This window comes from Myxine glutinosa, chromosome 1, assembly GCF_964187855.1.
Source record: "Myxine glutinosa chromosome 1, kmMyxGlut1.1, whole genome shotgun sequence".
Taxonomy (NCBI): Eukaryota; Metazoa; Chordata; class Myxini; order Myxiniformes; family Myxinidae; genus Myxine; species Myxine glutinosa.
In genome coordinates, this window is record NC_136261.1 from 152,085,856 (window position 1) to 152,362,511 (window position 276,656).

At 46.1% G+C, this 276,656-nt stretch overlaps 2 protein-coding genes across 15 annotated transcripts; one reads left to right on the top strand and one right to left on the bottom strand.

Moving 5' to 3' along the window:
• The first annotated feature begins 88,501 nt into the window (after positions 1-88,501).
• On the top strand, positions 88,502-187,100 carry LOC137429825 (protein FAM168A). Of its 11 annotated transcripts, none has more exons than XM_078778259.1 (7): positions 88,599-88,727; positions 93,484-93,569; positions 109,415-109,489; positions 146,575-146,658; positions 176,441-176,580; positions 183,228-183,399; positions 185,050-187,100. In XM_078778259.1, the coding sequence occupies exons 2-7, from the start codon at positions 93,494-93,496 to the stop codon at positions 185,166-185,168; spliced, it is 666 nt and encodes a 221-aa protein (XP_078634385.1). In that variant the 5' UTR covers positions 88,599-88,727; positions 93,484-93,493; the 3' UTR covers positions 185,169-187,100. The 11 variants fall into 11 exon arrangements, with proteins under 11 accessions (XP_078634432.1, XP_078634385.1, XP_078634423.1 ...); XM_078778297.1 differs by having other exon boundaries at positions 185,053-187,100; XM_078778344.1 differs by having other exon boundaries at positions 88,655-88,817.
• Positions 187,101-195,763: 8,663 nt separating this feature from the next.
• DTYMK (deoxythymidylate kinase) lies at positions 195,764-238,941 on the bottom strand. Of its 4 annotated transcripts, XM_068120174.2 has the most exons (10): positions 238,686-238,731; positions 238,372-238,484; positions 226,147-226,224; positions 217,249-217,354; positions 215,918-215,953; positions 214,515-214,720; positions 213,276-213,384; positions 207,595-207,685; positions 200,769-200,963; positions 195,764-196,484 (listed from the first exon to the last, which is right to left on the bottom strand). In XM_068120174.2, the coding sequence occupies exons 1-10, from the start codon at positions 238,691-238,693 to the stop codon at positions 196,365-196,367; spliced, it is 1,062 nt and encodes a 353-aa protein (XP_067976275.2). In that variant the 5' UTR covers positions 238,694-238,731; the 3' UTR covers positions 195,764-196,364. The 4 variants fall into 4 exon arrangements, with proteins under 4 accessions (XP_067976275.2, XP_067976285.2, XP_067976294.2 ...); XM_068120184.2 differs by lacking the exon at positions 215,918-215,953 and having other exon boundaries at positions 238,686-238,941; XM_068120193.2 differs by lacking the exons at positions 238,372-238,484; positions 238,686-238,731 and adding an exon at positions 238,903-238,915.
• Positions 238,942-276,656: the final 37,715 nt, after the last annotated feature.

Genomic DNA, 276,656 nt, shown 5'->3' on the forward strand with positions numbered 1-276,656 from the left:
GACGTTCACCAAGAGCTTTCCAATCATCATTTTCACCATCATCAACCTATCACTCACTCTAGTCACACTCACCACACTGTCTACAAACTCCTCAGAAAACAGGACACCAACACCATTCACGCCCTCCAAGCACCCTTGCCACACAAACTTGTATTTCTGTCCCTGCCTACCCTTCACCATTCTCACACCACTTCCCTTCCATCTCGTCTCTTGCACACAACATATGTCCACTCTTCTTCTGACCAATAATTCCACCACTTCTCCTGATCTCCCTGTCGTTGTCCCTACATTCCATGTCCCAAACCTCAGAAACCGATCTCCACTTCGGGCTGTACCCTGCCCACATGTAGTTGTAATTGTCATGGTTCTCTTTTTGAGGCAATGTTTTTTTTATGGCCGGATGCCCTTCCTGACGTCAACCCTCTTAGTCGCCTCCTACGACACGCAGGGATACGGCGTACCTATTCTTATCCAGGGTACACACTGGGAAACGTTTAAAACATGGAAATCCTGGGGGGGGGGGGGGGGGGGGATCACCGCTGCGGTTTAAACATATTTAAATAAATATTTCAACAAAACCATGAAAATAATCTGGGAAAAGTCTCTAAGTGAGAACGTGGATTTGAGAAAGCAGGAGCAGAGGTGAAAGAACAAACGAGAATATAGGGGGCGGGGCACAAGTCGAGACGAGGAGGCCGCACGAGACACGGACAAAGAAACGACTAATTACACACAAATTTGCAACAACTACAAAACCAAAACCAAATAGAAACACACAATAACACATACACAACAAAATACGCAGCGGAAATTTGACAAAGAAACGAACGGGAAAACACTCAAACTTTGATGCCGTGGAGAGATCAAAGCAAGCCCCGTCGCTCGAGGGACCGGAAGCGGACCCTAAATCCCACAAAATAATATTATTTCATCAGACACCTAAATCCCACAAAATAATATTATTTCTCCTGATACCAAAATCCCACAAAATGATATTATTTCTCCTGATACCTGGATCCCACAAAATATTATTATTTCTCCTGATACCTAAATCCCACAAAATAATATTATTTCTCCTGACACCTAAATCCCACAAAATAATATTATTTCTCCTGACACCTCAGTCCCATAAAATAATATTATTTCTCCTGACACCTAAATCCCACAAAATAATATTATTTCTCCTGATACCTCAGTCCCACAAAATAATATTATTTCTCCTGACACCTAAATCCCACAAAATAATATTATTTCTCCTGACACCTCAGTCCCATAAAATAATATTATTTCTCCTGACACCTAAATCCCACAAAATAATATTATTTCTCCTGACACCTCAGTCCCACAAAATAATATTATTTCTCCTGATACCTCAGTCTCATAAAATAATATTATTTCTCCTGACACCTAAATCCCACAAAATAATATTATTTCTCCTGATACCTCAGTCCCACAAAATAATATTATTTCTCCTGACACGTAAATCCCACAAAATTAATATTATTTCTCCTGGCACCTAAATCCCACAAAATAATATTATTTCTCCTGACACCTGAATCCCACAAAACAATATATTAATTATATTGAGATATGCAGGAAAACTTCATGCCCAGACCAGGGATCAAACCCAGGTCCTCTGATGAACCCTAGCAGTGCTCTGCCATCTGAGCTATCTGGGCGACCCTGACCATGCATGCAATTTTCCCACACTTATAATTGCCACTCTCTTTCCATTACTGCTTCCGGGGCACTCGCTGCCAACCATAGGAGCACCAACAGCCTGAACACGAGAGGGTCGTCCTCCCATGGGGAGATAAATCCATGTCTGCTCTTACAAACACCACTGGGGGTGAAACAATTATACAAATGAACAGGATTATAAATAATTAATTGACATTTGTGGGAAAAAATTGTTTTCGATTTTTTTACAAAATAATTACCAATAAAAACCTGAAATGCGGTAACATTTCAAATCTGAATTTAATCCATTTTAAATTCAGGCTGTAATGCAACATAATGTTAAAAAGTGAAGGCGTGTGAATACTTTCTGAAGGCACTGTAGGTCATTACCATTGTATTCTTTAAATGAGATGCAGAAGTAACCTGTTTACCAATCATGTGTAATGGCAGATACGAGGTAATTTGTGTCCACAGCATCTTCGAGATCACACCTTAAACCAGATGATGTGTTTCACTGTGGTGTTGTTTGGGCTTGGGGGACTTCACTTCAACAAAGCAACGTGAGCACATTCTGACTGCAGCCAGCACTCTCCTGCTTGCTGGGAGAAACTCGAGCTGGTTGTCGCTCAGGACTAGCTTATCTAGTGACACTAACTGGTCGAACACACCAACAGGGAGAGACTGGAGTTGAACCGTTTTTCATAATCTGTGAAAAGACCATTTTAAAATGTGAAAATCCATTCACATAATGATAATTATGCTACCACGGACCAAATTTTAATGGTTGTTTAGAGAACATACATTGTTAGAGCGAATACATTGTTGGGTTTTAGGAAAGCTCCAAGCAAGCCTTCTCACTTCAAGTCTGACTCTGTCTTGTTCATTACCTCATTACCTCATTACCTCCGCCAAAGATGGATGGAGGATATGTTTTCACCCCCTGTTTGTCTGTTTGTCTGTGAGCAGGATATCTGAAAAATATTTTGGAAAAGATCTGGATCCAGATACTAGAACGTTTATGGTGATTCTTCACCATCGAGAGTTAGAGCCAAACACAATGGGTTATGACAAAACTTGGTGGATGAGTTGGGTTGGTGACAAAAACAAGCCGCTTCGATTTTGATTCAGGTCCGGATGCAGATCCATTTATCAGTGGGATAGAAAAGGTATGTGAACAGAAACACAGAATGTTCAGTTGGTGGAGGTATGTGCTCTACCGAGTGCCATTCTTGTTAGTCTAACCCTGAAGGGATTACTTTACTTTAAAATTTTCCCTCTCCAACTGCTTGTCGGATCAATGCGAAACTTTAAACATGGGAGGTACTCCCCATGGAGAATATTTTATTCAGAACTGTGACATCATAGGTCACATGGTATGGCAGCCATTTTGGAATAAGCAAAAAAAATTGGACATCTTCTCTGAAACTGCTCAACCAAAAATGATTAATTAATTTGGGAGGTCGATTTCTAATCTGACATTTGTTACTCTCCCCACCATCACTTAGATGTAAATTTACATGTAACTTTATCTTACTATAATTCACCAAATGTCCGTCCGTCCGTCTGTCTGTCTGTCTGTTCGAAGGTACCGTAAAAACTGCTGAACCGATCTCAACGATATTTTGGGTGGATAATCCTGGGATCTCCAGGAGTAAACTAGGCTATTTAGTTTTCCCAATTTCAGCTTTAGTCTCCAGCATTCTCAGGTTTGGACTCGCGCATAACATTCGCGTTCGCATAACGTTCATTGTTCTCATTGTGACGATGTTGTTTTCCCGGGTGCCGCATCAACGGCTGCACCAATCGCTGCACAGCTGCACCGATCGAGATTTAACGGATGTTTCTATAAATCGTTTAAAAGAAAAAAAGCCTTCAATTTCTGATATTTAGCCTTTTCATTTGGGCCTCCCAATTGAAGCCCCACCCGTAGGGCGGGTACCGTTGCTCGTTTAGGTTAACTTGAGTAACAAGACACTTAACTTTTTACACGAATCAGCCGAATGCTGGCAGGGACAAGAATCAAGCCCAATTAATTGCAGTTTCACTAAATATCTGGCCAATGCCTCACCTGGCAAATGTTCCGTATACTGAGAGTACATTGCAAACAGGCGGATGGACTAAATGTATCAATAAATAATAATTCAACCAAAATAAAGCGACAGATGAGCAAGTATGTTTCTGAAAGCGAGGGTCGTTGTGCACAAGGGAACTACGATAATACGTGTGATCATGCGAGAAATGCCTTTTGTTTTCCCCTTTGTCGATATGGCGGTCGTGTGTCCAAGCAAAATCACGTGTGTGTGTGACGTCACGCCGACCCCTCGAATGAAGAAATTTTTATAATGACAAGGCAGAGTTTATCTGCAGAGTAACTTACTGCCAATGGCATATTTAAAATTATTTTGCTTATCAATTTCATTGCAACTTGGAGGGGCAACTTCATAGGGAATGCCGGATTTGTCAAGCACTCCATGTGGCAGAAAACGCAGCTTGTTCTGATGCAGTTGTAAATCAGTGAGTTTGGTGAGTTTGTCGAATATTCCAGGTGGGAGAGAACATTTAAGAAAAGGAATGTTAGTTGTTCTTAAGCATTTGCGTGAAACAAATGCTAATTTATATCTTGATAAAATGCCTTATATTGGTAGATTTTTAAAATGGGGAAAATTATATCTTTCTGAAATCATGTAACATTCTCCTGCAGGGAGAGTCTGCAGTTTGTTGTTATCTAAACCAAGGTAGGTGAGATTACTGAGGCCGTGAAACGCTGTTGGATTCCTTGGATTGATTGATACTAGGGCATGCCCGTACTATATCTATATCTAAAATTATATCCCCCCCTCTATTTACATGAAATGGTTTGGTCCATGAAATGTTTTGGTTCATTCGCAACGCCAAAGCGAACGGCGAACGGCTTGCGAGTACAGTGACAATCCCCCCGGGGTTTTAATTAGTTTTAAAACATCGTTTAACGCCAACATAGCGCCAACATAGTTTGCCGACGGGAAATAAATGAATACGCTCTCAAATGTGCCATCCGAGGCAGAGTGTGTCCGCCACGTTCGGCACACGCGATAGCTCGCTGCTCTCTGATTGGTTGAATCGTTTTTTGGACATAGCTCGGTAAGTAATTGTCCGATTAATATGAAACCTTGAAAAGGCACATCCTCGGGTCCCCAGCAATATACCTGGCAAGTTTCAAGTATATCGGACCCGTGGTTGTCGAGAAACAGCGGTCACAGACAAACAAACGTACAAACGTACAAACGTACAAACAAACACACAGAGATTACTGGAATTATAGATAGATTACATTAAATGATCAATTTGTCATATTTATGTTTAAATCTTACATGAGCTGTTTTATGAGCTGGTCTTTGCTTGCATGTTCCCAGCTAATGTAATACAGTCGCTTCAAAACAACATTGTAGGGGAGAACGTCAAAGTATAGACCCCAAGTAATCTGCGTGATTTATCTCCCGGAAATTGCAGGAATGCTTCATCAAATTTTCCTACATTTATTGCTATTTGTAGATGGTTTTCTTCTTCTTACCTCCACCACCCAAAGGTGGGCGGATGTTGTGTTTTCACCCCTGTTTGTTTGTCTATGAACAAGATATCTAAAACTATAACAATGCTACTGTCGCCAATATACCTCCGCATAGTCCCGTAACGGGTAGATGCCATCACTCTAAATATGTATGGGTAGTGGATCACGTTTATGAAGTTTCGTGTTGATCAGATAAGGTTCGTTTTTCTATCCAAGATGGCTGCCAAACCACGTGACCTATGACATCATCATTTTCAAACTATATGCAACAGTGCTGTTAGATGATATTTGTAAAATTTACCATCGATAGGTTGAGCGGTTTCAGAGATATAATGATTTAATATTTTCCTTCAACCCAAAATGGCTGCCAAACCATGTGACCTATGATGTCATAAATTTAATATTTCAATACAAATGGGTCAGAGATCATGTGCATGCAATTTCAGATTTTTAGGATAAGGAATTCGATGAAAACATTTGGGCTGGTATACCACTTCACCTATGATGTCATCATTATAATGCTTTTGTTCACCATTGGGAGTACTTGGCAACGTGCCAAGTTTTACATTTTTCCATTCAGCGGTTTCCGAGAAATAATTTTATTATTATTTGCTTTTAATCCAAGATGGCTGCCATAACACGTGACCTATGACATCACAGTTATCATAGAAAACATTCTGCATGGGTTTCACTCCTACCCTGAAAGTTTAGTCTCAATCGGACATATTAGTCAGGTTCAGTATGTCCAGATTTAAAGTTTCGTTGGATTTTTTGGGGGATTTGGAAAACTATATATTTTTGGAAACTATATTGTATAGTCAGTCAGAAAACCAATGTTGCTATTTGCACAGACTCCTGTATGGCGGCCATCTTGGATTTTCAAAATTGCCGCCGTAGAACTAATTTTTCTCAATATCTCAGCTTCTAAATAACATAGAGCTTTGATTCTAATGGCTAAACATACATTTTCAAGGGCCCCGAATCCAATGGTAACAAGTTCGATAAGCTAGACATGACCATAGAGCTCCTATGTGGCGGCCATCTTGGATTTTTCTAGCTCCACGGAGCTCGATTTTTCATTTTCGCCCCAAGGTCAAGGTCATAAGGTCACGAAATTTAGAAAAGTCGATTTTTGATGGTTTTATGACATTGTTCGCTTCCTGATAGGGTGAAATGTCGTATATGTTTTTATATTATCACATACATCATTAAATAGAAGTTTTCCAACAAATTTCAGAATCTTCAACCTTTGACCTTTGAAGGTCACAAAGGTCAAATTTTTAAAGTTGTCGGAATCGAACCGAATTTTCGGTATTGTGTAGCTAACTAACCTCATAACTGATCATACATTATTTTCTATCTCATTTCAAGGTCAGTAACCTTCGTTTTGACATTTCAAGGTCACAAAGGTCAAATTTTTAAAGTTGTCGGAATCGAACCGAATTTTCGAAATCGAACCGAAGAATACTGCTCGCTCATGGACCATCGTCGTCTCCTGACTTGTTATTTGATTATTATTACTATTATTTATTTAATTGTTCAAGCAAACTCTCCCTGCAGGCATATTTAAGGAACTGAAAATTTTAGAAACCCTCTGGGTCTCTGATAATAAACTCCAGTCTCTCCCCTTGGGTTATCTTGATTCATGCTACCTCAGGAATGCATGGAATTCCCAGGCTGTACATAGGAGGCCAAAATGTCCAGCAACAAAACAGGAAAAAATATTTTCCTGAAAAAAAACATTCACTTAATTTACTCAACTATAACAAGATTTACTCAACTATAACATATATACACAAAGAATTAAGTTAAGCACCCCCCCCGTTTTTTTACAACCTCGCACATTACAAGTTTGTTGTCGTCAAAACAGTGTAATATACCCATGTTATTGCTATATTTTCTGGAGAAGTGATATTATGGTCACATAAAAACATAACAATCATGCCGTTTTCAATATTTTATTCTGAATAATTTAAGGTGAAATTTTTTGGGAATTTTAGGCATATTTTCACCTCAATTTAAGTATGGAGCTATAGGTCCATCACGGACAGTGTGGATGACGTTTATGTTTTCTAACGTACAGTCATTGTTCTGAGAGGACCTCTAGCGATCTTTGCGTCAATAACGTGTGTAGGACCCATGTGATCGGATCACTGACTCAACCCTACGTCTCATAGACCCTGTAAGCCGTCGTATGCGTTGCTGTGGCAGGTTGTTCCATTCCCGATGTAATGCACGTTCCAATTCATCCAGATTGGCTATTGGAGGGACCATCTTCGCAATTTGTCGTCCCAACATGTCCCGAACGTGCATTACATCGGGAATGGAACAACCTGCCACAGCAACGCATACGACGGCTTACAGGGTCTATGAGACGTAGGGTTGAGTCAGTGATCCGATCACGTGGGTCCTACACACGTTATTGACGCAAAGATCGCTAGAGGTCTTCTCAGAACAATGACTGTACGTTAGAAAACATAAACGTCATCCACACTGTCCGTGATGGACCTATAGCTCCATACTTAAATTGAGGTGAAAATATGCCTAAAATTCCCAAAAAATGTCACCTTAAATTATTCAGAATAAAAAATTGAAAACGGCATGATTGTTATGTTTTTATGTGACTATAATATCACTTCTCCAGAAAATATAGCAATAACATGGGTATATTACACTGTTTTGACGACAACAAACTTGTAATGTGCGAGGTTGTAAAAAAACGGGGGGGGGGTGCTTAACTTAATTCTTTGTGTATATGTATGAAATATGAATCCTGCAGTCACATCAAAACAAAATAAAATAATGCAGAAAAATAAAAAGAGGAATGGAAAAAATATAAATTACACAATGAGTAGGATCCAAAGGATGTGGAAGGAAATTAAAGGAAAATGCATATTAGGCTGGAGCAGTTACAGAAGGGTTTATGACACTCAAAAAGTCTCTTGTCCAACAAATGGATGCTAAAGATCACGAATCCAATTTTCTGGGAAGCACATCACCAACTATTTGCCTCCAAAAAACTAATAATATAGCGTCTGTCTATTATAACATAAATGGTGAAATTGTGCAAGAGAATAAAATACACATTTCACACAGATTAAACCAGTGTTTTATAATGTTTGGGATAAAAAGTATTTTTCACTGTGCATTCAAAAGTTATGAAAGGAACATTAATGAAGGTATTTGACAACTTCTTCATTTAGATGTCACTGAAGTTTGCAAATGTTTTTCATGGGCTGCATACTCAGGCCAAATATCAATTTAACTTCATATTGGATTATTCACATGGTGGCTGCATGAACAATAACATAATTCCTCACAACTGTTTGACAATTGTCGTGTAGAAGTCTGCATGGACTTCTGATTTTATTGAAATGTCCCTCTCCTATTGATTAGGTGAGTTATCACTTGCATCCTGTGCAAATCTGTTCATACTCTGTTCAATTTCAGGAAGTCTAGGGAACATGGGTGTTGCTTTATCATACAAATCGTGATGCACAGCAGTATTAAAATCTTTGGAATATAGAATGATAATAAAGTGAAAACATATACTTAGTAATAAATCTTTTGAGTAATCTAATGTGTGTATTGCTGTAGTTTGTAATCCTAAGGAATCTTCAAAATGTATATTGCCAATAAAGGTCAAGAGTATAATTAGTGATAAATCTGCATTGTAAATTATAGAAATGATGTTCTGTGCTTAGATGTACTTAAAGGATTTTTTTTTTTTTTTGAAATGTCCCTCTATGCGATTGAATGTTACATCGATTATAATCTGTGTAAAGATGGAATACAATATTTCTTTAAAACCATTAAGCTGTTTTTCCAGACAGAGAGGAATGCTAGGACTCTTTCTTTCTTAGCTGCTTATCTGAATGACTTATGTTGAAATGTAAAACAGATGCTTCACTGCGCCTACTTGTCTCAAATCCCTGACCCCTTGTTCGAACTCTCATCATTCAGTCGGATGCCTCAAAGCCCAGAAGAATTCCTTTTGTCTCTCCAAACACTATAAAAGACAAGATGCAAACCGAATCGGGCAGAAGATTTGCTTGATACGTTGTACGGAGTCCTGTTTGAGTATGTCGGCATAGTACTGTTAAGCTATGCTGTAATCCTTATTATATTCTAGTGAGTCTTCTCCATTGATTTAAATATTTGACATTGTTCTTGAGGTGTGGACATTCTATTGTAGGGTTCTTGTAAGTGTACATGTCAAGTCGTAGATTCGTTATTGCTTAGAATTCTGTATAAAACGTCGGTCGAATAATATTGTTACAGACACGACTTTGATGTTAAGGTGGGCCGAGCGGAATGGCCGTCGTGTCCGCACAAATTACCCGATTATACTCGACGTTGACGGAGCCGCGCTACGCTGGATCAATAAAGGAAAAGAAGACACCCGGCTGGATTATAATGACAGACACCAACGTTTCGATTCTCAATTATATTCGTACGGAAAGGTTAGATTACAGGGGCTAGAGGTATATCACAGGAAGACAGGCACTTAGACACACTCTTATATTGACCCCGGACAGACGACAGATAAACGGGACAACGGCTGACTCACACGGGGATTGATGGCAGGGAAAGGCAGGTATCGGTGGCTCAAGGTGCACTCTTGGCTCAAGGCAGGGTACAGTCCGGTCCAAAGATGCGGGGAGGTCACAGCGCTCGGAGGGGACGTTCTTTCTCAGGCGGGTCTTTCTCTCTCAGCGATCGCAGGCAACGTTCTTTCTCAGGCGGGGCGCATCTGACTCAGCGCTCGCAGGTACCTCTTTCTCCAGCTGGGGGCGAATCTCTTGTCACATCCGGCGTGGGGCCGCGTATATCCGGCGGGGAGTGACACGCCCTCGGCTCGTTAGCTCCGCCTCGTGGAATCGGCACGTTGCTTCTCATTGGGTGCGTGCGGGGGGGTTACCGGCTCCGCCCTTGACGAGGAGCTGACAGCCAGCCCCTCTGGTAACCCCGTGGAGCGCCGAGCCGGTGTGAGGACGCATCCTCCCCCGCGCCGCCGCGCCGCCCCCATCTCCTCTGTTGTTGTAGTTATAGTTGTGGAAGAAGATGGAAGGAGGTATGGAAGATGGAAGGAGGTATGGGAAAGGTCCTAAACTCACTACTGATGCCATATAATCACATTCTGGTGCAACGAAGAGTCATAATTAATGGAAACGAGGCCTTAACTGACATAGATTAAGAATAACTAGCAAGATGTCCGAAAGTTGTCTACGTGTGGTGCGGTGGACCTGGGCACGACATTTAATGGGGGAATAAGGGGAAGGTCGGCTCTACTGATTGTTGTTTACAGACAATGGGACTAGGGAATGGGGGATTGGGGATAGTTGGGGAGTATTGGGGAAAATAGGGGAATATTTACAAGCGGATATGGAGGCCAAATTCCATATTCGCAACATTGCACCCTTCTCTACCCTCGGGGCGTCCCGACCCGATAAATTTTTACCTACTTTAGTGTGGCACGCAATGTAGTTCCCTCTACTATTAACTCTACCCTGAGTGCGACAGTTTTACAGATGTTCACAAATGAGTAAATATGTCCCCCTGCGACGTTGCACCCTTCTCCTCACAGAAACACACCCACAGGATAACCGAATCCGGAAAGAATTCTCAAACTACACATACAGCCGGTAGGGAGCATTATTTACAAGACTACGCTGCTATTTACACTACGATCCAGGACCTGTTTTTGGAGGAACACATGCAGATGTTATGCATAGAGAGAGCGCGCTTGCCAGCATCGATACACCAACCCACGAGTGCTCTGTGGCCGACGGCCTTTAATAACGTGCAGAGCACCCTTTCCCAGCATCAAAAGCACCACCCCACCACACAGTCAGCACCATCCGGTGCAGTCACCATTGTTCATGGGAATAAAAATAAATTCGACAACCCCTAACCCTGCAGGTGTCTCTTGCTCTTCTTGTGGTGCACTTGGTGTTAACTAAAAGTGGTTCACCTGTATGGCATAGGTGCCACGTTGACCCATAGGTCCATCCCCGGGTGGTGCTTGGCCGCAAACGAACTGCGGTCCATTGTGGGTGGCCACAAACATTGCGGTCCATATGGTGTATCGATCCCGGCAGCAAACAGCGAAAGTGCAGGCCCACAACTGCGCAGCCAGCACCTCTCTCTCCTCTCTCTCTACCCCAAAGCCAGATCCTCGGAGGTGGGAGACAAAAGAAGCAGACAAGTGAGTAAGGTGGTAAGGGCGCAAAAGTGCACGCAATGTAAGGTGATGCACACTGGGGGCACATGGGAACCAGGTGAGACAGGTACGTTCCTATCGTACGCCCCCCCCCCCCCCCACCAGGTAACCTACATGGCCCCTCCCTTACCCCTTACTGTATCCACAAAACACAACACTACCCATAAACATCTACTTTACAAATCAACAAACATCCCTACTGTCTTCCCCGTTCCTCCCATATACCAAATTCGTCTTCTCTCCCTCCTAACCAATCAAATTTGCCATTTTCAACTCTCATCAAAATTTGCCATCTCCAACTCAACATCATAATTTGCCATTACCAATTCATCATCAGTCCCTCCTAGGGAGGGAGAGATGGAATCACCCCAATGTCTCATCCACGTCGTGATGCGTCTCACAAATCCTCACAACAATTCTTACTTCCTGCAACACAAAACAAAGAAAACACAGGTGTGGAGTCATCATCATCACCACAGGTAAGTGGCTGCGTATGGTGCAACAGGTTCATTAATCCTAACTATTTCCTAAATGACTTTAACAACTTTACACTACCCGGGGTCTTTCTCCGGCCAAACCATTGGCCCTCTTACACTATGGGTTCTAAAAACCAATTCCCATTGGCCAAACTGTGGTGCTCTTCAATTTGGGGTCTCACTCCCCCGATTCATCTCCCGGTGCCCTCGTACAATTTCTGGGCTGCGACGTGTACCTCTCCCAGTGGGTCTACCCACCTGCACACCTCCACCACTGCAGTTGCCTCCGAGCTTACCTGCTCCTTACCCTAACCTAACTACCAGGGGAAGGCCCTCTGGCACTCTCCCCACTCGGTGCCCTCTCTGGCACTGGGCTACCCGGGTCCATCCTCCGGATCCTCGGGCCCCATCCACAACTCTACCGGCTCCCAGAGCCCACCTGCGGCCTCACCTGGCCGACATCCTCACAGTGGTGGAGTGCCCAACCAACTACACACACTAACAGGCTACACGCCCCGCCATTTCCACAACACTAATGCACCCATTCACAACACCATTCTGTCACCGCACCACAGATGCCAATATCCAATCACAATTTACCTGTACCCTCTACCTAACACTTATACTACCCGCCCCGGGTATTCGTGAAAGGGGTCCACTCTTCCCCCATCCACACCTTCGCACCATGCACACCACTCCGTACCACTTACTCCAACTCTCTCCACACACCTGTACCTGCACACCTGTGCTCTCACACCTGGTGCCACCTGCACCCTTCTCTCCCCAAGCGCATTCGCGCTGATCCACACACTCACTACTCATACACTGCTCCACACACCTGTCCAATTGCACACCTGTGCAATCACACCTGTTCAATTCTCACACACACACGGCATCATCTCAACTAACTACTCCCTTCTGAAACTTGCGCTTCCCAGTCGTCCCTTTAAACTATTGCGCTCCCACGTCATTATCATCCATACTAATCTACCTGCGTCCCCACTACAGGTATCAGTCACTAACTAAACTTAACGTTACCTAATGTCATCTTCTAGATCCCTACACACCATATCCTAACCCACCCGGGCTAGTTTTCACTGCCATACACCCCATAAGCTATTGCTCCTTTGCCCCACATGTGAGGGATGATGGATTTGCCATCCCACCACATTGGGGGGTCTCTCACTATAAATTTTGTTCGTCCAAATCCAACAATCAAAAATTTTCCATTTAGTGCCAATTCTATTCACTTTTCTAAATTTTGTATCAAATCACTACTATCACTATCACCATCACCCGTCTACTTATTAGGTACTCTCGGTGCGCCAATTCACATCTACAGCCCGGCTTCGTACAGCCGAGCAATGAACGTGAATTCTTTTGTGCTGGCGGCTGGATGCATCCCGCATTCGGTGCAGGGAAGGAGGTTTACCCGGGCCGAGATCCCACGCACCTTCTCGGCGTGGAGCCATCCAATGTCCCGATCTCGACCTGCCGGACTGCCTCAACAAAAGGTGGTCGCCATGACGACCCTTCCTATCCAGCCGCCCGCTCCGCTTATTGGAGCACAGACGTGGCCGTTCAAAGCGAGGCCCAGCGTGGGTCGCGCACGGCGGTCCTTTCGAACCCGCCGTGGCTCGGATCCCCGCTGGTTCTCGCGGCACGCGAAACCCGGCACGCACCGAGGGCCCGCTTCGGCTAAAAGTAGACCTAACCTTTAACCCGGTCACCGTCGATGCTTCACCTGGATGCTTACATGCATACGCTACCCCTTTCTTGCTCATACATGCAGCTGTTTCCATGTTCCTCGTACCTTCCCTTACACACCCAGGTACACCCATTCCACTCACAGCCTTGGTCACACACCTGACCACCGAGCACTTTGGCACACATTCGTTGGTCGCACACCTCACCAATACACCGCTTCGCGCCCCCTCCTCGGTCACCTCCTCTGTGACAATCACAGGTGTGCCCTCATTCGCACACCCATCCACGTGCCTCACCACCAACTCCAGCGTGCATTCCCACTCACGCTCTACCATTCCAGGTGTGCATCCTTCCATCCCAGGTGTACATCCTCGCTCACCTGTCACAACCAACTCACTCTCCTTGTCACTCTCACTACTCTCACCACCACTCTTGACAACGCACTCACCCTTACTCCCGACAGCGCACTCTTTCCCCATGCACCTGTCCGTCACACACCTTTCTCGCGCACACTCTCCTGTTACACCCTCTGTAACACTCACCACAGGTGTGCATTCTTCCTTGCCTTTGACAGCGCACTCTTTCCCCATGCACCTGTCCGTCACACACCTTTCTCGCGCACACTCTCCCGTTACACCCTCTGTAACACTCACCACACCGCGCTTCCACGTGCTCCCTCGCACACGCGCTACGACCGACTCACTCTCGCCAGCACCCTCACTCCTTGGCACGCACTTTTTCCTCACACACCCCAGAGTCGGACTTTCTTGCACACCTCCTTTTTCGCACACCAGACCTGTCGCACACTTCACCCACGGCCTCTCACGAACACTCGGGTCCATCTCGACCCCCAAGCTTCTTAAATCCCCTGGCGCATCATACGCACGACCATATTGGTCACCACTTACACCGGGTCCTCTTCCTCTTCGCTTCTCCTCCATCACCTGCGAATCCCTCATCCGGTTAATGAGCACATCACGATCCAAACACAGACATTGGACCAATTCTTTCATCTCCTCTTTTATCTCTTTGTTATCCCCTCTCCGTCGCTTCTTAATTTCGCTCACCCCTTCTTCCACTTCTTTCTGTGTCGCTTTCAACCCTCCTAATACTGCAGTGCTCCTTTGAACCTGCTCCACTAACTCCGTCTGTCCCACCGTCAGCTGCTCCACCTCCTGCGTCAGGTCCTCTATGCCCCCTTGTAACTTTACAGTCCCCTTTCTCACCTCCTTCTCCATGTGCTCCTTACAGTGCCTCACCTCCTCGCGCACTCCTCCGACCTCCTCACTCACTCCTCCTCTGATCTCCTCTCCCATCACTTGCATCTCCTGCCCAGATGCCACCCTCATCTGCTCCATTTCCTCCCTGTGAGCATCCAGTTTGGTTTCTACCCCCATTCTGACCCCCTCTATCTGCTGCCCCATTTGGTTAACTTCCCTTTCCGCTTGGTCCCTCATGTCCCTCAATTTGCCTTCCATACTGTTTTCTAACCCCTCTAACCCATTTCTCACCTCTTTTATCCCATTGTCTAACCCCTCAAAATTTTTGTCTACCTTCTCACCAGTACCCCTCGCTTCGTCCCTCATTACCCCCATTTGGCCCTTCAATCGCTCACTCCGAGCATCCATCCGGTTCCCCATTTCCTTCATTTGGCCCTCCAATCGCTCACCCAATCGCTCCCTATCAGCCCTCATTTGCTCCATACTGTTTTTCATTTCTTCATTATACTGGGCCATAAGGGCCGTCATTTGTATAAAAAACAAGTTCAAATCCACTGGGGGCGCTGCCACGGTCGCCGGCGCGGTGACCAGCGAGGCGCCATTTTGCGCGCCTGCTACCCTCGCTGTTTCGCTCTCCTCATGTCCCTCATGTCCCTCAATTTGGTCCTGGACCGACCCTGCTTCACTCTCCCCTACCGGACCCCAGCCGTCTTGATCCGCCATAGCGCGACTTTCAAAATTCGAGTTTCGTAACACAAATCCAAATTTTGCTGTTATAATTTCGTCGAGCGCAGTAACCGCGGGACCGCGCTCCGGATCGATTTTGTCGAGCGCAGTACGCGCTCCGAATCGATTTTCCCTCCCAAAATTTGGGCCTAACTAATTTAGTCCCGGGTCCGAATCCTACTCCTCGACACCAATTGTTACCGTACTAACACAATTGGTGTCCAAAATTTGGGCTAAATAAATTTAGTCCCAGGTTCGAATCCCACCTCCTGACTACCAATTGTTACAGACACGACTTTGATGTTAAGGTGGGCCGAGCGGAATGGCCGTCGTGTCCGCACAAATTACCCGATTATACTCGACGTTGACGGAGCCGCGCTACGCTGGATCAATAAAGGAAAAGAAGACACCCGGCTGGATTATAATGACAGACACCAACGTTTCGATTCTCAATTATATTCGTACGGAAAGGTTAGATTACAGGGGCTAGAGGTATATCACAGGAAGACAGGCACTTAGACACACTCTTATATTGACCCCGGACAGACGACAGATAAACGGGACAACGGCTGACTCACACGGGGATTGATGGCAGGGAAAGGCAGGTATCGGTGGCTCAAGGTGCACTCTTGGCTCAAGGCAGGGTACAGTCCGGTCCAAAGATGCGGGGAGGTCACAGCGCTCGGAGGGGACGTTCTTTCTCAGGCGGGTCTTTCTCTCTCAGCGATCGCAGGCAACGTTCTTTCTCAGGCGGGGCGCATCTGACTCAGCGCTCGCAGGTACCTCTTTCTCCAGCTGGGGCGAATCTCTTGTCACATCCGGCGCGGGGCCGCGTATATCCGGCGGGGAGTGACACGCCCTCGGCTCGTTAGCTCCGCCTCGTGGAATCGGCACGTTGCTTCTCATTGGGTGCGTGCGGGGGGGTTACCGGCTCCGCCCTTGACGAGGAGCTGACAGCCAGCCCCTCTGGTAACCCTGTGGAGCGCCGAGCCGGTGTGAGGACGCATCCTCCCCCGCGCCGCCGTGCCGCCCCCATCTCCTCTGTTGTTGTAGTTATAGTTGTGGAAGAAGATGGAAGGAGGTATGGAAGATGGAAGGAGGTATGGGAAAGGTCCTAAACTCACTACTGATGCCATATAATCACATTCTGGTGCAACGAAGAGTCATAATTAATGGAAACGAGGCCTTAACTGACATAGATTAAGAATAACTAGCAAGATGTCCGAAAGTTGTCTACGTGTGGTGCGGTGGACCTGGGCACGACATTTAATGGGGGAATAAGGGGAAGGTCGGCTCTACTGATTGTTGTTTACAGACAATGGGACTAGGGAATGGGGGATTGGGGATAGTTGGGGAGTATTGGGGAAAATAGGGGAATATTTACAAGTGGATATGGAGGCCAAATTCCATATTCGCAACAATATGTTTTGATCTAAAATGTTGCTTAATGTTTTGCATAAGTAAATAAAGGGGTTTTCGCTTTGCTGGGGATAAATGGGAAAGTACTCGATGCATCTCGTGCTGGACGGATGGCTCGTCCTCCATGTGCCCTCTCGATGCAAGATAAAGCCCGGTCATAAATTCTCTCCATTCGGTCCGCAGATGGCGCCTCGAGCCGCGGGCTGGTGGACGTTTATACGCGCGTGGAATGTGTAGTTTCAAGTAGAATGCTCGGATTGCAGATATAAACTTAAAAAACATTAATTATATTCCATATAACCATAGCGGCGCCTGAATTACAATAAACATGCTTCAGTTTATGTTTAAAAATGAGAAAGGTGAACCAAAGGTGCCTTTTACACCTGGAACTCATCAGGCAAACTCAGTTACTTTACGATCTTAACGGAACCAAAGAGTGCGATTCCTCTTCTGTGAGTTATATTTCCTGTCACCTCGGAGCCCTGAAACACATCTGGCCCGGATCTCGACGGTGCGTGCTGCACTCCCCCGAATGACAGAGCGGATAACGGTGGGGGCTAGGGATAACGGTGGGAGGAACTCTCGCCAGTTCCTTTGTTCTCTCGGAGATTTTCTGATAAGCGTGTTCCTATTTAAGTGAATGTGAATCAATGCATTCTTAGGAAGGGCTGAACGTGGCACAAGGGCGAGTCGTGCTGTCGATGTTCGCTTCCTCCGGATCTGTATAAGTTGGTTTTTAATAAAGCTGCGTCATTTTCAAACTGTTTGTGGACTTCTTTTGCAAACGAAGAGCTGCTTCTTCACAGATGGTACCAGGAGTGGGGTGCAGCACCGGACGACGGGAAACGGAGCCCGAACGACAGGAGGAAGGCTGCCTGAGGCCGGCGCCGGCACGCTGATTTGATTAAAGGTGAGAGTTGTTTTATATCAGAGGGCTATTATTCCAAATTCGTACCTTCCTCCCTCGAGCGGATTCAGTCTCCCTGTCTTCCGCGCTGCCTGCACTCGAACAGAAATTGTAAGTAAAGGCTCATTTTAGGCCTCAGAATGACGTGGCTTTGTTAAAATCACCAGGATAAAACATTAAGAGTAAGAATAACGTTAAAGGATAGGATTTGCGCAGGATATCAGTAAAGATAACGTTCGATAGGGGTAACGTTATAGTTAACAAGGGAAAGGGGAAAAGTGAGGTCGGACAGCCGTAAAGGTTGAACCAGGTGGCCGAGAACTTTCCAGGAAGGATCAGCCCAGAGCAATAAGATGGGAAGCAAGCTAATGAAAGAAGGGGAACCCCTTAAGGGAACCCCGGCATCTTTCATGTTTAAGAGGCATCATTTTGCCGCGGTAAGACCAGTAAAGGACTGGGCTGTGTTAACTAAAGATTTAAATAATCCCTGGCCAGAGGAGGGATCGTTTGCACTTGACAAGTTGGAAGTGTTGTACGGAGCTTTGGATAAGCTAGAAAGGGAAAGGAAACACTTCCCACCCGATTACTGGAAAGTGTATGGCTGGTGGGAAAAGGAAGGAATGAAGCGACTGGCAGCCTCAAGACAGGCTAGCTTGGCAGGGGAAGTACTGAAGCTTCAGGGTCAAAAGAAACAAGCAGACAAGGTTCAGGACAAAACAATTAAGGAGGTAGTTAAGCAAGCAAATCAGCGGCTAATGCCGCTCGTCCATAATCCGGACCAAGACCCCGCGACAGGGGAGGTAGCCACCATGCCTCTACCCCCCCAAGCCCTGAGCCCTGTCCCAGGGCTACAGGCGCCACCTCTCCCACCCCCGCCCCTGTTCCCCCAGGGGTTAGACCCCCAGAAAACTAGACCAGCCGCCCCTCAGGTTCACCTTAGCCCGGGCAATCCATTTAGAGGACCAGAAATTAATGGGATGGACAGCGGGTTCGCGGCCCCAGAAGGGCCAGGAGAACTGTACCCCTCATTGGAAGAATGCACAGAATCAGAGAACCCACAACCTGCAATCGGGATGTGTCCTTTAAAAACAATAGGACTGAACAGGGGGGCACCCATTAACATCAGGATACCCTGGAGAGAATCAGATTTGGCGTCTATGCAGGAGCGGGTGAGAACCCTGCTGGCTGAACATCCCGGTCAGATACCGGAATTTATGCGGTTGTGGATACAAAATACAGGCGCAGATTGGCGGGACGTCTGCCACATGGGGAAGGCTGTATTGCCCGCGCGGGTGTGGGACCAGGCCAAAGTACACGCACGCTGGCCAAATGTAGCGCCGCCCCCGGCCCAAACCGCGGCCCAGACCCTCGCCGATTGGGAGGCCCTGGTCGACTTATTGTTGGCCGGGGTACATACCGCACTGATGCCAGCCGCGGGGCCAGATTGGAATAAAATATACGGCCTAAAACAGAAGCATGGCGAAGCAGCCCTCGATTGGAAAGAGAGGGTGGAACGAGCAGTGTTAAAGTGGGGAGGACTGGGCCAGGTGCGGGCACAAGACCTCCCTCACGCTGTAGTGAACAACTTTTTTGTAGAAGGAATGAGACCGGCAGTTAAGAAGCGCATTCAAACGGCTATGATAGGATGGAGAAACACCCCAACCGACCAACTAGTCGAAGCGGCCGAACAATGTGGCGAGGGCGACGAGAAGAAGGCCGATGTTAAGGACGACATGTTGCAAATGCTCGTCCAGGAGAAACGGGACCAACTCAACCAAAATAAGAAGGGAAATCGAGGCCAAGGACGGGCCCAGAATCGGGACACCAGGTTAGAGCCCAACGAAGAGTGGGGGCGCGATGACGAAAACGAAAATGACGCTGATGACAACGACAATGGACGAGTCGACATGCGGACACAAGGGCCCCCTCCCCAAAATTGGAACCCACAAGGGCCCCCTCCCCAAAATTGGAACCCACAAGGGCCCCCTCCCCAAAACTGGAACATGCAGGGGCCCCCTCCACCGCCGCAGAGCTGGGCCATGCAACCACCCCCTCCACAGACCTGGGCAGTACAAACGCCCCCTCCCCAGAACGGGTATCCACAGGGACCCCCTCCCCAAATCGATGGGCCTCCCCCAAGTTATTGGGCCCCAAGCGGAGCAAACGGGAATGGGCCGCCACAATGGGGACAGCGGAACCAACAGCCTGCGAGGCGTCCGACGCAACAGGGTCAGCACAACAGTAACGGGCATCCCGCATCCACCGCTCCACAAGGGGCGTGCTTCCGTTGCGGACGGATGGGACATTGGAAACGTGATTGCCGGGGGCCCCGCCAGGGATACCCGCCACAGAGAAATCAAGTAGCCTATTGACGGGACGCCGGCGGGCCGCCCGTAGAATGCCCCCTCTTGACTATGACACCAACCGAGGAGCCGACCTGGACACTAGACGTGGATGGGCAACCGGTAGATTTTCTCATAGATACGGGCGCGACTCGCAGTACTATTAACGAAGGGCAGCTACCATCTTTGCGCCCCACTGATAGAGATGTTCAGATAGTGGGAGTTTCAGGCTTGCCCCAAGCGCTTCCCATTTCAGAAGAGGTAAGAGTGGTGTGCGGCCCATTAGAGGCTAGACACGCTTTCTTGATGACTACCACCGCCCCGACTAACTTGTTGGGACGGGATTTACTTTGCCGTTTAGGCTGCCAAATTTCATGCACGGAGCAGGGAGTTTTTGTAGATGTCGCGGAATCCAAACGCGATCTGTTAATGACGGCATTGTCTCGGCCCGGCCCCACCGCCTACTGGTGGAGCCTGGAAAAGGGGGCTTTGGCCTCTTGGGCACACGTCCTAGACACAGTATGCTCCCAGAGTGACGGGTTGCGAGATTGGCTGCACGTACACCAAATTACAACAGACATAAAGGACAACCCTCCCCATTGCACGGCCTACTACGATGCTAGGGGCGATGACGACGAGCACCGAGGAAAGATAAAGGGGTCAATAGGTAAGAATTCGGACCTAATATTGTCAAATATATGGGTTGGACGGGAGGGAATAGGCGTCGAGGTAACCCTAACCGCGGAACAGCGGGCGTTGTCTCAGTACCCCGCAGGGGTGGACGCCCATGTTACCCTCACCACCGCCAAAGGATGGCCGGTGGAAAGTGTAGGATGGATGATGGGGCGTTTGCGAGAAATTCCGTGCAGCGCCATTTATGAAGTGGACCACTGGACAGTGACGATGCTCGACAATGACGAAGGGTATTTGATCACCCTTGAGGAGCAGAGTATAGAAGGAAAATTTGAAGAGACAGACCTGCCCCCAAAGGGCAACCACGTTGTACGAACGGTGTCTCAGGGCCCGGGCGAGTCCGATGACCTTTTGGAGGAGGTTCCGGCCGATTTGTGGTCCCAACACGACAACGATGTCGGGCGAATTCGCGATGCCAAACCTCTGGTAATACCGGTCCAACCAGGAATGCCCCTCCCAAACGTGAGACAATATAAATTGCGGCACGAGGCCGATGCGGGCATAGAGCCAGTGATTCAATCTTTGGTAAAACAGAAAATAATTGTAGGAACTAACAGCCAATGCAACACACCAATTTTGCCCGTAAAGAAACCAATGCAGGATAAATGGAGGTTCGTGCAGGATTTGAGGGAAGTGAATAAGGTCATACAAGGCATACACCCAGTGGTACCAAACGCGGAAGGCCTTATGACATCTATTCCACCGGACGCAACACATTTTACCGTCATTGACTTATGCTCGGCCTTTTTCTCCGTACCCATCGCACCCGAGTCACAATACTTGTTCGCCTTCACCTTTAGGGGGCGCCAGTTCACCTGGACGGTGTTACCCCAAGGGTTCTCCGACAGCCCCACCCTGTTCTCCCGAGCGTTGCACCGCGATTTGGCAGACGTGGAACTAAAAGGGGGTTCGGTGTTGTTGCAATACATTGACGACTTGTTGATTTGTTCCCCCTCCAAGGAAGCCTGTGAAGTGGACTCCATGGCCCTGCTAAGAGCCTTGGCGGCCAAGGGCCACAAGGTGGGACGGAGAAAGCTCCAATTTGTACGGAAGGTAGTAACCTATTTGGGTCATGCCATTTCACACGGGAAGCGAGAACTGCATGTTGGACGGGTGACCGCCATCATGGAATCGCCACGGCCAAGTACGCAACGACAGATGTTGCGCTTCCTAGGTATGACGGGTTACTGCCGCTCTTGGATAATTGACTACGCGCTACTTGCTAAACCGCTGTACGAAGCCACTAGAGTAGGAGAACCAAACTACTTGGTTTGGACGGACGAATTGATGCGCTGTTTCGAGGGGCTGAAAAAGGCATTGGTAACGGCACCGACTTTAGGACTCCCCGATTATGCGAAACCATTCACCCTTTACACTCATGCAATAAGGGGTTTTGCTCAGTCCGTTTTGACACAGACTCATGGAGATAAGGAACGACCGGTAGCCTACTTTAGTAAAAAGCTGGAACCGGTCGAGCAAGGGTTTCCGGTGTGCCTGCAAGCCGTGGCAGCGGCTAGGTACGCTGTGGAAAGGACAGCGGACATTGTGATGGGGCACCCGGTAACGCTACAGGTACCACACTGCGTCACTTCACTGTTACTACAGCGGACAACACAACATTTGTCGACCACTAGATTAATGCAATACGAAACAGCACTGATTACGGCCGCCAACGTCACCATTAAACGTTGCACCACACTCAACCCGGCCTCACTGATGCCCACCCCAGAGGAGGGCGAACCCCACGTATGTGTCGATGTAGTACAGCAAGTCTCCACGGTACGTCCGGACTTGAAGGACGTTCCCCTCGACGACCCCGATCGTGTGTACTACGTCGATGGGTCGGCTAAACGCGGATGGGACGGCTCTTTGCTATCTGGATACGCGGTGTGTTCAGATAGTGAGACGGTAGAAAGTGGGCGCCTTCCGCCCACATTTTCCGCCCAGCAGGCGGAGCTGTGCGCCTTGACTAGAGCATGCAGCTTGGCGGCGGACCTGGCCGTCAACATTTATACAGATTCAGCATACGCGCACGGGGTAGTTCACGACAAAGGGGCAATCTGGAAGATGCGAGGCTTTCTCACATCCGCGGGTTCGGTCATAAAGAACGGCGAACTGGTTGAAGGGCTACTCCAAAGCATCTTGCTTCCCCGCGCTATCGTGGTAATTAAATGTCGCGGCCACCAAAAGACAGACTCTGACGTCGCCCGAGGCAACGCCAGAGCAGACGCAGCGGCAGGAAAAGCGGCCAACCAACAAATAGGACGGAACATGCCGATGGTAACGCGAGCAAAGGGGGCACACACGCAAACTGCCAACATACCGACCTCAGGACCTACCCCCTCCCCGCAAATTGGGTGCACCATCATCACCGCCTCACCAACTAATGAGGACGTTATAAAACTTCAAAACGCAGCAACAGCAGCCGAACACAATGACTGGGTAAAAAGAGGGGCCACACGCCCCGGACCAAATGCGATGTGGACCCTTCACGGAAAACCAATAGCACCCAAGGAACTACTGCCTTGGCTGGCACGTATGGGACATCAAAATGGCCATGTGTGCCAGAGGGGGGTGATGGAACAGATAAACTATACCTGGGCGGCACCGGGACTGTCGCGAATCGCATCAGAGGTGTGCCGGTCATGCGCGGTTTGCCAACAACACAACAGGGGGGCACCTCCTAGGCACCCACATAATGCGGGCCATCCTCGACCAATCGGGCCCTTCTGTCATGTCCAGTTCGATTTTATTAACATGGAACCAAGTATGTCGTTCCGATATGTCCTGGTAATCGTGGACATGTTCACAAAATGGGTCGAGGCCTATCCATGCGCTAAGTCAGACGCCCCGACAGTAGCCAAGCGCCTCGTGCGGGATTTCATGTGCAGATTCGGCATCCCTCAGAAAATTTCGTCAGACAAAGGGGGCCACTTCACGGGAGAGGTGATTAAGGGTATCCTAAAGGCACTGGGCGTGAAACAATCTTTCCATTGCGCTTATCACCCACAATCAGCGGGACTTGTGGAACGCACCAATGGGACGCTGAAACTCAAGGTAGCCAAGATCTGTGCAGACACAGGTTTGAAGTGGCCGGAAGCACTCCCGCTGGCGTTAATGAGTATCCGGTCCACCCCGGGCTGCACCACGGGCCTTTCCCCCCACGAGATATTAATGGGACGACCTATGAGTTTGCCTGTTTCGGCACCGATGGACATGTCCAAACTCGACTTGCCTGTGATGGATGACATGCTTTTAAAGTTTTGCAGAGGATTGTCCAATGTGGCACGCAGCATTCACGCCCGGGTAAGAGAGGCGTTGCCTGAACCAACAAGCCACGCCATCCACGACTTCCAGACCGGCGATTACGTGCTCGTAAAACACTTCACCCGCAAGAACGCCTTGGAACCAAGGTGGAAGGGACCAGTCCAGGTGTTGCTGACTACACCAACGGCAGTCTTTTGCGAGGGCAAGACTTCGTGGATCCACGCCACGCACTGTAAGTTGGCCATACAAGCACCAGACACTACACCACAGCAACCACAGTAAGGATGGGCCTAATCATAGGTATGATACTATTGATTCAAATAACAGCAGCTAGGGGATGCCCCGATCCCAATAGATGCGATAACGGAACCCGACACCTCACCGTAACATGGGGACAAAGAGTATCACTACCATGTTTTGAACAAAAAACCCTGTACACAAATTGGGTAGCCGTAAGATGGCTAGCACTGTCGGCAGGGCCTGGACGCGTTGGCATTGTACTACGAAAGATACGAGAGTTCCGGGAAGACGGGCAAGCTAGCATTAAGACCTTGGCCCAACCAGGATACCAATGGGGAACCCCTGATTTTAAGCTACAAACACGCACACGCCTAGGGAAAGACATGACTATGCAGGTCCGGTGCAGCGTCTGGACCCCTGGCGTGGCCGGTGGCGAAAAGAACTACATACGATGCAACGAATACATACTCACGCCGCAACCCCAGAATAAGGCCCCAAAGAAGGGTGAAAACACATATTGGAAAGTGGCCAGGGAGGTGGCAACAATTCAAAATAGGACACACTGCTGGTCGTGCATGCGCTTTCCCCAAGCAGGCACCACAGGAATACACATGATAGTGCTACCCTTGTCCCTCAATGACCTCTGCTCACAACCTATCGATTCCCCATGTTTAGTCACCACGCTGGAAAGAGAAGGGGTTGACAACGGCCAGAGTTGCAATCGACAATTTAATTATCGCCCGTCAATGATTGCCCATGTGGCCGAGAGGCCTGCCCCCGTCTGGGTCAAACCACAGAAAGGGACGGTCTGCCTCCAGGGTTCCGGCCACTTGCGTATGGGAGAATCAGAATGCGCCTACACTCTCCCCGGGAAGCTGGGACAAGGGAGCTCGGGGATTACATTACGAATAGTACTGCAAGATAAACACAACCACAACATAACGGCCATAACATTCTCTAGGGGGGTTAGTAGGATTAATGGGGTGGTAAAGGGACTCCAGTGCTTATCCACCCACCTGGTCCCACCCCATGGGACAATGTTTATATGCGGCGACAAGGCTTACCCCTATTTACCAAATAATTGGGGGGGCACATGTTATTTGGGTTCAGTCCTTCCTGACATTGAGATACTGGATGAGCTAGACCCAAAGTCTTTGGACAGGCGTTATAAGAGGTCAGTCATGAACGAAGATGGAACCACTAAACTACACGGGAGCCTATGGGAAAAGGTGTTAGGTTTCTTCTTCCCAGGAGCGGGCACAGTCATGGATAGTTTCCGGATAGATAAATTGGCTTTGGCCCTAGAAAAGGTGGCAAACGACACCGCTACGGCTCATGACATACTATTGGACACGGTAATTCACATGCGTACAATGGTGATGCAGAATCGGGTGGCTTTGGACATGCTCCTGGCAGAGAAAGGGGGGGTATGCGGAATAATAGAGGGAAAATGTTGCACTTACATACCTGATCCATCTGAAGGAGTGTCAGCCGCAATAGTGAGACTAAGGGAAACTAGCCACACCCTGACGATCGATCGGATCGCGCGCGAAAATTCTTATAAATTTAGCTGGCTCACTGACTGGTTCCGGGGATGGACGGGCACCATAGTGAAGTGGTTATTGACCGCACTGGCTGTGATAATCGGGGTAGTAATTTGGGGGGCACTAATGAAATCTCTAGTCCTCCTCTGTATGAGAAAGTATTTTACAGGATGGAAAGTGAAGAAGCCGCCGACAACGACTATGGCTCTGACCACAAAGGCCGTCGACCTGAACGGGCCCTTCAACAAGGCAGTTGCGACCAGCGCTCCAGAAAATTGTATTGAAATTTGTGACGACTGTGATACTTGTGCGGATCCCATGTGGGAACTGGCTGCTGCCTGTAACGGTGTATGTGATGACTGTGATACTTGTGCTATAAACCCCTTGCGTGTACTGGCTGACGCCTCTTATGTATTACAAGCCGACAGCTGCACGCCCCCTTTCAACCCAACTATGGACCTGATTGCGACGCTGGGCCTGGCGGTCGAGGGACCCGACGTGGATATCCTAGACCCGCAAGCCGACCAGGCGCCCATGGGAGACTTTGACATAAAGGAAGTTCCTCTCTTTGCTTCATATGTATTAAGTTCAAATGCTTCAAGTGAATCGGATTTTTACGCTCTGTACCCTGACCAGGAAATTGAGACACAAGATACTGACAATATTATGTATTCCCCAGAACAGCAGCACGTGAGGGACCTCATGGGCATGATCGTTGATTAACTTCGAAGATCTGCAAGGACTGAGTCTGCAAAGGGTGGGGGGAGCAAGTTCCGCAGGGGAGGTGATGGGCCCTCTGGCGGGGCAGAACCTCATCTGGACCAGACGCCTTCGTTGTGGATCCGAAACGTTAATGGACTTTCATGTTCTGAGCCCTCAGGTTCCAAGCACGCACCGCACGACACGCTCGCCAAATGCACGGGCGAGGCGCTTTGGGCGCACGATATGCCCTTGGGAGATACCCGCATTACACAATTATTTTTCAATAAAGCCCGATGTGGCACGTTGTCTCTTAAGATACTTTGTCTCGACGAGACAAGAGGAAGGAATGTCAAGTCGTAGATTCGTTATTGCTTAGAATTCTGTATAAAACGTCGGTCGAATAATATGTTTTGATCTAAAATGTTGCTTAATGTTTTGCATAAGTAAATAAAGGGGTTTTCGCTTTGCTGGGGATAAATGGGAAAGTACTCGATGCATCTCGTGCTGGACGGATGGCTCGTCCTCCATGTGCCCTCTCGATGCAAGATAAAGCCCGGTCATAAATTCTCTCCATTCGGTCCGCAGATGGCGCCTCGAGCCGCGGGCTGGCGGACGTTTATACGCGCGTGGAATGTGTAGTTTCAAGTAGAATGCTCGGATTGCAGATATAAACTTAAAAAACATTAATTATATTCCATATAACCATAGCGGCGCCTGAATTACAATAAACATGCTTCAGTTTATGTTTAAAAATGAGAAAGGTGAACCAAAGGTGCCTTTTACACCTGGAACTCATCAGGCAAACTCAGTTACTTTACGATCTTAACGGAACCAAAGAGTGCGATTCCTCTTCTGTGAGTTATATTTCCTGTCACCTCGGAGCCCTGAAACACATCTGGCCCGGATCTCGACGGTGCGTGCTGCACTCCCCCGAATGACAGAGCGGATAACGGTGGGGGCTAGGGATAACGGTGGGAGGAACTCTCGCCAGTTCCTTTGTTCTCTCGGAGATTTTCTGATAAGCGTGTTCCTATTTAAGTGAATGTGAATCAATGCATTCTTAGGAAGGGCTGAACGTGGCACAAGGGCGAGTCGTGCTGTCGATGTTCGCTTCCTCCGGATCTGTATAAGTTGGTTTTTAATAAAGCTGCGTCATTTTCAAACTGTTTGTGGACTTCTTTTGCAAACGAAGAGCTGCTTCTTCACATACACACTTCCACAACAGTGATTATATGGAATGTTACGGAGTCATTGCTGATGATGATTGGGGATTCAGGTGCATGTGTTACCTTCTCAAATTTCCAAGTTATGGGTAATTGGTTTGTACACCCGATGTCCTGTTCAATATTATTAACTTGCACACGCGAAGCAAAAAGCGGGATTAGGCGATTGGTCCATGTCCGCCCATCTGTCTGTCTTATCAGTTTATGATCAAAGAACAACTTATTTAAATTGAATGTTATATTTTGAACATAAATCAGAACATGAATAGGAAGACAAGTGTTTCGTATGTTTACCGTACTTTGGCTCTGAGTTCATCCCGATCACACATGAGGAGAGTGAGATAATATTTTACTCTGTCTGCCTGCCTGGCAATCAAACAAAATTGAAAACAATTCCAATTAGGAAAGTTACTGTTTTTAATAACTTCATAAAAGACGCAAACCACCGGCACAAATAACTAATGTGACGTGTTAGATATGGTGATGTAATAGATATTGCGGAAAATGACGGTAAAACCTGGAATTAATTTATTTATACAACATTTACAATCTTTATTTTATTTAAAAGTAATTAAATATTTGAAGACTAGTACACAAATCGTCTGTCATATAATACTTCCAAAACCTCCAGTTTTCCCGTACTTCAATTTAAAGTACTGTATAACAGCACTCGGTAGAGAGCATACCTCCACAATGTTGAACAGTTTACGTTTTGTATCCTGGACCTGGATCTGAACCTTAACCAAAATCGAATCGTCTTGTTCTTGTCATCTACCCAACCTGTCCACCATGTTTTGCCATAATCCATCCACAACCTGTGAAACATCATGCTATATATCATTTTTGGCCCTATTTCTCAATGGTGGAGAATCATTTTTTTAATCCTCTGATCCGGATCCTGTTTCAAATCTTCACCAAAATCTAATCAATTCTTCATTGCCACATGAATAATCTGTCCAGCAAGTTTCATCCGAATCCATCCATAACTTTTTGAGATACCGTGCTATATATCGTTTTAGCCCTATCGCTCAATGGTGAAGACTCACTTACAAAATTCTCAGATCCAGATCTGGTTCCGGATCTTCACCAAAATCGAAGGAAACTTTCCTTGTCACATACCTAACCTCTCCGTTAAATTTCGTCCAAATCTGCCCACAACTTTTTGAGATATCCTGTTCATGAATGAACAAACAAACAGACAGACAGACAGACAAACATCGGTGAAAACATAATCTCCATCCACCTTCGGTGGCAGATGTAATAAAGATGCAGGAGTAGGCCATTAGGCTCACGAAGCCTGCACAATGGCAAAATATGGTTATTTGTCCGTGCTCTATCCCTTTTATGTGGGTTAAGCAAGGAAGCAGAATATACCATTTTTAAAGTCTTTGGTACTGCTTGGCCAGGGTTGGGCCCAAAACGCTGACATCCCAGACTCAGAATGGACGCTCTGATATTGTGGGAGGTTAGGGTACTCCTTGAGATGATCTACATATTTGAAACCTGACATTTGCAAAATCTAAATTGTCAGAACGAGTGAAAGGAACAGGGAGCAAGGAGCGACGTTTCCCAGCTACATGCAGTGGAACACAGAGTTGGCGAGGGTGCCTCATGTTGGGTGATGTGTCAGTTCGTGTAAGTTACCTCTACTCAACATGGTGACATAATGCTAGTTCCAGGTGACCAGTGGAGAAAACGCAGTTACAGGTGATCAGTGGACAAAAAGTTCAATATTGAGGTGTCAGGTGTGCATAAACACCAGGTGAAGGTATAGTCTGACTGTTATGACCATTACACAGTCATGCTTTTGGAGCAGTTGATACCAGCCAACTGCACAATGATGGCATCAACCGATGATTTATTTGATCACCATTCATTCTCATGGGTGATCTTGCTTTATTTCATGTTTGGGCACCAGTTTTACTCCTGAGGTATCAGTTTATTGCCCGTCCCGGGATGCCCCTGGGAGCATTACAAGAGCCAAGCGCAGTGTCTCTTGGCACCATAATATCCCCAGGCAAATTGCCTCTGCCCCAGGGTTTATAATGCGAAATTTTCATAGTAATACTTGAGAATGCTTCAACTTTCAGCAGACTGGATTCCAAATGCTGAAGTACTGATGTCTTTATGCAGACTTAGGATGGCAAGGCCAGAGGTCTTACGACAAGACCACAGCACTACCGACAAAAATTGTTAGGTCCAATAATAAAACGAAATATCTCTAACTTGAGTCTTCAACTTCAGGCAAGATTATATTAATATGAGTTACGAATCAAGGAACTTGGACCATGGTTTATAATGAAGTATGGAACTTGGACCATGGTTCATAATGAAGTATGGAACTTGGACCATGGTTCATAATGAAGTATGGAACTTGGACCATGGTTCATAATGAAGTATGGAACTTGGACCATGGTTCATAATGAAGTATGTCAATCAAAGACGGAAGGTACAGGATCACTAATCAGACCAGCTCTGACATTACACAGTATTTTTCCAATAATTTAAACTTTTAATTGAACAAATGTCTTTGTTTCATGTGTCAATAACTTTCAGGTGAGGCCTGCATGAACTTTCTTATCACCACTCATATTGGCGGTTGTATTCACGCTGCTCTTATCGAAGGGAGGAAACATAAACAATCAGTTGTGGTCTTTTGTCAGCATTGAAAAACAGATAAGGATACTTGAAAACACATACACAAGATCACTGCATTGATTTGACATATTTGTTTTTCAAATGGCAACAGTGACAGTCACGTGAAAAAGTAAGTACACCCCATGTAAAGTTTTGATTTTTTCAACATATTTCAACATACAGCTATTTGATCTTCATTTCAAAAATATTGATAGATAAAGGTGATATAATATAACAACTATCATGAAACATTTACATTTTGTATTCCATTGTATAATTTAAATAAACATAAATGCAAATTTCGCATGTGGAAAAAGTAAGTACACCCCCACATTTATCACTACTTCAAATACCTAAAATTAGAATCAGGTGCACCAGCTCAGGTGCAAATGATTAGAACATCTTTAGAGAGGATCTTGGAGGAACCTGTCTTATTTAAACCTCAGACATTTCGTTTCGTTTGCTCTTTGTTGTTGAAGTGTGCGGCATCACCATGCCGAGATCAAAAGAGCTCTCTGAAGCCTTCAGAAAGAAGGTTATAGATGCCTACGAGTCTGGGAATAGATTTAAAAAGATCTCCAAACAATTTGAAATCAATCATTCGACTGTCCGGAAGATCATCTACAAGTGGAGAAGATTCCAAACAACTGCCAACTTGTTCAGGCCAGGCCGCCCCAGCAATAGTCAGGTTCACTATGTTTTTTCGTTCAAAATCATGGTAGATTAGCAAACCTATACATTTTTGGAAACGTTATTACATGGAAAATCTGAAAATCAATGTTTACATTTGCCAATTCCGACCAATTCCATTCGACCAATTCGACCATTCGACCAATCGCTTAGATCGACCATTCGATCGATTCGATTCGATTCGATTAATTGAATTCGATTCGATCGACCATTCGACCAATTCGATTTGCCAATCAATTTGACCGACCTTTGCTTGTGTGGAACGGACTGTGAAAACGATGCGGACTATATTGTCGGATACGACACACAGGACAGTGATGACGAACTCTAAATGGCATATTCTGCAATCGTGTATGTTTGATGCCATTGACTGCCTGTGTATATTTTGTCATTGACTGCCTGTGTAGATGTGAAGTTATACTGACTGCATGTGTGTATATGATTTTGCTGACTACCTGTGTATGTTTGGTGATATGAATTATTGTGACACATTTTGATGTTATTAACTGCCTGTACAAAATGATAACATGTATTTGATTATGCAACTTATCGCGAATATAAAGACAGTATTTTGCAATTCAAAACCTTTGATTCGTGTCTTACCATTCCCCATAGCACTAATTTGATACTTTCATTGGATTCCTTGTCCCTGAAAATATAGGTTTAGTATATTTTTAAAAGTTTTTAGGGTAATTAGAGGCAGAAATAGAACAAATATGTATTTTACAGTGGCCATTTTGAAAATCCAAAATGGCCGCCATGCAGGTATCTCTCCAAATGTAAACATTGATTTTTAGTTTGCTTATGCTATAACCTTTCCAAAAATGTATAGGGGGTGCTAATCTACCATGATTTTGAACGAAATATAATTTATTGACATAGTGAACCTGACTACAAGTTCAGCCCGAGAGCAGACCGCAAGATGCTGAAAGAAGTCTCTAAGAACCCCAGAATGTCATCACGGGACCTACGGGTAGCTCTTGCTACTGTTGATGTCAAAGTGCACGAGTCTACCATTAGAAAGAGGCTGCACAAATTTGATTACATGGGAGGTGTGCCAGGAGGAAACCTTTGCTGTCCAGAAAGAACATCAGGGCAAGACTAAAGTTTGCCAGTGAACACCTAGGCAAAGACCAGCACTTCTGGAACAATGTGCTCTGGACAGATGAGTCAAAGGTAGAGCTATTTGGCCACAGTCCCAGAAGACATGTTTGGCGAAAACCAAAGACAGCATTTGACCACAAGAACCTGATACCAACTGTAAAGCATGGTGGTGGAAATATTATGGTTTGGGGTAGCTTTGCTGCATCAGGGCCTGGGCAGCTCACCATCATAGAATCCACTATTAATTCTTCATTGTACCAGAGGGTGCTTGAGGATAATGTGAAGCCATCTGTCGGAAAGTTGAAGCTCAACCTAAGGTGGACCTTGCAACATGACAATGGCCCGAAACATACCAGTAAATCCACCAAGGAATGGCTGAAAAGAAAGAAATGGAAGGTTCTGAAATGGCCAAGTCAAAGCTCGGATATAAATCCCATCGAGATGTGGGGGGATTTAAAACTAGCTGAGCATGCAAGAAACCCCTCAAACATCGCACAGCTGAAAGAATTCTGCATGGAGGAGTGGGTAACAATTTCTCCCAGTTGATGTCAGAGGGAGTCGGTGGTCTTCTCCAAGGGAGTCGGTGGAATCTGACAGGGATTTCGGTATTTGGTTATGCCAATGTCATGTGTCTAGCTCCACGAAGCTCGATTTTTCATTTTCGCCCCAAGGCAAAGGTCACAAGGTCACAAAATTTAGAAAAGTCGATTTTTTATGGTTTTATTACATTGTTCGCTTCCTGATAGGGTGAAATGTCGTATATGTTTTTATATTATCACATACATCATGAAATACAAGTTTTCCAACAAATTTCAGAATCTTCAACCTTTGACCTTTGAAGGTCACAAAGGTCAAATTTTCAAAGTTGTCGGAATCGAACCGAATTTTCGGTATTGTGTAGCTAACTAACCTCATTATATACATTATTTTCTTATACATTATACATTATACATTATTTTCTATCTCATTTCAAGGTCAGTAACCTTCGTTTTGACATTTCAAGGTCACAAAGGTCAAATTTTCAAAGTTGTCGGAATCTAACCGAATTTTCGAAATCGAACCGAAGAATACCACTCGCTCGTGGACCATCGTCGTCTCCTGACTTGTTATTTGATTATTATTACTATTATTTATATAATTGTTCAAACAAACTCTCCCTGCAGGCATATTTAAGGAACTGAAAATTTTAGAAACCCTCTGGGTCTCTGATAATAAACTCCAGTCTCTCCCCTTGGGTTATCTTGATTCATGTTACCTCAGGAATGCATGGAATTCCCAGGCTGTACATAGGAGGCCAAAATGTCCAGCAACAAAACAGGAAAAAATATTTTCCTGAAAAAAAACATTCACTTAATTTAAGATTTCCTCAACTATAACATATATGTATGAAATATGAATCCTGCAGTCACATCAAAACAAAATAAAATAATGCAGAAAAATAAAAAGAGGAATGGAAAAAATATAAATTACACAATGAGTAGGATCCAAAGGATGTGGAAGGAAATTAAAGGAAAATGCATATTAGGCTGGAGCAGTTACAGAAGGGTTTATGACACTCAAAAAGTCTCTTGTCCAACAAATGGATGCTAAAGATCACGAATCCAATTTTCTGGGAAGCACATCACCAACTATTTGCCTCCAAAAAACTAATAATATAGCGTCTGTCTATTATAACATAAATGGTGAAATTGTGCAAGAGAATAAAATACACATTTCACACAGATTAAACCAGTGTTTTATAATGTTTGGGATAAAAAGTATTTTTCACTGTGCATTCAAAAGTTATGAAAGGAACATTAATGAAGGTATTTGACAACTTCTTCATTTAGATGTCACTGAAGTTTGCAAATGTTTTTCATGGGCTGCATACTCAGGCCAAATATCAATTTAACTTCATATTGGATTATTCACATGGTGGCTGCATGAACAATAACATAATTCCTCACAACTGTTTGACAATTGTCATGTAGAAGTCTGCATGGACTTCTGATTTTATTGAAATGTCCCTCTCCTATTGATTAGGTGAGTTATCACTTGCATCCTGTGAAAATCTGTTCATACTCTGTTCAATTTCAGGAAGTCTAGGGAACATGGGTGTTGCTTTATAATACAAATCGTGATGCACAGCAGGATTAAAATCTTTGGAATATAGAATGATAATAAAGTGAAAACATATACTTAGTAATAAATCTTTTGAGTAATCTAATGTGTGTATTGCTGTAGTTTGTAATCCTAAGGAATCTTCAAAATGTATATTGCCAATAAAGGTCAAGAGTATAATTAGTGATAAATCTGCATTGTAAATTATAGAAATGATGTTCTGTGCTTAGATGTACTTAAAGGATTTTTTTTTTTTTGAAATGTCCCTCTATGCGATTGAATGTTACATCGATTATAATCTGTGTAAAGATGGAATACAATATTTCTTTAAAACCATTAAGCTGTTTTTCCAGACAGAGAGGAATGCTAGGACTCTTTCTTTCTTAGCTGCTTATCTGAATGACTTATGTTGAAATGTAAAACAGATGCTTCACTGCGCCTACTTGTCTCAAATCCCTGACCCCTTGTTCGAACTCTCATCATTCAGTCGGATGCCTCAAAGCCCAGAAGAATTCCTTTTGTCTCTCCAAACACTATAAAAGACAAGATGCAAACCGAATCGGGCAGAAGATTTGCTTGATACGTTGTACGGAGTCCTGTTTGAGTATGTCGGCATAGTACTGTTAAGCTATGCTGTAATCCTTATTATATTCCAGTGAGTCTTCTCCATTGATTTAAATATTTGACATTGTTCTTGAGGTGTGGACATTCTATTGTAGGGTTCTTGTAAGTGTACACACTTCCACAACAGTGATTATATGGAATGTTACGGAGTCATTGCTGATGATGATTGGGGATTCAGGTGCATGTGTTACCTTCTCAAATTTCCAAGTTATGGGTAATTGGTTTGTACACCCGATGTCCTGTTCAATATTATTAACTTGCACACGCGAAGCAAAAAGCGGGATTAGGCGATTGGTCCATGTCCGCCCATCTGTCTGTCTTTTCAGTTTATGATCAAAGAACAACTTATTTAAATTGAATGTTATATTTTGAACATAAATCAGAACATGAATAGGAAGACAAGTGTTTCGTATGTTTACCGTACTTTGGCTCTGAGTTCATCCCGATCACACATGAGGAGAGTGAGATAATATTTTACTCTGTCTGCCTGCCTGGCAATCAAACAAAATTGAAAACAATTCCAATTAGGAAAGTTACTGTTTTTAATAACTTCATAAAAGACGCAAACCACCGGCACAAATAACTAATGTGACGTGTTAGATATGGTGATGTAATAGATATTGCGGAAAATGACGGTAAAACCTGGAATTAATTTATTTATACAACATTTACAATCTTTATTTTATTTAAAAGTAATTAAATATTTGAAGACTAGTACACAAATCGTCTGTCATATAATACTTCCAAAACCTCCAGTTTTCCCGTACTTCAATTTAAACTACTGTATAACAGCACTCGGTAGAGAGCATACCTCCACAATGTTGAACAGTTTACGTTTTGTATCCTGGACCTGGATCTGAACCTTAACCAAAATCGAATCGTCTTGTTCTTGTCATCTACCCAACCTGTCCACCATGTTTTGCCATAATCCATCCACAACCTGTGAAACATCATGCTATATATCATTTTTGGCCCTATTTCTCAATGGTGGATAATCATTTTTTTAATCCTCTGATCCGGATCCTGTTTCAAATCTTCACCAAAATCTCATCAATTCTTCCTTGCCACATGAATAATCTGTCCAGCAAGTTTCATCCGAATCCATCCATAACTTTTTGAGATACCGTGCTATATATCGTTTTAGCCCTATCGCTCAATGGTGAAGACTCACTTACAAAATTCTCAGATCCAGATCTGGTTCCGGATCTTCACCAAAATCGAAGGAATCTTTCCTTGTCACATACCTAACCTCTCCGTTAAATTTCGTCCAAATCTGCCCACAACGTTTTGAGATATCCTGTTCATGAATGAACAAACAAACAGACAGACAGACAAACATCGGTGAAAACATAATCTCCATCCACCTTCGGTGGCAGATGTAATAAAGATGCAGGAGTAGGCCATTAGGCTCACGTAGCCTGCACAATGGCAAAATATGGTTATTTGTCCGTGCTCTATCCCTTTTATGTGGGTTAAGCAAGGAAGCAGAATATACCATTTTTAAAGTCTTTGGTACTGCTTGGCCAGGGTTGGGCCCAAAACGCTGACATCCCAGACTCAGAATGGACGCTCTGATATTGTGGGAGGTTAGGGTACTCCTTGAGATGATCTACATATTTGAAACCTGACATTTGCAAAATCTAAATTGTCAGAACGAGTGAAAGGAACAGGGAGCAAGGAGCGACGTTTCCCAGCTACATGCAGTGGAACACAGAGTTGGCGAGGGTGCCTCATGCTGGGTGATGTGTCAGTTCGTGTAAGTTACCTCTACTCAACATGGTGACATAATGCTAGTTCCAGGTGACCAGTGGAGAAAACGCAGTTACAGGTGATCAGTGGACAAAAAGTTCAATATTGAGGTGTCAGGTGTGCATAAACACCAGGTGAAGGTATAGTCTGACTGTTATGACCATTACGCAGTCATGCTTTTGGAGCAGTTGATACCAGCCAACTGCACAATGATGGCATCAACCGATGATTTATTTGATCACCATTCATTCTCATGGGTGATCTTGCTTTATTTCATGTTTGGGCACCAGTTTTACTCCTGAGGTATCAGTTTATTGCCCGTCCCGGGATGCCCCTGGGAGCATTACAAGAGCCAAGCGCAGTGTCTCTTGGCACCATAATATCCCCAGGCAAATTGCCTCTGCCCCAGGGTTTATAATGCGAAATTTTCATAGTAATACTTGAGAATGCTTCAACTTTCAGCAGACTGGATTCCAAATGCTGAAGTACTGATGTCTTTATGCAGACTTAGGATGGCAAGGCCAGAGGTCTTACGACAAGACCACAGCACTACCGACAAAAATTGTTAGGTCCAATAATAAAACGAAATATCTCTAACTTGAGTCTTCAACTTCAGGCAAGATTATATTAATATGAGTTACGAATCAAGGAACTTGGACCATGGTTTATAATGAAGTATGGAACTTGGACCATGGTTTATAATGAAGTATGGAACCTGGACCATGGTTTATAATGAAGTATGGAACTTGGAACATGGTTCATAATGAAGTATGGAACTTGGACCATGGTTCATAATGAAGTATGGAACTTGGACCATGGTTTATAATGAAGTATGGAACTTGGACCATGGTTCATAATGAAGTATGTCAATCAAAGATGGAAGGTACAGGATCACTAATCAGACCAGCTCTGACATTACACAGTATTTTTCCAATAATTTAAACTTTTAATTGAACAAATGTCTTTCTTTCATGTGTCAATAACTTTCAGGTGAGGCCTGCATGAACTTTCTTATCACCACTCATATTGGTGGTTGTATTCACGCTGCTCTTATCGAAGGTAGGAAACATAAACAATCAGTTGTGGTCTTTTGTCAGCATTGAAAAACAGATAAGGATACTTGAAAACACATACACAAGATCACTGCATTGATTTGCCATATTTGTTTTTCAAATGGCAACAGTTACAGTCACGTGAAAAAGTAAGTACACCCCATGTAAAGTTTTGATTTTTTCAACATATTTCAACATACAGCTATTTGATCTTCATTTCAAAAATATTGATAGATAAAGGTGATATAATATAACAACTATCATGAAACATTTACATTTTGTATTCCATTGTATAATTTAAATAAACATAAATGCAAATTTCGCATGTGGAAAAAGTAAGTACACCCCCACATTTATCACTACTTCAAATACCTAAAATTAGAATCAGGTGCACCAGCTCAGGTGCAAATGATTATAACATCTTTAGAGAGGATCTTGGAGGAACCTGTCTTATTTAAACCTCAGACATTTCGTTTCGATTGCTCTTTGTTGTTGAAGTGTGCGGCGTCACCATGCCGAGATCAAAAGAGCTCTCTGAAGCCTTCAGAAAGAAGGTTATAGATGCCTACGAGTCTGGGAATGGATTTAAAAAGATCTCCAAACAATTTGAAATCAATCATTCGACTGTCCGGAAGATCATCTACAAGTGGAGAAGATTCCAAACAACTGCCAACTTGTTCAGGCCAGGCCGCCCCAGCAATAGTCAGGTTCACTATGTTTTTTCGTTCAAAATCATGGTAGATTAGCAAACCTATACATTTTTGGAAACGTTATTACATGGAAAATCTGAAAATCAATGTTTACATTTGCCAATTCCGACCAATTCCATTCGACCAATTCGACCATTCGACCAATCGCTTAGATCGACCATTCGATCGATTCGATTCGATTCGATTAATTGAATTCGATTCGATCGACCATTCGACCAATTCGATTTGCCAATCAATTTGACCGACCTTTGCTTGTGTGGAACGGACTGTGAAAACGATGCGGACTATATTGTAGGATACGACACACAGGACAGTGATGACGAACTCTAAATGGAATATTCTGTAATCGTGTATGTTTGATGCCATTGACTGCCTGTGTATATTTTGTCATTGACTGCCTGTGTAGATGTGAAGTTATACTGACTGCATGTGTGTATATGATTTTGCTGACTGCCTGTGTATGTTTGGTGATATGAATTATTGTGACACATTTTGATGTTATTAACTGCCTGTACAAAATGATAACATGTATTTGATTATGCAACTTATCGCGAATATAAAGACAGTATTTTGCAATTCAAAACCTTTGATTCGTGTCTTACCATTCCCCATAGCACTAATTTGATACTTTCATTGGATTCCTTGTCCCTGAAAATATAGGTTTAGTATATTTTAAAAAGTTTTTAGGGTAATTAGAGGCAGAAATAGAACAAATATGTATTTTACAGTGGCCATTTTGAAAATCCAAAATGGCCGCCATGCAGGTATCTCTCCAAATGTAAACATTGATTTTTAGTTTGCTTATGCTATAACCTTTCCAAAAATGTATAGGTTTGCTAATCTACCATGATTTTGAACGAAATATAATTTATTGACATAGTGAACCTGACTACAAGTTCAGCCCGAGAGCAGACCGCAAGATGCTGAAAGAAGTCTCTAAGAACCCCAGAATGTCATCATGGGACTTAGTGGTAGCTCTTGCTACTGTTGATGTCAAAGTGCACGAGTCTACCATTAGAAAGAGGCTGCACAAACTTGATCTACATGGGAGGTGTGCCAGGAGGAAACCTTTGCTGTCCAGAAAGAACATCAGGGCAAGACTAAAGTTTGCCAATGAACACCTCGGCAAAGACCAGCACTTCTGGAACAATGTGCTCTGGACAGATGAGTCAAAGGTAGAGCTATTTGGCCGCAGTCCCAGAAGACATGTTTGGCGAAAACCAAAGACAGCATTTGACCACAAGAACCTGATACCAACTGTAAAGCATGGTGGTGGAAATATTATGGTTTGGGGTAGCTTTGCTGCATCAGGGCCTGGGCAGCTCACCATCATAGAATCCACTATTAATTCTTCATTGTACCAGAGGGTGCTTGAGGATAATGTGAAGCCATCTGTCGGAAAGTTGAAGCTCAACCTAAGGTGGACCTTGCAACATGACAATGGCCCGAAACATACCAGTAAATCCACCAAGGAATGGCTGAAAAGAAAGAAATGGAAAGTTCTGAAATGGCCAAGTCAAAGCTCGGATATAAATCCCATCGAGATGTGGGGGGATTTAAAACTAGCTGAGCATGCAAGAAACCCCTCAAACATCGCACAGCTGAAAGAATTCTGCATGGAGGAGTGGGTAACAATTTCTCCCAGTTGATGTCAGAGGGAGTTGGTGGTCTTCTCCAAGGGAGTCGGTGGAATCTGACAGGGATTTCCGTATTTGGTTAGGCCAATGTCATGTGTCTAGCTCCACGGAGCTCGATTTTTCATTTTCGCCCCAAGGCAAAGGTCACAAGGTCACAAAATTTAGAAAAGTCGATTTTTTATGGTTGTATTACATTGTTCGCTTCCTGATAGGGTGAAATGTCGTATATGTTTTTATATTATCACATACATCATGAAATACAAGTTTTCCAACAAATTTCAGAATCTTCAACCTTTGACCTTTGAAGGTCACAAAGGTCAAATTTTCAAAGTTGTCGGAATCGAACCGAATTTTCGGTATTGTGTAGCTAACTAACCTCATAACTGATTATACATTATTTTCTATCTCATTTCAAGGTCAGTAACCTTCGTTTTGACATTTAAAGGTCACAAAGGTCAAATTTTCAAAGTTGTCGGAATCGAACCGAATTTTCGAAATCGAACCGAAGAATACCACTCGCTCATGGACCATCGTCGTCTCCTGACTTGTTATTTGATTATTATTACTATTATTTATATAATTGTTCAAACAAACTCTCCCTGCAGGCATATTTAAGGAACTGAAAATTTTAGAAACCCTCTGGGTCTCTGATAATAAACTCCAGTCTCTCCCCTTGGGTTATCTTGATTCATGTTACCTCAGGAATGCATGGAATTCCCAGGCTGTACATAGGAGGCCAAAATGTCCAGCAACAAAACAGGAAAAAATATTTTCCTGAAAAAAAACATTCACTTAATTTAAGATTTCCTCAACTATAACATATATGTATGAAATATGAATCCTGCAGTCACATCAAAACAAAATAAAATAATGCAGAAAAATAAAAAGAGGAATGGAAAAAATATAAATTACACAATGAGTAGGATCCAAAGGATGTGGAAGGAAATTAAAGGAAAATGCATATTAGGCTGGAGCAGTTACAGAAGGGTTTATGACACTCAAAAAGTCTCTTGTCCAACAAATGGATGCTAAAGATCACGAATCCAATTTTCTGGGAAGCACATCACCAACTATTTGCCTCCAAAAAACTAATAATATAGCGTCTGTCTATTATAACATAAATGGTGAAATTGTGCAAGAGAATAAAATACACATTTCACACAGATTAAACCAGTGTTTTATAATGTTTGGGATAAAAAGTATTTTTCACTGTGCATTCAAAAGTTATGAAAGGAACATTAATGAAGGTATTTGACAACTTCTTCATTTAGATGTCACTGAAGTTTGCAAATGTTTTTCATGGGCTGCATACTCAGGCCAAATATCAATTTAACTTCATATTGGATTATTCACATGGTGGCTGCATGAACAATAACATAATTCCTCACAACTGTTTGACAATTGTCGTGTAGAAGTCTGCATGGACTTCTGATTTTATTGAAATGTCCCTCTCCTATTGATTAGGTGAGTTATCACTTGCATCCTGTGCAAATCTGTTCATACTCTGTTCAATTTCAGGAAGTCTAGGGAACATGGGTGTTGCTTTATAATACAAATCGTGATGCACAGCAGTATTAAAATCTTTGGAATATAGAATGATAATAAAGTGAAAACATATACTTAGTAAAAAATCTTTTGAGTAATCTAATGTGTGTATTGCTGTAGTTTGTAATCCTAAGGAATCTTCAAAATGTATATTGCCAATAAAGGTCAAGAGTATAATTAGTGATAAATCTGCATTATAAATTATAGAAATGATGTTCTGTGCTTAGATGTACTTAAAGGATTATTTATTTTTTTTGAAATGTCCCTCTATGCGATTGAATGTTACTTCGATTATAATCTGTGTAAAGATGGAATACAATATTTCTTTAAAACCATTAAGCTGTTTTTCCAGACAGAGAGGAATGCTAGGACTCTTTCTTTCTTAGCTGCTTATCTGAATGACTTATGTTGAAATGTAAAACAGATGCTTCACTGCGCCTACTTGTCTCAAATCCCTGACCCCTTGTTCGAACTCTCATCATTCAGTCGGATGCCTCAAAGCCCAGAAGAATTCCTTTTGTCTCTCCAAACACTATAAAAGACAAGATGCAAACCGAATCGGGCAGAAGATTTGCTTGATACGTTGTACGGAGTCCTGTTTGAGTATGTCGGCATAGTACTGTTAAGCTATGCTGTAATCCTTATTATATTCCAGTGAGTCTTCTCCATTGATTTAAATATTTGACATTGTTCTTGAGGTGTGGACATTCTATTGTAGGGTTCTTGTAAGTGTACACACTTCCACAACAGTGATTATATGGAATGTTACGGAGTCATTGCTGATGATGATTGGGGATTCAGGTGCATGTGTTACCTTCTCAAATTTCCAAGTTATGGGTAATTGGTTTGTACACCCGATGTCCTGTTCAATATTATTAACTTGCACACGCGAAGCAAAAAGCGGGATTAGGCGATTGGTCCATGTCCGCCCATCTGTCTGTCTTATCAGTTTATGATCAAAGAACAACTTATTTAAATTGAATGTTATATTTTGAACATAAATCAGAACATGAATAGGAAGACAAGTGTTTCGTATGTTTACCGTACTTTGGCTCTGAGTTCATCCCGATCACACATGAGGAGAGTGAGATAATATTTTACTCTGTCTGCCTGCCTGGCAATCAAACAAAATTGAAAACAAGTCCAATTAGGAAAGTTACTGTTTTTAATAACTTCATAAAAGACGCAAACCACCGGCACAAATAACTAATGTGACGTGTTAGATATGGTGATGCAATAGATATTGCGGTAAATGACGGTAAAACCTGGAATTAATTTATTTATACAACATTTACAATCTTAATTTTATTTAAAAGTAATTAAATATTTGAAGACTAGTACACAAATCGTCTGTCATATAATACTTCCAAAACCTCCAGTTTTCCCGTACTTCAATTTAAAGTACTGTATAACAGCACTCGGTAGAGAGCATACCTCCACAATGTTGAACAGTTTACGTTTTGTATCCTGGATCTGGATCTGAACCTTAACCAAAATCGAATCGTCTTGTTCTTGTCATCTACCCAACCTGTCCACCATGTTTTGCCATAATCCATCCACAACCGTTGAAATATCATGCTATATATCATTTTTGGCCCTATTTCTCAATGGTGGAGAATCATTTTTTTAATCCTCTGATCCGGATCCTGTTTCAAATCTTCACCAAAATCTAATCAATTCTTCCTTGCCACATGAATAATCTGTCCAGCAAATTTCATCCGAATCCATCCATAACTTTTTCAGATACCGTGCTATATATCGTTTTAGCCCTATCGCTCAATGGTGAAGACTCACTTACAAAATTCTCAGATCCAGATCTGGTTCCGGATCTTCACCAAAATCGAAGGAATCTTTCCTTGTCACATACCTAACCTCTCCGTTAAATTTCGTCCAAATCTGCCCACAACTTTTTGAGATATCCTGTTCATGAATGAACAAACAAATAGACAGACAGACAAACATCGGTGAAAACATAATCTCCATCCACCTTCGGTGGCAGATGTAATAAAGATGCACGAGTAGGCCATTAGGCTCACGTAGCCTGCACAATGGCAAAATATGGTTATTTGTCCGTGCTCTATCCCTTTTATGTGGGTTAAGCAAGGAAGCAGAATATACCATTTTTAAAGTCTTTGGTACTGCTTGGCCAGGGTTGGGCCCAAAACGCTGACATCCCAGACTCAGAATGGACGCTCTGATATTGTGGGAGGTTAGGGTACTCCTTGAGATGATCTACATATTTGAAACCTGACATTTGCAAAATCTAAATTGTCAGAACAAGTGAAAGGAACAGGGAGCAAGGAGCGACGTTTCCCAGCTACATGCAGTGGAACACAGAGTTGGCGAGGGTGCCTCATGTTGGGTGATGTGTCAGTTCGTGTAAGTTACCTCTACTCAACATGGTGACATAATGCTAGTTACAGGTGACTAGTGGAGAAAACGCAGTTACAGGTGATCAGTGGACAAAAAGTTCAATATTGAGGTGTCAGGTGTGCATAAACACCAGGTGAAGGTATAGTCTGACTGTTATGACCATTACGCAGTCATGCTTTTGGAGCAGTTGATACCAGCCAACTGCACAATGATGTCATCAACCGATGATTTATTTGATCACCATTGATGCTCATGGGTGATCTTGCTTTATTTCATGTTTGGGTACCAGTTTTACTCCTAAGGTATCAGTTTATTGTATGCAGATGTTGTATGCAGATTGTTGTATGCAGATGATCTGGTGTTGATTGCGGAAAGTATGGATGGACTGAAGGAAAAGATGAACAAGTGGAAGGAATGTATGGAGACAAAAGGTCTGAAGGTGAATATCGGAAAGACAAAGGTGATGGCAAGTGGTAAAGCATGTGGTGAGGTGGAAAGAACTGGGAAGTGGCCGTGTGCTGTGTGCAGGAAGGGTGTCGGAGTGAACTCCATTCAATGTACAATGTGTGCTGAGTGGGTTCATCAAAAATGTAGTGGTCTGAGAGGGTCATTAACCAGTGTGGCAGCTACATTCAAATGTAAGGTGTGCACAGAGGGAGCTGCAGATGGAGGAAATGTTGAGTTGGATCTTGGAGACGGCGTGAAGCTGGAAGGTGTGAAAACATTTTGCTACCTCGGAGACATGCTGAATGGAGAAGGTGGATCAGACTCGGCAACGGTTGCTCGAGTGAGATGTGCATGGAAGAAGTTTCGGGAACTGAGTGGCGTGCTGATGAGGAGGAGAGTGTCGCTGAAGCTGAAGGGAAAGGTGTATGCTGCATGTGTGAGAAGTGTTATGATTTATGGGAGCGAGACATGGGTAATGAACGTAGAGCAGCAACGAAGGCTGGAAAGGGTGGAAATGCGAATGGTTCGATGGATGTGCGGAGTATCGTTGAGAGAGAGGAAGACAAATGATGAATTGCGAAAGATGATGGGAATATTGCCTGTGATTGATGCTGTGAAGAGGAACAGGTTGAGATGGTTTGGTCATGTATTGAGGAAGGATGAAAGTGACTGGTTGAGAAGAGTGATGGAAGTTAATGTAGAAGGAAGTAGAGGACGGGGAAGACCGAGAAAGACTTGGCTAAAGATGGTGGAAGAAGAAATGCGGGCAAGGGGGTTAACAAGGAGAGATGCAGAAAATAGGGCAAAATGGAGAAGATTGTCATGGGGACCGCAAGGCTAACCCCCGCTCTAGCAGGGAACATGGCCTTAAAATGCATGTTGTTGTTGTTGTTGTATCAGTTTATTGCCCGTCCCGGGATGCCCCTGGGAGCATTACAAGAGCCAAGCGCAGTGTTCTCTTGGCACCATAATATCCCCAGGCAAATTGCCTCTGCCCCAGGGTTTATAATGCCAAATTTTCATAGTAATACATGAGAATGCTTCAACTTTCAGCAGACTGGATTCCAAATGCTGAAGTACTGATGTCTTTATGCAGACTTAGGATGGCAAGGCCAGAGGTCTTACGACAAGACCACAGCACTACCGACAAAAATTGTTAGGTCCAATAATAAAACGAAATATCTCTAACTTGAGTCTTCAACTTCAGGCAAGATTATATTAATATGAGTTATGAAACAAGGAACTTGGACCATGGTTTATAATGAAGTATGGAACTTGGACCATGGTTCATAATGAAGTATGGAACTTGGACCATGGTTCATAATGAAGTATGGAACTTGGAACATGGTTCATAATGAAGTATGGAACTTGGACCATGGTTCATAATGAAGTATGGAACTTGGACCACGGTTCATAATGAAGTATGTCAATCAAAGATGGAAGGTACAGGATCACTAATCAGACCAGCTCTGACATTACACAGTATTTTTCCAATAATTTAAACTTTTAATTGAACAAATGTCTTTGTTTCATGTGTCAATAACTTTCAGGTGAGGCCTGCATGAACTTTCTTATCACCACTCATATTGGCGGTTGTATTCACGCTGCTCTTATCGAAGGTAGGAAACATAAACAATCAGTTGTGGTCTTTTGTCAGCATTGAAAAACAGATAAGGATACTTGAAAACTCATACACAAGATCACTGCATTGATTTGACATATTTGTTTTTCAAATGGCAACAGTTACAGTGACGTGAAAAAGTAAGTACACCCCATGTAAAGTTTTGACTTTTTCAACATATTTCAACATACAGCTATTTGATCTTCATTTCAACAATATTGATAGATAAAGGTGATATAATATAACAAATATCATGCAACATTTACATTTTGTAGTCCATTGTATAATTTAAATAAACATAAATGCAAATTTTGCATGTGGAAAAAGTAAGTACACCCCTACATTTATCACTACTTCAAATACCTAAAATTAGAATCAGGTGCACCAGCTCAGGTGCAAATGATTAGAACATCGTTAGAGAGGATCTTGGAGGAACCTGTCTTATTTAAACCTCAGGCATTTCGTTTGGTTTGCTCTTTGTTGTTGAAGTGTGTGGCGTCACCATGCCTAGATCAAAAGAGCTCTCTGAGGCCTTCAGAAAGAAGGTTATAGATGCCTACGAGTCTGGGAAGGGATTTAAAAAGATCTCCAAACAATTTGAAATCAAACATTCGACTGTCCGGAAGATCATCTACAAGTGGAGAAGATTCCAAACAACTGCCAACTTGTTCAGGCCAGGCCGCCCCAGCAAGTTCAGCCCGAGGGCAGACCGCAAGATGCTGAAAGAAGTCTCTAAGAACCCCAGAATGTCATCATGGGACCTACAGGTAGCTATTGCCACTGTTGATGTCAAAGAGCATGAGTCTGCCATTAGAAAGAGGCTGCACAAATTTGATCTACACGGGAGGTGTGCCAGGAGGAAACCTTTGCTGTCCAGAAAGAACATCAGGGCAAGACTAAAGTTTGCCAATGAACACCTAGGCAAAGACCAGCACTTCTGGAACAATGTGCTCTGGACAGATGAGTCAAAGGTAGAGCTATTTGGCCACAGTACCAGAAGACATGTTTGGCGAAAACCAAAGACAGCATTTAACCACAAGAACCTGATACCAACTGTAAAGCATGGTGGTGGAAATATTATGGTTTGGGGCAGCTTTGCTGCATCAGGGCCTGGGCAGCTCACCATCATAGAATCCACTATGAATTCTTCATTGTACCAGAGGGTGCTTGAGGATAATGTGAGGCCATCTGTCTGAAAGTTGAAGCTGAACCTAAGGTGGACCTTGCAACATGACAATGGCCCTAAACATACCAGTAAATCCACCAAGGAATGGCTGAAAAGAAAGAAATGGAAGGTTCTGGAATGGCCAAGTCAAAGTTCGGATCTAAATCCCATCGAGATGTGGGAGGATTTAACTCGAGCTGTGCATGCAAGAAACCCCTCAAACATTGCACAGCTGAAAGAATTATGCATGGAGGAGTGGGCAAAAATTTCTCCCAGTCGATGTCAGAGACTGGTAGATAGTTATAAGAAACGCCTACTTGAGGTTGTTTCTGCCAAATGGGGCAATACCACCTATTAGAGCCAAGGGTGTACTTACTTTTTCCACATGCGAAATTTGCATTTATGTTTATTTAAATTATACAATGGACTACAAAATGTAAATGTTCATGATATTTGTTCTATTATATCACCTTTATCTATCAATATTGTTGAGATGAAGATCAAATAGCTGTATTTTGAAATATGTTGAAAAAGTCAAAACTTTACATGGGGTGTACTTACTTTTTCACGTGACTGCATAACTCGTTGCATTTGATTGCCCAGGGAGGTGTAATTCATATAAATAGAAACACCATAACCCTGGGGGCATGCCAGAGGGGCCATTGGTTTATGTGCATATGCCCAGTTGAGTTCCATTTGTATTCAGGCCTCTTCACCTCAATTATAGACTTTCACACTTGTTTGTCTATGATGCTTGACACTCTTCCATGCTATTACCATTATCAATATTACTATTATTAGAAGCACGGGGAGGGGAAGGGTCATGCTATTAGTATTAGTCCCCTACCGGTTTCACCGGAGGGATCTATCTGTCTGTCCGTCCATCCCACCTGTGGTTTTTCAGACTTTCCCCTCATACCCTTTAACATATTCAACTGAAACTTGGTACAATGATTTATTATGACAAGTTACAAAACAAGCTCGAGTTTCAGGGCGTATCGTCAATTTTTCACAGTTATGCCATTTTTGGATGAAGAAAATATCACATCGGTAGGGGACATGTTTCTCGCTCATGTTATATTCAACAGCTTCGCTGACGGGAACACCAATCTGCGTAATTTGAAAAAAAAAAAAAAAAAAGGTTGGTGTTTGGTGTTAAAAAAGACATTAACTGAAAGAAATGGGGAAAAATAAAATTAGGATGTGTATAGGGAGAGTGTTAAAGGAATATTCATCACAGCCCTTTTGATGCTGAATTGCAAATAATACACAACAATACACTAAGACGAAGATCAAAATGAAAAAAATTCTCACCCTCCCCTCTCTTCTTTCTTTTGAATAAATTGCCTCAGGAACGTATATATATACGTATGTATATATATATATATATATATATATAAGTATGATTTGTATGATTTGGATTCGTGGAGATTCCTGGAGATTTGGAATCAACGTGGTGGATAAAACATCTTTGCAGGGAGAGGGATCCGTGGTTATGTTTACTTCCTGAGTGGTTTCATTGAAATCTGATCTCAAGTTAAAAAAGGATTCCTGGGAGATCCTGCTCTCCGTGCAGGGATACCCAACACCACGTGTTGGCGTTTATATTTTGACACGCGTGCACATGTACCCAGAAAATAAAACATTTGAAAAAATTTTTGGGGTCGGATCACAAACACTCCCGGAAGTTACCCGAATCCACTGTAGTTGGATTTATTGAAATCCGTTAATCTGTTCTCAAGTTATCACACGACAAACAGACAAACAGACAGACACGGATACTTTTATAAAATAGAAGATTATTATGATTAATATCATAGCAGAATGCCGACCTGTGATGTATCCGCAGGATTATGGAGTGAAAGCCAAGACAACACCAAAGTCAGACCAGCACGTTTATTCCCCAGTATGCACGCACTGCGCATGTGCACCTGGGTCACTTCACACCGAACATGTCACTACCCACGGGCGATCTTGTTCCAAGCGTCCAGCATATGTTGACAGATCCCTTTATTTAGGTGGTGTATAGGCAACAGACTGCTGCCTCAATCGCTCCTGAAAATCCAAATAACCTGGGTTCTACCCACTCCACCTCTGCTTTGTTTTTCGCTCATCTACGATGAAGTCGAGATGAGCTGTTAAAGCCGCAATGATGTCCGTCAGTCTCACAGTCCGGCAGTGGGTGCATTGACATTTTTTCGTTTTTTCCCTCTTCCTCCCAGGCGGCTTAACGGATAATTTTGAAACTCGTTGTGATGATTCATGTCGTTGATGCACAAAAACTCATGGAGCCCTTTTTATTTACATTCAGGTGGTGAGACAATTAGCTAATTCACTCAAAATGTAATCTATGTTTGTATGTCCATCACATATCGTGAGATTCCGTCATCTCACAAGATTGTGAATTCAATAAAACTAGCAACGGTACCCGCCCTATGGGCGGGGCTTCAATTGGGAGGCCCAAATGAAAAGGCAAAATATCAGAAATTGAAGGCTTTTTAAAAATTTTAAACGATTCATATAAACATCCGTTGAATCATATCAGAGGCAAATAATCAAAATCTAAACAGTACATGGCGCCCATTTTGAAAAAAGATTGAATTCTACAAAACGGAAGCGGCCGCTACACGTCTTTCTCAGTCGCACGTTTATGTGTGAAGAGTGCGCGCCGAATCTGTAACACGGAATCTCAGTCGCTTTGCACACGCTGCCATGTTACTTCGGAGCCACACGTTTATATAGGAAGAGTTCGTCAGGAGTCGATCTACTCTCTCCTGGTATGTAGAATAAACAGTATTTGTCGAATTTCAATAAAAGCCACATCACTGTTCATATCGGTAAATATTATTCCATCATGTTTGGAAAATTGGAAAACTTGGAAAAACAATACAGCCTATTTTCCTCCCAGGGGTCCCAGGAATACCCACCCAAAATATCGTTGCAATCGGTTGAGCCGTTTTTGTGGTACCTTCGAACGGACGGATGGACATTTGGTGAATTATAGTAAGATGACAATGTTTCTGTGCATTTAATTTAAACCTCTTCATTTAACCTTTTAATTTAATTTGATCTTAATCATCATTTAATTTAATATCTTGATTAAATTTTACCCTCTTAATGTCATTAATGCCCTCTTTCTTTGAAGAATAGGAAAAAGAAAGGGGGAGGGAAAGACAGGGGTAGGGGTGGGTGGCAGAAATGGGAGTGTCTTTTCATTCCCTTGTAGTCCCTTTCATTCGGTTTTCGTCCTACCATCCTAGCCCATGAATTCCTATGTTATCAACCTAGCCCATGATTTCCTACATCACCATCCTACCATGATTTCCTACATCACCATCCTACCATGATTTCCTACATCACCATCCTACCATGATTTCCTACATCACCATCCTACCATGATTTCCTACATCACCATCCTACTGAAGGAACTGCGCTCCAACGCGAGTCGAAAGAATTGACGCGACCAAAGACGGAATTCGTCCGAGTTGCTTTATTGAAACAAAACAGCTCAGGTATTCTGACCAGCCCGTTTTTCGGGCAACAATATATATACACATTTATGTCGGGAAGTTTGCCCGGCAAAAGCTATACCGGGCATGCCCGGGTATCAAGGGCGAGCCTTGGAAAGGCGAGTCTGGACCTGCCCGGGCGTGTTTGGCTGCGGCCTGGCAAGTCGAGGCTGGGCGTGCCCGGGCGCTCTGGGCGAGCACTGGAAAGACGATAGCGGGCATGCCCGGACGCTCTGGGCGAGCCCTGGAAAGGCGATAGCGGGCATGCCCGGACGCTCTGGGCGTGCCCTGGAAAGGCGATAGCGGGCATGCCCGGACGCTCTGGGCGAGCCCTGGAAAGGCGATAGCGGGCATGCCCGGACGCTCTGGGCGAGCCCTGGAAAGGCGAGAGCGGGCATGCCCGGGAAAGACGAGACCGGGCGTGCCCGGGAGGTTCGGGCGTGCCCGGGAACAGTGAGTCCGGGCATGCCCGGGAGAGGCGCGTCTGGCCGTGTTCTGGCCGGTGCAAGGCGATTATGTACATCCAGCGGTAACCGCTACACACGCCCCTCCAGAATCGACCTGCACCGGCAGGGTCAATTTAAGGGGGGTCCGGATGACCCGGCCGAAGCGACCCCTGGAGGGTCGTGGGGAGGGGTCTGACGTGGTGGTGGGTGGTCGAGCGGGGGGAACTGTGGACGGGGGGCGGCCTCGCCGCGGAGGAAGGGCCAACCGTGGTGGTCGGTCGACGTCCATGTGCGCCGGTTTGAGGCGGTCCACAGAAATCCGGTCCGGCCGGCCGCCGAAGTCGACGATGAAAGACTTGTCGCCCCGTCGCAGGACCCGGAAGGGCCCGTCGTACGGCGGCCGGAGTGGCCCCCGGTGCGCGTCATGACGCACAAAGACGTACTCCGCTGTGCGAAGCGCCGGGGGGACGTAGGCACGGGGGCAAATCGTCGGGCGGCCTCCTGGAGGTCCGAGCGCTGGCGAGCGGCGGACCAGGGACTGGTAGCGTCAGGCACGAATTCGCCCGGGACGCGGAGTGGCTGGCCGTAGACGAGCTCGGCGGCGGACGCCTGGAGGTCTTCCTTGGGGGCCGTGCGAAGGCCCAAAAGGACCCACGGCAGCCGGTCGGCCCAACCGTCGTCCTGAAGGCCGGCCATGAGTGCGGCCTTCATGGAGCGGTGAAACCGCTCGCACAACCCATTGGCTTGGGGGTGGTAGGCCGTGGTGCGGTGCAGCGTGACCCCCAACGAACGGGCGACCGCGCCCCAAAGCTCAGACGTGAACTGTGGGCCGCGGTCGGACGAGATGTCCGCTGGTGCGCCGAAGCGCGCGACCCAGGTGGCGATGAACGCCTGCGCCACGTCGGCGGTGGTGGTGGAGGTGAGGGGCACGGCCTCCGGCCACCTGGTGGTCCTGTCCACCATGGTGAGCAGGTGGGTGAACCCCCGTGAGGGGGGCAGGGGACCCACCAGGTCCACGTGGACGTGGTCGAAACGCCGTTCAGGCACGGCGAAAGGTGCCAGCGGGGCCTGGGTGTGGCGGTGGACCTTGGCTCGCTGGCAGGCCGTGCAGGCGTTGGCCCAGTCGCGGATGTTTCGTCGAAGGCCGTGCCAGACGAAACGCGCCGACACCAGCTTCTGAGAAGCTTTCCGGCCCGGGTGAGAAAGGCCGTGGATGGAGGCGAAGATGCGGCGCTGCCAGGAAACGGGCACGATGGGGCGAGGCTGGCCCTGGGAGACGTCGCAGAGCAGGACGGTGCCCGCGAAGGGGATGTCGGCCAGGCAGAGGCCCGTGTCCGCCACGCGGAGTGCCTGCACCGAGGCTCCGACACGGCGGAGAGGTGGCGCTGCTGGCGGGCCGACCACGGCTCCGTGACCTTAGCCATTGCGTAGACCAACGGCTTGTGGTCGACGAAAGCCGTGAACGGGCGGCCCTCCAGGAGGTGTCGGAAATGGCGAACGGCCAGGAATAGCCCGAGCAGCTCGCGGTCGAACGTGCTGTAGTTTAACTCGTTCGGTCGGAGTTGCCGGCTGAAAAAAGCGAGTGGCTGCCAAACCCCGTCCACCCATTGCTCATGGACGGCGCCCACCGCGTAGTTGGAGGCGTCCGTAGTGAGGGCGATGGGCGCGTTGAGCACCGGGTGAGCCAGCAGCGTTGCGTCGGCGAGGGCCCGTTTGGCACTGGCGAAGGCCGCGTCCATGGCCGCGGACCAAACAATGTCATGCTTGGCCGGCTTGCCCCGGAGGGCCTCGTAAAGGGGCCGCATGAGCTGAGCAGCGCGGGGCACGAATCGGTGATAAAAATTCACCATGCCGAGGAACTCTTGGAGGGCCTTGATGGAACGGGGACGCGGGAACGTGGTGATGGCCTCGACCTTGGTCGGCAGCGGCACGGCCCCGGTCTTGGTGATGCGGTGGCCCAAAAAGTCAACGGTCGTCGCGCCGAAGTGGCATTTGACCGGGTTGACAATTAAGCCGTGCTCGCTGAGGCGACCGAACAGTGTTCGGAGGTGGAGGAGGTGCTCGGCACGGGACGTGCTGGCGACGAGGATGTCGTCCAGATAGACGAAAAGAAACGGCAGGTCGCGCAGCACGCCGTCCATCAAGCGCTGGAACGCCTGGGCCGCGTTCTTGAGGCCAAACGGCATCCGCAAAAATTCGAACAGGCCGAACGGCGTGATGACGGCCGTCTTCGGGACGTCGGCCGCCCGGACAGGTACCTGGTGGTAGCCCCGTATCAGGTCAATTTTCGAAAAGATGACCCGTCCCGCCAAACGGGCGGAAAAGTCCTGAATATGCGGGATCGGGTACCTGTCGGGGGTGGTAGCGTCATTGAGACGGCGGTAGTCGCCACACGGGCGCCATCCACCCCCCGGCTTTGGCACGATGTGCAGTGGCGAGGCCCACGCGCTATCGGAGCGCCGCACGATGCCGAGGTGCTCCAACGCGTCGAATTCGGCCTTTGCCACGGCGAGCTTGGCTGGGTCGAGGCGGCGGGCCCTGGCGTAGACCGGCGGGCCCGTAGTGGGTATGTGGTGCTCGATCCCGTGCCGCACCGCGACGGCCGAAAACGTCGGCCGCGTGAGGGCCGGGAATTCCACGAGCAGGCGAGCGAACTCGTTCGTTGCCGGGAGGGCGCACGCCAGTTCGGTCGGCGCGGAGCTGCTCATTGTGCACGCCAGGGAGCTGAAGGTCTCGGCGTGGACAAGGCGACGTCGTTTGACGTCGACCAGCAGCCCGTGCGCGCAGAGGAAGTCGGCGCCCAGCAAAGCCACGGGGACGCTGGCGGTAACAAAAGTCCATTGAAACCGCTGGCTGCCGAAGCAGAGGGTGACGACGCGTGGGCCGAAAGTGCGTATGGCCGAGCCATTAGCAGCGACCAAAGAGGGGCCGCAAACTGCGTCCAGCCTGTCCTGCTCGGAGGCAGGTATGACGCTCAGTTGGGCGCCGGTGTCGCACAGGAAACGCCGTCCAGACGCTTTGTCCCGAATAAACAGCAAGTTGCCCGAGTGGCCGGCGCTCATGGCTGGGAATGAACGCCGGCCCGGCCGTTTCCCGACCTGCCGAAAGTGCACGGGGGCCGGCACGTCCGAGCCTTGTGTCCGAACCTGGCGTGGTAATAACACCATGCCCGGTCAGGTGGAGGCCCCGGCCGTCGTGTCGGAAGCGGGCGGTGCGGCGTGGCGGCCGCCAGTTGCACCGGCAGTTCGGCCTCCAACCGCGCAGGGCGCTCGGGCGTCGTCTCGGACGGCGGCGGGCTCCAGGTAACCGCGCCGATGTGCTGGCCCGCCGAGGAGATCTTATCGGCTTCCCTGGCGAGGGCGCGGGAATCCGTGATCAACGTGCCAGCCAGGGCGAGGCGTACCGGGTTAGGCAGCTGACGGAGGAACAGCTCCCGGAACAGGAATGCCGGAGAGTGCTCGCCGAGCAACGAGAGCATATAGTCCATGCGCTCGGACGGGCGCGTGTCGCCGAGCTCGGGCAGGTCAAGCAGGCGCCGTGCGCGTGCTGCCGGTGAGAGGGCGAAAGCGCCGAGGAGGAGCGTCTTCAGCGCGTCGTATTTGTCAGCAGCCGGCGGGTCGTGGTGGCGGAACCGAGCGCCGCCACAACATGGTGGAAGCGGGTGTCGTCCGCGGTGATGCCGCGCAGGGCGAACTGGGAGTTCGCCTGGGCGAACCAAACAGCCGCGTGGTGGCGGAACCGAGCGCCGCCACAACATGGTGGAAGCGGGTGTCGTCCGCGGTGATGCCGCGCAGGGCGAACTGGGAGTCCGCCTGGGCGAACCAAACAGCCGCGTGAGTCTCCCAGAAGGTTAGGCAGTTTAAGCGTCACTGCCGTATCCATGTCCGTAGGTCACCAATGAAGGAACTGCGCTCCAACGCGAGTCGAAAGAATTGACGCGACCAAAGACGGAATTCGTCCGAGTTGCTTTATTGAAACAAAACAGCTCAGGTATTCTGACCAGCCCGTTTTTCGGGCAACAATATATATACACATTTATGTCGGGAAGTTTGCCCGGCAAAAGCTATACCGGGCATGCCCGGGTATCAAGGGCGAGCCTTGGAAAGGCGAGTCTGGACCTGCCCGGGCGTGTTTGGCTGCGGCCTGGCAAGTCGAGGCTGGGCGTGCCCGGGCGCTCTGGGCGAGCACTGGAAAGACGATAGCGGGCATGCCCGGACGCTCTGGGCGAGCCCTGGAAAGGCGATAGCGGGCATGCCCGGACGCTCTGGGCGTGCCCTGGAAAGGCGATAGCGGGCATGCCCGGACGCTCTGGGCGAGCCCTGGAAAGGCGATAGCGGGCATGCCCGGACGCTCTGGGCGAGCCCTGGAAAGGCGAGAGCGGGCATGCCCGGGAAAGACGAGACCGGGCGTGCCCGGGAGGTTCGGGCGTGCCCGGGAACAGTGAGTCCGGGCATGCCCGGGAGAGGCGCGTCTGGCCGTGTTCTGGCCGGTGCAAGGCGATTATGTACATCCAGCGGTAACCGCTACACTACCATGATTTCCTACATCACCATCCTACCATGATTTCCTACATCACCATCCTACCATGATTTCCTACATCACCATCCTACCATAATTACCTCCGCCACCAAAGGTGGATGGAGGTTATGTTTTCACCCCTGTCTGTCTGTTTGTCTGTCCGTTTGTGAACAAGATATCTCAAAAAGTTGTAGACGGATTCGGATGAAATTTGACTTGGACAATCCACTCTCTGCAGAACTGGACAAAATCACAGACTGGTCAAACATGTGGAACATGTCTTTCAATCCTGAGAAATCTCACAAGTGGAACATGTCTTTCAATCCTGAGAAATCTCACAAGTGGAACATGTCTTTCAATCCTGACAAATCTCAACAAGTGGAACATGTCTTTCAATCCTGACAAATCTCACAAGTGGAACATGTCTTTCAATCCTGACAAATCTCACACTCTCACTATGTCTCTCCGAAAAGACCATCTGGACAACCCTCCCATCTACTTTCTCAACAATCCTCTCCAAGAAGTTCTGTCACTCAAGCTCTTGGGTCTCACTATCTGCCATGATCTTTCCTGGGAAAACCACATTTCCAAGCTGGCCTCCAAAGCCAGTTGCTGACTGGGTATCCTCGTGCTAAGTCCTTCCTTGGCACACCTGAGCTCCGCACCACATACAAGGCTTTCATCCACAGCTCAATGGAATACTGCTCTCCCCTCTGGGCTGGTGCTCCTGCCTCACACCGAGCCCGTCTTCACGATGTTGAAACCAAAGCTTTCAGAATAATTGGAATCTCCCGCGATGAAGCTGATTCTGAGGGCCTTTCACTCAGTCACTGCTGGCAGGTTGGTGGTCTTTCTGTCTTCTACCGATTCCTCTCCGGCCTAGCTCCCCCAGCCCTGCCTGTACTCTGTCCCCCAAATACTCCTACAGGTCGCACAAGATCTGCCTGCAACCCTCTTGTGGTGAAATTGCCAAAATCAAGACTGCTCACCTTCACTCTTTCATTCCTCTTTTCCCCCGCCTCTGGAAAAACTCCCTCACTCTGTTCAATCCCACTCCTCCCTCCAGGTCTTTAAAACAGCTGTTCACCACCATCTCTTATCGATCCAAAATGTTCAATGTTCATCCCCCATCCAAAACCTTGATCTTTTCTACACCCATTAATTCACCCCAGATCCACTTTTTTGAAATACCGACTTCTTTCCTGGAAGTCCTAGCTGTGTTCATGTCTTTTTTACCTCTCCCACCCCACCCCCCCCCCCCCCTTCCCACGCCTCCTCCTCCCAAGCCCTCTCCCTCCCACAGATCTCCCAATGTCCCTGCTCTCAAATGTTGTACTTGTGTGCTTCCCTTCTCTCCCCATCTTGTCTCTCGCTCCCTTTATTATGTCTTACTAGTGAGGTACCCGTGCTACGCACGGGTGGGAGGCCAGGAGCAAACAGACAATGCAGAAACGGCGAATGCTAAAGCATGAAACCAATAAATTCGACATTCCTGCAGCACATTCAGTCGCACGTCAGACATGGACAGCAATTGCGTGAAGGGCTTCCATGAAAAACGTACCCGTTCGCAAACAAACACGTACGTGTGTTCCTTTCCCAGTCAATGGCGAATCTGCATATGGTGATCCGCGAATTTCACATTTAGAACGTAAAACCGTCACTGCATTTCATCATTCATTTTAACTCGATATCTCTTTTTTTATTCCAAACCGCATAACTCCAATCACAAATACACATTAATATAATAAACTTTTAACAACATTCGTGACATAAACAAATATTTAAATCCTGATGTGAAGTTCCGTAAGGGTGGGTGAATACAATTACGAATTCAAAATCGTACTTGTATTCACTTAATTCCAATCATCCATTGATACTTTAACAAAATGATTAACATGATTAACGTTTAACGATTAAATATTTCGATTGACTGACGGTTGTATTGGGATATTATCAAACCCGCGCATTGCCGTAATCTGTCCACTTCCGCATTCGTGGCAGGTTCGTAATTCTCATAAAAATCTAGACAGTATTTGTAGAATTTCAATAAAAGCCACATCGCTGTTCATATCGGTAAATATTATTCGATTGTGTTTGGAAAAACTGAAACATTGGAAAATTGGGAAAAAATTTGACAAACAATATTGCCTATTTTACTCCAAGGGGTCCCTGGAATACCCACCCAAAATGTCGTTGCGATCGGTTGAGCCGTTTTTGCGGTACCTTCGAAGGGACAGACAGACATTTGGTGAATTATAGTAAGATGTGTCCGTTTGTTTTTTTGTCATTAATGTTAGCTCTTACATGAGCCTTGATCTTGTATACAAAAAAAAAAAATTTGGGCAGAGATGTAGCGTATGTGACAAGGACGAAATGATTAGATTTTGGTGAAGATCCAGATCTGGATCCAACGAGTATAATTTTATAAGTGATTCTTTACCAATGAGTGATATGGCCAAAAATGATATATAGCAGGGATTGTGCGAAAAGCGATAAATAACATGATATATTAAAAAGTTATTGACAAGTTATGAATAAACTTGGTGGATGAGTTGGTTTGGTGATAAGAACAAGCCGATTAGATTTTGGTTCAGGTCAGAATCCAGATCCGGCCTATCAATGGATACAAAACGTAAACTGTTCACCAGGTGGAGGTATGCTCTCTAATGAGTGCCGTTCTAGTTTCCTATGTCACGATCCTACCATAATTTCCGATGTTAACATCCTACCCTGATTTCCTACGTTACCATCCTCCCAGAATTTCCTACATTACCATCCTACCATAATACCCTATGTTACCATCTCACCCCATGATTTCTGACATTATCATCCTACCATAATTTCCTACGTTACCATCCTACTGTGGCGGACACAAAAGCCCACTGGCGTGGTGACATCATTCCGCGCACCAAGTGGGCGGTGGCCACGCCCGAGGGGTAGGCGTGGCCTCATGATATGGCCTCATGATCGTGGCCCCCGGAGCGCGCCAGTGTTACAGTGAGCTCCTGAAATAAAGACGCTCATAAGTTACCGCTTGTCCGCTTCCTCCTTGCTCGCAAGCAGCGCGCGTAACGCCGCGCTTTACTGGTGACCCCCTTGATGTTGGATCTGCCGGAGCGATCCTTCCACACGTGACGCCATTGCCATGGCCAACTTCATCAAACTTCCCGAATTTTGGGAGGCTCAGGCCGAAGTCTGGTTCGTCCAGGCCGAAGCCCAATTTCAGCTTCGGCGCCTCACCGGCGATGACACGCGCTATTGCCACGTCGTCGCCTCCCTCGGGCCCGGCACGGCCGCTCGAGTTGTGTCCGTCCTTCGCCACCCACCGGACGGCCACAAGTACGAGGCACTCAAGCGGCTACTCCTAGCCACGTTCGGCCTCACGGACGACGCACGGGCCGACCGCCTCCTGGATCTCCCCGAGCTCGGTGACACGCGCCCGTCGGTCCGAATGGACCATATGCTGTCACTGTTGGGCGACGAAGCCCCCGGTTCTCTATTCCGGGCGCTTTTCCGTCGCCAACTTCCAGCGCAGGTTCGCCTCGCGTTGGCCGGGACCGGGCTAACGGAACCCCAAGCATTGGCAGCCGAGGCGGACAAGTACTTCGCCGCTTCGGACACGCGGGCGAGAGTCGGCGTGGCCGTCACGGCCCTCGTGGCTGATGCTGCTGATGCTGCTGCTGATGCTGCTGATCCACAGCATCAGCTTGTACAGCATACGCAGCATGCTGATACGCACCTCGTGACCGCCGCCACGCCCCGCCCACCGCCGCGGCGAAAACCGCCACCGCGGGGAAACCCGCCAACTCCACCGGCCTGGCGGAGCCAGCCGTGCTCCTCCAGCTCCACCACCTGGTGCTGGTTCCACGCCAAGTTCGGCCACGAAGCTCGGCAGTGTCATCCGCCATGCTCCTTCAACAGGTCGGGAAACGCCTGGGCCGGCACTCAATAGTGGCGATGAGCGCCGGCCGCTCGAGCAGCCTGCTGTTCATAACGGACACCCTCTCCGGGCGCCATTACCTGTGCGACATGGGGGCGCAGGTGAGTGCCGTTCCCGCCGGCACGTCAGACAAGCACGCCGCGGGTGGGGGCCCCGCGCTGCTTGCCGCGAATGGGACGCCCATCCGTACGTACGGAAAACGCTGCCTCTCTCTGCGGTTCGGAGGGCAGGTTTTCCGATGGACGTTCGTCACCGCCGACGTGCACATGGCACTGCTTGGCGCGGACTTCCTGTGCGCTAATGGGCTCCTGGTCGACGTCAAGCGCAGACGTCTTGTCCAGGCCGAGACGTTCAGCTCGCTCGCTTGTGCGTTGCCCAGCTCAACGAGCGGCTTGCCAAGCGGCTTGCCGAACGGTTCGGTTCCGGCCACGTTGGTCTGTACGCTTCCGGCAGCGGACGCATTCACCCGCCTCCTCGCCGGCTTCCCGGCCCTCACGCGGCCCACCTTCTCGGCGGGGGCCGTCAAGCACGGGGTGGCCCATCACATCCCCACCGTCGGGCCACCGGTCTACGCCCGGGCACGCCGCCTCGAGCCGACGAAGCTGGCGGTGGCAAAAGCGGAGTTCGCTACCCTGGAGCGACTCGGCATCGTTCGGCGCTCAGAGAGCGCTTGGGCGTCGCCGCTGCACATCGTGCCGAAGCCCGGCGGGGGATGGCGACCGTGCGGGGACTATCGCCGTCTCAATGACGCCACGACTCCCGACCGCTACCCCGCCCCCCACATTCAGGACTTTTCCGCCCATTTGGCGGGCATGTCCTTCTTCTCGAATGTGGACCTCATACGCGGCTACCATCAGGTCCCCGTCAGGCCGGAGGACGTCCCGAAGACGGCGGTCATCACGCCATTCGGACTCTTCGAGTTCCTGCGCATGCCCTTCGGTCTGAAGAATGCGGCTCAGGCGTTCCAGCGACTGATGGACAGCGTCCTGCGTGACTTGGATTTTGTCTACGTCTACCTGGACAATATCCTCGTCGCCAGCGCGTCCCGCGAAGAGCACCTACGCCACCTCCGCACGCTCTTCGAACGCCTGGGCCAGCATGGCCTGATTGTGAACCCCGCAAAGTGCCGGTTCGGCGCCACCATAATCGATTTTCTGGGGCACCATGTCACCAGGCACGGAGCCGTCCCCCTGCCGGCCAAGGTGGAGGCGGTGAAGGGGTTTCCGCGCCCCGCACGATCAGAGGGCTGCAGGAGTTCCTGGGCATGGTGAACTTTTACCATCGGTTCCTGCCCCGTATCGCCCAGCTCCTGCGCCCCCTGCACGAAGCTCTCCGAGGTAAGCCGGGCAAAGGCGACGTTACCTGGACCAAGCAGATGGACACGGCGTTCACGGGCGCGAAGCTCGCCTTGGCTAACGCCACCATGCTCGCGCACCCGGCGCCCGATGCACCGATCGCCCTCACCACCGATGCCTCGGACTACGCGGTGGGCGCGGTGCACGAGCAATGGGTGCGTGGAGCTTGGCAACCGCTGGCGTTCTTTAGCCGGCAGCTTCGCCCGCCCGAACGCCGTTACAGTACCTTCGACCGCGAGTTGCTCGGGCTTCACTTGGCGGTCAGGCACTTCCGCCATCTGCTCGAGGGCCGTGCGTTCACTGCCTTCGTCGACCACAAGCCGCTGATCTTCGCGATGGGCAAGGTCACCGAGCCGTGGTCGGCCCGGCAGCAGTGTCACCTCTCGGCCGTGTCCGAGTACACGACGGACATCCAGCACGTCGCGGGGAAGGACAACCCGGTGGCGGATTGCCTTTCCCGGGCCGTCGCCCACGCAGTCCACCTCGGCATCGACTATGCCCGGATGGCAGCGGACCAGGCCGCTGACCCCGACGTCCAGGCCTTGCAGACCGCCGTCACGGGCCTCCGTGTCACCGAGGTGGCGTTCGACGGCGCGGGCGCGGCCCTCTTGTGTGACGTCTCCCTCGGGCGTCCTCGCCCCATCGTGCCCGCGGGCTGGCAGCGCCAGGTGTTTGACGCCATCCACGGCCTGTCCCACCCGGGCGCGAGGGCCTCCCAAAGGCTGATCGCTGACAAGTTCGTCTGGCATGGCCTCCGGAAGGCCGTCCGCGGCTGGGCTAGGACGTGCCTCGCGTGCCAGCGCGCCAAGGTGCACCGGCACACCCAGGCCCCGTTGGCCCCGTTCACGGTGCCGGAACGCCAGTTTGACCACGTCCACGTGGACCTGGTGGGACCTCTGCCCCCCTCGCGGGGTTTCACCTACGTCCTCACCATGGTGGACCGCACCACCCGGTGGCCGGAGGCCGTGCCCTTGGCGTCGACAACGGCGGCCGATGTCGCGCAGGCTTTCATCGCCACCTGGGTCGCCCGGTTCGGCGCCCCCTCAGACATCTCGTCCGACCGCGGCCCCCAGTTCACCTCGGAGCTCTGGGGGGCGGTCGCGCAGGGGCTCGAGGTCCGGCTGCACCGAACCACGGCCTACCACCCCCAGGCTAACGGCCTGTGTGAGCGATTTCACCGCTCATTGAAGGCTGCGCTCCGGGCCACCCTCCGCGACGGCGGCTGGGTCGACAGGCTCCCCTGGGTCCTGCTGGGCCTCCGGACGGCGCCCAAGGAGGACCTGTGCGCAGCCGCGGCGGAGTTGGTCTTCGGGCAACCGCTGCGGCCCCTGTACGACGGGCCTTTCCGCGTGCTGGAGACCGGGGCGAAGCACTTCACCCTGGACATCGGCGGTACTCCTGACTGCGTTTCGGTAGACCGCCTCAAGCCGGCCCACCTCGACGTGGACCATCCACCGCCATTGGCCCGACCCCCACGTCGGGGCCGCCCCCCTGCGGGCGGACCCGCGGCACCGCCCAGCCCCGCCGCCACGCCGCTCCCCGGTCCTGCACCCATCCCAGGGGCAGCCAGGGGCATCCCACCTGGCATCCCTGCACCCCGGACGCCGCCGATCGCCAGGGGGCGCTTCGGCCGGGTCATTCGTCTGCCCCGCAAACTGGCCCTCCAGGTGCGCGGGAATTCTGGGGGGGCGCGTGTGGCAGACACAAAAGTCCACTGGCGTGGTGACATCATTCCGCGCACCAAGTGGGTGGTGGCCACGCCCGAGGGGTAGGCGTGGCCTCATGATATACACCGGGCGCGCAGCCCGGAGCGCGCCAGTGTTACAGTGAGCTCCTGAAATAAAGACGCATATAAGTTACCGCTTGTCCGCTTCCTCCTTGCTCGCAAGCAGCGCGCGTAACGCCGCGCTTTACTACCATAATACCCTATGTTACCATCCCACCCCATAATTTCCAACATTATCATCCTACCATAATTTATGACATTACCATCCTACCATGATTTCCTATGTTACCAACCTGACCCATGATTTCCGACGTTACCATTGTTACATATTTATGTGAATGTATGTGAATTACTATTCAGGTCTTTGCTTATCAATGTGGACTCGATTAAAGGTTGTTGTGATTAAAGGGTCAGGAGCCCTTCTGGGAAAAAGGAGACCGGAAACGGAAGAAGAAAAGACACGAGGTCCTAGAGAAGGGACGATTCTTCCTCTTCCTGGCCGAGCTTGGACGCGAGCGGTATCGATTGAGCAACGTAAGATAATCGGCGTTTCAAAGCCCGTCTGGCGAGAGGAGTTACCGGGACGTGTAACTACCCTTTGACACGTCAAGTCACTGTGGGTTCGTGCACGGAACCAAGCAGCTGGCACAGTTCGCCTCGCCGTCTACAAGGCCGCGTACGGGTCGCACCTTGGGCCGCGCGCGCTGGGCAAGCCGCGTGTTGCTTTGCCTGCTTTACATTACCTGCTTTGCCTGCTTTACATTACCTGCTTTGCTTGGCCAGGAGGTGCGCGCTGCAGCCGGTGTTCCCGGTTCGGGACGTGCCCGGTGAAAGCCCGTCAGGAAGGGTCCGTTCAACCGCCCACGTGCGGAAATTGAACTACAGGCGTACGGAGACATTGAGAGAGACATTGACCATGGAGGGAGTCGGGAGTGGGGCTCACGTGAGGAATGTATAAGATGGCCATCTTAGAGTTACTGTAGATGAGTTTACATCTTTGTAAGATTGATTGCTGAGGGTTGATGGTTGTACTTGTTGATTGCTCGGGGAATATATCCTTGATTATTCCGGATCCTTGGTGTGGGGTTTTTCTTGGTTGGAATTCATATTGATTGCGTTACGAACGCGCATAACTAATAGATCTTTCTGGCGGAGTTCCTCTCACGGTCCGGGGGTCACCGAGACCAGGTAGTCACCGGGAGGACCACGTAACACTAACAGAATTGGGGGCTCGTCCAAATTACGATTTGCGGATTCGCAATTGGGTCTACGTCCGGGATTTAAAATTGTATAACATAATAAAATAGTTTTTATTAATTAAAATTAATTAATTCATTATTAATTGGTAAATTTTGGAGAAATTGGGGTAAAGTCTTGGGTGAAGGTTAACAGGTGTTAACGATAGTCACCATGGCGTTTGTTGCACAGAACTTTTCGGTAACACCTAGTGAGGCACAGTTCCGAGCGTTACTAAAAGCGGACCTCTTGAAATTGGCCAAACATTTTAACTTGGAGGTCCGAACTAATTTGAGGAAGGCAGAGTTGCAGACCACGGTGATACAGTCTATGGTGGGATTAGGAACATGGGACGAGTTAGCCTGGGAGTGGCTACCCGAAGAACCAGAAGACGTTGAGCTCCGGAAACTGGAGTTGCAATTACGGAGCCAGGAACGGATCAAAGAAGAAGAAAGGAAAGCAGAAGAGAGGAGAGAAGAGAAACAAGCAGAGGAAAGGAGAGTGGAACGAGAACTCCAGGAAAGGTTAGCAGAAGAAGAAAGGAAAGCAGAAAAGGAAAGAGCAGAAGAAGAAAGGAAAGCAGAAAAGGAAAGAGCAGAAGAAGAAAGGAAAGCAGAAGAGAGGAGAGAAGAGAAACAAGCAGAGGAAAGGAGAGTGGAACGAGAACTCCAGGAAAGGTTAGAAGGGAGAAAAGCAGAGGAGAGGAGAGCTGCAAGGGACCTCGAAGCAGAGGAGAGAAAAGCGGAAAGGGAATTAAAGGAACGTGACATGGAGCTTCAGCAAGAAATTAAATTCAAGGAGCTGGAGTTAATGAGAGAACGGGGAGAGGTACCACCCTTGCTGACGGGGTCGACACCTAGCCAGAACACCTGGGATGTGGGCAGACATGTGAGGCTGGTTCCACCCTTCAGTGAAAAGGAAGTCGCTAAATTTTTTCCACACTTTGAGAAAGTGGCTCGACAGTTAAACTGGCCGGAGGAGGCCTGGACCATACTAGTGCAAAGTGTGCTGGTGGGAAAAGCTCAAGAGATTTATTCGGCGCTACCAATGGACCAATGTGCAGATTATGAGGTATTGAAGAAGCACATCCTCAAAGCCTATGAGTTGGTTCCGGAAGCTTACCGGCAAAAATTCAGGAATGCCAGGAAGAGGGAGAGTGAGACCCATGTGGAGTTTGCCAGAGTGAAAGAAAATATGTTTGATCGGTGGTGTGAGTCCAAAGGAGTCGGGAACGACTTCGAAGCATTGCGTGACCTGATGCTGGTGGAGGAATTTCAACAGTGTGTCCACGAGGACATCAAAGTGTACCTGCAGGAAAAGAAAGTACCGAAGTTTTGGGACGCAGCCACCCTGGCAGATGATTATGCCTTAACACACCGGATAGGGGTCCACGAACCTAACTCCTCGCCTAGATCTCCGCAGGGGAGGTGGGGAACAGCAGGTGCGGAGAACGACAATACATGGCGGCGGCCTCGAGAGGATTATGGGGACAACGCGGATACCCCACCTGTTCGAAATCAGAGGGCTGCGGGCCCAAGACAAACTTATTTTTCGGGGGGCCCGAGGCAGACCACGAGTTTTTCCTCCGGGCCTACTTGCGCTTTTTGCAAGAAACCTGGACACTTGATGTCCAGTTGTTACCTCATGAAAAGGGAAGACCCAGAGCGGAGTCCGACTAGTACAACTCCGAATGCGATGGCAAACGTAAGAAATCGCCCACAGAAGAGTTACCAACCATTTATTTATGAGGGGTTGGTCTCACTCAAGGGAGACTTGACTAACCCAAGACCGGTTAGGGTGTTGAGGGACACAGGAGCCCATCAATCCTTAATGCTTGAAGGCATTTTGCCATTGTCAAAGAGTACCGCAACTGGTGATAGTGTTCGGTTACAAGGGATCGGTGGCTGTGGTAGTGCCCCACTTCATGTCATCCATTTGGAATCCGATTTGGTGTCAGGACCGGTCACCGTCGGTTTACAAGCCACGCTTCCTGTAGAGGGAGTATCTGTGATTATCGGAAATGATTTGGCCGGGGGGCAAATTTATGGTAACCCGAGGGTTGGTAAAGAGCACAGCAGGGAAAATAACACCCCACCAGCTCGGGATGGCGACAAAAGTTCCAAGTTATTTGTAGGGGGACTGAACTTCAACACAGAGGAAGAAGTTCTGACCTCTGTCTTCAACAGATATGGGCCGCTGGTGGAAGTGCGGGTGGTAAAAGACAGGGAAACGCAACGGTCAAGAGGGTTCGGCTTTGTCACGTTTGCAAGCACAAGAGACGCCAGAGAGGCAGAGAAGAATTGGAATGGTAAGGATTTGGAGGGTCGGACCATAACAGTAGGGAAGGCATTTCGTAGGCGTCGAGAGGTCTACAGAAGAGGACCACTTGGCAGGAGTTTTGGGGTTGGCGGCAGCCGATATTACTATAGAGGCTCCCAGAGTTACGGCACCTCCCGAAAGAATGAATGTCAGAGCACTGGCCGAGAAGGAGACCGCCAGTCAGGTAACGGCTGGGACAAGGGGTCCCACCGTAACTGTTAGGAGTCTGGAGAAGTTGAAGCACGATATACGGGGGAGCCACCGAGCCGAGGCTCCTACACGGACTAACCGTGAATGCCACGTTCTTAAAGGCGTCCATGTAATGAACTTTCCTCCCTGGACTAACCGTGATCTCCACATTCCTTAAGGCGTCCATGTAGGAATACTCCGCTGGGCCTCCTGAAAAAGTGCTATAGAGAGGTTTAAATTTGGGGGCTTTGGGTCACCACCTCTTAACCGTCATTCAAGAGAAACTAGAAGTGGTTGACGCTTGGTCCAGAGGGAATTAATCTAGGGGATTGTGTGAAATTTTGTTGCTTTATTTTTAAGTGATGACTGTGCCCGGGGGGGAACTGATGAGTTGGGGGGGGTGGGGGGGGGGGTGAGTTATCTGGTTTGTTTATCCAAGTTGGCCGGCAAAGAAAGTTTTCGCTGGGTTCAAACTTTCTTTCTTGAAGGGGGGGAGTGTTACATATTTATGTGAATGTATGTGAATTACTATTCAGGTCTTTGCTTATCAATGTGGACTCGATTAAAGGTTGTTGTGATTAAAGGGTCAGGAGCCCTTCTGGGAAAAAGGAGACCGGAAACGGAAGAAGAAAAGACACGAGGTCCTAGAGAAGCGACGATTCTTCCTCTTCCTGGCCGAGCTTGGACGCGAGCGGTATCGATTGAGCAACGTAAGATAATCGGCGTTTCAAAGCCCGTCTGGCGAGAGGAGTTACCGGGACGTGTAACTACCCTTTGACACGTCAAGTCACTGTGGGTTCGTGCACAGAACCAAGCAGCTGGCACAGTTCGCCTCGCCGTCTACAAGGCCGCGTACGGGTCGCACCTTGGGCCGCGCGCGCTGGGCAAGCCGCGTGTTGCTTTGCCTGCTTTACATTACCTGCTTTGCTTGGCCAGGAGGTGCGCGCTGCAGCCGTTGTTCCCGGTTCGGGACGTGCCCGGTGAAAGCCCGTCAGGAAGGGTCCGTTCAACCGCCCACGTGCGGAGATTGAACTACAGGCGTACGGAGACATTGAGAGAGACATTGACCATGGAGGGAGTCGGGAGTGGGGCTCACGTGAGGAATGTATAAGATGGCCATCTTAGAGTTACTGTAGATGGGTTTACATCTTTGTAAGATTGATTGCTGAGGGTTGATGGTTGTACTTGTTGATTGCTCGGGGAATATGTCCTTGATTATTCCGGATGCTTGGTGTGGGGTTTTTCTTGGTTGGAATTCATATTGATTGCGTTACGAACGCGCATAACTAATAGATCTTTCTGGCGGAGTTCCTCTCACGGTCCGGGGGTCACCGAGACCAGGTAGTCACCGGGAGGACCACGTAACACCATCCTACCATGATTTCCTATGTTACGATCCTGCCATGATTTCCTATGTTACCAACCTGACCCCATGATTTTCCGACATTACCATCCGACCATAATTTACTACGTTACCATCCTACCATGATTTCCTATGTTACGATCCTGCCATGATTTCCTATGTTACCAACCTGACCCATGATTTCCGACATTACCATCCTACCATAATTTCATACGTTACCATCCTACCATGATTTCCTACATTACGATCCTGCCATGATTTCCTATGTTACCAACCTGACCCATAATTTCCTACGTTACCATCCTGCCATGATTTCCTACATTACCATCCTACAATGATTTCCTACGTTACGATCCTGCCATGATTTCCTATGTTACCAACCTGACCCACGATTTCCTACGTTACCATCCTACCATGATTTCCTACGTTACCATCCTACCATGATTTCCTACGTTACCATCTTACCATAATTTCCTACGTTACCATCCCACCATAATATCCTACATTACCATCCTATCATAATTTCCTACATTACCATCCCAACATAATTTCCTACATTACCATCCCACCATAATTTCCTACGTTACCATCCTACCATGATTTCATATGTTATGATCCTGCCATGATTTCCTATGTTACCAACCTGACCCATGATTTCCGACATTACCATCCTACCATAATTTCATACGTTACCATCCTACCATGATTTCCTACATTACGATCCTGCCATGATTTCCTATGTTACCAACCTGACCCATAATTTCCTACGTTACCATCCTGCCATGATTTCCTACATTACCATCCTACAATGATTTCCTACGTTACGATCCTGCCATGATTTCCTATGTTACCAACCTGACCCACGATTTCCTACGTTACCATCCTACCATGATTTCCTACGTTACCATCCTACCATGATTTCCTACGTTACCATCCTACCATAATTTCCTACGTTATCATCCCACCATAATATCCTACATTACCATCCTATCATAATTTCCTACATTACCATCCCAACATAATTTCCTACATTACCATCCCACCATAATTTCCTACATTACCATCCTATCATAATTTCCTACATTACCATCCTACCTTGATTTTCTACATTACCATCCTATCATAATTTCCTACATTACCATCCCAACATAATTTCCCACATTACCATCCTATCATAATTTCCTGTGTTACCGTCTGACCCCATAATTTCCTCCATTACCATCCCAACATAATTTCCTACATTACAATCCTACCTTGATTTCCTACATTACCATCCTATCATAATTTCCTGTGTTACCATCCTACCCCATAATTTCCCACATTACCATCCCAACATAATTTCCCACATTATCATCCCACCATAATTTCCCACATTACCATCCCACCATAATTTCCCACATTACCATCCCAACATAATTTCCTACATTACCATCCCAACATAATTTCCTACATTACCATCCTACCTTGATTTCCTACATTACCATCCTATCATAATTTCCCACATTACCATCCCACCATAATTTCCCACATTACCATCCCACCATAATTTCCCATATGACCATCCCAACATAATTTCCCACATTACCATCCCACCATAATTTCCCACATTACCATCCCAACATGATTTCCTACATTACAATCCTAGCTTGATTTCCTACATTACCATCGTATCATAATTTCCTGTGTTGCCATCCTACCCCATAATTTCCCACATTACCATCCCAACATAATTTCCCACATTACCATCCCACTATAATTTCCCACATTACCATCCCACCATAATTTCCCACATTACCATCCCAACATGATTTCCTACATTACCATCCCAACATGATTTCGTGCATTACCATCCCACCATAATTTCCCACATTACCATCCCACCATAATTTCCCACATTACCATCCCAACATAATTTCCCACATTACCATCCCACCATAATTTCCCATATTACCATCCCAACATAGTTTCCCACATTACCATCCCACCATAATTTCCCACATTACTATCCCAACATAATTTCCCACATTACCATCCCACCATAATTTCCCACATTACCATCCCACCATCATTTCCCATATTACCATCCCAACATGATTTCCTACATGACCATCCCACCATCATTTCCCATATTACCATCCCAACATAATTTCCCACATTACCATCCCAACATAATTTCCCACATTACCATCCCACCATAATTTCCCACATTACCATTCCAAAATGTTTTCCTACATTACCATCCCACCATAATTTCCCACATTACCATCCCACCATAATTTCCCACATTACCATCCCACCATAATTTCCCATATTACCATCCTATCATAATTTCCCATATTACCATCCCATTCACGAGCCTCGATCTTGTATACAAAAAAAACAAAAAAAACAAAAAAAAAAAACATAATTTCCCACATTACCATCCCACCATAATTTCCCACATTACCATCCCAACATAATTTCCCACATTACCATCCCACCATAATTTCCCACATTACCATCCCAACATGATTTCCTACATTACCATCCCACCATCATTTCCCATATTACCATCCCAACATAATTTCCCACATTACCATCCCACCATAATTTCCCACATTACCATCCCAACATAATTTCCCACATTACCATCCCACCATAATTTCCCACATTACCATCCCACCATAATTTCCCACATTACCATCCCACCATCATTTCCCATGTTACCATCCCAACATGATTTCCTACATTACCATCCCACCATAATTTCCCACATTACCATCCCACCATAATTTCCCACATTACCATCCCACCATAATTTCCCACATTACCATCCCACCATAATTTCCCACATTACCATCCTATCATAATTTACCACATTACCATCCCACCATAATTTCCCACATTACCATCCCACCATAATTTCCCATATTACCATCCCAACATAATTTCCCACATTACCATCCCACCATAATTTCCCACATTACCATCCCACCATAATTTCCCACATTACCATCCCACCATAATTTCCCACATTACCATCCCACCATAATTTCCCACATTACCATCCCAACATAATTTCCTGCATTACCATCCCAACATGATTTCCCACATTACCATCCCACCATAATTTCCCACATTACCATCCCACCATAATTTCCCACATTACCATCCCACCATAATTTCCCACATTACCATCCCAACATGATTTCCTGCATTACCATCCCAACATGATTTCCCATATTACCATCCCAACATAATTTCCCACATTACCATCCCAACATAATTTCCCACATTACCATCCCACCATAATTTCCCACATTACCATCCCAACATGATTTCCTGCATTACCATCCCAACATAATTTCCCTCATTACCATCCCACCATAATTTCCCATATTACCATCCCAACATGATTTCCTACATTACCATCCTAGCTTGATTTCCTACATTACCATCGCATCATAATTTCCTGTGTTACCATCCTACCCCATAATTTCCCACATTACCATCCCAACATAATTTCCTACATTACCATCCCACCATAATTTCCCACATTACCATCCCACCATAATTTCCCCATTACCATCCCAACATGATTTCCTGCATTACCATCCCAACATGATTTCCCATATTACCATCCCAACATAATTTCCCACATTACCATCCCACCATAATTTCCCACATTACCATCCCAACATAATTTCCCTCATTACCATCCCACCATAATTTCCCATATTACCATCCCAACATGATTTCCTACATTACCATCCAAGCTTGATTTCCTACATTACCATCGTATCATAATTTCCTGTGTTACCATCCTACCCCATAATTTCCCACATTACCTTCCCAACATAATTTCCCACATTACCATCCCCCAATAATTTCCCACATTACCATCCCACCATAATTTCCCACATTACCATCCCAACATGATTGCCTGCATTACCATCCCAACATGATTTCCCACATTACCATCCCACCATAATTTACCACATTACCATCCCACCATAATTTCCCACATTACCATCCCAACATGATTTCCCATATTACCATCCCAACATAATTTCCCACATTACCATCTCAACATAATTTCCCTCATTACCATCCCACCATAATTTCCCATATTACCATCCCACCATAATTTCCCACATTACCATCCTATCATAATTTCCCACATTACCATCCCACCATAATTTCCCACATTACCATCCCATCATAATTTCGCACATTACCATCCCAACATAATTTCCCACATTACCATCCCATCATAATTTCCCACATTGCCATCCCAACATAATTTCCTACATTACCATCCTGCCTCGATTTTCTACATTACCATCCTCCCCCTTATTTCCCACATTACCATCCTCCCCCATAATTTCCTGCATTACCATCCCACCATAATTTCCCACATTACCATCCCACCATAATTTCCTACATTACCATCCCACCATAATTTCCCACATTGCCATCCTATCATAATTTCCCACATTACCATCCCACCATAATTTCCCACATTACCATCCCACCATAATTTCCCACATTACCATCCCACCATAATTTCCCACATTACCATCCCACCATAATTTCCCACATTACCATCCCACCATAATTTCCCACATTACCATCCTATCATAATTTCCCACATAACCATCCCATCATAATTTCCCACATTACCATCCCACCATAATTTCCCACATTACCATCCTGTCATAATTTCCCACATTACCATCCTATCATAATTTCCCACATTACAATCCCACCATAATTTCCCACATTACCATCCCACCATAATTTCCCACATTACCATCCCACCATAATTTCCCACATTACCATCCCAACATAATTTCCTACATTACCATCCCAACATGATTTCCCATATTACCATCCCAACATAATTTCCCACATTACCATCCCACCATAATTTCCCACATTACCATCCTATCATAATTTCCCGTGTTACCGTCCTACCCCATAATTTCCTACATTACCATCCCACCATAATTTCCCACATTACCATCCCAACATAATTTCCCACATTACCATCCCACCATAATTTCCCACATTACCATCCTATCATAATTTCCCGTGTTACCGTCCTACCCCATAATTTCCTACATTACCATCCCACCATAATTTCCCACATTACCATCGTACCGGAATTTCCTACATTACCATCCCACCATAATTTCCTACATTACCATCCCACCATGATTTCCTACATTACCATCCCACCATGATTTCCTACATTACCATCCCACCATAATTTCCTACATTACCATCCCACCATGATTTCCTACATTACCATCCCACCATAATTTCCCACATTACCATCCCAACATATTTTCCTACATTACCGTCCTACCTTGATTTCTCACATTACCATCCTACCTTGATTTTCTACATTACCATCCTGCCATAATTTCCTCTTCTATTGAAATGAAGTTGGAAAGAAGATTGACCAGAAGAGGAAGAAGTTCAAGGAGTGGCAGAAGGCGAAGGGGACGGGGGCAGAAAAGGAAGAGCATGAAAGTTATAAGGCAGTCAATAAGGCTGCAAAGAAAGAGGTAGCAAAGGCGCAGGAGGCATGTAGGAAAATGTTCGGAGAACGCTTGTATTCGGAAGAGGGTCAGAGAGCAGTATTCAGGATTGCAAAGCAGATAGCGAAAGAGAGGTGTGATGTGATGGGGGTGAGTTGCTTGAAGGATGAAGTGGGACAAATCGTTGTGGACGCAGATGGAACTAAAGGAAGATGGAAGAGATATATGGAAATACTGTTGAATGCAGAGAATGAATGGGATGGCAACATAGAGAGTAACCCAGTTTTGGGACTGGCAGAGAAGATAACCGAGAAGGAAGTTGAGGATGCGATAAAAGCAATGAAGAGTAGAAAAGTGGGAGGGCCATAGGGAGTTGTGGGAGATATGTTGAAGGCAGTGGGAAATTGGGGTGTGAAGAGAATGACAGAGATCTGTAGTCTGGTGGTGAAAGAAGGCTGCATTCCAGTGGATTGGGCACTGAGTACCCTCGTCCCTCTGTACAAGGGGAAAGGTGACCCACTGGACTGTGGCTCGTATCGAGTGATAAAGTTATTGGAGCATGGAATGAAGGTATTGGAAAGGGTGTTGGAGAGGAGGATAAGGAAGAAAGTGAAGATTGACGAAATGCAGTTTGGATTTATGCCAGGCAGAGGAACGACAGACGCGCTTTTTATTATGAGGCAGTTGAAGGAGAAGTACATGGAGAAGAGGAAGAAGTTGTTTCTTGGGTTTGTTGATCTGGAGAAAGCATTCGATAGGGTTCCACGTGAAGTAGTGACATGGGCATTGAGGAAGTTAGGAGTGGAGGAATGGTTGATCAGAGTAGTGATGGCAATGTACAAAAGAGCGCGCACAGCTGCAAGGACGAAGGACGGGAACAGTGGTGAGTTTGAGGTGTAGGTGGGAGTGCATCAGGGGTCGGTACTAAGTCTACTACTATTGGTAGCTGTGATGGAGGTACTGGCTCGGAATGTAAAGGAGGGTTTACCCTGGGAGTTGTATGCAGATGATCTGGAGTTGATTGCGGAAAGTATGGATGGACTGAAGGAGAAGATGAACAAGTGGAAGGAATGTATGGAGACGAAAGGTCTGAAGGTGAATATCGGAAAAACAAAGGTGATGGCAAGTGGTAAAGCATGTGGTGAGGTGGAAAGAACTGGGAAGTGGCCATGTGCTGTGTGCAGAAAGGGTGTCCGCGTGAACTCCATTAAATGTACAATGTGCGCTGAGTGGGTTCATCAAAAATGTAGTGGTTTGAGAGGGTCATTAACCAGTGTGGCAGCTACATTCAAGTGTAAGGTGTGCACAGAGGGAGCTGCAGATGGAGGAAATGTTGAGTTGGATCTTAGAGATGGCGTGAAGCTGGAAGGTGTGAAAACATTTTGTTACCTAGGAGACATGCTGGAGAAGGTGGATCAGACTCGGCAACGGTTGCTCGAGTGAGATGTGCATGGAAGAAGTTTCGGGAACTGAGTGGCGTGCTGACGAGGAGGGGAGTGTCGTTGAAGCTGAAGGGAAAGGTGTATGCTGCATGTGTGAGAAGTGTTATGATTTATGGGAGCGAGACATGGGTAATGAACGTAGAGCAGCAACGAAGGGTGGAAATGCGAATGGTTCGGTGGATGTGTGGAGTATCGTTGAGAGAGAGGAAGACAAATGATGAATTGTGAAAAATGGTGGGAATAGAGCCTGTGATTGATGTTGTGAAGAGGAACAGGTTGAGATGGTTTGGTCATGTGTTGAGGAAGGATGAAAGTGACTGGTTGAGAAGAGCGATGGAAATGAATGTGGAATTAAGTAGAGGACGCGGAAGACCGAGAAAGACTTGGCTAAAGATGGTCGAAGAAGAAATGCCGGCAAGGGGGTTAACAAGGGGAGATGCAGAAAATAGGGCAAAATGGAGAAGATTGTCATGGGGACCGCAAGGCTAACCCCCGCTCTTGCAGGGAAAATGGCCTTAAAATACCTGTTGTTGTTGTGTATTAAAACATAATGTTGTAGCGGTTCCCGGAAGCATGACACAATTACCGTGCTCCGGCCGATGATGCAACCGGCGAGCGGTCACTTGTCCGGACTCGCCCGGGCATGTCCAGACTTGCCTTTCCCGGGTGAACACTTGCCTTGCATACCACGCCCCATTGAGAGGCGTGGCTTACCTATTTTGCATACCACGCCCCGCCTGAGAGGCGTGGTTTTTGTGTGTTGAGTTTGCGATATAAATTGCCGCCCGTTCGATGGGCTGATTCAGTGCTTTTGAGTTCTTTGGTTTTGAGCTAAATAAATAGCTCAGTGAAACTTCGTTCCTGTGTCGTCCATTTTGTCTGGCTTTATCGTGCGAGCACAGCTCCCACAATTGGTGACCCATTTCAAAGAACACGGCGATGGAGTCAGCTGCAGCTTTGAAGCTCTCAGGCTTCTGGGAGTCGCACGCGGCCGTTTGGTTTGCCCAAGCGGTTTCTCAATTCACCCTGCGAAAGATGACGGAGGATACGACGCGCTACCACCATGTGGTCTCCGCGCTCAACGCCTCCACCACTGCCCGGGTCCTGAGCTTCCTCCAGCACCCGCCGAACGCCGACAAATACGGCGCGCTCAAAGGCCTACTCCTCGGTGCATTTGGACTCACGGAGACCGAACGCGCGCGACAACTACTCTACCTCCCGGAGCTGGGTGAGGCCCGTCCATCCGAACGCATGGACCACATGCTTGCTCTACTCGGCGACCACAGCCCAGATTTCCTCTTCCGCGAGCTGTTCCTCCGGCAGCTACCTGGGCAGGTACGATTAGCTTTGGCTAATTTGCCCATCACGGACCCTTGCGCCCTGGCCAAGGAGGCTTATAAATTTTTCTCGGCCAGGCGACACGTCAGAGCGGCCGCCTAGGACCCTGGGCCGACCGAGGCAACGCCCGCGCCACGACCGGCGCCTCCACCGGTCGAGTCCGCACCACTGACGGCAGCGGCCGCCGCTACGCCCCGTCGACCGAACCCGACGTGACCGCCGGAGCCTCCACCAGAGCGGACCATGTGCTATTACCACGCCAGGTTTGGGCAGAAGGCCAGAACGTGCCGCCCACCGTGCACTTTTGGCAGGTCGGGAAACGACCAGGCCGGCGCTCGCTGCCTGCCATGAGCATCGGCCATTCAGGCAGCCTTCCGTTTATCACGGACACGGAGTCCGGGTGGCGTTTTTTGTGTGACACCGGTGCTCAGCTGAGCGTGATACCCGCCTCGGTGCAGGACAAACAGGCCACGCTGTGCGGTCCCGCCTTGGTCGCCACAAACGGCTCCTCCATCCGCACCTTCGGTTCGCGCAGCGTCGAATTCTGCTTCGGGGGCCAGCGCTTCAGGTGGGACTTCATCACGGCGAACGTGCCCATGGCTTTGCTGGGTGCAGATTTTCTTTGCGCGCATGGGCTTTTGGTCAACGTCAAACGGCGTCGGCTCATCAACGCGGAGACCTTCAGCTCGCTCGCTTGCTCATTGAGCGGCTCCGCTCCGACCAAGCTAGTCTGCGTGCTCCCGGCCGTGGACGATTTCACCCGCCTACTCGCCGAGTTTCCCGCCCTCACGCAGCCGACGTTTTTGGCCGTCGCCATCAAGCACGGCATCGAACACCACATCCCGACCACAGGTCCACCGGTCTACGCCAGGGCTCACCACCTCGACCCGGCCAAACTCGCCGTGGCGAAGGCGGAATTCGATGCGCAGGAGCGATTGGGCATTGTGCGGTGCTCGAATAGCACGTGGGCCTCACCCCTGCACATCGTGCCCAAACCGGGTGGCGGATGGCGACCATGCGGTGACTATCCGCCACCTCAACGACACCACCACCCCCAACCGGTACCCGATACCCCACATACAGGACTTTTCCGCCCGTTTGGCGGGCGGGTGATCTTTTCCAAGGTCAACCTCATTCGGGGCTACCACCAGGTACCCGTCCGGCCGGCTGAAGTGCCGAAGACGGCGGTACTTACACCTTTTGGCCTCTTCGAGTTCCTTCGCATGCCGTTCGACCTTTAGAATGCGGCCCAGGCCTTCCAGCGGCTGATGCACAGCGTGCTGCGCGACCTCACCTTCCTTTTCGTCTTCTTGGACGACATTCTCGTTGCCAGCACTTCCCGGGCGGAGCACCTCATCCACCTGCGCACGCTTTTTGAGCGCCTCTGTCAGCACGGCTTCATCATCAACCCGGCGAAAATCCAGTTTGGCGTAATGGCCGTCGACTTCCTGGGGCACCGCATCACGAAGCGCGGGGCCGTCCCGCTGCCTACCAAGGTGGAGGCAGTCACAAGTTTCCCGCGCCCCTGCTCCATCAAGGCCCTACAGGAATTTTTGGGGATGGTAAATTTTTACCACCGGTTCGTGCCTCGCGCCGCCCAACTCATGTGCCCCCTGTACGAAGCCCTCTGGGGCAAGCCGGCCAAGCATGACGTCACCTGGACCACAGAGATGGACGCGGCGTTCACGGGCGCTAAGCTGGCCCTCGCCAACGTGACCATGCTGGCGCACCCGGCGCTCGACGCACCCATCGCCCTCACCATGGACGCTTCCGACTATGCGGTGGGCGCCGTGCATGAACAGTGGGTGAACGGGGCTTGGCAACCGCTGGCCTTCTTCAGCCGGCAGCTTTGCCCTAACGAGCGCAAGTATAGCGCTTTTGACCGCGAGCTCCTCAGCCTTTACCTGGCTGTTTGCCACTTCCGCCATCTTTTGGAGGGCCGCCCGTTCACAGCGTTTGTGGACCACAAACCCCTGGTCTTCGCCATGGCCAAGGTTATGGAGCCGTGGTCGGCCCGCCAGCAGCGCCACCTCTCCGCCGTGTCCGAATTTACGACGGACATCCGGCACGTCGCGGGCAAGGACAACGCTGTGGCCGATTGCCTCTCCCGGTCCGGGGCGAACGCTGTCCACCTGGGTGTGGACTTCGCCCACATGGCGGCCGACCAGACCGCCGACCCCACGGTGCAAGCCCTCCGGACAGCAGACACAGTCCTGCGGTTGGCCGACGTCCCCTTCGAGGACACAGGCACAGTTTTCCTGTGCGAGGTTTCCCTGGGCCAACCTCGCCCCATCGTGCCCACCGGATGGCAGCGGCACATTTTTGACACCCTCCACGGCCTTTCCCACCCGGGCCGGAAAGTATCACAGAACCTCGTGGCAGCGAAATTCGTCTGGCACGGGCTCCGTAAAGACGTCCGCGACTGGGCCAATGCCTGTGTCGCCTGCCAGCGCGCGAAGGTCCACCGGCACACCCAGGCCCCGTTGGCACCATTTGACGTGCCGGCGCGGCGCTTCGACCACGTCAATGTGGACCTGGTGGGACCCCTTCCCTCCTCGCGGGGCTTCAACCACCTCCTCACGATGGTGGACAGGACCACCAGGTGGCCGGAGGCCGTCCCACTGGCATCAACAACATCCGCCGACGTGGCGCAGGCCTTTGTTGGCACTTGGATTGCCCGTTTCGGCGCGCCCTCGGACATCTCCTCCGACAGAGGCCCGCAATTCACCTCCGAGCTTTGGGGCGCGGTCGCCCAGGCCTTGGGGGTCAAGCTTCACTGCACCACGGCCTACCACCCCCAAGCCAATGGCTTGTGCGAGCGGTTCCACCGCTCGATGAAGGCCGCTCCCAGGGCCAGCCTCCAGGACGACGGTTGGGCCGACAGGCTCCCGTGGGTCCTATTGGGCCTCCGAATGGCCCCTAAAGAGGACCTCCAGGCTTCCACTGCCGAGCTGGTCTACGGCCAGCCACTGCGCGTGCCGGGCGAATTCATCCCTGACGCCGCCGGCCCCTGGTCCGCGGCTCACCAACGCTCGGTCCTCCAGGAGGCCACCAGGAGATTTGCCCCCGTGCCCACGTCCCACCACGGCTGCCCCCAACCCCACGTCCCCCCAGCACTTCGCACTGCGGAGTACGTTTTTATCCGGCACGACGCACACCGGGGACCGCTCCGGCTGCCGTACGATGGACCTTTCCGGGTCCTGAGGAGGGACGACAAGTCGTTCATCGTCGACATCGGTGGCAAGCCGGACCGCATGTCCGTGGACCGCCTCAAGCCGGGCCATTTGGACCTCGACCAACCTCCACGGTTGGCCCTTCCTCCATGACGGGGCCATCCCCCATCAACCAAGCCCCCCGCCCGACCATCCACCGCCATGCCACCGACCACCCCCACACGAATCGCCAGGGGTCGTTTCGGCCGGGTCATCAGGACCCCCCTCAAACTGACTTTGCCGGTGCATGTTAATTCTGGGGGGGGCGCATGTCGCGGTTACCGGAAGCATGACACAATTACCGTGCACTGGCCGATGATGCAACCGGCGAGCGGTCACTTGTCCGGACTCGCCCGGGCATGTCCAGACTTGCCTTTCCCGGGCGAACACCTGCCTTGCATACCACGCCCCGTTGAGAGGCGTGGCTTACCTATTTTGCATACCACGCCCCGCCTGAGAGGCGTGGCTTTTGTGTGTTGAGTTTGCGATATAAATTGCCGCCCATTCGATGGCCTGATTCAGTGCTTTTGAGTTCTTTGGTTTTGAGCTAAATAAATAGCTCAGTGAAACTTCGTTCCTGTGTCGTCCATTTTGTCTGGCTTTATCGTGCGAGCACAGCTCTCACAATGTTATGGTTTTGGAAAATGCACCCGCAGGCGAGCGCATCCATGTACATCATAGCAATCCCAAGATCGTTATTTCTTAATCTGTGTGAAGATGGACGTTTCACCTTGTCTGAGGGTTCCTGAATGGGAACATGCGTCGTGGTTAGAATAGTCTGTTTTTACCGGTGTGATGTATCCCCATTTCCAACTTTCTCTTTCTTTCAATCCCCATTCTGTTCGTGCTCTACACCACATTTGGTCCATGCTCTCAATCTACATTCGGTCCGTGCTCTCAATCCACATTTGGTCCATGCTCTCAATCTACATTCGGTCCGTGCTCTCAATCCACATTTGGTCCATGCTCTCAATCCACATTCGGTCCGTACTGCTCTCAATCCACATTTGGTCCGTGCTCTCAATCCACATTTGGTCCGTACTGCTCTCAATCTACATTCGGTCCGTGCTCTCAATCCACATTTGGTCCATGCTCTCAATCTACATTCGGTCCGTGCTCTCAATCCACATTTGGTCCATGCTCTCAATCCACATTCGGTCCGTACTGCTCTCAATCCACATTTGGTCCATGCTCTCAATCCACATTCGGTCCGTGCTCTCAATCCACATTTGGTCCATGCTCTCAATCCACATTCGGTCCGTACTGCTCTCAATCCACATTTGGTCCATGCTCTCAATCTACATTCGGTCCGTGCTCTCAATCTACATTCGGTCCGTACTGCTCTCAATCTACATTCGGTCCGTGCTCTCAATCTACATTCGGTCCATGCTCTCAATCCACATTCGGTCCGTACTGCTCTCAATCCACATTCGGTCCGTGCTCTCAATCTACATTCGGTCCATGCTCTCAATCCACATTCGGTCCGTACTGCTCTCAATCTACATTCGGTCCGTGCTCTCAATCTACATTCGGTCCGTGCTCTCAATCTACATTCGGTCCGTGCTCTCAATCTACATTCGGTCCGTGCTCTCAATCCACATTTGGTCCATGCTCTCAATCTACATTCGGTCCGTGCTCTCAATTCACATTTGGTCCATGCTCTCAATCCACATTCGGTCCGTACTGCTCTCAATCCACATTTGGTCCATGCTCTCAATCTACATTCGGTCCATGCTCTCAATCTACATTCGGTCCGTACTGCTCTCAATCTACATTCGGTCCGTGCTCTCAATCTACATTCGGTCCATGCTCTCAATCCACATTCGGTCCATGCTCTCAATCCACATTCGGTCCGTGCTCTCAATCTACATTCGGTTTGTGCTCTCAATCCACCCTTGGTCTATGCTCTCGATCCAAATTCGGTCTGAGCTCTCAATCCACATTCGGTTTGTGCTCTCAATCGACATTCGCTTTGTGCTCTTAATCCACATTCGGTTTGTGCTCTCAATCGACATTCGGTTTGTGCTCTCAATCGACATTCGGTTTGTGCTCTCAATCCACCCTTGGTCTATGCTCTCGATCCAAATTCGGTCTGAGCTCTCAATCCACATTCGGTTTGTGCTCTCAATCGACATTCGCTTTGTGCTCTTAATCCACATTCGGTTTGTGCTCTCAATCGACATTCGGTTTGTGCTCTCAATCGACATTCGGTTTGTGCTCTCAATCCACATTCGGTTTGTGCTCTCAATCCACATTCGGTTTGTGCTCTCAATCGACATTCGGTTTGTGCTCTCAATCCACATTCGGTTTGTGCTCTCAATCCACGTTCGGTTTGTGCTCTCAATCGACATTCGGTTTGTGCTCTCAATCCACATTCGGTTTGTGCTCTCAATCGACATTCGGTTTGTGCTCTCAATCCACATTCGGTTTGTTCTCTCAATCCACCCTTGGTCTATGCTCTCGATCCAAATTCGGTCTGAGCTCTCAATCCACATTCGGTTTGTGCTCTCAATCGACATTCGCTTTGTGCTCTTAATCCACCCTTGGTCTATGCTCTCGATCCAAATTCGGTCCGTACTGCTCTCAATCCACATTCGGTCCGTACTGCTCTCAATCCACATTCGGTTTGTGCTCTCAATCGACATTCGGTTTGTGCTCTCAATCGACATTCGGTTTGTGCTCTCAATCCACATTCGGTTTGTGCTCTCAATCCACATTCGGTTTGTGCTCTCAATCGACATTCGGTTTGTGCTCTCAATCCACATTCGGTTTGTGCTCTCAATCCACGTTCGGTTTGTGCTCTCAATCGACATTCGGTTTGTGCTCTCAATCCACATTCGGTTTGTGCTCTCAATCGACATTCGGTTTGTGCTCTCAATCCACCCTTGGTCTATGCTCTCGATCCAAATTCGGTCTGAGCTCTCAATCCACATTCGGTTTGTGCTCTCAATCGACATTCGCTTTGTGCTCTTAATCCACATTCGGTTTGTGCTCTCAATCGACATTCGGTTTGTGCTCTCAATCCACATTCGGTTTGTGCTCTCAATCCACATTCGGTTTGTGCTCTCAATCGACATTCGGTTTGTGCTCTCAATCCACATTCGGTTTGTGCTCTCAATCCACGTTCGGTTTGTGCTCTCAATCGACATTCGGTTTGTGCTCTCAATCCACATTCGGTTTGTGCTCTCAATCCACCCTTGGTCTATGCTCTCGATCCAAATTCGGTCTGAGCTCTCAATCCACATTCGGTTTGTGCTCTCAATCGACATTCGCTTTGTGCTCTTAATCCACATTCGGTTTGTGCTCTCAATCGACATTCGGTTTGTGCTCTCAATCGACATTCGGTTTGTGCTCTCAATCCACATTCGGTTTGTGCTCTCAATCCACATTCGGTTTGTGCTCTCAATCGACATTCGGTTTGTGCTCTCAATCCACATTCGGTTTGTGCTCTCAATCCACGTTCGGTTTGTGCTCTCAATCGACATTCGGTTTGTGCTCTCAATCCACATTCGGTTTGTGCTCTCAATCGACATTCGGTTTGTGCTCTCAATCCACCCTTGGTCTATGCTCTCGATCCAAATTCGGTCTGAGCTCTCAATCCACATTCGGTTTGTGCTCTCAATCGACATTCGCTTTGTGCTCTTAATCCACATTCGGTTTGTGCTCTCAATCGACATTCGGTTTGTGCTCTCAATCGACATTCGGTTTGTGCTCTCAATCCACATTCGGTTTGTGCTCTCAATCCACATTCGGTTTGTGCTCTCAATCCACATTCGGTTTGTGCTCTCAATCCACGTTCGGTTTGTGCTCTCAATCGACATTCGGTTTGTGCTCTCAATCCACATTCGGTTTGTGCTCTCAATCGACATTCGCTTTGTGCTCTTAATCCACATTCGGTTTGTGCTCTCAATCGACATTCGGTTTGTGCTCTCAATCGACATTCGGTTTGTGCTCTCAATCCACATTCGGTTTGTGCTCTCAATCCACATTCGGTTTGTGCTCTCAATCCACATTCGGTTTGTGCTCTCAATCGACATTCGGTTTGTGCTCTCAATCCACATTCGGTTTGTGCTCTCAATCCACGTTCGGTTTGTGCTCTCAATCGACATTCGGTTTGTGCTCTCAATCCACATTCGGTTTGTGCTCTCAATCCACCCTTGGTCTATGCTCTCGATCCAAATTCGGTCTGAGCTCTCAATCCACATTCGGTTTGTGCTCTCAATCGACATTCGCTTTGTGCTCTTAATCCACATTCGGTTTGTGCTCTCAATCGACATTCGGTTTGTGCTCTCAATCGACATTCGGTTTGTGCTCTCAATCCACATTCGGTTTGTGCTCTCAATCCACATTCGGTTTGTGCTCTCAATCCACATTCGGTTTGTGCTCTCAATCCACATTCGGTTTGTGCTCTCAATCCACATTCGGTCCGAACTGCTCTCAATCCACCCTCGGTCTGTGCTCTCAATCCACCCTTGGTCTATGCTCTTGAACCACATTCGGTCTGTAATCTCAATCCACATTTGGTTCATGCTCTCAATCCACCCTTGATCTTGTTATGGTCTGTGACCTTTCTTTTCTCTCTGACACAGCTTCTTCCTCCCCACCCCGAGTTAGACCAAGTGGTTTGGCCCATGGGTATAAAGCCTGTGATTGGCTGTGGGGCAAAAAAAAAAGGACCAGGAAGTTGATGCAGAGGAAGAGAGAGTGGCCATTTTGGAGGAGGGATCATGGCGGAGTGCCTTTTCGTGTTGTGGAGTTTCCAGCTGCAATCTCTCCTCCTGAAGGTTGTGCCTGATCAAACCCCTGCAGCCGCCTCTCTACCTGAAGGTTTTTTTTGATTGAACTCTTGCTGCCGTATCTCTGCATTGGGGCCTACTGCTGGGCCTGCATTGGGGCCTACTGCTGGGCCTACATTGGGGCCTACCGCTGGGCCTGCATTGGGGCCTACCGCTGGGCCTGCATTGGATCCTACCGCTGGGCCTGCATTGGGGCCTACCGCTGCGCCTGCATTGGGGCCTACCACTGGGCCTGCATTGGGGCCTACCGCTGGGCCTGCATTGGGGCCTACGATGGGGCCTGCCTTGGGGCCTACTGCTGGGCCTGCCTTAGGGCCTACTGCTGGGCCTGCCTTGGGGCCTACTGCTGGGTCTGCCTTGGGGCCTACTGTGGGGCTTGCCTTGAATGGCACGCTTATTTGAACTTTCGCTGCGGCTCCTCCAGTTTGGATCCCCGACCTTACCTTGAGTTGATACTGGAGGATACAGCACCGCTCACATCCTCATCATCTGGGGCTCTCCTCTTCTGACATCTTCAAGACCACCGGACTGTAGGTCCTCCAGTGGGACTGACCTCATTCTGAGGGCTTCCCTCAGGTCGCCCCTGTCCTTTACATGAGAAGCACCCTTCAGCTCCCTGGCTGCCTACTCATTCATCCTCATGCTGGCCTAATCTGGTTTTTCCCTCTCTTCTTCCTTCTTTGTTTCCTCTTTCTTTATGCATAGGAATAGATTTCCGATTGTTATTTCTGTTACGTGCTCCTCCCCGAACCCTTGTCACGGTGTACCTCCGAGCTCCGAGAGGAGTCACGGCAGAAAGATGTGTTATTCTGTGTGTCAAAGATCAATGGTGAAACCATGCCAATTGTTACCAACAAACAAGTATTGTATTAAGGTCACACAAGAATAACAGTACAATAACAATATTAATCAATTGTACAACCAATATATCATTCCCATGATGGTACCATCAGTTTCGTACAATGTAACTCACTGTGCTCCAAGTGAGCGAAAAGAACATTCCCAATGTCTCTATCCCGGCATCAAGCCAAAGTCGATCCAGGCTCCAGTGATCGTCGGAACGATGTCGTATCGAGACCAGAATCCCGTTCGGTTGACAGTCACACTGCCAAAGATAGGCAAAGGTACCCTCAAGAAAGCGACTGGGAAATCACACTTTCGGGTATGGACGTTCAACGGCTCACAGACGGCGAACTGCAAATTCCCACTTGAAATCCACGTTACACATGCAAACCAAGCTAACGGCTGGATGCGTTGAAATGGGTGGAGCGAGGTGAAAAACCTGGAGCGATGCGAAATCAGGCGCGAGGCGAAATGGCCAATGGCCCATACGCGAGACGTAACGGCACTCCAATGAATCTCTTCGGAATCAACCGCAAAACCTGACATGCAGGTTTATCTGTCACAGCGATAACAACTCTGTCGCAGGAATCCCTTTCCCAGGAAACCCCAAAGTTCGCTAGTGACCCCCGTTCGCCAGCGTTTGCTCCAGACCTCCAAGCAGCTCGGCTCCTTCTCTGACCTCACTTGCTCCGCCTCTTTTTTCTCTTCTTCTTCCTCTGGTTCCCGATCCGGTTTCCGGTTACTTTTAAAACACTAACTTTTTTTACCTTTTGAAAACAGGTATCTCTATTTCACTTAAACGATAACAATAATAGTACATGCAACCAAAAATGTTTACAGTGGATGAGAACCACAACAACGGAAGTGACGAATCCGTAACAATAACCTATACATAAAGCCGGTTTGATCACATGCTTGGCTTGGTGTGCTTCAGGCCGTAACAAATTTGGGGCTCATCCAGGATTGGAATTGTATGATACCTGTCTTGGTTTTTCTTTTTCATTATTGGGTTTTATCATTGGTAAGATACTTTGACTTTTGTTTATGGTGCTGGTACTTCTATATTTACTGCAGTTGTATACCATGGCTGAGGAGATGTATTTTGACGTGAAGGAATTTGTGGAGAAGAAGGGGCTATCAGTACAAGATGTAGAACTGTTACATAAGGTAGAGTTATGAGCCTAGCTGATGATCTTGGAGTTAGTGTGGCATCTGGTATGAAAAAGGCAGAGATTGTTTTGGTTATTGTGAGTCACATGGGTTTAGAACTGTGGGTAAAGTTGAGGAGTGAAGCCTTGGAATTAGCCAAAATAGAATCAGAGGAAAGACACAGGAGGGAGGGGTACACGGTATAAAGCAAATTAACACTTCTAGGAATTTCAGGAAAGAAGTTGGGGATTTAAAGAGGTGGATTTGGGGTGTTTTAACGGGGGTAGAAAATATCAAGGTTTTGGATGGGGGAAGAAAAGAGATGGTGGTGAACAGCTGTTTTAAAGACCTGGAGCGAGGAGAAGGATTGAAGAGAGTGTGGGAGTTTGTTCCCGAGGCGGGAGAAAAGAGGAATGAAGGAGTAAAGGTGAGCAGAGACTCGATTTTGGCAGTTTCACCAGAAGAGGATTGCTGGCAGATCTTGTGCGTCCTGCAGGAATATTTGGGGGACAGAGCACAGACAGAACAGTGGGAGCAAGGCCGGAGAGGAATCTGTAGAAGACAGAAAGACAACCTAACTGCCTGCGGTGAGAGAGAGAAAGGCCCTCAGAATCAGCTTCATCACGGGAGATTCCATTGATTCTGAATGCTTTGGTTTCTGCAGTGTGAAGCTGGCAGGAGCACCAGCCCAGAGGGGAGACCAGTATTCCATCAAGCTGCGGATGAACGCCTTGTACGTGGTGAGGAGCTCAGGTGTGCCAAGGAAGGACTTCGCACGACGGAGGATGCCCAGTCGGCGACTGGCTTTGGAGGCCAGCTTGGAAATATGGTTTTACCAGGAAAGATCATGGCAGATAGTGAGACCCAAAAGCTTGAGTGACAGAACTTCTTCAAGAGAATTGTTCAGAAAGTAGATGGGAGGGACCGCACCGGATTGGCAAATGCTGTTCCAGACGGCATTGTCCTACGGGTTAAGCCGTAAACTTTCTCTGCCACACTGAATCAGAAGAGTCTGTTCACTTCCTACACATGAGCGTTGAACTTGATGGTCCCAGAATTGATATTTAAAATCATTCCCATCCAGCACCCTGGTATGATGACCTAGGGGTACGAACACTCGCCTCGAAGCTGTCTGCCTGGGTTAGAATCCCGACCAAGATAGAAACTGTCATCCTAATGTCTCGTAGGTAAGGTGATTCATCAATGTGTGTGCTGTCCCTGGAATGGAGGTTAAACCGCACGTCCCGTCTGCCAGCTTGGACGTTGGTGGACGTTAAAGATCCTACGGTGTCCTTCGCGAAGAGTAGGCGAGCCATCGCCGGCACCCTGAAAAAAAATACAAAATTCTGACCTAACCTACAGGGGGCGCCACAGCATAGCAGTCGTGTGCTGCATTTGAAAGAAGAAGAAGAAGGCCAACACTGAAATATCGATAATATATTTATCGGTCATAATTTCTCATCGGAGTCGGAGTCCACATTTAACTTGGCCGGGCCTTCGTATCCAGGTCGTCGGTTGCATAATCTACGAGTGGAATGGCGCCGTCAAATGGGACGTAAACCGGCTGTCCTTTTGCTAGCATACGCTTGTGGACGTTCATCTCACGGTCCCTTTCGAAAAGGGCAGGCCATTGCATGCCACGTGTGCTGACTAAATTCCATATCGTTACCATATACTCCACAGGGATTTCACATGCCGCACAGTACCGCACATTAAGGAAACAGTGCAGGAGCGAGCCATTAGCCACGGCACAAGACGGACAAAACGTCACGTTCATTCGCGAAATGAAATGATGCACCCGCATGAATAAATGGCGCGTTTACTTTTACGTTTTGACCAAAGCTTTCCTCAAAGAAACGAGCAAGAGTAATTTCAAAGGAAATTGTGAATTCATCAGAGATTCCAAATGCAAGCTGGGTTTATATATCATATTATATATCATATTATAAATAGTGCAAAGTGTATCTATTTGTAGGGCCTGAAAGGAACGGGTTAATTCGATGGTCAGTGCTTCTTCACAACCTCGCTATTCCTATACTTATCTTCTCCTCATACAATATTAACTTTGCAATGATATAAAATGTATTGGTATAGTTACACAATTTACATATTATATGTAGATTCATAAATAAATCAGTTATTTGTGGTGATGTCATTCTTCAATGACGTCAACGATCCGGATGTTAGGTATTTTTCCCCGCAATATACGTCATGACGTTCGACTTCACACGAAGCACGTGAACCGCCCACGTCAAACGTAAACATCTCGAGCTCGATCATGGACGAGTCGCGCGCACGCGCATAAGCTTATCGCTCTTGGATTCGTCCGCTTGGGGTCACGTGGCCAGTAGATCTTCATTGCGCGTTGCCATAATTTTCCGAACTAGTGCAGAGCCGACGTGAACGCGTACGTAGAAGACGTCAACACGAACGCAGCGCAGCCTGTGAGAGGTGGGTGGAGAGAGATAGAGAGAGAGAGAGAGAGTCGTCTGGTTCAGCTCGTCCCGGCCTCGTCCGGAGAGCGTGGAGCGTCAAGCTAAAGTGCGGAGGTCCATCCTTGTGATTTAGGCCTGAGGACGAACCTCGTTTTCAGTTGTGACGTAGAACGTTTTTTTTACGACTGGGAGCTCTTCTCACGTGGGGATCGGTTTCCCACAGACGATAATGACGGAGCTGTGATGGGATGCAAAACCAATAGGAAAACGGGGGGAGGGGTTTATGGCGACGGCGACGTGAACGTGATGATACAACTGCAGATTTGGATGTGGGAGGAAGGAAGAGATAATCATAATGATAATGGTGGATAAAAGAGGATGGATGTAATTCTTTGCATGTGGGAGTAGGAGGAGATAATTGTGGATAAGAGGATGGATGTAGTTATTTGTATGTGGGAGTAGGAGATAATTGTGGATAAAAGAGGATGGATGTAATTATTTGGATGTGGGAGTAGGAGGAGATAATTGTGGATAAAAGAGGATGGATGGAGTTACTTGGATGTGAGAGGAGGAGATAATTGTGGATAAAAGAGGATGGATGGAGTTATTTGGATGTGGGAGTAGGAGGAGATAATTGTGGATAAAAGAGGATGGATGGAGTTATTTGGATGTGGGAGTAGGAGATTGTGGATAAAAGAGGATGGATGGAGTTATTTGGATGTGGGAGTAGGAGGAGATAATTGTGGATAAAAGAGGATGGATGGAGTGATTTGGATGTGGGAGTAGGAGATAATTGTGGATAAAAGAGGATGGATGGAGTTATTTGGATGTGGGAGTAGGAGATAATGGTGGATAAAAGAGGATGGATGGAGTTATTTGGATGGAGGAGGAGGAGATAATGGTGGATAAAAGAGGATGTATGGAGTTATTTGGATGTGGGAGCAGGAGGAGGAGATAATGGTGGATAAAAGAGAATGCTGGATGGAGTTATTTGGATGTGGGAGAAGGAGATAATGGTGGATAAAAGAGGATGGATTGAGGTATTTGGATGTGAGAGGAGGAGATATAGTGGATAAAAGAGGGTGGATGGAGTTATTTGGATGTGGGAGGAGGAGGAGGAGGAGATAATGGTGGATAAAAGAGAATGCTGGATGGAGTTATTTGGATGTGAGAGGAGGAGATAATGGTGGATAAAAGAGGATGGATGGAGTTACTTGGATGTGGGAGGAGGAGATAATGGTGGATAAAAGAGGATGGATGGAGTTATTTGGATGCCAGGAGGAGATAATGGTGGATAAAAGAGGATGGAGTTATTTGGATGTGAGAGGAGGAGATAATGGTGGATAAAGGAGAATGCATGGAGTTATTTGAATGTGGGAGGAGGAGATAATGATGGATAAAAGAGGATGGATGGAGTTATTTGGATGTCAGGAGGAGATAATGGTGGATAAAAGAGGATGGATGGAGTTATTTGGATGTGAGAGGAGGAGGAGATAATGGTGGATAAAAGAGGATGGATGGAGTTATTTGGATGTGGGAGGAGTTAATGGTGGATGAAAGAGGATGGATGGAGTTATTTTGGATGTGGGAGGAGTTAATGGTGGTTGAAAGTGGATGGATGGATGGAGTTATTTGGATGTGGGAGGAGGAGGAGGAGGAGGAGGAGGAGATATGGTGGATAAAAGAGGATGGAGTTATTTGGATGTGAGAGGAGGAGATAATGGTGGATAAAAGAGGATGGATGGAGTTATTTGGTTGTGAGTGGAGGAGCAGGAGGAGGAGGAGATAATTGTGGATAAAAGAGGATGGCTGGAGTTATTTGGATGTGAGAGGAGGAGGATGAGATAATTGTGGATAAAAGAAGATGGAGTTATTTGGATGTGAGAGGAGGAGATAATGGTGGACAAAAGAGAATGCATGGAGTTATTTGGATGCCAGGAGGAGATAATGGTGGATAAAAGAGAATGCATGGAGTTATTTGGATGCCAGGAGGAGATAATGGTGGATAAAAGAGGATGGATGGAGTTATTTGGATGTAGGAGGAGGAGGGGGAGGAGGAGGAGGAGGAGATAATGGTGGATAAGAGGTTGACTGGAGTTATTTGGATGTGGGAGGAGTTAATGGTGGATGAAAGAGGATGGATGGAGTTATTTGGATGTTGGAGGAGGAGATAATGGTGGATAAAAGAGGATGTATGGAGTTATTTGGATGTAGGACGAGGAGATGATGGTGGATAAAAGAGGATGGCGTTTTTTGGAGGAGGAGGGGGAGATGTTGGATAAAAGAGGATGGATGGAGTTATTTGGATGTGGGAGGAGGAGGAGGAGGAGGAGGAGAAGGAGATAATGGTGGATAAAAGAGGATGTATGGAGTTATTTGGATGTTGGAGGAGGAGCAGGAGAAGGAGGAGATGGTGGATAAAAGAGGATTATGGAGTTATTTGGATGTGGGAGGAGGAGGAGGAGGAGGAGATAATGGTGGATAAAAGAGAATGCTGGATGGAGTTATTTGGATGTTAGAGGAGGAGATAATGGTGCATAAAAGAGGATGGATGGAGTTATTTGGATGTGAGAGGAGGAGGAGGAGATATGGTGGATAAAAGACGATGAAGTTATTTGGATGTGGGAGGAGGAGATAATGGTGGATAAAAGAGGATGGATGGAGTTATTTTGATGTGAGAGGAGGAGGAGATAATGGTGGATAAAAGAGGATGGATGGAGTTATTTGGATGTGAGAGGAGGAGGAGGAGTAGGAGGAGATATGGTGGATAAAAGAGGATGGAGTTATTTGGATGTGAGAGGAGGAGGAGGAGATATGGTGGATAAAAGACGATGAAGTTATTTGGATGTGGGAGGAGGAGATAATGGTGGATAAAAGAGGATGGATGGAGTTATTTGGATGTGAGAGGAGGAGGAGATAATGGTGGATAAAAGAGGATGGATGGAGTTATTTGGATGTGAGAGGAGGAGGAGGAGTAGGAGGAGATATGGTGGATAAAAGAGGATGGAGTTATTTGGATGTGAGAGGAGGAGATCATGGTGGATAAAAGAGGATTTAGTTATTTGGATGTGGGAGGAGATAATGGTGGATAAAAGAGGATGGATGGAGTTATTTGATTGTGAGAGGAGGAGGAGGAGGAGGAGATAATGGTGGATAAAAGAGGATGGATGGAGTTATTTGGATATTAGAGGAGGAGATAATGGTGGATAGAAGAGGATGGATATAATTATTTGGATGTTGGAGTAGGAGGAGATAATTGTGGATAAAAGAGGATGGAGTTATTTGGATGTGAGAGGAGGAGATCATGGTGGATAAAAGAGGATGGATGGAGCTATATGGATGTGGGAGTCGGAGGAGATAATGGTGGATAATAGAGGATGGATGGAGTTGTTTGGATTTGGGAGTGGGAGATAATGTTGGATAAAAGAGGATGGATGGAGTTATTTGGATGTGGGAGGGGGAGGAGGAGGAGGAGATAAAAGAGGATGGATGGAGTTATTTGGATGTGGGAGGAGGAGAAGATAATGGTGGATAAAAGAGGATGGATGGAGCTATTTGGACGTGGGAGGAGGAGGAGATAATGGTGGATAAAAGAGGATGGATGCAGTTATTTGGATGTGGGAGGAGGAGGAGATAATGGTGGATAAAAGAGGATGGATGGAGCTATTTGGATGTGGGAGGAGGAGGAGATAATGGTGGATAAAAGAGGATGGATGGAGCTATTTGGACGTGGGAGTCGGAGGAGATAATGGTGGATATTAGAGGATGGATGGAGTTGTTTGGATTTGGGAGGGGAGGAGGAGGAGGAGATAAAAGAGGATGGATGGAGTTGTTTGGATGTGGGAGGAGGAGATAATGGTGGATAAAAGAGGATGGATGGAGTTATTTGGATGTGGGAGGAGGAGGAGATAATGGTGGATAAAAGAGGATGGATGCAGTTATTTGGATGTGGGAGGAGGAGGAGGAGATAATTGTGGATAAAAGAGGATGGATGGAGCTATTTGGACGTGGGAGTCGGAGGAGATAATGGTGGATAATAGAGGATGGATGGAGTTGTTTGGATTTGGGAGGGGGAGGAGGAGGAGGAGATGAGGGTGGATAAAAGAGGATGGATGGAGTTATTTGGATGTAGGAGGAGGAGGGGGAGGAGGGGGAGGAGGAGAAGGAGGAGAAGGAGGAGGAGAAGGAGATAATGGTGGATAAAAGAGAATGGATGGGGTTATTTGGATGTGGGAGGAGGAGAAGATAATGGATAAAAGAGGATGGATGGAGTTATTTGGATGTGGGAGGAGATAATGATGGATAAAAGAGGATGGATGGAGTTATTTGGATGTCAGGAGATAATGGTGGATAAAAGAGGATGGATGGAGTTATTTGGATGTGTGAGGAGATAATGATGGATTAAAGAGGATGGATGGAGTTATTTGGATGTGGGAGGAGGAGGAGGAGGAGATAATGGTGGATAAAAGGATGGATGGAGTTATTTGGTTGTCAGGTGGAGATAATGGTGGATAAAAGAGGATGTCTGGAGTTAAATTTTAATATTTCTGACTCGAACCTCTGATGTTGTGATTAGCAGAGAATGAACCTTTAAAAATGTTTTTGCTTTTATTGTTTCACAACAATGGTGATTGTTTCACCTCCAATTGAAAACGAACAAATCAATTATAAAGATTTAATGTTGTTACTTGTACTCGGCACAATGTGAAATAGCGACCATTTTGTGTAAATGTGATTAATAATAATGAATGAAAAGTATCTTTTGCTCACAGGTGTGAAGTTATGAACCCAGGATTCACTCCCTTTCAGAGTAGCCCAGCCTTCCTGGCCACTAAAGGAAGCATGCAGCCATACCCAGGTATGGGGGAAGGATAAATGGGAGGAGGGGGAGCAAGGTAAATGGGGGTAGGACGGGATAAATGAGGGACCAATATATATATGGGTGGGGCAGGGGAAATGGGCGTAGGGTAGAAGGTAAATGTGGGATCAAGATATATGGAGGGGGTGGGTACATGGGGGAGCAAGATGTATGGGGGAGGGGGAGGTTAAATGGAGGAGCAAGATATATTGGGCTAGAGGGACGGCAAATGGAGGAGCAAGATATTTGGGGCTGGAGGGAGGGTAAATGAAGGACCAATATATATGGTTGGGAGGATAAATGGAGGACTAAGATATATATGGGGGTAAGGAGAGGGTAAATGAGGGAGCAAGATGTATAGGGGAGGGGGAGTGTAAATGGTGGAGCAAGATATATGGGGGGAGGGGAAGGATAAATGAGGGACCGGAAAGGATAAATGGGGGAGCATGATATATGGCGCTATGGGGAGGGTAAATGATGGCCCAATATATATGGTGGGGAGGGGGAGGGGTGTGGAGGGAAGAATAAATGGAGGACTACGATATATGGGGGTAAGGGGAGGGTAAATGAGGCAGCAAGATATATGGGGCTAGAGGGAGGATAAATGGGGGAGCAAGATATATGGGGCTGGAGGGAGGGTAACAACAGGCATGAATAACCATATAGTGTGGGGGGGGGGGGGGGGAGAAATGGAGGACTAAGATATATGGGGGTAAGGGGAGGGTAAATGAGGGAGTAAGATATATTGGGGGGGGGGGGGGAGGAGGAGGGAAAAGGATAAATAGGAGACCAATATATATGGAGGGGGAGGGTAAATTGGGGAGCAAGATATATGGGGCTAGAGGGAGGGTAAATGAGAAACCAACATATATGGGGGGAAGGAGAGGGTAAATGGGGGAGCAAGAGGGGAGGGGAAGGATAAATGGGGACCTAAATATATATATAGGGGAGGGTAAATTGCCGAGAAATATGGGGGTATGGAGAGGATAAATAGGGCGCAAGATTTATGGGGGGGAGGGGGAGGGTAAATGGGAAGCAAGATATATGGGGGGGGGTAAGTGGAGATCAGGATATATTGGGGGGGGGCGTGGGGGGTGGAGGGCAATGGGGATGATTACATACAGGGGTACGTATGCCCATATGACATAGATGAGTAATTTGTGACTAAGAAACGGTGCACATTTTACGCACCCCCTCTCCCACCCAAGATATATGGGAGGGATAAATGTGGATCAAGATAAATTGGGGGTGGGGGGGTAAATGTTGCCCAAGATGCATGGAGGGGGTTTATGTGCTGGCCAAGATATATGGGGACCAAGAATGGGGGTGGAGGGAGAGGGGAGGGGTGAAGGGGTGGGAGTACAATATGACATCGATAAAAGATGCAACAACAACATGCATGTTAAGGCCATTTTCCCTGCTAGAGCGGGGGTTAGCCTTGCGGTCCCCATGACAATCTTCTCCATTTTGCCCTATTTTCTGCATCTCTCCTTGTTAACCCCCTTGCCCGTATTTCTTCTTCCACCATCTTTAGCCAAGTCTTTCTCGGTCTTCCCCGTCCTCTACTTCCTTCTACATTCATTTCCATCACTCTTCTTAACCAGTCACTTTCATCCTTCCTCAACACATGACCAAACCATCTCAACCTGTTCCTCTTCACAGCATCAATCACAGGCTCTATTCCCATCATCTTTCGCAATTCATCATTTGTCTTCCTCTCTTTCAAAGATACTCTGCACATCCACCAAACCATTCGCATTTCCACCCTATCCAGCCTTCATTGCTGCTCTACGTTCATTACCCATGTCTCGCTCCCATAAATCATAACACTTCTCACACATGCAGCATACACCTTTCCCTTCAGCTTCAACGACACTCCCCTCCTCATCAGCACGCCACTCAGTTCCCGAAGCTTCTTCCATGCACATCTCACTCTTGCAACCGTTGCCGAGTCTGATCCACCTTCTCCATTCAGCATGTCTCCGAGGTAGCAAAATGTTTTCACACCTTCCAGCTTCACGCCGTCTCCAAGATCCAACTCAACATTTCCTCCATCTGCAGCTCCCTCTGTGCACACCTTACATTTGAATGTAGCTGCCACACTGGTTAGTGACCCTCTCAGACCACTACATTTTTGATGAACCCACTCAGCGCACATTGTATATTGAATGGAGTTCACTCCGACACCCTTCCTGTACACAGCACATGGCCACTTCCCAGTTCTTTCCACCTCACCACATGCTTTTCCACATGCTTTACCACTTGCCATCACCTTCGTCTTTCCTATATTCACCTTCAGACCTTTTGTCTCCATACATTCCTTCCACTTGTTCATCTTTTCCTTCAGTCCATCCATACATTCCGCAATCAACACCAGATCATCTGCATACAACAACTCTCATGGTAAACCCTCCTTTACGTTCTGAGCCAGCACCTCCATCACAGCTACAAATAGTAGTGGACTTAGTACCGACCCCTGATGCACTCCCACCTTCACCTCAAACTCACCACTGTTCCCGTCCTTCGTCCTTACAGCTGTGCACGCTCTTTTGTACATTGCCATCACTACTCTGATCAACCATTCCTCCACTCCTAACTTCCTCAATGCCCATGTCAATACTTTGCGTGGAACCCTATCGAATGCTTTCTCCAGATCAACAAACCCAAAAAACAACTTCTTCCTCTTCTCCATGTATTTCTCCTGCAACTGCCTCACAATAAAAAGCATGTCTGTCGTTCCTCTTCCTGGCATAAATCCAAACTGCATTTCGTCGATCTTCACTTTCTTCCTTATCCTCCTCTTCAACACCCTTTCCAATACCTTCATTCGATGCTCCAATAACTTTATCGCTCGGTACGAGCCACACTCTAGAGGGTCACCTTTCCCCTTGTATAGAGGGACGAGGGTACTCAGTTCCCAATCCACTGCAATGCAGCCTTCTTTCACCACCAGATTACAGATCTGTCATTCTCTTCACACCCCAACTTCCTGCTGCCTTCAACATATAATAATAATAATAATAATTCATTTATTTTGTATAGCGCTTTTCCAGAAGCCCAAAGGCGCTTTGACAGAGTGGAAAACATAATGCATAACAATACATGAAAACAACAATTGCAAAAAGACAAGAATCAAGAAAACAAACAGCAGCGATATACGGCATATATATAAGACAAGAATCAAAAAGACAAGACAAGAATCAATAGGGAAATATTTAAAGCAAAAGGAGGGAGAAGGAGAAGAGATAGTCAGGGGTTAAATGCTGTGGGTTGAATGTTGAATGCAGCGTTGAACAGGTGGGTCTTTAGTGATGTTTTGAATGTGGTGAGTGAGGAGGAGTCTCTGATGGTGTGAGGTAGTGAGTTCCAGAGGGTGGGAGCAGCGATGGAGAAGGCCCTGTCCCCCCAGGATCTGAATTTGGTCCGGATGGAGGGGGTCAGGAGGTTGGTACCAGCAGAGCGGAGGTTGCGGGTGGGAGTGTGTCTGGAGAGGAGGTCAGCCAGGTAGGATGGGGCCAGGTTATGGAGGGCTTTGTATGTCAAGAGGAGGATTTTGTACTGGATTCTCTGGGGGATGGGGAGCCAGTGAAGCTTGTAAAGGACGGGGGTGATGTGGTCACGGGTCCGGGAATGAGTGAGTAGACGGGCAGCGGAGTTCTGAATGTATTGGAGTTTATTGGTGATTTTTGAGGGTGAACCATAGAGGAGGCTATTGCAGTAGTCCAGACGGGAGGTGATGAAGGCGTGGATGAGGGTTTCTGCAGCCGTGGAGGAGAGGGATGAGCGGAGACGGGCAATGTTTTTCAGGTGAAAGAAGGCTGACTTTGTGATCTGTTTAGTGTATTTGTCGAAGGAAAGGGTTTGGTCAAAGATGACGCCAAGATTCCGGATGTGAGGGGAGGTGGATACTGGGATACCGTCGATGTTGAGGGCAAAGTTATGGGTGGATTTTGTGAGCGTTTTTGGGCCAATGATGATTATTTCAGATTTATCACAGTTAAGCTTGAGGAAGTTGATTTGAAGCCAGGATTTTATTTCAGTGATGCAGTTTGTCAGGATAGAGTGGGTGTCGGTGGAGACGGACTTGGTGGAGATGAAAAGCTGGATGTCATCGGCGAAGCAGTGGAATTGGAGACCATGACGGCGGATTAAGTGACCGAGCGGGGACAGGTAAAGGATGAAGAGGAGGGGGCCAAGAACTGAACCTTGGGGGACACCTTGGGGGAGGGGAGCAGTGGGGGATTTGCAGTTATTGATGGAGATGAACTGGCATCTGTCAGAGAGGTATGATTTAATCCAAGAGAGGGCAGTGCCGGTGACGTTAAAGGTGGATTCAAGTCGGGTGAGGAGGATAGTGTGATCGATGGTGTCAAAGGCAGCGCTGAGGTCGAGGAGGACGAGAATGTTGAGGTTGCCAGCGTCAGAGGAGAGGAGAAGGTCGTTGGTGATTTTGAGGAGAGCAGTTTCAGTACTGTGGTTGGAGCGGAATCCGGATTGGAATGTTTCATACAAGTTATTGGCAGAGAGATGATGTTTGAGTTGAGTGGCTACAGCGCGTTCCAAAACTTTTGACAGAAAGGGTAGGTTGGAGATGGGTCTGAAGTTGTTTAGGGTGTCAGGGTTTAGACCAGGTTTTTTTAGAATGGGGGTAACAGCAGCAATTTTGAGGGAAGGTGGGACGATGCCTGTAGACAGGGAGGAGTTTATTGTTGCAATGATAAGTGGAGAGAGAGCAGGGAGGGAGGCTTTGACAAAGCTGGAGGGGATGGGGTCAAAAGTGCAGGTGGCAGTTTTCATTCCTATGAGGAGTTCAGAGAGGTCAGTAGGAGAGATTGGGGAGAACCGAGACAGGGGATGGCAGGACAAGGGGGGGCAGGTGGTTGGAGGGGGAGCGGGTGCGGCGGTGGTCAAGCTGTTGTAGATGTTGTCAATTTTGCGTTGGAAGAAAGAGAGGAAGGAGATGCAGTTGTCTACTGTGAATGACTGGGTGGTGGTGTTCAGGGGGCGGAGGAGTTTGTTTATTGTCGAGAAGAGTGCTTTTGGGTTTCCGGAGCCAGAGTGGATAATTTGAGAGTAGTAGGCAGAGCGGGCGCGGGAGAGGGCATCTTTGTAGTGTTGTATGTGGTCCTTGTAGGCTTGGGAGTGAACTGTGAGACCCGTTTTATTGCGGAGTCTTTCAAGTTGGCGAGCACGAGTTTTCATCAGGTGGAGTTCAGGGGTAAACCAGGGAGCAGAATGGGTGAAAGAAACTGTTTTGGTTTTTACAGGCGCAAGCTGGTCAAGGCAGGAGGAGAGAGTGTGGTTGTAGTAGTCAGTGAGGTCGGAAGGGGTGTGGAGGTCAATGAAGGGAGAAGTGGACATTTTTTCAGAGAGGGTGGATGAGAATGAGGTAGGTGAAAGAGCGTTTAGCTTACGGAAGTTGATTGTGCGATAATGCCTTGGTGTTGGGGCGGGGATGTTGATGGTCAGAGTGATGGCTAAGTGGTCAGAGAGGGTGAGGTCGGAGCCATAGAGATGGTGCAAATTTAATCCAGTGGAGCAGACAAGGTCCAAAATGTGACCACGGATATGGGTAGGAAAGTCGACATGTTGAGTGAGGTTAAAGCAGGTGAGTAAATCAGTGAAGTCAGTGGTTATTGTGGAGTCAGTGGAGTCCATGTGGATATTGAAATCACCAAGGAGGAGGATTGAGGGGGAGAGGGAACATAGCTGGGTCAGAAAGTAGGAGAAGTCAGACAGGAATGATGGGTGTGGTTTGGGAGGGCGGTAGACGACAGCCATGACTGACTGCGTGTGACCAGAGAGTTTTAAAGCCAGGTGTTCAAATGATGGAGCAGATGAGATGGAGATGAGGTTGGTCTTGATGTCTTGACGGTGGATAACGGCAATTCCACCACCTCGGCCCTCCGAGCGTGGTTTATTGACGTAGGAATATCCATTGGGTGTGGTGAGGTTGAGTGTGTAGTAGTCCAGAGGTTGTTGCCAGGTTTCGGTGAGACAGAGAAAGTCCAGTTTGTTATCCAGGATGTATTCGTTCAGGATGAGGCATTTATTGTTGAGGGACCGGGTGTTGAACAGGGTGAGCTTGATGTTGTTTTGAACAGCAGGGATGAATTCAGGTGATTTAGCCAGGGTTCGTAGGCAAGAGGTGCGATCGTGTGGGTTGCTGTGACCAGGTGCGCTGGGACGAAGAGTGAGAGTGCGCTGAGCCGACCAGAGGACGGGGATGGAGTGACCTGATTGCAAATAAACAAACTTGCGACCGGAGCCACGGTGAATGTACCTGGGTCGTCGGAGGAGTCCATTTGATTTGATGGCAGAGATGCATGATGGGGTGGAGCGGGTATTGAGCAGAAGAAGCCTTGCGGCGGAGTACTTCAGAGCCATGCCAGGCAGGAGCGAAGGGACGAGTACGAGGCCAAGGTCGAGGAGGCAAAGCGGCAAACGCAGCGGCAAACGCAGCGGCAAACGCAGCGGCAAACGACTGCAGCCGCTAATCAAGACCACAGCGGCAAACAAGGCCACAAGGCCACCGGCAAACAAGGCCACGGCCACAAACAACGGGAGCGGGCCTTTCGATTCCGTATTCCGTACCATCAAAAGCAGATTCCGTTATCCAGCCGGAGAACACGCGGCACGTGCGGGTGTGAAAAGGCAGGACAGGTGTGAGATGTCAGGTCAGAAAAGTAGAAGCAGACCCTGTACATCCATCCAGTCGGAGAAGCGGCGAATATGCAACGCCAGCGTCCTCTCGCAACCGAACCCGGAAGGATCTCCCACAACTCCCGTTGGCCCTCCCGCTTTTCTACTCTTCATTGCTTTTATCGCTTCCTCAACTTCCTTCTCAATTATCCTCTCTGCCGGTCCTAAAACTGGGTTACTCTATGTTGCCATCCCATTCGTTCTCTGTATTCAACAGCATTTCCATATATCTTTTCCATCTTCCTTTAATTAGTCCCCTACCGGTGTACACCGGAGGGGACAAAAGGTTTGCACGCCGTCCCTCCGTCCGTCAGTCCATACAGGGGTACGTCGTGAAGTTCGAACTTGATCTGTAACTTGTCATGAGGAAACCATGTGCCAAGTTTGAAATCATTAGCATTAAGCGTTTAGAAAATAAGTCCGGAAAACTGTTCTTTGCGTGCGTCCGTCACGCAAAGAACAGTTTTCCGGACTTATTTTCTAAACGCTTAATGCTAATGATTTCAAACTTGGCACATGGTTTCCTCATGACAAGTTACAGATCAAGTTCGAACTTCACGACGTTTCGATCATTTTTAACAAAGTTATAGCACTTTGAACTTTGGGAATTCTGATAATTCTGATGATCCTTAAGGGTGTAGTACTGGTGAACAGGTGATTTTTTTATTTTTTTTATTTTTTATTTTAAAGCTGAACAGTTTCCTTATAGTCTTATAAACAAGAATCATGCTATTAGAGGTCATAGAAGTACCCCTAATTATTGAAAAATTCAAATTTCAATTCAATTCAATATAATATTTTGCATGAAATTTGTTATAACTTGGGAAATGCATCATTCTTTTGGGCTGAAATTTGGACAGGATATTCAGAATATCACTTCCTTTAAAATGATGAAGGCTTTTGTTTATAGGAGTAGCCATTGTGGATTTATTGAAGGACAACCAAGTTTTATCTGGTAATTGGCATAATTAGCTAATTAGTGAACATTTGACATAATTTCACAAAATCCTCTCATCAGGTAGTAGAGTAACACATGTATAATACATGTACCAAGTTTTGTGTGAAAAGAATGATAGGTGACATAGAAGATAGAAGTAGAAATGTGTTCTTTGTTTTTCCTTGTTTTTTATTGACGGTCTAATTTATGCAAATTATATGCATGTAATATGACAAAGAAGCGTTGAAACTGGTCTGAGTTAAAGCCAAGATTATATCTTTCAAGAAAAACTGAAAATTAGATATTAACTTGACTTTGTTTTTGTGTAAAGGCCTCTTAAAGGTACCTATGTAGTTTTCTCAATTTTTCACCAGTACTACACCCATTTCACCAGTACTCAGTGCCATTTTAAGTTTTAATTGCCTTTAAAAAACATTTTCTCTGCAATAATAGGACCGATTGAGATCAAATTTTCACCATAGGAGGGACTCGGTCTGTAGAATATTTTAATGGTAATTATGACGTCACAGGTCACGTGGTTCGGCCGCCATATTGTTTTTCGTGAAAACACGAAAACCCCTTTTTCTCTGCAACGGCTGAACAGATCGAGGCCAAACTTTGCAGGGAAAATCGCATACCCATGACGAACAAAAAAGTCAGCGAGCATGACGTCATGCGTCACATGGTTTCAGAGTTATGACGTTTTTAAGCATGAACCTTTAAAACCGAGCCGCTCCCTCATTTTTGATCCAATCGAGGGGAAACTTCACAGATCTGTTCAGCATGTCAATCTACTAAAATGTCCTTTTAGAATTTGCGATAGGGCACGTGGTTTGGCAGATATCGTTAATTAGACGGAAAAAAAAAAAAAATGGATATCTCTTGTTTATTTTAGAGTTCTCCTCAAGCCGCACTGTGCGTCCTCGGCCTCGTCCCTCAGCCTTGTCTCGCGAACGTCAACAGCGCGACACAGCACATGCTTTCTGGAGGGGCGGAGCCAAGCTGAGCAACATATATATATGCACATCGATCATTGATCATGAACCGGAAAATATAATAAATTACTGATATTTAGCGACTCAAAAGGTTCTTTATCAACGACTTATTTTCTCGTGCTTCTGCTGACCTGTCTGCAAGGTGTATAAATCGAAGTCCCAAGTGCGAATCACAGGTGAGCCCGTCATGAGGTAATTAGCGATTGGGAACGATTCAGAATCTGTGGGTAAATAGCCCTTGGTAATTTCCCCAACAGTTTTCCGGACGACAGACTGCCAGTAGGGGACATGTATTGCAGCGCAATACTCAGAATGCTTGTTCCTTCTGGGTCCACAACGATTTGTCCCACTTCATCCTTCAAGCAACTCACCCCCATCACATCACATCTCTCTTTTGCTATCTGCTTTGCAATCCTGAATACCGCTCTCTGACCCTCTTCCGAATCCAAGCTTTCTCCGAACATTTTCCTACATGCCTCCTGCGCCTTTGCTACCTCTTTCTTTGCAGCCTTCTTGGCTGCCTTATAACTTTCATGCTCTGCTTTTTCTGCTCCCGTACCCTTCGCCTTCTGCCACTCCTTGAACTTCTTCCTCTTCTCGTCAATCCTCTTTCCAACTTCCTCATCCCACCACCATGTTTCCGAGTGCCTCGGTGGTCCTTTTGTCCATCCACATACCTCACCAACGGCTCCCAACAGACTATCTTTCATTGACATCCAACCACGTTCAAGCTCAACCACATCATCCTCTACCCTACTCAGCCTCTCTTTTAATGCCTCCCTTACTGTCACCTCTTTCAACCTCCACACCTTCATTCTCGGTTGGTACTTCACCCGCCGAGCTCTCCTCGCACCTTTCACCCTTATGTCGCAGACAACCAAGTGGTGCTGTGAAACAGCCTCCTCCCCCAGGATCACCTTTGTGTCCCGGAGGTGCCCCCTATCTCGCCTATGCACCATCAGGTAGTCAACGGTTGTCGTCGACCCACATGACATGTATGTAACAAGCTTATTATCCTCTTTCTGGAACTGATTATTACAAATCAACAAATCAGCTCCATCAGCAAACTCCAAAATCCTTTCACCTTCTCCATTTCTCACACCATATCCGTAACCCCCAGGAACTCCCTCAAAACCGTCCATACTCCTCCCCACATGTCCATGTAGGTCTCCTCCTACCACAACAACTTCCTCATCTTTCACGTTTTCCATCAGCTTCTCTATCGCACACCAGAACTTGTCCCTCTTTTCATCGCTCCGACCAACCTGCGGAGCATATCCCGAGATGACGTTCACCAAGAGCTTTCCAATCATCATTTTCACCATCATCAACCTTTCACTCACTCGAGTCACACTCACCACACTGTCTACAAACTCCTCAGAAAACAGGACACCAACACCATTCACGCCCTCCGGGCACCCTTGCCACACAAACTTGTATTTCTGTCCCTGCCTACCCTTCACCATTCTCACACCACTTCCCTTCCATCTCGTCTCTTGCACACAACATATGTCCACTCTTCTTCTGATCAATACTTCCACCACTTCTCCTGATCTCCCTGTCATTGTCCCTACATTCCATGTCCCAAACCTCAGAAACCGATCTCCACTTCAGGCTGTACCCTGGCCATATGTAGTTGTAATTGTCATGGTTCTCTTTTTGAGGCAATGTTTTTATGGCCGGATGCCCTTCCTGACGCCAACCCTCTTAGTCGCCTCTTACGACACGCAGGGATACGGTGTACCTATTCTAACCAGGGTACACACCGGGATAAAGCTTTGAATAAAACCAAATGGGTTTAATCCCGAACAAATAAACGGAGAATGAAATCAATAATAACTATGTACAATGAATCCTAGGATCCTAGGACATTTCCTTGGGATCCTAGGATCCTGGGTTCGAATCCCGGTCGATCGCTGAATTAACGCCAGGGGGGTTGACTCAGACTGTCATCCTTCCGAGGTCGGCCAATTGAGTACCAGCTTGCTGGGATGAATGATCACGGTGTGTACCCCGATTCAGAATAGGCACACTGTATCCTTGCGCATCGTAAGAGCGTGACCAAGGGTTGACGTCAGGAAGGGCATCCGGCCATAAAAACATTGCCTCAAAACAGGGAACCATGATTGTCATGGGGCCCGCAAGGCTAACCCCCGCTGTAGCGGGGAAAAATGGCCTTAAAACGATCATTCATTCATTCATTCAATGAAGTAAAATAAATCGGATAAAAACTAAGGCGTCAAGTCACAAGCACAGACGGGGCGAGGTACACAAAATGGCGACTTATGCCTGGTGGCAGCGGTTGAGAGGATGGGCACGGAGCAGGCGATGAGGATGGGCACGGATCAGGCGATGAGATGAGCAGGACGACGAAGAGATGATGAGGAGACGAACAGGACCATCAACAGGCAATGGTGGAGGATGATAACACCAAGGCCAAAGCAGGCAGGCAGGATGACCTCCTTAAAGCTCTCCTTCTTAGGAAGACCAATCTCCTCAGAATACCAGTTCTCATCAGAATACATCGATAAAAGATGCATTGAGTGAAAAATAAAAAAGTTTACTTTACTTGCTTTGTAGGAATGCATGGATTCAAATGAAATTTATTTGGGGGACAGGGGTCTTAAATACATCCCAGAAAGCGATATTCATAGAATAGCAACGAGAAATCCCCGATTACATTAAATAATTTATTTATAAAGAACACACTCCTTTGCTGTGAAGACTATTCTTATGGTACAATTAGTTAGGGTCAAAACTACAACACAAATGATATTTCAATAGATTTTCTTTTTCTGAGAATGAGGAAACGAATGAAATGAAGACAAGTCCACAAAGTACAAATCCCATTTGCTCAAAATTTCAATAAGCGTTCCTGAAGATCCATGTTTTTTATCCTTCGATACACCTAACTATCCTGCTGAACATGGCATATATCAATGGAATAAGTTTCAAAAAGTTTAAGAATATAAAATAAAAATTCACTTGTTCGAGGACATGGTTAGCCTTATTTGAGGTTTGAGGATATGGCCTTGTGTCTTCCACTTTGTCAACTCACATCACTTCACCGACGGGGGGGGGGGGGGGGGGGGGGGTGGGGGGGGGGACCTCGGCGAATGGTGGTGGGATGATGAAGTTGGAAAGAGGATTGACGAGAAGAGGAAGAAGTTCAAGGAGTGACAGAAGGCGAAGGGTACGGGAGCAGAAACAGCAGAGCATGAAAGTTATAAGGCACCCAAGAAGGCTGCAAAGAAAGAGGTAGCAAAGGCGCAGGAGGCATGTAGGAAAATGTTCGGAGAACGCTTGGATTCGGAAGAGGGTCAGAGAGCAGTATTCAGGATTGCAAAGCAGATAGCAAAAGAGAGGTGTGATGTGATGGGGGTGAGTTGCTTGAAGGATGAAGGTGGGACAAATCGTTGTGGACCCAGATGGAATTAAAGGAAGATGGAAAAGATATATGGAAATGCTGTTGAATACAGAGAATGAATGGGATGGCAACATAGACAGTACCCCAGTTTTAGGACTGGCAGAGAAGATAACTGAGAAGGAAGTTGAGGAAGCGATAAAAGCAATGAAGAGTAGAAAAGTGGGAGGGCCGACGGGAGTTGTGGGAGATATGTTGAAGGCAGCAGGAAGTTGGGGTGTGAAGAGAATGACAGAGATCTGTAATCTGGCGGTGAAAGAAGGCCGCATTCCAGTGGTTTGGGAACTGAGTACCCTCGTCCCTCTATACAAGGGGAAAGGTGACCCTCTAGAGTGTGGCTCGTACCGAGCGATAAAGTTATTGGAGCATGGAATGAAGGTATTGGAAAGGGTGTTGGAGAGGAGGATAAGGAAGAAAGTGAAGATCGACGAAATGCAGTTTGGATTTATGCCAGGAAGAGGAACGACAGACGTGCTTTTTATTGTGAGGCAGTTGCAGGAGAAGTACATGGAGAAGAGGAAGAAGTTGTTTCTTGGGTTTGTTGATCTGGAGAAAGCATTTCATAGGGTTCCACGCAAAGTATTGACATGGGCAATGAGGAAGTTAGGAGTGGAGGAATGGTTGATCAGAGTAGTGATGGCAATGTACAAAAGAGCATGCACAGCTGCAAGGACGAAGGACGGGAACAGTGGTGAGTTTGAGGTGAAGGTGGGAGTGCATCAGGGGTCGGTACTAAGTCCACTACTATTTGTAGCTGTGATGGAGGTGCTGGCTCAGAACGTAAAGGAGGGTTTACCGTGGGAGTTGTTGTATGCAGATGATCTGGTGTTGATTGCGGAAAGTATGGATGGACTGAAGGAAAAGATGAACAAGTGGAAGGAATGTCTGGAGACAAAAGGTCTGAAGGTGAATATCGGAAAGACGAAGGTGATGGCAAGTGGTAAAGCATGTGGTGAGGTGGAAAGAACTGGGAAGTGGCCCTGTGCTGTGTGCAGGAAGGGTGTCGGAGTGAACTCCATTCAATGTACAATGTGCGCTGAGTGGGTTCATCAAAAATGTAGTGGTCTGAGAGGGTCATTAACCAGTGTAGCAGCTACATTCAAATGTAAGGTGTGCACAGAGGGAGCTGCAGATGGAGGAAATGTTGAGTTGGATCTTGGAGACGGCGTGAAGCTGGAAGGTGTGAAAACATTTTGCTACCTCGGAGACATGCTGAATGGAGAAGGTGGATCAGACTCCGCAACGGTTGCTAGAGTGAGATGTGCATGGAAGAAGTTTCGGGAACTGAGTGGCGTGCTGATAAGGAGGGGAGTGTCGTTGAAGCTGAAGGGAAAGGTGTATGCTGCATGTGTGAGAAGTGTTATGATTTATGGGAGCGAGTCATGGGTAATGAACGTAGAGCAGCAACGAAGGTTGGAAAGGGTGGAAATGCGAATGGTTCGATGGATGTGCGGAGTATCGTTGAGAGAGAGGAAGACAAATGATGAATTGCGAAAAATGATGGGAATAGAGCCTGTGATTGATGTTGTGAAGAGGAACAGGTTGAGATGGTTTGGTCATGTGTTGAGGAAGGATGAAAGTGACTGGTTGAGAAGAGTGATGGAAATGAATGTAGAAGGAAGTAGAGGACGGGGAAGACCGAGAAAAACTTGGCTAAAGATGGTGGAAGAAGAAATGCGGGCAAGGGGGTTAACAAGGAGAGATGCAGAAAATAGGTCAAGATGGAGAACATTGTCATGGGGACCGCAAGGCTAACCCCCGCTCTAGCAGGGAAAATGGCCTTAAAATGCATGGTTGTTGTTGTTGTTGTTCTTCTTTATGCGTAGATACACCGACACACCAGATTAGAAGTTAGTAGTTCGTTTATTTTTCAAGATATTTCGCTCACAAGGTTCAGACATATATATATATATGGTGGTGGCCATTTTGGATTTTGACGTGGCGACCGAATTTTCAATAGCGTTCTACCTTATGCCTAGATACACGCACACACCAGATTAGAAGTTGGTACTTCGCTTATTTTTCAAGATATTCCGCTCACAAGGTTCGGACATACATGGCGGTGGCCATCTTGGATTTTGACCTGGCGACCCAATTTTCAATAGCGTTCTTCCTTATGCGTAGATACACGCACACACCAGATTAGAAGTTAGTAGTTTGTTTATTTTTCAAGATATTTCGTTCACAAGGTTCAGACATATATATGGTGGCGGCCATCTTGGATTTTGACGTGGTGACCCAATTTTCAATAGCGTTCTTCCTTATGCCTAGATACACCCACACACCAGATTAGAATTTGGTACTTCGCTTATTTTTCAAGATATTCCGCTCACAAGGTTCAGACATACATGGCTTCAGCCATCTTGGATTTTTACGTGGGTTGCACCCGCACACCAAATTAAAATTCGGCCCTTCACTTACGCACGCACGGCACGGACGGACGCACGCACGCACGTTTCGACGCACGGACGGACGCACACACGGACAGAGGAGAAAACCATAATCCCCCTTTCGCTCCGCGGTGCGACGGGGGACAATTAGCATTCTTAATTTATCCAAAAGGCATTCTACAAAGTGATTCAAATAGTATGCCCAAAACAGCTCATTAATATTCATGACCCTGGAATGTACCATAGGCAGGCAGCATGTGTTGTGTGTCAGGGAGGAATTAACACCTCTGTTGTTCTGACTGCAACTGTACTGACTACCATAGATTATCTAGATTCATCTTGTACTCAAAATCGACTTATCTATGAATCGGGGAAAGAAAAATGGGGAAATTAACCAATTCGACTTGTATTCCACATCGACTTATAGGCCAAAAAATACTGTACATTTGTTTTAGGAGCTGGTAGTCCAGTTCACTATGTCAATAAAAACACTTTCTTTCAAAATTTATGGAGATTAGCAAAGCAGTGCATTTTTGGAAAACTTATGGCATCAGGAATCTGAAAATCAATGTTTACATCTGCGCAGATGCCTGCATAGCCGCCATTTTGGATTTTCAAAATGGCCACCATAAAATAAGAATTTCCGAATATCTCAGCTTGTAATTGACATAGAAACTTCATTCTAAATGCTAATCCTATGTTTCCAGGCCCAATGAATCCAAAGCTAAAGTCAAATTCGTGATTATGAACACCAAAAACCAAGAAAAGAAGAAGTTTGTGAAATTATGTTTGTATTTTCAAGAAAAAATGCACACAAATTGTTGGTAGTGACAACAGCATACGTATAGACGTTAGAGTTGAACCGCTTTTGACCCGAACTACTGTTGAAAAATACACTTTTGACGGTTAGACCCTTTAAGACCCTCATATACCCTTAGAGCCCAATAGTCCCTTGGGCTCACTTTGACCTTTACACCCCTTCAGTCACTTTCGGCACATTTACTTTTCAGCAAGTAATGTGTAATCTCCAGCCACCTGGAGGGTGGGTACTCTGCTAGGTTGAACAGAATTTGCATACCGGGTCACTGAATTGGTTCACTAATAAAATCTATAAGCATATTGTTTATCTGGATTTTGCAAGTATTGTGCTATGCATGACATATTTCTTGTTTTAACATCGATAATAATTGGGGCCCAAAGTTGAGCAAGCTGTATATTGCATTAGGTCTTCATTAAGGATTGTGTGCATGTTAGTGATGTCAACAGTAGAAAAAAGAAAAAGAAGCAGAGTCTGACCCTGAGTAAGAGTTGTTGAATATATTTATTTGATGGAAAAGAATCCATGGACTAGACCAATATTATATGTTTTCTTCTTCTTTCCCTCCTGGCCACTTCAGGGTATCCTGCTGCATTTCCTTGCCCTTCCCCTGCTTATCCCCAGTATCCTGGAACACCAAGCGCCCTCACTGCAGGTTAGTTTTTAATTGTACCATGAATGCCCAGTGTTATATCTATATTTATCACACACATGAAAACAACCGTGGTGGCCTAGTTTGTATCGAAAATATACTTGTTGTCTTGTTGTCACTGTGCTCTTCCACAATCCCTCCACTCTGCCCACCTCAAATGTCGAACAATATGGCATTCTTTTATATCCAGTCGAGTCTAAGATGAGAATCCAAAATGAGAGAAAAATGAAGAGGTAATGGATATTTTAAAGCCTCCCACTCCCCTACACTGCCATAGGATAAGGGGGAGGCTTCTAGCCATTGTAGGGGTTGTTTGACTGCACTCTCAATTATCAAAAATTCTGAGCTGTATCTCAGAGCTGGCTGGGACTTTCGGAATGAAATTTTGCATCAATAGCGTGGTTGAAGATCTGCGGGACTGACGTAAATTTTTTATGCCCTTAACCTAATATTAAGGTTATATAGACATTTTTACGTTTTTCACCAAAATTCAACTAATAGTGCTGCAAATAAGGCCCCAAAACTGCTGTTGTTTTTTTTCAAAACTATGCAACCGGAGGTACTGAATTTGCATAAATCCAAGATTGAGGTGGCTATATGTGATCTGAATAGGTTTTCACTATTTGATCATAATTCCGCTTCTAATAAACATTTTTGAGTGATTTCAAAGACTAGAATTTTTATTATGTATGAGCAATACATGTGCACAAGTCTAGAACACAAAGGGAGAATGCCTCATTTGCATAAATCCAATAGGCTGGCAATTGGACATGTTTTACACTAATTGGCCATAATTCTGCTTCTAATCAGCTTTTTAAAAAATTGTGATTCCAAAGGCTGTTATGCTTTATTTTGTGTACTTATGCTTATTTAAGCTATGGTCTATTTTGTGCATTACAGGTTAGCAAGTTAACAGACATCTCATGCATCAGAAAGCTATTAATATGGCAGCAGAATTTGAACTTCAAGGTCCTTGTGCCAAGAAATCCAAAACTTTTGTTTTCAACTTGAAGTTATGCATATTGTTATGGATCTGCTTCGGGGTGGTTTATTAGGGGGTTCTTATATAATCAGCTTCCCCGATTAGCGTTCCTAAAGCCACCGCCCTGTGGATATCTCTGCTGGGCGACGGGTTGCTAAGCAATCACAGATGCTGTCTGGGAAGCTTGATTTAAGTAGGGTCCAGTGTCCAAATCCCACTTCACCTTCCTGGCAAATTAAACACCCCAGATACAGATTTGTGCTTCCCAGCGTGCCATCAATTCCAGGATACGGCCAAGCACTACTATAGGTATACACGTTGACTACCGATTACTCATAACGGAACAGTTTAGGAGAACTCCCTGTCTGCAGCATTCTGTACCTAACCAATAGAAACTGACAACCGGACATTTTGAAAGGGGGTTATAATTTCAACAAATCATATATGTACAAGTCAAGTAGTGTCACAAATATAAAACCCTTACTTATACACATAAGCCCCTTAATCAGTCAACTTAGCACACACAACACAGGAGCCAATCTCATTTGGGTATGCGGGTGTCTCCCGATACCTCAGGGAGATGGATGCCCCTGTCTTGCATAACCCCAGGTCACCTGTGGACAAGGTGTAGTACCTGTCAGCCCCCCTTACCAGGGTAACCGTCGGTCCGTAGCCATGCGGTTTAAATGGCAGATGGCTCTGCACATCTGGTGGATGAGAGTCCAGTTGACTCCAACAGCACGGGCGGAAGAGGGTGAATTCCCCAACGGCCAGCAGAGAGACGGAGAGGAGTGGCGATCTCCCGTCTATACCAGACACTTACCCGTGTGTACAAGCCATAGAAAGGCAATGCCATCATTGCCCGAGGAGATTCGACATCATCAATCATTTCAGAAAAAATATGAGCAAGACGATCGTCAGAAAGTGAGAGTGATGGGGTGTGGGGTTGGCCCAGTTCCTACCCACACATGAATTGACTGGTTCATGGGAGTGAGCAAGGGGGGTAGGGGGGGGGGAAGTAGGGAGGGAGTGGAGGGGTTGATGTGGGTGCTTGGAGGGTTTAAGATGGAAATGTGAGATGTAGAAATGTCAGGTCCTGAAATGGACCGTTGGTGCTTTTTTTGATAGCTCTGCATCCAACTAAAACAAGGGAGGGAAAAATTGAGAATGAAGAAAGTCTAAGGGTCAATGTGCATGGCAACTGTGCCCAGGAGCTCTCTGTAGATTTGGTTCCTCTGCCTTGGCCTGTTTCTCGTTCACTCCAGCTTGCCCTCCAGGCTCCAGCTTTCTCTCCGGGCTCCTTCGGTCTCGTTTTCACAGCCCCCAGATGTGGCGTGCTGTAAACTCAGCCTTTTGTAGCTGAGATGCGGCTGCCTCCACGTCCGCATGTCTCAAGATCTAGCCGCTTCTCCATTGGACATCCATGTGTCCTGCTGTGCCCACTGGTCACCTCAAAGCTTGGTGACACAACGGTTGCCATGGTTTGAGCAGTAAAAACGGGTGCTGAGGCATGGGCAGCAAGACTGAGGTTTCATGCTGTGCTGCCACGTGCTCCTTTCTGCGCTGTGGTTTTGTGATGTTTCGATGCCAATTGAATGGTGTGTGTGTGTGTGTGTGTGTGTGTGTGTGTGTGTGTGTGTGTGTGTGTGTGTGTGTGTGTGTGTGTGTGTGTGTGTGTGTGTGTGTGTGTGTGTGTGTGTGTGTGTGTGTGTGTGTGTGTGTGTGTGTGTGTGTGTATATATGTGTATATGTGTGTATATGTGTATATATATATATATATATATTGTTACGGTCAGCGGATTGGATGTTATTTACCGAGCGGAGGTAACCGCGGCCGAACAGTTGTTCCCCGATTCACCCAGACGTTGGCCAAATCGCGCTATGCCAAATCAATGATAGAAAGGACACGACGACTGGGAAAGATGAAACGACGCAAGGGGGGTACAGTTCTCAAGACCTCCGGAGGAGGGTATAATTACAGTGGTGGAGAAAAGGGGGTAGATTACAAGGCAGAGTGAGGTAAAGACACAGAAGAGATGGGCACTTAAATACAGTCTTATCTATCCCCAGACAGACCACGGACAAACGGACAAGGTAGACTCACACGGGGATTGATGGCAGGAATGGACAGGTAGGTCGCTGGCACAAGGTGCACCTTGGCTCGGGGACAGGATAAAGCACGGTTCAAAGATGCAGGGAGGTCTCACAGCGCTCGGAGGGGGTCTTGCTTGCTCCAAGCTCGGCGCGCATCTCTAACGTCACCTCTCTCTCACCGCATGCTCAACGGGGAGTGACACGCCCTCGGCTGGTTGGTTCCACCCCAACTGGGGCCGGTCCACCGCTTCCATTGGGTGCGGGGGTTACCGGGCTCCGCCCTTGACGAGGAGCCGACAGGGAGCCCCTGTTTGGTAACCCCGTCGAGCACATGTCCGATGGCGGCTCGTTGGGAAGGCCTGGTGTCCTCCCACCACTCCTACCAAGCCGGAGTGAGGACGCGCACTCCCTGCGCTCGTTGTTGTTGTTGTTGTTGTTGTTGAAGAGAACTGTGAGGAAGAGCTGCGGGGAGGTATTGGGAGGTCCTAAACTTCCTAACGGTGCCATACAATTACATTCTGGTGCAACGAAGGGTCAGAATTAATGGAAACGAATCCTTAACTGACATAGACTAAGAATAACTAGCAAGATGTCCTATCGTTGTCTACCTGAGATGCGGTGGAACTGGATGCGACATTTAATGGGGGAAATAGGGGGAGGTCGGGTCTACAGAGTGTTGTTTACAGAAAATGGGACTAGGGAATGGGGGATTGGGGAGAGTTGGGAAGTATTGAGGAAATAGGGGAATATTTACAAGCGGATATGGATGAATGCAAATCCCATATCCGCAACAATATATATGTGTGTGTATATATATGTGTACGTGTATGTGTATACAGCAATACCCCGTTTTACGCCATTTCGACCTACGTCAAACCCAACTTTACACCACTCTTCGAGAGTAAATTTCAGTTCAGCGAACGTCATTATGTGCGACTTTACGTCACTCCTACATCATAATAGGAGGATGTGAAGAAAATTAATTTTTCCTTAAAAATATATTTAAAATAAATAAAATAGTACATAAATTAACAATGAAAGAAGCTAAAAAAAACAATTTAAAATACAATAAAAAGCACATTAAATATATTTTAAAATGTACGTGCAGTATACTGTACGCACGCGTAGCTGCTGGTTCTCATTCAAAACAAAGGCGACGCCATATGCATTTTGTCCTGTGCTGCGGTTGCGTGCTTGCTTTGCCTTTCGCTGGTATTTTTGTGATTATTCCTCTACTATGTAAAGGTTCCTTTACTGTGTAAAACAACCAACGTAACGTGGCAACGGCGAAACATGACGACGATGCCGGCTCGGACGACCGTCAGTGGCAGACGTCACATCACGTCGTTGTGCAGAGTGTGCAATGTCCGTGACGAGGTCAGGCCCCATGGCCCATGTGGAACGAACGACCATGTCATGCCTCGAGCCGGGGTGCCTCGTCGGGCACCTCGCCGGCATCCGGCGTCGACGAACCGATCGACGTGTGCATGTGCACATGTGCATGGATTTGCAAATGCTTGCCTGTACGTCGTCGTTTCTGCGTATATCGCATCGTCCAAAAAAAAAAGAAGCATGCAACTTCGGCCGCTCGAGGAAAGACGGGGCACGCCTACGACTCGGAGGCGAGCGTCGATCCCCGGGGCGGCTGGGTTCACGGAACCCTGAGCTCGTTCGTTCGTCACAGACGACACGACACGACCACCGGTGAAACTGCTCGGACACGTTGGGTAAAGCACGCCGTGGTGAAGCGGGCCGCGGAGCCACTCGGCACACAAGCCAGCTCACGGTCGACACATCCGTGCCGGTCACCCCGTTCAAGGAGAAGACCCGACCGATAGAAAACAACGGAGGGACTCCCGACGGGGAGCGGCAAAGATCCAGGGAAAAGCCGCAGCCTCCTCCAGTTATTTACTCTAGTTTTACGGTGTTTGTCTTCATTTTAAGGCATTTTTAAGACATTACGCCCGGTTTACGTCAAAAACCGAGTTACGTCATGGCTTATGGAACCAATTAATGACGTAGGCTGGGGTATTGCTGTATATGGTTTGGTCATGTGTTGAGGAAGGATGAAAGTGACTGGTTGAGAAGAGTGATGGAAATGAATGTAGAAGGAAGTAGAGGTTGGGGAAGACCGAGAAAGACTTGGCTTAAGGTGGTGGAAGAAGAAATGCGGGCAAGGGGGTTAACCAGGGGAGATGCAGAAAATAGGGCAAAATAGAGAAGATTGTCATGGGGCCAGCAAGGCTAACCCCCGCTCTTGCAGGGAAAATGGCCTTAAAATGCCTTGTTATTGTTGTGTATGTGTATATACGCCACGCCACGCCGCCCACGTCTGCCTCTTCAAAGGGTTTGATGTTACTACAAGCACAAAGCATGTTAACATTCCCAAGTTAGCTACACAAAATTCGATGACATAATTACACTAGGGTCTTTCTGCGCTACCCTGAGGTTCTCCAAAATCCGTCAATATTTTGTAATGGGACTTTCACAGACAGTCCCTGCTGTAACACCAGACCTATCAAACCTCCAGTCCATGTTTACATCATGCAGACAAAGACAAGATGATATGAGGGGAAAATAATCTTGGTTGAAGTGGACAGCATTGCCGATGACCATGTTTCTCTTGCAGGTACGTGCCAGTAAGTACCACATCAAAATAACTTTGTCAAAAAAAAGAAATATTTGGTGCTTATGGTGATGGTGATGGTTCAGGGGGTTCAGATCCCTAGATTTCAGATTCCTTTCCTAGAATTTGATTAGAAGAACTGTGTTTATCTGTAGTGGAGCCTTTTATCAACCCAAGAGAGCTACTTGGTGCATGGTTGAATCTGTTGTCGACAACAAACCAGATTCGACCAAAGTTTTAAGAGCAATAGAGCAAAGACAGTATCATGAACTTTCAACCAGATTACTTGGAGTTTCAAATGGTGACCCAGTAACAGTTGAGGCCAGCTGCAATAAGTGTCCAACCTATTACAACCCTTAAAACATTTCAGCTTCCAATAAGGTTGTCTCAGAGGACATTTTCTACAAAAAGGTCATTCATCAGCTTATTGAAGAATTCCAAGAACAAACTGAGGCAAAACAAGTTTTTGGTTCACGAGTTATCAACCAGAGTGACCACTATATTCGTCATGGGTGTGTATCTGTCTGTCCGCAGCATAACTACCCAATGATATCATCCGATCTTGATGAAACTTGCGTGGGAGGTTGATATCATGATATAGTTGTGTCCTGCCTAGAGTGGGCGTATTGCGCCCATTGTGGGCGGAGCGACGCCCGAAAAAGATGTCTTTTTAGGGGGTAATCAAGTTCAAGCTACATCTTCTCCGAGGGGTTTGGTGGAATCTGACAGGGGTTTCGGTATTTGGTTAGGCCAATGTCATGTGTCTAGCCCCACGGAGCTCGATTTTTCATTTTCGCCCCAAGATCAAGGTCACAAGGTCACGAAATTTAGAAAAGTCGATTTTTGATGGTTTTATTATTGTTCGCTTCCTGATAGGGTGAAATGTCGTACATGATCTTATATTATCACATACATCATGAAATACAAGTTTTCCAACAAATTTCAGAATCTTCGACCCTGTGACCTTTGAAGGTCACAAAGGTCAAATTTTCAAAGTTGTCGGAATCAAACTGAATTTTCGGTATTGTGTAGCTAACTAACCTCATAACTGATTATACATTATTTTATATCTCATTTCAAGGTCGGTAACCTTCGTTTTGACATTTCCAGGCCAGCACCACACACAATTACGTACAGCTGGCTCTTAAAGGCCTGCGCACGCAGCGCATTGGGGCCCTATGTAAATGGGCATGTACACAGCATGTGGGCCGACACCTGCCACGTGGGCCCCCGAACCCCCAGTCCGGGCCTGTTTCGGTTATAATCCGTCTTTTGTCATTGAATACCGCTCGCTCGTGAACCATCGGCATCTCCCGAGTTGTTCTTACAACAATCACACAGCGATTCAAAGAGCTTCTAGAGGAGAATGGCCAAGCTCAGAGAACTTCTCATCTCAGAAGCCAAATAAACTACTGATAAAGGAATGGCCATTCCCCAGCCTGGTGGCTCAGATTTGGTGTGCTCTTGTGCAATTCTGTGGGCGAGGCAACTATACAAAGCAAATACACTCACATAGGTTCTTAAAGTCTTGTCAGATGAAACAGATCTCGTCAAGTACGTCTGGTCAAATGAGTCCACAAATATCAGAAGAGAGCATTGTCCATTAAGCAATGGGTATATTGCAGAGGAGAATCCAGACCACTGGTAAACTTGAGTATGAATACTATTCTTCTGAGTTTCCTTTACCCTTTGCTTCTTGTGGTGTATTAGTCTGGCTCACAAGCCCAACATTGCACCATGAAGCTGGAGACTTGCCAATGTGAAGAAGTACATGTCACACGTAGCTTAAAGGTCCACATAATCAGAATTTTATGTTTGGTTTAATGAATAAACATGGTTTCACTGAACACTTAATCATTGGTTTTTTAAAATAAATATCTTGAAAAGAAGATTTTGGTGTTTTTTGGTGTCTTTCTACTCTCAATTGGCCTGGCCCTCCAAAAACGGTGATCAATAACTACATCAATAACATCTCCCAGGCACCTTAGCTTGGGAGTATACCTCTGACATGAATTTTGGGGCAGAAACTTGTCAAGTTAATGCACAACATTGGCTACACCGTATCCTATGCAGAATTTAAAATATTCTTGACTTCAGCAGCACTTCATGTTGGTAGCTTGCAAGATCATGCTGGGAGTTACATTCCAGCATGCACAAGCTATAATGCTTTTTTTAAATTTATTTATTTAATTTTTTTAAATAAATTTGATCTGTTCGACCCCTTTCATGGCATGACAGTAAATAAAACATAAGAAAACAAGTGACGTCTGGCCACAGGTGACCAGGTATAATGTATTTTTACCACGACTCAGCATACAAAATTTATTTTTGACAGTACCAAAATTAACAAGCTATTAGAACCTGGATAATATGCTACCAATATACTTTGCCACATCAACAAGCTGACCAACATTACCTACATTTAATAGCTCATTCATTTTATGCACCAAGGGATTTTCCCAATAATGATGTTTCATGCATTTCTTACAAGCGTCGGTGAACGCTGCACAGACAAGATAATGAAATTCGTCACCAGTAGCATTAGCCTCACATAATGGACATAACTGTTGAAAAGTATCTTTTGAATAGCGACCATGGGAAACAGGAAGATTATGGTTGCCACAGTGAAATTTGCACATTAACTCTGAGAACTGAAGAGAGTTGCAGTAAATAATGTTCAAAGTAAAAACTTGTTCTTAACTAGAATGGCACTCAGTAGAGAGCATACCTCCGCCTGGTGAACATTTACTTTTGTATCCCGCTGATAGGCCGGATCTGGATTCAGACCTCAACCAAAATCGAATCAGCGTGTTCTTGTCACATAACCAAGTCGTCCAACAAGTTTATTCATAACTCGTCCATAACTTTTTTAAATATCATGTTATATATCGCTTTTCACCCGATCTCTCAATGGTGAAGAATCACTTAAAGATTAAATAATTATTGTAGCCGAATCCATATTCAGATCTTCACCAAAATCGAAACGATTAGTCCTATTCACACACTCGACCTTTCCACCAAGTTTTGTCCAAATCCGTACGCAACTTTTTGAGATATCCTGCTATATATCATTTTGGCCATATCACTCAATGGTAAAGAATCACTTTTAAAAATTCTACTAGCCGGATCCGAATCCAGATCACCAAAGTGTAATCATTTTGTCCGTCCTTCTCACACATGCTACCTCTCTGCCAAATTTCGTCTGAATCCCTCCACAACTTTTTGAGATATCTTGTTGACAGATAGACAGGGATGAAAACATAACCTCCATCCACCTTTGGTGGCGGAGGTCATTGAAGTGTAATTTGAGCACAGGGTGTTACTGTTGACTTTATCATGCCAAATCTGCACTTGTGTCAAGAATTTTGTGTTTGATGCTGGACTTAATTAAACCATGGTTTATCAAAGTTAGAGAAATCATACCGTATATTGGAATAACGACAGTAATCAAAGGGAGGCGCAAAGCACCCCTCCCTTTATATAAGGGATCGTTTCTCTGTATGCAGCTTTTACATGGGGACTGAAAATGCGTTTCTTGGCTTCTACTGCACGAAATTGGCCGCAAATTTCAGAAATAAATGCTTTGTATATTGAGGTAATATCTATCTATAATTCCAGTAATCTCTGTGTGTATGTGTGTGTGTTTGTCTGTGACCGCTGTTTCTCGACAACCACGGGTCCGATCTAATTGAAACTTGCCAGATATATTGCTGGGGACCTGAGGATGTGCCTTTTCAAGGTTTGAAATTAATCGGACAAGTGGTTCCCAAGGTATGGTCACCGTACTCGCAAGCCGTTCGCTTTGGCTTTGCGAATGGACCAAACCATTTCATGTAAATAGAGGGGGGGGGGGGGGGGGTTCTACCGTACTCGCAAGCCGTTCGCTTTGGCTTTGCGAATGGACCAAACCATTTCATGTAAATAGAGGGGGGGGGGTTCTGTGGTCGTTACTGCCACGTGGTTTCAAAGTTTTTTTTTGTTGTTGTTTGCACGCATGTTTTTTTGCACGCACGTACGGGCAAGCACGTACGGGCAAGCACGTACGTGCGGGCACGCCCTAGTGTTCCAAATTTCAGCAATGTCTGTTTATGCATTCTTGAGTTATATTTAGAAAACCCTCGTGACGGGACGACCTAGACCTATTGATTTTGATTTTGAGGTCAAAGGTCACCTGGAGGTCAAATTTCTAAAATCGTCATCTTAAATCCGATTGACTTGTAAATTTAATAATATTTGTATATTGAGTCAATAAGTTGTGAAATGTACTATTTTTGAGGTCAAAAGGTCAAAGGTCAACTCGAGGTCAAATTTTAAAAGTGATCAATTTACATCTAAAAAGCCGTCAATTCTCAACCGATTGAATTGAAAATTGAACAGCATTTGCATATCAAGTCACTAAATTGGGAAGCCAACTATTTTTGAGGTCAATGGGTCAAAGGTCAACTGAAGGTCAAACTTCAAAAATCATCATTTTCATCTGAAAACCCATCAATTTTCATCCTATTGACTTGAAAATAGAACAGCATTTGTGTATTGCCTCACTGAATTGGGAAATCAACTATTTTTGAGGTCAAAAGGTCAAAGGTCAACTCAAGGTCAACCTTCCAAAATCATCATTTTTCATCTGAAAAATCGTCACTTTTCTTCCTATTGACCCAAGCTTTGATCAAGATTGTCAATTTTAATCTTGATGAAATGGACAATTTGCTATATCGATGCAATTTTTTTTCTTGGGGAGGGAGGGGGGGGGGGGCGGAATTTAAAAGTATCGTGCTCCGCATGACGTCTTCTTGTTTGTAATATTGGTGAAATTATTTATTACTTGCAAAATCGAAGATTTTTCAAGTATATTGGTCGGTTGCATTTGTGGTTCTGTCTGTCTGTCTGTTTGTCTGTTTGTTTGTCACCGGCCTACAGGTCACAATTCTAAACCGATCGTCACGAAACTTCACCAAGTTGTATAGATCGCCCCAATTGAGAAGCCTATTGTTTTTGGGGGCAAAAGGTCAAAAGGTCAACATAGGCCAAAGGTCACCAACTTTGCCAGATTTCGAAAATCCTCAATTTTCATCCGATTGACTTGAAATTTGAAGAGGACTTGCATATCTGGTCAGTGAATTCAACCACCAAGTATATTTGAGGTCAACATAGGCCACACGGCCAACATAGGCCAAATTTCTAAAATCCTCAATTTACATCAGATTGACTTGAAATTTGAAGAGGACTTGCATATCTGGTCAGTGAATTCAACCACCAAGTATATTTGAGGTCAACATAGGCCACACGGCCAACATAGGCCAAATTTCTAAAATCCTCAATTTACATCCGATTGACTTGAAATTTGAAGAGAACTTGCATATCTGGTCACTGAATTCATCCACCAAGTATTTTTGAGGTCAACATAGGCCAAAAGGTCAACATGCCAAAAGGTCAACATAGGCCAAAAGGTCAACATAGGCCAAGTTTTTAAAATCCTCAATTTTCATCCGATTGACTTGAAAATTGAACAGCATTTGCACATCGAGTCACTAAATGGGGAAACTAACTATTTTTGTGGTCAAAAGGTCAACTCAAGGTCAACCTTACAAAATCATCATTTTTCATCGGAAAAATCGTCACTTTTCTTCCTGTTGACCCGAGCTTTGATCAAGATTGTCAATTTTAATCTTGATGAAATGGACAATTTGCTGTGTTAATGGAAATTTTTTTCTTGGGGGTGGGGGGGCGGATTTTCCAAGTATCGTGCTCTGCATGACGTCTTCTTGTTTCTAATTTATTTGTCATCTAAAAAGGTCCAAGTGCTCTCAAGCTCTAATTGGTCATGGGTCTCAATTGGTCTAATGGGTCTAAAGTGTCTTCCGGGTCTTTGGGCTATTAATGGTCTTCGTGGTGTTTAATAGTCTTCAGGGTATTTGTGTCTTTGTCTTCAGGGTCTTTAGGTTCCTCTGGGTCTTTGGGTCTGGGGTGGGAGGGGGGGGTTGTCTTTTGGGTCTTTGGGGTATTGAAGGGTCGTCTGGGTCTTCTGTGTCGTTTGGGTATTGGGGGTATTTTGGGTGTTTGGGATCTTTTGGATCTTTGGGGTCTTTTGGTTCTTTGGGGTCTTTTGGTTCTTTGGGGTCTTTTGGGTATTTGGGGTCTTTTGGGTATTTGGGGTCTTTTGGGTATTTTTTTTTGTTTGTTTTGTATACAAGATCGAGGCTCGTGAAAGAGCTAACATTAATCACACAAAAAGTCAAACCGACACATAAAACACAAAATAAGGGGAGTGGTAGACAAGATGGGGAGAGAGGGGGAAGGACACAAACACAACATTTGAGAGCAGGGACATCGAGAGAACTGTGGGAGGGAGAGGGCTTGAGGGGAGGTGGGAGAGGTATAAAACAAATGGACACTGCAAGGACTTCCAGGAAAGAAGTTGGAATTTCAAAAAAGTGTATCTGGGGTGAATTAGCGGGGGTAGAAAAGATCAAGGTTTTCGATGTTGGAAGATAAGAGATGGTGGTGAACAGCTGTTTTAAAGACCTGGAGGGAGGAGTGGGATTGAAGGGAGTGGGTGAGTTTGTTCCAGAGGCGGGAGAAAAGGGGAATGAAAGAGTGAAGGTGAGCAGAGAGCCTAGATTTTGGCAGTTTAACCATAAGAGGGTTGCTGGCAGATCTTGTGCGACCTGTAGGAATATTTGGGGGACAGAGCACAGAGAGAGCTGGGGGAGTAAGGTTGGAGAGGAGTCTGTAGAAGACAGAAAGACCACAAACCTGCCTGCGGTGAGTGAGTGAAAGGCCCTCGGAGTTGGCTTCATCGCAGGAGATTCCAATGATTCTGAAAGCTTTGGTTTTAACAGCGTGAAGCCGAGCTCGGTGTGAGGCAGGAGCATTGGCCCTGAGGGGGGAACAGTATTCCATTGAGCTGCGGATGAAAGCCTTGTATGTGGTGAGGAGCTCAGGTGTGCCAAGGAAGGACTTCGCACGACGAAGGATGCCCAGTCTGCGACTGGCTTTGGAGGCCAGCTTGGAAATGCGGTTTTCCCAAGAAAGATCATGGCAGACAGTGAGACCCAAAAGCTTGAGCGACAGAACTTCTTGGAGAGGATTGTTGAGAAAGTAGAAAGTAGTTTTCCAGTCGGTCTTTTCGGAGAGACACAGTAAGAGTGTGAGATTTGTCAGGATTGAAAGACATGTTCCACTTGTTTGACCAGTCTGTGATTTTGTCCAGGTCTGCAGAGAGTGAGGAGGCTGCAGACTGCCGATCTGAGGGATGAGGAATGGAGCGGCAGATAGTGGAGTAATCGGCAATGAGATAGAGAGGATTTTCCAGAGAGTCGGAGAGATCATTGATGAAGACCAGAAAAAGCACAGGGCCCAGAATACTAACTTGGGGAACTCCAGCCAGAACAGGAATGGGCGATGAGAGAAATCCATTCAGGGCCACACGTTGACTACGACCAGAGAGGACGTCCGCAAGCCAAGTGTGGAGATGTCCATGGATACCATAGGAGGAGAGTTTGGTGAGCAGGGCTGGGTGCCAGACCGTATCGAAGGCACGTGATATGTCAAGGGAGACAGCTCTGATTTCCTGTTTGGCGTTGAGGACCTCCATCCATTGTTGAGACAGCAGAAGCAACATGTCCAGAGTATAATGACCTGGTCTGAATCCAAATGATCGGAGATCAAGCCATTGGTGAAGAGGAAGGATTTGATATCCGAAGCAATGATGGATTCCATGACTTTGCTGATAATTGGGAGCAGGCTGATTGGTCTGTAGTTGCAAGGATCTGTTTTTGCACCTTTTTAACTCAACTGGACTACCGTCCAGTTGAGTTCATCACATACTGTACCCTCCGGCGTCCGTCATCGTCGTCGTCGTCTGTCGTCTATCGTCAGTTAACGTTTCGACGTTAACACTCCAGCGTCCACAAATATCAACCGATTCTGATCAAACTTGACATGCATTATCCTTACCCCAAGGTCCAGGTTGGTATTACATTTCAGCCTGATCCGTTGAAAAATGACGGACTTAGGCGACCATTTTGTTTTTGGTCATGAAAACGACATTAACACTCTGGCGTCCACAAATATTAACAGGTTTTGATCAAACTTAGAATGTTTAACCCTTACCACACAAGGTAGGTTGCAATTGCATTCCAACCCGATCCATCACAAAATGGCCGCCAGTCAGTTCAGTTGAGTTCTGCTTCCCTGGAAGCTATAGTTTGTGTAAAGCGGTAATGCTTGCTGATTTCCAAGATGCTAGCAGATGATCTTGAGCAGAAGAGAGGGTGAAAAGAACAGAGAGAGGGTGAGATAGAGCGGCAGAGCAGGATTTTAGGACCCGTGGGCTGATGCCGTCTGGTCCATTTGCAGAATCAGAGTCGAGGTTTGACAAAAACTTCTCCACCTTGTTAGGAGAGGACACAGAGTCCAGGAGCAGTTGGGTTTGACTGGGTAAGGTGGGAACAGAGAGAGATTGGTTTGGGACACATGATTTTGAGGCAAACACAGAGTTGAGGCATTCGGCTTTGTCACATGCGGTGTCAACTGTGTAGTCATTTGAGGTAAGGGAGGGGATGGAGGGGGAACAAACACCAGAAACGGATTTGACCAGATGCCACCAGGATTTGGAGGAAGGAGACACGTTTGAGAGTGCATTCTTGAGTGTGGAGAGATAGTGCTTCCTGGCACTCCTGAGGGTAGACACACACTTGTTCTGAGCTTGGTGGAAGGAACTGAGATTGCCTTCAGTTGGATTTGCCTTCCAAGAGGCAAAGGCAAGTTTCAGGGCAACTGCCTCACCACAACATTCAGTGTACCATGGACGGGAGGAAGGGCAAGACAACTGAAGACGAGATGGGATAAATCTGTGCATGAGAGAGAGCAGTTTGCTTTGGAAGAATTCCCAGGAAGAATTGATGTCAGAGGCAGTAGAGATGGGAGACCAGTCCAGATGATTGATGGCTGCTTGCAGACCGTGCCAGTTAGCCTGAGTGAAATGCCAGACTCGTCGGCACTGAGGAGGCTCTCTGAGAATGGCCAGAGAGATGTCCATTTTAACAAGCACATGATCAGAAGAACTGGTTGGAGTAGAAGAAGAGCAGCAGACATTTTCAGGGAAGTTTGTCATAACCAAGTCCAGAAGAGAAGATACTCCATTGACTGAGATCCGGGTTGGGAAATTGACAGATTGTGTCAGTCCCAATGAGTCGCAGAAGTCCTTTGCTGAGGTGCCATGGCTGGTGAGAGAGGAACCCACACCCAGCCAGCTGGCATGATGACGGTTGAAGTCGCCACATAGGAGGAAGAGAGAGATGGGATGAGTTGATAGAAGTTGGGCCATGTTGTCAGACAGCGAAATGTAAATGGAGTCATCACTGTTTGGAGGACGGTACAGAACACATATGAACAAAAGGTGTTGGCGGAGAGGAAGCCGTAGCCAGAGGTACTCCTGGGGGTGGGGTGGAGAGAGGGCAGTGCAAGGAGTGTGAGGAAGAGAGTTTTTAATATAGATAGCAACACCACCACCAGGACGAGGCTCAGGTCTATCATACCGGAGGAGGGAGTAACCAGGAAGAGATATTAAGGAATCAGAGACATCTTGAAGGAGGAAAGTTTCTGTTAAGCAGATCAAGTCTGGATTGTCAGAAGCAACCTGAATGGAGAGATCAATCAGGTTTGAGCGAAGGCCCCGGATGTTTGAGGTCCATACCGTTAATGAGGAGAGAGGGGGAGCATCGGGTGCAGGACAGGGGAGGGGAGGGGTAGGGTCAGATGAAGCATGAGAGGGGGAAGTAGGGAGAGCAGTTGATAGTGTGTCAGAGATTACAGAAGAGTTACAAGAAAGGGAAGGATGAGGAGGGCGAAAGGTTTGATGGTGATGGGATGAGGCACAGTGAGCGGTTTTTTTAGGGGGGGGGGGGGCAGAGGAAAGTAGAAAGTTGGGGGAGGTGGAGGTATGAGATAGAAGGGAGACGAAGTGGGTAGGTGGCAGCTTTGAGGAGGAGGGGGGAGGGGGGAGAATTGGAGAGGGATGGTCGGAGGGGAGATTTGAAGGGGAGGGGTTGGGGGGGAATTTTGAAGGGGAGGGGTGAGGGGGAGTTGAGGGGAGGGGCAAGGGGGAGTTGAGGGGAGGGGTGAGGGGGAGTTGAGGAGGGGAGGGGCGAGGGGGAGCTGAGGAGGGGAGGGGAAGGGAGGGGAGTGGCAAGGGGGGAGTTGAGGAGGGGAGGGGCAAGGGGGGAGTTGAGGAGGGGAGGGGCAAGGGGGGAGTTGAGGATGGGAGGGGCAAGGGGGGAGTGGAGGAGGGGAGGGGCAAGGGGGGAGATTAGAAAGTGGATGATTAATGAAAGACGAACATTTATAACAAATTGGGTATTGGGTTTATTGTGATTTTCAAGTTAAGAGATCCGTTTAAGAATGATAGAGAAGGGGTGGAATGAATGTGAATTTAGAGCATGTAGTGAGGAAGAATTATAAGAGATTGAATTTTTTTTTGAAGTGGAATGAGTTGAAGAGGAAATTGAAAAGAGCCTTTTAAATAGGAAGAAAAACTGTGTTGTAATAAACCACTGACTAAAACACTGCAGGGGAAAGTTTAAACATATTTAAACAGAACCGTGAATAACAATCTTATATTCACAAAAATACCAACGGGGAGAGGGCCTATTGGCCAGTTGCCAGGACATGAAACCTGGAAATTGTCAGTACTATAAGGTTTTTTGGTGGATTAGTACTGGTTAAGGGGTATATATGACAACCACCTCCTGCCACTGCAACATCTTTGGGGAATTTCCGTTATTTGCATAAATCCAAGATGGCCACCACCGACCTTGGTTAAAATAGAAAATCAGCAATAACTTTTGATCGAATCAAGCCAGAAGGATGATTTTGGTACCTACACATAGGTTTTCACACATGGCGGATGCAATGAAAGTGTCCAAAAAAGTTTTTGATGTTGCTGGAAAAACATAATCCAAGATGGCCACTGTTTTGATTTGGCGAAATAGCTATTCGGCCATTACTTTTGATAGAATCATGCTAGAAGCTTGATTTTGGTATCTAACCATAGGTTTTCCCATATGGCAGAGGCAATGGAAGGCTCAAATTATGGTTTTCATGTTGCTTGGCCCTTGCTAGTCAACTCAAATCCAAGATGGTCGCAATTGACACTTGGCAGGAATTCGATTTAGAAACACGAAAACAATATGACAACCAAAATGTTTATTACATTTTTAAATAATAACCTTGTTGGGTCCACGAACACATATTAATTACAACAAAATAATTCACAACATCTCAATAAACCATTTTAAACACACTACCTTGCACTCCCACTATCAACTATACTTATACATCAATCATCGTTCTACATATCAGGGTACATTTGTATCTGTAACAATGCGCTAATATGTAGCACAGCGCACGTCTTTCTAAAACTAGCACATCATGTCATCTTGAGTATATATATGTCTGGTACTCGAGAGCATCAAGGCCAGGATCCACTAGCCCTATATCGTTGTCATCATTGGTGTCATCCTCTTCTTCACCATTCATCGTGGCATCTTCCTCGTGTTTCGTCATTGGGTTATGGCACTCATCTATTGAACCTTCACAATGACAGTCGGTTGTGCAGGACAGGCCTGCCCCGAAGCAGTTGCAGTTCGCTTGTGCGCAAGCATTTCCTGTGGCTTTGCACTGACAGCTTATGACTTTCATTAACTCAGGAGGTGCTGGTGGTCCCTTGGCAATTACTGGAGATGGTATGCTGTTGAGAATCTCCCAACTGAAGTTAGTTATACAGAGCGAAGGGGCGTTCTGCTTGTCTGATGCTTTCCATAGTATCGTTTGATGGTGCGATCTGAGCATATGAAGGAGCAAGTTTTCATCTGTGGGAGGGAGGGATTTCACTCGGGGTGGCTTACCCTTATTCTTTGTATAGATGGCATGTCGGGCGGCATTCATGCTGGTGCATTTTGCCTGACCATATAGTACAGCGAAGAACTCTTGACACGTTTTCAGCAGGTCTTCATGTGTAGCCGTCTCCTCTCCGATGACAGAGTAGAGCCCTGGAAAGTCTCCTTCTTGGAGTTTGTTGAGGGTGGTGATCTTTCCCTTGTTGAAGGGATACGACACTGTGTCACACCCTGTCACCGCATGCATTCCAAGGAGCTGGAGGCTCTTATCTCCGAGAGCAGTTGCAATTTGGTTGATGTGCAACACACTCCCGTCCCACTTCTCCATCTGCACGAAAGCAGTGATCCCCAGCTTCCAAACCCAGAATATCAGAATGATGAAAACGTCTGTGTCATCACTGATTATGCGAATCACCCTTTTCCCTTCATGAACAGTGTGAAGCATGTAGCTGACCATCAACACATCTGCCTCCTCATGGCTGAACGGTCCTTCCTCCTCTCCAACCATCAGAACATCCACGCCCAGTGTGTATGTGCAAAGTAGACATGAGAGAAGTCTTTTGTTAGCCTTGCTATTAAGGATGACTTCTCGCTTAGGAAGAGGAGACGTGAGTGTGAGGTTGTAAGTACCAGCACCAGCACCAGCACCACCAGCACGGCGTGACCTTTCGTGATCCTTAGCTGACATATTGCCATAGCGGTCAAAGATCACTTTCGTTGGGATTCCACTTGTAGGGCTGCAGTCTGGTCCCCATGCTTGTAGCTACTGTAGATACTGTACCACCACAGGGCCAGACGATGTGGTACAGTAGCTGTCCTGCATCAACAATCACTTCTTCTGGTGGACTTGGCTCGGTCGACAGGATCGCAAGTTTTTTCACAAGGTTGGCCTTATTTCCTTTGCGGAGAAGGCCAAAGTCATCAAAAATCGAGGGGGGGTACTCCACAGAGCTCATACTCGAAGGCAGATTTGAGGTTGACATTCCGGGCCTGGCCGACTGTCAGCAGCCGGCTGAACAACGCCTCCATGTTATCGATCGTCTTCTCGCCGACTTTGACCCCCTTTTTCATTGCTTCCATGATCTTGACCTTTCCCGTGATGGGGTTGTGGAACCCATCAGGCAGGGTTTTTGAGAAATCCCTGGCCATCTTCTCACCGATTGTCACAGCATTAGCGACATTGATGCTGTCGTCTGCAACCATCCTGTTCACGATATTGATCAGATCTGGGGAAGGATAAATAAGTGGAATTTTTTTTTTTTTTTTTTTTTTTTTTTGTATACAAGATCAAGGCTCGTGAAAGAGCGAACATTAATCACACAGAAAGACAAACCGACACATAAAACAAATAACATCGGGAGCGGTAGACAAGATGGGGAGAGAGGGGGAAGGACACAAACACAACATTTGAGAGCAGGGACCGAGAGACATGGAGACATCGAGAGATCTGTGGGAGGGAGAGGGCTTTGGGGAGGGGAGGTATGGGAAGGGGGGGTGGGAGAGGTATAAAACATATGGACACTGTCAGGACTTCCAGGAAAGAAGTTGGAATTTCAAACAAGGTGGATCTGGGGTGAATTAGTGGGAGTAGAAAAGATCAAGGTTTTGGATGGGGGAAGATAAGAGATGGTGGTGAACAGCTGTTTTAAAGACCTGGAGGGAGGAGTGGGATTGAAGGGAGTGTGGGAGTTTGTTCCAGAGGCGGGAGAAAAGAGGAATGAAAGAGTGAAGGTGAGCAGAGAGCTGAGATTTCGGCAGTTTAACCATCAGAGGGTTGCTGGCAGATCTTGTGCGACCTGTAGGAATATTTGGGGGACAGAGCACAGAGAGAGCTGGGGGAGCAAGGCCGGAGAGGAGTCGGTAGAAGACAGAAAGACCACCTACCTGCCTGCGGTGAGTGAGTGAAAGGCCCTCAGAGATAGCTTAATCGCGGGAGATTCCAATGATTCTGAAAGCTTTGGTTTCAACAGCGTGAAGCCGAGCTAGGTGTGAGGCAGGAGCACCAGCCCATAGGGGAGAACAGTATTCCATTGAGCTGCGGATGAAAGCCTTGTATGTTGTGAGGAGCTCAGGTGTGCCTAGGAAGGACTTCGCACGACGGAGGATGCCCAGTCGCCGACTGGCTTTGGAGGCCAGCTTGGAAATGTGGTTTTCCCAAGAAAGATCATGGCAGATAGTGAGACCCAAAAGCTTGAGCGACAGAACTTCTTGGAGAGGATTGTTGAGAAAGTAGATGGGAGGGTTGTCCAGTCGATCTTTTCGGAGAGACATAGTAAGAGTGTGAGATTTGTCAGGATTGAAAGACATGTTCCACTTGTTTGACCAGTCTGTGATTTTGTCCAGGTCTTCAGAGAGTGAGGAGGCTGCAGACTGCCGATCTGAGGGAAGAGGAATGGAGCGGCAGAGAGTGGAGTCATCAGCAAAGAGATAGAGAGGATTTTCCAGAGAGTCGGAGAGATCATTGATAAAGACCAGAAAAAGCACAGGGCCCAGCACACTGCCTTGGGGAACTCCCGCCTGAACAGGAAGGGGAGATGAGAGAAATCCATTCAGGGCCACACGTTGACTACGACCAGAGAGGAAGTCCGCAAGCCATGCATGGAGATTTCCATGGATACCATAGGAGGAGAGTTTGGTGAGCAGAGCTGGGTGCCAGACCGTATCGAAGGCACGTGATATGTCAAGGGAGACAGCTCTGATTTCCTGTTTGGCATTGAGGACCTCCATCCATTGTTGAGACAGCAGAAGCAGCATGTCCAGAGTAGAGTGACCTGGTCTGAAACCAAATTGATGATCAGAGATCAAGCCATTGGAGAAGAGGAAAGATTTCATATCCGAAGCAATGATGGATTCCATGACTTTGCTGATAATTGGGAGCAGGCTGATTGGTCTGTAGTTGCAAGGATCTGTTTTAGCACCTTTTTTGTGTATAACGGTAATGTTTGCTGATTTCCAGGATGCTGGCAGATGACCTTGAGCATGCTTCTGGAACTCCTCCATGATGAGGTTGCGATCATCAGTGTCAAGCTGCCTCCTCAGCGTGCCCTCCTCTTTGTGTTTCTTCGTGTGAGTACATGTGGTGCCTTCATCTGTGCCGGGATCGAACATGAGCCCGAAGGCATGGGTAACACGCTGGCACAAAGGGAACGAAAGCACCCAGCATGCAACCTGGTCAGCCGAGAGGGTGATGCCGATGAGACCGCCCTTTGATTTTCCATACTGGATGTAGGTCTGCTCGCGGAACTGATCTGCTGACACTGCATTCCACACACCTTTCCCATGCCGACAGACAAAGGCGCCGGCCATGAGGTCAACTTTGGCATCCTCAGGAAGGCGGCTCATCTCCTGTATATACCAACTGATATGGCGGGCATAGTGCCAGTGGCTGGCCGCAAAGAAGTATGGGAGCATCCTGTGCAAACCGGTCATGCCAGAGCCAGTCCCCCTCTCGCTCAGCCCTGACGAACAAGTGCGCAATGAAAGTTGGCTTGATGAGGCAGTCCACCCACAGCTGCCCAGTTGGTGTTTTCCGGGCCTCCTCGAGATAGGTAGTGAGATCCTCAAACGTACGACTACTCCCGTCTCCTCTGAGATAATCACTCAAGACGACCGCGCACACCATCCTCAATGCACGCATGGCACGTGGCCAGCTCTTGCCACTCAAGATGCCAGTGAGGCCCCTGTATGCAGCTCGGAGTACTTCCTCTAGACCAGACCCTTTCAGTAACTTCCCAATATACCCAAGAAACGACATCAAAGTATGCATACCCCCAGGGTGCGCAATGACTGCTTTCCACCTCTCCTGATCTGACCACTTCACCTGCAATGCAACCATGTACAGCTGCATATCCAGCGAGATGTGCACTGTGGACATACCCAGATTCTGCAAGTATGTCTTACAGTACTCCATGGTTGTCAGGATTGTATCAGGATGTGATGGAGGGGTGTCTATCAGTGGACCAAACACAAATGGAGTGGAAGGCTTGGGAGAAACACTGTCTTGATCCCTGGCTAATCGAGTCATAAATCCTGACCACTCCAGAGGGGTGTCAACACTAGTTGTGTCGAACAGTGAGAGCAGCCAGTACATATCCTGTATCTGAGCCCGAGCAAGACTTTCTGTCAATTTGCATACATCTTTAAATGGTTTCCCAATGTTATTTGATAAGCTGGGTGGCTTGGTCTTTTTTGGACCAGTATAGTGCTGCAGAGTAACCGAAGATAGGTTCTTCAGCTTAAATTTTGCAGCTGCGAACTTCTTGAGTCGAGGAACGATGAGTGGAGGAGAATCCCCTGCACGAGCAGACCCTGTCAGTATATCGCCAGCCGGATGGCACATGAACTCTATAGCCATGCAGTGGGTCTCATGTCGACCATTCGGGGTGCACACAAGCAGGTCAAAGTTATCGCACCAGCCAAAGAGCGGACCCACCCTTCTACTCAGACCAACCACTTGCTGCAGCACGTCTTTCTCGTGATCAACCATATATTTGGCTGCTGATTTTCGAAACTGTATTGCCTCATCATAACTTGTAGCTAAACCATGCTCATGCATCAACCTGACAAGTTCTGCACTACCAAACTTATGATGTAACTTCAGCGCCAGACCAAGTGTTGTCTGGTTAGGTGATAAGGAAATATGCTGTTGTATACATTGTGATATTGTCAAAGCAACCTTATCTTTTTTCCCTTTAGACACTAACTGGGCAATCAGGGTCAGCAGCGTTTCACTAGTACTTTCACAGGTTTTCGTATTAGTGAACTGGTCTAAATCGTAGTCAATGGGCTTTGCCATTGCCTTCACCTCTGATCTCACCTTGCGCACAATCTTATCAACATCTTCATCCTCAGCTGCATTCTTCTGGGATGCAAGTTTCATAGACCTTGATACAAAATTGCGGAACCCTACTATATTTGCACAATCTTCTAAACGTAAGATCACAATCTGGTCACCAAAATAATATGATAAGTTTGACATCATTTGTTTGATACATAGTTGCCCTTCATATTCATTATATATTTGATACAACTCTGGTACCGTCCAAGTTTGCTCCCAGTTAGAAATCATCTCATTAATAAGACTACACAAAGCTGGATCAGATATCAGAGGAACACAATTAACGGGTTTGACGAGAGGTTTTCTGTATGCATTATAGCAACGCAAATGATACTGTGCGTCTGCGGCTTGTAGGTCTTTGACACAAGCCATCCGGTGTGCTACATCATGTGCCCACGCATCTCCGCGACCCTCACCGATATCAAGGAGCTGCTGCTTAAATGTTAGGCGGCCGGGCTGCACATCAGTTTCGCACTGGCAGACTTTGTCCCATCTGTCACGATGACGCTCGTCCAACGGCAGACATTCTTCTCCGCATAACAAGCAGTGCAGCTTGAAGTTAAATGTCTTTAGTTGTGACCGCCGCCGCCTCACTGGTGGTTCACATTGGGACCTTTCAGTTTTCAGCTTTTTAGTGGCGTCCTGTCCCCTATGTTCTTTCGATGCATATGACACACCGCAGCTGTGGTGGGGGTTTAGTGGCTAATTTTGATTCAATGTCCAGATGCAAACCATCCCCCTTCTCTTTGCTCCTTTGGATGATGGTATTGAGTCCTCCATCCCCAAGATTCCGCTACTTCGTAGAATTGCGTGTGGATTTACAAGGGGTAAACAGGCAGTCCATGGAGTCTCAAAGTTTCACACAACCTGAAACAGAAAAATATTTAATCTGTTAAGGAAGTTATCAGAATGTTGTTCACTTAAAACGTGAAACAGAACATGATTTTTTGGGTTAAGAAAGTTAGCAGAATGTTATAGCCGAATCGCTACTTCACCATATAAAACTGGTGGCCATCTTGGATTATGGTTTCCCAGCAACATGAAAACCATAATTTGAGCCTTCCATTGCCTCTGCCATATGGGAAAACCTATGGGTAGATACCAAAATCAACCTTCCAGCATGATTCTATCAAAAGTTATGGCCGAATAGCTATTTCGCCAAATCAAAACAGCGGCCAACTTGGATTATGTTTGTCCAGCAACATCAAACACTTTTTTGGACACGTTCATTGCATCTGCCATGTGTGAAAACCGATGTGTAGGTACCAAACTCATCCTTCTAGCTTGATTCTATCAAACGTTATTGCTGATTTTCTATTTGAACCAAGGTCGGCGGTGCCCATCTTGGATTTATGCAAATTACGGAAATTCCCCAAAGTTTCTGCAGCGGCAAGAGGTGGTTCTGTCATACAGCCACGTGAAAAAGTAAGTACACCCCATGTAAAGTTTTGGCTTTTTCAACATATTTCAACATACAGCTATTTGATCTTCATTTCAACAATATTGATAGATAAAGGTGATATAATATAACAAATATCATGAAACATTTACATTTTGTAGTCCATTGTATAATTTAAATAAACATAAATGCAAATTTCGCATGTGGAAAAGTAAGTTCACCCTTGGCTCGAATAGGTGGTATTGCCCCCTTTGGCAGAAACAACCTCAAGTAGGCGGTTCTTATTACTGTCTACCAGTATCTGACATCGACTGGGAGAAATTTTTGCCCACTCCTCCATGCAGAATTCTTTCAGCTGTGCAATGTTTGAGGGGTTTCTTGCATGCACAGCTCGTTTCAAATCCCCCCACAACATCTCGATTGGATTTAGATCCGGGCTTTGACTTGGCCATTCCAGAACCCTCCATTTCTTTCTTTTCAGCCATTCTTTGGTGGATTTACTGGTATGTTTAGGGTCATTGTCATGTTGCAAGGTCCATCTTCAGTTGAGCTTCAACTTTCTGACAGATGGCCTCACATTATGCTCAAGCACCCTCTGGTACAATGAAGAATTCATAATGGATTCTATGATGGTGAGCTTCCCAGGCCCTGATGCAGCAAAGCTGCCCCAAACCATAATATTTCCACCACCATGCTTTACAGTTGGTATCAGGTTCTTGTGGTCAAATGGTGTCTTTGGTTTTCACCAAACATGTCTTCTGGTACTGTGGCCAAAAGCTCTACCTTTGACTCATCTGTCCAGAGCACATTGTTCCAGAAGTGCTGGTCTTTGCCGAGGTGTTCATTGGCAAACTTTAGTCTTGCCCTGATGTTCTTTCTGGACAGCAAAGGTTTCCTCCTGGCATACCTCCCACGTCGATCAAATTTGTGCAGCCTTTCTAAAGGTAGACTCGTGCACTTTGACATCAACAGTGGCAGGAACTACCTGTAGGTCCCGTGATGACATTCTGGGGTTCTTAGAGACTTCTTTCAGCATCTTGCGGTCTGCTCTTGGGCTGAACTTGCTGGGGCGGCCTCGCCTGAACAAGTTGGCAGTTGGTTGGAATCTTCTCCACTTGTAGATGATCTTCCGGACAGTCGAATGATTGATTTCAAATTGTTTGGAGATCTTTTTTAATCTCTTCCCAGACGCGTAGGCATCTATAATCTTCTTTCTGAAGGCATCAGAGAGCTCTTTTGATCTCGGCATGGTGACGCCGCACACTTCAACAACAAAGAGCAAACCAAACTAAATGTCTGAGGTTTAAATAAGACAGGTTCCTCCAAGATCCTCTCTAACGATGTTTTAATCATTTGCACCTGAGCTGGTGCACCTGATTCTAATTTTAGGTATTTGAAGTAGTGATAACTGTAAGGGTGTACTTACTTTTTCCACATGCGAAATTTGCATTTATGTTTTTTAAAATTATACAATGGACTACAAAATGTAAATGTTTCATGATATTTGTTCTATTATATCACCTTTATCTATCAATATTGTTGAAATGAAGATCAAATAGCTGTATGTTGAAATATGTTGAAAAAGGTCAAAACTTTACATGGGGTGTACTTACTTTTTCACGAGACTGTATACACCCCTTAATAGTACAGCGGATAAGCTCTCATATTTTAACAAATTGTGCATTTTTTGAGAAAAGCATGAAATTTCTAGCATAGTTAGTATATACCATAAGGTTTATTTTCAGATGTGGAGGGAAGTCAGATTTGACCTCTGAGGACCGTGAGAGGTCAAATACAAGATGGCCGCCAGTTCCCCAGGGGTAATGTTCAAACGCGCTTAATTTTGGAACCAAACAGTGTAGAAAAACATTATAGGTGTCATTTCCAACTAAATTGGGGATGCCCATTCATTTGGTGATACTTTTGAGATCGCCAGAAGTCAAGGACATGCATTTAGGTCAAGGTCAAATTACGTTAAATATCTATTTTTATGATACTGCATTTGGAACTGCTATTGGAAAAAGTTCATTTGAACTTTTAAAACTTTATTTTTTTCAGGTACAGGGAGGGATAGGTACAGAACACCCAAAGACCAGAAATGATGAAAAAAAAAGTGTTTACACTGCAAGGAATGATGCAATAACCTCTGAAAAAATAACTAGTTAACCAAGTATGTCCACAAACGCTTACATTAAATCAAGTGCAATGATGAAAATTGGTAATGATCAAAATCTAACAGTCTCCAGAACAGAAGCACAGTGCAGTGCACTTGAGTGCAGCTTTGGCACTTGCAGCGTCCAGTGCACCCTTTCTTGCAGCCACAGTGGATCGATTTTGGCACGATTTTGATGCTTCAGGGAGAGTGCTCCAAAGAGGCTGCCACCCAGTTGTCTCCTTTGTCCAGCCCCAGTCAGATGGGTCTGGCATCTCTGGATCCATGACCAATGCCTGGTTCCAACAGTTGGCCTGGTAGCAAGTGTGCTTGATGTGCTGCTTGAGTGCTGCCTGGGTTGGAGGAATGTTCTCCAGAGTTCTACACTTCTGTGTGAAGAGCTGTTTCCTGGCATCATTCACTTCCGTGCTCTCACTGGTTCGGTCATACATCAGCACCACAAATCGCTCCAGTAGTAACGTTGAGCCTTCACTGACCTCACTTGGCATGCCTAGGAGTTCATTGAAAGCATCATTCACCTCTGGGAAAGACTTACAAGTTTCCCAGGCAGTCTTCTTTCCTCTGCCAGCGAATGCAGATACAGTATCACACCCGGTGAAAGCGTGAAAGATTGGGAGAGTCAGACACTGTGTTGGATTCAATGTGGCAACCATTTAGTGAACAGCTATGTACCGAAAGCTTGACCCGACACCAAAGGCGACCCACAGCTCATCAGGAGCATCCCCAATTTAGTTGGAAATGACACCTATAATGTTTTTCTACACTATTTGGTTCCACAATTAAGCGCCTTTGAACATTAGACTCGGTGGACTTGCGGCCATTTTGGATTTGACCTCACGGTCCTCAGAGGTCAAATCTGACTTCCCTCCACATCTGAAAATAAACCCTATGGTATGCACTAACTATTTTAAAAATTTCATGCTTTTCTCATAAAATGCACAATTGTTGTTGTTATCCGCTGTACTATTAACCATTACTAATCCACCAAAAAAACATTATAGTACCAACAATTTCCGGGTTCACATAGGTGGCAACTAGACTATAGAGGGACAACCACGAGTCACGTGAACATGGCAAAAGGTGGAAGGCAAGGAGATAATGGGGGCGGGGCGAGACAGCGCATGTGGACAGAAGCACACGTGGAGAAAGGGAAAGAAATTTTTCGTGTTTGTTTGATTTTGGCGGGGGGGGGGGGGGGGGGGGGTTTAAAACGTTAGACAAAGAGTAGAAGTTCGGGGCAGAAGGTAAAAATCTAAGAACCAAGCAAAAACAGCGAAGGAAGGAACCTAAGTGAACAAACGTCGACGGGGAAGCCTTAGGCTACAAGGCAAACGGGGCTACAGAAACGATTAATTTATTACGAGTTACATGAAATTCAAACCAAAACGAACTAGAAACGAACAATAACGCAGAGACGATAAAATAACGAGTGGAAATTTGACAAACACACAAATGGAAAAATAACAACTTTGGATGCCGGGAGAGAACAAAAGTCGCCACCTCGATCGCGAAACCGGAAGCAGAGGAAGTATTTGGGGTCTTTTGGGTATTTGGGGTCTTCGGGGTCTTAAGGGTCTTGGAGGACTTCAAGGATTCTCAAAGGTCTAAGGGGTCTCAGCAGTCCAAATGGTTGAAAGGTATATTCCAACAGTATGTAATTAACAGACAGGATGCAACCTGCATGGTCACCTGCAGCCAAGATCCCTGGTGTTGGGCTAGCGGCTAGGGTGCCGGCTTAGGATCCTAGGATCCTGGGTTTGAATCCCGGTCGATCGCTGAATTAACGCCAGGGGGGTTGACTCAGCCTGTCATCCTTCCGAGGTCGGCAAATTGAGTACCATTTCACTGGTAATTCCCTGTTTGTCGTTAAAGGCGGCAAAAAGGGTTGGCGTCAGGAAGGGCATCCGGCCGTAAAACATTGCTTCAAAAAGGGGACCGAAAAACAAACAACAACCACGGTTCCCGAAAAAGGCCAACCCCCGCTTTGCGGGGAAACATGGCCTCTAAAGGTGGTTATTTTATTTTATATGCAACCAATGTTCAAACAGCACGTAATTAATAGATATATTGTCACACGGCTTTACCTCACAGCCTCATGGATTCATGGACCGTGATTTTCAGTTTTGTATTTTTTTGAAGAAGACGTTTTGGTCACAAATATACATACATAACCAAATACGTTTGCTTCATTATAATACGATTATCTGCAAAAAAAATAAATCTAAACCATTGTAATGACTATGGACAAAGTAATCAAAGTGCTTTAAAATAAATATAAATTTATCAATAAATAAATAAATAACTTTAAAAGAAATATAAATTTATATTTTAAATAAATATAAATATAAAGAGGAGGTAGCACCTGCAGCCAATATCACTGCAATAGAAAGCTGTGATGCAATTGTCTGATGGGCATGCCAGTGATAATCAATTCCACCTTCCACATCAGTGCAAAAAACTTGTTTCATGGGCCTGTTTCGCAAGTTTGTCAATCATATGTACAAGAGTAGATCTACTCCTGGCAACGAAGCCAAACAACTCCACATTGTGTTTGACAAATGAGGAAAACAGCATCAAAAATGCAACACGAGAAAAGCGAGGTCATGTTTCTGGGCATTCTTACCATGTCCTGCCATAAACCAGGAAACTGGAGGTATTTCTTGGGTGTTGCAAAGAACAAGATTCAAGATTCAATACTTAATACCACATCAACTTGACATCATCAAAACTGCCCTTGCAGATTATTTATACAAAATACATAACTGAAATGGGTTCAACCCTTCTAAACCAAGATCAAGTACTCTACATCAGTGATGGAAAGGATTACAAAACAATCAGAATAATTTCAAGTTGTGTTACAGAAGTACCAAGCTTGCAATCAAACCAAGATGAAAAAGGCTGACACCAGCATCATTTCCCAGGCAGCTGATCATGATTGTGACAAAAAAAAAATGGTATGCAGTCTTGACACAGATGTTCTCGTACTTTTTGTGCACCATCAGCCATTATTGCAGCACAGGAAATGTATTTCCTCACAGGGAATGAAAGAAAGCAGACCACATTAGTTTGGTACATACTATTGCATAACATATACGATGGATGCACTCGCACTCACCACTGCACAGATAAACATATTATTAACTGTGTATTGCATGACCGGATGTGACCCAGTAAAGTCCTTCTTTGGACATGGAAAGATGACTGTTTCAAATACTTATGCAGAAAGGCCAGATATTCCAGGACCATCCCAGTTTCAGAATTAAACCAGTCTTGACAAAGGACCAAGAAGTGGCAGCTACCAAATTTGTTGGAACTATTAATGAGGATGTGGAAAAGCGTGGCACTGAACACTGAGTTGTGAGAAGGCTAGCAAGGACGTTCAGGCCAATAAATTGACCACAACAGAAGACGGATTCATCTTCACCTCATCAAGGCCGCCTCTCAATTGATGGCATGGCGACAATGTACAACACCAATCCATGAACTCCCTAATGTCACACTGTTGGAATATATGAGATGTAAAGATGGTTCTCTGCAGACACAAATGCTGAATCAGTTACATGCAGCTTGAGAGCTACTGAACAGCTTATTCTGTGACTGCAGCACCTGTGACACAATTGTCCATGCCATATCAGGCCTGTGATGTGCAGCTGTACTTCCAGTAAACTTAGATGACATAGAAGGCTGCTGTGTGAATCCTTTCACATTGATTGCACTTGCAAATTTGGTGGCAAGTGATTGTGATGATGAAGGCTCATTCTGCATCAGTAATCCAAAAGAGATAATGTGTGACTGGGAACAGAGTTGATGCATGTGCTTTTGAAGTGATGGACAGAAGTGTATTTTTTTTTTTTTTTTTTTTTTGTATACTGAATCGAGGCTCGTGAAAGAGCTAACATTTATTTCACAAACAAATCAACCAGCCAAACAAAATATACAAAAAGAGGGAGCGGAAGACAAGATGGGGAGAGAAGGGGAAGCACACAACCACAACATTTGAGAGCAGGGAGAAGTGTGGGAGGGAGAGGGCTTGGGGGCAGGAGGCATGGGAAGGGGGGTGGGGGGGTGGGAGAATGTGCATATATAAATGGAACTGCTTCTTTTATGTACTTCATATACATTTTTAGAACCATTATAAAGTGCCCTAGCCACCGGATAGCTCTGCGAGCAAAAAGAAGGCCGAGTGTGTAAGGCCTTCCTTCCGATACATAGCGTCTTCTCGTACCAATAATTTCAGATTACCTCCTTGTGGTGCACCATGGTACCAGTGCTCTTGAGGGCACTGGCTGAATCTCTGGAGGTTCTCGGAGTAGATTGGTACCCTAGAGGTGTCGTGTGTGTGTGTGTGGCCCTCCGTTGTGAAGACTTACTGTGACACTCACCAATCCAACCAGGGTAGGTGGAGCTCTTTAGCCTTGGTAGGCAGTCCACCTCGGAGAAGGAAACTCTGATTGAAAATCCCCCTACTGCCTTTCGGGTATGTCTCTTTAGACAAAGGCTAGGTCCACATCTGATACTGTGGTGGTGTCAGGAAGGGCATCCGGCCACAAAAACATGCCTCAAATATGCCTTTTGGCGGAACGGTGAACCATTATATTTTGACATCAAATTTCCATTTTTAAATAGGCTATTAGAGTAGAAAATCATTGTCTGGTATCTGATAACAGTATCAATCAGATATGAATATCTAATGAGTTATTAATTCAACAGTGGAATGAGCTGAATGACATGACATATCACTTATTTATTTTGCTATTTCTTTCTATGTGTGTGTTCCAGGCTCAGGCAAATATATTGTTGCGGTTTTAGAACCCACACTTGTTGTAAATAAATAATCACTTGTAAATATGACATTAAAGGTTAAAGGTAGCACCCTTAGTTAGGCCACAGCAACACGTAGGCCACCATAGGAACTCAGTTATTTCATTATTATGTGTTTTAGATAAGGCCATGTTTCCAATAGTTGAATCTGCGTTGCATCAATCAAATAAGGAGTAGGCCCTTTCGTCCATTTTGCGACCTCTCTCTCTCCAAGCGCCGCCATTACGCGCCTTGTTAGCAGCGTTCGCTGTCATTGAGCTGAAGCTCGTTCAAACGATGCCATTAACCATGTGGTCAGGCCCAAGGAAGAAGGGGGCGGAACGCCAAGAACAAGGTGTGGCCTGTCAACCAGCCGTCAAAGGCGTGGCCGGTAAGCCCTCACCAACCAACCAGGGCTGAGGTGAGATCGCTGGCGGGCGTGGTTTTGGAGCGCACGGAGTGATCTTGGCTCGTGTTATATAAGCGCAAGCGCAAAGCCCTATTACGGACTTGCGCGGACTTCTTCTTTTGGTGGACTTGATGAGAGAGCGCTGAGTGCATTGCGAAAGCCTATACGGAGCGCACATTGGCAAAGGAGGACTCACTCGCTGGCGCTGAATGAGAACTTGAGAGAGAGGGAGCGTTTAGCACGACCATCCATTTATTACGTATGCTGAAGGACACCAGCCTCCCCCCCCCCCCCCCCCCCGCTTATATGTAAGGTCCGCTCGCGTCCAACGATACGCAGAGCTGCCTGCCGGGTTTCGCCCGCGGGACCGGAGCCTGGACGGAGTCGACTGGAGCCTGGACCATCCACCTGGACCTTCCACCCTACCAGCTACAATCCCCGTGTGAGTGTGTCTGTTTGTCTGGGGTCGTAGAATAAGACTGCCCTGTGTTCTGCTTCTTCTTCTTCTTCTTCCTTTCGTTTCCTCTTTCCTCCTGTATATTTGTAATAAATTACCTTGTTCTTTCTTGGTTTTCCCTAATCCGATCGCATCCGTCCTTTCTCTCAATTGAGTATCTGTGGCACGATTAGGAACCGCTCAGAATCGGGTTTAGTCTTTGTTAATAGCTCGGATCGGGGATTGCTAACCGCTCGGCATTATCCATCATATCCGTGGTTCGAGTGGGAGTTATTTCCCTGCTTTACGGTCGGGTTAGTAAGTAGGTATTTGGACTACCTTGACCAATGACCCTAGCTAATACCGACCGGAAGGAGCGTTATAACTTCCCAGGACTCGGGACGGCCAGCTGAAAGGACTAGGGGTTTAACCCCCCCCCCCCCCCCCCCCCCCTTGATAAGGGGAGTGCCGACCCCCGAGATCCGTAACAATATTGTACACACAAAATAAAACATAACCTTTGGAATCACTCAAAAATGTTGAATAAAAGCAGAATTATGGCGAAAATAATGTCAACCAGGTTAAAATTTTTACATATATATATTCTATGCTCGTGGAAGAGCTAGGACACAGAACAGATCAGGACACAACATATGAAAAGGGAAACGCCAACAACAGTAGGGCTGAGGGAGAAGGTAAAGCGAGATGGACAAACAAGGGATGCAGTACCGATGAGGGTTAGGGGAGAATGCAAGGGGTGGACAGGACGGACACAAGCAAAATTTTGGGAGGGGTGATGTGGTTTAACAGGTGGAGAAAAGATCATGGCTTTGGATGGGGGTGACCTGAGATGGTGGTGAACAGCTGTCTTGAAGACCTGGAGGGAAGAATTGGATCAAAGAGAGTGTGGAAGTCAGATCCACAGGCAAGAAAAGAGAGGAATCAAGAGTGAAGATGAGCATTGGTTCTGGATTTAGGCAGTTTCACCAGAGGGGTTGCTGGTGGACCATGTGCATCCTGCAGATACTTGGGGGTGACAGAGAATGTAGAGGGCAGAGGGTGCAATACCAGAAATGAGGCAGAAGACAGAGAGGCCAGCGACCTGTCGGTCTCGGTCAGCTTCATCGTGAGAGATTCCAATGATCTTGAAAGCCTTGGTTTCCACGGCATCGAGCTGATTATGATGTGAGGCAGAGGAGCCAACCCAAAGGGGAGAACAGTACTCCATCAAGCTGTGGATGAAAAATTGGCAGCCATATTGGATTTGTGCAAATAATGCATTCTTCCTTTGTGTTCCAGTCTTATGCACATGCCTTATTCATATATAATAAAACGTTCTTTATATAATAAAACATTTTTACATATTCTTTACATACATCTTTGCATATTCATACATACTAAAATAAAACATAAATAAACATAATAAAAATTCATTCATACATAATAAAACAAATCGAACATAAAAAATTCTCTCTTTTTTAGCTTACATGAGCCTCGATCTTGTATACAAAAAAAAAAAAAATTATAGTCTGAAATCACTCAATGTTGATTAGAAGCAGATTTGTGGCCAACATAGTGAAAACCTTGTCAGATTAGCAGTAATCTTTGATTTATGTAAATTAGTAATGATGTACGCATACGCATTCATGCATTGTCTCACACCTGGTACCCTACTGAACCACAAATATCTGGCTGTTCTCAGTACCACCAGTTAGTTGCACACCATGATTTTTTTTGGGGTCTCGCTTGCAGTGCGATGAGGTTTGTCTGATGTAACGAAATTGCCCTCTAGATATTTATCGTCTCAACTACTGTGGAAATAACTGCTCTTTATATGAAAATTAAATAACATGATATAATAATATAATTAGTTAATTATGCTAATAATTAATTAATTATATTAATTAATACTAATAATATGAAAATTAATTAATATGAAATTAATATCAAAAATTAAATGAATAATTGAAAAAAATTGGTGGAAATACGTAAGTAATGGGTTCTTCACTCGTCAAGATTAATTCAGTGACCCATCCTGTGGATCCGGGTTCCACATTTTTTTCCCACCTTCCACTTTTACTTTAATTTTCATCTTATGATTGCCTGGGTTTTTGTGTCACCCTGGTGTTAACCACCCAAGGGTGTTCTGGGGGATTTGAGGGGTGGAGGCTTGAGTAAAATTGTAAAAACATTTCATTGCAAGTGTACAAATCCATTGTTTTTCCATTGAAAACACAATATGGAATTTATTATCTGAAACAAAATGTAGGTGTTTCGGAAGTGGAAAAGGCAATTTTTCGAAGCGTAAAATCACTGCCTCTAAAGTTTGTACTACACTTGCCTGGTGTTTGGACATCGATCAATAAAGTAACCTTGTGTTTTGTGACTCCTCACGCCGATACCTTCATGTACATGCTTTTTGATACACACATGCGGGGTATTGGACTTTAAAATAATCTTTCCGATTGATTTGAAAACACCTATAAATCCATCACTAATAATTTGTAGTACATGATTTGAATAAGTTTTACATGCGGTATAGTCTGTTCAACCTATAAATTGTTGCTCTAAAGTTATTAATGATGACTAAGAAGTACTGATTACCTGTTTTTCATTTATAAGTTACCTGTTTTCTAAATACACAGTTCAGTGCGGCTGTCTTTCAGTAATAGCATTTCATACAAATAATGTAAAATGATGAAAAAAAGAAAGATATATGGAAAAAGAAAACTAGAGGAAAAGATGTATGGAAATGCTGTTGAATACAGAGAATGAATGGGATGGCAACATAGAGAGTAACCCAGTTTTAGGACCGGCAGAGAAGATAACCGAGAAGGAAGTTGAGGATGCGATAAAAGCAATGAAGAGTAGAAAAGCGGGAGGGCCGACGGGAGTTGTGCGAGATATGTTGAAGGCAGCGGGAAATTGGGTTGTGAAGAGAATGACAGAGATCTGTAATCTGGTGGTGAAAGAAGACCGCATTCCAGTGGATTGGGAACTGAGTACCCTCGTCCCTCTATACAAGGGGAAAGGGGACCCTCTGGAGTGTGGCTCATACCGAGCGATAAAGTTATTGGAGCATGGAATGAAGGTATTGGAAAGGGTGTTGGAGAGGAGGATAAGGAAGAAGGTGAAGATCGACGAAATGCAGTTTGGATTTATGCCAGGAAGAGGAACGACAGACGCACTCTTTATTGAGGCAGTTGCAGGAGAAGTACATGGAGAAGAGGAAGAAGTTGTTTCTTGGGTTTGTTGATCTGGAGAAAGCATTCGATAGGGTTCCACGCGAAGTGTTGACATGGGCATTGAGGAAGTTAGGAGTGGAGGAATGGTTGATCAGAGTCGTGATGGCAATGTACAAAAGAGCGCGCACAGCTGTAAGGACGAAGGACGGGAACAGTGGTGAGTTTGAGGTGAATGTGGGAGTGCATCAGGGGTCGGTACTAAGTCTACTACTATTTGTAGCTGTGATGGAGGTACTGGCTCGGAACGTAAAGGAGGGTTTACCGTGGGAGTTGTTGTATGCAGATGATCTGGTGTTGATTGCGGAAAGTATGGATGGACTGAAGGAGAAGATGAACAAGTGGAAGGAATGTATGGAGACGAAAGGTCTGAAGGTGAATAGCGGAAAAACAAAGGTGATGGCAAGTGGTAAAGCATGTGGTGAGGTGGAAAGAACTGGGAAGTGGCCATGTGCTATGTGCAGGAAGGGTGTCGGAGTGAACTCCATTAAATGTACAATGTGCGCTGAGTGGGTTCATCAAAAATGTAGTGGTCTGAGAGGGTCATTAACCAGTGTGGCAGCTACATTCAAATGTAAGGTGCGCACAGAGGGAGCTGCAGATGGAGGAAATGTTGAGTTGGATCTTGGAGACGGCGTGAGGCTGGAAGGTGTGAAAACATTTTGCTACCTCGGAGACATGCTGAATGGAGAAGGTGGATCAGACTCGGCAACAGTTGCTAGAGTGAAATGTGCATGGGAGAAGTTTTCGGGAACTGAGTGGCGTGCTGATGAGGAGGGGAATGTCGTTGAAGCTGAAGGGAAAGGTGTATGCTGCATGTGTGAGAAGTGTTATGATTTATGGGAGCGAGACATGGATAATGAACGTAGAGCAGCAACGAAGGCTGGAAAGGGTGGAAATGCGAATGGTTCGGTGGATGTGCGGAGTATCGTTGAGAGAGAGGAAGACAAATGATGAATTGCAAAAGATGATGGGAATAGAGCCTGTGATTGATGCTGTGAAGAGGAACAGGTTGAGATGGTTTGGTCATGTGTTGAGGAAGGATGAAAGTGGCTGGTTGAGAAGAGTGATGGAAATGAATGTAGAAGGAAGTAGACGGGGAAGACTGAGAAAGACTTGGCTAAAGATGTCGGAAGAAGAAATGCAGGCAAGGGGGTTAACAAGGAGAGATGCAGAAAATAGGGCAAAATGGAGAAGATTGTCATGGGGACCGCAAGGCTAACCCCCGCTCTAGCAGGGAAAATGGCCTTAAAAGGCATGTTGTTGTTGTTGATGAAAGAGTTGATAACATTTTGGTAATGAGGGAGAAAAAATAATCAATTTTCATTAATCACATTTGCGACAAAACTGTTATTGGACCAGTGAACATTTTAGTCTGTGTTCTGGATCTTTGGTGTCAATGAAAGATGCTTCCCATTTCTTCCCAAAAAGCTGTATATCACAAGGAACACACCAGGCCTTTCTGCGTTTGCCCATCCCTTTGAGTGAAGATTCAAACTGCCAACAAACTCATCCTGCTCTTACAGCCATTCCCACCTCCATTTATTTTCCACTAGCTAACCGGTATCTCGTTAAGAATTGCTTTGTAATAAACTTCATTGTTCATCCTCCAAAAGCATCATTCATTTGATACAAATGCATAGTAATTAAAGTTCGAAACAAAGACTTAATGGCAAATCAGCTTGGCAGGACCCTTGTACTATGTTGTACTGGCTCACTCCAGGCAGAGGCGCCATACTTGCATGTATGAGGTTTTATTATCATTTAACTGCATCATTTTTTGGCATAAAGAAAAAAAGGAAATGGCCAGAAATCTCTTTGCAGAATTCTATCACCTGACAGAGTTAATTCCGTCACTCAACAGGCATGCATCAAGTGGTCAAACTTTTTTTGCTGTGTGACCATAGGTGTCAGGCTTGTCTCCCTCTCTGAGGAATAAATGAATGCTATGCTAGTTTCTCGGATTATTGGTTGATAACCTGCCCCAGTCGTTTTTGTTGTTTGAGCTTGAGAGATGTCAAACTTTTCTATTGGTCCTGGGTTTTCCATTATACTTTTGAATTCACCATTGCTCTATTGTTGCTGTACCACAGTGTCATTTCCTGCATAGTCAGAGCCTGGACCAACACACAATAAAGATGTGTTCAAAGTTAAAACATAGATTTACAAATACAATGTTTTCACTTTCTATAGGGATTGGTGGGGGATTCAACAGTGTGCTGGTTTTTCATCACAACTTGCTGGGAGAACATCACTCATCTCAAAATCTGCAAAATGGTGTTGGAATGCTTTAAGAACTCTTTCATTGTTCTGTGTATGAATAGATGCATTGTGATGTGTTAAGTTTTACCGTCTCTCTCTACGGCGATCACTCGTAGCCGAGTATGATCGTTTTCCAGTTCTCGGGAAAACACCTGTGCGCGACTTCTTTTATTGTGGGGAGACCGGTGCACAACAGCCACCACACATTACTTGACGAGTGGGGGGCCGAGTTCCAATGGAAAGGATACAAAGACGATTGGCAGTCCCCCACCCGCTGCAGCCTTCATCCGCCTTCACAGCCGTTGACACATTTAGATGTTGTCTTCCGCCTGTTTCGCTGTTGAGGTCTTATTCGGATCGCTTTTATTCTGAGACCTCGACCTTACCGCGTTTGGTTACCCTACCAGGAGTACGAGACTCCCGACGGAATCGCTCAAGGGGTAGTTTTACCGTACTTTCCAAGTAACTGCTTTAAAAATGGATTATTTCAGTAAATTTGCATCAACACCGTATTTCATTCATCTCTAACAAACCAGGGTCTAGGAAACAACCATGCAACATAATTGAGCACTGCTCATACAATTATGAGCATCATTTGAAAGAGGAATAGGTGGTTATGTAGAAACTGTTGAAGTGCACCTTTGGGAGAATATTATTAACTAGCCGAAACCCGTGGAACATCCACGGAAGGGAGGATGTGGTGTATGGATAGAGTGTACAATTATGGATGGCATAGGGGATTTGCTTGTCCGAGTAAGAGTTAGGAAGAAAGATGAGAATGAAGAGTGCGTATATGAACAACGATCGCCGACACCGGCACAAATGCATGCTCTGGATTGTCCACTTAATGGACGGCTTGCTTTCGCCTTCGCCTGTCCAATCAGCGGACGGCTTGCTTCGCCTTCGCCCAGCAGACGCCAATACGATGGCGTCGTAAGATGGCGTCGTATCGGTAGTTAATCAGATGCTTTTGGGCCCCAACGTCGGCTAATTCAGATTTTTCGAGTATGGCTGTACGTGATAAACAAAGAGTGCGGTTCGTAGATCGTAAATCCATTCGTGCCGTGGGCATCGGGTCACTGGGTGCGGCGTAAAAGGGATAACAAAGTCGAGTCCTTACGCTATATTATTAATTATTTGAGGTGATCATGAGAAAGATCATATAACAACAAAAAACAACAGCAATCCAATTCTGTTTGCTCAGAACTCTCACTTTCCATTTTGGCATGTGACATGTGGACATTATTAATGATGCTGGGAGCTCATTGACAGGTTGACATTGTGCATTGCAAAATAAAATATCAGGAGAAACAGCCAATCAAAAAAGCATGTATTATCCACAAATCTCCAGTATTACCTTGGCTTTAATCGTGCATAATATGGACCCGCAAGCTCGAGAAGAGGCAATCAAATGAATGATTTATCAGGTAAACTACGATTCACGTCCGAGTCTCAGATTTAAGGAGGAAGGACTTGAGCTTTGACTGCACACCCTAGAATGTGAAACTATGGTTTTGTATGACCTCCTATCAAAGTTTGGTGCCAATTCCCAATGGCCGTGGGCTTGCATCCTGGAGATAATGCCAATTAACGAACCGTGTACCAGACCAACAGACGGATGGAGAGAACAGGTTTAATAAACAAGAAAAGGGACTTGGGGACGGAAGAGAAAAAAGCACGTATTTCAATAATTATTCACAATACAATTAACCCTCGCACCCACGATCTTCGACGGCTTATGACGTTATCTTACTCTTTCATTTGAGATAGTTAAGCAGAGAAATTACTAGAATGGGAAGGAAAACCTTTTTCCTATGCTATGCTCGTGGAATGTCCAGAGATATCTGGGTTGAGGGAGAGCAAGATGGTGATCTTTTCTGTGGGAATGAGATGTGCCTGGCTTTGCAGCTCCTGAGCATACTCGTGTCCGGTCCGGCCTTGCGAAGTCTTATTGTGTGACTCACTCGAGCTGCCACCACTTGTGCTACCCTGCCAGAGCACCTCGCCATGCTTCCTTGTGTACACCCATCCAAACGCTCCGATGTACTGGCCCTACTCTGCTTCTCTCAAACTCGACTTATTGGATTTTCCTGAACTGGACCTACTGGGCTTCTCCCGAACTGAACCGACTGGACTTCTGTGGGATATTTAACCACCAGGAACTATTGCTGGAAGATTGATCTTCCCGCTTAATGTCCATCCGAGGGACGGCACACACATTGATGAATTGCTGTGCATTTGAAACACCAAGATGACAGTTTATTGTTTGGTCAAGATCCGGACCCGAGCTAGCAGTGAGGATGCATGCCATACAACAACAACAACAACATGCATTTTAAAGGCCATTTTCCCTGCTAGAGCGGGGGTTAGCCTTGCGGTCCCCATGACAATCTTCTCCATTTTGCCCTATTTTCTGCATCTCTCCTTGTTAACCCCCTTGCCCGCATTTCTTCTTCCACCATCTTTAGCCAAGTCTTTCTCGGTCTTCCCTGTCTTCGACTTCCTTCTACATTCATTTCTATCACTCTTCTCAACCAGTCACTTTCATCCTTCCTCAACACATGACCAAACCATCTCAACCTGTTCCTCTTCACAGCATCAATCACAGGCTCTATTCCCATCATCTTTCGCAATTCATCATTTGTCTTCCTCTCTCTCAACGATACTCCGCACATCCGTCGAACCATTCGCATTTCCACCCTTTCCAACCTTCGTTGCTGCTCTACGTTCATTACCCATGTCTCGCTCCCATACATCATAACACTTCTCACACATGCAGCATACACCTTTCCCTTCAGCTTCAACGACACTCCCCTCATCATCAGCATGCCACTCAATTCCCGAAACTTCTTCCATGCACATCTCACTCGAGCAACCGTTGCCGAGTCTGATCCACCTTCTCCATTCAGCATGTCTCCGAGGTAGCAAAATGTTTTCACACCTTCCAGCTTCACGCCGTCTCCAAGATCCAACTCAACATTTCCTCCATCTGCAGCTCCCTCTTTGCACACCTTACATTTGAATGTAGCTGCCACACTGGTTAATGACCCTCTCAGACCACTACATTTTTGATGAACCCACTCAGCGCACATTGTACACTGAATGGAGTTCACTCCGACACCCTTCCTACACACAGCACAGGGCCACTTCCCAGTTCTTTCCACCTCACCACATGCTTTACCACTTGCCATCACCTTCGTCTTTCCGATATTCACCTTCAGACCTTTTGTCTCCATACATTCCTTCCACGTGTTCATCTTTTCCTTCAGTCCATCCATACTTTCCACAATCAACACCAGATCATCTGCATACAAAAACTCCCACGGTAAACCCTCCTTCACGTTCTGAGCCAGCACCTCCATCACAGCTACAAATAGTAGTGGACTTAGTACCGACCCCTGATGCACTCCCACCTTCACCTCAAACTCACCACCGTTCCCGTCCTTCGTCCTTACAGCTGTGCGCGCTCTTTTGTACATTGCCATCACTTCTCTGATCAACCATTCCTCTACTCCTAACTTCCTCAATGCCCATGTCAATACTTTGCGTGGAACCCGATCGAATGCTTTCTCCAGATCAACAAACCCAAGAAACAACTTCTTCCTCTTCTCCATGTACTTCTCCTGCAACTGCCTCACAATGAAAAGCACGTCTGTCGTTCCTCTTCCTGGCATGAATCCAAACTGCATTTCGTCGATCTTCACTTTCTTCCTTATCCTCCTCTCCAACACCCTTTCCAATACCTTCATTCCATGCTCCAATAACTTTATCGCTCGGTACGAGCCACACTCTAGAGGGTCACCTTTCCCCTTGTATAGAGGGACGAGGGTACTCAGTTCCCAATTCACTGGAATGCGGCCCTCTTTCACCACCAGATTACAGATCTCGGTCATTCTCTTCACACCCCAACTTCCCGCTGCCTTCAACATATCTCGCACAACTCCCGTCGGCCCTCCCGCTTTTCTACCCTTCATTGCTTTTATCGCTTCCTCAACTTCCTTCTCAGTTATCTTCTCTGCCGGTCCTAAAACTGGGTTACTCTCTATGTTGCCATCCCATTCATTCTCTGTATTCAACAGCATTTCCATATATCTTTTCCATCTTCCTTTAATTCCATCTGGGTCGACAACGATTTGTCCCACTTCATCCTTCAAGCAACTCACCCCCATCACATCACACCTCTCTTTCGCTATCTGCTTTGCAATCCTGAATACTGCTTTCTGACCCTCTTCCGAATCCAAGCGTTCTCCGAACATTTTCCTACATGCCTCCTGCGCCTTTGCTACCTCTTTCTTTGCAGCCTTCCTGGCTGCCTTATAACTTTCATGCTCTGCTGTTTCTGCTCCCGTACCCTTTGCCTTCTGCCACTCCTTGAACTTCTTCATCTTCTCGTCAATCCTCTTTCCAACTTCATCATCCCACCACCATGTTTCCGAGTGCCTCGGTGGTCCTTTTGTCCATCCACATACCTCACCAACGGCTCCCAACAGACTAGCTTTCATTGACATCCAACCACTTTCAAGCTCAACCACATCATCCTCGACCCTACTCAGCCTCTCTTTTAATGCCTCCCTTACTGTCACCTCTTTCAACCTCCACACCTTCATTCTCGGTTGGTACTTCACCCGCCGAGCTCTCCTCGCACCTTTCACCCTTACGTCGCAGACAACCAAGTGGTGCTGTGAAACAGCCTCCTCCCCAGGGATCACCTTTGTGTCCCGGAGGTGCCCCCTATCTCGCCTACGCACCATCAGGTAGTTAACGGTTGTCGTCGACCCACCTGACGTGTATGTAACTAGCTTATTATCCTCTTTCTGGAACTGAGTATTACAAATCAACAAATCAGCTCCATCAGCAAACTCCAAAATCCTTTCACCTTCTCCATTTCTCACACCATATCCATAACCCCCATGAACTCCGTCAAACCATCCATACTCCTTCCCACATGTCCATTTAGGTCTCCTCCTACCACAACAACTTCCTCATCTTTCACGTTTTCCATCAGCTTCTCTATCGCACACCAGAACTTGTCCTTCTCTTCATCGCTTCGACCAACCTGCGGAGCATATCCCGAGATGACGTTCACCAAGAGCTTTCCAATCATCATTTTCACCATCATCAACCTATCACTCACTCTTGTCACACTCACCACACTGTCTACAAACTCCTCAGAAAACAGGACACCAACACCATTCACGCCCTCCGGGCACCCTTGCCACACAAACTTGTATTTCTGTCCCTGCCTACCCTTCACCATTCTCACACCACTTCCCTTCCATCTCGTCTCTTGCACACAACATATGTCCACTCTTCGTCTGACCAATACTTCCACCACTTCTCCTGATCTCCCTGTCATTGTCCCTACATTCCATGTCCCAAACCTCAGAAACCGATCTCTACTTCGGGCTGTACCCTGCCCACATGTAGTTGTAATTGTCATGGTTCTCTTTTTGAGGCAATGTTTTTATGGCCGGATGCCCTTCCTGACGCCAACCCTCTTAGTCGCCTCTTACGACACGCAGGGATACGGCGTACCTATTCTTATCCAGGGTACACACTGGGAAACGTTTAAAACATGGAAATTCTGGGGGGTGGGGGGGTGGCGTCAGCATCACGGCTGCGGTTTAAACATATTTAAATAAATATTTAAACAAAACCATGAAAAACAATCTGGGAAAAGTCTCTAAGTGAGAACGTGGATTTGAGAAAGCAGGAGCAGAGGTGAAAGAACAAACGAGATATAGGTAGGGGGCGGGGCACAAGTCAAGACGAGGAGGCCGCACGAGACACCAGGCCGCACGAGGCGCGAACAAAGAAACGACTAATTACACACAAATTTGCAACAACTACAAAACCAAAACCAAATAGAAACACACAATAACACATACACAACAAAATACGCAGCGGAAATTTGACAAAGAAACGAACGGGAAAACACTGAAACTTTGATGCCGTGGAGAGATCGAAGCAAGCCCCGTCGCTTGAGGGACCGGAAGCGGAACCTGCCATGAAGATGCATGCCATGAAGAATATTAATGTTTGTACGTGCGTGCCAAGGACCAACATAAAACTTTGACCAAGTATTTCAACAATACATGCATTCTGAATTGATCCATTTTAAATGACCACTTAAAGCCTTGCAGGAAGAAGTTGTAAAAATAGAGAAGTTGTGGGGCCCTCTATTGTATGGACCAGACCACATATTGTATGGATGGGATGGGGATAACTTGAGAAATCTAAAGCTAAGAAAAGGAATTCAAGAGAAAGGAGTGTAGGGAAGTGTGAGAGAAGAGGGAAAGGTGGTTAGCAAGAAGGGAATGGAGAGGCTATGCATGAGATGTACCAGCAAGAGGGGAAGGGAGAGGCTATGCATGAGATGTACCAGCAAGAGGGGAAGGTCAGCAACGTTGGCCATATTTGTGTGCTTGATAAATAGATTGTAGATAGATGTACAAGGTGTTCATAAATTAACATTCAAAATTCAAACCAAAATTAAATGAGATAATGATGCAGTTTGTTGCATGTGAAAGAATTAGACGATAGGGCATGTGGTCCTAAGAGCTTGTCTTGTGGTCTCCATCTCCCGACTAAATAAAACTTATTTTATAATTAAGTTAAATATTTTTTATGAATTATCGTTCATATTCCCGCGTCATCGGTTGGAGCATTTTGTCGAATTTTAGGTTATAATAACTAATGGGTCACGTGTGTAAACAGATGCTGTTTGGTGAAAAGTATCGGTGAAAATGGCATCAGTTGGTGTCAAATTTGGTGTAAAAAATAGGTGTTATGCACATGTTCCAGGTGCCGGTGGTGATATTGTGCCATTTACCGAAAAAAGGTGGAGAACATTCTTGAGTGCTGTAGATATTTGGAGCGATTTGGTGGGAAACCAGGCCGATTTAGCGAGGTCTTTCGTCCGCGATCATGGTCTACACTGCAGCGCATGTGGAAGTGCATTGCCGGTCCCTGAAACTGGGGGTTGCCACGCAGTGTGTTACCGGTATTTCACTGATTCTACCAAGCAAAAACGTGCCCAAACTGCTAAACAGAAGCATCAGAATGTCACCCAATCATCCGGTAAGTTTAAAAGTAGCCTACAAATACATCACGAATGAGAAAATTACATGTACAATCACGTAGGGAGGCCTATGAAATTGGGTCAGGTCAGTCCCAAATGTTGTGATTACAAGGCGAGGCGAGGCGGCTGCGAGGCGAGGCGGCGAGGCTGCTACACTACCTAGAAAGTGTACCTGAGAGTTCCCCTGTCATGGACCCACCAAAGGGAGGCGTATGGGTAGTTGATGGCATGGCCATGCTTCAGCAAATGAGTTCAAAAGGAATGCCCGCAAGCATGGGTCAACTGGCAGAAAAAATTCTGAGACAGTTAGTGTACCTGGCACTAATATAAGTAGTAGCTCCAACTCTGTACACTTTGTAACAGACACGTATCCATCGATCAGTATTAAGGGTGCTGAGAGGAAACGACGGGCAGCGAGTGGTTCCCAGAGGATTAAAATATCCAAGGCAGACCAACCTGTACCTAAACAATGGAAGAAATATCTGGCAAACAGCTTCAATAAGGAACAGCTAGTTCACTTCTTGTTCAACCATTGGAGTACTTGTGGAGAGGACAACTTTAAGGGCATCACACTGTATGTTGCACATGGCAAGATGTGTCATTCCATCACACCAAGAAATGGTACCATCAGCATTGAAGAAATACCGCAGCTCCATTCCACCCAAGAGGAGGCTGACACCAGGATGCTCCTACATGCACATTACATCAGCACCCAAGGCATCAGAAGCATCATCATCAAAAGCCCAGACACTGACGTGTTTGTTATTGGTGTGGCACTTGTATCGCACCTTGTGGGTTCCCAGTTGTATTTCCACACTGGCAGAGACGACAATGTACGTACCATTGACTTACAGGCCATACAGCAGGAGCTTGGAGATGACATCGCAAAAGCCATCATAGGTCTCCACTGTTTCACAGGATGCGATTCTGTAAGTTCCTTTTACGGCAAAGGGAAAACAAAAGCAATCAAACTTCTCACCAAAAATAAATCCTTTTCCCACGCGTGTCAAATGCTTGGCGAGTCTTTCTCCGTAACAGACGAGCTTGTTTCTTTACTGGAGGACTTCGTTTGCAAGCTTTACAGCCAGCAGGAGTACAGTCATGTCAACGATGCACGGTATTCTATGTTTTCGATGGCTACAAGAAACGAAAGTGTCATGCCACCAAACCGAGATGCCCTCATCAAACACGTACAACGAGCCAACTTCCAGGCAGCTGTTTGCAAGCGCAGCTTTGACAATCACCCAGATATCCCATCACCAGCTGGAGCTTTTCGTGATTTGATCGTAATTTTTTTTAGGTTGTGAGTGGGCTACATCCTTGAAAATTGGCACAATTGTTGATTGTTTTATGTACTGTGATCTAATGAGAGCATTTTTGGAAAATATCTTTAGTTCAGAATTTATGGTAGTCCGAATAGTTCATCAGCAAGAAAAAAAGCACAAAATTTGGCAAACCGTTGCCATGGCAACATGCAAAATATTTTTTCAAAACACTCTCCATTAGATCACAGCTTGCTAACCTATAAACAACTTGGTGATGTTACAGCATGATCTGATATTTGTAAATGTGTACAAAATTATGAGCAAATTTTTAATTTTACCTTAGCCCAAATTTAAGGTCATTGACATTTCACCTCGGGTCACTAACAAGATTGACCTTGACTTGCGCTAATTAATGCATTTCTTAAAACTAGACACTTATATGATTATGTTGATACCAAACATGGCATCATTTGTCAAAACATTGGCAAGATAATACCTCTTGAATGTAGTCAGGTCTTTTTGACCCATAGTACCCCCTTAAAAAACATTACTTGTTTGACGCATTATTTTTAGGCGGGAATTACTAATTAATGCTCCACTTTTGAGCGTGGGAACAAAGGGGATATTGATAAGACATGCAATACCTATATTTTAAGACATAATATATGTAGTTCCAATGTGGAGACCACAAAAAGCACTTTCTGAAGGGATTTTGACTACATGCCCTATAGTCTAAATGTTCCTCAAGGTTTTGACTTTTCCGGCGGCCAATCTTCTCTGTACCAAGCGGAGTCATTTGGGCCATTCTTCTTTGCCGAAGCCACGATCAAGTCCGACAATTACCTGGATATGTTGGCGAACTTTGTACCACCGAATTTGGCAGACCTGCTACTCGAGGTCATTTACCAACACAACAGAGCTCCCCACATAAGAGTCTGATAGAGCATGATTGTTATATGTCCACCTCGAGGCACCTCAGTGAGTGTACTGGTGACCCGAATGATGTCACGGCAGAAAAGACTTAAAGACACTAAGGTGCCCTTTGAGTTGTTTTATGGGTGAAACCTACATATGACAAGAGTCAGAACGATAACTCTTTAAGGAATATTTATTAATCCTACTGTCTACCTTAAACACAATAATGCTGATCAAAAGCAACACTAAATGACTTTCCCAAGAATCCCCAAATTAAACATATATATGTCACTGACGACAATACAGCTATAGGTTGACTCAACTCGCAAGGTGGAAACTTATCTCAAGCAAACATTTTGTAAAACCAGTAGAGCTACATTCAAAGTACACTGCTCCAATGCCAAATAAATAACATATCCTCCAGCTCGTGACAATGCCGGGGTGCCGTTGGTGCCCGGCAATGCCGCAGTGCAGCACATGGAGATGCAATTGGGAGGGAGTGGTGTGCAACAATTGATTGATCATTGTGTAATTAAAATAACTAAACAATAATCATAAAATAATTAATTTCTTAATAAATTTGCTAATAGCATACCCAAACCACCACTACTTAATCCAAATCTGTAACTTTTTGAAAATAAATTAATTAATTGAATAATCAAATGACTAATCGATTAGTTGATTCATGGATGAATCAAAAATACCCTTTACAGCAAAATCACTTGGTCACTGTCATGTGAAAATATCAGCTTCCCAGCTCAAAATGTGCCTGAGATATTGCCCAGATGAGAAAGGAAATAAATACTTAATAAATCGATGATAATTAAGTAATTAATCAATTAATTGTTTAATCAAAAAATAAAAATACAGTTTTTGCCAAAGCACATGCTCACTACTGTGCCCAAATTTTAGCTTCCCAGCTCAAAGGATGGCTGAGATATCGCCCGGACAAACAAACAAACAAGAAAGAAAACAAACAACCGGAGTGAAAACTGAGTACTCCCTTTCAGCGTGCGTCATCGCTGGGCCCCCTTCGGTGCCCAGCAATGATGGCATGCAGCACCTGGAGATGGAATAGGAAAGGAGCGGTGTGCAATAAACTCCAGCAGGTTATACATGGGTGAAGGGTCGGAGGTGAGCATGTTCGAAAGGATCTATTACTGAGCTTGTCCACAGGATGAAGCCGACAAGCTAGTCGCGTCGTAAAAGTCTTCAGAAAGTGAAAGCTTTGTATCACCAAAGTATGCAGAAAAACCGGAGTCCACAGGGCAAGTTGTGTGAGAGATGTTGAAGACGGGACTTGAAGCTGTGAAGGATAATGTTATTTGCAGAAGAGGAGAGATTTGAGGAACAGGCAAGCTGCCTTCTCAATAATGCGACAGTGAGTTGCCTGCTTTGAGGTTGTCTTTGAGATACCAGCAGTGCAATGTCCGACCAGTAGATTCGACGAGTAGAGGAAATTCAGCAAATGATACCGCACCAGGTATAATATAAGAAATGAAGCTGAATCTCCACCAAACAACATACAGTGGGGAAGGGGGGGGGGGGGGGGAGAGATAAGTTGGTGCCCTTCGTTGTCAGGGAATGGGGTAGTCGATAAACTATCCCAGGCTTGCCTACAGGAGACCTCTGATTCCGTTTTAAAAGGATCTGCACCACATGAAATCAAGTAGCTCAGGAGAATGTGCCTTTCTCCCCTTTGTCTCCTTGTTCCGTCTCCTTATACATTTTCCTCTCTCCCCTTGATGCAAACTGGCGGTGCTTTATATATCTTATGCAAGCTATTGGTGTCTCTTAAATCTCGAGTTATCATCGCCAAGATTGGTTTTAGCCTTTGATTTTACCTTGAGAGTCTGTGTTTGGAGCCAGTAGGCATAAACCAACATGAAAACCAGAGAAGCCGTCTATGAAAGAAAAGCAGGCAATTTGAAGCTGAAAGAACAGAAGAATTCAATTAGAATCGCAGTACAAACATTGGGCAGAGCAAATACAATAATTTGGAATCTTCAAAAATAAAGAAACCACAAGTGCACTTACCAATAGACAACAGCAGGTCATCCAAGGAAAACAACTGCAACAGAAAAATCATCAGAGCTGTGAAGAAAAACCCAAAAATAACTGTCAGGGACATCACCAACAACCTGCAGAGTGCACGGGTGAAAGTATTACAACTTCGACAGCAGAATTACAAAGGTTACACCACAACATGCAAACCTCTCATCAGCACCAAAAATAGAAAGGCCAGATTATAATTCGCCAAAAAGTACAGAGGTGAGCCGGTGAGTTCTGGAACAAAGTTTTATGGACAGATGAGACTGAGATAAACCTTTACCAAAGTGATGGAAAGGGGAAAGTGTGTAAAAAGGAAGGATCTGCATATGATCCAAAGCATACGACCTCATCTGTGAAGCATGGTGGTGGAAAAGCATGGTGGTGAAGCATGGTGGTGTCCTGACAAGGTGGAAAAGTTTCTGTCAACCCTCGACTCTGATTCTGCAACTGGACCTGACGGCATCAGCCCACGGGTCCTAAAATCCTGCTCTGCCACTCAATCTCACCCTCTCTCTGTTCTCTTCACCCTCTCTTTTGCTCAAGGTCAACTGCCATCTGCTTGGAAATCAGCCAACATCACCGCTTTGCACAAAAAAGGTGCAAAAACAGATCCTAGCAACTACAGACCAATCGGCCTTCTCCCAATTATCAGCAAAGTCATGGAATCCCTCATTGCTTCGGATATGAAATCTTTCCTCTTCTCCAATGGCTTGATCTCTGATCATCAATTTGGCTTCAGACAGGTCACTCTACTCTGGACATGCTGCTTCTGCTGTCTCAACAATGGATGGAGGTCCTCAATGCCAAACAGGACATTAGAGCTGTCTCCCTCGGCATCACGTGCCTTCGATACGGTCTGGCACCCCGCTCTGCTCACCAAACTCTCCTTTGGTATCCATGGAAATCTCCACGCATGGCTGGTGGACTTCCTCTCTAGTCGTCGTCAACGTGTGGCCCTGAATGGGTTTCTCTCATCTCCTCTTCCTGTTCAGGCTGGAGTTCCCCAAGGCAGTGTTCTGGGCCCTGTGCTTTTTCTGGTCTTCATCAATGATCTCTCTGACTCTCTTGAAAATCCTCTCTATCTCTTTGCTGATGAGTCCACTCTCTGCCGCTCCATTCCTCTTCCCTCAGATCGGCAGTCTGCAGCCTCCTCACTCTCTGAAGACCTGGACAAAATCACAGACTGGTCAAACAAGTGGAACATGTCTTTCAATCCTGACAAATCTCACACTCTTACTATGTCTCTCCGAAAAGATCGACTGGACAACCCTCCCATCTACTTTCTCAACAATCCTCTCCAAGAAGTTCTGTCGCTCAAGCTTTTGGGTCTCACTATCTGCCATGATCTTTCTTGGGAAAACCACATTTCCAAGCTGGCCTCCAAAGCCAGTCGCTGACTGGGCATCCTCCGTCGTGCGAAGTCCTTCCTCGGCACACCTGAGCTCCTCACCACATACAAGGCTTTCATCCGCAGCTCAATGGAATACTGTTCTCCCCTATGGGCCGGTGCTCCTGCCTCACACCTAGCTCGGCTTCACGCTGTTGAAACCAAAGCTTTCAGAATTATTGGAATCTCCTGCGATGAAGCTATCTCTGAGGGCCTTTCACTCCCTCACCGCAGGCAGGTAGGTGGTCTTTCTGTCTTCTACTTTCACTCACTCACCCAACTCCTCTCCGGCCTTGCACCCCCAGCTCTCTCTGTGCTCTGTCCCCCAAATATTCCTACAGGTCGCACAAGATCTGCCAGCAACCCTCTGATGGTTAAACTGCCGAAATCTCGGCTCTCTGCTCACCTTCACTCTTTCATTCCTCTTTTCTCCCGCCTCTGGAACAAACTCCCTCACTCCCTTCAATCCCACTCCTCCCTCCAGGTCTTTAAAACAGCTGTTCACCACCATCTCTTATCTTCCCCCATCCAAAACCTTGATCTTTTCTACCCCCGCTAATTCACCCCAGATCCACCTTGTTTGAAATTCCAAGTTCTTTCTTGGAAGTCCTGGTAGTGTCCATATGTGTTATACCTCTCCCACTCCCCCCCCTTCCCATGCCCCTCCCCCAAAGCCCTCCCCCTCTCAGATCTCTCGATGTCTCCATGTCTCTCGGTCCCTGCTCTCAAACGTTGTGTTTGTGTCCTTCCCCCTCTCTCCCCATCTTGTCTACCGCTCCCGATGTTATATGTTGTATGTGTCGGTTTGTCTTTCTGTGTGATTAATGTTCGCTCTTTCACGAGCCTCGATCTTGTATGCAAAAAAAACAAAAAAAAACAGGTGGAGATAGTGTCATGGCTTGGGCTTGCATGGCTGCCACTGGGACTGGTTCACTCATCTTTATTCATGATGTAACTAATGATGGCAGCAGCAGAGTGAATTCGGAAGTGCAAAGAAACAATTTGCCTATCCTCCCAATGTATTGGGTGGTGCTTCATCATGCAGCAAGACAATGACACAAACCACACCACCAACGCAACTGAGGAGAGTTAATCAGGGTAAGGTTTTTTTTTTTAGACTGGCCAAATCGACCTCCTCATTTAAATATAATGGAGCACACATTTCACTTTCTGAAAAAGACACGAAATTCAGAAACCCGCCAAGACAAACATCAACTGAAAATGGCTGCATTAAAGGCAGGACACAGGATGAAGCATCTCAAAGGAAGTTACCAAGAGTTTGGTGATGTCAATGAGGCACCGGCTCAATGCTGTTATTGCATGCTAGGGATATGCAACCAAATACTAACTATTATACCAGATTAATTTAATTGAAGCTAATCTGTTTCAATACTTGTGCTTACCTAAAATGGGGGGACAGAACATAAAAAGTGCTATTGTTCTACAATGGTCAAACATATAGAAATACCAAGAAATAAAAGATTACCTTCTGTACTCTTTATATATACTAGGGCATGCCCGTACTATATATATGCCCGTACTATATATCTATCTAAAATTATATCCCCCCCCTCTATTTACATGAAATGGTTTGGTCCATTCGCAACGCCAAAGCGAACGGCGAACGGCTTGCGAGTACAGTGACAATCCCCCCCCTCTATTTACATGAAATGGTTTCGTCCATTCGCAACGACCACAGAACCCCCCCCTCTATTTACATGGAATGGTTTGGTCCATTCGCAACGCCGGCACACGCGATCGTTCGCTGCTCTCTGATTGGTTGAATCGTTTTTTGGACATAGCTCGGTAAGTAATTGTCCGATTAATATGAAACCTTGAAAAGGCACATCCTCGGGTCCCCAGCAATATACCTGGCAAGTTAAAAGTATATCGGACCCGTGGTTGTCGAGAAACAGCGGTCACAGACAAACAAACGTACAGACAGAGATTACTGGAATTATAGATACTAGGACGTGCCCGTACGTGGGTGCCCGTTCCGTGGCCAAAAAAAAAAAAAAAACAATTTCCAAATTTAAATCAAGTGTACCTCCCTGTCTTTGCTAGCCATGACATTCGATGCCATTGACCATTGCCACTCCTACGCCACGGTGAGGCGACAGGGTAGGATTTGTAGGAGACCTGAAAGTGCAGTGTCAGTATGTATTCCATGTTCGAATTGTATTAGTTTTAAAATAGTTAAAAAAAAAAAAGGTTTGCAAAGCATATCAGCAAATTGAAACAGAATTGAAACAGAGCAGAATTCGTTATTATTATTATATCTATTACTACAAATTATTACAAATTATTACATTACAAATGTTATTCGTTAATGTTAATTCCCTGCCATCACCCTCTGCCATCACCCTCTGCCATCACCCTCTGCCATCACCCTCATTGGCGCTATCATTATGAACCACATACTCAATGGCTGATTTGAATTGCTGGACGTATGGGTTGCACTCATGAATGGCCTGTTGTGCTCTTAGCAAAAACTGTTCATTCAGGCCACTGTTCGAGGTGTGGGCACGACGATAATCCAGCTCATGGGCTGGATCGTGAAAGTAGATCTGAGCAAAGCGTGGGGTACAACCCAGATCGGCAAGAGGAGCACCAATGTAATGGTAAACCTTACCTTGTATGCGCACTCCAGGATTGAAGCCAGGCATACGTATCTCTCGGACACCGATACTTGCCATTGCCAGCGCGTTGTTGTACTGTTTCGCGTGCTTCACAAAGTCCTGGTTAAGGAAAAGGTTTTTAATAGCATCTGGAGGTTGTGATGGAATTGAACCGGGTTTTGGATTCGTAGGATCATGCATAAGAACGACCTTGCCGTGGTTGCAGCAAAATCCTCTTCTCTCCTCATGCCACACCAAAGCAGCACAATGCGAGCATTTAGGGCATTGAAATATTGAGGTCCTGCTCAACGCGTGCCTGTACTCACCATGAAGGACCTCTCGGAAGAAATCGGTATCATCGAATCGAGCAAGGTTGCGATTGTCATGGTGAGCCTGCTCCAGTCTCACACGGTGTACAGCCTCATGACGCAGGGCATCCCTTACTTGCCGGTCTTCTCGCTGGTGAGGGATTTCTTCAGCACGACGCCTTGTCATGCGTCCAGTGTTGTCTGCCAAGCGAGCAGTCCGATCTTCATCCGTTTCAGCTGCACGACGCCTTGTCATGCGTCCAGTGTTGTCTGCCAAGCGAGCAGTCCGATCTTCATCCGTTTCAGCTGCACGACGCCTTGTCACGCGCGTAACGTCGCGTGTCAAGCGAGCAGCGCGTTCTTCAGCAGTTTCAGCTGCACGACGCCTAGTCACGCGCGTAACGTCGCGTGTCAAGCGAGCAGCGCGTTCTTCAGCAGTTTCTTCTGTACGACGCCTTGACATGCGTCCAGTGTTGTCTGCCAAGCGATCAGTCCGTTCTTCAGCCGTTTCAGCTGCACGACGACTTGCCACGCGTCCAGTGTTGTCTGCCAAGCGAGCAGTCCGTTCTTCATCCCTTTCAGCTGCACGACGCCGTGTCACGCGCGTAACGTCGCGTGCCAGGCGAGCAGCTCGTTCCTCGTCAGATTCCATTGCGCGTGCACTACGTGCAGCTTCGTTCCTTCGTTCTCGTAAACGACGACTCGATTGGGGCATTGTCTTTATCTACAATCTATCTATAAGATAGACAGTAAGTAATAAGTATATAGCCGGTAAGTATAGAGCACTTCCGTAAGGCCGGAAGTGAAGTCTACACTGTCCGGAAGTTCGCATATCGCATATCTATCTATCTATCTATTAATGCCCAATTATTCAATTATCGCCAACGTATTTTGGTTTTTTGCAATTTAATCGCAAGGAAAAGTAGAAAGAGAAGAGGGGAAAAAAGAAAAGCCTTCCCTTGCTGCAAACAGCTGCTGCAAACAACAACAACATGGAAGGCTGCACTGTCCGGAAGTTGGCATATCGCAGTTACGATTATTTTAGTGTTAATGGCCAATTATTCAATTAGCGCCAACGTATTTTGGCTGTTTGCAATTTAATCGCAAGGAAAAGTAGAAAGAGAAGAGGGAAAAAAACGAAAAGCCTTGCATTAACGCATTAACGCTTGCATTGCATTAACGGTTCGGCACACGTGATAGCTCGCTGCTCTCTGATTGGTTGAAGCGTTTTTTGGACATATCTCGGTAAGTAATTGTCCGATTAATATGAAACCTTGAAAAGGCACATCCTCGGGTCCCCAGCAATATACCTGGCAAGTTTCAAGTATATCGGACCCGTGGTTGTCGAGAAACAGCGGTCACAGACAAACACACAGACAGACACACACACAGAGATTACTGGAATTATAGATAGATATATATATATATATATATATATATATATATATATATATATATATATATATATATATATATATATATATATATATATATATATATGTGTGTGTGTGTATATATATATATATATATATATATATATATATATGTGTATATGTATATATATATATATGTATATATATATATATATGTATATGTATATGTATATGTATATATATATATATATATATATATATGTATATATATATATATATATGTATATGTATATATATGTATATATATATATATATGTATATACAGTGAAACCTTGACTTACGAGTGCACCAACTTACGAGTTTTCCGAGATACGAGCCGTCGCTCGGGCGGTTTTTTGCCTTGAGATGCGAGCCGAGATCTGAGTTACGAGCTTACGCCACCCGCCACGAGGTGGCCCAACGAGCGTTCCGGTCACGTGGTTATCTTGCCGTGCAAGCATCTCTGCCGTATATCGCTGCTGCTTTGTTTTCGCATGTTGGTTATTTTGGAAAATTTCTTAGTTTTAACCATGGGTCCTAAGAAATTGAGTGCCAAGGGCAGTACTGAGAAGAAGAAGAGGATGATGTGCTTGGATATAAAACACGCAATCGTCAAAAAACATGAGCGAGGTGTGCGTGTTGTCGACATGGCGAGGCAGTACGATCGTAGTACTTCTACGATATGTACGATTTTGAAGCAGAAGGAGTCGATAAAGGCTATAACGCCAGCCAAGGGCGTTACGATTATTTCAAAGCTCCGGACCTCTATCCATGAAGAGATGGAGAATTTTCGAAACATTTTGAAAGGGAGGAAGAAACAAACCTCGTTGGACAGGTTTTTATTGAAACGCCCTGCAAGTGAAAGCGAGGAAAGTGTGGCGAAAAGGGCAAAAGTTATCTCCTCCACCTCCGCCAGCATCTTCGTCTGATCTTCAAGGTAAATACACTGTAGCGCGATGCTGCGCGCGCTAATGCTTACGCAAGGAGCAAGCGGACAACGCGGTTCATACAAGAGTCTTTATTCAAACTGCAGCACTAAGCTGCTGCGCGCCCCGTCTATATCCTGAGGCCACGCCTCTCTCCCCGGCGTGGCCCACCCCCACTTGGTGTGCGGGGTGATGTCACCACGTCAGTGCTTTCGTGTCCGCCACAACACTTAATAAAACCAGTTTATTTCTTTACATTGAAGGAGTCTGGACTCCAGCAGAATACGGATAAAAGGATGGCAAGGCACAAACTCGTCCGAGAAGATGTTTATTCGTAAAACCAACTCGGGAACACTAAAAAGCCCGTTTATCGGGCTGCCTTATAAAGCAAAACCAAAAACCCAAACCGAAACCGAAAGCCACGCCTCTCAAGCGAGGCGTGCTTCGTGGTCACGTGATCCACAGGTGCAGCTCATTATACCCGCACGCGCGGGACGCTTTGGCGGTCACGTGACCAGCCACTCTGGCGCCGGGGATCCCCGCCGGTGACGTCACCGGCTGGAGCAAGGAGATTCTGATGCCGGTCTTGCTTGGGGGACCCATGGGTCGCTACAACATTCTCTTTTATTATGAACAGTATATACGAGGTCGTGCTTGTTTATACATTATTTGTTATTTATAAAGTACATTTTTCTTATTTAAAAACACGTAACAAAAAAAAATTGGTGTGGTTTTTTGGGGGCTGGAACGGATTAATAGCATTTCAATGCCTTTTAATGGGGAAATTTAATTTGAGAAACGAGCAAATTGAGTTACGAGCTCGGTCACAGAACGAATTAAACTCGTAAGTCAAGGTTTCACTGTATATATATATATATGTATATGTATATATATTTATATATATACATATATATATATATATATATATATATATATACAGTGGGGAGAACAAGTATTTGATACACTGCCGATTTTGCAGGTTTTCCCACTTACAAAGCACGTAAAGGTCTGTAATTTTTATCATAGGTACACTTCAACTGTGGAAGACGGAATCTAAAACAAAAATCCTGAAAATCACATTGTATGATTTTTAAGTAATTAATTTGCATTTTATTGCATGAAATAAGTATTTGATCACCTACCAACCAGTAAGAATTCCGGCTCTCACAGACCTGTTAGTTTTTTCTTTAAGAAGCCCTCCCATTCTCCACTCATTACCTGTATTAACTGCACCTGTTTGAACTCGTTATCTGCATAAAAGACGTCTCCAGACCGTCTCCGACCACAAAGACCGCAAAGACCGACCGCAAAGCCGTCTCCAGACCTGTCCACACTCAATCAGACTCCAACCTCTCCACAATGGGCAAGACCAGAGAGCTGTCTAAGGACATCAGGGACAAATTTGTAGACTTGCACAGGGCTGGGATGGGCTACAGGACAATAGGCAAGCAGCTTGGTGAGAAGGCAACAACTGTTGGCGCAATTATTAGAAAATGGAAGAAGTTCAAGATGACAGTCAATCTCCCTCGGTCTGGGGCTCCATGCAAGATCTCACCTCGTGGAGCCTCAATGATCATGAGAAAGGTGAGGGATCAGCCCAGAACTACACGGCAGGACCTGGTCAATGACCTGAAGAGAGCTGGGACCACAGTATCAAAGAAAACCATAAGTAACACACTACGCCGTCATGGATTAAAATCCTGCAGCGCACGCAAGGTCCCTCTGCTCAAGCCAGCGCATGTCCAGGCCCGTCTGAAGTTTGCCAATGACCATCTGGATGATCCAGAGGAGGAATGGGAGAAGGTCATGTGGTCTGATGAGACCAAAATAGAGCTTTTTGGTTTAAACTCCACTCGCCGTGTTTGGAGGAAGAAGAAGGATGAGTACAACCCCAAGAACACCATCCCAACCGTGAAGCATGGAGGTGGAAACATCATTCTTTGGGGATGCTTTTCTGCAAAGGGGACAGGACGACTGCACCGTATTGAGGGGAGGATGGATGGGGCCATGTATCGCGTGATCTTGGCCAACAATCTCCTTCCCTCAATAAGAGCATTGAAGATGGGGCGTGGCTGGGTCTTCCAGCATGACAACGACCCGAAACACACAGCCAGGGCAACTAAGGAGTGGCTCCGTACGAAGCATCTCAAGGTCCTGGAGTGGCCTAGCCAGTCTCCAGACCTGAACCCAATAGAAAATCTTTGGAGGGAGCTGAAAGTCTGTGTTGCGCAGCGACAGCCCCGAAACCTGAAGGATCTGGTGAAGATCTGTATGGAGGAGTGGGCCAAAATCCCTGCTGCAGTGTGTGCAAACCTGGTTAAGAACTACAGGAAACGTCTGATCTCTGTAATTGCAAACAAAGGTTTCTGTACCAAATATTAAGTTCTGTTTTTCTGATGTATCAAATACTTATTTCATGCAATAAAATGCAAATTAATTACTTTAAAATCATACAATGTGATTTTCAGGATTTTTGTTTTAGATTCCGTCTTCCACAGTTGAAGTGTACCTATGATAAAAATTACAGACCTTGTCGTGCTTTGTAAGTGGGAAAACCTGCAAAATCGGCAGTGTATCAAATACTTGTTCTCCCCACTGTACATACATACATACATACACACTACATGACCAAAAGCATGTGAACACCCAAACATCACACATCTCATTCCAAAAATCATGGGCATTAATAAGGAGTTGGTCCCACTTTGCTGCAATAACAGCCTCCACTCTTCTGGGAAGGCTTTCCACTAGATGTTGAACATTGCTGCGAGGGTTTGCTTCCATTCAGCCACAAGAGCATTAGTGAGGTCGGGCACTGATGTTGGGCGATGAGGCCTGGCTCTCAGTTGGCGTTCAAATTCATCCCAAAGGTGTTCAATGGGGTTGAGGTCAGGGCTCTGTGCAGGCCAGTCAAGTTCTTCCACACCGATCTCAACAAACCATTTCTGTATGGACCTTGCTTTGTGCACGGGGCCATTGTCATGCTGAAACAGGAAAAGGCCTTCCCCAAACTGTTGCCACAAAGTTGAAGCACACAATCGTCTAGAATGTCATTGTACGCTGGAGGGTTAAGATTTCACTTCACTGGAACTAAGGGACCTAGCCCGAACCATGAACAACAGCCCTAGACCATTATTCCTCCTACACCAAACTTTACAGTTGGCACTATGCATTCAGGCAGGTAACGTTCTCCTGGCATCCGCCAAACCCAGATTCGTCCGCCTGACTGCCAGATGGTGAAGCGTGATTCATCACTCCAGAGAACGCGTTTCCACTGCTCCAGAGTCCAATGGTGGCGAGCTTTACACCACTCCAGCCAACACTTGGCATTGCGCATGGTTATGTTAGGCTTGTGTGCGGCTAATCAGCCATGGAAATCCATTCCATGAAGCTCCCGACGAACAGTTGTTATGCTGACGTTACTTCCAGAGGCAGTTTGGAACTCTGTAGTGAGTGTTGCAACCGAAGACAGACGATTTTTAAGCTCTTCAGCACTCGGCGGTCCCGTTCTGTGAGCTTGTGTGGCCTCCCACTTCGCGGTTGAGCTGTTGTTGCTCCTTGACATTTCCACTTCACAATAACAGCACTTAGAGTTGACCGGGGCAGCTCTAGCAGGGTAGAAATTTGACGAACTGACTTGTTGGAAAGGTGGCATCCTGTGATGGTGCCACATTGAAAGTCACTGAGCTCTTCTTCAGTATGGCCCATTCTACTGCCAATGTTTGTCTATGGAGATTGCATGGCTGTGTGCTTGATTTTATATACCTGTCAGCAATGGGTGTGGCTGAAATAGCCTAATCCACTAATTAGAAGAGGTGTCCGCATAGTTTTGGTCATGCAGTGTGTGTGTGTATATATATATATATTGTTGCGGTTTTGAGTTTGTACAGTGAGTCTAATAAAGGTTAAAATTTGCCCCTCGTAGTTAGTCACACAAGCAACATATAGCCGCGCGAAAGTATAGTTATGTCTTAGTATTTGTAAGCTTAGTCTTTTTCCATTGTTAGTTCTGCGTTGAGTAGAGCCAAGAGAATAGGCCCTACTGTCACCGACAATCCAGCGTATGTAGCCTCATGCCCTTTTGCGCCAACGTTGGGTTCATTTTGGGCGAGTTAACACGAGGCAGGTTAGGAAGGTCAGGAGGACCGAGGCGGAGCGGCAGAAGCGCTGATGGTAAGCACGAGCCGCCAATCAGAGCTCAGAGGTGGTGGCGGCAGCGTGGCGTCACAGGGCGCTGGTGAGAGGGTTCGAGATGGATCCAGAAGGTTCGGGGGGCGTAGCTATAAAACCCGCTGCGCAAAGCCATCAAAAGGACTCACATTGAACAGGACTTGCACTTGAAAGGACTCTCGCAGATGGACTTGCACTCGATAGGACTTGCACTCGATAGGACTCGCGCGGAAAGGATTAATGAAAGGACTCGCAAGTGGAGAGCGTCAAAGAACTCGCGTGCACTAACCAGCTCAGAGGATCGAGGGAGAGGAGTTGGCCGCGTCAGAGAGCTGTACAAACACGTGGGCGCAGCCAGATGCGCATGAACCGATATACAGCGCATTAAGTCGCGCGAGTGAGAACGGCTGAGTAATCGCCAGCCGCGCTGAGAGTCCCGCCCTTTACCGTTCCACCTCGTCATCTGCCTTGTTCGGGAGACGTGCTACGAGGTTCCTGCCTTCGCCTGCTACCATTTTCGCGGGATGTGCTGGGGCCGTGGAGAGCTGGACGGAGGCCGTCTCTGGGCGACCACATCGACGCGTTGGCTGAACATCCACCCATCTGCAATTCCCCGTGTGAGTGTGAGACGGGCCCGTTGTCCAAGGGATAAGTTAAGATTGTCTAAGGCTGCTCTGTGTCTCGGCCTCCCTGATCATTGTACATACGTGTGGGAATAATTAAACCTGTGTTCTTCCTTTCTTCCATTCGATCATTTCAGTGGTTTCTTGATTGGCTAAGCGTGGTACGAATAGGATCGCTCGAATCGGGTTCCACTAATTAAGACTGCACGGACCATGTGGTACTCAATCCGCTCGGCATACACAAACCACCCGTGGTTCATGCGAGGCTTGTTTCCTCGCTTCCAGAGCAGCGCGGGGACTTAGGTATGAGCGAGAAGTGGTCCCGAGACCCTACCCCGCGTTTGTCTGGAAGGGACGTACCAAGCCTTGGTTCCACCAAGCCCAGAAAGAACAAGGGGATTAATCCCCCCTTTTGTAAGGGGAAGTAGGGCGGCGTAGAACCGTAACATTTGGTGTCAGGAGTGTGGGATTGGACCTGGAGTGCACTTCACGTACTTGAAATTCAAGTGGATGAAATTTAGTTTTTAAAATCAAAATTTTAAATTCGTGCCATGGCTAGCCAAGACGGTCGAATGCCGGTGTGGGTAGAAGATGAGGTAGATGAGGAGGAACTAATGACCCAGGACCCACGGGAAGAATTGGGAGAAGAGGAGGACATTGATGAGGGGCCGGCAGCAGGGGTAGAAAATGGCGGCGCCTCGCACATGGCGGCGGAAGCGGAGCCCGTGGTGCCAAGGTACATGCAATTATTTATGGCGCAAATACAGGCATCCATAAAAATGGAGGGGGATCGACTGAATAGCAAAATGGACACCCAAGAAAATAAATTGAAAGAAATGGGGGACAAAACCACCTGGGACATGGAACAAATGGGTGGCCAATTGAAAGAATTGGGGGACAAATCCACCCGAGAATTGGAAAAATATATGGCAGCGTCGAAGAAGGACATAAAAAAGCGGGGAAGGACATAAGGCGCAGGTTGAGCGAGGAGGTCGCATTGGGACGCAACGGGGTAATGCGGTGTGAGGAGTGCGTAGAGAGTGAGGTAGAGCAGAGCGTGGCGAAGTTGACCGAGGGTATATAAATCGCAACTCAGGGTGTGGAAAAGCCGACGGCCGCTGAATTGGAAAGGAAAATTTTATGCGCGCCGGCGGTCGTCGAGGAAATAATTAAAATAAAAGAAATGATTATAGTTGAAATTGGGGCCGAAGAGATGGCAGAGGAAGTAGATGTATCACGGGAAGTAGAAATGGAATGCACACAAAGTTCGTGTTTGCACCGTGATGCCGGGCTTGCGAACCCCAATAAAAGTTTGCAGGTGTTGCCAGAGAAGAAGGTCCCCAAGGTGAGTAGGGGTGTGTATAGCGCGAAAGTGTTTGGCGGGAAAAGGGTTTTGGCGCGCTTGGGACATAGACGAAACCCGGGTAGTCGTGGAAGGTCCACTGTACGGTGTACGAGAGCGAATGGCGCGCATGTGCGAGAGAAGTGTACACCGGAGCGCGAGTGTATGACGGATGTGCACGAGAAGGGTGTATGGAAAAAGAGTGTGCGATGGCCGAGGAGTGAGAGAGAATGCACACCAGAGCATGTTATTGGGTGTGTACCAGGAGAGTGCACACCCATGGACGTTACTGAGGACGTAACGGAAGAGTGTGCGCCAGGGTGTGCGTGAGGGTGTGTGATAATGGAGTGTGCGAACGGCGTGAGTGCGCCTGGGTGGTGTGCACCTGAGTGTGTAAGAGAAGAGTGCACAGGAGCGTGCTGTAACAGAATGCAGGGAGTGTATGGGAGGCGCTGGAGCGCCTCGGTGTGCGAGTGTGGAGGGGGTCGCGTGTGGTGAGAGCGCGGCTCAAGCATCGACACAGACCGGGGTAGCGTTTAGCGTGACGGATAGCCGACGTGAGCCCTCGGTGAGTTGTGTGCTGCGGGGATCGATGCCGTGGCGATTTCACAAGGAACGTCGTGCACGATTCGTGCTGGCCCCCGCCCTGTATGGTTGGTGCCGCGTCGTGGCGGGAAAGGCGATCGGCAAGGTTCAAGGGGAGGTAGGAGAGTTCGGAGCCGCGCCCCCTGGCGGGTGCGGTGCTCCGACCGTGGGCGGTTGGGCCATCGTGCATGGGACCGCGAGGCCCCGCGCAGAGATGGGCCGCTGCACCTCGGCCCTTCCATGCCTCCTCCCCTGGATCGAAAATGCCGGACGGACCCAACCAACAGTAGACCAACCACCCGCATGGATGGCTCGGCTTTGCGAAGCCGAGCTGTGATGACGATGTATTTCCACACGGAGAGGCTCAAGCGTAGTGGACGAATAGCAATAGTGTTGGGGAATGGTACCCTGCGTGGGGGGGAATGGTAGTTTTACCATTCCTCACACTCCGGGCTCATGAGCATTAGATTAGGGGGATGGCAGTGACATGCACATGGGGGGCCAGCGATGGTTACCTCCATGGGGCACCGAAGCTAGCCGAGGGAGGGCTAGGATAATTGATAGGAAATTAGATGACAGTAGGGACAAGATTTAAGTAGGGACATTGGTACTGTAGAGGGGACGTAGAGAGATTAGGTGGATGTTAATGACGAGGGAGTGCATAGTTTAATGGGATGACGGGGAAGCACGAGTATTAGGGGAGAAGCAGGTAGTTAGATGATACTGTGTGTATGAGGAATTGTGTTGAGATAAAAGCAACTGTGTTTGAGGTGTGCGTGGAAAAAGGTGCGAAAGCACAAAAGGTGTGCGAGATTTGGTATGAGAGCACAAAAGGTGTGCAGACAAAAGGTGTGCGAAATAATTGGTGTGGAATAAAAGGTGTGGAATGCATGGTGCGAAGGAGTGAATGGGGGGAGATGGACCCATTCACGAATACCCGGGGAGGGTAGTTTAAAGCCAGGTAGAGGGCTTAGGTAAATTGTTTGGATATTGACACCTGTGGTGCGGGAAGTGGCAAGTAGTGCTTTGGTTGGGTGCATGAGTCAGTGACATGGCTGGGCGTGTGGCCAAATTGGTGCGTATGGTTATTGGAGCACTCCGTCACTGGTAGTTTGTCGGCCAGGTGAGGCCGCAGGTAGGCTCTGGGAGCCAGTTAGGGTAGTCGTGAGTTGTTCAGTGGGGCCCGATGATCCAAGGGAAGGACCCGGGTAGCCCAATGCCAAGGAGGGCATCAGAGGGGTAAAGTGCCAGGAAGGGGCCTTCCCCAGTTTAGGTAGTCGTAGGAGCAGGTAAGCTCGGGTGGCGACTTCAGTGGCGGAGGTGCGCAGGTAGGTAGACCTGCTAGTGGAGCCACACGACCCAGCCCCGAAATTGTGCAAGGGCACAGTGTGAAAAATTGGGGAGTGAGACCCAAATTCAGGGGCGCCGCAGAGTGGTCAATGGGGAATTCGGTTTTTAGAACCACATAGTTTAAAGATGGCCGATTGGCAGGGCATGACCCCGGGTAGTTTAAATGAGTTAATGTTACTAGAGTAGTTAGGATGAGAGAAATTCCCTTCGCGCCATCCACATCCATTCACCAAGGAGAACGAAGCTCCACACCAGCACCAAGACTTTGTAAACTGTTGAGTGAGTAAGACGCATCATGACGTGATGAGACAATGTGTTTGTTTCATTCCTTCCTTCCAGAGAGGGATTGGGAGACTAATTTGGCTTAGAGGGGGATTTGGGAGACAGGACGTAGAGACGGATTTGAATTTGTAAATACAGGGAAGGGCAAGGGTAGTGCAAGCTGACTTTGGGGGGGGCACGAACGGTTAGGGACGAGCTTGCTCTGCTCGCTCTTCCGCGCCCCTCATGCTGCATTACCTTGTGTTGCTGTGTACCTTTGTGCCCTTTCCGTTTTGCTGGTGGTGCTGTGTCTCTCCCCCCACCCCAGGACCATTTTGGAGGTGGAACTGTGCAGCTGCACCCTGCTGCACTTTGCTACACCTGTGCAGCTGAACTGCGCGGCACTTTGCTGCCGTATCCTTTGTTATAACTTTGCTGCACGTGTGCAGCACACTGCTGCCACAAACACTTTGCTGCACATGATCACATTACACTTATGGACCACAAGTTTTGTGGCCTTACACTTCTGCTGTGCAGCACTTTGCTGCAAACTCACCTTGCATCTTCGGACCACTTGTTTTGAGTGGCATCAATGTCACGCAGTTGGACCACATAGGGTAGGCCCTGCTGGCAAAATAAAAACGAACACACTTGTTGTGCATTTTTTTAATTTTTGTGTGCTCGGGCCGAGAAGATAGTAAGTTTATTCAGCCCCGAAGAGCAGGAACGGCCTGTATGCCGGTCCGGGGGCTTGCTGGTTCGATACGTGCATACCGAAGATAGAAGATGCCAGACCCCAGCAGCAAATGAAATGTGAACTTTTGAAATGTGTATTTGTGCTTTGCTGTGCTTTCTCTCCCCTCCAATCTTCTTTCCAAAAAGGACAGGTCCTGGGTCATAGAATTGTAAATAAGGTTAGGTTTTGTGCTTGTATATAAAAATGCTGCCCACCGGCTTTATGTTTAGTTTGAAAACAATTCCGCAATTCGGTTAATTGTGGGCGTGAGTCTGTTAGTTTGCTACTCAACGCAGTAGGTGGGACATATTTAGTGTTTTAAAACTGTCGCATACACGGGTTAGAATAAATGTTAGGGGGAACCACATCTGTATGTCACACGTAATTAAAAGCTAGTCCCAGATCTTTCTCAAAACCGGTCGTTCCAGTTTTTGTAGGTTCGACTCGGGGACGAGTCTGACGAGGGAGGGGAGCAGTGTTGCGGTTTTGAGTTTGTACAGTGAGTCTAATAAAGGTTAAAATTTGCCCCTCGTAGTTAGTCACACAAGCAACATGCAGCCTCGCGATAGTATAGTTATGTCTTAGTATTTGTAAGCTTAGTCTTTTTCCATTGATAGTTCTGCGTTGAGTAGAGCCAAGAGAATAGGCCCTACTGTCACCGACAATCCAGCGTATGTAGCCTCATGCCCTTTTGCGCCAACGTTGGGTTCATTTTGGGCGAGTAAACACGAGGCAGGCTAGGAAGGTCAGGAGGACCGAGGCGGAGCGGCAGAAGCGCTGACGGTAAGCACGAGCCGCCAATCAGAGCTCAGAGGTGGTGGTGGCGGTGTGGCGTCACAGGGCATGGTGAGAGGGTTCGAGAGGGATCCAGAAGGTTCGGGGGGCGTAGCTATAAAACCCGCAAGCCCTCGAAAGGACTCGCGTTGAACAGGACTTGCACTTTAAAGGACTCTCGCAGATGGACTTGCACTCGATAGGACTCGCGCGGAAAGGATTAATGAAAGGACTCGCAAGTGGAGAGCGTCAAAGAACTCGCGCACACTAACCAGCTCAGAGGATCGAGGGAGAGGAGTTGGCCGCGTCAGAAAGCTGTACAGACACGCGGGCACAGCCAGATGCGCATGAACCGATATACAGCGCATTAAGTCGCGCGAGTGAGAATGGCTGAGTAATCGCCAGCCGCGCTGAGAGTCCCGCCCTTTACCGTTCCACCTCGTCATCTGCCTTGTTCGGGAGACGCGCTATGGGGTTCCTGCCTTCGCCTGCTACCATCTTCGCGGGACATGCTGGGGCCGCGGAGAGCCGGACGGAGGCCGTCTCTGGGCGACCACGTCGATGCGTTGGCTGAACATCCACCCATCTGCAATTCCCCGTGTGAGTGTGAGACGGGCCCGTTGTCCAAGGGATAAGTTAAGATTGTCTAAGGCTGCTCTGTGTCTCTGCGTCCCTGATCATTGTACATACGTGTGGGAATAATTAAAGCTGTGTTCTTCCTTTCTTCCATTCGATCGTTTCAGTGGCTTCTTGATTGGCTAAGCGTGGTACGAATAGGATCGCTCGAATCGGGTTCCACTAATTAAGACTGCACGGACCACGTGGTACTCAATCCGCTCGGCGTACACAAACCACACGTGGTTCGTGCGAGGCTTGTTTCCTCGCTTCCAGGGCAGCGCGGGGACTTAGGTACGAGCGAGAAGTGGTCCCGAGACCCTACTCCGCGTTTGTCCGGAAGGGACGTACCAAGCCTCGGTTCCGCCAAGCCCAGGAAGAACAAGGGGATTAATCCCCCCTTTTGTAAGGGGAAGTAGGGCGGCGTAGAACCGTAACAATATATACACACACACTGCTAACCCTAACCATTCAACCACAATATGCCATGAGGTTTTGGGCACCATTTAACCATGCTCAGACTTTTTCTGTCATAAAACTCTCTCTATGCTGTGGATTGCTCGCAGTGTTAGTGTGAGAAATCTCTGAGGATATCCCAGAGACTCAATAGCTCAGTGGGCTGTCACCGCGTAAGTGATGAGGTTTGTGGGTTCGAGCCCCGGGTTGAGTCAGAATTTTTTCACACTAGCCCCACGCAGGAATTTACTTCCTATTTATTAAATTGTTAGATGAGTTCATCTTCAATGCACTTTCACACAATTACATACGCTCACATTTGGCATCTGCCTAACAGGCACGTAAGACATCGGCCATTATAAAGCTCGCAGTGTTCGTGTGAGAAATCTCTGAGGATATCCCGGAGACTCACTAGTTCAGTGGGCTGTCACCGCGTAAGTGATGAGGTTTGTGAGTTTAAAAAAACACATTTCAATAGTATGTAATTAATTAATAGATGTACGTAATTAATAGGCACAAAAAGTATGCCTGACACACACACACACACACACACACACACACACACACACACACACACACACACACACACACACACACACACCTCATCCATTTATAGTAGATACCAACTCATCCTTGCCCACATCCCTTATTTCCCCAAGTGACTCACTATTTGTCCTTCAACCCTGCTGATGGTTCCCCTTCTCTTTCTACTGTTCTTTTTGTTTTGTTACGAATCCTGATCCATTCTGTGTTGTAGCTCCGCAGAAGCCTCAACACTCCATACAAAAAACAACTCTGCATTATTCTTTTAGACGTAAGATATATGTAACGTATTATAGCTGTTTAACAACTTGTTGCCCACCTATTTGTCATTGCATAATCATTTTGATTTATGGAATTGACTCATGTCTGTGATTGCAGCTTACAGTCCTGGTACCCCGTACAAACCCACCGCCCAGATGTCTGCACCACCACCCCCATACAGCCCTACTGGAGGTCACTTCCAACCTGGACTGTACCCTGCACGTGTTGCCTATACACAGGCTCCAATATATACACAGGTAAGTGAACCTAAATTGAGAAGAGAGGAGAGGAGAAGGGGTTACGTGTGGTTCAGTAGGATGTACATACTGGAGGGCAAAATAAGTCAGGCAAAGGCTGTTTTGGAAAGGTTGCAATTGAGGATGTGAGCCAATAGGTGATGTGGGCCAGTCTCTCTTGCAATAAGGAGAAATACAGGTGTATGCAATCATAAACTATACCGAAAGAAAAGTATGCAGCTGTCGTGTTTAATCGGATCTCGTCTCACTTTTAGGCTCTACTCAGGAAGCTTCATTGTACCATTGCACATTAAACCATCACAGATACATACAAATAGTGGACAAAAATGGAAACACCGGGGTACATGGGCTGTACAACATATATGCAAAGTATGGGGCTGCCACATGTATGTGACCGGCACGTGAAATATGCAAATCTATTCCTGACATTCCTCTCATCGTGCATATATAAGCGAACCTTGGCTTGAGTCAAGTATTAAGAGTTAGCAGGAGGAGACCTAGGTGACTTTGTTGAACGGGTGTAATTGTTGGTGCATGTTTGGCAGGTGCTTCGGTGACAGACTGCGGAAGTTACTAACGTGTCATGAGGAACTGTCTCGAAGATGATGTCAACCTGGGAAAAAAGAAAGACGTCATCATCAAAGGGCAAGAGTGGCAGAAGCGCATACTTGACATGCGTGTTGCATGGGCATTAGTCTGGACTGTGAGGCAAAACAGGAGAGCAATGGAAGACAAACTGTTTGCAGATGTCAAAGTGGGTTGTGAGCATCCTGTATCGTCAAAAGGTCAGAAGGGAACTTCACAGGCTGGGATATCATAGCCGGGTTGCTAGGCACAAACTGCTCATAACAACTGGCAATGCCCGTTAGCGGGTCCATTTATGCAAGGAGCATAGGCAACGGACTGCCAAGCATCGGAGGCATGTGATAGGGTCTAATGAGTCGTCCTTAACCATGTTCTCGATGTAGGGATGTGTGCATTTGTTGTGGCAGCCCAGGGAGCCCTATAAACCTGAGTGCCTGGTTCTAACAGTAAAAGGTTTTGGTGTTTCCATAATGCTGTGGGGCGTATTTTGTGGCATGGCCTGGGTCCACTCATTCCATTAGAAGGCGGGTTGGTGTAGCATGCTACAGTCACGTGAAAAAGTAAGTACACCCCATGTAAAGTTTTGACTTTTTCAACATATTTCAACATACAGCTATTTGATCTTCATTTCAACAATATTGATAGATAAACATGATATAATATAACAAATATCATGAAACATTTACATTTTGAAGTCCATTGTATAATTTAAATAAACATAAATGCAAATTTCGCATGTGGAAAAAGTAAGTACACCCCTACATTTATCACTACTTCAAATACCTAAAATTCGAATCAGGTGCACCAGCTCATGTGCAAATGATTAGAACATCGTCAGAGAGGATCTTGGAGCAACCAGTCTTATTTAAACTTCAGACATTTAGTTTGGTTTGCTCTTTGTTGTTGAAGTGTGCAGCGTCACCATGCCTAGATCAAAAGAGCTCTCTGAGGCCTTCAGAAAGAAGGTTATAGATGCCTACGAGTCTGGGAAGGGATTTAAAAAGATCTCCAAACAATTTGAAATCAATCATTCGACTGTCCGGAAGATCATCTACAAGTGGAGAAGATTCCAAACAACTGCCAACTTGTTCATGCCAGGCCGCCCCAGCAAGTTCAGCCCGAGAGCAGACCGCAAGATGCTGAAAGAAGTCTCTAAGAACCCCAGAATGTCATCACGGGACCTACAGGTAGCTCTTGCCACTGTTGATGTCAAAGTGCACGAGTCTACCATTAGAAAGAGGCTGCACAAATTTGATCTACATGGGAGGTGTAAAAAAAACCAAAAAAAAAACCACCTTTAGAGGCCATTTTTCCCCGCAAAGCGGGGGTTGGCGAACGGGGGAGGTGTGCCAGGAGGAAACCGTTGCTGTCCAGAAAGAACATCAGGGCAAGACTAAAGTTTGCCAATGAGCACCGAGGCAAAGACCAGCACTTCTGGAATGAAGAAGCTGTGCTCTGTGCTCTAGACAGATGAGTCAAAGGTAGAGCTATTTGGCCACAGTACCAGAAGACATGTTTGGTGAAAACCAAAGACAGCATTTGACCACAAGAACCTGATACCAACTGTAAAGCATGGTGGTGGAAATATTATGGTTTGGGGCAGCTTTGCTGCATCAGGGCCTGGGAAGCTCACCATCATAGAATGCATTATGAATTCTTCATTGTACCAGAGGGTGCTTGAGCATAATGTGAGGCCATCTGTCAGAAAGTTGAAGCTCAACTGAAGATGGACCTTGCAACATGACAATGACCCTAAACATACCAGTAAATCCACCAAAGAATGGCTGAAAAGAAAGAAATGGAGGGTTCTGGAATGGCCAAGTCAAAGCCCGGATCTAAATCCAATCGAGATGTTGTGGGGGGATTTGAAACGAGCTGTGCATGCAAGAAACCCCTCAAACATTGCACAGCTGAAAGAATTCTGCATGGAGGAGTGGGCAAAAATTTCTCCCAGTCGATGTCAGATACTGGTAGACAGTAATAAGAACCGCCTACTTGAGGTTGTTTCTGCCAAAGGGGGCAATACCACCTATTCGAGCCAAGGGTGAACTTACTTTTCCACATGCGAAATTTGCATTTATGTTTATTTAAATTATACAATGGACTACAAAATGTAAATGTTTCATGATATTTGTTATATTATATCACCTTTATCTATCAATATTGTTGAAATGAAGATCAAATAGCGGTATGTTGAAATATGTTGATAAAGTCAAAACTTTACATGGGGTGTACTTACTTTTTCACATGACTGTACGTTACCTTCCTGAGCGATCATCTGCATCCCATGATTCAGCATTTCTTCCCTGCTGGGTGGGGTCTTTCAGGATGACAATACTCCATTCCACAGTGCACGTGTTGTCACCAGATGGTTTGAGGAGCATGAGGACGAAGTTACCCATCTTCCATGGCCCTCCCAATCACTGGACCTCAATAGAGCATTTGTAGGACTGTCTGCAGAGGTGCTTAAGACAGCGGTTTCCACCTCCATCAAACTGACGTGATTGGAGGACTTGCTTGTGGAAGAATGGAGCCACATTCCTGCAGAACAATTGCAGATCCTTGTTGACTCCATGCCACTTCATATACATGCCATACCGGGTGCGCGTAGTGGCCCAACACCATACTAAGTGAAATTCTGTTGGTGTTTCCATTATTTTTGGCCATTCCCAGTATATTGTCATCTGGACGCTAACCGCCACCTGGCTGCGAATGGCGTTTAGCAGGAAAAGGCACACGCCGATGTCTCGGCTTGAGAGATGGCCGAGCTTAGAGCTCAGTTTGGTCGGTCACACGTCGAGCGGTGTGGTGAGCGATCCTATTCTGAATGTGGACTAATTCTATGTTGGTTATCAGGATTACTTTTAACTCTCTTGAATCCCTCAGGCATAACCAATCACTTCAGAATGAGCGACGTGCAGGAGGCAGATTTGCAGAGCAGGCATGCATAGTCTCATGAAATTAGGATTTATTAAATAATAAGGACCCAGGCACGAGACATATCTAGCGGGACGAAGACACACTTTGAAGGCCAAAAATAATTAATCGATAAACCCTTGTATTACAACTCAACTCAGGGCTCAAGTGTCTGAAAGAAAAACCTAAACAACATGGGGAAAATCTCCTCAGTCCTAATACATGGGGGAAATGGTCTGTCCTACACGAGTACATGGTCCAACTCCACAAATGTGACACAGCCCCCTTCCTGTCCTTTAACCCCTGCCAACGTCAACCAAAAGGTACAGGCCTTCATACTAAAATTAAAGCATATGTCTCTGATTTTCTTGCCCATTAAATTGGCGAACGCTGTGGAAGGCGAGATGTAATTTAACCTTACCTAACTGAGAAGCAACTATATTAGAGAACTCTTGAAAGTTTCACTGGGAGTTGTGGAACCATTGAAGACCTGAGTTGATGAAGTACTGTCACATTTTTGGGCAAAGTGCGATGGAGCCAGGAACTCCATCTACAGTATGGTAACAGCAAAAGCCAAGTGTAATAAATGAAAAGGAAAGGGAGATGAGGAAACATTGAAATCAGCAAATAGAAGGTTGGGTTAGGAAGAGCTAATGGGGGATATAAAGATCGAAAGATCACACGTGCTGCCAGGTGTGCGCATGTCACGTGTGAACAGCTATCTTCAGCTACGAAAGGGCAACCATTATCTCTTGTATTCTCTTGTATTCTCTTGTGTCTCTTGTATCTCTTGTATTCAGTTTCCTTTTTGTGAAATGTTAGTGACTGTAGTGGTTAGATGGCTTCGGCCAGACCATCTGGCGATACCTGCTTAACATCAAGTGGTACGACCGTGTTACAAACGAGACTTTAATGGAGATGATCGGCGACCGATGGTGTTTCAGCATGACGTGGAAATGACTCGATGTCCATTCTGAGTCGAGTTGAGAAAATTGGAGAGATTATCATCAGAGATCAAAGCAATTACAAAAGAACCTACAACAATTACAAGAGAAACACAGTTATAAAAGAAAACAGCACGTACTGATACAACAATCAGTACAACGAGATCAATCTCAGCACAACAGAACTCTCTGAAAATCTCAAAATGCATGTTCCTTGAGTTCAGCTTTATATAGGGGTTTTCACAACACAATGGTATAGGATGCAGGTGTGGGATGGGTAAATATAGGGCACCAGCCACCTTATCTATTTTCGAGGTGACATCTTGCGTCAACAATGCACCATGACAATCAAGGGAAAACGTATGTGAATGGGCAGATGAAGCAAGACGTCAAAGTGAGAGGAGGAGTTTTGTCAGAACTCAGGACTATCCCTGATTGATGTCTCTCCCTTTCGAACTCCCTCATGCAACTTTCCCACTAGGCCCAAAGGTTGTTTATCCTTTGCCGACACAAATGGCTTTGAGCATTGTGCTCCATGTTCTTGTCCGAGGTCGAGCGACATTTTCCGGTCTCTCCAATCCAGACATAGTGTCTCCTTCATATTATTTCATTATCCCACTGTCCCTTTGACATGCATATGTAGTCTTAAGTTTATAGAGAATATATATCCTTATCCTAATACTTGTGAGCATTAATCAACTTCATTCTTTTTTTCTTTTTTTTGTATGCAAGATCGAGGCTCGTGTACGAGCTAATATCAATCACAAAAAAAAACGGACACACAAAACATACAATGAAGGGAGCGGGAGACAAGATGGGGAGAGAGGGCGAAGCACACAAGCATAACAGCAGAGAACAGGGACATCGGGAGATCTGTGGGAGGGAGAGGGCTTGGGGCGTGGGGGCATGAGAAGTGGAGGGGTGGGGGGGGGGGGGAGGTATAAAACACATGGACACTGCTAGAACTTCCAGGAAAGAAAGAAGTCGGTATTTCAAAAAAAGTGGATTTGGGGTGAATTAATGGGGGTTGAAAAGATCAAGGTTTTCGATGGGGGAAGATAAGAGATGGTGGTGAACAGCTGTTTTAAAGACCTGGAGGGAGGAGTGGGATTGAAGAGAGTGGGGGAGTTTGTTCCAGAGGCGGGAGAAAAGGGGAATGAAAGAGTGAAGGTGAGCAGAGAGCAGAGAGAGCAGGATTGGTCGTGTTTGTGATTCATACAAGTTATATAGAAAATAAATGCAAACAGCTTTTTACACTCGCTCAAAGCAGCCTCAAGGCCAAGTGGATGGCACATCCTATTTCCAAGCTCTACGAGCAGCTCGTGAAACATAATCGTTTGTGACATTTCTCAGCCAGCTTGGTTTGAAGTACAAGTTTTGCTTCATTAGATTTCAGAATTAATTCGTAGTGCTTCAGATTAAATTTCAGACTTCCACAAGCAGTAGCGATGTTATGGAGATCAAGGCAGCATCGCTAGGCCATGTCATTCGGCAAGGTGGATTGGCAGCAGCCGTCGTGGATGGTTTTCCGGAGGGATGTCATCGTTCGGTAGGCCGACCAAAGATGCGTTGGGTTGATAACATCCGATACTGGTCAGGGTGCAATATCACTGAACTTAAATCGGCAGTGCTGGAAAGACGGGTTGTGTCGAAAGCGGCGGTAGTGGTTCTGGTTTTGTATAATTTGAGGAGGCAACCACGGGCTTATGCCTATGTCAAATGATGATCAAGTGTTATCACATATTTACTATGTTATCCATATTATTCTGCCGATAGTGTACATGTGATACTCAATGGCACTTGGCCCAACTGAATATAAAAGTGACCCTGCCAGTTTGGTAAAATCTGCATTGGGATCCTGACGAGAGCAGCTTGTGCTGTATTACCCGAGGCAGTTTTTAACACGATCCTGACTGTCTCCCTGACGGATTGGTCGTGTTTGTGATGATGGCTTGTGGAATGGCTTTTGCTGTTAAAACTGCTCCTGGTAGTATAGTTCTGAGGCTGCTCTTTAGTCCCAATGCAGGCCTAGGCATTGCTTCAAATGTGTAGCTAACTTTTATAGGTATACTGTATACATGTTTTAAACCATAAAAAAGGCATACGTAGGTAAAAAAAATAATGGCCTTGCCTGTTTGATCTTGATGTTTAAGTGTACAATCTGGAGGTGTAACATTTCTTCTGTATTTCTGTTCATCCCAGGGCCCATACTATGCCCAGCCAGTATATGCAGCTGCTCCTCCTCACGTGATACATCACACCACAGTGGTACAACCCAATGGTGTTCCACATCTGTACTCGGCTCCAGTACCTGCCCCTCGCCCCTCTTCTCTGCCAGTTGGCATGGTTGCTGGGACAGCTATGGCCATGTCAGGTATTTTGCTGTTACATGTCATTCTAACAATTGGGAACTGAGTACCCTCATCCCTCTATACAAGGGGAAAGGTGACCCTCTGTACTGTGGCTTGTATCGAGCGATAAAATTATTGGAGCATGGAATGAAGGTATTGGAAAGGGTGTTGGAGAGGAGGATAAGGAAGAAAGTGAAGATCGACGAAATGCAGTTTGGATTTATGCCAGGGAGAGGAACGACAGACGTGCTTTTTATTGTGAGGCAGTTGAAGGAGAAGTACATGGAGAAGAGGAAGAAGTTGTTTCTTGGGTTTGTTGATCTGGAGAAAGCATTCGATAGGGTTCCACGTGAAGTAGTGACATGGGCGTTGAGGAAGTTAGGAGTGGAGGAACGGTTGATCAGAGTGGTGATGGCAATGTACAAAAGAGCGCGCACAGCTGTAAGGACAAAGGCCGGGAACAGTGGTGAGTTTGAGGTGAAGGTGGGAGTGCATCAGGGGTCGGTACTAAGTCCACTACTATTTGTAGCTGTGATGGAGGTGCTGGCTCGGAACGTAAAGGAGGGTTTACCGTGGGAGTTGTTGTATGCAGATGATCTGGTGTTGATTGCAGAACGTATGGATGGACTGAAGGAAACGATGAACAAATGGAAGGAATGTATGGAGACAAAAGGTCTGAAGGTGAATATCGGAAAAACGAAGGTGGTGGCAAGTGGTAAAGCATGTTGTGAGGTGGAAAGAACTGGGAAGTGGCTGTGTGCAGGAAGGGTGTTGGAGTGAATTCCATTCAATGTACAATGTGCGCTGAGTGGGTTCACCAAAAATGTCGTGGTCTGAGAGGGTCATTAACCAGTGTGGCAGCTACATTCAAGTGTAAGGTGTGCACAGAGGGAGCTGCAGATGGAGGAAATGTTGAGTTGGATCTTGGAGACGGCGTGAAGCTGGAAGGTGTGAAAACATTTTGTTACCTAGGAGACATGCTGAATGGAGAAGGTGGATCAGACTCGGCAACGGTTGCTAGAGTGAGATGTGCATAGAAGAAGTTTCGGGAACTGAGCGGCGTGCTGATGAGGAGGGGAGTGTCGTTGAAGCTGAAGGGAAAGGTGTATGCTGCATGTGTGAGAAGTGTTATGGTTTATGGGAGCGAGACATGGGTAATGAACGTAGAGCAGCAACGAAGGCTGGAAAGGGTGGAAATGCGAATGGTTCGGGGGATGTGCGGATTATCGTTGAGAGAGAGGAAGACAAATGATGAATTGCGAAAGATGATGGGAATAGAGCCTGTGATTGATGCTGTGAAGAGAAACAGGTTGAGATGGTTTGGTCATGTGTTGAGGAAGGATGAAAGTGACTGGTTGAGAAGAGTGATGGAAATGAATGTAGAAGGAAGTAGAGGACGGGGAAGACCGAGAAAGACTTGGCTAAAGATGGTCGAAGAAGAAATGCGGGCAAGGGGAGATGCAGAAAATAGGGCAAAATGGAGAAGATTGTAATGGGGACCACAAGGCTAACCCCCGCTCTAGCAGGGAAAATGGCCTTCAAATGCCTGTTGTTGTGTTGTATGTCATTCGTAGTTTTGCGATTAGCCACCTGCACTCCTGTTCACCTTGACTTCACATTTAATTGGTAAATTCATTCTGATTTCTCCCGCCCTCCCCTTCCTTTATTTCCAGCAGGGACATTGCTTGCCACCCCACCACACACCTCTGTTGGTGCACCTGCAGTGCCTGTTCCTACATATCGTCCTCCAAGTGCTCCCTACGGCTACGCTTCTCCTTCCCCACCCTGGTGAACGGGAATAGCGTTTCCCTCCCCCATCCTCTATCCCCTCCCCCAATTCGAAAGTTCTGAAAACAGGTACGAGAGGTATGAAATTGAGATGTAGATGTTGTCTTACAAAGAGAGAGAGGGAGAGGAGAGAGTTAGAGGTGGGAGTTGAATGAAGAGAGAGAGGGTGGAAGGAGAAAGAGAGGGAGAGAGGAGGAGGAGGAGGGGGGAAGAGAGGGAGTGGAGGTAGAGAGAAAGAGAGAGAGGAGGGTGGAGGGGTTTTGGAGATGGTACAAAGGGGGCAGTTTATAGGTAAAGAATTGGAAGGGAATAGAGGATGGGGAATGTGCTTGGGGAGTCAGGGACATGATGATTCATGTTTCAAGGAATTAAGGAACTGAGTTTATTGTGGGGAAGTTGTGGTTCCAGCTGTAGGAACGATGCTCTTCTGCACTTTGTGTAACTTCTCACCATCAGCCTTGTACATTATATGGCACAGGATGGGCTTTGCTATTGTTTTTTGATCTCCTCCGTCTTGTTTTATTTCACATCCTCTATTTTTGCAGAATTCTTTGGTTTCTCATTCTTTATCCACGATTCTCACAAAACCGTTTTTAAAATAAAAATAACGGGTTGTTTAAGATATCATTTTTGAGAATTTTGACAGGTAGGGTGGGGGAAATGGCATAAAGCATGGAGTTCAAGGTCTTGCTCGTGTTCCTGCTGCATGGGCTATGTTTAGCACTTGTTTTGGTTCTGTGCGGATTTGTACATGGTGTCTGGAATGTAATTTTAAACAGATTGTTCATATTCCTGTTGAAAACGGTGTACACACGCACCTGGTAACAAAATGGAGCACTCCTCATTTTCCCGTTACTCATCCCTTTCATCAGCTCCTCCACTCACCCAGTGTGGCAATTGGTCTTCTGTACATGCTTAACCCTTCGAGTACGGGATTTATTTTTTTTGATAATCCCGGGATCCCCAGCAACCTAAACAAATTTAAAAAAAAATTCTCGAACCTCGATAAATCTGATAAAACGGGATTAATTCGGCATTTTGGTACGGGAATGCAACCATGTACTGACGATCGATTTATAGGTATAGTCGATGACGTGTAGTGACGTCATCCGTACACAAAACTTTTTCGTGGGTTGCGGCACCGGACGTCATCCGTACTCGAAGGGTTAAAGGTGATCCGGAGAGAGCAATCGGGCATGACACACGGCAACAGATGTGCAGAAATTGTTCCTCCGTCACTACGATGCCCCACGCAGAATGGAGCGTGACCATTCCAAACCCCTTTTGAGTTTCGAAGTGATTGGCATACCAGTGTTAGAAAATACAGCTAACAGGCAGTTTAGGCCTTAGCTTTACCGATGTGTTGCCAAGTAATTGTTGTACTCTCAACGAGGAACTAACACTGTGTTCGAAGCAAAGCTGGATTTGAACCTGCAGCCTGTTGATCCTGGTTCATTGTTTATAATCACCGGCTTTGGATGCTTCCGATTGCCTGCTCACCAACCATTTTGCTGTTCAACAAATATCTGCCACTTTCCAAAAACATGTACGATTAATACGAATAATTCCTTTACTGCAATGACCAAGACACCAGTGATGTTGTTTGTACGTGTGCTGTGGAGTGGTTTGCGTATAATATGAATAAAACCTATTCCAGTGATAATATTTTTAAACATGGAAACTTTGCTTTGATTGCAATTTGCTTGCTTGACATGCAAAGCCTTCAGAAGTATTTTAAATCACGTCTTCGCCAATGTTTTACACTTCCGATATTTGAGGTGTCAGCCCGAGAGGTCAGTAAGGCGAGTGTTTTCAATAGAAACTATTGTGATGAGGAAGAGTATATTTCATAAAAAGAAATGACTACTTGATGGTTTTCAAACGTGTACTTCCTAAAATCATAGATCCACTTAATAAATGATTGATTTACATTGCACTTAAAGGAAAAATCATGGGTGATTTTATTTTTAGAAAAACTAAGATGTTCACAGTTTTTGCTAACGAGGATGTAATCCTCGTCATCATGTACGATGCCCTATTGCGGACAGTTGGTGCTGCCGAATCCGAGTTGGATCGCCACTCCGACCCAAAGTCAGGGGCAGGAATTTGGCCATGGTCCCGGCGAGAGCTCACCTTTCCTTCGCGAAGGACACCGTAACATGTTTAACGTGCACCAACTAATGTCAGCAGGTGCGGCACCTTTTGCTATCATTGAATTACCGTGCCTGTGAAACACCGGGATGACAGTTTCGAGCTGGATCGGGATTTGAACCCAGGCTAGAAAATGAAACAGAAAACCAAATACTGCATTGGAGTCATCAGAAGGAACCAAAAAAGAAAAAGTAAAGAGCAAAGATGGAGTCATCAGAAGGAACCAAAAAAGTAAAGAGCAAAGATGGAGTCATCAGAAGGAACCAAAAAAGAAAAAGTAAAGAGCAAAGATGGAGTCATCAGAAGGAACCAAAAAAGAAAAAGTAAAGAGCAAAGATGGAGTCATCAGAAGGAACCAAAAAAGAAAAAGTAAAGAGCAAAGATGGAGTCATCAGAAGGAACCAAAAAAGAAAAAGTAAAGAGCAAAGATGGAGTCATCAGAAGGAACCGAAAAAGAAAAAGTAAAGAGCAAAGATGGAGTCATCAGAAGGAACCGAAAAAGAAAAAGTAAAGAGCAAAGATGGAGTCATCAGAAGGAACCAAAAAAGAAAAAGTAAAGAGCAAAGATGGAGTCATCAGAAGGAACCAAAAAAGAAAAAGTAAAGAGCAAAGATGGAGTCATCAGAAGGAACCAAAAAAGAAAAAGTAAAGAGCAAAGATGGAGTCATCAGAAGGAACCGAAAAAGAAAAAGTAAAGAGCAAAGATGGAGTCATCAGAAGGAACCGAAAAAGAAAAAGTAAAGAGCAAAGATGGAGTCATCAGAAGGAACCGAAAAAGAAAAAGTAAAGAGCAAAGATGGAGTCATCAGAAGGAACCAAAAAAGAAAAAGTAAAGAGCAAAGATGGAGTCATCAGAAGGAACCGAAAAAGAAAAAGTAAAGAGCAAAGATGGAGTCATCAGAAGGAACCAAAAAAGAAAAAGTAAAGAGCAAAGATGGAGTCATCAGAAGGAACCAAAAAAGAAAAAGTAAAGAGCAAAGATGGAGTCATCAGAAGGAACCAAAAAAGAAAAAGTAAAGAGCAAAGATGGAGTCATCAGAAGGAACCAAAAAAGAAAAAGTAAAGAGCAAAGATGGAGTCATCAGAAGGAACCAAAAAAGAAAAAGTAAAGAGCAAAGATGGAGTCATCAGAAGGAACCGAAAAAGAAAAAGTAAAGAGCAAAGATGGAGTCATCAGAAGGAACCGAAAAAGAAAAAGTAAAGAGCAAAGATGGAGTCATTAGAAGGAACCGAAAAAGAAAAAGTAAAGAGCAAAGATGGAGTCATCAGAAGGAACCAAAAAAGAAAAAGTAAAGAGCAAAGATGGAGTCATCAGAAGGAACCGAAAAAGAAAAAGTAAAGAGCAAAGATGGAGTCATCAGAAGGAACCGAAAAAGAAAAAGTAAAGAGCAAAGATGGAGTCATCAGAAGGAACCGAAAAAGAAAAAGTAAAGAGCAAAGATGGAGTCATCAGAAGGAACCAAAAAAGAAAAAGTAAAGAGCAAAGATGGAGTCATCAGAAGGAACCAAAAAAGAAAAAGTAAAGAGCAAAGATGGAGTCATCAGAAGGAACCAAAAAAGAAAAAGTAAAGAGCAAAGATGGAGTCATCAGAAGGAACCAAAAAAGAAAAAGTAAAGAGCAAAGATGGAGTCATCAGAAGGAACCGAAAAAGAAAAAGTAAAGAGCAAAGATGGAGTCATCAGAAGGAACCGAAAAAGAAAAAGTAAAGAGCAAAGATGGAGTCATTAGAAGGAACCGAAAAAGAAAAAGTAAAGAGCAAAGATGGAGTCATCAGAAGGAACCAAAAAAGAAAAAGTAAAGAGCAAAGATGGAGTCATCAGAAGGAACCGAAAAAGAAAAAGTAAAGAGCAAAGATGGAGTCATCAGAAGGAACCGAAAAAGAAAAAGTAAAGAGCAAAGATGGAGTCATCAGAAGGAACCGAAAAAGAAAAAGTAAAGAGCAAAGATGGAGTCATCAGAAGGAACCAAAAAAGAAAAAGTAAAGAGCAAAGATGGAGTCATCAGAAGGAACCGAAAAAGAAAAAGTAAAGAGCAAAGATGGAGTCATCAGAAGGAACCGAAAAAGAAAAAGTAAAGAGCAAAGATGGAGTCATCAGGAGGAACCGAAAAAGAAAAAGTAAAGAGCAAAGATGGAGTCATCAGAAGGAACCGAAAAAGAAAAAGTAAAGAGCAAAGATGGAGTCATCAGAAGGAACCAAAAAAGAAAAAGTAAAGAGCAAAGATGGAGTCATCAGGAGGAACCGAAAAAGAAAAAGTAAAGAGCAAAGATGGAGTCATCAGAAGGAACCAAAAAAGAAAAAGTAAAGAGCAAAGATGGAGTCATCAGAAGGAACCAAAAAAGAAAAAGTAAAGAGCAAAGATGGAGTCATCAGGAGGAACCGAAAAAGAAAAAGTAAAGAGCAAAGATGGAGTCATCAGAAGGAACCGAAAAAGAAAAAGTAAAGAGCAAAGATGGAGTCATCAGAAGGAACCGAAAAAGAAAAAGTAAAGAGCAAAGATGGAGTCATCAGAAGGAACCAAAAAAGAAAAAGTAAAGAGCAAAGATGGAGTCATCAGAAGGAACCGAAAAAGAAAAAGTAAAGAGCAAAGATGGAGTCATCAGAAGGAACCGAAAAAGAAAAAGTAAAGAGCAAAGATGGAGTCATCAGGAGGAACCGAAAAAGAAAAAGTAAAGAGCAAAGATGGAGTCATCAGAAGGAACCAAAAAAGAAAAAGTAAAGAGCAAAGATGGAGTCATCAGAAGGAACCGAAAAAGAAAAAGTAAAGAGCAAAGATGGAGTCATCAGAAGGAACCAAAAAAGAAAAAGTAAAGAGCAAAGATGGAGTCATCAGAAGGAACCGAAAAAGAAAAAGTAAAGAGCAAAGATGGAGTCATCAGAAGGAACCGAAAAAGAAAAAGTAAAGAGCAAAGATGGAGTCATCAGGAGGAACCGAAAAAGAAAAAGTAAAGAGCAAAGATGGAGTCATCAGGAGGAACCGAAAAAGAAAAAGTAAAGAGCAAAGATGGAGTCATCAGAAGGAACCAAAAAAGAAAAAGTAAAGAGCAAAGATGGAGTCATCAGAAGGAACCGAAAAAGAAAAAGTAAAGAGCAAAGATGGAGTCATCAGAAGGAACCAAAAAAGAAAAAGTAAAGAGCAAAGATGGAGTCATCAGAAGGAACCAAAAAAGAAAAAGTAAAGAGCAAAGATGGAGTCATCAGAAGGAACCAAAAAAGAAAAAGTAAAGAGCAAAGATGGAGTCATCAGAAGGAACCAAAAAAGAAAAAGTAAAGAGCAAAGATGGAGTCATCAGAAGGAACCAAAAAAGAAAAAGTAAAGAGCAAAGATGGAGTCATCAGAAGGAACCAAAAAAGAAAAAGTAAAGAGCAAAGATGGAGTCATCAGAAGGAACCAAAAAAGAAAAAGTAAAGAGCAAAGATGGAGTCATCAGAAGGAACCAAAAAAGAAAAAGTAAAGAGCAAAGATGGAGTCATCAGAAGGAACCAAAAAAGAAAAAGTAAAGAGCAAAGATGGAGTCATCAGAAGGAACCAAAAAAGAAAACGTAAAGAGCAAAGATGGAGTCATCAGAAGGAACCAAAAAAGAAAAAGTAAAGAGCAAAGATGGAGTCATCAGAAGGAACCAAAAAAGAAAAAGTAAAGAGCAAAGATGGAGTCATCAGAAGGAACCGAAAAAGTAAAGAGCAAAGATGGAGTCATCAGGAGGAACCAAAAAAGAAAAAGTAAAGAGCAAAGATGGAGTCATCAGGAGGAACCAAAAAAGAAAAAGTAAAGAGCAAAGATGGAGTCATCAGGAGGAACCAAAAAAGAAAAAGTAAAGAGCAAAGATGGAGTCATCAGGAGGAACCAAAAAAGAAAAAGTAAAGAGCAAAGATGGAGTCATCAGGAGGAACCAAAAAAGAAAAAGTAAAGAGCAAAGATGTAGTCATCAGGAGGAACCTAGATAGGATTCGGGTTTCGGCCACAACCCTCAAAAACCCATCCAGGCACAGCCAAGTTAACCTTCCAGAAAAAAACATTCTGTAAGAATTCGCTTCTCCGAAGAATGATAGATAAAAGAAAGAGAAATAAAGAAGAAGCAAGAATTAAAACGAATAAAGAGAAATATTTAAAAAATGGAAAGAAATGTGAAAGGAACAAAGATCCATAACTCCTATCGTTAGCTCTGAGCCCTAACTCCTCCTTCCAACTCCTCGCCCCAGAGGTGAGTGCGCGTGCATACCTCTCGGCCATCTACCGTGTTAACGTTCATATTATGCCTTTATCATTGGACGGAATTGACCGATTAATTTGTGGTTATAATGATTTTGACGAAAAATCTAAGTCCAGTGAGATGGAGGATGGAGTCGGGATTGGAGGAAGATGTATCAACGACCTAAAGTATGCTGACACTACGCTGGTAGTAAAGAGGACTTGATGAACCTGGTGCAAACAGTGAGGAAGGAAAGTGAAAAAGCTGGACTTGAACCTAAAAAAGACAAAAATCTTGTCAACCGAGAAGATCAGCATGTTCACATTGGGAGCCAATCATGTGGAAATAGTGGAAAGTTTCATCTTCCTGGGTTCTAAGGTAGGAATGAGTGGATAATGTAGAGGAGAGATTTAAGGGACAGTCAGGATTGAGGAGAACTGTAATGTCAGGATTGACAAAGATATGTAACAATACAAACCAAGAGGAGGCTAGTGAATACTGTGCTTTGGTATTTCTAGTTGTAATGTATGCATGTGAGTCGTGCACATGATTATGATGTTTCGTATTCATGACTGTGTGAGGATCCTCAAAAGTAGGAATTTCAATTTGTTTACCTCAACATTTATTTCACCCCTTGCTTTATTTTCATTAAATCCTATTTGTTGAATTTAGTCGTGTTTACTTGTTTGTGGTTTCGGAATAAACCCGTGTTTCTTTTTATTCAGCTAAACGTTCGCATCCCGTCATCCCCACGCGTATAAAAATAACCACAATTTTCGGCTGCTCACCTCAGGAGTAAAAAAGTATGTTCGGCTATTCGTCATTCAGCAGGGTCTTAATCGCTGGAGATGTGACAATATATACTTACTAGATGGAAGCCCGTGGTAAAATACCACGATACAAAAAAGGACGCTTTTTATTCTTGCCCTGATTGAAATGTATTTTTCTTGCCCTCAACCCACCTTCCCATTCCCCTACCCACCTCCTCCCAGACCTTCCAACCCCTCTACGACCATTCATCCCCTCCACCTCCTCCATCCCCTCCCATATCCTCCACCCCCTCCCCAGACCATTACCCCACACCTTATCTGATACCCCCTCATCCCACTCCCCTCTGCTGCTCCCCCCCCCTCCCTCACATATTGGGTCTCTTCAATTAACCCACATTTTATTCTCTCAATGTTGACAACTATGCAAAAGGCTTAATCGGAACAGTGTCCGCACGGATAGCACACCACATCCGGTGCTGTGCTCACTCGGGCTCGTGCCACCATTTGCGTGTTGTGAGGGAGTGCCAGACCGTCACATAGCCAGCTCAGAAGTTGCTGGTTGCCCGGTAGGGCCTGCCGAGGTAACTTGCTTTATGCACATCATTAAAAGTAAATAACAAGAGGTTTTTTTTGTCAGAGCAGTCGCGAGATTCCACGAATTACTCGGACAGAGACCTTATAATCATTAATGACGGGTTTTCTGGTGTGGTCCCTGTCGAGTTTTTGAAGAGAAAATAGTGGGAATCCACTGCCTGACTCTATCACTCCAAAAATCCTGTGTATCATTTGAAGCAAAAATGTACACTGCTTATAATACATCGATCAAGGTGGTTACATCACTCGGATAGATTCCAAATGCACTTCATACCAGATGCCTCCCTGAATACTGAGGTCCATAGCATTACAAAGGCCGATGATGCAATCGTTACAAAGCTTGGCATTCTTCATACAAGTGTTTCACTATTTTGAATGCAGTCAACGTTGTCACGTGGTCCAAACACCATTCGCGTTGCTTCCTCTTTATGTTCACCAAATTGAGGCAGTTTAATAAATTCCCCATCGGTGCGGATTAATTTGAATAAAACCTTTACTTGATAATTATAAATTTCCCGTAAGTATGGATTAATTAAAATAAACTCTTACATAATTTATTGTCTCCTAGGATCATTTCCATGTTTCAGGGGTGAACAGACAATATTAGCCTATTCAATACACTGTATATAGTATTGTGTGACATTGCAAAATCATATATTTCTTAACAGCAAATATATATATATATATATATATATATATATATATATTTTTTTTTTTTTTTTAATCGGGAGCGTTCAAAGCAGCGTTCTGTTGCCTTATACACTGCCCAGGTTCAATGTTTGGTCCAATTATAAAAATTATAATTTGCCGTAGGTTTGGATTAATTTGAGGCAACTTTTACTTCATTTTTTTTTTCTCTTCCGAGGAGCATTTCTGTGTTACAGGATGGGACAGACAGCATTAGCCTATTTATATATATAGAAACCAAGTTTGGTCAAAATCCCATTACTGGTTCACAAGTTAGTTTGGTAACAGAATTTTTACCTCATAGGACTAACAGAATTGACCCTGCAATCAAAGCAACTCATCTTGGCATCATTATACATATTTGTACCAAGTTTGACTTAGATCCCTTCAGGCGTTCTTAAGTTATTGCAGCAATGAAAACCTATCACGGACCTATGGACAACCCGAAAATATAATTATGCCTCTGGCGATTTCATCAACGGAGGCACACAAAAAGTCTGGTAATTTGAATAGAACGCGTGTCAACAACATATCTCATGTTTTTCAGACACTAAGATGTTAATAGGAGAAGCATTCATGCTAAATTTAGCATAGAGGGTGACCCACCACCACGACCCTTGTTTCTGCTCTTCGTACGCAAAGAATACTGTGGTTGAGGACATGTTAAACATTGAGGTTTTGATTTTTCACAACTAAAACGGCTGCCAGTCGGCCATCTTTGATCGCATCGTGAAACAAAATGAGGTGCATATGCATCGGAGCTAAGAACATCGGGGGCTAATCAATTTGTTGGAGTGGAGGGGATCAAATGTATAAGGAAACGGAAGAGCATATTTGCATCTATAATAATAAAAGGGTGTGTGTGTGCCTCCTCCATAACTCCAAAACCATGAAACCTAGTGGCTCCAAACTTTGCACGCATACTTCTCGAACACCAAGGGATCGGATGAATGAAAACTGCATGTTTGGGTATGTTAAAACACCCTTTTTGATGATTAATGGCATTCTCGTAACAAAAACAAAATAAGCCTTACCAAAATGTCAGTCAGCCTTCTGTGGCATCGCTGGGTTCTTAAGCCACCATTTTGTTTCAGCCTATTGTAACGTACCTTGTTGGAAGCACTATCTACTGTCAAAGACTAATGAAAGCATATAATCGAAATCTGGATTCAGATTTGAGGATCGGATCCCATACACTTAATAAGTATCAAAATCTGGAGTGAAATTTGACAAAGTTAACATTAGCGATTCTTATAGCTAAGTGTATTTGTGTATGCAAGGCTCTTTCCTCCTTCAGCACTGTCGTCTTAATTCACATCTCCATAGGATAGAGTATTTATGCAAGTTGTAAAAAGCTTCAACTTGATTCCCATTTGTCATAATTTCATCATTGTTATTGTAAACAAACAACATACGAAGAAACAGCATGAACAAAGCATTAGCGCTTCTTCTTCTTCTTCAACACATGCCGTAGAAACTCAGCCATTCATAAGATTGTTGAAACATCAACATAAAACGACAACAATGTGACTGTGTCGCCAATATGCCTCCGCATAGTTCCACAACAGGTAGATGCCATCACTCTGCATATGTATGGGTAGTGGATCACGTTTGTGAAGTTTCGTGTTGATTGGATAAGATTCATTTTTCTATCCAAGATGGCTGCCAAACCACATGACCTATGACATCATCATTTTCAAACTATATGCAACACTGCTGTGTTTTTTGTTTTTTTAAGATTATATTTGTAAAATTTCGCATCGATAGGGTAAGCTGTTTCAGAGATATAATTATTTTCCTTCAATCCAATAAGGCTGCCAAACCATGTAATGTCATAAATTTAATATTTCAATACAAATGGGTCATAGATCATGTGCATGCAATTTCAGATTTTTAGGATAAGGAATTCGATTAAAACATTTTTGGCTGGTATACCACTTCACCTATGATGTCATCATTATCATGCTTTTGTTCCCCATTGGGAGTACGTGACAAGGTGCCAAGTTTAAAATTTTTCCATTCAGCGGTTTCAAAGAAATGTTTTTTTAAATTATTTGCTTTTAATCCAAGATGGTTGCCATACCACGTGACCGATGACATCACAATTATTTTAAAAAAACATTCTGCATGGGTGCCACTCCTACCCTGAAAGTTTCATCTCAATCGGACATATGGTTGCTGACAAAAACGAGGTTTAGCCCGTATGGACATTAAAAAAAGAACAACAACAAACTTTATTATTCCCTGCGTTTTTGGCAACATACAACATCCAGATATTCTTCAAACCCAATGAGAAACTTTTTATTCAAACTTGTAAAACATTAGATTACGAAGAAACTTATTCTGATAATTCTTCTTCAAACTTGGCAAAGCATTACGAAGAAACTCATCTAGAGATTACATAAAGGCTCCTTCGTTCACCACTGTTATCTCTGGGTGCAGAGTGTATATAGAGCCTTGCGGCTCCGAAAATGCCATAAAACTTCTCCATATTCAGCGAAGCGACGGTGTGGAATCGCTTGCGAAGGGTGGTATTTTGAGAGAGACCTGCGGTGCAAGCCCCCCACCTCCCGGAATGCACTGTATAAGCGAGCGACATGTGATGCGGCTTCGCTCCCCCCCCCCCTCCCTCTCTGCACCTTCCCCTTGCCCCTCTCTTATCCCCTCCTCTCCTCCCCAACTCACCGTCCAATCCCAATCCCATGCCCCTCCCCTTCACTCCTTCCACCCTTTCCTTGCAGGGTGTACAGGTGAGAAACATGTGTTGAGGCTTCGCAACATAAGGTTTACTTTGCTTTACCAAAGACTTAGTCCTGTTTGTTCCAGAGGCGTCCAAGGGGTGAATTGGGTGCGTTGAGGAGTACGGGTTCCACTGTGGCCAAAATTTGCTGATGGACGTCATCCTCCGATCCAGTTCCTATGATTTCCTGCAACATATGAGTGGAGAGAGAGACACCAATAGTGTGAAAATGACTTCAGGTTAGGGAAAATTATTTTATGCAGTAGATATTTGTTTTTTATTATTATAAAAGTGCTGCTATTACATGTAGTGCAGCCTACAGTGCATTCAAAAAGTATTCAGACCCCTTCACTTTTTTCACATTTTGTTATGTTGCAGCCTTATGCTGAAATCGTTTAAATTCATTTTTTCCCTCATCAATCTACACTCAATACCACATAATGACAAAGAGAAAACAGTATTTTAGAAAGTTTTGCAAATTTATTAAAAACAAAAAACCGAAATATCACATTGACATAAGTATTCATACCCTTTGCGATGACACTTGAAATTTAGCTCAGGTGCCTCCCATTTCTCTTGATCATCTTTGAGATGTTTCTACACCTTGATTGGAGTCCACCTGTGGTAAATTCAATTGATTGGACATGATTTGGAAAGGCACACACCTGTCTATATAAGGTCTCACAGTTGACAATGCATATCAGCGCAAAGACCAAGCCATGAGGTCGAAGGAACTGCCTGCAGAGCTCAGAGACAGGATTGTGTCGTGGCACAGATTTGGGGAAGCCTACAAAAAAATTTCTACTGCATTGAAGGTTCCCAAGAGCACAGTGGCCTCCATAATTCTTAAATGGAATAAGTTTGGAACAACCAGGACTCTTCCTAGAGCTGGTCGCCCGGCAAAACTGAGCAATCGGGGGAGAAGGGCCTTGGTAAGAGAGGTGACCAAGAACCCGATGGTCACTCTGGCTGAGCTCCAGAGATCCTGTGTGGAGATGGGAGAAACTTCCAGAAAGACAACCATCCCCATCAACCAATCTGGGCTTGATGGCAGAGTGGCAAGACGGAAGCCTCTCCTCAGTGAAAGACATGAAAGCCCGCTTGGAGTTTGCAAAAAAGCACCTACAAAGGAGTGTTGCCCAGATCGGTGGAGTGTTGCCCTTCTGGAAGTTTCTCCCATCTCCACACGGGATCTCTGGAGCTCAGCCAGAGTGACCATCGGGTTATTGGTCACCTCTCTTACCAAGGCCCTTCTCCCCCGATTGCTCAGTTTGGCCGGGCAGCCAGCTCTAGGAAGAGTCCTGGTTGTTCCAAACTTCTTCCATTTAAGAATTATGGAGGCCACTGTGCTCTTGGGAACCTTCAATGCAGCAGAATTTTTTTTGTCGGCTTCCCCAAATCTGTGCCTCGACACAATCCTGTCTCTGAGCTCTGCAGGCAGTTCCTTCGACCTCATGGCTTGGTTTTTGCTCTGATATGCATTGTCAGCTGTGGGACCTTATATAGACAGGTGTGTGCCTTTCCAAATCATGTCCAATCAATTGAATTTACCACAGGTGGACTCCAATCAAGGTGTAGAAACATCTCAAAGATCAAGAGAAATGGAAGGCACCTGAGCTAAATTTTAAGTGTCATAGCAAAGGGTCTGAATACTTATGTCAATGTGATATTTCGGTTTTTTGTTTTTAATAAATCTGCAAAACTTTCTAAAATCCTGTTTTCTCTTTGTCATTATGGGGTATTGAGTGTAGATTGATGAGGGAAAAAATGATTTTAAACGATTTCAGCAAAAGGCTGCAACATAACAAAATGTGAAAAAAGTGAAGGGGTCTGAATACTTTCTGAATGCACTGTATGTGAAAATCAATACAGACCCAGGGAATTCAAGTTTGAGCTCTTAACTGGTTTCTTCATTGAACGTCAACATCAAGCTACTGGCTCACCTGAGCTTTGTTTACACTGCTCTTTCAGGGATGGGGGGGGAGGGGGGATAAAGCATCCCTGCCCTGTTGCCACATTTACCCAGACTCACCCTGTGACAAGGGGGCTGAGAGGAGACACGATATACCTGCTCAAAGAGCAGACGCTGGGTTGCCGTGGTCATTATAGTCAATCAGTCACATTGATGTCGTTTTTGAAAAAGTGTCATAATAAATGAAATATAAAGGTATTGTCGTGTTCCTGGCGATTAAAATCTACCAGGAAACAGATTAGCCGAGCAAGCTTTAACTCCAAAGGTGTTCAGTTCAAATATGGCAGAGTTCATGCACGTGGGGAGGCGGGGGGGGTAAGGAGGAGGAGGATGAGGATGCTGAAACTCACTTACCTCACGGATCCCGCCGACCAGTCCTCAAACCTGTGGAAATTAACTCAAACGAAAACCGGATTTAAAATGTACAAAAATAACAGGTTTATTTAATGGAACCGGAGAACAAGAAAACCCGCTGGTTAGTAACTAATGTTTCTAAAACGGAGGCGCTCCCACACCAGACATATAACACACAGACGAGGGATGAAAGAAACTAGAAAATAAAATACGTGTAATTGTTGCACTTATCTCAACCAGCTCGTGGGATCTCGTCAGGGTCGCCAAACTCGAGCACGCAGTCCGGACGCGGCTCTGGTGTTGGCGGGAAAACAGGCCTCGCTGCACGGTCCGTCTCACGCCACAGCACTCGTACTCTCGTCAGCATGCACTCGTACTCTCGTCAGCATGCACTTGTACGCAGGCACCAGAAGCAAGAGTCAAGGGCAGAGGTGGACGAGAGGAGCAAGAGGTCGAGGGCAAAGGTGGGCGTGAGGAGCAAGAGGTCGAGGGCAAAGGAATCCAAGAGGCAGCAGAGGGAAGAGGTCCGGGCACGAAGGGATCCAAAACGAGAAGGGCAAAATGCCAGCCAGCGAGTTATTTTATCGCCCGTGGTCTAACGTCATCGATCCTCCCTACCAATCAGTCCGTCGCCTCTCAACCTCTAGAATGTTCTTCCCACGCCAGTCCTTCACCATTGGCCGAGCGCTTTGCGCTTTCCTCCTCATGCCATCGGTCAGTGGCCAATCAGTCCATCGCTTCCTTCCACCAATCAGCTGGTCGCTTCTTGCTCCGCCCATGACCAATCACAAGTCCTTCCTTACTCTGGCATTTAATTGGTGTGATCTCCCCATCAAACCCCTTCGACCAATCCGTCGCGAGGTGGGCATGGCCCTAGCCTGCCTGAGCAATGTTTTATCGCCATGTTGGCACAATGCGTGGGCGCTTCCTGCCTGTACTTCCAGTGAGTTTTATTGTGTGTGGGGGGGGGGATTTAATTAGTATGTGTGTGCTGTTGGGCCTGGCTAGTGTCTATGGTGTAATGCCATATGGGACAATGGATAAATCACCAGGTCTCACGAACAGGGGTATTAACATAATCCCTCCTCTACTTAGCACTAAGGCCATCCTCGTATGACCACAAATATACACTTACGCGAACAAACAGCATAAACAAACTTATTACATGTGGGGTTCCCCATCGGGATAATCGGAGCACACTACCTATACAGACCAACCTGACACTATATGTCACTCTACCCCAAAATTCATAACAGTATTAATAATTTGACAGCACAATGATAGAAAAAGCAAAAAACGTGCAAACAGGATTATGAAGTATTGAAAGGCCATAACAAATGAAGCAGATCTGTCACATTCTTTGTTAATGATTTTGTTAAGTGGTGTATTGACTGGGTGCATTGCTTGGTGGTATACCTATGATCCACTATAGAGCTAATTGCTTAATCTATCGGACTTTGGGCATAATGTTTTTAAGGCTCGACAGTAATTATAAGTATAGTCTCGTAAAAATGTGACAAGTGTTAATACCAGAGCTTGGATTTTAAGCCCATTTTTCAAAACAGGCGGTTCTGTTTTGTTTGCAAGCAAGACGAGAGAACATAGAAATACGGAACATCACATGAAAATACTTGACTGTTTAGTGCTTACGTATAATCTCAAAGTCAGGACGTGGTGTGTAAATAACAATACAGCTTCGTAGTTTCCGCTCTCACTCCTATCCTGAATGGGAATGTGTAAACAGGCTCCTGGTTGCCCCATAGTAAAATAAAACAAGAGGTTCCAGGGAACCTGAAATCAACTGGTCTATATCAATATGGTTAGAATATGCATAATAGAACCACAAACTAAATAGTTTATATGTGCTAAAAATATATGACAAAAATTGATTTTTCAATATGGCCGCCCTGCCGCGCGCCATTTTTGGGCGTGCAACGCCAAAATGCAATCCCAAACTAGTTTATGTCTTAAAGATGCTGCATAACAAGTTTCATCAAATTTAATCAATATTTGTTTCTTTTCGAGCGTAGACGTCGAATTGTTTACAGACGACAGACAGACGGACGACGGACACTGGGTGTCGACAAAAACTCAGCTGGACATAGTCCAGTTGAGTTAAAAATAAAAATCGAAATCCAGTCTCACCCAATGCACAGTTGGATCATCAGCTAGTTTCTTGAGGCAAGATGAGGCATTACTCTGGGCCACGCTCGTTTCATAACGCTCACAGCCAAACCGGCGTGTCTGCCCTGGCAAACCAGGGGGAGTTTCCAGCAGAACGACTAGGTCAGGGCATGGAAGACCTCGCTCTGGGGCTTGGCACCAGGATAAAGACAAACCCTGGCAAAAATAGCAGAAAAGGTATTTACACAGAGTAGATCATTGTTAAACAATATAAAGCTTCCTGATCAAGTCTCAGAAAAATAATAAATAAAAGACAGACCAATGCAAAAGTCATTTAGCATCCAGTAAGTTTTGAGATCATTGGTATTTTACTGGCATGTGCACATTCTATCGGCCACAATGTAGGCCTACGTACAACTTGTGCCATGCCTGTCATTGCTTTTCAAACAACACACACACACACTCGTCTGTCTCTCTCTCTGTCTCTGTCTCTGTCTCTCTCATCGCCGGGGTTAAGACCCCAAGAGGACGAATGACCGAAATGAGCTATAACTCCGAGGGGTATTTCGAACCTTGCTGGGATTATGCTTTCGAGCGCACGGGAAAGGTTTGAGGCCTTATCTGATCGGAAACACACGGGGTTATTCCGAACCCACGAACGCAGACTACAACAGCAACACCTCCACATCCAGAATCCACAGCACCAAACAAACATGGTGGAACACTCAAACACCCACCTTTATACCCTTCACCACTCACCAACAAAACATACCAGATCATTCATACACACACATCCACACACAACACCAACCAACCACCTACCCTTACAACATACACCACTCAACATACAAAAACACATGCACTCATGCAAAAATTCATTCCTGCAAAAACACACAGCCTCACCCACTCACTCAAAGTTCAAAACACACCTGGTCACAAGTGTGCCACACTGACCGGGTCCTCAGTCGAGGTCCTCAGCATCATCCTGTTTCTGCCCTTCAACCTCGATACGGTCAGCTAAGGTGGGCCAGCAGGGGCACATACACATCCACATCCACCAACTACACCTGGATGCGTACATACCCCCAACCCCAGCCAGTGTGAACGCAGACTAAAACAGCAACACCTCCACATCCAGAATCCACAGCACCAAACAAACATGGTGGAACACTCAAACACCCACCTTTATACCCTTCACCACTCACCAACAAAACACACCAGATCATTCATCCACACACACACACACACACACACACACACACACACACACACACACACACACACACACACACACACACACACACACACACACACACACACACACACCACCAACCAACCACCTACCCTTACAACATACACCACTCAACATACAAAAACACACACCCTCACTCACTCACATACACAAAATAAGAAATAATAATAGTAACAAAAAACCGCACAACCAACCACCTACCCTTACCAACATGTACCACTCATGCAAACATGCAAAACCATTCATGCAAAACCACACCCACTCATGACCCACTTCTGCAACACACACACACACACACACACACACACACACACACACACACACACACACACACACACACACACACACACACACACACACACACACACACCTCCATTTCTATTCCGTAACCTCAACCTACACCGTTCGACGTGCCTCCATAAACTTCCTCCATATCCAAAATGAGCCTTTCAAGGCAACCTGGGCCACCTTGTCACACATCCTCCTTCTTTCTGTCCCACACACTCCAAGCCGAGCAAGAAATGCAGAAAAGGAATTGCCAATATACCCTCTACACCCTTATATATATATATATATATACATACACTACATAAACTACATGGCCAAAAGTATGCGGACACGCCGTCTAATTAGTGGATTCGGCTGTTTCAGCCACACCCATTGCTGACAGGTGTATATAATCAAGCACACAGCCATGCAAAATCCATAGACAAACATTGGCAGTGGAATGGGCCGTAATGAAGAGCTCAGTGGATGCCACCTTTCTTGCTAGATGAGTTAATCTTCAATGCATTCTCACACACTTACATACACATACACATACATACACACATCCGGGGTCTGCCGAGCAGGCAAGCACGACATCGGCTATTATAAAGCTCGCAGTGTTAGTGCGAGAAATCTCTGAGGATATCCCGGAGACGCAATAGCTCAGTAGGCGCTGTCTGTTCCCATGACTTCAAATAGTCACACCTTCGTAAATACTTCAGCTCGAGCTAAATCAGACATTTTTGGAAAGACTTGAAACTGTACATTCACTTGGAAGTTTTTTTTAAACACCTTTTAAGATCTGTGGAATAACACACCGAGGCCTGACATTTGATCTGACCTCACACACTTTGGCATGATCAATTTAAGATTTTTCTGTCACACAAGTGTACAGATTTGAGCCACATTTCTCTGTCTGATGAATTTTTGACCCCAATACATTCTGTCGTTACTTATCCAATCTCAACCAAACTTGACAGGATGACGAAGGGTTACACAATGAAGGTTGTAGCGCATTTTTTACCCTCCCCCCCTCCCCAAGGGAGTTTTCTCCCCTCCCCCCCTCCCCAAGGGAGTTTTCTCCCCCGAGTGGGTTTTCCCCGCCATTGCTGCCAAATAGTGTTGCATGTTGAGGTGTATATTCATATTAAGTTGGCTTTATCGTGGCGTTTTTCCAAGGCCGCTTCAAATAACAAAACACGATGATAGCATAATATTAATGTTATTACAAAACAATATTAATGCCAATAATATCCCACCTCCCCAACGTGTTTTTCCTCCTTGAACAAACGTCGAGTCAATGTTTATAAATAGCTTATCATGGCGTTTCCGTGAGAGCAACGGTCCAACGGCCTCTACCAGAGGTAAAAATATTATAAACCACAATCACATATGATTAGCTTTTTTAAGTCGCCAATGCTGTTTAAAATACTAAAGAAAGAAATTTGGAGGAATCCCGACATCCGTGAGGTAAATTTTACTTACAGAACTGAGCGAAGATCTACTGTACTCTATACACCCCACAAGGGTTGGGTTAATAACATGACCCTTCCTGGCGCTAACATGGCATTTTTTGTGGCGGCCTTTTGAAACTCACTCCTGCTGTTTAACACGAAACTGAAAGAGAGGAAGACCGGGGTGTGCTCATTTACCAAGCTGCTAGCTAGCGATTGCCAAGCCAGCCGTTCCTTAACGGTTTTGAATGGAGTGCTTGCTCGAATGCTTAAACCACTTGGCGATCTCTCCACAATAAACTTGGTAAATGAACACACATCCAATGTTCTTGAGACCAGACCATAGATCGACTGCAATCTATATACTCCAAAGTGGAATGACCCTTCCTGTCTCTCCTGTAGTGAGTGGGTGTAGCAGTCTTAAAAAAATATATATATATATACGTATATATAAAATAAGCAAAAAAGGAAAGCAAGATGCCAAATAAACTTTTGTTTTGAAGTGGTGGCAAAAAAAGAAAATTCACAATCAGAGCTTGTGTTGCTGAAGACAATTAAGGTAAGATTCAGTCACCTGGGTAAAGGAACACTGTAAAGACAGAGACGTCCGAAATCAAACCCAGGGCATTGTGACTACAGTTTGTTTGATGACGCCCTTCTTTCAGTCTCCCTCAGGCATTGGAGGATTCATTCTGCTGAGAATATCCAAAAGTGTAACAATGAGAATGTCCGCTTTGGAGATAAGAAAATCATGCAGAAGACCCATATGGGTGGAGAAAATTTCGAGTTATCCCTTCACTTTCATCTGCTGGTACCAGTGAACACGCAATCTCATCCATTGAAAGCACAGTGTGTTTCGCAGAGATTTCCTCGAACAAGACGTTTCTGCGCATGGATTTTATTGCCACCTGGTTCCCTCATTGAGACGAAATCCTCTCGCAGTCTGCAGATTTCGTCATCTTGATAAAAGCAGGTTCTATTTCTGTTCAAGGAATGTCCAATGTCCAAGAAGAGCCTCTATTTGTAGATACTCTATTTCACAAAACCATTTCACGTGGCTCTTTACACCCCTTTAAATGGTACATGCAATAGATTAATTTTTGTGTTCAAAAATATTTTACGTTTACAGAACAAGGAAAATAATGTATTATTATGCACTTGAAAGTAAAGTTTTGAGTAATCACAAAAATATTTATTGTACAATATTAAAAGGTTTTGTGTTTCTAATTTGATACATTATAAATTGCACAATTATTAATGTATCCATGCAATTTACTTATTTTTATATCTTTTAATTGATCAAATATTGAATGTTACAGTTGAATGAATCGGTATAAATAAATAAATAGACTAGCATGGCACTCAGAGGAGCACATACCTCCACCAGGCTAAACAGTTTACGGTTTTTATTTAATTTTTGTATACATAGTGGAGGCTCATGGAAGAGCTATAATTAATCTATTGAACGGATCAGGACACAACAGGACAAAAGGAACAGTTGAGAGAGGATTGAAGGCCAAAACACCAGTTCAACAGAATTGAAGGCCAAAATAGAGGCAGACTTGGACATACAATTGGTATGAGAAGGAATGAGGAGCAGGAGAGGATGCATAGGGTGGATGGGATGGATATAGAAGGAAACACCAAGGAGGAAAAACTGGGAATTTGGAAGGAGGAGGGATTGGGGCGGAGTTGGGGAGAGGAGTGGGGTTAACAAATAACGAGGGATCATGGTTATGGATTGGGGATGATCTGAGATGGTGGTGAACAGCTGTCTTTAAGGCATGCAAGGAAGGATGAGATTGAAGAGAATGTGTAAGTTTGTTCCACAGGCGGGATAAAAGAGGAACGACAGAGTAGAGGTGAGTGGATGCAAGACCAGAAAGGAAGTGGTCGAAGACAGAGAGCACTGACCTGTCTCTGATGGCATACTGATAGACTCAGCTTCGTTGCGGGAGATTTCAATAATCTTGAAGGCTTTGGTTTCCACCGCGTTAAGCTGAGCAAGGTGTGAGGCAGGAGAGTCAGCCCGAAGGAAAGAACAGTACCCCATCAAGATGCGGATGAAGGACTTTATACGATGGAGGATTCCCAGTTGGCGACTGGCTTTGGAGGCTAACTTTGAAATGTGGCTTTCCCAAGAAAGATCGTGGCTGATAGTGACACCAGGAATTTGAATGACGGAAACTTCCTCAAGAGGATTTTTAAGAAAGTAGATTGAGGTGGGAGAGGGAGGATGTCCAGACGGTTCCTTCAGAGAGTTAGAGTTTGAGATTTGTCAGGAATGAAAGACATATTCCAAGCGTTTCACCATCTTGTGATTTTGTCAAGGTCTGAAGAGAAGGATGGAGTTATCAGAAAATGGAGAGTTGAGAGATCATTGATGAAGATCAGGATAGGACTAGGCCCAGAACACTGCCTTGGACACTCCAGCCTTGACAGGGAGAGGAGATAAAAGGGTTCCATTGATAGACACACATTGGCTATGGGAGTAAAGGAAGTCAGTCAGTAAGCCATGTGTGGAGTTGGCCTTGAATGCCATAGCCAGATAATTTGGAGAGTAAGGCACGTTGCCAGACTATAAACTGTTTTGTACCCCCACTGATCGGCTCCAGCTCAGGATATGCATCCAGATCTGAATTAAAATCTAATTGGCTTGTTCTTGTCACCTACCCAACTCATCCATCAAGTTTTATAACCCGTCCACAACTTTTTGAAATATTCTGCTATATATCATTTCTGATCCTATCTCTCAATGGCGAAGAATCACTTTTAAAATTCTCGTAACCGGATTCAGATCTTCACCAAAATTGAATCAATTCGTCCTTATCACACACCCAACCTTGTCCACCTCTCTTCATCTGAATCCATTGATAACTTTTTGAGATATCTGGCTTGCAGACAAAGCGACAGACAGGGGTGAAAACATAACCTCCATCTACCTTCGGTGACGGAGGTAAATATTACACATCAGTTCATACTGTTGGCCACACAAACCTTTATGATCTAAAGTGCCATGCAATTTAGGGCATATAGCTCATATTGCTGTGTTGCCAGGTTAAAATCATCTAGAGTTTGAGGACTTACCAATTATCTACTCTTAATGTAAAAGTACACCAGTTGATGTCTTCTCATGATTAGGTTTTATTCTGAGGCATTTTACAAATACACAAACTACTTCTCCATTAACTTTAAGCTTGCCATACATTGAAGCAATTTGCCGATCAGACTCCCAGGACAACGAGAACCCAAGTGATCATTCATGGGTGAGTAATACATTCACATTCATGCCTTCATTCCATTCACTTAAATTTCAAAATAAAGTAAACAAGTAGTCCGAAGACTGAAAATGTTGGTTGAAATCCAGTGGTTCACAAGTTATCATGGTAACAAAAAAAACGACAACGGAGGGAAGGACGGATAGCCTCAAAGGCATAAAAACAATGAATTTGCTTAATCTTTGATGGCTGAAAGAAAGGACAAAAACAACATCTTAGCGAGTACCATTCCTTGTGTGGAAACTTCTCGAACGGAAGGCAAATTTACACGACACCAATGGCTTATGGTGCAATTACAAGATGCCATTCGGTAATAAGATTGTTCACAAGTAAATCCCATGCAACATACACTCGACTGTTAAGCAAAACCGAGGCAACTCTTGTATGAAGGCCCAGTGACTGGGGTAGATTTGCCTGGGATTCACATGAACGAATTTGCCTAAATATCAGGCAAGTTTTAGATCACTGTTCACAAAGATGTCATGAACATTGGAAGTGTAAACTATAGGACTGAAACCATTTTTAAATTTGTTAAAGGGTTAATGAGGAAATAAATGGGAGTGGGGAGAGTGTTACAGGCTTTCTGTGAGACTTACAGGCTTTCTGGCTGAATAAGCAACCCCAGAAAAAGCGTAACGGTCAAGCACAAGGGTCACACCAGCAGCTAGGTCTTTACGCATTTGCTGCCTGCCAGGAACAACACCACAAATAGGCAGACAAATTGGAAAAAAAAAAAAAGGTAAATATTGGACAATGGTGATCTCAAAGGTAAAGACAACAGTACATTTTGAATTTTGTTAGTAGACAATTTTACAACAGCACTAAACTGATTTTCAGGGATAATGGTTACATTTCTGAATGATATATGGTAAACACAATCTTTTCTGAATGATAATGCAACCAGAAAACTTTTTCAATAGCATGTAGAGTTATACGTAGGGTTTAAACTGTCATTTGTCGGTTCGCAAAATACAAATCAAAGATGAATGTCGTGAATATATTTCATCACAAGTTTGACAAAAAGCAAAATTGAGGGCCCCACCTTAATACACACCATTACTACATTTGTATCTGCAGCATATTTAAACATCGTCGACTTTGATGTGCCTTTGCATCAAATTTTCTTCAGCTGTTCTTATAACTATCAGCTTAAAATTTGCATCCTAACACTTTTGCAAACCTTTATTCAAATCTGTACTTTTTTCGAACCACTCTTTCCACCTAATTCAAAAAGAACATGAAGCAATCCACTTGCAAACAATGCGTATGCATCACATATGGTACAGGAGGATGATGATGATGATGGTGGTGGTGGTGGTGGTGGTGATGATGATGGAGAGAAAAAAAAAAAAAAAAAAAACCCCCCACCTTTAGAGGCCATGCGGGGGTTGGCCTTTTTCGGGAACCGTGGTTGTTGTTGTTTTTCGGTCCCCTTTTTGAAGCAATGTTTTACGGCCGGATGCCCTTCCTGACGCCAACCCTTTTTGCCGCCTTTAACGACAAACGGAATTACCAGTGAACTGGTACTCAATTAGCCGACCTCGGAAGGATGACAGGCTGAGTCAACCCCCCTGGCGTTAATTCAGCGATCTACTGGGATTCGAACCCAGGATCCTAGGATCCTAAGCCGGCACCCTAGCCGCTAGCCCAACACCAGGGTTGGTGATGATGATGGAGAGAGAGAGAGAATTTCTTCATTATAGGATGATGATGACTTGGAGCACACATTTAATATAGTGCTGTGACAAGCAAACAAACCCACAAACAATCATAGGAACAGACTTATTGAATTATATATACAGAGTGATCCATGATCAAGTTCCTATTTAAAATATAGAAATACCACGTTGTTAATGTAAATAAAATACCAAAATAGTTTTTCCCTGAAAGGCCATTTATTGCAGTTTTAATTTGTGAATATCAAATTTCAACACAAGCTGCTGTGTTCTCAGCACATTTTTCAATCGTTCTATTCTATTTGTTGGAATTCGTTGGTTGGAATCTATTAGTTATGGTGATGTCGGTGTTATTAGATGAGTTGGCTCAATCTGGCAAAGAGCGCTCACAATCTGTAGTTCAACGGAGAAGCAGCTTTTAAGGACGGTTTAAGGAAGGGAATGGAGAGGAAGGAAAGGAGAGGTAGAAGAAGGAGGGGAAAGGTATTTTTAGGAAGTGAGATTAGGAAGATCACGATCACCTACTCTACCCGCGCATCACTCAGTTAATTACACGGTCCCAATGATTATTGTAATGTGATAAACAGGTCCAAAAACTTGCTCAGGGCAGTGGACTTAGCTAGCGGGTGCGGTCTTTTTGACACGAGCCGCGAAACTCAAACCGGGCAACCTGAACAGGCTATGGCTGTTGCACTATATATGCTGTGTGTATGTGTTATGAATTTATCACTGCATGCATAGTGATATACATATATATATATATATATATATATATATATATATATATATATATATATATATACACACACACACACATTAAGTAAATGAAAATGAAATGTTTACGTTACTTAAATGAGTCTTTATTTTATAGCTTTTTATTTATTCCACTTTTGAAAAATTGTTTGGCTAATGAAAACTTCAACTTGGCGACATTTGTAGACCAAATTAGCACCCAAAAATTTTTTTTGTCCATCTCAAACCCTGAATAAGGGCAGGTGTTACTTTTCTGATATCTTGTTTATTTTTTTTACTGGTATATAAATAATATTTTAAAGAAGAGGGAATTGTCTCCATCATGACACAGTCCTTCCAAAAGAAAGGATTTACAATCATGGGAAACACCACCAAGACAGCAATGAGCAAATCATCAATTTTAGTTTCAACCACATTGTTATGAAGACACTGTGGCAAAAGATAAGGAGCCAATTCTCATTCTATGCACAATTGCAGGCAGAGGATGAGAGGTCTCGACAAATTTGTAAGCCTGTTTTCAACAGACCAGACTTGATGGAATACTGGTTCAGATGCCCGCTCTGAGGTCGGCGGTTGGCACACCAGTTGAGTCATACCAAAGACTTTAAACATAGGGGCAATACCCCTGGCGCTCACCTGGTAGAATAAACAGTATACTGCACTGACTAAAGGTATTTTAAACCAATTTCAATGGTTGCTAGAAGACAGCGCAGCATGTAGAATCATACTAACATAATCATAAGACTATAAACAAACAAACTAGAACGGCACTCTTCGACGTCGACTGATATGCCCCCGCCCACATTATTACATCATTATCATAATTCTATCAAGTTTGATTTAAATCCATTCAGCTGTGCCCAACTTAGCACATTTTTACATGTCATGACCTCTGACTTTTGACCTCGTGACCCCAAAATCTAATCAGTTCATCTTTACCTCATTATACATACCTGCACAAAGTTTGACCAAAATCCCTTTAGCGGTTCTCAAGTTATCATGGCAACGAAAACCTATCACGAACGGACGGACGGATGGACAACCTGAAAACATAATGCCTCCGGCGACTTCGTCGGCAGAGGCATAAAACATGCCTATTTTGTGGTTAAACCGCCCCTCCCCCTCCACGTGTACCTCGTCAGACCTCAATTTTTCCAATTCCTTGAACAAACATTGGTATGAAGATTATGGTTGAGTTTTATCAGAATTGCGTGTGTCGTTTCAGAGAAGAAAGCTAATATCTATTCTGGGGGGGTCAAACCTGGACCCACTATGAACCCCCCCCCCCCCCCCCGCCTTAGACCGCCAGAGGGGCAGATTTTTTTTAATGCCGTTAACAAACTTTGGTACATCATGGGTGATGAAGGTTGTGGTAAAGTTTCATCGAAATAGTGTGTGTAGTTTCAGAGGAAAAAGCAAATTCCTATTTTGGGGGGGGTCAAACCTGGATCCACTTTGACCCCTGGTAGACTCCCTTAGACTCCCTTAGACTCCCATTTTTTTTTTTTTAAATGCCGTGAGCAAACTTTAGTCACAACACAACAAATATCATTTGTGCCAAATTTGGTCGCAATTCCTTCAGCGGTTTCGGATAAGAAGTTTCAAGTTTTTACGGGCGGACCGACCAACGACGCGCAATCGCATAAGCTCTCCTGAACTTCGTTCCAGGTGAGCTAAAATGGTTCGTGCTGCTTCACTGATTGATGCTCAGCATTTAAACTAACAGAACATGGACAAACAGCAAAAAGGTTGGCAATCATTGTGCAGGCTTGATAGGCCCAATTGCCTCCTTCTGTGTTGAAGTTTCTTGCAAGATAACTCATTATTATTCAAGAACATTCAAGCACTTTCACAAAGCCATTTAAGAACGCATTAAAAACAAGAAAGAGCAATCAAAGACTACAGACCCTCGCCAAGACGTGTTTTCAGTGTTTTTTTAAAGGCTTTTGTGTTAAAACAAATACGGTGGCCGGACCATGTGACCGATAACGTCATCGTTATTTTTTTCTCCCCTAATTTATCCCTAGATGATGCTCAAGAAATTTCATCTTTATCGGCTGAAGTTTTGTACTTGTCGAATTAGAACGTCATAATGGAGGCACCTATGACATCATCATTAACATATATTATTCCACATGGACAGTTCTTTACAATGAGCCATGTCTCAATTTTTTCTATGCAGTGCTTTCGGAGATATAGAGGTGCAAATCTTTTCGGTTTTTCCATGATGGCAGCCGAACCACGTGACCGATAACGTCATCATTATTTTTTCTCTCCACCAATTTATGCCTACATGAAATGCTCAATAAATTTAATCTTGATCGGATGAAGTTTTGAACTTGTCGAATTATGACATCATAATGGAGGCACCTATGACATCATGATCGACATATTTTATTCCCCATGGAGAGTTCTTTACAATGAGCCATGTCTCAATTTTTTCTATTCAGCGCTTTCGGAGATATAGAGGTGCAAAGTTTTTCAGTTTTTCCAAGATGGCAGCAGAACCACGTGACATATGACGTCATAATTATCTTTTAAAAATTCTACAGGTGGAGGTGCACCGATGGTGAAAATTTCCTGCCAATCGGACCAACGGTTGCAGAGAAAATCATATTTATTCTGTGCGGACAAACAAACAAATGAAAAATCGGTCAGAGACCGAGGACTTGCCGGAATGTACTTTTTTTAATCGGCCATTTTGGATAATTAAAAGTAAATAATGAACTCTGCCAAAGTTCAAACGACGTGGGTTTAATCTCTACATGAGAGAATTCCACATAGCTATTTGGGTGGTGTATAAGCTAACAGTTCGCTGTCTCCATCGATCTTGCCAAGGCCATAACAACTATCGGCTCAAAATCCTTTTAACTGTTGACTTGGTAGTTTTCACAATAAAGGAAACACGTATCGGGAGTACACACGACAGTGATTGTGAATGTGACAGCTCTGAGGCGTCTTTCGCTTCACATCGCAGTGACAGCGAGCACCAACATGGCAGCTGTAAGATTAAAATCTGGCTTCAAGCCCCCTCACCACCCAAAGCCTTCAACCAGACATATTAACACGCTCCCCCCCCCCCCCTTCATTCCCGTTCTTCAAAGCAAAGCAGTAAAAATTGTTGTATCGCCATCTCTATTACTAGCAACGGTACCCGCCCTAAGGGCGGGGCTTCAATTGGGAGGCGCAAATGATTGGGTGACCATCAATTTTGGGTGACCTTGAGCTTGACCTTGGGCCTAGAGAGTTAAAAATTGGGCACAGTCTATTCCAGGGCAAGGCAAATATGTGTATAAAGTATGGCGATGCTCTGTGCAACAATGTAGACGTAGTACTGTGCACAAACAGACAGACAGACAGACAAACCAACCAACCAACTTGCCGGAATCTATTCCAGCAAGTAACAAACGGACTCAAATGCAATACCCTCTTCTCTGGTGAGGGTAATAAAGGAATCGAGTAATTAATTAAACTTCCTACTTTTACCTCCACTTTATACAGTACTTGGTATTTCAGGAAGCATGTGACATAACTAAAGGAGGTTGCAAAAAATTCTACAAAATAATAATTTAAGATGTACCAACTTCTTAATTTTCAGTAAAGTGTTGCTCGACTACAATACGGAGAATGTTGAAAACGTTGAAAAAATGATTTTTTTTAATGTACCAAATTTTATATCCACTCCAATAATTTTGGCATTTTCACGGGCTTGTGATAAAGCGATAAAGTTTTGTTACTTATGTGGAGGTAGGCAAGGCTGAAATTAATGCTCATTCTGCCTATGTCACTGAAGAAAGTTGAAAGCGAAATGTAGGAAGCAATAAAGGAATTGGTCAAAGAGCTCTTACACAAACTCCCATCTGTTTGCAGAGAAAAGCAGATGGATGGTACGATCATTCATCTCCAGCTTCTTTTCCAAATAGGCACTGATCACTTGGCCAATAGATGTTGAACGGTCTGGAAACACAAATACAAATGTTCATGAACAGCAATAACCATTCATGTTTGCGAAATTCAGCATACTCAAGTGTTTCACCATGACGAATAGCACAACATTTCACTCAGTGTCCGTCAAAATGTTTCACCGTCTATCAATAATACTCAACAGTTTTCTTACACCATTCCACCGACCACCATCCTCACTTGCTCCCTTCTCTGCTGCTTAAATCCATGCTCTGGCAACTCAATCTTTGAAGCTCACTCTCCCTTTTACATCCCAAGCCACCGTTTCCATGTCTCTAACCAGTGTCCAGAAACTTCAGTATGGATATATTTACCCAACGCTGCTCAGATGTCTGTGTGTGGATAATTTGGATGTCTACAGCAATTGGTTTACATATGTCCATGATATAATAGCGCAATTCCATTCCAAAGGGATTTAAGCAAGACAGTCACTGGACATAGCGAAGTCGATCAATTTGCCTCTACCCACATTACTATATCATTATACATACTTGTACCAAGTTGGGCTTGGTTGCCTTCAGCCGTTTTTAAGTTTTCACGGCAATGAAAACCTATCACGGATGGACGGACGGACAGCTGGATGGCCAACCCGAAAACATGATGCCTCAGATGACTTTGTCGAAGGAGGCATAATAAAGAACTCGGTCTGCCTTATTCAAGCGTTTCTATCCACCTGTGCACATTTGTTTTGTTGCAGGGATGATGACCTATTCTGTACACTCATTTGGCTGTAAATTCCAATTCCTCTCGCACTTTCCTCGCATCGAAAACGGATAACTGCTTGTTGTTCCTCACATGTACAACTTTCCAATGGCGCTGCCATCTTGGTCATGCGATTCAGTTGCCAATCGGAAACCCTAGATTGTTGCGCAATGAGGTCAATTCAGGGGTGCCAGCTTACATTGCTGGACGGAAACATTAATGCATATAATCACACGTGTCGCAAGAACTAAAAGTGGCGTAGTTTATCGACTCACTCTTTTTTGTTATGTGGCATAGATTATGGAAGCTAAATTTTTGAGGCCTGGACTTGTAGATTGGTCAACTGCCTAATAAGTAGAGTATAAAGCTTTCAAACAAACAAGACAAACAACATTTAATAAATAACTATACAGAAAACTGACCTGGAAAGCGCATCAAACGCACTTTATGACTCCTGCTCTTCAAGTCTTTCTCCAACCTGCTTGACTGTGTACTTTTTCCACTACAGTCTGCTCCCTCAAAGACGATAAGAACTCCACGCAATACATTGTCTTGCAGGCAATCTTCTGATGCTGTAGTGCAGTCAACAAGGTTCCTTGTACATTCCATTTCCTTTGATTCTTCAGTTCTGGAAACAGATTTTACACTGTAACTACTAAAATGTCAGGTGATGGAAGATATACATCAGGAGAAAGAAAATCACATGAGGCCTGGTTACGCCATGCCTTAATGGCTAATTAGGACTGGGTAGGTGGTTATGATGCCTGGTGTTGGCTTAGCAGTTAGGGTGCCAGCTTAGGATCCTAGGATCCTGGGTTCGAATCCCGGTCGATCGCTGAATTAACACCAGGGGGGTTGACTCAGCCTGTCATCCTTCCGAGGTCGGCTAATTGAGTACCAGTTCACTGGTAATTCCCTGTTTGTCATAAAAGGCGACAAACAGGGTTGGCGGCAGGAAGGGCATCCGGCCGTAAAACATTGCTTCAAAAAGGGGACCAACAAAAGCAACAACAACCACGGTGCCCGAAAAAGGCCAACCCCCGCTTTGCGGGGGAAAATGGCCTCTAAAGGTTTTTTTTTTTTGGTTTTTTTTTTTAAGGTGGTTATGAAGTTAAATTCCAAGGGCCAATCGGGTCAGCTAACCTCATCATCACGCAAAATGATTCAGAGAAGAAGAAGGCAATAAAATGGCAGATATACGAGTCTGTGCCCCCAGAGATTAAGTTTCAGTGGAGGGAAACTATGCAAGTGAAAATATTAATGTCTAGTGATCTGATTAAACTGTGCAGAACCAGATAAGGTCTAGCAGGCAAAATGAAGACATATATGCAAAGTGCTTGCAAGACTTGAAGAACCGTGGCAGGAATAAGAACACAGTCCAATGTCATGGGAAGCAGAAGACATTGAAGAAGGACGACATGAAGTTAAAGCAGCATAATAGCCGGAGAGGCAGAGCTACAAAAAATAACTTGTACTACATCTTCAAATCAATTTTGCAGCACAGGCCTGCTATAAATGGTGCTGGCAGCCTGGATTCAGCTATTCGTATGAAGATGTTGATGGTAGCCTCAGAGATGAGGGTTGGTAGATACTGGAAACATGCAGTAAACACACTTTCACCAAGGAATCATGTATAGTGCATCAGACCTGCATTCCTCGATGCATATTGCACACCATGTTACCACTTTAATTACAAGCAAGCAATCATCAACAAAAAAGAAAGGCAGTAAAAAAAATATACAAAAGAATAATGGTCACAAGCAATGAAAAGTGCCGCGATATATACAGTAATGAAAAAGAATGAGGGTCACAGCCGCTTGCTCACCGGGTGGAAGCAGTCGTGCTTCCGCGGACCCAAATGCTAAAAGGAAGGGAGGGGTCGAGAGGAGAAATACTGGGTGTGTCTTGGGTGGGTGACTGTGGAGTGTGCAGTGCAGTGCGTGAAATGCAGGTGGTGCTAGAAACTGTGAATGTGCGTTATCAATTATACTAAGTTTAGTGAAAATCCCATGACTGGTTCACAAGTTAGCTTGGTAACAAGTTTTACCTGACCTGACACCTGGTCACAAGTGTGCCTCACTGACTGGGTCCTCAGACATTTAATCTATGACCTTTTCACCCAAAAATTTAATCAGTTGAACTTTACATCATTACACATACCTATACCAAGTTTGAATTAGATCCCTTCAGCCGTTCTTAAGTTATAAACCTATAACAGACTTTGACCTTTTGACCCCAAAATCAAATCAGTTGATCTTTGCATCATAATACATACTTCCACCAACATTGGTTAGAATCCCATCACTGGTTCACAAGTTATTGCGGTAACAGGATTTTTACCTAATATGACCTGTGACCATGTGACCCCAAAATCGAATCGGTTAATCTTTACCTCATTATGAATACCTGCACAAAGTTTGACGAAGATCTCTTCAGCCATTCAAGTTATCGCGGTAACAAAAACCTTTCTCGGACAGACAGACGGACGGACGGACAACCTGAAAACATAATACTTCTGGTGACTTCGTTGGCGGTGCATGAAAAATGTTAAACTAAAACATGAATGCTCACGCTGCGAAACTTGGAACAAAAACATAATCATCCCTTAGGAAATGGGGAGAAACCTCTCCACCCCTCACCAACGCATTGTATTACATTCTAACTACACCAAGGGAAACAATTACTCTAACGTTATATTATGGAAATAACTACAGCTGTATGTTCGGTCCCATTGCTTTCGGGGCCGGTTCCTAAAACCACAACAGTATTGTCCACCTCCTGACCTCAACACTGGTGACACTCCATCACTTACAAATGATTGGTTGAAGACATAAATCTCCTCTGGTGTAGATTCAAACAGCTGATTCTCACTTGACTGATTCATTAGTTGTCGGCTAAGGAGTATTGCTTTTCTCCATGATCAGCAAAGTATTTTTTTTCTCCTGGGATGAGGTTTGCATGGAGAAACTGACAGACAAATGACAGTGCCAACCTGATAACCACACAAAGATAAAACAGCTATTGCTATTTCACCAAATTGAATTTGGAAGGTTCATACGAATAAGGATAAAAGAAAAAAAATAAACCTAAAAAAAGTAAGTGTCACATACGCATGAAAGGGGGAAGGGAAGGAGAGGAAGGAAGAGGACTTCTTACCTGGTTTCGCATTCCTTTGCACATTTCAGCAAATGGATGACTTCACGATAAGACTCTGGATTCCTTTGGTATTCAGCAATTAATTTATCAATTTCCTTTGTAAAACCTGCACACAAATCATTCAAAGCGGTGCAAGTCAACATCCTAATTTATTTCATGAACGCAACTTGAAAATTATGCAAAGTACAATAGGCAAGGTACATACACATCATGGACTTGTGTTATTTCCATTAAAATTTGCCATTAAAAGTTCGTGTTATTTCCATTAAAAGTTATTTCCATTAAAAATGTGAACCCTATCATCTAATATCAAACAAGTTCAAACTCCATTCAGATATACTAATGAGCATGCATTCTTCATTGGCCACAATGAGTAAAACTTTCCACCAAAATTTAATTAGCACGAGGTGTGTATATATAATGTTGCGAATATGGAATTTGGCCTCCATATCCGCTTGTAAATATTCCCCTATTTTCTCCAATACTCCCCAACTTTCCCCAGTCCCCCATTCCCTAGTCCCATTGCATGTAAATAACAATCAGTAGAGCCGACCTTCCCCTTATTCCCCCATTAAATGTCGTGCCCAGGTCCACCGCACCACACGTAGACAACTTTCGGACATCTTCCTAGTTATTCTTAATCTATGTCAGTTAAGGCCTCGTTTCCATTAATTATGACTCTTCGTTGCACCAGAATGTGATTATATGGCATCAGTAGTGAGTTTAGGACCTTTCCCATACCTCCTCCCATCTTCTTCCCCAAACAACAACAATAACAACAACTACAACAACAATTACAACAACAACAGAGGGGATGGCGGCGGAGCGGGGGAGGATGCGTCCTCACACCGGCTCGATTAGCTCCAGACCATGCGCTCCACGGGGTTACCCCGAAGGGGCTGGCTGTCAGCTCCTCGTCGGGGGCGGAGCCAGTAACCCCCCCCGCACGCACCCAATGAGAAGCAACGTGCCGATTCCACGAGGCGGAGCTAACGAGCCGAGGGCGTGTCACTCCCCGCCGGATATACGCAGCCGCTTGCCGGACGTGACGTCAGATGCGCCCCCAGCTTGAGACGACAAGACGCCACCTCGAGCGCTGAGAGACCTCCTGCATCTTTTGGGCCGCGCCATCCTGTCCCTGAGCACAAGGTGCACCTTGTGCTGGCCATCGAATACCCGCTTTCCTTGTCATCAATCCCCGTGTGAGTCAGTTTTTGTCCTGTTTCTCTGTGGTCTGTCGGGAATAATATAAGGTTGTGTCTAAGTGCCTGTCTTCCTATGATGTACCTCTCGTCCCTGTAATCTGACCTTCCGCACGAATATAACCTCCTCCGGAGGTCTTGAGAACTGAACCCCTGGTGTCGTATTGTGTCATTATAACCCAGCCGGGTGTCTTCTCTTTCCTATTGAGCCAGCGTAGCGCGGCTTCGTCGACGTTCGAGTACAATCGGGTAATTCATGAGTGCACGCCAGGAGTGAGGCGTTGACGGGAGAGTGTCGGTAACAATTGGTGTCGGGAGTGAGATTCGAGGCCCGACCAAATTTTGAAAAAAAAAAAAACGAATAGAGGAAAAAAAAAAAATTTGGTCAAAATTTGGAGCGGCCGAAATTTGTTTTGTTTTACGAAACTCGAATTTTGCAAGTCGCGCTATGGCGGATCAAGACGGCTGGGGTCCGGTAGGGGAGAGTGAGGTAGGGTCGATCCAGGACCAAAATGAGGGACAGGAGGAGAGCGAAGCAGTGAGGGCGGCAGGTTCGCAAAATAGCGCCGTCACGCACGAAGAAGCGGGCGCGCAAAATGGCGCCTCGCTGGTCACCGCGCCCGCGACCGTAGCAGCGCCGCCGATGGATTGGGGCCTATTTATGGAACAAATAAAGGCGCTCATGGTCCAGACAAGTGAAGACCTGAGGAATGACTTGGGAAACCAAATGGGGGTAATGGGAAACCAAATGGGGGTAATGAGGGACGAAGCGAGGGCTCAGAGTGAGCAAATGGGGGTAATGAGGGACGAAGCGAGGGGTACCAGTGAGGGGTTAGACAATAATTTTGAGGAGTTAGACAAGAAATTTGGGAAGATAGACAATAATTTTGAGGGGTTAGACAACGGGATAAAAGAAGTGAAAAATGGGTTAATGGGGGTAGAAAATAGAATGGCTGCCCAGGAGAATCAGATAGAGGGAGTGAAAAATGGGTTAGAGGGGTTAGAAAACAGTATGGAAGGCAAATTGAGGGACATGAGGGACCAAGCGGAAAGGGAAGTTAAACAAATGGAGCAGCAGATAGAGGGGGTCAGAATGGGGGTAGAAACCAAACTGGATGCTCACAGGGAGGAAATGGAGCAGATGAGGGTGGCATCTGGGCAGGAGATGCAAGTGATGGGAGAGGAGATCAGAAGAGGAGTGAGTGAGGAGGTCGGAGGAGTGCGCGAGGAGGTGAGGCACTGTGAGGAGCACATGGAAAAGGAGGTGAGAAAGGCGACTGTAAAGTTACAAGGGGGCATGGAGGACCTGACGCAGGAGGTGGAGCAGCTGACGGTGGGACAGACGGAGTTAGTGGAGCAGGTTCAAAGGAACACTGCGGTATTAGGAGGTTTAAAGGCGACACAGAAAGAACTAAAAGATGACTTGGTAGCGACGAAGAGGGAATGTCAGATGGTACGTGAGGGACTGACAACGAGGTTGGACGAGGTCATAGAGGTAATGGAGACGAAGGACCGGCAGGTGAGGACGCACCTGGAAACGGTCAAGGTAGCCTTGGAGGACGAGCTTGAGGAGACGTACCGGGGAATAAAAGAGGTGAAGCACAAATTAGAAGAAGTGGAAGAAGGGATGAGCGAAATTAAGAAGCGACGGAGAGGGGATAAGAAAGAGATAAAAGAGGAGATAAAAGAATTGGTCCAAAGTCTGTGTTTGGATCGTGATGATGTGCTCATTAACCGGATGAGGGATTCGCAGGTGATGGAGGAGAAGCGAAGAGGAAGAGGACCCGGTGTAAGTGGTGACCAATATGGTCGTGCGTATGATGCGCCAGGGGATTTAATAAGCTTGGGGGTCGAGATAGACCCGGGTGTTCGTGAGAGGCCGTTGGTGAAGTGTGCGACAGGTCTGGTGTGCGAAAATGGAGGTGTGCAAGAAAGTCCGACTCTGGGGTGTGTGAGGAAAAAGTGCGTGCCAAGGAGTGAGGGTGTTGGCGAGAATGAGTCGGTCGTAGCGCGTGTGCGAGGGAGCACATGGAAGCGCGGGGTGGTGAGTGTTACAGAGGGTGTGACGGGAGAGTGTGCGCAAGAGTGTGCGCGAGAAAGGTGTGTGACGGCCAGGTGCATGAGGAAAGAGTGCGCTGTCAGAAGTAAGGAAGAGTGTCCACCTGTGGTGAGTGTTACAGAGGGTGTAACGGGAGAGTGTGCGCGAGAAAGGTGTGTGACGGACAGGTGCATGGGGAAAGAGTGTGCTGTCAAGAGTAAGGGTGAGTGCGTTGTCACGAGTGGAGGTGAGAGTAGTGAGAGTGACAAGGAGAGTGAGCTGGTTGTGACAGGTGAGCGAGGATGTACACCTGGGATGGAAGGATGTACACCTGGAATGGTAGAGCGTGAGTGGGAATGCACGCTGGAGTTGGTGGTAAGGCACGTGGTTGGGTGTGCGAATGAGAGCACACCTGTGATTGTCACAGAGGAGGTGACCGAGGAGGGGGCGCGAAGAGGTGTATTGGTGAGGTGTGCGAGCGACGAATGTGTGCCAAAGTGTTCGGTGGTCAGGTGTGTGACCAAGGCGGTGAGTGGAATGGGTGTACCTGGGTGTGTAAGGAACGGTACGAGGGGCATGGAAACGGCTGGATGTGTGAGCAAGGAACGGGCTGCGGGATGTAAGCATGCAGGTGAAGCATCGACGTTAGACGGGGTAGAGTTTAGAACGACTTATAGCCGAGTCGGGCCCTCGGTGCGTGCTGGGCCTCGCTTTGAACGGCCGCGTCCGTGCTCCACTAGGCGGAGCGGGCGGCCCGATAGAAAGGGTCGTCATGGCGACCACTTTTTGGTGAGACGTGCCGGCAGGTCGAGATCGGGACATTGGATGGCTCCACGCCGAGGTGATGCGTGGGATCTCGGCCCGGGTAAGCCCCCGTCCCTGCACCGAGTGCCGGACGCATTCAGCCGCTGGCACAAGACAACCAGCATCCATTGCTTGGCTTTACGAAGCCGGGCTTTGGACAGGGATTGGCGCACCGAGAGGTATTAGTGAGTCGACTGGGTGATGAGGATAGTGTTTTGGACCCAAAATTAGAGAAAAGCAAAATTTGATGATTGGCAGAGGATTGGCAGTGATGATTGGTAATGGTACAGTGATTGGCAGATGATTGGCAAATTTTTGATTTGTTGAAATTTGATGTGCAAAATTGGTAGTGAGAGACCCCCGATGTGGTGGGATGGCAAATCCACCATCCTTCCCATGTGGGGGGCAAAGGAGCACTAGATTATGGGGTGTATGGCAGTGAAAACTAGCCCGGGTGGGTTAGGATATGGTGTGTAGGGATCTAGCGAAGATTGACATTAGGTAACGTTAAGTTTAGTTAGTGACTGATACCTGTAGTGGGGACGCAGGTAGATTAGTGTGGATTATAATGACGAGGGAGCGCAATAGTTAAAGGGACGACTGGGAAGCGCAAGTTTCAGAAGGGAGTAGTTAGCTGAGATGATGCCGTGTGTGTGAGAATTGAACAGGTGTGATTGCACAGGTGTGCAACTGGACAGGTGTGTGGAGCAGTGTATGAGTAGTGAGTGTTGTGGATCAGCGCGAATGCGCTTGGGGAGAGAAGGGTGCAGGTGGCACCAGGTGTGAGAGCACAGGGTGCAAGTACAGGTGTGTGGAGAGAGTTGGAGTAAGTGGTATGGAGTGGTGTGCGTGGTGCGAAGGTGTGGATGGGGGAAGAGTGGACCCCTTTCACGAGTACCCGGGGCGGGTAGTGTAAGTGTTAGGTAGAGGGTGCAGGTAAATTGTGGTTGGATATTGGCATTTGTGGTGCGGTTGCAGAATGGTGTTGTGAATGGGTGCATTAGTGTTGTGGAAATGGCTGGGCGTGTAGCCTGTTAGTGTGTGTAGTTGGTTGGGCACTCCACCACTGTGAGGATGTCGGCCAGGTGAGGCCGCAGGTGGGCTCTGGGAGCCGGTAGAGTTGTGGATGGGGCCCGAGGATCCGGAGGACGGACCCGGGTAGCCCAGTGCCAGAGAGGGCACCGAGTGGGGAGAGTGCCAGAGGGCCTTCCCCAGGTAGTTAGGTTAGGGTAAGGAGCAGGTAAGCTCGGAGGCAACTGCAGTGGTGGAGGTGTGCAGGTGGGTAGACCCACTGGGAGAGGTACACGTCGCAGCCCAGAAATTGTACGAGGGCACCGGGAGATGAATCGGGGGAGTGAGACCCCAAATTGAAGAGCACCACAGTTTGGCCAATGGGAATTGGTTTTTAGAACCCATAGTGTAAGAGGGCCAATGGTTTGGCCGGAGAAAGCCCCCGGGTAGTGTAAAGTTGTTAAAGTCATTTAGGAGATAGTTAGGATTGATGAACCTGTCGCACCATACGCAGCCACTTACCTGTGGTGATGATGATGACTCCACACCTGTGTTTTCTTTGTTTGTTGCAGGAAATGAGATTGCTGTGAGGATTTGTGAGACGCATCACGACGTGGATGAGACATTGGGGTGATTCCATCTCTCCCTCCCTAGGAGGGACTGATGATGAATTGGTAATGGCAAATTTTGATGTTGAGTTGAAAATGGCAAATTTTGATGAGAGTTAAAAATGGCAAATTTGATTGGTTAGGAGGGAGAGAAGACGAATTTGGTTTATGGGAGGAACGGGGAAGACAGTAGGGATGTTTGTTGATTTGTAAAGTAGATGTTTATGGGTAGTGTTGTGTTTTGTGGATACAGTAAGGGGTAAGGGAGGGGCCATGTAGGTTACCTGGTGGGGGGGGGGCGTACGATAGGAACGTACCTGTCTCACCTGGTTCCCATGTGCCCCCAGTGTGCATTACCTTATATTGCGTGCACTTTTGCGCCCTTACCACCTTACTCACTTGTTTCTTCTTTTGTCTCCCACCTCCGAGGATCTGGCTTTGGGGTAGAGAGAGAGGAGAGAGAGGTGCTGGCTACGCAGTTGTGGGCCTGCACTTTCGCTGTTCGCTGCCTGGATCGGTACACCATATGGACCGCAATGTTTGTGGCCACCCACAATGGACCGCAGTTCGTTTGCGGCCAAGCACCACCCGGGGATGGACCTATGGGTCAACGTGGCACCTATGCCATACAGGTGAACCACTTTTAGTTAAACACCAAGTGCACCACAAGAAGAGCAAGAGACACCTGCAGGGTTAGGGGTTGTCGAATTTATTTTTATTCCAATGAACAATGGTGACTGCACCGATTGGTGGTGGGGTGGTGCTTTTGATGCTCGGGAAGGGTGCTCTGCACGTTATTAAAGGCCGTCGGCCACAGAGCACTCGTGGGTTGGTGTATCGATGTTGGCAAGCGCGCTCTCTCTATGCATAACATCTGCATGTGTTCCTCCAAAAACAGGTCCTGGATCGTAGTGTAAATGGCAGCGTAGTCTTGTAAATAATGCTCCCTACCGGCTGTATGTTTAGTTTAAGAATTCTTTCCGGATTCGGTTATCCTGTGGGTGTGTTTCTGTGAGGAGAAGGGTGCAACGTCGCAGGGGGACATATTTACTCATTTGTGAATATCTGTAAAACTGTCGCACTCAGGGTAGAGTTAATAGTAGAGGGAACTACATTGCGTGCCACACTAAAGTAGGTAAAAATTTATCGGGTCGGGACGCCCCGAGGGTAGAGAAGGGTGCAATGTTGCGAATATGGAATTTGGCCTCCATATCCGCTTGTAAATATTCCCCTATTTTCTCCAATACTCCCCAACTTTCCCCAGTCCCCCATTCCCTAGTCCCATTGCATGTAAATAACAATCAGTAGAGCCGACCTTCCCCTTATTCCCCCATTAAATGTCGTGCCCAGGTCCACCGCACCACACGTAGACAACTTTCGGACATCTTCCTAGTTATTCTTAATCTATGTCAGTTAAGGCCTCGTTTCCATTAATTATGACTCTTCGTTGCACCAGAATGTGATTATATGGCATCAGTAGTGAGTTTAGGACCTTTCCCATACCTCCTCCCATCTTCTTCCCCAAACAACAACAATAACAACAACTACAACAACAATTACAACAACAACAGAGGGGATGGCGGCGGAGCGGGGGAGGATGCGTCCTCACACCGGCTCGATTAGCTCCAGACCATGCGCTCCACGGGGTTACCCCGAAGGGGCTGGCTGTCAGCTCCTCGTCGGGGGCAGAGCCAGTAACCCCCCCCGCACGCACCCAATGAGAAGCAACGTGCCGATTCCACGAGGCGGAGCTAACGAGCCGAGGGCGTGTCACTCCCCGCCGGATATACGCAGCCGCTTGCCGGACGTGACGTCAGATGCGCCCCCAGCTTGAGACGACAAGACGCCACCTCGAGCGCTGAGAGACCTCCTGCATCTTTTGGGCCGCACCATCCTGTCCCTGAGCACAAGGTGCACCTTGTGCTGGCCATCGAATACCCGCTTTCCTTGTCATCAATCCCCGTGTGAGTCAGTTTTTGTCCTGTTTCTCTGTGGTCTGTCGGGAATAATATAAGGTTGTGTCTAAGTGCCTGTCTTCCTATGATGTACCTCTCGTCCCTGTAATCTGACCTTCCACACGAATATAACCTCCTCCGGAGGTCTTGAGAACTGAACCCCTGGTGTCGTATTGTGTCATTATAACCCAGCCGGGTGTCTTCTCTTTCCTATTGAGCCAGCGTAGCGCGGCTTCGTCGACGTTCGAGTACAATCGGGTAATTTGTGCGGACACGACGGCCATTCCGCTCGGCCCACCTTAACATCAAAGTCGTGTCGGTAACAATATATTTGACGTGACGGTGTGAACGTAATTTCGTAATGTTTTTCGTTTCGTAATCCTTTAATGAACGTTTAATGTTTAATGAACGTTTAATGCCCTTCGATGTCCGGGGCCGCACGGCGTGCTACACTGGACGGGCCAGCGTGTACCTTGCCCTTCGCCATCATGCTCGGGTAAACCGCTGAGCCCCATCCGTGATGGGGACTGGGGCTTGAGACAGTGTCCTTCATTAAAAGTATAATAAACGCTGTCTCCATCGATCTTGCCAAGGCCGTAACAGCCGTAACGTTTAATCTCTACATGAGAGAATTCCACATAGCTATTTGGGCGGTGAATACGCTAACAGATCGCTGTCTCCATCGATCATGCCAAGGCTATAACAGCTATCGGCTCAAAATCCTTTTAACTGTTGATTTGGTACAGTTACACGTATCGGGAATTTGGTACACGTATCGGGAGTACATACGACATAGCGATTGTGAAAACTATTATGGATCACGATTCACGATCATAGTGTATCGATCACGATTTGAAACACGATGGAATAATATTTACCGATATGAACAGTGATGTGGCTTTTATTGAAATTCTACAAATACTGTTTAGATTTTGATGATTTGCGCGTGATATGATTCAACGGATGTTTATATAAATCGTTTAAAATAAAAAAAACCCTTCCATTTCTAATATTTTGCCTTTTCATTTGGGCTTCCCAATTGGAGCCCCGCCCATAGGGCGGGTACCGTTGCTAGTACAATAAATATAGCTGAGGAGTATGTCGTGCATGTAAACCACTGGTTACCATGATGTAATGATGCCTATGTAGAGCCAAGGCATTCAAGTATATTCTACTGAATGGTCGCTATCATATTTAAAAACAAACATGGAATGCAAGATAACGATCCTGCTTAATTTAAAAAACACCAGCAGTACTTGCCAGCCTGTCAATCTTCCTACCAGCTTTGCTTGATGGTTGTTTGTCAAAAGTGATGCTTTGATGTACATTCGCCATGACTGGAAAGTTCAAGTTTGGCACTGTAAAAAACAATAAAACAAAGATAAAGTCATACAAATATTGTGAAAACCAGTCAGGATTAAAATAACATACTTGACCAAATACAGACACAACTATACTAAAAGATGTCTTTCTCCATGTGTTCCTTCTCCATGTGTGTATGTAGCCTATGTATGTATGTATGTATGTATGTATGTATGTATTGAGTGAAGCATGTGTGTGCCCTTCACGAAGAGTCGGCAAGATATTGGACAAATCCTGGACAAATTACAAATTTCTGCCCTAGCCAGAGTCGAACGTCACACCTGAACAGCCGATTCGTGAACGACTCGAGACAAACAATCACAAGCAAACGCCGTAAAAACATGCAACTTCAAGCAAAGCACATAATGAACTTTCACCGGCCATGACTCTCCAATTATACAGACTTGGCATTTAATATGGAATATTTTTTTTGTGGGGGTGAACTTACTTTTCAAGATGTCTTAGAACCAAAAGTTCATTGGAATTATGTTGAAATTATTCTAGATTTTGTTAATGTGACCTCTAAAAGAAACAAAAACCACATTTGACATTTCGAAACAAATAAATTGATCCTTGAAAGTGATGTAAACTGATATCGAACTCAATTCATGGACAGTACTGTGTTAAACTTCTGTACGTTTTCCAGAAGTATCTCTTTATTTTGCACATTAGCCAAAAATTTTTTTAACAAAAACAAAAGTTCAATTACGCCTGGGATTATGGACAGTAAAATTACAGTTCAGTACTTCGTGTAACCCCCACGAGCATTCAGGAGAGCACGTACACGTTGAGGCATGCTGTTCACGAGATTTGCCAAGGTTTGGACAGGAATCGCTTGCCATGCAGTGACAATAGCCTGCTGCAATTCACGCACAGAGGTCGGCTGCTGGTCTAAGTGGTCAATTTGACGCGTTAATTCTGCCGACAAGTTCTCTATCGGATTCTTATCCGGGGACATGGCAGGCCACTCCATATGCTCTACACCACGGTCAGCAAGAAAGTGTTGGATCATGCGAGCACGATGAGGCCGTGCATTGTCATCTTGGAAGGCAAAGTTTCCTCGAAAGGCTGCACGAGCAAATGGAAGCAATGTTTCTTCAAGAATGGCCCTGTACTTGAACTGGTTCAGGTTTCCATTCAGAACAACCAGGTCAGTTTTGCCCCCTGCATGAGAAGCAGCCCAAACGGTCACCCCACCACCACCAGCTTGGACTCTTGGCACTATACAATCTTTGTTGAAGGCTTCATGCACTTGTCTGCGCACTCGGACGCGGCCATCTTGACGATAGACCAGAAATCTAGACTCGTCACTGAAGATCACGTGAATCCAGTGTCCTGGCTGCCATTGACGGTGCTCTCTGGCCCACTGCAATCGGCGCTGGCGGTGTTGTCTGGTCAGGCGTGGCTTTCTCAGGGGACGCCTGGCACGATAGCCTGCTTGAACCAGTCGTTGGTTGACTAGCCTTCTGGATACAGGCACATTTGTCAGTTGCTGCCACTCAGCCCAAAGCTGATTAGCTGACTTGGTACGGCCATTGCGGACTAACCGGTGCAGCTGGCGATCATCCCTCCTTGTGGTTCTGCGGGGACGTCCTGGCCTCGGTATTGGAGTAGGGACACCCCTCTGAGCATTTCGTTTCAGGATCTTTGACACCTGACCTTGAGTGATGCCATACTGCCGAGCAATAGCACGCTGTTTCATGCCGTAATTTCGTAAAGCCACCACTGCATGACAAACAGCATTGTCGAGTTGACGGACCATCTCCAGAGGAAGCGGCAATAACTTTTGGAGACCTGCAACAGTTGTTTTCCACTAATACAGAACGCAACAACCCTTGTATACCCGACTGTGAAGCCAATCATCAAATGCACCTGTCTGTACATTTTGCCACGCCACCTGTGATATAATCCTGTTGTTGACTTCTTGCTGCGACAGACAATCAGTGACATGGTTCTTTTAACAAATAAATCACCAAAGTGTAAAATAAACTCACCAGATTGATATACTGAGTTAAGAAAGTAAACCCAAGTCAAGAAAAAAAAAATATTCCATATTAAATGCCAAGTCTGTAGAATGACGAGGAAGTGAGGACGAGCCGATGAGGGGATTCGCTGTAACTGTTTAAAATACATATATGGAAGAAGCTCAGGCCCCTCACTGGACCCGGGGCAGTGATTCTTCTCTGACCCCTACATCCCAAACAACAACAACAACAACATGCATTTTAAGGCCATTTTCCCTGCGAGAGCGGGGGTTAGCCTTGCGGTCCCCATGACGATCTTCTCCATTTTGCCCTATTTTCTGCATCTCTCCTTGTTAACCCCCTTGCCAGCATTTCTTCTTCCACCATCTTTAGCCAAGTCTTTCTTGGTCTTCCCCATCCTCCACTTCATTCTACATTCATTTCCATCACTCTTCTCAACCAGTCACTTTCATCCTTCCTCAACACATGACCAAACCATCTCAACCTGTTCCTCTTCACAGCATCAATCACAGGCTCTATTCCCATCATCTAACACAATTCATCATTTGTCTTCCTCTCTCTCAACGATACTCTGCACATCCACCGAACCATTCGCATTTCCACCCTTTCCAGCCTTCGTTGCTGCTCTACGTTCATTACCCATGTCTCGCTCCCATAAATCAGAACACTTCTCACACATGCAGCATACACCTTTCCCTTCAGCTTCAACGACACTCCCCTCCTCATCAGCACGCCACTCAGTTCCCGAAACTTCTTCCATGCACATCTCAGTCTAGCAACCGTTGCAGAGTCTGATCCACGTTTTCCATTCAGTATGTCTCCGAGGTAGCAAAATGTTTTCACACCTTCCAGCTTCACGCCGTCTCCATAATCCAACTCAACATTTCCTCCATCTGCAGCTCCCTCTGTGCACACCTTACATTTGAATGTAGCTGCCACACTGGTTAATGACCCTCTCAGACCACTACATTTTTGATGAACCCACTCAGCGCACATTGTACATTGAATGGAGTTCACTCCGACACCCTTCGTGCACACAGCACATGGCCACTTCCCAGTTCTTTCCACCTCACCACATGCTTTACCACCTGCCATCACCTTCGTCTTTCTGATATTCACCTTCAGACCATTTGTGTCCATACATTTCTTCCACTTGTTCATCTTGTCCTTCAGTCCATCCATACTTTCCGCAATCAACACCAGATCATCTGCATACAACAACTCCCATGGTAAACCCTCCTTTACGTTCTGAGCCAGCACCTCCATCACAGCTACAAATAGTAGTGGACTTAGTACCGACCCCTGATGCACTCCCACCTTCACCTCAAACTCACCATTGTTCCCATCCTTCGTCCTTACAGCTGTGCGCGCGCTCTCATAGATTGCCATCACTACTCTGATGAACCATTCCTCCACTCCTAACTCCTCAATGCCCATACATACATACACACACACACACACACACACACACACACACACACATATATATATATATATATATATATATATATATACATACGTACACACACACACCAACAAAAACAGGCATTTTAAGGCCATTTTCCCTGCAAGAGTGGGGGTTAGCCTTGCGGTCCCCATGACAATCTTCTCCAAATTGTCATGGTTCTATTTTTGAGGCAATGTTTTTATGGCCGGATGCCCTTCCTGACGCCAACCCTTTGAGTCGCCTCTTACGACAAGCAGAGATACGGTGTACCTATTCTAAACCGGGTACACACTGTTCTGTATAATATATATATATATATATATATATATATATATATATATATATACACTCAACCCTCGGCTATCGCGAACTCAGCTATCGCGTTTATCTGCTATCGCGGCTACCTAAAAAACTGCACAAACACGACTATCGCGCCCCAAATACGCGCTGTAGCGCACCGGAAATGGTGGGGAAAAAAATAAATTCAAACAGCCCGGGTGCTACATCATCACCGAGCGTGGGGCGATTCACGTGCTGATTGGTTGTGACGTCAGGACGTCAGGGGCACTGTGATTGTCCACCCGGCGCCATTTAAGTGCGCGTCGCCTCAGAGTGAATCCTGTAATAGCAGTGTCTAAACCATTTTTTGTGATATAACAATGGCCGATATACCCCGACCCCAACCCCCCACCATTGCCCAGCGTAATGCAGCGGCACCTGCAAGGGAAATCAAGAAGAGGAATAACTTAACTTATGCTCAGAAATGCGAAATTGTGCAGTTGATCGACAATGGTGAAACAAAGCGAAGTGTTGGAAAGAAATTTGGGATAAATGAGTCAACAGTGCGAGGTATTTACCAAAACCGTGACCATATCAAGGCCCATATGAATCTTGCCTCATCAGATGCAGGTGCCCAAGCTATGCGAAGCCGTAATCAATTGCTCCTCAAGACAGAACAATTACTCGGACGATATCTGGAGAGGCAAGCAAAGCGAAACTTGGCGATTGATACTCGTGAAATTATGGACACTGCCAAGGACATTTATGCTGCTGTGGCTCGTAAGATGGGTGTGCAACAACCTCCAGTCTTTCTTGCATCCAAAGGGTGGGTAGATAAGTTCATGTCCCGTCATAAAGTGAAAAGTGTGAAGATATCTGGCGAGGCGGCAAGTGGGGACAAGTCTGCAGCCCGTGAGTACCCTGAATCTCTAAAAAATATTATTGATGAAGGCCAGTACACTCCCGATCAAATTTTTTATATGGACGAAACCAATTTCTATTGGAAAGCAATGCCTCGGCGAACATTTATCACTACCAAGTCAGCCAAAGTTCATGGAAGGAAGGCCATAAAGGAGCGTTTCACCCTGCTGTTTGCTATGAATGCGTCAGGAACGTGCCGCCTTAAACCCACAGTTGTGCATCGAGCTAAACGACCCAGGGCCTATAAAGGATGCAACATGAACAAATTAAATGTGCACCGGTTGACATCAAAGAAGGGGTATATGTCGGCCAAACTTTCCCAGGACTGGCTCAAGGAGGAATTCATTCCCGAGGTTGAGGATTTTTGCAAGTCCCAAAACATAAGGTTGAACATTCTCCTGCTCCTCGACAATGCCCCTGGACATTCGCCACTGCTAAGGGCCGAGCATCCTAATGTGAAGGTCGAGTTTTTGCCACCAAACACGACTTCCTTGATCCAGCCCCTCGATCAGGAGGTCATATCAGTTGTGAAGGCGTCCTATTCCACACGGCAATTTAGGAAGATGCGGCAGGCAACTAAAGACACCGCCGTTATCCAGCAATTGCTCGACAGTGAGGATGACGATGACATGGTTCAATGGGATACTGAGGCAGAACAAAAAGTGATTCGGTATTGGAAAAACGACAATGTGAAACAGGCTATCGACTTAATGGTAGACTGCTGGAACAATGTTACCCCAGCCACTATCAATCATGCCTGGTGTAACATTTTGGAAGGTCTCCCTGAGGACCGCCAGGTGGCTGTGCCAGGTACGCCACAGACTGTTGAGGCAGAAGTAGAGGCAGCGGCGGAAGAGGCACACCAAATCCCTGGAGCTGATTTTGCTGAGACTACTGGTGAGGACGTCCGAGAAATGATACAGCCAGCTGCAGTTACTGTCGACGAAATAATTGAGGAATATGATGTGGAACAAGAAGAGGACAGTTCGGGAGAGGATGAGGAAGGTGTAAATGTGAGGCGTGAGGGATTATCCATGGCCGACATCAAGAAGATGATCGACTTGGGTTGCCAGCTTCGCCACCTCCTTGAACAAGATTTAACAATCAACAGCGAAGCAAGGTGCTCCTTTATTAATAAGGCACTGGCAGGTTACGAGGAGCAGTATCACGCCCACATCAACTCCCTCCGCCAATGCCAGATCACCGAATTCTTACGGCGTCGCAACGAGGCACAGCCCTCTGTCTTTGGCTCTGACGTGAAGGGCTTCTCTGGTGCTACAGCTGACGCAATCCTGGATGAGTTAGAGGCACGTAGGGGTGGTCAATAAGACTCCACCCAAGCCTCGGAACCTACCCAACCATCTAAGCCCCTCATCGTCCCCAAAAGGTAAATAAAATGGTTTAAAAAAGTAATTTTTTTTTACCATTTTATTTTTATTTACATATTGTGATTCTTGTTTTAATGTTTCTTTATATGTTAAGTTTCTTTATATGGTAGAAACACTTGGTAAATAAGTGGCAAAAATAGGTTAAATATGTGGTCAACTTGGGGGTCCTGGCACCAATTAGAATTATTACCATACGTTCTTCAGTTCGGCTATCGCGATTTCGGCTAACGCGCACCGATGGCGGCACCAATTAGGCGCGATAGCCGAGGGTTGAGTGTATATATATATATATACAGACTTGGCATTTAATATGGAATTTTTTTTTTTCTTGACTTGGGTTTACTTTCTTAACTCAGTATATCAATCTGGTGAGTTTCTTTTACACTTTGGTGATTTATTTGTTAAAAGAACCATGTCACTGATTGTCTGTCGCAGCAAGAAGTCAACAACAGGATTATATCACAGGTGGCGTGGCAAAATGTACGGACAGGTGCATTTGATGATTGGCTTCACAGTCGGGTATACAAGGGTTGTTGCGTTCTGTATTATTGGAAAACAACTGCTGCACGTCTCCAAAAGTTATTTCCGCTTCCTCTGGAGATGGTCCGTCAACTCGACAATGCTGTTTGTCATGGAGTGGTGGCTTTACGAAATTACGGCATGAAAGAGCGTGCTATTGCTCGGCAGTATGGCATCACTCAAGGTCAGGTGTCAAAGATCCTGAAACGAAATGCTCAGAGGGGTGTCCCTACTCCAATACCGAGGCCAGGACGTCCCCGCAGAACCACAAGGAGGGATGATCGCCAGCTGCATCGGTTAGTTCGCAATGGCCGTACCAAGTCAGCTAATCGGCTTAGGGCTGAGTGGCAGCAACTGACAAATGTGGCTAGTCCAGAAGGCTAGTCAAATTGACAAATCCAGAAGGCTAGTCAACCAACGACTGGTTCAAGCAGGCTATCGTGCCAGGCGTCCCCTGAGAAAGCCACGCCTGACCAGACAACACCGCCAGCGCCGATTGCAGTGGGCCAGAGAGCACCGTCAATGGCAGCCAGGACACTGGAATCACGTGATCTTCAGTGACGAGTCTAGACTTCTGGTCTATCGTCAAGATGGCCGCGTCCGAGTGCGCAGACAAGTGCATGAAGCCTACAACAAAGATTGTATAGTGCCAAGAGTCCAAGCTGGAGGTGGTGGGGTGACCGTTTGGGCTGCTTTTCATGCAGGGGGCAAAACTGACCTGGTTGTTCTGAATGGAAACCTGAACCAGTTCAAGTACAGGGCCATTCTGGAAGAAACATTTCTTCCATTTGCTCGTGCAGCCTTTCGAGGAAACTTTGTCTTCCAAGTAGGGCTGTCAACCGATCCGAGACCGGGACGAAATCCCGGCGGTTTCGGCTTTCGAGACGGTCTCGGGACGGCCCCGAGATAAATTGACTGACGCAATTTCTCGGTAAAAAAATCCCGGTTAAAATTCCAACTTCTTGCAGATATTTTCCATAATAGAGGCATTTATTGAGCCTTGCTTTCATTACTCTGCTTCCGCACAAGCATCATTTTTCGCAAGTGCAGCTGAACTGACACAAACGATGATAGATAAGGTAAACTCACTGTTCCAGGATTTTCCCCTTGTCAACAAACAATGCACTGCAAACGAATCCGAATTCCGAATCCGGATCTTCACCAACATCTAATCATGTCGTCTTTGTCACACACGCTGCATCTCCACAAAATTTCGTCCGAATCCGTCCACAACTTTTTGAGATATTGTGTTGACAAACAAACGGACAAACAGACAGGAGTGAAAACATAACCTCCATCCACCTTTGGTGGCGGAAGTAACGACATCAGGATGAAGGTCCCAATGAAAATCCGCCTCATCGCGGCTTTATTTAAACCGTCGAATCCTTCCGCTGTATCACTCCGCCTCGCCCCGCTCTACGCTGCGGTCACGTGTCCGTCCTTGGAGACGAGTTACGGAATGTGGTTGCTAGGTTCTTTTGCACATTAATATCGAGGGACTCGCTCGAGCCTCGTGAATGGAGGGACGGGGTTTATTTAGATTAAAAACACGTTTATAACGGATTATTCTACACACAATGTATTAATACAAGTACAATACATTATGTAGTTTTATGAAATTGGTTTTTGATGAACGTTTATGTTTAATTGCAACGCTAAATCTATAAATTGTAAGAATCCCTCGGGGTTTGGTTTGACAGTTTGAATGTGAAAGTATTTTGGTTATCTTATCTCCACTTTAGGGCTTTTTTTTTTTTTTTGTTGTATACAAGATCGAGGCTCCTGAAAGAGCGAACATTTATCACACAGAAAGACAAACCGACAAACCGACACATAACCGACAAACCGACACATAAAACAAATAACATCGGGAGCGGTAGACAAGATGGGGAGAGAGGGGGAAGGACACAAACACAACATTTGAGAGCAGGAACCGAGAGACATGGAGACATCGAGAGATCTGTGGGAGGGAGAGGGCTTTGGGGGGGAGGCATGGGAAAGGGGGTGGGAGAAGCATAAAACATATGGACACTGCCAGGACTACCAGGAAAGAAGTTGGAATTACAAACAAGGTGGATCTGGGGTGAATTAGTGGGGGTAGAAAAGATCAAGGTTTTGGATGGGGGAAGATAAGATATGGTGGTGAACAGCTGTTTTAAAGACCTGGAGGGAGGAGTGGGATTGAAGGGAGTGTGGGAGTTTGTTCCAGAGGCGGGAGAAAAGAGGAATGAAGGAGTGAAGGTGAGCAGAGAGCCGAGATTTCGGCAGTTTAACCATCAGAGGCTTGCTGGCAGATCTTGTGCGGCCTGTAGGAATATTTGGGGGACAGGGCCCAGAGAGAGCTGGGGGAGCAAGGCCGGAGAGGAGTCGGTAGAAGACAGAAAGACCACCAACCTGCCTGCGGTGAGTGAGTGAAAGGCCCTCAGAGATAGCTTAATCGCGGGAGATTCCAATGATTCTGAAAGCTTTGGTTTCAACAGCGTGAAGCCGAGCTAGGTGTGAGGCAGGAGCACCAGCCCATAGGGGAGAACAGTATTCCATTGAGCTGCGGATGAAAGCCTTGTATGTGGTGAGGAGCTCAGGTGTGCCTAGGAAGGACTTCGCACGACGGAGGATGCCCAGTCGGCGACTGGCTTTGCAGGCCAGCTTGGAAATGTGGTTTTCCCAAGAAAGATCATGGCAGATAAGTTGATTACGTTTACTTTAGTCACAGAGTCAAAATAAGGAGGGGGGGGGGGGGGGGTGATCACTACACCGCCTGCTTTATAATTTACTCGCAGAAGTACCCGGCATTGCCGGGCGGGGGAGGGGAGGGGAACGGGGGGGGGGGGAGCGAGCCCCATGGCGATCACAACTCACAAAATGATAATGAAACTCCAACCGGGACTCGAATATGCCTGGGCAGAAACATTTTCTCCCTCTCTCTGACATTCCGAGCAAGAAATTACACGACAATACAAACTGTAATGAGATAACCCGGTCCCATCGGTGGCCGATCATCTGCATGTAGGCGGTGTATTTTATTTCATCCCGGTAAATGGAAGCTAAGTCGGAATTTAAGTACTCAACATCAGAAATGAATTTTTTTCATTGTTGTTTATATATTGTAATGAAATTCCATTATTTTTGAAGCCTTATTATTTATTTATTTATTTATTTCCTTTTTTTTTTTTTTTTTTTTTTTTTTTTTACTTTGCCGGGAACCGAGCCGACCCGAGATCCCGTTATGAAAATTGAAAATTTATCGAGACGGTTCCGAGACGGGATTTTGAATCTAGCTAACAGCACTACTTCCAAGATGACAATGCACGGCCTCATTGTGCTCGCATGATCCAACACTTTCTTGCTGACCGTGGTGTAGAGCATATGGAGTGGCCTGCCATGTCCCCGGATAAGAATCCGATAGAGAACTTGTGGGCAGAATTAACGCGTCAAATCGACCACTTGGACCAGCAGCCGACCTCTGTGCGTGAATTGCAGCAGGCTATTGTCACTGCATGGCAAGCGATTCCTGTCCAAACCTTGGCAAATCTCGTGAACAGCATGCCTCGACGTGTACGTGCTCTCCTGAATGCTCGTGGGGGTTACACGAAGTACTGAACTGTAATTTTACTGTCCGTAATCCCAATCGTAATTTAACTTTTGTTTTTGTTAAAAAAAAATTTGGCTAATGTGCAAAATAAAGAGATACTTCTGGAAAACGTACAGAAGTTTAACACAGTACTGTCCATGAATTGAGTTCGATATCAGTTTACATCACTTCAGTTTACATCACTTTCAAGGATGAATTTATTTGTTTTGAAATGTCAAATGTGGTTTTTGTTTCTTTTAAAGGTCACATTAACAAAATCTAGAATAATTTCAACATAATTCCAATGAACTTTTGGTTCTAAGACATCTTGAAAAGTAAGTTCACCCTCACAAAAAAAATATTCCATATTAAATCCCCTCCCTCTCCTTCGACCCTCTCCTTCGACAAATACACTAAACAGATCACAAAGACAGCCTTCTTTCACCTGAAAAACATCGCCCGTCTCCGTCCATCCCTCTCCTCCGTGGCTGCAGAAACCCTCATCCACGCCTTCATCACTTCCCGTCTGGACTACTGCAATAGCCTCCTTTATGGTTCACCCTCAACAATCACCAATAAACTCCAATACATTCAGAACTCCGCTGCCCGTCTACTCACCCATTCCCGGACCCGTGACCACATCACCTCCGTCCTTTACAAGCTTCACTGGCTCCCCATCTCCCAGAGAATCCAGTACAAAATCCTCCTCTTGACCTACAAAGCCCTCCATAACCTGGCCCCATCCTACCTGGCTGACCTCCTCTCCAGACACACTCCCACCCGCAACCTCCGCTCTGCTGGTACCAACCTCCTGACCCCCCCCCATCCGGACCAAATTTAGATCCTGGGGGGACAGGGCCTTCTCCATCGCTGCTCCCACCCTCTGGAACTCGCTACCTCACACCATCAGAGACTCCTCCTCACTCACCACATTCAAAACATCACTCAAGACCCACCTGTTCAACACTGCATTCAACATTTAACCCACAGCATTTAACCCCTGACTATCTCCTCTCCTTCTCCCTCCTTTGTGCTTTGAATATTTCCCTATTGATTCTTCTTTTTTTGCAATTGTTTTTATGTTTTGCTATGCATTATGTTTTGCCTGGTGTTGTCCCTGGTGTTGGGCTAGCGGCTAGGGTGCCGGCTTAGGATCCTAGGATCCTGGGTTCGAATCCCGGTCAATCGCTGAATTAACGCCAGGGGGGTTGACTCAGCCTGTCATCCTTCCGAGGTCGGCAAATTGAGTACCAGTTCACTGGTAATTCCCTGCTTGTCGTTAAAGGCGGCAAAAAGGGTTGGCGTCAGGAAGGGCATCCGGCCGTAAAACATTGCTTCAAAAAGGGGACCGAAAAACAACAACAACCACAGTTCCCGAAAAAGGCCAACCCCCGCTTGCGGGGAAAAATGGCCTCTAAAGGTGTTTTTTTTTTTTTTTTTTTTTATGCATTATGTTTTGCACTCTGTCAAAGCGTCTTTGGGCTTCCTGAAAAGCGCTATATAAAATAAATGCATTATTATTATTATTATAAATGCCAAGTCTGTATATATGTATGTATATACACACACATATACACATCTCTCTCACACACTCACTCTCTCACACACTCACTCTCTCACACACTCACTCTCTCTCTCACACACTCACTCTCTCACACACTCACTCTCTCTCTCACACACTCACTCTCTCACACACTCACTCTCTCACACACTCACTCTCTCACACACTCACTCTCTCACACACTCACTCTCTCACACACTCACACACTCACACTCTCTCACACACACACACACACACACACACACACACACACACACACACACACACACACACACACACACACACACACACACACACACACACACACACGATTCGTTACCTTAACTAAAAACACCATGACTCCACAACACAACTGAATCGAGAGAGAACGTTTACCACAATACGCAAAAGGGAAGGATAAATAACCTTTTTTAACAACTGCATATAAACTACAACCGACCGACTTTGCACCCATTTTATACTTGTGCGTTACCTTTTGGCGGGAAAATTGAATTCGTCATGATGCGTCGTCCTTCGCTGTAATCCTGCCTTTTCTCCGGACGAGAGACGAACGCTACTCCTGAGGATGCCATTTTAAGACTTCGCCTGCGTAGGGTTTGCGAGGTTGCGTGAAACGACAACTCAGAAAGAACGGACAAAACCCCACAACCTGATCGGCTCAGGTGAACCCGAGAATAAGGCGGAGCTTTCGAACGTGTTTCTGGTTTAAAGCTGATATTAAATACCAAATGCCGGAACTTTGCCTTTTATATTAATTTTTTAATGTAGTCCCCATGCTAATATTACCTGTTCATCAATTTTGTCCTTGGTCTTGGATGTATAAAAATACCACAGATCGCTTTCAGTTTCACGATCATTTTGAAACCTTTTCGCGCCAATATCGATGAACGAACTATTGGGACGTCACTGCCTCATTGATGCGTTTTAGAAAATTACGTTTTCTTGTTTTGGATCGTTTTAACGTTCACATTAACTAAATGGACAGTATGCCGGAATACTGTACCTGGATATCCAAAACAAACGAATTAAACAAAACGGAAGTACCGCGCAACGTCACTTCCGCTTGGTATTAATTTTCTAAATTTTGTGTCGTTGTGAATAGAACCATATACCAAACAGATAAATGACCTGATACATGATAGGATTATTAATAACTAAAGCGATCTGAACAACTATATTTTAATAATTTGCGCGGAAATGATCAGTTCAAATATGCACTATGCAGTACGATATATTTATTACCGGAATGACAACACGAACGACGTAAAGGAATGAAAAAATTGTGTTTTGTTATTGTTTGTTGGAGTGGTCGGAATGTCGAAAAGAAAAAAGGGAAAAAAGGAAAAGGGGCGAAAAAAGGAATGGCTGTCGGTACCACGATGTTGTTCTTGTTCAGCAATGTTCAACGTCAACACGAGATGGCGCCATTACACTCTTCCTAATATGAGTATATTACGCTATATTGCACACGATACACCATACGAGACATATATCATTTTGTACACAATTGATTGAACATACATCACGTGACCATAGCAAATTTTTGCAAATGGCCATACATCATGTGATCATAAATCTTCTTCTTTTCTGTCGTCAGTTCAGGACTCTCCTTCAATCAAGTTGTTTATTGAAGAGGAGACAAAGCTCTCACAGAACAGACAGCCACATGACGAGCAGCCAGCGCCCAGCAACCACCAAAGCTAGGCCCCCTGACGTCACTACGCATGACGTAGTACCAATCACAACATTTTCTACAGGCCACCATTATCCCACCTTTCTTGTGGGGTTGGCCAGGGGAAGATTGTCCCGTGTCTTCACGAACCGGCTGGCCAGGCCTGACGTGTTCGACAAGTAAGGGCAGGAATTTGTAATTTGTTAATGGTGCTGGCGATAGCTCGCCTACTCTACGCTAAGGATACCGTGGAATATTTAACTTCTACCAACGAATGCTGACAGACGGGACACCCGTTTAACGTCCATTCGAGGGACGGCTCATACATTGATGAATCATCCCGCATGTTACTATGAAGGCAACAGCACATCATCCAAGATGTGAGGGATCTCTGGCTCGCTGCTGGAACTGGGACTGGGACTGGGAGATTGGTCGGCAATCTTAGGAGAAAGCAAACTGCCCTACGGGCATGTGACAAACGAAGCCCCAATGAGCCACCGACAAATTATAGCCCTCAGGGCACTTCAATAAATGATGAAGTTTTTGCATAATCTGGCCGAGTTTATCATGCTCTACGATTCTTCGGCCTCAATGCAGACGCAGTGTAACCAATGTAACAACTTTTGGCAAACAGGACGACTAATTGGTCCATCAGTGAAGTGACAGTCAGGCACTGCTAATAGTAATATTCTGGTAATATAGATTATAGAAAACTACTTGAGGACTAGCTCTGAGGTTGGATCACGTGGGCGTGGCTTCAAATCAACAGGTAACTCTCTCCCAGTAAGTGTCGATACGGCGTCGTGTTTCAGCAATTTCCGAGGCTTGTTTCCCAGGTAGTAATCGCCTACTGATCAAATACGAATGCTGACGACTCAAAGTGGTCTTTGCAAACAACACGATATTTTGAATGAACATTCGTTTTGATGTTGAATTTGGTTGTTCCGAGGTGTTTCAACCACAAAGCAAACGATCGTTGATGTTGAAGCGCGGTGCTACGCGCGCTACTTGCTTACCAAGCAGGAAGCGGACAACATGGTAAATCAAAAGAGTCTTTATTGAAAGAGCCCTACTGTAGCATTGAGGAGCTCGGGGCTGCGAGCCCCATGTATATCCCGAGGCCACGCCTACCCCTCGGGCATGGCCAACGCCCACTTGGTGCGCGGAATGATGCCATCACGCCAGTAAGCTTTCGTGTCCGCCACACGTGCCCCCCCAGAATTCCCGCGCACCTGGAGGGCCAGTTTGCGGGGCAAACGGATGACCTGGCCGAAGCGCCCTCTGGCGGCGTCCGGGGTGCAGGGATGCCAGCTGGGATGCCTCTGGCTGCACCCGGGATGGGTGCAGGACCGGGGGGCAGCGTGCCGGCGGGGCTGGGCGGTGCCGGGGGTCCGCCCGCAGGGGGGCGGCCCCGACGCTGGGGCCGAGCCACCGGCGGTGGGTGGTCCACGTCGAGGTGGGCCGGCTTGAGGCGATCCACTGAGACGCGGTTGGCAGTACCGCCGATGTCCAAGGTGAAATGTTTCACCCCGGTCTCCAGCACGCGGAAAGGCCCGTCGTATGGGGGGCGCAGTGGTGTCCGGTGGGCGTCGTGCCGGACGAAGACGTACTCCGCGGTGCGAAGCTCCGGGGCGACGTGCGTAGGTGGGTGCCCGTGGTGCGCCGTTGGCACCGGGGCGAACCTCCGGGCTGTCTCCTGCAGCACGGAGCGCTCCTGCGCCGTGGACCATGGTGCCGTGGGGTCGGGGAGGAACTCGCCCGGCACCCTCAGCGGTTGTCAGAAGACCAACTCCGCCGCGGATGCGCGCAGGTCATCCTTGGGCGCCGTCCGGAGGCCCAGCAGGACCCAGGGGAGCCTGTCGACCCAGCCGCCGTCGCGGAGGGTGGCCCGGAGCGCGGCCTTCAACGAGCGGTAGAACCGCTCGCACAGGCCGTTGCCCTGGGGGTGGTAGGCCATGGTTCGGTGCAGCTGGACCCCCAGCCCCCGCGCGACCGCCCCCCAGAGCTCCGAGGTGAACTGGGGGCCGCGGTCGGACGAGATGTCCGAAGGGGCGCCGAACCGGGCGACCCAGGTGGCGATGAACGCCTGCGCGACGTCCGCCGCCGTCGTCGCCGCCAAAGGCACGGCCTCCCGCCACCGGGTGGTGCGGTCCACCATTGTGAGGACATGGGTGAAACCCCGCGAGGGGGGCAGAGGTCCCACCAGGTCCACGTGAACGTGGTCGAACCTACGTTCCGGCACCGTAAACGGGGCCAATGGGGCCTGGGTGTGTCGGTGCACCTTCGCGCGCTGGCACGCGAGGCACGTCCTGGTCCAGCCACGGACGGCCTTCCGGAGGCCATGCCAGACAAACTTGTCGGCGACCAACCTCTGGGAGGCCTTCGTGCCCGGGTGGGACAGGCCGTGGATGGCGTCAAAAACCTGGCGCTGCCAGCCCGTGGGCACGATGGGGCGAGGCCGCCCTAGGGAGACGTCGCACAAGAGGGCCGTGCCCGCGCCGTCGAATGGCACCTCGGTGACGCGGAGGCCCATGACGGCGGTCCGCAAGGCCTGGACGCCGCGGTCGGCGGCCTGGTCCGCCGCCATCCGGGCATAGTTGATGCCGAGGTGGACTGCGTGGGCGACGGATTGGGTAAGGCAATCCGCCACCGGGTTGTCCTTCACCGCGACGTGCCCGATGTCCGTCGTATATTCGGACACGGCCGAGAGGTGACTCTGCCGGGCCGACCACGGCTCGGTGACCTTGCCCATCGCGAAGACCAGTGGCTTGTGGTCGACGAAGGCCGTGAACGCACGGCCCTCGAGCAGATGGCGGAAGTGCCTGACCGCCAGGTGAAGCCCGAGCAACTCGCGGTCGAAGGTACTATAACGGCGTTCGGGCGGGCGAAGCTGCCGGCTGAAGAACGCCAGCGGTTGCCAGGCACCACGCACCCATTGCTCGTGCACCGCGCCCACCGCGTAGTCCGAGGCGTCGGTGGTGAGGGCGATCGGTGCATCGGGCGCCGGGTGCGCGAGCATGGTGGCGTTAGCGAAGGTGAGCTTCGCGCCCGCGAACGCCGCGTCCATCTGCTCGGTCCAGGTAACGTCACCTTTGCCCGGCTTCCCTCGGAGGGCCTCGTGCAAGGGGCGCAGGAGCTGGGCGATGCTGGGCAGGAACCGATGGTAAAAGTTTACCATGCCCAGGAACTCCGGGAGCCCCTTGATCGTGCGGGGGCGCGGAAACCCCTTCACCGCCTCCACCTTGGCCGGTAGGGGGACGGCCCCGTGCCTGGTGACGCGGTGCCCCAAAAAGTCGATGTCGGCGACGCCGAACCGGCACTTGGCGGGGTTCACGATGAGGCCATGCTGGCCCAGGCCTTCGAAGAGTGTGCGGAGATGGTGGACGTGATCTTCGCGGGACGCGCTGGCGACGAGGATGTCGTCCAGGTAGACGTACACGAAATCCAAGTCGCGTAAGACGCTGTCCATTAGTCGCTGGAACGCCTGAGCCGCATTCTTCAACCCAAAGGGCATCCGAAGAAATTCGAAAAGTCCGAATGGCGTGATGACGGCCGTCTTCGGGATGTCCTCCGGCCTGACGGGGACCTGATGGTAGCCGCGTATGAGGTCCACCTTTGAAAAGAAGGACATGCCCGCCAACCGGGCGGAGAAGTCCTGAATGTGGGGGACGGGGTAGCGGTCGAGGGTGGTGGCGTCGTTGAGGCGCCGGTAGTCCCCGCACGGTCGCCATCCCCCGCCGGGCTTTGGCACGATGTGGAGCGGCGACGCCCAAGCACTCTCGGAGCGCCGCACGATGCCGAGCCGCTCCAGCGTAGCGAACACCGCTTTAGCTACCGCGAGCTTCGTCGGCTCGAGGCGGCGTGCCCGGGCGTAGACCGGTGGCCCGGCGGTGGGGATGTGGTGTTCCACCCCGTGCTTGATGGCCCCCGCTGAGAAGGTGGGCCGCGTGAGGGCCGGGGAGCCGGCGAGGAGGCGGGTGAATTCGTCCGCTGCCGGAAGCGTACAGATCAACCTGGCCAGAACCGAACCGCTCAGCAAACCGCTCGGCGAGCCGCTCGATGAGCCGCTCCGGGAGCTGCTCAACGAGCCGGGCAGCGCGCAAGCGAGCGAGCTGAACGTCTCGGCCTGGACGAGCCTTCTGTGCTTTACGTCCACCAACTGGCCATTTGCACACAGGAAGTCCACGCCAAGCAGTGCCATGGGCACGTCGGCAGTGACGAACGACCACCGGAAAACCTGCCCTCCGAACCGCAGAGAGAGGCAGCGTTTTCCGTATGTGCGTATGGACGTACTGTTGGCAGCAAGTAGCGCGGGGCCCCGGCCCGCGATCTGCTTGTCGGACGTACCGGCGGGAACGACACTCACCTGCGCTCCCGTGTCGCACAGGTAACGGCGCCCGGACAAGGTGTCCGTTATGAACAGTAGGCTGTTTGAACGGCCGACGCTCAGTGCCACTACCGAGGGCCGGCCCGGGCGTTTCCCGACCTGCCGAATGACCACGGCGGGCGACACTGCCGAGCCTCGTGGCCGAACTTGGTGTGAAACCAGCACCAGGCTTGCGGTTTTTTCCGCGGCGGCGGAGGTGGGCGTGGTGTGGCGGCCGCCACGAGGTGCCCCTCGGAGTAGGGGTGGTCACCCGCAGGAGGTTCAGCGGTGCGTCACGTAGTAGGGGTGGTCACCCGCAGGAGGTTCAGCGGCCACGCGGCGCGTCGCGTAGTAGGGGTGGTCACCCGCAGCAGTTTCGGGCTTGGAGTAGGGGTGCGCAGCCGCAGCCGCCGCAGCCCCGAGAGCCGCGACGGCCGCACCGAAACTCACCCGCGTGTCTAAAGCCGTGAAGAACTTGTCGGCCTCGGCAGCGAGAGCTCGGGGTTCCGTTATCATGGAACCGGCCAACGCGAGGCGTACTCGTGCCGGCAGCTGGCGTCGAAATAGCGCTCGGAATAGAAAATCCGGGGTTTCGTCGCCCAGTAGCGACAGCATATGGTCCATTCGGACCGACGGTCGCGTGTCGCCGAGCTCGGGGAGGTCCAAGAGACGGTCGGCCCGAGCGTCCACCGTGAGGCCGAACGTGGCGAGGAGGAGACGCTTGATCGCCTCGTACCTGTGGTCGTCCGGCGAGTTCCTCAGGACAGACACGACCCGGGCGGCTGTGCCCGGCCCGAGGGCGGCGATGACGTGGTCGTATCGCGTCGCGTCGCCCGTGATGCGCCGAAGCTGAAACTGGGCTTCGGCTTGCATGAACCAGAGCTCGGCTTGGGCCTCCCAGAACTCGGGGAGCTTGACCGCGTTGTTGGCCATTGCTATGGCGTGTTCGGATGGTCAGCGATGGCTGATCCAACGTCGGGGTCACCAAATGAAGCGCGGTGCTACGCGCGCTACTTGCTTACCAAGGAGGAAGCGGACAACGCGGTAAATCAAAAGAGTCTTTATTGAAAGAGCCCTACTGTAGCACTGAGGAGCTCGGGGCTGCGAGCCCCGTGTATATCCCGAGGCCACGCCTACCCCTCGGGCGTGGCCGACGCCCACTTGGTGCGCGGAATGATGCCATCACGCCAGTGAGCTTTCGTGTCCGCCACAATGTTATATTTGTGGGTAAGGGATGCAAAAAATGGCTTCTTAGTTCTGTGGAAAATTTTCTCGACGATTGGAACAGTTAAAAGCTTGGCACATCGGCATCTTGAACAGTAGAATAAATAACGTGTGACGAAACGCAGACGTACACACAAGAACAACTTGAACAGCACTCAGTAGAGAGCATACAAACCTCCTGGTTGGCCTGGTTGGCCATATCATTCAATGGTGAAGAATCACTTAAAAAATTATACTAGCTGGATCCGGATCTGGATCTTCACAAAAATTGAAACGGTTCTTCCTTGTCACACACACAACCTGTCCATCAAGTTTCGTCCAAATCCATCCATTACTTTTTGAGATATTGTATGTATCGTTTTTGGCCCTATCTCCCAATGCAATGGTGAAGAATCACTTAAAGAATTAAATAATCCTCATATCCGAATCCATATTCATGTCTTCACCAAAATTGAATCGATTCTTCCTTGTCACAAACACAACTTCTCCAACAAGTTTTGTCCAAATCCATCCATAGCTTTTTGAGATATCCTGCTATGTATTGTTTTTGGCCCCATCTCCCAATGGTGAAAAATCACTTAAAAAATTAAATAATCCTCATATCCGAATCCTTATTCAGATCTTCACCAAAATCTAATCGCATCGTCCTGGTCAGACACCCACCCGGTCCACCAAGTTTCATCCAAATCCGGCCACAACTTTTTGTGATATCCTGCTATGTATCGTTTTTGGCCCTATCTCCTAATGGTGACGAATCACTTTTAAAATTCTAGTAACTGGATCCGAATCCGGATCTTCACCAAAATCTAATCATTTCGTCCTTGTCACATACGCTACATCTCTGCCAAATTTTGTCCGAATCCGTCCACAACTTTTTGAGATATTTTGTTCACAAACGGACAGACAGGGGTGACATCATCATCTCCATCCACCTTTGGTGGCAGAGGTAATGAGCTGTGCACTCGTGACGTCACGCGGATCCAAGGAAGTGAAATAACGGAATAACGTCATTTGCATAACGGAAGTGAAAATAATCAGATTTTGTTTAAAACACATCTTCCAAATTTTCCTGATGTCTTTTTAAGCTTAAATACTGGTTTCTGATTTTGAAGTGGATACGGTCTTACTTGACCAGAACTCGGTGGCATAATAGTCTGAGTGATCGGTGTGTTCGAACCGAAGATAGTATAGGACAGCGTGATTGTCCACTCAAGCGAAAACGTATACAACTTTTTGAAGCATGCACTGTGTTTGGAACGTCCGCCATTTGATTTAGCAAACTCATTCTCTCACGCACATAACGTTGTTTGGGATGAAAGATGACAAGGATTACGAACCATCCAATATGTGTATTACTACTTCTGTGTGGAACAGACAAAGGTCAATAGCATTGCAGCTGGAGCACACGCACGACATCTCCACCCTTAAGAAAAATACAGTAAAACCATCCGCGGGGGTTACGTTCCTGTAAAACTCCGCGAATGGCAAAATCACGAGGTTCAGCAAACAGTTTATAACATGCAAGTCAATGAGAAACGTTCCGGCACCCCCAACATTTCAGTCCACAAATCATTAATAAATTTAAAAAAAAGAAAAAGACATTTAATAGAAAAGTAAGAACAATTGAGTGAAATCAGATCAAATAATTAACACCGTCAATAAGAAGGCTTTTCTACTTGGAGTACCTGTACAGTACAATACAAGTGCAGTATTGTGATGAAGTTGTTATTGTGTAGCCCCAGTCAGTGCTGCTTGAACAGGCCAAAGGCAGAGAGATCGATCTCCCAGGAGCGACCCACAGAGCCCTCATATCTATTATGTTGTGCTCTTGCCTTAGTGGAATTAGGACCACGCGGTCTTCCATAATGTGTTTTGTGGTGTGTGGAGCGGCCTGGCAGACTTTGCAGGTGTTGGCGGTGGTTCCCTGAAAGGCATCTCCGATGCAACACATCAAAAGGGCACATGGGTTTTTTATTCGTCACCACGATCTATCACCCTTCTTTTTCTTCACAAAGATTATTTTGCTCCTTTCAACTGTTCCTTTTGTTCCGTTGCATCCCCATTGAAAGTGTTTTAAAATTATGAAAACCGAATGTGTTTTTGGGCAGGGAGGCTCACTTTTTCTGCGTAAACGCGGAAATATTGGCACGAAGGGAGAGAAAGCGTGTCTAAAGGTTATAAAGCGTGTCGTACACGCGAAATCGCAGACCATGGACACACAGACGGCGTGCTTTTACTCTATATTAAGAATATTATACAGGAAAATTTTCAAGAGAAATACACACAATAAAAACAATAGGGTACCACCCTGTGAGACTTGGTGCCCTAAATATATGTAAGAAAACTTATTGGCTCAAAACGACTTAGGGATTCAATTATTCTGCCAGAGCGGGTATTAGTACACTTGGTTGGACAAGACACATTGTTTTGAGTACATTGAGTGGTAGGTACTACATTCTGTGGTGCACAGTGAGTTGGAGGAGCAACACCGTCAAAATTGTAAGTGAGTGGTCGGCTAATTGGAGCAGGAACAGCAACAGAAGCATCAGCTGAACATAGTGACAAAGTAGAACCACTGGTGTCCTCACTCAAGGGAGTATTATCCTGCATGGGAGGAATGGTCTACCGAATGTGAACTTGATTTTGGCGATATGACTGGCCGTTAGATGATCACAGAATGTATGATCTCGGTTCCTCACAACGTGACACAATAGTACCTGGTTCCCAAATATCAGATCTCTGATTTTGAACAAGAAGAAACTGGCCGTGATTCAGAGGTGGATATTCGCATGCATGGGCATGCTGATCTTGGCACAACTTCTGATATCGTTGACGATTTACAAGCTCATTCTGGACAGCATTATAGGGGTCCAGGGTCTTTACAATACGGGTAGGTGCCCACGAGCAATTATGCTGGACTATCCAATGGTGACTTAAGTGGCATCAAACGCCACGTCAGGAGGGCAAGTCTGTAGTCAGTACCTGCCCATTTACACTTCTTCAGGGTCTCTTTGATAGTTTCTACATTTCACTCAATTAGACCACTAGACCAGGCATACACATAATTACATCAAAATTACATGCTTTTGCAAAAGCTCGAATCTCAGCACGATCAAAATGCCCACCGTTATCACTCATGAGGCAATCGGGTATGCAAAACTCAGAGAAAATACCTTGAAGACACTGAGTAACTATACAGCTCAGACACAGATCAGGAAGTCGTCATACAACAGGAAACTGAATAATAATCACACAATTAACCACTGAGCACCATCAGCTTGGTATAGATCGGCAGCGAGCTTACTTCATAGCCTTATCGGAACCTCATGCTGGAGCAATAGCTCCAGAACCTGTGGCTTTTGGTTCCTCTGGCATGTCTGGCAACAACTGACAAGGCAATCGATATCCCTATTGATGTTAGGCCAGTATACAGTATCGTTAGCGAGACGTTTGGTCTTCTCATGACTGAAGAGTCTTAAGTGGATCTTTTGAAAATTCTGTGCAGTAAATATTTTGGGACAACTCACTCACAGATGTTGAGATTGATACCATTTTCAACTGACAGTTCGTCACAAAAGCTCCAGAACCCTCTAACGGGCTCTGTTTTGGCCTTCATGCGCTCAGGCCAGTCATTGATGTGATGACGTCACAAGTCGACTAAGATCTGGGTCACGGAGCATTCCTTGCTGTAGAAGTGGAATCTTTTCCAACGGAAATGAGACAAGGTCCACACATAGATCTAGCACGATTGAACAAGTGGTGTTTGGACAAGGTAGGCGAGAGAGTTCATCCTTGAGTTGATTGTCTGTGCTTTTGCGATGCTCGATGGTGGAGTTACATCTCTGCAGACAAACCAACATCCATTGAAGATGTGGAAGTGCTGCAGCAAGCAGCTTCTTCACGATCATTAGCAGAGGTTTGTGATCTGTTATCGCATGGAAATTGTGACCACACAGTATGAAATTGTTCCACACCAAAACCAATTGCAAGCTGTTCTCTCTCAATACAGGCATAGCATTGCTTGACATCTGAGAGGGTCTTGCTAGCAAAAGCAACATGGAGTAACTGGTTGCCACGAAGCCTGGAGCAGGGTGGCACCCAGGCCATGAATACTCGCATCACACTGAAGGTATACCAGCCATTCAGGCCGGTAGTAATGAAGAAGTGAGCATTCCAAGATCTCGGTTTTAAGGTCTTCAAATGTCTTCTCATGATGCGGTTCCCACCTGAAATTGGCATATTGCTTGAATAGCTCTCGGAGTGGCACCGACTTAGCACAGTTGATATCCACATAGCATGCGAGATACGTCACCAGACCAAGAAATTGCTGGAGCTTGGACTTGGGCATAGGAGGGAGAATAGCTCGAAAATCAGCGATCTTCTGAGGATCTTGTTGGATCCTCTGAGCACCGTACACATTCCTGAAGAATGTGATACTGCTCCTCTTAATGAAACACTTGGCAGAATTGAACACGAGTCATTCACAATGCGCAATAAGCAATAACTTGTGCAGGTTCCGATCATGTTTCTGTTATGTGGCCCCGTACACAGTAATGCATTATGCAACATTAACAGCACCATCACAATTTCTCACTATACAATCCATCTCAAGCTGGGAAATGTCCTGACTAACAGACAACCCGAACAGAAGACACTGGAAACAGTATCGGCTTGATTGGGTCTGAAATGTAAGCCGACGCTGACTATATCAGCATCAAGTTTGACATCCCAGTAGACGGACTTAGCATAAAGCTTTGAGAAGTATTTGGCTCCAGCAAAATGATGATTTACTCTTCAATTGTCGGGGTTCTGTGATGTGGGTGCATAAAAACATGGTTTAGTTGACGAGGCTCTAGAGTCTAGGCAGACACGAATGCCACTAGCCAGCTTTGTGGCATATGTTAATGAACTAACTCCTTCTGTTGGTTCCTCTATAATGCCAAGACGCTCCATGTTGTCCAACTCAAACTGAATTTTGTCTTTCAATGCAATGGGTATTCGCCGAGGAGCATCGACATGAGGGGACACATTCGGATCAACAGCAAGTGTGTGTATGGCCTGAGACTCACCAATATGGTCATACTACTGTGTATGTGTAGCAAGTACGTCCTCTACACTGTTGTATATGGGTTGTTGTATGGTACAGTGCAGGGTGACAACATTCATTATCTCACATGATGGAAGTCTGAGGATGGCTGGGCCAGAGACATCACCAACAAAAAAATGAGCAAGGCAAAAAATGAGCAGGTCGTGCATGTATCAATTCCAGCAAGGCAATGGTCCCTTCCAACTGGATGAGGGTTTCAACAATTCTCTCAACATGCCTGTTTTCTGCTGAAAGCAGACATGTTGGTACGTTCCTCATTGACATGCATCACATGCCACTGGGAGGGGTACTAGAAATGTTCACGGTGTGGAGCTGGGCAAGGTACATGAATGTAGCTTCATGGGCTCGGCTCAGCTCCAAAACTTTAGCCACAGTGAACTGTTTATCTTTGGAAAGGAGTTAATTTTGAAACTCTGGGGTGGGAGTTGTTACAATGATTTGTTCTATGATCTGTTGGTTCTTCTCACTTCAACAATCACGTTTCTTTGCTAACAAGCGACAGCGAATGACGAAGGAATCCAATGTTTTACCCAGTTTCTGTTTTTTTATGGCGTAGTTTCAGCCGTGAGACACGAAAGATGTCCGAAGGTTCCAATTCTGTGAGAAATCGGTTAAATATGTAGTGTGGATCCTTATTCTGTGCATCAGTCAATGTTCACGAGTTGTACTTTTGAAGGCCACGTTCCTCAACTTGCAGAAGGAAGTATTCCGGGATCCAGACCCAGGATTTTAGGATGGACTGGACGACACCTCTTCCTATACTTTGCAGGTCTGAATTTTATTTTAGTTTAATGCATTTAGATTCAGAATCAACAGGCCTGCTCAGTTACCTGTCTTGCGAAACCACCAGAATAGGGGTTGGCAGGTAAGTAAATAGGTGTGATTTTCGGTGTGATTTTCATCGTAAAATATGTGTGATTTTCGGCATCGCTTGTTTACCAAATAATGTCTATAACTACATAATACATGAAGATAACCAACTGTTGTGAAACATATATAAGAAAGCTTGTGTCCTTTTTCAGTTGGTGACCTAATATTTGACCTCTGATGACCTTGAGAGGTCAAAACGAGGTCATTTTAGTCATAAAATCATCAAAATTGTTTATGAAACCTAAATGATCTATTCGAACAGTACATTTTCATTCTAAAATAAGCCTAATGAATTGTTCATATGAATGCCTAATTGTTGTCCATTTCATATATTTTCAGATATTTGACCTTTTTTTTTTTTTTTTTTTTTTGTATACAAGATCGAGGCTCGTGAAAGAGCTAACATTAATCACACAAAAAGACAAACCGACACACAAAACACAAAAAACAAGGGGAGCGGCAGACAAGATGGGGAGAGAGGGGGAAGGACACAAAAGAGAGGGGGAAGAGGGGGAAGGACACAAACACAACATTTGAGAGCAGGGACATCGGGAGGACTTGGGGGGAGGTGGGAGAGGAATAAAACATATGAACACTGCAAGGACTCTGGGGTGAATTACCGGGGGTAGAAAAGATCAAGGTTTTCGATGGGGGAAGATAAGAGATGGTGGTGAACAGCTGTTTTAAAGACCTGGAGGGAGGAGTGGGATTGAAGGGAGTGGGGGAGTTTGTTCCAGAGGCGGGAGAAAAGGGGAATGAAAGAGTGAAGGTGAGCAGAGAGCCTAGACTTTGGCAGTTTAACCATAAGAGGGTTGCAGGCAGATCTTGTGCGACCTGAAGGAATATTGGGGGGACAGAGCACAGAGAGAGCTGGGGGAGCAAGGCCGGAGAGGAGTCGGTAGAAGACAGAAAGACCACCAACCTGCCTGCGGTGAGTGAGTGAAAGGCCCTCGGTGTTGACTACATCGCAGGAGATTCCAATGATTCTGAAAGCTTTGGCCTCAACAGCGTGAAGCCGAGCAAGGTGTGAGGCAGGAGCACCAGCCCAGAGGGGGGAACAGTATTCAATTGAGCTGCGGATGAAAGCCTTGTATGTGGTGAGGAGCTCAGGTGTGCCAAGGAAGGACTTCCCACGACGGAGGATGCCCAGTCGGCGACTGGCTTTGGAGGCCAGCTTGGAAATGTGGTTTTCCCAAGAAAGATCATGGCAGATAGTGAGACCCAAAAGCTTGAGCGACAGAACTTCTTGGAGAGGATTGTTGAGAAAGTAGATGGGAGGGTTGTCCAGTCGGTCCTTTTGGAGAGACATTGTAAGAGTGTGAGATTTGTCAGGATTGAAAGACATGTTCCACTTGTTTGACCAGTCTGTGATTTTGTCCAGGTCTGCAGAGAGTGAGGAGGCTGCAGACTGCCGATCTCAGGGATGAGGAATGGAGCGACAGAGAGTAGAGTCGTCAGCAAAGAGATAGAGAGGATTTTCAAGAGAGTCAGAGAGATCATTGATGAAGACCAGAAAAAGCACAGGGCCCAGAACACTACCTTGGGGAACTCCAGCCTGAACAGGAAGAGGAGATGAGAGAAACCCATTCAGGGCCACACGTTGACTACGACCAGAGAGGAAGTCCGCCAGCCATGCGTGGAGATTTCCATGGATACCAAAGGAGGAGAGTTTGGTGAGCAGAGCAGGGTGCCAGACCGTATCGAAGGCACGTGAAATGTCAAGGGAGACAGCTCTAATTTCCTGTTTGGCGTTGAGGACCTCCATCCATTGTTGAGAAAGCAGAAGCAGCATGTCCAGAGTAGAGTGACCAGGTCTGAAACCAAATTGATGATCAGAGATCAAGCCATTGGAGAAGAGGAAAGATTTAATATCTGAAGCAATGATGGATTCCATGACTTTGCTGATAATTGGGAGAAGGCTGATTGGTCTGTAGTTGCTGGGATCTGTTTTTGCACCTTTTTTGTGCAAACCGGTGATGTTGGCTGATTTCCAAGTAGATGGCAGATGACCTTGAGCAAAAGAGAGGGTGAAGAGAACAGAAATAGGGAGTGAAAGAGCAGAAGAACATGATTTTAGGACCCGTGGGCTGATGCCGTCAGGACCAGTTGCAGAATCAGAGTCGAGGGTTGACAGAAACTTTTCCACCTTGTCAGGAGGAAAGGACACAGAGTCCAGGAGCAGCTGGGTACGACTGGGTACGGTGGGTACAGAGAGGGATGGGTTTGGGACACAAGATTTAGAGGCAAACACAGAGTTGAGGCATTCAGCTTTTTCACGTGCGGAGTCAGCTGTTAAGCCGTTTGAGGTGAGGGAGGGGATTAGTCCTTGAGCCAGACCAAAAGTAATGCTCCGGCGGGGGGAGTAATTCTCATTATGATTTTCCATTAGACCAATGTCTCAAGTGTCAGAAAAGGTGTGATGGACATCTGAGAACGGTAGCTTAGTGCCCGGATGGACGCCATCTTTGAAACCACCCAGCTCGAAAATGCCCATTTGGTGGGGTACATTGTTGCACGTGTATCTGGACTTCTATACTAGCTATCGATGTGCGGTTGACGACTAAATATACGTCCGATGTGTACCGTCTAAATAAAAAATAATATGAAGCATTTTGTTTTAGATTAATTATTATAAAAATCAATTATCGAAAAAAAATCATATATTTTTCAATATTTTATTATTAGACTTGTACTTTTTTTAGTGAAACAACACTGGTATGATTTTCCAAATTATGCATTGTGCTACACCGTTTATCTGTCTATAAAAATAACTCAAAAACTAATATAAAACATATCATCCACCACGAGTTTACAACAAATAAATGTAAAGAGGCATAAAATGACTTAGGCCGCCGCTGGCATTATCTATTCTGACGATAACGCAAGTTAGGAATGTCGTACGGAGAGGATTTTAACACCATACGATATCTAATAAGCAGGCGGAAATTGTTCCATAGGAAATCTGCACTTTGGTGGCCATCTTGGATTTCAAAATGGCCGCCAATTATATTAATTATTCATTACTAGAGTTTGGAAAGACGTATGGAGCTGATTTTAACACCATACGATGTATATTCCTAATAAGCAAGCGGAGGTATCATTGAACATGTCATGTTTTAGTCAAATAACACCGGTATGATCTTCCAAATTATACATCTTGCTAAACCGTTTATCTGTCTATAAAGATTTTCAGGCAATTTGGCCTGCATTATAATAGAGAACAACATATGCTATACAATATACAGTGCACACAAAGTTAATCATCAGAGTCGCCATCAGAGTCATTGGCATCCTGAGCCACGATAGCATCATCCTGCACCATGTTGGAGCATCCCTGCAGCTTACACACAACAGTGCACTTCAACCCATTCAGTATGCAGGAGCAATCTGACGGTCGACACGTCCTTCTGCATGTGCATGAGATGAGATTCAAGACGACATCTGGAGCTGGTAGACCCGCCATCCATCGGATTGTGAGCGAACCGCCATCATCGAGTTCCCAACCATGTCCTGCTGATGGTGTTGGGACGTCTGGTAGGTTTTCAAGGCTGCGTCGCCAGATAGCCGCCTGATAGTTGGCCCTAAGCGTATGCTGCATCAAGGAGTCTTCACAAGGCGGCAATTGTCCAGATTCGATCTGGCCCTTCTTTGCACAGAACATGTGATAACGGAGCGAATTAACACCGACGATCTTCGTGTTCTTGGCGTACAGCTGACACGTGAAGGCCTGAATGCTATTGAAGACGTCTGTTGGTACATTCCACGAAGATCCCAGATCTGTGAATGCTTGAAGATACAGCTCATATGCGTATCTTTGTTTACTGTTTCTTCTGTTGTCTGATCAACAGCGATTCTGGCAAATGGATTCCCTGGTCTAAGCTGTACGGAGAAGTAGCCTTGATTGAAATGCCTGTACAACTCGGGGCATGTTTCGTGGAGTTGCGTCATCTGTGCATAGTACACTGGTAGATATCTAGCATAGTTCACCTTGTTCATTGCGAAACACCAAGGGATCACTCTTCTGACACAAGCCAAGTGAAGCATCCAGTCGCCTTCTCTATCCGCACCAATCAACCCCAGCAGGGTCTCTACCATATCAATATACATCATCCAGAAGCGAGCCAGGTCTCCATGTTTGGTTCGCAGAAAATGTAGGTATTTCGCGAACATGTCAAAGCTCTGTACACATGAATCATCATCGAGAGCAACAGCGAGAGTCTCATGGCAAACATCCTCCTTGATGCTGCGAATTTTGAGGTCAGTGCTTCGAATCTGGGGTTCCTTGTCAGGATGATTGCTTTCTATCCACACCTGGAAGCCCTTCCAAATGATGCGCATTAGTGCCTCGTACATCAACTTGTGGAATCGCACAGCACGGTTGTATTGCTTGCCTTCCAGAACCCTGTTGATGGAACCTTCAGCGATTACTCCTGACTCAACAGCTACATCCCGAAGGCCTGCATCTCCAAACATTTTCCCAATGCTCGACATGAAGTTACAGATGGTATGGAAGTTCCCCATCATGAGCACGATTCTTCCATATCAATCGACATCTTTCCATGCTATTTCGGTCGCCTTAGCAAATAGTGCCTGGTCTAGCACCACCGGTATACGCTCAAGCTGAAGTGATGACATGATGTTCAGAGCTTCTCTGAGGATTTCTTGCACTGTTGCCATATCTGTGGCAGGCGCGTTTATAGTCGGCAGGTAGCCAACTACATCTTCCGTCACCTGAACACGATCTCTAGTCATGATGTTGAAACCAGTCCACGAACTGATTGTCTGGTCGCATGGTTCCAGCATGCGAGTCATAATCCATACGTGATTTCGGCGCTGCGCAAGGGATGTTGCGCCTGCAAGAGTGTCAGAAAGATCTGCAGGCTTGATTGCAGGTGGGCCCTCTCGTTTCCCACCGCTGTATATTGGAACTAAATCGCTGGATGACGGGATAGATCGCTTCTTATCTGCTTTGGATACTGCCGATGGAGGTTGGGGCGGCAAACACGACTGCGACTTCGGTTGGACGATGATACCGTTGACGCGATGCGATGTTCCACCACCACTCAGCGATTCCTCTAGCCTGTCGATGTTATCGAATGCTAATACAGTCGGGACCGAAGGGTGCACATGTGACGGAAGTGGTACTGTATCTTTCTCCACACTTGCTAATTTGTCTATGCATAGCGCTGTCTCGATTTCTTCCAGAACTGTGTACGAACATCCGTGCCCGAGTCGATTCAATATTCTGATGACCTCTGTATTACCGGTGAGCGTTTTCATGACCCACGGAAGTAGGACATGCTTCAATGTTCTGATGGTACCCCGGTGTACAGCATTGATGATATCTTGAGCCATCGACCATACCAGTGTGTCGGCACGCGCAGAGCTACCCCCACTCCCGCAAATCAAAGTATGCAGAAATACACGAAGAGAATCTGGTATCTTCACGTAATCTGAAGTGAGTTCTGCTGGCTGAGGCGGCCAACGTTCATTGTAATGAGCATCTTTGATCTGGTGTCGCAGTGAAGTAGCTGCACGCACAATGTTACTTTCACCGTCCGTTCGTTCAAATGCTTTCACTTCTGCTTTCAGGTTTACGCACTCTGCAGCAATCTCTCGCTTTGTCAGATTAATCGGGCATCAAGTATACACGGTGTTTCACATTGAAGAAGATGAGCGATTCTCCAAACTCTCTTTGTAATGTGCGCTGCAGATTCTTCTTGATGGAGTCACGAACATCACCTGAAAATGTATCTGAAGACAGGATATCTGTTGCAACATCAACTATTGGAACAATCCTCGGGTTCAAGAACAAGTCAGTGCGAATGAAATTGAATATACATCGTATCATTTCTTTTTTCTCGATATTATCTTCAATGTCAGTTTCTACTTGAGGTTTTTGGGGCCTTGTGTAGTTTCTATAGCAGGAGAAGTGGTAGTGAGCCTCAGCTGCAACCATATCTCGTGTAGTCAATGCCAAAACTCTCTCATCATTGCGAGCTGTCGCAGCATCTCTTATTGTCTTATCTGCTCGAAGTTCAACAGCCAAGACAACTGTTTCACGGGTACGACTGCCTTTTATGAATTTTGAAGCACGCTGGCAAAAAATGCATTTATCATCGTAGACCGTTGAAGTTGATCCTGTCTCTTCCCGTGATGATCGCCGTCGCACCGCATCGCCAGTATCAACTGAAGAACTTATAGCTGCATTGGTCAAAGTAGCTAGGTGGTTTTTGTGAGTGAAGTCTGATCTACAAGCCCTATGGTATAATATTGGAATATTAGGAAGTTCAACTGCGCCTTCTTGGACTAGCTTTAGAATTGGATAAAAGTTTCTAACTGCGGCTGCGTCACACAATGTCTTCCAAGAACTGTTGCCCGCTGCCTTGCTTAGTTCAGAGAGTGGCGACTTCTTGCTGCACAGGATGCACGTTCCGGACTCAGGTTCAATCTTCGCCCGTTTCGCCTCGACACCGGCCATCTCAGCTGAAAGAACAAAAAGACTGACGTTAGATTACTCCGATATCCGGAAAGCTCGCCAGCTTACATAGACATACTCATCCAAGTCAGTGAACATGTTAGATGGCGCCACAATACAACTCTATAATAGAGTTGTATGTGGCGCCATCTAACATGTTCACTTTTAGTTCTTAAGCCACCCACCCCCCCCCCCCCCCCCCCCTCAGAAATTAATCAGGTCACCGCAACAAATCTCAGACTGAGATATAGAATATAGAATATAGAATATAGATATAGAATAGACTGACGTCACTTTCGGCACTGGGTTCTGTGGGTTGATTATCGGCGGGAAATTCCAACTGACATAGTTTCGGTTTGTGGAAAGTGCATGCCTTTTCATATATTTTTTGTGTACACTCGTGGTGGATGATATGTTTTAGTTTTTGAGTTATTTTTATAGACAGATAAACGGTGTAGCACAATGCATAATTTGGAAAATCATACCAGTGTTGTTTCACTAAAAAAAGTACAAGTCTAATAATAAAATATTGAAAAATATATGATTTTTTTTCGATAATTGATTTTTATAATAATTAATCTAAAACAAAATGCTTCATATTATTTTTTATTTAGACGGTACACATCGGACGTATATTTAGTCGTCAACCGCACATCGATAGCTAGTATAGAAGTCCAGATACACGTGCAACAATGTACCCCACCAAATGGGCATTTTTGAGCTGGGTGGTTTCAAAGATGGCGTCCATCCGGGCACTAAGCTACCGTTCTCAGATGTCCATCACACCTTTTCTGACACTTGAGACATTGGTCTAATGGAAAATCATAATGAGAATTACTCCCCCCCCGGAGCATTCACTTCAAAAAATGGCCGGTTGGCTCAAGGACTAGATGGAGGGGGAACAAACACCAGAAACAGATTTGACCAGACGCCACCAGGATTTGGAAGAGGGAGACAGATAAGAGAGTTCGGTCTTGAGAATGGTGAGATATTGTTTCCTGGCTCTCCTGAGGGTGGACACACACTTGTTTCGGGCTTTGTGAAAGGAAATGAGATTTCCTTCTGTTGGATTTGCTTTCCAGGAGACGAAAGCAAGTTGTTTCAGGGCAACAGCCTCACCACAAGATTCCGTGTACCATGGACGGGAGGAAGGGTATGACAACTGAAGACGAGATGGTATAAATCTGTGCATGAGAGAGAGCAATTTACTTTGAAAGAATTCCTAGGATGAGTTGATGTCAGAGGCGGTAGAGATGGGAGACCAGTCCAGATGATTGATGGCTGCTTGAAGACCGTGCCAGTTGGCCTGAGTGAAATGCCAGACTCGTCGATGCTGAGGAGGCTCTCTGAGAATGGTCAGAGAGATGTCCACTTTGACAAGCACATGATCAGATGAGCCGATTGGAGCAGAAGAAGAGCAGCAAACATTTTCAGGGAAGTTTGTCATAACCAAATCCAGAAGAGAAGATGCTCCGTTGACTGAGATCCGGGTCGGGAAATTGACAGATTGTGTCAGTCCCAGTGAGTCGCAGAAGTCCTTTGCTGAAGAGCCATGGCTGGTGAGAGAGGTACCCACACCCAGCCAACTGGCATGGTGACAATTAAAATCACCACATATGATCAGATGAGCCGATTATGGCATGGTGACAACTGGCATGGTGACAATTAAAATCACCACACATGATCAGATGAGCCGATTGGAGCAGAAGAAGAGCAGCAAACATTTTCAGGGAAGTTTGTCATAACCAAATCCAGAAGAGAAGATGCTCCGTTGACTGAGATCCGGGTCGGGAAATTGACAGATTGTGTCAGTCCCAGTGAGTCGCAGAAGTCCTTTGCTGAAGAGCCATGGCTGGTGAGAGAGGTACCCACACCCAGCCAACTGGCATGGTGACAATTAAAATCACCACATATGAGGAAGAGAGAGTTGGGATGGGTAGATAGAAGTTGGTCCATATTATCAGACAGTGAGATGTAGATGGAGTCATCGCTGTTTGGTGGACGGTACAACACACATATGAACAAAAGGTGGGAGCGAAGGGGAAGCCGTAGCCAAAGGTATTCCTGGGGGTGAGGTGGAGAGAGGGCAGTGGAGGGCGAGTGAGGAAGAGAGTTTTTTATAAAGATAGCAACCCCACCTCCAGGACGAGGCTCAGGTCTATCATACCGGAGGAGGGAGTAACCTGGGAGAGATACCAAGGCATCAGAGACATCATGAAGGAGGAAAGTTTCTGTTAAGCAGATCACATCTGGTTTGTCAGAAGCAACCTGTATGGAGAGGTCAGTCAAGTTTGAGCGAAGGCCCCGGATGTTTGAGGTCCATACCGTTAATGAAGAGGAAGGGGGAGCATCGGGTCCAGAACAGGGGGGGGGGGGAGGGGTAGGGTAAGATGTGGAAGAGGAGGAAGAGGTAGGGAGAGCTGTTGAAGGTGTGTCAGAGATTTCAGAGATTTCAGAATAGCTTGGAGAAAGGGAAGAATGGGGCGGACAAAAGGTTTGATGGAGATTGGGTGAGGCACAGTGAGGTGTTATTTGAGGAGGGGGAAGAGCGAGGCAGAAGGTTTGGGGAGATGAAGGTGAAAGTTGGAAGGGGGAAGAAGCAGGGAGGATGCTTTGAGGAGGGGGGGGTGAGAGGGGAGTCTAGGAGGGGAGGGGTGTGGGGGGAGTTTAGGAGGGAGGGGAGGGAAGGGGCAAGGGGGGAGATTTGAAAGGGATGGGTGATGGGGAGGATTTGGAGGGGAGGGGTGAGATTGGATTTTGAAAAGTGTACGATTCATGGGAAACGAACATTTTTTGCAAAATGAGTTTGAGACCTTCGAGTCAAAAATACGTTTGAGGACACTGGAGGAGGGGTGGAGTTCTGGATAGTTTAGGGAATGTAGAAAGGAGGAACTGTAAGAGATGGTATTATATACCTTTGCAGCAGGAGACCTTTGATAACTTTGACCTAATTTGAGATTATTGTCAGGATTTCAGAGTTAAACTTTTAATAGAAGTTTCGGCATGTTGTTAGCTATCAAAAACCGTGGAGTTCGGTATGAAACTTTTTTTCAGCACATTCTCACGTCTCAGCTTGCATCCTACTCCACGTCTTCCACAATATTCGGATCATCACTTTAAAATATGTCTAAATCCCTCCTCACCTACCTCTTCCCATGAGCTTATCTGCAAACTGACTTAAAAAGCAATCCTGGTCCAAATCTAGAAAATCATCATCTGCTCTGTCCTTTTCCTGTTTCTGTACACAATCTCTCCCTGGCCAATTAAAATCCCCCATAATTTTAACTCTTCCCTTACCACATGCCTTTCTGATTTTTTTCATGGACCCTTCTTCCTTTACAGCAGGAGACCGATTAAAGTACTACACGGATACTTTACTATTCCTCCAATCTCTAATCTCTATCCACACAGAATCCTAACATTAATTCCCTCCTTTATGTCACCCCTTTGTGTCACTCTCTCATGAGCCTCGACCTTGTGCAGAAAAAAATTACAATATTGTGTTTTGCCCAAATTGCTGCTCCCCTCCATGCCCGTCACCAGGAGGGGTTCGTTGGATGCACGCCCCCTTTTTGCCAGTAAAAAAAACAACAACATTTGAACTAAAATTCGTTTTCCTAAAACTTTTTTCTAAAATTTAAAACAAAAATGATTTTTTTTTTTGAATTTTTGATGTAATTAAACCCAACAAACAATCCTCCAAAATACTCCAAAGTACTGGAAATGAAGTCGAGAATGAAACATTCCTTGTGGACTGGGGATTTTCCCGGATCCCCCATAGCATAGTTTGGTTTAGCTCGGTCAGGCCAGGGATAGTCAATGCTTTACACTTTCACATTCAGCCATCCCTCCCCCATCCTCTCCCCTTTCAAAATACCGGTGTGACAGGTCTGCCCTCCTATGTTCTCTTTCCGATCACACCGACACATTTTGTAGCCTTTTTGTTCTGTCCTCCATTTTCTCTCCTTATTAGTCCCCTACCGGTTTGCACTCCGTCCCTCCGTTTGTCCGTCTGTCAGTCTGTCAGTCCGTCACGCAAAGAACAGTTCTCCGGACTTTTTTTCTAAACTCTTAATGCTAATGATTTCAAACTTGGTACACGGTTTCCTCATGATAAGTTACAGATCAAGTTCGAACTTCATGACGTTTCGATCATGTTTGACAAAGTTATGGCACTTTGAACTTTGGTAATTTCCCCCAACAGTTTTCCGGACTATAATTTGGAGTGCGGTCAGTCAAAGCTGTTAATATTCCTTGTTTTAACACCAATTTACATTCTGTTTCCACTTTTAGTGAGAAGTAGGGGTCTGTGCAACCATTCATAAACTTTATTTGGTGCAAATTGGATAATTTTTAGCCGAGTTACCTCGGACCATGAGTTGGTAATTATATAATTCACACATAGTGCAATACGTGCAGGCTGCTCCACGGAGCGACCTTGCGGGCTTATTTTAACTCCAATTTACATTCTGTTTCCACTTTTAGTGAGAAGTAGGGGTCTGTGCAACCATTCATAAACTTTATTTGGTGCAAATTGGATAATTTTTAGCCGAGTTACCTCAGACCGTGAGTTGGTAATTATATAATTCACACATAGTGCAATATGTGCAGGCTGCTCCACGGAGTGACCTTGCGGGCTTATTAGTTCCCTACCGGTGTACACCGGAGGGGACTATAGGTTTGCACTCCGTCCCTCGGTCTGTCACTCTGTCCGTCTGTCAGTCCGTCATGCAAAGAACAGCTTTCCCGACTTTTTTCCTAAACTCTTAATGCTAATGATTTCAAACTTGGTACAGGGTTTCCTCATGATAAGTTACAGATCATATTCGAACTTCACGACGTTTCGATCATTTTTGACAAAGTTATGGCACTTTGAACTTTGGTAATTTCCCCAACAGTTTTCCGGACGACAGACTGCCGTTAGGGGACATGTATTGCAGCGCAATACTCAGAATGCTTGTTCAATATTGTCTTGCTCACTGCAACTACATCATGCTCCTTACTGTTTACTTTCACTTCAAGCTCCTCTATCTTCTTATTTAAACTCCTGGTGTTGGTATAGAATATATTTAACGTTTTCCCTTCCTGGAATTTATTTTTTTCCCACCTGTCCTTGATAACAATCATGTTATAAGTTGCAATTCCAACCCCCCCCCCCCCCCCCCCCCCTTATAGCCTCTCCAACCTCCACTAGCTCAAAAAAGCTCGAATGCCCTCCTCAATTCCCACTGCAAACCTTACTGCCCCCTTTCTATATTTAGCTCTTGGCTGTGGTGGTAACTTTTCTCGTAGTAGAAGACAACATGGCCGAGGTGGATGCATCGAAGCAAATGTATATCTCAACATAAAATTAACCCTGTTAACTCCTATTTGTCTTTTGGAACCCCTTTGCATCTATGTTGCTTCGTGTCTACAAACAAAAACTTGCAATCTCATATAGTCATAAGCAACATTCGTCATATCTACACGATGTTTTGGGTTTTCTATCAAATCTACTTGGATATCCTGAAAATGCAGACTCTCGGAGATTTTAATTCATTTTCTGAGGGCCTCCATGATTCACTTTCACAAATATTTGTCAAATTATTTGATATTTTCAATCTGTACGAATGTGTTCTCCCTCTTTGACTCGTATGTATTTTTAAATACTTCCATTATCTCAAGACTCATTTGTCAATAATAAACTACCTTCCTTCCCTCTGCTGAATCCTTCACATCTGGGATGTGTTCACGAAATTGTTGATAATAAGCGACTGGCTTCCCAAGCGCTAGCTGTAGCTGCTTGGTAGCTGACCACACCCTAATTGAAGCCGATAACATACTCTAACATTAGCCCATTAATATTCAACACTTTTAGTATGACATTATCTCATTACCCTGCGCTCACGAAGCGAAAAGCGAGGTTAAGCGATCGGTTATGTGGATGCATACATGTGGCGTACATCCGTGCGTGCATGTCTGCATTTTTAAAATTCATTTTCTCGGCAACCTTTGTCCAATTAACATGAAATTTTACCATAGGAGCACCTCTGCCTGTAGAATTTTTTTTATTATTCATAATTATGGCGTCGTAGGCCATGTGGTGCGGACGCCATCTTGGAAAAAACGGCACACGTCTATATCTCCGAAACCACTCAATGAAAAAAATTCAAACGTGGCTCATTGTCAAGTAATCCCCATTTGGAATAAGATATGCTAATGATGATGTCATTGGTGCCTTCGTTATGACATCATAATTCGAGAAGTATAACGCTTCATCCGATCAGTATGATTTTTTTTCTCTGCAACTGTTCGTCTGATGTACACGAAATTTTCACCATAGGAGCACCTCATCCTGATGTCATAGGACACGTGGTACAGGCACCATCTTGAAAAAAAAACAAAAAAACGTTGCACCTTTATCTTCAATACCACCCCATGGAATAAATTTCAACACGGCTAGTTTAGTGGGAAGAAAGGGGTATCGTGCACCCCCCGGAAATCGACTTCTAATCGACATCTCTAGATCAGAAAAAATGCGTAGAAAACGATGAGCTATGTTAGCAAATTGTAAAAATGTCCCACGTATCATTTTTATGCAAATGAATGCCGCCATTACCGAAAAATCTATTTTTCACCATATCTCAGCCATTACTGCAGATAACTGAACAAATAAGGTGGCTAGACCCATGTTTTGAGGGTCAAAGATTGTTATAAAACTATTCTTGAAGTGACCACATGTGTCCGTGGCATACTAGTATGCAAATTAGCGCCGCCATTACTGAAAAATCATTTTTTTGCCATATCTCGGCCAATATTGCACATAACTGCACAAGTAAGGTGTCTAGACCCATGTTTTAAGGGTCAAGGATCATTAAAGGACCATTCCTGAAGTAACTATGTGTGTCCTTGGCATGTAAACATGCAAATTCTAAAGTGCCGGCATTACCAAAAATTTGATTTTTCGCTCTATCTTAGCCAATATTGTAGATAGGTTAAGAGGGGTTTTTCAGGGCAATGATTTCACAAATGGTGTTATTTTTGCGATCACAGGTCCACTATCAGATCAATCAATCATCGTGGCTTTCAATGAAATCATCAAAGTCAAACTCGTCCTCTTCTTCCTCCTCCTCCTCCTCTTCTTCACGATCTTCAGTGTCCAGAAGATCAACCAGCGAGGTTGGTAGGACAGGACCGCAAGACCACACCGGTTCCAACATGCCTTCGTCAGTCCTCATCCATCCCTGCCCCTCAACGTAGGGTTTTGGCTTTTCTACAATGACTTCGTCAGCTCGCTTGTACAAGGCAACGCTGGTTCACACGTTGGATGTGTGGCTTCAGAGCAGACTGGCAGGGAGGAAGGCGAGCCAGGTCGACCTTAGACTTGGAAGTGAGTTTCTTGTCCTCCCCCACCATTTTGCGCAGCAGCTTGGTATGGATGATGTCCACCGAAGACCCTCGACTCTGTCCGTACATCAGGCGGGTGAACTGTTCCAACTGCTTCAGCACCTGTGGCTTGATGTTCCAGTCATCACCGAGTTGCCTGAAGGCCTTGTGAAACCTGGGGTTCTTCTCCAGCTTTTTCAGGGGTCCCACCTTCCCCTTGCCTTTGAAGGAAATGGTGCAGTCCTCTCCACTGAATACATAGAACCCAAGAAGAGTGCCGCAGTAGTCTTCTCCCAGGGATTCTGCGAGCTCAGAGAGGTTGAGTAGTTGTCGATGTTTCCCTGACCCCATATCCAGGTATACAGTCAGCTTGATGGCGTGAGCGTGGTAGAGAAGAATCACAAAGATATCTGTGTCAGGGGTTCTGACCACAGCGTTCTTGTATCCGAGGGCGGCGGCATGATGGAGGTACAGTACCACCCTAGTATCAGTCTCTTCCTGGTTGCTGTAGATTGTAGGGAGCTCACGCACCTCGACCTGAAACACAAAGAGGCATTGGACTTTGAAAATTGAGGTAGAAAGCTGTACACGAGCCAGAATGAAATTGCATCAACTTTGTCGTGATCGACCTTCGTGAATGAGATATGGTTCTTGATTGGGTCATTCTGTAGTCGTTTCAGTAGTTTCTCAGAGCGATAGTTCGAGTTCTCGTACCCATTCCGTTTCAGTTCTTCAACATAGACCAAGCGCAAGAAAGATAGCCGTAGGATCTCATTCTGCTGGACAACATGAGTTTGAATGTGCTCCAGTACCGAGACGAGTGCCTTGTTGTGGGTGGCTGACATGCGAGCATGCTCGGTATTAATTGCTCTTTCGGCTCTCCGAATCCCGCGCTCGTAGTTAGCGAACGCTGTGCGGAAAGCTCTCAAGCATGATGGATGGTGTTTGGCCTCGACAGCAAAGAGGTCTTCGTTTTTCACCCGTCGATGAAGTCGAACTAGACCCATTTTCTCGGCCCGTGATTCGATTTGCTCCCATGCATTTTCTTTGTTCTTCCAAGACTTCCACTCGCTCAGTTTTGCGATCACCATCTATGATCTCTACTTTGTCACAGAAAATGCACTCTGGTGGGAAGATGGGTCCAGCGGAACCCGCTGAAGACTATTTACGAGGGGAGTGACGCCATTGCGAGGTTGATGCTTCTGGTTCTGTATCACCTCCCAGACGATTGAGGTTGCCAGTAAAGTGCTGATAACACTGACGGTGATACCCAACACTTTCCAGATCATCAGGGAGAGTTGTAGGAATCTGGTCGCACACTGATTGCATACGATATGGGGACTCATGTGATTGATGGAGACGTTGGTCCCGGATCTTATGAAGTTGCTGTAGTTTTTCACTTGCAGTTCCTTTGATTTTACTGAGGGGTGTAAAGCTATCATGATCAAATGTGGATAGTACATGAAGGATGCATGTAGGCGGGGAGTGTTTGGGGGCTGCAGGATCTGCGCTCTGGTTACGTTTTCTTTTGGGCATGATGGCTTAATGTCCACTTCTATCACTACTGCTTATCTGGAATGGGAAAGAGAATGGGAAAGAGAAGTTACATTGGTGAAAGTATTGCCCTAAAAAAACACTGAAAAAACCCTCTGTCAACTTATCTGCAATATTGGCTGAGATGCAGCTAAAAAATCAAATTTTTGGTAATGTCGACACTTTAGAATTTACATATTTACATGCCAAGGACACGCATAGTTACTTCAGGAATGGTCTTTTAATGATCCTTGACCCTCAAAACATGGGTCTAGACACCTTACTTGTGCAGTTATGTGCAATATTGGCCGAGATATGGCAAAAAAATGTTTTTTTGGTAATGGCGGCACTAATTTGCATACTAGTATGCCACGGACACATGCGGTCACGTCAAGAATAGTTTTATCACAACCTTTGACCCTCAAAACATGGGTCTAGACACCTTATTTGTTCAGTTATCTGCAGTAATGGCTGAGATATAGTGAAAAATAGATTTTTCGGTAATGGCGGCACTAATTTGCATAAAAATGATACGTGGGACATTTTTACAATTTGTTAACATAGCTCATCGTTTTATACGCATTTTTTCTGATCTAGAGACGTCGATTAGAAGTTGATTTCCGGGGGTGCACGATACCCCTTTCTTCCCACTAAACTAGGCTCACTGTAAAGATCTCTGTACAGGGAACAAGTGTTGTTCACGCTGACGTCATTGGTGGCTTAATTATGACATCATAATTCGACAGGGACACCGCTTAGTCTGATCAGTTTGAAATTTATTGAGCGTGATCTACGCAACAATTATATTAGAGAATATAAATTTATGATGTTTTGTCTGGTTATGATTGTGATTATGATTATGTTATGTTATGTTATATGATTATGTTATGATTATGTTATGATTTATGATATCTGGCAGCCATATTGGATCAAAGAAAAAAAACAACCTTAAAAAACAGAAGAGTTGGCTTGCACCAATTTGGCTGTGCACTGTGCAGGGTAAGTATTCTATGAATACCATCTAGTTAATGCATTGTTCTGGGTTGGAAGATCAATTGTTTCACCAGTTGAACTATCTCCTTTTTCTTTTATTTTGCCAGGCTTCAATAACCAATCGTCGATGTTTGGTGGGTGTGGAGCCCAGTATAGACTTATGGCACTTTTCCATTGCACAGAACGCTACGGTACGGCACTGTACAGTATGGTTCGGTACGGTACTGCACTGTACAGTACGGTAGTGTACAGTATGGTTCGGTGCGGTACGGCACTGTACAGTACAGTTCGGTATGGTACAGTATGGTTTGGTACTGTACGGTACGGTTTGGTACGGTACGTCACTGTACCGTATGGTGCGGTTTGGTGCGGCACTGTACAGTACGGTTCGGCACTGTACAGTACGGTTCGGTACGGCACTGTACAGTACGGTATGGTACGGTAATCCCTGTGTCGTTTTTCCATCGCACAACAGAACCGTGAAAATAGGCGGAGTTATCTGAAGTGACGAAATCCATAGCAGGAACCAAATTTAGCACGGGTACTTCGGTACAGTACGGTTCGGTTAGCAATGGAAAAACGAAAAAAACGGATTTTGGTTACAGTACAGTACAGTACGGCACGGCACGGTACCGCGGTGGAAAAGCGCCATTACTGGTCCCTCCCAGTCCCAGGTAAAATTTGTGCCCGGTGTGTAGGGGAGGGTGTGGTTAATTGGAACATTTTTCACGAAAGCTCTTCATTATATAATATGGTTTTGTTTATAAAAACCAAAATATATTCCATTACATATACTGTATATGCATATGTGCTACAATTATAACATATGAATAAGTACTAATATTTGACAGTTACACGTGTCTATCAAGTGTTCCAACTGACACCCACTGTGGGGTTAGTTGTAACATGCTGTAGGTAAGTTGGAACATCCATTATTCTGTGGTTTTAGAGGCCGAACCTAAATTTCAATCACCGAATGATCATCATTAGTGTGGCTGAAGTTTGGGGTAAACCTTAAAAGCATAGAATGAATTATTCTGAGATAAATACGGTGATTATAATTTGGTTTGGACAGTTTCATTACAATGTCTTTGTGTTCATGACAACACTCTTCAACTTTGTCAGAGTCAGGGAATGAAAATATAGGATGTGGGGTTAGTTGGAACATGTTTCAACTAACCCCATGCTTTCTGTTCCAACTCACCCCCCAATGGCCATGTGACAATCTTATGTACAGTACTGAGTTCACAACATAATGCTTTACGTACAATATCTAGTTCACCTCATAATGTGGCTTACTACCTGTATATATAAACTAGCAGAAGTACCCGGCATTGCCGGGCAGGGGAGAGGAGGAGGGGAGGAGGAAGGGGAGGGGAGGGGAACAGAGGGGGAGAGGGGAGAAGAGAGGGGGGGGGGATGGGGAGGGGGAGGGGAGGGGGTAGGGGGAGGGGGGAGTCAAGTCGGAAGTCATTGTCAATTGAATGTCGCATTTATTTTTTATTCCCTGTCAAATGGCATTGGTCCCGCATTCCGAACCCGGAAGTCGGAAGTGTATGTTTCACTCTCTGTCACATGCCGTTGGTCCCATGTCAATCGGATGAAGTTGAAAAATTAACGTTACGAAATACGCTGATGACGTCATAATTTTAAAACCCGAAGGTTTTTTTTAACATTTAAGGTGTGCTGTAGTTTCTCTGGGACGTACTGATTCCGAATATGCCTTTGGTTTTGCTCTGCGATGAGTAGTTCTCGAGTTATAAGAGGACAAACAAACAAACAAACAAACATACTTTACTGCTTTATATAGATAGATACATAGAAGGTACTGATCTTTATCTACCTACATCATCAAGATAAAATATATTTTCCTCAAAGATAAATATTTACTCAGAATTGCAAAAATCGTACTGTACATACCTTTGTCTTCAGAACAACTTCTTGTGTTTTGTATTGAAAACCAAATGGTGAAAAGGTAACATCATTATCTACCACTACATGGCAGCACCATCTAGACATCATCCCTTGTTTATTTGAAAACTACAATGTTTCAACTAACCCCACGTTCCAACTAACCTCACCTTCCCCTATATGGTGCCTTGCAATGGCTGACTGTTCTGCCCTACCTAGCCGCATTGCCCTTTAGTGCTCATCCAAATATGAATTTAGATTCCTACCAGTTTTACCAACATATGCCTTAATTACCACAGTCATTCCGTCAACAAGCTTTATCAAGCCAAGATAATTTTCCTCCTTCATGTTTTATACCTTCCATTTTCAATATCCCCAAACTTTATCCTCATTTAATGAAACATTTCTTCCTTTAAACGTTCCTAATAACATTTTAAACAAGAAAAAGAGCAATCGGAGATTGCAAACCCTCGCCAGGATGTATTTTCAGTGGTTTTTAAGGCTTTTGTGTTAAAACAAATATGGCGGCCGAACCACGTGACCGATGACGTCATAATTATTTTTTTTTATCCACAAATTTATCCCTAAATGACGCTCAAGAAATTTCATCTTGATCGGATGATGTTTTGTACTTGTCGAATTATGACGTCATAATGGAGGCACCTATGACATCATTGTTAACATGTTTTATACCTCATGGAGAGTTCTTTACAATGAGCCATTTCTCTATTTTTTTCTATTCAGCACTTTCGGAGATATAGAGGTGCAAAGTTTTTCGGTTTTTCCAAGATGGCGGCCGAACCACGTGACCTATGACGTCATAATTATCTCTAAAAAATTCTTCAGGTGGAGTTGCACCTATGGTGAAAATTTCCTGTCGATCGGACCAACGGTTGCAGAGAAAATCATATTTATTCTGTGCGGACAAACAGACAAACGGACTCAAATGCAATAGCCTCTCAGGCGAGGGTAACAAGCTGAAAACATAATGGCTCCGGCCACCTTCCTGGGCGGAGGCATAAAAACGCTTTAAAATTCATTTGGAAATACCTCTCTCCTTACTATTCCATCAAGAACACACTATGCATGCTTCCTTTTCCTCTTCTTCTTCATCACATTCTCTTCCTCTTCTTTTTTTTCACAAGACTGATTTCCCAAAAACTTTTCATTCCAAAACACTCAGTTCATCCACCCTCCTCTTCTACCTGCAACTCCACTTGCCTCCGTTCCTTCAACGGAAAATGTTTTTCCATGCCTCCCATGAAGTCTCTCTCCTAACGTCCAGTTTGAGAATCCTGAGAAGTCAATTTTAGAGTTTTTGTTTACACGACAACCAACCCCTTCTTCACATCCACGAATAGTGTCAAACCCTTCCATGGCAATGCCCTCCACATGATTCTGCTTCCCCCTCTCCCCACTCCCCTCTCAATTTTCCTCCCATCCGTCTTCCTCCCTATTTCCTCCACCCTTCTTTCCTCCCAGTTTCCTCCGACCCTCCCCTTTTCCAGCTCCTCCCTACTCTCGCTCCACAACTTTCCAGCTTCCACCCTGCCCCACATCCTCCCAGCTTCCCCCCTGCCCAACATCCTGCCAGGTTCTTCCTTTCTACATTCCTGCACCCTGCCAGCAGCTCGTCTTCCCCTGTCCCTAACTGGGTGGACCTCAAACATTGGAGTCCTCTGCTCCAACCAGACTGATCTCTCAATCCAGGCCACTGTCAAGAGGCAGGACATCTATTTAACAAAATAATTCCTCCACAGGATGTCCCTGACTCCTTAGTGTCTCTCCTCGGTTATTGTCTCCTCAGGTTTGATCCGAGCAGCAGAGTCACACCGTACATCAATAACTTAATTTCTCACTGTCCGTGTACTGCTCTTATACCTACCACCCTCAGGAGTAACTTTGGCTGTGACTTCCCCTCCGCTCCCACCTCTTGTTTGTCTGGTGTTGTACCTTCCTCCTAACGGTGACGACTCTATTTACACCTCTCCCAGACAACTGACCAGGACAGCCACCAGGACGAGGGTCAGGTCTATCATACCAGAGGAAGGAGTAACCGGGGAGAGATACTAAAGAGTCAGAGACGTCTTGAAGGAGGAAGGTTTCTGTTAAGCAGATTAAATCTGGTTTATCAGAAGCAACCTGAATGGAGAGATCAGTCAGGTCTGAGCGAAGGTCCTGGATGTTTGAGGTCCATACCATTAAGGAAGTAGGAGGGGGAGCATCAGGTACAAGAAAGGGGAGGGGAGGGGAAGGGTAAGATAAGGGAGGAGAGGAGGAGAGGAGGAGGAATAAGTTTGAGAGAGAGAGAGAGACAGAGAGGGAGGGGGAGGAGGCAGCTTTGTGGATGAGTTAAGAGGAAACTTTGAGGAGGAGGGGTGAGGGGGAGATTTGAATGGGAGGGGTGAGAGGGGAGTTTTGAATGGGAGGGGTAGGGGACAGGTATAGTGATGGAATGGGGATAGGATGGAATAGAGGGGGGGGGGGGGGCATGGAGTGGGCCACTGGTAATTGGGATAGAGTTTGTATGATGGAGTATTGCTCTCCCCTCTTGGCTGGCACCCCGACCTCACACCTTGCTCAGCTTGAGGCCATGGAAACCAAGGCCTTCAAGATCATTGGAATATATATATATATATATATAAATAAATATATATATATATATATATATATATATATATATATATATATATATATATATATATATTTTTTTTTTGTATACTGAATCGAGGCTCGTGAAAGAGCTGACATTTACTTCACAAACAAATCAACCAGACAAACAAAATATATAAAAAGAGGGAGCGGAAGACAAGAGAAGGGGAAGCACACAAACACTTGAGAGTACACAACATTTAAGAGCAGGGAGATGTGTGGGAGGGAGAGGGCTTGGGGGGAGGAGGCATGGGAAGGGGGAGGAGGCATGGGAAGGGGGGGGGGGGGGTGGGAGAAGTATAAAACACAAGGACACCAAGGACTTCCAGGACAGAAGTTGGTATTTCAAAAAAGTGGAATTGGGGTGAAATTAGCGGGGATAGAAAAGATCAAGGTTTTGGATGGGGGAAGACAAAAGATGGTGGTGAACAGCTGTTTTATAGACCTGGAGGGTGGAGTGGGATTGAAGAGAGTGAGGGAGTTTGTTCCAGAGGCGGGAGAAAAGAGGAATGAAGGAGTGAAGATGAGCAGAGAGTCTTGATTTTGGCAGTTTAACCATAAGAGGGTTGCAGGCAGATCTTGTGCGACCTGTCGGCATATTTGCGCGACAGAGCCCAGAGAGAGCTGGGGGGGGGGGGGGCGGGGGCAAGGCCAGAGAGGAGTCGGTAGAAGACGGAAAGACCACCAACCTGCCTACGGTGAGTGAGTGAGAGGCCCTTGGAGTTAGCTTCATCGCGGGAGATTCCAATGATTCTGAATGCTTTGGTTTCAACAGCGTGAAGACGAGCTAGGTGTGAGGCAGGAGCACCAGCCCAGAGGGGAGAGCAGTATTCCATTGAGCTGTGGATGAAAGCCTTGTATGTGGTGAGGAGCTCAGGTGTGCCAAGGAAGGACTTCGCACGACGGAGGATGCCCAGTCGGCGACTGGCTTTGGAGGCCAGATTTGAAATGTGGTTTTCCCAGGAAAGATCATGGCAGATAGTGAGACCCAAAAGCTTGAGTGACAGAACTTCTTGGAGAGGATTATTCAGAAAGTGGATGGGAGGGTTGTCCAGTCGGTCTTTTGGGAGAGACATCGTAAGAGTGTGAGATTTGTCAGGATTGAAAGACATGTTCCACTTGTTTGCCCAGTCTGTGATTTTGTCCAGGTCTGCAGAGAGTGAGGAGGCTGCAGACTGCCGATCTGAGGGATGAAGAATGGAGCGACAGAGAGTAGTGTCATCAGCAAAGAGATAGAGAGGATTTTCAAGAGAGTCAGAGAGATCATTGATGAAGACCAGAAAAAGCACAGGGCCCAGAACACTGCCTTGGGGAACTCCAGCCTGAACAGGAAGAGGAGATGAGAGAAACCCATTCAGGGCCACACGTTGACTACGACTAGAGAGGAAGTCCGCCAGCCATGCGTGGAGATTTCCATGGATACCAAAAGAGGAGAGTTTGGTGAGCAGAGCGGGGTGCCAGACCATATTGAAGGCACGTGATATGTCAAGGGAGACAGCTCTAATTTCCTGTTTGGCATTGAGGACCTCCATCCATTGTTGAGAAAGCAGAAGCAGCATGTCCAGAGTAGAGTGACCAGGTCTGAAACCAAATTGATGATCAGAGATCAAGCCATTGGAGAAGAGGAAAGATTTCATATTTGAAGCAATGATGGATTCCATGACTTTGCTGATAATTGGGAGAAGGCTGATTGGTCTGTAGTTGCTGGGATCTGTTTTTGCACCTTTTTTGTGCAAAGTGGTGATGTTGGCAGATTTCCAAGCAGATGGCAGATGACCTTGAGCAAAAGAGAGGGTGAAGAGAACAGAGAGAGGGAGTGAAATAGCGGAAGAACAGGATTTTAGGACCCGTGGGCTGATGCCGTCAGGTCCAGTTGCAGAATCAGAGTCGAGGGTTGACAGAAACTTTTCCACCTTGTCAGGAGGAAAGGACACAGAGTCCAGGAGCAGCTGGGTACGACTGGGTACAGAGAGGGATGGGTCTTGCTATGAAGCTGAGTGTATGGGCCTATCACTTCGCCGTCGTCGACAGGACCGTGGTCTCTCCGTCTTCTTCCACCTCCTTTCTGGTCTTGCACCCGTTGCCCTTTCCATGCTTTGTCCCTCCCTGTATATGCATGATGCATGTGGTCCACAAGCAACCCCCTCTTAGTAAAATGGCCTAAATCCAGAACCACTGCTCACCTCCACTCATTTGTTCCTCTTTAACTTTCTAGTTTTTCCTTCCTGAGAGTTTGCTTCTGTATCCATATTGTCCACTCTGTGTATCCTCTCCTACTCCTCATTCTCTCCCCATATCCCTCATTTGTCCAAGTCTCCCTCTATTTTTCCTCTCAAATCTCCTGTTGGTGTTCCCCCTCTCTCTTTCTGCTGTTCTTTTTGTGTCCGTGTTACGTCGTGATCCGTTCCTCCATAAGCATCGACTTTGTCTACAAAGAAAAAAAAATCAATGGCACTTTTGCAACATTGATTCAATTTATTTTTTGCTTCGATAACAAAGTTCATTCATACCCTGACCACGACCAACACTCTACCTTTCGCGAGAAACAAATAGTGCTTTGTGAACGCTCAGTCAAATGAATCCATGTTACATTTGCCAACACACACAGTTATTTATGTAAGTGCCCTTTAACTTCTCTATATATCTGAGTCAATTTGACACATGTACTTTAACCGTTGCAGCATATGAAAGTCTGCATTTCGTAATCGGTTCAAAGTTCATTTCAACCCCAGTTTAAAGCCAACACAGCACTAACATCTTCCAATGTTATGCAAACGAGCTGACAATTAACTCGATAACTTATTTCGTTTGGATGAATCAGTTTCTTGGCCTTTGCACTCCAAACGAGTCATTCAAACACATGATTTATGGCACTGATGATGCAGGTTAGTCACTGAATCATGAAAGAGTTGCAAACATCATCCTTGGCTCTTTCCCATTCGAGGTGGTGCTATTAGATAACAGCCTGTTACTTCATTGGTTGTTTTCCTTCACTACTTCTGCAAACTTTGAAGTTTTTCACAATTTTTTTTCACTGTTTTTAAATGTTTACTGCACCTTCTGAACTAGCAAGTAGTGGATTTGAGGAGTTTATTAAAGGTAAACTTGCCACCCCTCACCGCTCCCCGTCACCCCCAAATATTGGCTTGAAGACCAGACTTTTGTAACTTTTTTTAGACATACAATAAATATGTTTTGGCTTTTTAGAGGAGGCTGAAGAGTTAGCACAGAATGTCTTGTGAAACTAGTACTGCAATTGAAGTTGACCACTTGTATCTATCGCCAGATTGTCCCATCGTACTTGCTTAAAGTTGAGATGCTTGAAGTTTTCTGAAACCAACTTGTGTCATTGCCAATAAAAAGATGCAGTTATGACTTGGAAGTTACAGAAGAGAATTGAAGGCTAGCAATGATGCAATTGTGACCATAAAATATCATGGTACATTGGTACAATTATGCAATTAAAAGCAATGAAGGGTAGAAAAGCGGGAGGGCCGACGGGAGTTGTGGGAGATATGTTGAAGGCAGCAGGAAGTTGGGGTGTGAAGAGAATGACAGAGATCTGTAATCTGGTGGTGAAAGAAGGCCGCATTCCAGTGGATTGGGAACTGAGTACCCTCGTCCCTCTATACAAGGGGAAAGGTGACCCTCTGGAGTGTGGCTCATACCGAGCGATAAAGTTATTGGAGCATGGAATGAAGGTATTGGAAAGGGTGTTGGAGAGGAGGATAAGGAAGAAAGTGAAGATCGACGAAATGCAGTTTGGATTTATGCCAGGAAGAGGAACGACAGACGCACTTTTCATTGTGAGGCAGTTGCAGGAGAAGTACATGGAGAAGAGGAAGAAGTTGTTTCTTGGGTTTGTTGATCTGGAGAAAGCATTCGATCGGGTTCCACGCAAAGTATTGACATGGGCATTGAGGAAGTTAGGAGTGGAGGAATGGTTGATCAGAGTAGTGATGGCAATGTACAAAAGAGCGCGCACAGCTGTAAGGACAAAGGACGGGAACAGTGGTGAGTTTGAGGTGAAGGTGGGAGTGCATCAGGGGTCGGTACTAAGTCCACTACTATTTGTAGCTGTGATGGAGGTGCTGGCTCAGAACGTAAAGGAGGGTTTACCGTGGGAGTTGTTGTATGCAGATGATCTGGTGTTGATTGCGGAAAGTATGGATGGACTGAAGGAAAAGATGAACACGTGGAAGGAATGTATGGAGACAAAAGGTCTGAAGGTGAATATCGGAAAGACGAAGGTGATGGCAAGTGGTAAAGCATGTGGTGAGGTGGAAAGAACTGGGAAGTGGCCCTGTGCTGTGTGTAGGAAGGGTGTCGGAGTGAACTCCATTCAGTGTACAATGTGCGCTGAGTGGGTTCATCAAAAATGTAGTGGTCTGAGAGGGTCATTAACCAGTGTGGCAGCTACATTCAAATGTAAGGTGTGCACAGAGGGAGCTGCAGATGGAGGAAATGTTGAGTTGGATCTTGGAGACGGCGTGAAGCTGGAAGGTGTGAAAACATTTTGCTACCTCGGAGACATGCTGAATGGAGAAGGTGGATCGGACTCGGCAACGATTGCTCGAGTGAGATGT

What these genes read in the sequence shown, in the direction of transcription:
- LOC137429825 (XM_078778259.1), top strand. Translation starts at nt 93,494, where the DNA reads ATGAACCCAGGATTCACTCCCTTTCAGAGTAGCCCAGCCTTCCTGGCC. An exon ending in AAGCATGCAGCCATACCCAG is followed by an intron (nt 93,570 to 109,414) that starts GTATGGGGGAAG and finishes TGGCCACTTCAG; the next exon opens with GGTATCCTGCTGCATTTCCT. An exon ending in ACCAAGCGCCCTCACTGCAG is followed by an intron (nt 109,490 to 146,574) that starts GTTAGTTTTTAA and finishes CACTTTCTATAG; the next exon opens with GGATTGGTGGGGGATTCAAC.
- DTYMK (XM_068120184.2), bottom strand. Translation starts at nt 238,756, where the DNA reads ATGATCGTGAAACTGAAAGCGATCTGTGGTATTTTTATACATCCAAGA. An exon ending in AGGACAAAATTGATGAACAG is followed by an intron (nt 238,485 to 238,685) that starts GTAATATTAGCA and finishes AACCCTACGCAG; the next exon opens with GCGAAGTCTTAAAATGGCAT. An exon ending in CTTATTCAGCCAGAAAGCCT is followed by an intron (nt 200,964 to 207,594) that starts GTAAGTCTCACA and finishes TATTTTTGCCAG; the next exon opens with GGTTTGTCTTTATCCTGGTG.